This window comes from Corythoichthys intestinalis, chromosome 18 (genome assembly GCF_030265065.1).
Source record: "Corythoichthys intestinalis isolate RoL2023-P3 chromosome 18, ASM3026506v1, whole genome shotgun sequence".
In the NCBI taxonomy this organism is placed as follows: Eukaryota; Metazoa; Chordata; class Actinopteri; order Syngnathiformes; family Syngnathidae; genus Corythoichthys; species Corythoichthys intestinalis.
In genome coordinates this window covers 12,730,100-12,968,277 of record NC_080412.1, presented here as the reverse complement: position 1 = coordinate 12,968,277, position 238,178 = coordinate 12,730,100, and the positions used below count along the sequence as shown (strand labels likewise).

Below are 238,178 nucleotides of genomic sequence, written 5' to 3'. Positions count from 1 at the left end.
TGGAGTTCGGAAACATCTACAACTACCTCGTAAAGTCACCCAGTAAGTTGACCTTTATCAATTACGTGGAATATGTACTGTGTGGAACTAAGGAAACTGGTAGTATATACCGAGTAATTATTTCTGCCGTAACCGGTAATTCGCTTCCAAGCGTTATTTAGCCGTGAACACGTCACGGCAAAATAACCAATTCCCACCAGGCCAATAATATACCGATTGACCGATCAGAGCAGTTCACGGCAAAAGAAAAATAACGCTTGCGAGTTGTCGGTTCCAGTAATAATAACCACTGCCTAGTCTATTGAATCCTAGCAGCTAATTGGGGCAAAAAAATTGATTAAAGTTTACTCACTAGTAATAAAATGTCGTCTGCAAACGTAAATGTGCCTGGATTTAGGTTCCCACTGGCGAGAATGGTCCACAGAACCGTCTTCTTTTACTGTTTCTCGATTGATTGCTTTCAGCCATTTGCTTGTCCTTTTCTTCTCATGAGGAAGAACTTTAAATGCGGCTCCGAACTCTTCCTTGTGTTACAACCCGCAACTCGGCAACTTTTAGACATTCAGACGGAAAAAAAGACCGCTAATAAGACAAAAGTTCAAAGCATTTGTGCTACAAGGCACGACAGAGCAACAGCTTGTGACTCGTGTTTTGCCCCCATTTCAATATGGCGATGCTTTGTTGTGGCTGGTGACGCCATTAATGCCCGGATGTCCGACTGCGAGAATTCATTGAAAAATAATTTTATTTGCAGCCTATGCAGACATTTCTTAAAAAAAAAAAAAAAAAAACACAACCACTGTAAATTTCCATGATATGAAGAAGGTGGGATTTCCCCAATGAAAATAAATGTAACTTTTTTCATTTTTACGTAGGCAACACATCAGCATATTTCTGGAGAAATGTAGCCTTGACCCCCGTTCACCCAATCTGTTTGGTCTTATTAATGTCCCGTCCCCAGCAAAAAGCGTATATGCAGGTTATGCTGTTATAGCGTCCCTACCAATGTTGAGACCAAATCTTCGCCCTTGGGAAGCAGCAATTTTTTTTTTTTTTTTTTAGATATGTACCCAGTCTCTTTGGTCTTATTAATGCACCGTCCCCAGCAAAAAGTGTACATGCAGGTTATGCTGTTATATCGTCCCTACCAATATTGAGACCAAATCTATGGTCATGGTACAACACTAATTTCAATTCTTGTTTGCGATGGCATCTGGTGCAGCTACATGCGCGTGCACGCGCCCCACGGGACCGGTGAACGAGTTCCACCAGCAGTTTGTCCGAGTGCGCATGCGCGATCAACGGCGGCCCACCGCAGCCAGGGGGCGTCAACATGGCGCTTTTGGACACTGGCGTCGACGTCGACCTCGCTGACTGACTGACGGAGAGCGAGCGAGGCGTTACACGGCCGAGAGGAGAGAGGGAGAGATAGCCGTTTCCCCCACCGTAGGAAGCCGAGCGCGTTGCGAGGGCGCCCGCATCGTTTTGACGTTTGCCCGCTCTCAGCGCGGTGGATGTGTTTGTCGCCGCCGCCACCGCCGCCGAGCCTCAGCTTGTAGGGCAGGTGCGAGACACCCGTTCCGAGAGGGGTGGGACTATGTCGAGCGAGAAGCCGCTTTCGGCACCACCGGGCTCGGCTTGCTCGCAGGCGGCCGCTGATTCCACCATCTCCTCCTGCTCCTCACCACCACCACCACCGCTGCCTCTTCCGGGGGAGAGGATGCCGTCGTCCGCCGCCGGCTCGGTGGTGCTGCCGGCCGGCGTCATCAACCCGGCCGTCCCGATCAGGAATATCCAAATGAAATTCGCCGTGCTGGTGGGCCTCATCCAGGTCGGCGAGGTGAGCAATCGGGACATCGTGGAGACTGTTCTCAACCTGGTGAGTGGACCCCACCGGATCACCCATCCTTCTTTCTCCATCACAGATTAACTCCTCCATGTTTTCTATGACGCCTCATGCTTCTTCTTGAAAGGATGATGTCATTTGTTTGTTCTGTGTTGGGACTCAAACGATGAAATATGAATTTTAATATCTCAAGTGAGGGTGTGCGTCCCCTCTCTCCTTCGCTCGTTCTCTCTCTCTCCTCCTCCTCCTCCTCATCATCAGGAGCGGCCATTGTTGACTTAATGGCGCCGATAAAAGAAAAAGCCCCCCCTTTCCCCCCTCTTTGGTTTCTGGTGCAGGTGGTGTCAAAATGGCACCAAGGTGGACAAAGGCCCACTTAGCTTGATGCTATCCATCGTTATGCGCCCATTGTGGTTGATAGGAGGAGGGTCGTAAGGTTTTTGGAGATGGGAGGGGCCTTTTGCGTTAATCTTCCCCAAAAAGTGAGTGGAAAGGGGGCATATAGACACGTGCACCCTCATTTTGTTTGGGTTTTGCATATAACGGCAAGTCACATCCTTGCACATTTTAATCCCATTTTTCCAAAAAAAATTGGGGAGGGGGGTTATGAAACAGGCGGTGATGCTAAGCTACAATATTCTTCATCCCTTCCTCCACACATGCATCACACATGCATGTAAGCGGCCATGTTGTTTTGATCTCAAGAGCTAACCTAAGAGCTGCGCTGTTTCTTGGTTATTTTTTTCTACCACCCCCGCTTTTACCACTCTGGCCTATTTAAGTGAAGGACAGTCAACAAACAGCTGGACTGGGCCCTTCTGCAAGCTCCCCCCTTTGCGTCTCTTCTCCCAGGTGGACCCCTCACTGAAAAAACAAAACAAAAAACGCCGCACCGGCTAATATAAAGTGCCGGTCGCTGTGCCGTGCATTTTAAAGCAAGGAGAGGAAGGGGTGGCGGGGGGACGATGGGGAGAAACGGGGGTGTCTGAGGAAGGTGGGGGAGGATGAGGAGGTGGAAGGATGCTGCAGTGTGCCGAGGAATAGTGCAGAGGAAGCGCAGGGATGAGGTTAACGTTGATGCTTCTCTGTAGATTTGATAAAAGTGAACATTGGTTAATTCGCTGCCAAACCTTCCCATTTCAGATGGACTGGACGTGTATTGCCGTCAATGGCAGCCAGTGAGTTAGTACCGAAAGATCTGAAAAAGTACATCATGAAAGCATAGACGCTGTTTGAGGTTTATTTTTTTTCGAAAGACAGGTGTTTCCGTGACCAGTTTTGCGGTTTACTACAAGTAATTGAAACACAGCAATGCTTCCATACTAAAAGAAACGCAAAGCGACAAAAGTTTTAAAGGGCACAACAAGAATTTGATAAAGTGCATCCGAGTGGAAGGAATTTTAGTTAACAATTTGAAAAAAATAAAGGGAAGAAAAGGCTTCATTGACAGCGTGAAAGGGGAAAAAGCAATATATAGCTGAAGTATAACGTCCTAAATTGTGGTATTCCTGAACCGATGAGCCTCTGAGTGAATAGTCCTTTTCACTTAAAGCAGCCAAAGACAAACGAGTAGGTGAAAAACCTCAGTGGACCCCCGAAAAATCCGTTATCCCCGCAACCGCACTCCCGTCGAGGACTGTATTGATTCTGTCATGCCGGCGTAACTGATGAGCGGTTCGGTTGGACTGCATCCGATACAAGCCAGTCCGATGTGCCGCCAAGCAGGAAGAAATCCAGGACACTAACACACACGCAGTCGGCTATTATTGTCAGCATCCCAGTTGTCATGGCAACGGTGCTCTTAGAGCCCTCGCTAGCTGCCGCTGGACCACCTGCTGCCATCCTGCACTTCCACAATTAACTCATTCACTACTATGAACTCTTTCAGTGCCGTTTACGATGATAGATGTTCAATCATGTGGCTTTTTTCATTCTTCTGCTGTGAATGAGTTTGTCACTAGTAGGCATCCGATCCATTTGAACTGGATTGGATTGGACTGGACATATACTGTATCACCGTCATTGGGATCCAATCACTTAAGATCCCTCCTTGCTGCTTCTCCAGGACTCCACAGGCTCTACTTGGCTGTTTTGCAGTGGAGAGTCAAGAAGGCTGTTTGTTAACAGAAAATAGTTTTGTACGATATGACGACATGGATCGCAGAAAAAAATATGTAAAACTTTCTATCAGCACTTTAAATGTTTATTGTCATTATCTCCCTAAATAGACCTGTTCCTGCAATGCACAATTTGGGCAGCGAATGGTGCCCAATTTGTGCTGTGTTGCTACAGTGGTGGGATTCCATATGATATAATAGTAATACAGTGGTACCTCGACATACGATCGTTTCGACACACAATCTTTTCGATATCCGATGTAAAATTTGACGCGCCATTGGTTTCTACATCCGACGACATGCTCGAAATACGGTGATTTATGACAGTGCGGCAGTTTTTTTGTTTTCCCACAAGACTGACACGCAGCTAATTTTCTTGTAAGAGAAATCAACATAGGTTCCAAGAATGTCGGTCTAGGTGGTGGAAAAAAAAGGGAAAAGGTGACGCTTATCCTTGAAATGAAGATGGAAATGATAGAAAAATATGAGCGTGGTCTGCGCGTCTGTGAACTGGCTCGACAATACGGCCGTAGAATGTCTATGATCTTGATGGTATGTTAAGGTGACAATCATTATGTTTGTAACATTGCCAAAGAAATCGCCAGCTTCGTCAGGTTTTTAATCATTTCAGAACTTGTACGAGACAACACGCCCACTGTCCGCCGCAGCCGATGCCCACCAACAGAACATGAAAAGTGAAAGTAAAAACTCTAATGCACTCTCTCTGACTCTGTCGGTGCGTTCAGGTACACCACGGAAAACACATCCGCCACATTAGAACCCGATTCGTTACATTATTACAGGTATTATTACTATTATTATTAATAGTACCCCCTACCAATTTTACGTGAAAATGCATGCAAAAAATTGAAAATAGCAACACATATAATCCTCTTAGAATACAGACAACACAATCTGATTATGACTTTTGAACCGATAATCGATAAAAAAATATCCCGATATTAAACCTATACCAATATACGCGGTCGTGGTCTTAACATAATCATTATTTTTCAATCATTTATTGTTCATTTAGTTTTTGCACCATAAATGCAAATGTTCTGCTAACATAACAAGTTCCAAGCATCTAAGTTTGGAGACATCTAATGGTCAATAAGCATAGCTGCTGTGCTAAACTGTGACCCGCCCTTGAATAAAGGCAGAAGGCTTTTCTACATTCACTTTGAAGGCAACATGCATATTGGCCCAAAACCGATAATGAAAATCAGATGTCGATATTATCCGATATAATTTAAAAATGCTTTTATCGACTGATGTTATCGGCTACCCGATAATAAAGGGCAACTCTAATCGTGACATATCAATATCATGACATAAAATGGCCCATGTCTTGATAGATTGCACAGTATTAGCAGAAAGTGGCGCTATCGTTGTTCTTTGCTCAAATAATGTCCCTCGTCTCCCTTGTGCTATGGTGGCCTATTTTCCCACTCTCCTCAATCTCTTTTTGGATATAATGACACATAATAACCCCCCCATGATAATTGTATCTTATTCTTTGCAGTGCTTCATATTCTGACTTTTTGTTTTTTGGATGCACATAATAGCATATACTCTACCTGTACTCAGTAGTCTCAATTTTGCTGCATCGTCCAGTTTTTTCCTCCGTCAAGCATCGATTCAATTCCACAGTAGCAAACGGTCCATGCTCATTTAAGCTCCTTAATCTCTACTTGGTTGCAGGACTCTGTTTATCGTTGCCCATAGTCTCCTTTTGAATAAAATGAAGGAAATGTGGTTTTCACTCCACTGTCTTCATTTTGTGGCGGTTCTGTTTTGTTGGTGTCCTTAGTGTCCTGTGGGATAAAATTAGTAGTCCGGTCTAATTGATGGAATCGAAAATCGTCTGGTCCTGTCTGCTTACGTGACACTTGTATTCCTCTTACAACTCTCAAAGTGTTTTTGTACATCAAACAGCAGCAGGTAGTATTTTTAGACGGACAAAAAAACCCAACCTTTTCTTGTGACTTAGTTCCTTCTTTTTCCTTCGCACATGATCTCTGCAGGAGGCCTCCTCCTCTGGGCCTCGTTATCCCCCTACAAGCTCTCCTTGAGCCAAGGTCGCTCAAACGCTCGCAAAACATTGATAGATGCCATAGGTTCAAAACACATCCAAAATCCAAGATAATGCCACATAAGCATATTGTTTTTAAAGCTTTAAATACATTCATTCTCTTCATGATAAAACTTTATGAGGTGATGAAGAACATTGGAAGGGTCCAGGGTTGCATGAAATGACAAAAGACAACAAAGTTTTATATAATTTTTTTCAGTTCTGATAAGGAATAATATACAGTGAGATGAAAAAGTAGCTGAATCTTTTGGAATTTCTCACATTTCTGTATAAAATCACAATCAAATGTGATCTGATCTTTGTCAAAATCACACAGATGAAAAAACTGTCTGCTTTAACTAAAACCACCCCAACATTTATAGGTTTTCATATTTTAATGAGGATAGTATGCAAACAATGACAGAAGGGGGAAAAATAAATAAGTGAACCATCACATTTAATAACCCCCCCCCCCTGGCAGCAATAACCTCAACCAGACGCTTCCTTTAGCTGCAGATCAGTCTGGCACATCGATCAGGACTAATCTTGGCCCATTCTTCTCTACAAAACTGCTGGAGTTTAGGGCTGCAGCTATCGAATATTTTAGTAATTAAGTAATCCACTGAAAATTCTATCGATCAATCGAGTAATCGGATAAAACATATATATTTTTAGGTAGAAAGCAATTATAAATATACATGAGAAAACAAGACATTTCATCTAATATTGAACCATTTTCAGTCAATCAATGTCTTTATTTTCGATGTACATTGTTGAAAACAGACAACAATTGCATCTCAGATGTAACTAGAATAAAAAAAGACTAATTCACTGCTTTCACTCAAAAAACTTTTAGAGCTTATAAAAAAAAAAAACAAGTATTTCTTACCTAAAAATGCCAATACGCATTTGTGTCAAGCTATTTTTAAGTTCTAGTTAAGTTTTAAGTTAGTCTAAACTGTCAGTCCTGATAGGATTTTGAGTTTTTGCAGCGTTCAAAATAAATGTATGATACCTGCTGTATTGGAGCACATTAGGGACCAGTGCTACTTGGTGTTTTATCCAGCAATGACTACTGAGCTAAAATTAACAGTTAGCATTATTAAGTTTTTATTTTCCACCCTCATCACTCTATAACGCTATGTTTTCACAGATTAAAAATAAAGCCTGTATGTAAGACACTTTAGCCACGCATTGACAGTAGTCATAATTAATAGAAACCTAGCCCTCAGCACGGCTAAAGTTACGTGAGCGAGTGACAGTAACGTTAATCTTATTTATTAGCGCTTAGAAGTCTACTGCTTTAAGATGGCGGCTGTTTACTAACGCCGCTGACTCTGTCATTTCGCATCTAGTTCAACATACGGTACATGTGTTCTCTACGAAACGCATTAGACGCTACCTGCTACCACCGTAGCATCATGCGGGCTAGTTTTTAGCAACGTTGGCGTCGTTTGTAGCGGCTGTCGGGTGCAGTAAGTTTTTTTTTTTTTTTATATTGCTTCTTCCTCTACGCACGTGACATCAGCACGTTGTCCCGCATGAAAAGTAGTCCGGGCAAAACATGATGCTTAGAGCTGTCAAAATTAAACGATTACTCGAGGTGAATAAAAATACTCGGATCAGTTTTTAAACTCGAGTTACTTGAGTTGCTCGAGTATTTGTTTCAGCTCTACTGGAGTTCAGTCAGATTCCTGGCATGTCTGGCATGAATCGCTGTCTTTAGGTCATGCCACAGCATCTCAATGGGGTTTAAGTCTGGACTTTTACTTGGCCACTCCAGAACGTGTATTTTGTTCATCTGAAACCATTCTGAAGTTAATTTACTTCTGTGCTTTGGATCATTGTCTTGTTGCAGCATCCATCCTCTTTTTTAGTTTTAACTGTCTGACAGGCGGCCTCAGGTTTTCCTGCAAAACATGCTGATAAACTTTTGAATTCATTCTTCCATTAATGATTGCAAGCTGTCCAGGCCCTGAGGAAGCAAAACATCCCCAAATCATGATGCTCCCTCCACCATGTTTCACGGTGGGGATGAAGTGTTGATGTTGGTGAGCTGTTCCATTTTTCCTCCACACATGACGTTGTGTGTTACCCTCAAACAATTCAACTTTGGTTTCATCAGTCCACAAAATATTTTGCCAAAAAGTGCCTTTTTGCGTAAATTAAACGAGCAACATTGTTCATTTTAGACGGTAGTGGCTTCCTCCGTGGAGTCCTCCTATGAACACCATTCTTGACCATAGTTTTACATAAAGTTGATTTGTGCACAGAGATATTTGGACTGTGCCAGTGATTTCTGTAAGTCTTTAGCAGACACTCGAGGGTTATTTTTTACCTCTCTGAACATTCTACGCTGAACTCTTTGCGTCATCTTTGGTGGACGGCCACTACTTGGAAGAGAAGCAACAATGCCAAACTCTTTCCATTTATAGACAAGTTCTCTGACTGTCGATTGATTTACCGTTTAAAAATGGTTTTGTATCCTTTCCCAGCTTTATACAAATCAACAATCCTTGATTGCAGGTCTTCAGACAGCTCTTTTTACCGAGCCATGATGCACATCAAACAGTGCTTCTCATCAAGACATTTCTTACCAGGTGTGTGTTTTATTGTGGGCAGGGCAGCTTTAAACCACTAAATAGTGATTGGGCACACACCTGACTTAAAATGTTTGGTAAAAATTGGTTTGAATTGCTCTTTAAGTCTCCTTAGGCAGAGGGTTCTCTTACTTATTTTCCCCCCTTCTGTCATTTTTTGCATGCTATCCCCATTAAAATATGAAAACCTACAAATGTTTGGATGGTTTTAGTTAAAGCAGACACTGTATTTTCATCTGTGTGATTTTGACAAAGATCAGATCACATTTGATGGTGATTTTATGCAGAAATGTGAGAAATTCCAAAAGGTTCAGATCCTTTTTCATACAACTTTATTTCACCTTTTTTGTTAGGTACATAATTCCACAAGTGTTCATTCATAATTTTATTACCTTCAGTGAGAATTTACAATGTAAACAGTCATGAAAATAAAGAAAACACACAAATGAAAAGGTGTGTCCAAACTTTTGAAAGAAAAAAAACCCAAAGAAGAATATATAGAAAATTTTAAAAAACTAACAAAATTTTTATAATAAAATATGTAAAGAAATATTTTTGAGATGCATAAAAAAATGAAAAAGAATTATTTATAAATCCTTCAGTCTATTTAATAATTAAACATTTTACATTTTTAGAATTAATATTCTTTCTGTAATAATTACTTTTATTTCTTATTATTTTACATTTTTGTATATATTTATCATATTTATTGTATATATTATATATATTTTTTGCTTTTTTTTCACATTAATTTTCTATATTTAGTAGTTTTTTTTTAACCATTATTATTTTTAATATACTTACGTAAAACTCCAATGCTTTGTGTATATTTCTTTGCTCTTCGGCTGCCATTGATGGCGATAGACATCCAATCCGTTTGAAGGTGGGAGGGCTGGCAGCCATCCTCCCACTTTGAAGAAATTCAATGCAAATTCAGGCAGGGGGTTAAATAAGTGGACACCAAATAATTATGTACCTCACTACTAAATTTCTAATCCCACTATTGCATTCAAACAAGTGTAAAGTGGCATTCATTCTATAGTGTATCCTCAGATTGTGTTTGGGGTGTGTATGGTGACACCCCTGCAGTGCAATGAAACAAAATGTGTGTGTGTGTGTGTGTGTGGTCACAATTGATTAATGAGAGCACAAAGCGATTCTTTAATGTCCTCCTGCACCTTCTCCTGCACTGCACATTGTCTCTTATAACACACACACACACACACGCACATGCGGCGCTTCCCTCTTGCAGCCCACATCATTGCCTGGCAGGGCTGATTTGAAATTCATGCTGGCCTAGTTCGCCTCTTTCCCTCGGCTCCACGCACACAAGCATCTGCTTTTTTCTTGAAGTATATCGAAGTGTCGTTCTTCATCACATTGCGTACTGCAGTGGAGCGTTGATACGAGCAAACTGCTGTGTGAGTGTGTTTGATGTCATTGTAAATGATTTGGTTTTCAAGTAACACACACACATGTTGGCAGACATGTTGGAGGTGTGAACAATGCAGGAGTACCCGGACTGCATGTTCTCTCCAGGAAATTGACTCCTCCCATTGATTGCAGCTATGAACCCCCCCACACACATCCTACATGAAAATGCACATGCGCGCATGTGAACACACGCAGTTGCGATGGAGAGCTGTGGAAGGTTAAACAAGGACAAAGCTGCAGTACTATTTGGTACACTTGTTAACACGAATCAGAAAGTCAGTTAAGGATGCATCTGATAAACAAACGCTTTGAAATGGTTGATTATCTCTTGTGTAATTTGATGTAATTTTTGTAAGAGTCACAATTATCTCATTGTCAGGCATTGATGGTGATGGACGGTCATTCCATATGAATTGGGAGTTAAAAATTGTGGAACATCTATAGCTGTTAATGGCAGTGAATGAGTTAAATATTTATGAATGACTAAATATCTTGAGTAAGAAATGACATGGCTGTTTTCATTCTTATGCTGTGAACTGAGATGCATATGCCACTAATAGACGTCCAATCCATGAAGTGTTAAGGCTGGCATTGAATGAACGTTCTTCCCAGCCCTAATGGATTGGACATCAATGGCAGGAAATGAGTTAATGACAGTGAACACACATAGCCACAAATGCTAAATCGACAAACTTGGAATGTTTAGGGCTGGGCAACGATTAAATACAGTGCCTTGCAAAAGTATTCGGCCCCCTTGAATCTTGCAACCTTTCGCCACATTTCAGGCTTCAAACATAAAGATATGAAATTTAATTTTTTTGTCAAGAATCAACAACAAGTGGGACACAATCGTGAAGTGGAACAACATTTATTGGATAATTTAAACTTTTTTAACAAATAAAAAACTGAAAAGTGGGGCGTGCAATATTATTCGGCCCCTTTACTTTCAGTGCAGCAAACTCACTCCAGAAGTTCAGTGAGGATCTCTGAATGATCCAATGTTGTCCTAAATGACCGATGATGATAAATAGAATCCACCGTTGTGTAATCAAGTCTCCGTATAAATGCACCTGCTCTGTGATAGTCTCAGGGTTCTGTTTAAAGTGCAAAGAGCATTATGAAAACCAAGGAACACACCAGGCAGGTCCGACATACTGTTGTGGAGAAGTTTAAAGCCGGATTTGGATACAAAAAGATTTCCCAAGCTTTAAACATCTCAAGGAGCACTGTGCAAGCCATCATATTGAAATGGAAGGAGCATCAGACCACTGCAAATCTACCAAGACCCGGCCGTCCTTCCATACTTTCTTCTCAAACAAGGAGAAAACTGATCAGAGATGCAGCCAAGAGGCCCATGATCACTCTGGATGAACTGCAGAGATCTACAGCTGAGGTGGGAGAGTCTGTCCATAGGACAACAATCAGTCGTACACTGCACAAATCTGGCCTTTATGGAAGAGTGGCAAGAAGAAAGCCATTTCTCAAAGATATCCATAAAAAGTCTCGTTTAAAGTTTGCCACAAGCCACCTGGGAGACACACCAAACATGTGGAAGAAGGTGCTCTGGTCAGATGAAACCAAAATGGAACTTTTTGGCCACAATGCAAAACGATATGTTTGGCGTAAAAGCAACACAGCTCATCACCCTGAACACACCATCCCCACTGTCAAACATGGTGGTGGCAGCATCATGGTTCTGGCCTGCTTTTCTTCAGCAGGGACAGGGAAGATGGTTAAAATTGACGGGAAGATGGATGCAGCCAAATATAGGAACATTCTGGAAGAAAACCTGTTGGTATCTGCACAAGACCTGAGACTGGGACGGAGATTTATCTTCCAACAGGACAATGATCCAAAACATAAAGCCAAATCTACAATGGAATGGTTAAAAAATAAACGTATCCAGGTGTTAGAATGGCCAAGTCAAAGTCCAGACCTGAATCCAATCGAGAATCTCTGGAAAGAGCTGAAGACTGCTGTTCACAAACACTCTCCATCCAACCTCACTGAGCTCGAGCTGTTTTGCAAGGAAGAATGGGCAAGAATGTCAGTCTCTCGATGTGCAAAACTGATAGAAACATACCCCAAGCGACTTGCAGCTGTAATTGGAGCAAAAGGTGGCGCTACAAAGTATTAACGCGAGGGGGCCGAATAATATTGCACGCCCCACTTTTCAGTTTTTTATTTGTTAAAAAAGTTTAAATTATCCAATAAATTTTGTTCCAATTCACGACTGTGTCCCACTTGTTGTTGATTCTTGACAAAAAATTAAAATTTTATATCTTTATGTTTGAAGCCTGAAATGTGGCGAAAGGTTGCAAGGTTCAAGGGGGCCGAACACTTTTGCAAGGCACTGTATATTAATTGCGATAATAGCATGAGCTACTAGCGTTTAACTGTGATTAATCAATTGCATTGCCATATACACAAAACCATAAATAATACTCTCAAAAGTAGGGATGTCCCGATCTGATCACGTGATCAGAAATCAGACCAATGAGGCCTTTTTTCAGAGCATTGGAATCAGATGAAAAGGATCGGGTTTTTAATTTATGCTATATATAATAAATAAAAAAAGACATATAGTGCTGGCTAGAGTCGCCAGTGTTTAGAGCCAGTTGATATTTCACAGTACGTTGCTACCACTGGTCATAATAATTCACTGCATCCATCGTGTGACGCAGTTTGCATTATGCTCATTCACTTCACAGTACACAGACTGTAAATATTTTACATCTATACAAACCTGTTAATATGCAGTGGGTTTATAGGAAAATTAGTAAATTAGTCCTGCTGTACGGAAGCTAACCTATACTCGTAGCTTATAGCTCAAGTGTAGTCTGGTGTCTCCGTGGTATTTGTATTGTGTATTGTGCAGTTGTGTTGAATGCATGCATGTTTCCTTGTTACAGTTTCACAAACAAATTATTTCATATAAAAACAAGAAAAGACCAAACCTTATGTTTTATTGGAGTGCATACAATGTTAGCTGGCTGTCAGGCAGTGCACAAGGAAACACACTATTTTGGGCTGGATAAAATATATTTTTTAAGAGCTAAAAATAACAAAATAATCCAGAAATACAATGGCATTGCCCAAAGAAACAAAATTATACACACGTTATCCTCCGCAACACTCCCGTAAAAAGAGGGAGTACTGTAAACATTAGAGTACTGTAACATGTTTGGAACCTTTGTTCAATTGGATTGGGACTCTGTATCGGCAGTTTCTCAAAATCAGGTGACTCAGACTCGGGTGCAAAAATATGTGATCGGGACATCCTTAGTCAAGAGTTTTGAGACACTTGGGAAGTTTCTGAAAACCTTTGACTGCAGGTGTAGAATATACAGTAATAATAGTCATACACAAATACTATGTCCTGTGCTGTCATTTCTGAGGTGTATCCCCTCAGGAAGTCATAATAACCTATAATCATTGTAGCATACAGTATACAGCATACAGCAGTATGGTAAAAGTATTGGCACCCCTGCAATTCTGTCAGATAATGCTCAATTTCTCAGAAAAAATGATTGCAATTACAAATGCTTTGGTAGTAATATCTTCATTTATTTTGCTTGCAATGGAAAAACACAAAAGAAAATTACAAAAAAAAAAAAAATCATTATCATTTTACACAAAACTTCAAAAATGGGCGGGACAAAAGTATTGGCACCCTCAGCCTAATACTTGGTAGCACAACTTTTAGACAAAATAACTGCGAACAACCTCTTCTGGTATCCATCAGTGAGTTTCTTACAATGCTCTGCTGAAATTTTATACCATTTTTTTTTGGCCAACTGCTCCAGGTCTCTGAGATTTGAAGGGTGCCTTCTCCAAACTGCCATTTTCAGATCTCTCCAAAGGTGTTCGATGGGATTCTGGACTCATTGCTGGCCACTTTAGAATTCTCCGGTGCTTTCTCGCAAACCATTTTCTAGTGATTTGTGAACTGTGTTTTGGGTCATTGTTCTGCTGGAAGACCCATGACCGCTGAGGGAGACCCAGCTTTCTCACACTGGGCCGTACATTATGCTGCAAAATTTGTTGGTAGTCTTCAGACTTCATAATGCCATGTGCACGGTCAAGCAGTCCAGTTCAAAAGGTAGCAAAGCAACCCCAAAACATCAGAGAACCTCCGCCATGTTAGACTGTGGGGACTGTGTTCTTTTCTTTTAAGGCCTCGTCTTTTTTTTCCCTGTAAACTTTTTGTTGATGCCTTTTCCCAAAAAGCTCTACTTTTGTCTCATCAGACCAGAGAACATTTTTCCAAATCATTTTTGGCTTTCTCAGTTAAGTTTTGGCAAACTTCAGCCTGGCTTTTTTTATGTCTCTGGGTCAGAAGTGGGGTCTTCCTGGGTATCCTACCGTAGAGTCGCTTTTCATTCAGACGCCGACTAGGCATGTGCCGGTATGAGATTTTGACGGTACGATAAGCGTGGGCAAAAATACCGCGGTTTCACCGTATCAAGGTATTGCAATTATAGCTCCAAAATGTGTTATTTTGAGATGTATTGGTTAAAAAAAAATTCTTTCCATTGAACAGGATTTTTTTTATATTTTTCAGAACATAGTTGCAAATTGGAATATTGAATATATTGTTAAAATTAATTATCAATAAAAAAAACAAATATTTTAAATAAAATTAAAATAAATATAACTTATAGACTATACCCACAGCCAAAGCTCAAGTTGCTCAAGATTAGAGCCAGAACAAAATAATTTCTATAAAAAAGTAAAAACACTTCTGAATAAAATTTTTTTAAAAAATTCTACTGCATGACTTTTTTTTGAGGGTGGAAAACCTCAAGTGAAGTTTCGCCATTTTCAGCCACTGTGTCAGCTCTAGTCTACATGATGTCATGCCTATGTGTTAAAAAACATAAAGAATTCATAAGTTAATAAGTTAGTTAAAAATGTATAAGTTAGTTTAAAGTGTAAATATTGTTGTGGAAAGGTTTCATATAAACAAACAAACAAACAAAAAAAACATTGGGAGTGAGACCTCTCCTTGATCCAGCGATCGTGGATTTGTGCTCAGGGCAAGAGCATCTTTCGCAATTAGCGATCTTTGATGCTATCCCCTTTTCCCCTTCATTCAAGCGAATCAAGCTTGTTTTCTCACTCTGCGGCTGTAACACTCGACGGAGTTGCTCTCCCAGCTAAGCCTAGGCTAACATTCGTCTTTGTAAGCTTTTAGTTAGTTTGTATATTGAATTTGAAAGGAAAATGTGTGTTTTGTTTTTGGCGAACTATTTCATGGTGCTAATCTGTTGAAGCTACTCACACATGGAAAAATATAACTGTACAACGTTTTAAATGTATTCATTTTGTATATTCCACTTACCACGATTTGAGAGCTCAATAAATTGAAGAAAAGTACGCCTTATGTTTGGAGTATTTGTTTTTGGGTTCACTGGCTGTTTAGCCGATAGCGTCACTTTCACACACAGCAACATACGGGAGGGGGTGAGCGCTGCCGCGCCAAGCCACTTTTGACTGCATTTTTGACTCATGAAAAATAGCGAATACCGTACTACGGTCTGACGGAAAATTTTAGTGGTTTTGAAACCGCGACATTTTCACACCACGGTAAACCGTGAAACCGGTAACCGGCCCATGCCTAACGCCGACGGATAGTACGGGTTGACACTGTTGTACCCTCAGACTGCAGGACAGCTTGAACTTGTTTGGATGTTAGTCGAGGTTCGTTATACACCATCTGCACAATCTTTCATTGAAATCTCTCCTCAAATTTTCTTTTCCATCAACACCTAGGGAGGTTAGCAACAGTGGCATGGGCTTTACACTTATTGATCACAGTACGCACGGTAGACATGGGAACATTTGGGTCTTGTCTTTGGAGATGGACTTGTAGCCTTGAGATTGCCCATGCTTCCTTAAAATGTTGCTTCTCAAGTCCTCAGACAGTTTTTGGAATTCTTTCTTTTCTCTATGCCCAATGTGGTACACACAAGAACACAGGGCAGAGGTTAAGTCAACTTTAATCCATTTTAACTGCCTGCAAGTAATATTTAGTTATTGCCACCTCCTGTTATGTGCCACAGGTAAGTAACAGGTGCTGTTTATTACACAAATTAGAGAAGCATCACGTGATTTTTCAAAGGGTGCCAATACTTTTGTCGGGCCCATTTTTGGAGTTTTGTGTAAAATGCTAATGATTACATTTTTTTCCCCATTCCTATTTTGTGGTTTTTAATTGCAAGCAATATAACTGAAGATATTACTACCAAAGCATTTGTAATTGCAATCATTTTCTGGGAGAAATTGAGCATTAGCTGACAGAATTGCAGGGGTGCCAATACTTTTGGCGAGGAGTGCACTGTACAAGTAGCAGATGTTATGTGAGATTAAAAAATGATAACTTTTCTCTGGTGGTTTAGATATGAATGTTAAATCTATGTTTCTCTTTTACTAACATTTTTCATCAAACCATTAAAACGGTACTAAATTGTGGCCCATCGTTATCGTGATAAAACAATTTTTTTCATATTGCACTAGACTAACAACTCCAGGTCACAACTTTGTATGTATTTATTGTTGAATTGTAACAGATGGATGTTCGTCATTGGGGAAGTAACGTTTTTAGCACTTTCATTGATAGTTAGCCCACTGTTTGGTGGTGGTGGCATTTGGATGGATGGAGTTTTTTTTGTTTTTTTTTGCAGCAGCAGCAGCGGTGACTCATCGTGTCGCCCTCCTCCCACCCCCTCAGACCCCCTGGAGTGTACATAATCCTGCTAATGTTTGCGTCCCCCGTGAGTGGTCGCACGCAGTGATTCACTAGGAGACCAGTTGTCGCGGCCCACTTGTGCGGACGACGTCAAACAAAGCAAACACATCACAAATACAACTGTGGCAGCACATCTTATTTTATTCATGGCTTTATTGTTTTCAAAGGCTAAAATCGCTTTATGTAATGCTTATTGTGCATCCAAATCTAGTATTTCTTTCATGATTTATTGTTCTTGTGTCACATCATCTCTTGATCTGATTTGAACGTTCCAGGGCAGCGTTTCAATTGCGACTTTGATCTTTTTGATTGTTCTTGAGTTTGACGCCTCTGGAGTCCCAGTGAGCGGGTTTGATAATAAATAGCTTTATTTTTGGTTTTTGTAATGCGATGAAGAGCTTTTTCAACAGTGGCAGGACTTGTTTTGAGGAATTAATATTTTCTTCCATTTTTAACTTATTCACTGATATTGACAGCAATACACATCAAATCCATTTGAAATGGGATGTCTGACATTGAGCGATTGTTTCACTGCCATTGAGTTAATATTGTAACAGAGGGTTGTCAAAAGTGTCAAAGTATCGATCCTGAAATGTTGATATTTGATTCCAAATCTATCGATATTCAGTTATTTGTTTTTACACTACCACACAGGGCTCCAGACTGTGACCAAACTGTTGCACTTTGCAACAAAAATTATAGCCAGTGCGAGTATTTTTTTCATCTACTCGCACATGCGCGACCACTAACATTGCGTTTTTTTTTGGTTTACTTGTTTTTAGCACTGACAACCTCCTTCACGGTTACGGTAAATCCACTAGTTGGTGATAATGTAATGGGGTGGTTTGCCAAGGGAAAATACAACAGAAAAAAAGGTGGAGGTGAATGAAGTGTGAAGTGGTTGCCGCTTGGCCAGCAGCGGGTCGGCACCTCCTGACTTGATGCAGAGCAAACTGGAGTATATAAAAAATGCATAGAGAAAATTAAACCACGAAAGGGAAACGTGTGGTACCCCAAGTGACACGGACGCACATGTCCCGCTGGTCATCTCCGGTTGTGGTTTCCGCTTCCAGTAAATATACGTGGCGCCACACCATGTTTCTATTTGTTATTTTCCAGATGGTGAGTGTGCAACTGTGAAACGATTGTAACATCCCAAGTACCAATGTTAGACTTTCTTTTAGGGCTGCAGCTATCGATTATTTTAGTAGTCGATTAATCAATGAATTACTTTGTTCGAATAATTGAGTAATCAGAGAAGGTACATATAAAATTAAAATACCTGAGCTGAGCCTCAACCTATAAAAAATAAATAAATGAGGATCTACAGTATATACAACGAAAGAACAATTGGGTAACTTACATAGTAAAGGTCCGCTAGCTTAAATGCTTTTTTTTTACCGTGCTCTTAACAAATGGATTTACACACATATGCCCCCAAAAAAAGGCTAAATATACATATAAACTAAATTGCGAATGCATTTGAAAAACATTAGCTCAAACAAAAACTTATGTTGGCCTTAACAGGAAGCAGCTGGATTCAGCCATGTGAAATAAGGCAGACTAGAGGGCAGTGTATCCACCCAAATCAATACAACTAAATGCAAACACTTTCAAAACAAACCATTACAACACCACTTAAATGAAACGAATACTCGAAGCAGCAAAATTTAATTTGAATCTTTTTTTTCTAACCGAATACTCGAGGTAATCGATTAATCGATGCAGCACTACTTTCTTTGTCATTTTCTCAAAATTTATTTCAATCACACTCGGCGACTGCTTGTAAAAGCAGAGCGTGGCCACGCTCTCTCTCACATGTGATGCATTCAAATGCGTTCAAGAAAGAAACGGTGCTCAGAAAACGGACTCAGACAAGCTGTCAACAGAACATAGAATGTACAGTGTGTTTATACAGTTAGGAGCAGAAGTATTTGCACCCCTTGTGATTTTGCCAGTTCACACACTTAGAAAATAGGTAGAGGTCTGTAATTTCAATCAGAGATGCATTTCCACTCATAGAGACATAATCTAAAAAAATCCAGATATCACATTTTATGATTTAAAAAAAAGTTTTAAAAAAGTCCACATTTACCCCATGAGTGACCACCCACCCACCACCCGTTTGAGCTTATTATTGGCACCTATGCACCCCACAGTCAGTCATAATTCAACTGCTAATATGAGCAAGACCAGAGAGCTTTCGAAAGATGTTGAGCTCCACAAAGCTAGAAAAAGCTATGGGACAATTGGAAAGCAGCTTGGTGAGAATAAATCAACAGTTGCAGCAATTGTTAGAAAATGGAAAAGGCTAAACATAGACTGATAATCTACCCCGGATTGGGGTTCCACGTAAAATCTCTTCCTGGGGCATCACTCATGATGATAAAAGTGAAGGCTCAGCCTGGAAGTACACGACAGGAGCTGGTCAATGACCTGAAGATGGCTGGATGCACAGTTTCAAAGGCTACTTTTAGTAGAACACTACGTTGCAATGGTTTAAAATCCTGCTCAGAAGGTTCCCCTGTTGAAGCCAGTACATGTGAAGTTTGCCAGGGACCATCCGAATGATGCAGAGGGGTCATGGGAGAAAGTCATGTGGTCAGATGGGACCAAAGTAGAACTTCTTGGTGCATACTTTACTCGTCGTGTGTGGAGGAAAAAGACGGATGAGTTAAATCCCAAGAATACCATCACCACTGTGAAGTATGGGGGTGGAAACCTCATGCTTTCGGGCTGCTTTTCAGCAAAGGAGACAGGACAACTGTACGGTATAAAACAAAGGATGAATTGTGAAATATATCGTCAGATTTTGAGCCACAACCTCCTTCCCTCAGTCAGAGACTTGAAGATGAGTCATGGGTGGATCTTCCAACATGACAATGATCTAGAAAATCTTTGAATGGAGCTGAAACTTGGTGTTTCTCAATGACAGCCCGAAACCTGATAGATCTAGAGAAGATTTGTGTGGAGGAATGGGCCGAAATCCCTGTTTCCGTATGTGAAAATCTGGTGAAGAACTACAGAAAGCGTCTGACCTCTCTAATTGCAAACAAAAGCTTCTGCAGTAAATATTTGCACTGATTTTCTCAGGGGTACAAATACTTAACACCTCAGTAAACTACAAATACATAATTGAAAAATCATACAATGTGAGTTCCGAATTTTTTTTTTTTTTTAGATTATGTCTCTATAATGTGTGGGATGTTTTGGCTCTCCTGGTCAAAAAGGTTCGCAACCCCATGACTATTTTTAGATTCTGCTTTTTAAAACTGTTTCATATGTATGTATATTAGGGCTGCAGCCATCGATTAGTTTAGTAGTCGATTAATCGACCATTTAGTTCGAATAATCGAGTCATCGGATGAGGAACAGAAAAAATTAAAATACCTGAACTGAGCCTCAAACGGTATAAATGAGGATCTATGTACAACAAAAGAACAGTTGGCTAACTTACATAGCAAAAGTCCGCTAGCTTAAATGCTATACAATGCTAACTTTTTTTTTTTTTTTTACAATGCTCTCAACAAATGGTTTATACACATACCGTATTGGCCCGAATGTAAGACGGTGTTTTTTGCATTGAAATAAGATTAAAAACGAGGGGGTCGTCTTATATTCGCGGTCTAGACATTATATCCATTCACGACGCTAGATGACACCAGGTATCATTGAAGCGATGTTCTGTTATGACAGATCTCAGCGACTCTCCCCATTCACGACGCTAGATGGCGCCAGATATCATTGAAGCAATTTTCTGTCATGACAGATCTCAGCTACTAGTTTAACCATTTTGCATTATTTTATTGCAATGTTTTTCCTTATTCAGATTTGTTTCAAGACTATAGTTACAGTTAGACTTCACTTTGATGGTTAATGCAGTTATTGCAATTTTGTTGTTTTATCACAATAGATTGGTTTATTTACATTTCAAAAACCAGAAGCCATTCATTTACGAATGTGATTGCACTTTAGTTTACATATTTAAATGTTCAGATATTAAGATTTGAATGAGGCAAAATAACTTGCTTTTTCTCTCAAATATATTGTTATAATAATTTGTTTCGGATGTACTGTAATTATTTTCTGTATAAAAATTAATTTGGTGTTCAAAAAGTCTTTTTTCAAACTTGAGTCTTGAAAAAGAGGGGGTCGTCTTATAATCAGGGCCGTCTTATATTCGGGCCAATACGGTATTCCCACAAAAGATGGCTACATATACCTATAAACTAAATTACGAATGCATTTAAAAAAAAAAAAACATTCAGCTCAAACAAAAACCTAGCTTATGTTGGTCTTAACAGGGAGCAGATTGATTGAGCCATGGGAAATGAGGTAGAATAGAGGGCCGTTTATCCACCCAAATCAATAAAACTAAATGCAAACACTTTCAAAACAAACCATTACAACGCCACTTTAATTAAACGAATACTCGAAGCAGCAAACTTTAATACGAATCTTTTTTTCCTAATCGAATACTCGAGTTAATTATCGTTAATTAATCGTTGCAGCACTATATTTTTTGTCATGAATGGCACAATCCGCATCCATGTTACAGTTGGGTCTCCCTAAAAAACTTCCCATGTTAACCTAATTTCTAAGAAGTTTACTGGTTTATGTCAAAACTGATAGAGGACAAAATATGGATTCATACAGTAATTTTGTAGTTTTGTGCATTTATTATGAAAGTGTTTATTGGTCAAACAGTGAAAATTAGAGGAAAACTGCATGTCGATTTACAGTGTGCGCCCCTGAATCTTCTGCTCGTGCCCCTAAAATTTTAAGTTCAGGGCTACTGTGCTCCTAGTAAAGAATGTTAGTCTGGAGCCCTGCCACAGGTCACCAGAATTTTTTTGTCATGGGGTAAATTAATCTTGCACTACTCTTTGATAGTAATAAGAATACTGGGTATTTCTGCATTTTCCTTGTTAACTCATTGGCACCCATTGACAAGGCTAGACGTCCAATTCATTTTGAGTGGGAGGAGTGAATGATTTCGGGCCACTCACTATGAGTTTTGGGTCACTAATGATTTTGGGCCATTCCCGGGCCACTTCCTGGACATTTTGGGGTAATTTGAGGATATCTATTGTGGCCTAAAATAATGACCACCAATGAAAAACATTGAAAAAAAAGATTCAATTTTGGGGTTTTTATTTATGTAGTATCTAGGGTGCCATTGAGTATTTTTTTTGGAGGATTGATATTAAATTGAAAATTTTAGGATTGTGACATCAGTCACTAGGCCTGTCATGATAAAAAAAGGTTGTTTTGTGTATTTCTATCACCATCAATGGCAACCAGTGAGTTCAAACTAACTTAAAATGTGAACAAAAAGACATTAGCATTCCTTGAATGGGCCTGCCAAAATGGGCTGCTGTGTCTCATGATGTTGGATTACTGCGCCGCTGATCCTCGGTCAGCTTTTGGCTCATTGGAACACTGCTCTCCATTGTTTGGAACACGCGTACAGAAAGGTCCTATTGCGCACAAGCGCATAAAGGTCCTATCAGCGGGCAAAACAAACAGATTAGCGATGGTAAACTGGCAGCAGCCTGCTTCAATTTAGGTTGGCGGGCTTAGCGGACAACCTTTCAACTCGTCATTGGTTTTGACGCAGATTTCTGGATGTTCGGATCTCGTTCGAGGAGTTCTTTGTTCACAACTGTAATGTAAAACGTTTCCACTAGAAGGCATGCAGGAGTTCAAAAGCTAAAGAATTATTAGTAGTACCAGTGGTACTTTTGGAGCAATGATCATTCACTGTCAACCCTCTCAGTCAAAATGGATTGGACATCTTGGGCACTGAAACATGAGCATTGACAGGCAGTCTTCTAACTTTTAATAAAATGGACATCAATCAGTGTTAATGGCATGCAATGAGTTAAAATACCATGGGGAAAAAAAAAATCCACTTTTGAGTGGTTTGTAACAAGAGTGTATTTTTGTTTGTATTCATTTTTATTTCATTAATTTAGTTTTTATTAACATTGTATAAATTAATATAGACTAATAGAGTATAAACATAATATTTAAAGAAAAACAGTGCCGATTAATAATAAAAACATTGATCTAATAATAATAATTGGTAATACAGTGATCCCTCTTTTCTGCGGTGAATGGGGACCAGAATCCACCGCGATAAGTGAAAAACTGCGAAGTAGCGAGCCACCCCCAACAAAAAATATTTTTTTAAACCTAATGTATTTATTCAGATTTAGCATTGGAAAGATATATATATATATATATATATATATATATATGTATATATGTTTTTTAAGCACTTTAAATGTAATAATTATGATTAATTATGATAAGTTTTAAACATGTTACTGTCAGGGAGCGAGCGCGGACGAGCGGTGTGGACCCAAAAGCAGGGAAACAAATGCACGGCAAGGAGGCAAGGCCAGGGGATCAAATAAAAGGCATAAAAACTCACTCAAACAAGGAATGCAGGAACAGGAGGGCTTCAGAAGTAGATATCGACCACACTGGGATAGACATCGACAATGACGCAACAAGGAGTGAAAAAAAAAAGGGAGCTTATATACACACACAGACAAGGGGTAACGAGACAACGAGGAACAGGTTGGTGACACAGGAGGATGCAGGTTGACGGATACACTACGAGCAGGCGCAACAGGTGAAATCAATGGGCAATCACAGGGACACACTAGGTGGTAACCAACACAAAACCTAACAGTTACTGTCCCACCGAATTATTCTTAAACTGGATTAAAGCAGAAAAATGCTTGGCTTTATTAAATGCTTCCTTGAGTGAGTCCACTCAAATTAGAGCAGGGCGGTAAACCGAAAATTTACCGTTACCGAAATTCTTAACGATGACCGACGTAATTTTGACCATGTCGGTAAATTCGGTAAATTAATAAAACAAGAAAATATAGTCTTTTCATCCCGCTTTGATTCTGTGTTGTTCGTCTATGTTCATTCCCCTTTAAGAAAGCAGTGAATGTGCTTACGTAGTGAGTCACGTGATCATCAGGAAGCCAATCAAACAAAAGCCCGGTAAGCTAACGCTAGCAGCTAACGCTACAAGCAAAACGTGATGGAGTGTGGCTTAAGGGAGGTTCACCAAACTTTCAACCGACATTTAGTAGACTCTTGGTGGCATCCAGACGGGCTTTCACCCGCTGTCCTCCTTTGTTCTCACGATTTCCGGAGATGGTGCTTTCAGTGCTTTCTACTGGTGGCCAGGCTAACGCTAGCTAGCGGCTAACGCTACAAATGAATGGATAGCGGCTCTAACCTTGTTGAAACGGCTGAACTTAATGAGTGGATTGGGCACGGACTGCATCTAGCAATTACTATGTGGCATTATTTTGTATCTGTCTGTGTGTGATTCCTCTGATAGCTTTTGTGATGGTAAAGCATTCAGCATAAAGTACAATCCAACGCCGAGAAATGGCCCCGGCTATTTTTATTGTGCGTGCATTTATTAAAAAATGCACTGGGGGGGGGGGAACCCTTAAACCATAAAGTGTACACTTGTATTTAATAATTATGTCACAGCAGCCATTAACAATAAGTTGTCTTTTTGAAGTGTACTGTTCAAGCTGCAAGTCATTTGTGTTACAATGACATGTTTGCACAGGCATATTGATTTTGACAATGTACATTGTTCAAGTCATACACGCTGTTATAAATGTTCATACTTGAATTCTTATTGCTTACAATACATTTTTATAAACTTAATGTTTAGACTGCATGTACAATTGTTAAATACAGTATATCAAATTGAATGCTGGTAAATAAATCAACAAGAAATAGTTAATCTGTATTTCATGCATTGATTCAGATTTTCAAATTATATAACAGTCCGCTTGGGCGAATTTATCGTCATTTATCGTTATCGAGATAAATCTGCTCAATTTATCGTGATACATGTTTAAGGCCATATCGCCCAGCCCTAACTCAAATCCAAAGTTGCTCACTTACACACAATGAGTTGCCACAGCAACTGTTTAAGAAGTTAAACGATGATTTACACATGCGGCGCTTTGAAGCTCAGGTCTCTGGCAACATCAAACCTCAACGTCTGTCAGTTATTGTTAACTTTATTAAGCAACTCCATTGCACTGACTGCCTGACCAACAACGAGCAGGGAGAGGGAGGGAGAGAGAGTGAGACTAAGTGATCGGCTCAGGACAGCTCATCTGTTTTTTTTGTTTGTTTTTTTTTTATTTGAAAAAAAAATCTGCGATGGACTGAGGGTGCGAAGTTTAAAGCGCGAAGTAGCGGGGGATCACTGTATTTCCATTTTTTTAAATGGCCAAAAATAGTCACAATAATAATATAAAGGGGTCGTAAGGGCTAAGTCAAGCGTCAGCTTTTGAGTACAGTGGAAACCTTGAAAGGGTTAAAAAGAGTTTAGCAATGCCAAACAAGCCTCACGCACAAACAATAGTGTGATCATTAAAATATGATCTGTGGTCTTGTAGCTGCTTACTCTTGAATATTTCTTTTTAATTTAAATTCCCTCACAATCATCGAAATTCTACGGGAAGAAGCTCTCAAAGTTTGAATGGAGAAAAATGTAAATTTATTCATGAGAAAGTTTTTTTCTCGCTTGGAGCAAACATACGCTTTCCTATTCTATTCTATCAATACGGTAAATGCAATTTTAGTTTATTTTGCCTCAGATGGAGTACGCTGAAGTGACTCTCACACATGGCTAAATAACCACTTTCCGACAGATTAAAAAAAAAACTGAATGAAAGGGGGTTAACCAATTATAGGCCAATTGACTGTTTTTGGTCATTTAAAAATGTAACTTTAAAACGATTAATTGATTATTAATGCAGTTTCAGGAGAAATTTTATGCTGGTGGGTTAACTCCCTTAGATCCCTCCCTACTGATTTTGGTTTTTTTTTGGGTCACTTCCTGTTGATACCGAGTCACTTTTTGTTGATTTTCAGGGCGTTTCTAGGTCATTTCCTGTTAATTTTGGGCATTTTCCAGGTCACTTTTTATTGATTCTGAGGCCTTTTTGGCTCATTTTTTGTTGATTTTGACGCATTTCATGGTCATGTCCTGTTATTGGCCCACTTGCTGTTAATTTGGGGACAAATCCGGGTAACTTCCTATTTATACAGAGTCACTTTTTGTTCATTTTTGGGCGTTTCTAGGTCACGTTCTGTTAATTTAGGGACAAATCCCGGTCACTTCCTGTTGATATTGGGTCACTCCCGTTTGAATAAATCCCAGTTAATACGACGTTCAAGAATGGCTGGGATGTGGAAACACAATATTCATGCTAAGTTGTGGATAGACAAATTGGTATACATCACACAGAAAAGAACACCTGAAATTACAGAGAAAATGGATTGGTCATTTAGCCTTTTTGTGTTTTTGTGCGTCCCACTAGCAGTGAAATTCTGTGGAAAACAGTGTTGTTTTAGTCAACGATGACGATAATGAAAATATTTTGTCAATGAACAATTGTTTTCATAACGATGAAGCGAAGATGACGAGCTAAAAACTTGTCTTGGGAGACTAAAACATAACAAGATGCATAGACTTCAAAAATCTATTGACCTGACACTTCATCATTCTTTGCGTCACGCCTTATCAGAGGGAGCCGAGCTTCATTTATTAATAGCCGAAGATGGCACACGCGCATGTCGGATTTAAGCTTGGATATACTTATGATTGGATTTAACTACGAAAGCTGTACCGCATACAAACAGAAAGGATGGTCTCAGGAGTGATTTGTTTGAGGATTCAAGGTAAATGTTATATTTTTCGTACCATGCATGCGTGATTAAAGCATTTGTTCGCAGGAAATTTCTTCTTTGTTTACACATGGAACTGACTAGCCTCATAGTTGGCAATATTGATGCGAAATAAATGCTACCTGCACGGTTTCTTTGCTTTTAACCAAGAATCGGGACTGTTTGACGTCCATATCTATGAAGAATTCAGGGATTTAACCGTTTATTCACAGGAATTTTCTCCAGAAAAGCTCCTCTGACGCCAGGCGGCCGCTAGCCTCATTCGCTAACATAGTAGCATGGTACTTCGTCAATATACGTAAAATAAACGCTAACTGTACGTTTCTTTGCTTTTAACCAAGAATCCAGACTGTTTTACGACTATATCAATGAAGAATTTGGGGATTTAAGCATTTATTCAAAAGAAATTTCGCCAGAAAAGCTGTTTACGCCAGGCGGCTGCCAGCCGCATTCGCTAACAGTATATAGTGTATAATGATAATAATTGGATATTCTATTCTATAATAAGTTGTGACTGTATATAGAATTTATTAATTATCTATTTACATATTATTTATGATTGATTTTGCATGTTTTCCTCAAGTATTACATTTCTGATGTTCTGATGAGTGATAAAAAAAAAAAAAAAAATTAAGTTGCCATTTTGGTCAAAAACATACCTATATGATATGTTAAATATTGCTATTGATCCTGAAAATATAGGTGATTATCTCTGCATTTGGTGATTTTTGTGCATCTAGTGTAAAATCTGAGACTTTTTATAGCCATTTAAAGTTGTGTATTGTGTACTTATATAGAAAATAATTAATCGGGATTTTATAAGAGAACAACTTTGAATTTTTTTATGCCGCTGCTCATGGAGAGTCATATATGGCTAAGGTAGGTGCCTGTTTTGGTTTTAGGTCGGTAGCAGCTTTGGTTTTCTAAATATTTGAATTTGAAAATAGGCCACTACGAATCAGCCTTGTTTCCGGTGTCATGTCAATAGGTTATGAAGTCTTTGCAAAATGGATGCCAGATTTAGTTTGACGAGGTGAAAATGTATCATAGTTTCCATCTTAAGTTCACAATGTGTGACATTTTCTTATCGTATGTGTAGCTAGCACGCATCGTAGCAGTGTTTGGTCGTGTCACGCATGTGAAGTGCTGCGTCAAACACACAAGCTTACTCACTGGTCCTCTCCAGGCGCCAGATTTGCCTTTTGTGAAACATATTTCATGTGCTCCTTGGTAAGTTTTGTTTTATCTTGGCTAGATATGGCATTTTGCTTTAACCTTTAAAGCACTGTTGTGAGTTATCATCAAATACACAAAAAATGTAGTTTGTAGTGTTAGCATAGCATTTGCGTTAGCATTAGCATTTAGCATGCTGAGTGTAATCTTAAACCCTTGGAAAACTTTTTAAATACAGTTCGTGGCGTCCAGGTGAGTTTAACGAATTGTAAATGTACTGTTTTCCTGCTGAGTGCGCATTATCATCACGAAGATGTTGATGTCCTTGTAGACTAGAATTATGTGCTCGTCTGTCAATAGTCGACTAAAACTAGACAAATACAAACACATTTTGTAATGACTAAAATATGACTAAGACTAATAATTTTTTTTCGTCTACAAAGACGAAGACTAAGACGAAAATTAAAAGGGCTGCCAAAAATATCACCAGTGGAGAACATTCTAGAATTGGGGGTCAACACAAGGTCTGGGAAAAATGTTGATTGTTTGTCTCTCTGCACCATGTGATGAGGCTTAACATTACTAAGCTGCTTGGGCCAATCAGGTAGCAGGCGGACATTTGCAACTGCTTTCAGATAAAATCAATGCTATATGAACTTTTGTTCATTTGTCCCTCCCACTCAAAATTGATTGGACGTCTATTGCAGCCAATGAGTTCATAAAAACCAAAATAAAGGGAAAAGATGTCAATATTCCTTTTAATTTTACATTTGTTTATTTATTTTAATCTTATTTTAGCCTTTTTTTATGTTGGAGTCCAACAACAAATGAGCTTTTTGCTGCCTTTTTTGCATATGCTATGCATAAACATGATTCAACCCCCACAGGCTTAAAACGGGGCTCTCGCTTTCAATCAGATGCTGTCAAAGGGTGACACCACACGACCGAGGAGCTCCGGTGCTAATTTAACAAACAAGGTTTCACTTGATTAAAAAAAAAAAAAAAAACACTCACACACATACAGTTTGCTGCCTGAAGGCCTCTTTCTATTTCCAAGAGGTTACGTGAGAAAAACGGCAACACAATAGAGAGTTGCTGTTTGTTAGTAGGTCAGCTTTATTTCATGATATTACTTTTTTGGGTTGATTTAATAAAGACATAAACATCAAATTGAAAAAGAAAGTACTTACGCTACTACAGCTACTACTGCAGTGGCAGCCAAATAGTTAAACTAGTATACGGTGAAGGGTTAAAGTTGTTTTGTGCTTTGTCTGTCTTTTGTTGTTATTGTCTCGTTTAAAAAGTAGGGTAGAGAAAAGAATCTGAAAAAATGTAGGAATTTTTTGAGGCCATATTGCCTAACAGCGTACCGCACGAATGCTATTTTTAGACCGTGACGTCGCCATCGTAACTCGGAAGTGGGTCATCATAGGCACGTCCTCGCATACAATCAATGTTATTTCTGCTAGTTTTCTCTGGTAATCTTTCAAAAAAAGAACATGGCGAGTAAACATTGCTGCTATGGAACTTGCAGAAACGACTTGACATTACGACATATGAAGGATGTTTTCTTCATATGTTTCCCGAAACCAAAAACTTGGAGGAAAAAATGTGAAGAATGGATCAACTTGCTCGGACGACCAAAAGACCAGTTTAAGGCCAGCAAGGTGAAGCCATTCACATTTCATATGCAGTAAACAAAAAATAGCAATGTAAATTACCCCCAAGAATGGTTAGAGACATAAGACAACCAGAGAATATAATATATAAGAAAGACAGGGTATATGGTGGTAAGGGATAGATTGTTGAAAGAAGAGAATGTCATCGTCAGTGGCGTAAGGCAATGCTCACAAGAAAAAGGTGTCGATAAAAAAAAGCTCTGGATCAGGTCGGCTCTTTTTCCCGTCTTTTTCAGCCCTTGACACTCAAGCCATCTCTTTAACTGAACTTTTGTATGTTCTTCCACATCTTTACCAGTGAATTTGGCAACATGGACATCATTTTCAGACAGAATTGGTAGGTTTAGCTCAGAAAACATCTCGTTCGTACACTATTTCCATGCATTTACTATTAGGGACAAACGAGAGGTTGACCAGCCTAGCCACAATTCCTAACGTCATGAATATTAATGAGCAAAAGTGACTTGTTGCTTGCGTTACGCCATTGGCGATTGCGCTAAGACAGCAGTTTATCCCGCCCATCGGACGCTATGCATATCTGGTGAACTTTGGGCTTGGCTGACCCGGACGCTTTGGTTCTCTGCCTGATGATTGGATGATCTGTCTGAGGCTGAATCCCTTTTTGATTGACAGCGAAATGAGCAAATCAGTGATCTTGTCGTATTAACTTCCATGGGATGCATTTTTCATTCCACTGCTGAACCGGAGACTTTCAAAATCATCCTAACGGCACTTGCTTTTTTCCAAAACAACAAGCGAAAAATTGAGCTTCTATTTCTGTTTCTTTTTTTTATTGTAGCTGCTTGTGTTTAGAGACTTGACTTGTGGCTAGAGATAGACCGATTATCGGCCTGGCCGATTATTGGGGCCGATGTTTGGAAATTAGACGTACAGTGGTACCCTCGACATACGATCGCTTCGACAGATGATCTTTTCGACATCCGATGTAAAATTCGCCATTTGTTTCTACATCCAACGACATGCACAAAATACGACGACATGACAGCGCCGCAGATGAACGCATAGCGGATTTTCTTGTGAGAGAAATCAACACAGGTTTCAAAAAGGTTGGTACAGGTGGTGAAACAAGGAAAAAGGTGACGCTTGCCATTGAAATGAAGATGATAAAAAGATATGAGCATGGGATGCGCATCCGTGAACTGGCTCAACAATACAGCCGTAGAATGTCTACGATCTCCACGGTCCTCCTCCGACCTACGTTCGCCAGTATCTACAGTATGAGTTAAGGTGACAATTATTATTGCGGTAACATCGCCAAAGAAATTACCAGCTTCGTCAGGTTTTTATCATTTATTTCAGAACATGTCCAACACAACACGCCTACTGTCCGCCGCATTTGACGGTGTTCTCAACAAAACATTAAAAGTGAAAGTAAACTCTCAACTGCACTGTTCCCTCTCTCTGTCACGCCAATGACGCGGTGCGTTGAAGTACAGCACGCAAAACACGTCCGCCACATTAGAACCCGATACGTTACATTATTACAGGAATTATTAGGGCCCGAGCACCAAGTGGTGCGAGAGCCCTATTGGAATACAAAGGATTATTATTATTTTTTTCATGGCAAATGAAAACAGCCAAATTGGAGGCCTTAACATGCTCGAAAACACACGAAAATTTGCACATACAGTACATGCGGCATGGCTTAAATTTCGATAATTTTGTGACCTTTCGAAAAAATGTATCAAAATGGCTGAGTGGTGCCCCCTTCAAATTTTCAAAAAGGCATCTCCATTAGGTTTTTTTTTTATGTCGAGCAATGAAATTTGGGGAGTCGATACCTTATGCGAAACTGCTCCAAAAAGTCTCTTGCACCCATATTCCAAACCCAACAGGAAATCGGGTATTTTGGATTGAATGTGAAATATTTATCAAGTTATGGTTTGGTTTTGAATAAGGTCGTGGTTACAAAGCTCAGTAGCGCCTCCTTTTTGTAGGATTCGCTTCAATAGGGCTTTCTCATGAGATGATGAGAGGTGGAAGATCTGCCACATTCTGACCTGCGCACCGTCCGAGTTGTGCCAAACTGCGAGGGCCCGTTCAGTCCTGCTTGCAAGCCTAGTTATGATTATTATTCCGGTTTTTATTAATTATTTATTCGTTTTTCTAACCCTAATTGCTATTTGTAATAGTACCAGCAGAATAAGGCTTTAGAGTAGGTTTTTGGAACGAATTAATGGAATTATAATGTATTCTTATGGGAAAATCCTGCCCAAAATACGACCATTTCGACTTACAAACAAGGTTCTGGAACAAATTAACTTTGTATGTAGAGGTACCACTGTATATTGGTATTTGCCTTTTTAAAAAAAAAAAAATTCGACTGGCCGACATGAAAAATAAATTTAAAACTGGGTTATTTCGGCTTAGTTGCAGGCAGCCGCACCTCACTCTCTTGCACCTAGTATTTACTCCGTCCTCTGATTGGTTAAATGGTAAGTGGTGTTGCACTTGTATTGCACCTTTCCATGTTTTTAAGGCCCTCAAAGTGCTTCACACTATATCCTCATCGACGTACTGGTGACGCGGCACCAGGAGCAGCGTGGGGTTTAGTATCTTGCTCAAGGATACTCATACGAGGTCATCAGGGTGGAGAATCGAACCAACAACCTCTGGGTTGGAAACAACTACTGTACCACTGAACTGTTTGTGTGATTCAATAAACATGCTTTTGGCATTTCAATGAAGTTCAGTGTATCATTAAATTTTTTTACGCCAATTTTTAAACTTTTACTGCAAATTAATATCGGCTCCAAAAATCGGTTATCGGCCCCTCTAACTACTAATAATCAGTATCGGTCCTGAAAAACCCATATCAGTCAATCTCTAATTCTGGCTCTCAAGTTTCACACTTTGAGCTTCCCCCCATTGTAAGACCATTCCTAAATGCTCTGGAAATAATTGGAATATTTTGAATCAGTTCAAAAAGTGACTTTTTGCCGACTAATACACAGTAAAGTATTTTTCTTCAGCATTGGCACAATAATGCAACATTTTATCTTGGAGTTACAGTCAAGACAAAACAATTACTTTTGTGATACAAAGGCATAGTGTGAGCGAAGTATTCTGACATTTTTTAAATGACGTCTCTATTCCTAGTCACCACCCCCACTCTCTCCTCCATACACGGATGAGATTCGGCGAAAGCCGGTTGGAGCATAGAGGTCAATTGTTTCATCCCGTCTGCCATCTGTGGGCACAAGGACCCATGGGAAATGCAGTTCAGTCTCGACCCCCTCCCCCTGTGTGTGTGTTGTGTTTGTGTGTGCGTGTCACTCTTCATCATCATCACCAAAGCACCAAGACATGACACATCTGCTGCCTTTTACGGCATAAAGCCTCGCCGGTACTATCCAATAATGAGCTGCTCACCCATTAAACCACCCAAACATACATTAATTGCATGTTGATATCCTTGGCTTTACATCTCATATAGCACATTTTATGTGTTAATAATAGGGGCGTGACCTGCTTTAAAAAAAAAAAAAAAAAAATCAAATTTACTCATTGGCTGCCTTTGACGGCGGTAGACGTCCAATCCATTTCTCCCAACCTCCCAGTTCAAATGGATCAGATGTGTACAAGTGACAAATTAATTTAAATTCACAGCGGAAAGATGTAAAGAGCCACATGATTAGCACAAAGATTTAATTAGTGACTGTAATTCATTTATCTTCATTAATTGCAATTTGATCACACTGTATTGTTTGTTCCAAATATATATTAAAAAAATGTAAATAGAGCTTGTGAACGACTGAATCAAATACAGTAAACATAGGCGCAAATATTGTTCACAGATAACAAACGCATTTTATCAGATTGGAATACAAAACAATGAAATATAAACAGAAAATATCCCTGGCCGAATTTGAAAAGACAGTAACAGAACATTAAGTGCCATTGCGCACTGAAATTTTGGGAGTGTTAATTCAACTCCTACAGATTTAATTTCAACACTTTAAAAGTGCTTATATTTGTCCACCCTAGATTGAGTTAAAACAACACTTTTGAAAGTGTTCAACATGTTACACTGTGACAGAGTTAGAAAAACACTGAATAGTTGAAATTTAACATGTGTCAGTTTTGTATTTACACAACACTAATGTGACGTGTTAACTTTTAACAGTATGAGTGAAGGTTCTGACATTCAATAAGATTTAAATTATATTAACTCTATGGAGAGTAGGGCTGCTGCTATCGATTATTTTAGTAGTCGATTAATCTATCAACTAGTAAGTTCGAATAATCGAGAAATCAGATGAGGAGCATTTAATGTGTTGCAGGATAAATTTTAGGAGATGTAAAACAAAGGCTTGCTAAGATTGCACTTTCAAAACAGCATTAAATGCGAATACAAAATAAAATGCCCAAGTGTTTCTTCAAACTATGCAAAATTGCACTTTAGTTTAAAAATGAATTAAAATACTTGATCTTAGCCGCAAACGGGATAAAAAATAAATGAGAATCTACTGTCAGTACAACAAAAGAACAATTGACTGACTTGCATAGCAAAAGTCCGCTAGCTTAAATGCTATAAAATGCTAACGCTAATGCTTTTTTTTTTTTTTTTTTACAGTGCTCTTAACAAATCATTCAAACACATATTCCCACAAAAAATGGCTAAATGTACCTATAAACTAAATTACGAATGCATAAAAAACATATTAGCTCAAACAAAAACTAACCTTATGTTGGTCTTAACAGGGATATGTTGGTCTTAACAAGGGAGCAGCAGGATTCAGCCATGTTAAATAAGTTATTCACTGTTGCCACGAGAGGGCAGTGTATCCACCTAAATAAATAAAACTAAATGGAAACACTTTCAAGACAAACCGTTACAACGCATACTCGAAGCAGCAAAATTTGATTCAAAGCTTTTTTCTAATCGAATTACAGTATTACCTCGACATAAGATCGCTTCAACACACGATCTTTTCGACGTCCGACGTAAAAATTGACTCTCCATTTGTTTCTACATCTGACAACATGCTCGAAATACGATGACATGACAGCACCACAGACGAACGCACGGCGGATTTTCTTGTGTGAGAAACCAACACAGGTTTCAAAAAGGTTGGTACAGGTGGTGAAACAAAGAAAAAGGTGACGCTTACCTTGTAAATGAAGATGCAAATTATAGAAAAATATGAGCGTGGGGTGCGCATCCGTGAACTGGCTCAACAATACATCTCCAGGGTCCTCCTCCGACCACCGTTCGCCAGTCTTTATAAGTTAGGCTGACAATTATAATTGTGGTAACATCGCCAAAGAAATCGCCAGCTTTGTCGTGTTTTTATAATTTATTTCACAAATTATTCAACACAAAACGGAAGTGAAAGTGAAACCCTCAAGCTCACCGCTCTCGGGTGCGGTGCGTTCAGGTACAGCAAAAAACATCCGCCACATTAGAACCCGATTTGTTACATTATTACAGGAATTATTATTATTATTATCATATTATTCCAATTTGTGTTTATAAATTATTTGTTTTGTTATGTGTAATTGCCATTTGTAATAGTACCAGCAGTATTTATTAAGGATGTAGTGTAAGCTTTGGGCTTTGGAACGAATTAATGGAATTATAATGTATTCCTTTGGGAAAATCCTGCTCGACATACGAGAATTTTGATTTACAAACAAGGTCCTGGAACGAATTAACTTCGTACGTAGAGGTACCACTGTGCATACTTAATTGATTAATCGTTGCACTACTATTGGAGAGTTGTATTATTCTAATGTACATCAAGAGGAACAAAAAGGCTTTTTTGTCTTGGCATGCAGTGCACATGCCTGCACCAGTTACATGTACACGCTAGTGCAAAAGTGCTACTGATGATTCAAAAATACTCTTCATTCTAATTTACCTTTTCAAAATGTTAGTTGCAGACAGGCCTCTTATTGTCGCTGCAAATAATATATTAATGCATAGAAGTAGTATTTTATTCAAAGCAGTAGTAATATAACGTAGCACACAAAAATCTACAATAGTTGTACAAAGGTCAAAAATAGTTGTGCTCCATTGCAGCCATACATTGGGATGCTGGGAGTACTCTTTTAATAGAGTTGTTTCGATTTAACTCCTTGGATTAACACCAACTCTTTTGAGGGACTAACTCTTAGAGTGATGAATTAAACTAAAGAAGTGTTGGATTAACACAACAGTTTAACTGACAAGACAACACTTACACTGCAAATTTAATACTTTTGAATTTGCTGTGCAGGACCTTTTCTTCTCCCACAACAGTATTGCTAAGTGTTTTTAGAATATTAATAATAATAATTATAATAATAAAAAAAGTTCAATAATATAATAATAACTATGGACCACAATTTAGCTTCTTTTTAGGATGTCATATATAAATATATATCTACATTGGTACCTGGGTAATTTGTTCTAGGACCTTGTTTGTAAGTCGAAATGGTCGTATGTCGAGCAGGATTTTCCCATAAGAATACATTATAATTCCATTAATTCCAACAAAAACCTACACCAAATCCTTAATAAATACTGCTGTTACTATTGCAAATAGTAATTACAATGAGCAAAACAAATGCATTATGAAAAAAAAAGAAATAATGTAATAATAGTAAAAATAATAATACCTGTAATAGTGTAACAAATCGGGTTCTAATGTGGCAGTCGTATTTTGTGTGGTGTACCTGAACACACTGTGCGGCTGACGGCAGAGTGGGAGAGTGCAGTTGAGATTTTCCTTTCACTTTTAACGCCCTATTGTTGCGGTCAGTTGGCGTGTTGTGTTGCACAAGTTTTGAAATAAATGATTAAAAACCTGACGAAGCTGGCGATCTCTTTGGCGGAGGTCGGAGGAGTATTGTCATGCTTTTCACGGACGCGCACCGCAAGCTCATATTTTTCCAATGGTAAGCCTCACCTTTTTTTCTTTTTTTACCGCCTGCTTTAACATTCTTGGAACCCATGTTGATTTCTCTCGCAAGAAAATCCGCCGTGTGTCTTGTGGGAAACCAAGAAACTGCAACGCTGTCATAAATCGTCGTATTTCGAGGATTTCGTCGGATGTAGAAACAAATGGCGAGTCAAATTTTACAGTGGATGTTGAAAAGATCGTGTGTCGAAGCGATCGTATGTCGATGTACCACTGTATATTTATATATAATTTTAAAAAGAAATAACAAATTTATTAAGAGAACACCCTTTAGTGTGTGCATGCCATGGCCACTGGGAGGCAGCTTGCAAGATAATTCTTTAATCATTACACGAGTAAGTGAAACACTGCTTTCTTAATGTCCTTTTCTCTGTCGATGGTTGATATAAATTATTTTGGCTGTGCACAAAGAGCATACTATATTCCTTTGAGTGTTATACTGTGTTAGAGTGATCCCTCACTTATCACTGTTAATGGGGACTACGACCAACCGCATTAAGTGAAAAACGTGAAGTACTGTCACCCCCCCACCATTTTTAACATACATTTTGTTCGTGTATACACAGGGGTGAAAGTGGGCCAGAACGGTCAGGAACGCAGTTCCGGTTTAAGAGTTAGGGCAGGAACGCAGTTCCGGTATAAGATTCAGGGCCGGAATGCTGTTCCGGTACACGGTGCTTCGATTCCAAAAATATGACGGCAACTGTCAAGACGTTATGTAAAAAAATTTTTTTTAAATGCTGAGCTGTCACACATGCATTTCATCTCCAAGAAGAAAGCAATCTACCAACATCAGCTTTACATGCACAAGTGTTAATAACAAGCAGAATAAAGTGCTTGTGTAGCGTAATCCGTTTCCACTGATATTTATTATTTATTTTATTCCACGGACGGCATGGAGGTTTCCCTAGCTGCTGCAGTTATCCGAGTCTGACGATGATGAGTCACGTCAATGTGCGAATGCACAAAACGCCTGGACTCATTTACCCGTTCAATTGGCTGACATACTGACATGTGATCAGCAGAGATAGTTAGCTAGCTAGCACATGTTTTCTGGAACAGCAACAACAACAAAAAAGTTTTTGGAAATGATGCGACAAAAAAAGGGCGATGCAACAGAAAATGGATCAAATGTTTAAGAGCAAGGAAAGAGTTGAGGAGGCTTATTTATCATATTTAATTTTATTTGCTCTGATGGGGAGGTTCAGAACATCTTAGCTGTCAATGTGCACTTTGGACTTATATTTCTTCATTTATGTTAGACTACATATTCATTTCCTTATGATTTAAAAAATTCAATGTTTGCGCGATCTTCAAAATATATTCCATTTCACTCTGCATAGTATAAGTCAACTGTATTTTTCTGAATGTATGTTACTTATATCTTTATTATTAAAAAAAAAAAAAGAAAGCAAAAGTAAATGTTGACATTAAATTCCATTTTAATATACATCATGTGTTCTTAAGTAGTTAAAATTTAGATTTGGCATTTAGTATGTGAGGAAATGAGGGAAAATAAAAATTAAGAGATGGAGGTTGGGGTTATTGCTGTTTTTGTTAACTTTTATTTTGCAAACCTTTGAAAAAATACAATTTTGAATGAAAATCAGTTTTTGTATGTGTTACAGAAATAACTGTGCCAAAACAGTTTTCTTTGCATTTCAGTAGTTTTAGGAGGTCTCCCCGCAAGGCTCCGTGGCAACCTTCACGTCGGGGAGTTCCTGCAAGAAATTCTAGCCACTTTGACCCCTGTGTACACATAATATCAGTCAGTGTAAATAAATCCCTATAAATTCATGTTATCATTAGAACATTATAGTTTGAAACATGTAAATAAAATATTAATAATATAAATACATAAAATAATGTATAAATACTTTGAATACGTAAACAAACAAAAAAAAATAACGGGTGGATTTACATGATAAAATCATTGTAACAATTTGCACTTACCTCTACTAAGTAAATTTTCCTGCTTGTGAACTGAACTTAGTATTGCAAGCAGTAAAATTTACTTAATAAAAGAAAGTGCAAATTGTTACAATGGTTTTATCAAGTAAATCCACGTTATTTTTTTGACTGTACTATACTCTCTTACTCTCTCACATGATACGTGTGTGTGTGTGTGTGTGTGTGTGTAATTGTACATACATACACACATGTAATTAAAGTGTACATAAATATGTTTTTAGAACCCTTTTATTCTTATAACAATATACTCATAACAAGATTATAAAATCCGCCATGCACTGAGGGCACGAAAGTTGAACCGAGAAGTAGCGAGGGATCACTGTACTTGTCTATGACAAGAATTTGTTAGCGCTTGTATGGCGTTTTCCATTGTATATTAGCATTAAGCTAGCAGACACTTTCATAAAGTTCATTTTGTATTTTTTAAATCCTTGATATGTGTGATTATATTTATGTGTGTTTCATGTTGCAGTTTACCTGGAGTGTAATAAATGTCTTTTGTCCCTAGTTTTTTTTTTTTTTAATGAATAAACCTGCCTTGATGTTTAGATAGCAATATGTGAAACAGAAACTGCAGTGACAAAGATTCCACGTTGCTTGGAATGCAAACTGCAAATAAAAATGTTCGTGTTTTTTTTTTTTTAATGTGTATTTCTTGATGTAATTAATAAATCATGATTAGCACGTTAAATTCCCTCTATTTGTAAATAAACAATAAAATTATATATATCTTTACATATATATATATATATATATATTATATATATATATATATATATTTTTTTTTTAATGTATAAAAAAGATAAATGTGCATCAGCCTGACTGATCATGAGTTCAAATGGATTGGATGTCGAGCACTGTTAATGGCTGCCTGTGTAAAATATAACAAAACAGGTCATGTTTCGAAAATAAAATCCTTTTGGCCATGCCACTGCTGAGAAAACCACATCACCTCCTCTCCACCGCCCGTGGAGCCCACTCATACAAATGCGTAATAATGTGTGATGCGGCGTTCACAAGAGCCTCAGTCTCGCTACACAAAAGAGATTCAATGGCTCGCTGCGCGACGCTATCAAAGGCGGCTTGTCGATGATACTCCACCAACAAATTAGCAGCAGGTGTCTGTGTTGTGGCCAGCAGTCAGGTGTAATGACTTCTTTGATACACCGCCATTTGCATTAATACACCAGAGCAATGAATGAGCCCACTGCGCTGATGTTAGCAAAAGGGGTTTGATAACTGTTTCCCACAAATACGTTGTTTACGTTTGTAAAAGTGTGAAATTCATTGGCTGCCCCTGACAACAAAAGATGTCCGATTAATCTGAAATGGAATTGTTATAAGCTCCTCCCTGTTTAAATAGTCTATCACCAGCTATTGCTGTCAGTCTGTGAGTTAAATAACTACTGGGTTGGAGTAGTTGACAGGTGCCAGGTGTTTCTGTACTCCATACGAGAGAGGTGTGAAGTAGCTGTCAAAAACACCACTTTTATGGCTAAATAAGAGCTGAGTGACTGACAGAAAAGTCAAATCTCAGGTGTCACCCCAAAGAATCCATGTTTAATGGACTCACATTCAAACACTGGCAAGGAAACTGTGTGTGAAACCCTCCTCAGGGCACGAAAAGACGCGCCGGGATTGTGTGCCCGTTGCCACCAGCCGAAAGGAAAAATGCATGATGCAAATCGTGGCAACCAACGGCAGGCAAGAAAGAACGGAATCCTTTGCTAGATGCGGCTATCTCCTGGAGAGAGTAGACAGTGCCAGAAAAAAATGCACATGTAAGCCACATGTCCACGTTTTAATATGGGATATTTAGATAGAAGGATGTTACAGAGAACGATGATAAGTAGCGTACTGTGGATGACAGTTCTTAATCCATTCATGGCTAACCTTAGCTTGTTCTTCTGTAATGGTATCAAGGATCGCCAGAGATTAAACAACCTAACTGCCTAACGAACTGCGTGCTAGCATACAGTGGTATGAAAAAGTATCTGAACCTTTTGGAATTTCTCACATTTCTTCACAAAAGCGCCATCAAATGTGATTTGATCTTTTTCAAAATCACACGGATGAGAAAACAGTGTCTGCTTTAACTAAAACCACCTAAACATTTATAGGTTTTCATATTTTAATGAGGATTGTATGCAAACAATGACAGGAGGGGAAAAATAGGTAAGTGAACCATAATAACTTCAACCAGACGCTTCCTGTAGCTGCGGATCAGTCTGGCACATCGATCCGGACTAATTGAGCATCCATACTTTTAGAGATGGTTTTGTATCCTTTCCCAGCTTTATACAAATCAACATTCCTTGATTGCAGGTCCTGAGATACCTCGTAAGACAATGCTTCTCATCAAGACATTTCTTACCAGGTGTGTGTTTTATAGTGGGCAGACCAGCTTTAAACCACTCATCAGTGATTGGGCAAACAGCTGACTTAAAATGTTTTGTAAAAAATGGTTTCAATTGCTCTTTAAGCAGCTTTCCTTAGGCAGAGGATTCACTGACTTATTTACCCCGCCGTCATTGTTTGCATGCTATCCTCATTAAGATATGAAAACCTATAAATGTTTGGGTGGTATCAGTTAAAGCACTCTGTTTTTTTCATTTGTGTGATTTTGACAAAGATCAGATCACATTTGATGGTGATTTTATGCAGAAATGTGAGAAATTCCAAATGGTTCAGATACTTTTTCATACCACTGTAGCAGATTTGTCGTAGCAAACTGTCAAATGCTGTAAATAATAAGAGCCACAGTTGCAAATGTCTGCTGAAACCAGAAGCTTCTGGCTCATTCTGGAGCTTTTTTAAGGCCTCAAAAAGGTTTAAATGTGTTCTGCCGCCCACCTCGGGGGCACAAAAGGCTCTCTTGGCATGGCCGAACTGGCAGCGTGGTAGTGTTGGCCAACTGCTGGAGGATGTTTGCTTTGGCACCGTGCACGCACCAATCACTCCGAAAGCACCCGCCGGGGTTACGCCTCAGCGAGATCAGAGACCCCTGCAGAAAAACAAGAAATTTAACAACCATGTTTACTATTCCGATATAATGCTGCCTTGCACACAGCGCTTTCAGTGCCATTGGCTATGATAGACGTCCAATCATGTGGCTCTTTTCATCCTTCTGCTGTGAATTTCAATGCATTTGTTACTAGAAGACGTCAAATCCATTTGAACTGGAAGTTCATTTGGATTTGCCAGCCCTCAAAGTTCAAATGGATTAGATATCTACCTCCATCAAAGGCACTGAAACATGATCAGGCATCACAGCCACAACAATATTAGAAAAAGCATTAATGTCAGATTTATAAACACTACCTAATAAATAAATAAATAAATAAGCAAAATACAACAATTTTAGATAAATCAGAAATGAAATATTTATAAAAACTACATTACTATTCGGGGGAAAACAATAAGTACAAAAAAAAAACCAAAACAATAATATTAACTAGTGCTGCAACGATTAATCGATCAACTCGAGGAATTCGATCAGAAAAAAGCTTCGACTCAAAGTTTGCTGCTTGGAGGATTCGTTTACCTAGAGTGGTGTTGTAATGGTTTGTTTTGAAAGTGTTTGAAATGAGCTTTATTGATTTGGGTGAATACACTGTCCTCTAGTGGCAACAGTGAATATGACATAACTTGTCTAATGACTGAATCAAACTACTCCCATGTTCAGGCCAACATAAGGTTCTAAGTTTTTGTTTGAGCTATATGTTTGTTTAACCGTTCGTAATTTAGTTTACAAGTATATTTAGAATTTTTTCACAGGAATATGTGTTTAAACGATTTGTTAAGACCTTTGTAACAAGACGTTAGCATTTTATAGCATTTAAGTTAGCGGACGTTTGCGATGCAAGTTAGCTGTTTATTGATTTGTTGTACTTAGATCCTTAATTATTTTGTTATTCTGTTAGAGGCTAAGCTTAGGTATTTTCATTTACTTTTTAATGCATTTATTGGTCTTTTGAAAGGAACGTGCAATTTGCATAGTTTGAAGAAATACTTAGATATTTTGTATTTGCATTTAATACTGTTTTGAAAGTGCAATCCTCGCAAGCCAAAACAAATGTTATTGCAGGCATTAACACTTGTTTCTTAGTTTTACATCTCCTAGAATTTATTCTACAATACATTGAATGTTTTTAATCCAATTACTCGATTATTCGAACTAACTAATTGATAGATTAATCAATTACTTAAATAATCGATAGCTGCAGCCATAATACAGTATTACAAAAACATTATATTTATAAGAACTAAATCAACAAGAGAATTACAATATTTGATTAATAGAAAAATAGGCAGAATACAACAATATTGGGAAAAATATCACTTTTTAATGTATAAAACTACATAAATATGACGGTTAAAAATATTTGTTTCGTATTAAAAAAGCGCAAAAATAATTCAATAATGGGGGGAAAAACTAATTTTAAACTGATTAAAAAATGGCTCTCGCCGTAAGTGTGACTTTTTAATGTAACTAAAATCATTTTTGGACTATAAGGTGCACCGAACTGTAAGCAGCCACCCACCAAATTTGCAAGGAAAAAGGCATTGTTTCATGGAAGAGCTGCACTGGACTATAAGGAACGCTGTCTTCAATGTAATATGGGATATTCACACCAAAAGATGTTAACCGGTAACACTTTTTTTGACAGCGGCATCATGAGACTGTCATAAGACCAAATGAACCACCATAATGCTTTGAACCAATTGACTGCAAGGCTTTATTGCTTCAAGAAGCTTCATTTGCCCATCACGGCTCCCTTGGGGAGACGGTCAATCTCTGATGCCACCTGCTGTCAACACTGTTTTCGTCCAACATGCCTCTCAGCATGCATTGCAGCTCTAAAGATGTAAATAACACTCAAATTCATGTTCTGTACTTATTTATTATTTTTTTAAAGTTACAGTTACAGTTGTTTCATTGATTGCTCGTTATGGTATTTGGTAGATTTTATTTGACAGTGGCGCTATAAGACTGTCATAAGACCATCAAAATTTTAACTTGACACTGCTATGAGTATTAATGAATGCTTGTGACAGATGTCATTTTGTGTCATCCGGCATTTTATCTCAGTTTTGAATGGATGGAAAAGATCTGAGCTGGACATAAATTAAGTTAGTGACATAATTTGCCAGATGACACTTAATGACATCTGTCATAAACATTCATTAATGCTCATGATCGTGTCATGTCATAATTATGACGGTGTTGTGGCAGTCTTATGACGCCGCTGTCAAAAAAGTGTTACCTATTAACCCAAATAAATTATCAAATAAGCAGCAGGATTCAAAATGAGGGGGAAAAAGTAGCTGCTTATAGTCTGAATATTACGGTACTTCATTTTCTTCCTTTCTACCACAAGTCTACAACAACTATGCATAAGGGCTACCTGGGCTGGCAGGAATGAGTTAAAGATGGATGAATCTTTGCCTTCACATTGCGTCACCCTGTGGCCGAAATGTTAACTACATTTATCTCTGGGGGGGGAAAAAATGTTGGTTTGGCATAAAAGATACAAAGTACTTATTTTGTACTCACATGACCTGTTGTTTTCATGAATGTGCACTCGTATCTCTGCCAGGCCGGTGTGTAATGTTTTTTTTTAATCATTGATATTTTCTTCCTCTGTGCTTCTTTTATCCGGCGTGATCCATCGTGTGTTTCTTTTGGCTTCATTTAATAACCTCCACATAGTGTATTTGTGTGTGTTCTTAGCTTGTTGGTTGCCATAGCGACGTCTTTCTGGATGGTGAAGTATACCAAGGCTGAAACGAGTGCTGATAATGCGTGTGTGTGGAGCACAGCGATACATTTTTGCAAGTAATTACGCAGAATCTGCCATTAAGTGGAAGGCCATTTGCACTTCATGTTGGAATGATGATATCTGCAGCTCGATTTAGGTGTTTGTAAGAAGCAGAGTCTGCCATGGTGAACTCATTGGCTGCCATTGACGGTACTAGAGCACTTAAGGATGAGCACTGGCAGCAAAACATGTTTTTTTCTATTTGCAAATAGATTTTATTAATAAGTTTCTCTCTTTTTTTTTTAAGAGGCAGGTAAATTCACTGCCATGCGTCACCCACACACATTGTGCAAAATGCAAATGCTTTACAATTTAATGTCTGTTTGGTACGCAATGTTCAGATTTGTTAGTAGAGGGTTTTGCCATTGAAAGGCATCTGGAAATGGATAAAATATGTCTAAAATGGCTGGTTCAAACCAAAATGGTAGACTTTGCAGTCATTTCAAAGTATGAAAGCAGGGTTTCACCCAGAAAACTTGCAAAGCCTCGTGATAGAAAGGCCCACCATGTTTAAATGGGAGAAATACATATACGTATATATATTTACAGGGTGACCCCAAAAAAAGTTTACACTGCCATAATACAACTTAAATGCCATGTTTATTCATCTTAGAATTAGAATTGAATCACAAATTATACATTATTGTAAAGAACATGTACAGTACACTCTATTTTTCAATGTGTCCTCCCTTAAGTGTCACAACAGCCTCCAGGCGCCTGCGGAACGCTTGACAGGTCTTCTTTATGTAGGATGCTGTCATCTTTTCCCAAGATCTAACAATGGACCTCTCCAAGGCTGCCACAGACGTTTGTGGCTTCTTACAGGCACTGTCCTCCACAGTTGCCCATATGCTATAATCCAGGGGATTGAGATCTGGACTCTGGGGTGGCCACATATCACCTTGTCAATCAACTTTTTGGTCCACACAGATCGTCACTTCCAGACCCAGGTTTTCGTGAGGCTGTTCCAGTATCTTTCAGCTTCTTTTTAACTTTGTAGACTGCACATCTGGATACTCTCAGATTTGCTGCAATCTCAGTAGGTGTCAGACCGGCACGCAGCAATTCAGGTACAGCTAAAGTTTTCTTCATTTTCAGCAGAAGCACAGGAATTGTAGAGACGAGAGATTACCAGCTGCATTGAGTGACCTTAATGTATCACTTAACCATGACAACCTATTTAGATATGTTTCAATGGCTTTTAAACAAGCAGTCAACTGAGTGCAAACTTTTTTTTGGGTCACCCTGTATATATATATATTCATATATATATTCATATTCATATATATATATATATATATATATATATATATATATATATATATATATATATATATATATATATATATATATATGTGTGTGTGTGTGTGTGTGTGTGTGTGTGTGTGTGTACATATGTATATATATATATGTGTGTACATATGTATATATATATGTGTACATATGTATATATGTGTATATATATGTGTATATATATGTATATTTAAAATATATTTTTCAATAAAATCAAATAAGATTGTTAACACACTGGCTGCCATTCACTCTCCCGGTTAAAATGGGTCAAACGTGTAGAAGCACTGGCAGATGATTTCACTTCCTTCTAGTAGATTTACACTGAAAACAAGGGAATTTACTAGTTTTAAGAGGGTGTGTTTTCGCAGTGTTGCCGCTTAGCCACGAAGAATAGAAATCTTGAGTGTCCTTATTGGTTTAATGTGGGAGTTTGATATACTGTACCCCCATTGTGGTTGTACATTGTTTTATTTATTAACTCACCTATGCCACTACTGGGCCTTACCAAGGTCAAGCAGGACTTTTCCTATGGTTAAAGCAGTACTCTCACATATAACATAGTACATTTCTCATGAACTACGAGATTTTTTTCTTTTTTTCTTTTAAAGTGATCCATGAATAGAAAGACTTGTGGTTCTTCTGTTTTCGTTTTTATACAATTTGTAAAATTAGTTTAACTGGAAGGTCACCATTGTTGTTGACGTCGCAGTGCGGTGACGTCACATGGTTACGCTGCCGGGCTTCCAGAGTATGATTTGAGCGACATAAACATGTCATCGGTTCAACACTTTCAATTTGAACCAGAAAGGAACAGTAATGAGCATGACGGCACTGTCGATATTTCACAAAACGAGCAGCAAAAGCAAAATGAACAGGAATCACGGGATGACACGAGACGAGAGTAGGGGAAAAAAACAGTTCTGCCAAAATGTGTTACACTGGGGAAACGTCCTACAAGAGGCGAATTTGACACTCAAAGTACTACCGTGCGCTTTCAGCTTGTTTTGTTTAGATGAATACAGACTGAACAGACTAAAGATGCCTTAAGAAAATACTTAAACGTAGTAATATCAAATAAATGGTGGTTTAAATACGCTACGTGGCTAATGTGGTCAACAGATAAACAATCTGCTTTAAAGCTACCACAAGAAAACACAGTGCTTAAAAGTATGAGAGGGAAACACATGCAAAAAGCATTTCGAGGCAATTAAAAGGGTAATAAAAGACTCAGTAAAAACACAAATAGTAAGTACTCCCCGCTTTTAACTCATTTGCTCCCAAAAACGTATTAATACGTTCTATTCTTAATTTCTTCAGTGTCCCAAAAACGTATTTATACGTCTTTTGCGTTTTTTTTTCACAGTCGGCATCTATAGGTTCCCATGTATCTCAGATAGAATGCACACAGCTCAAAACCCATTTTAAAGCAATAAAACTGGACACTGGAGGGCAGTAGCGCATTTGGTAAGACCTGCAACCCTATTCAACGGCAACCAACGTCCAAGCCGCAAAGCCGGGGAGAGGGCGGAAGATGACCGAATAGATGACAGGCGGCGGACGACCGAGCAGAACAACCGGTAGAACGCCCGGGATGTCAGGCGCTGGACAACCGAGCAGAACGACCGGGAGCACTAGATGCCGTACAGTCCGTGCTGCTTGCGAGCAGAGCCCGCAGAGACTAAAAAAAATTCATCTTTTTGAAACAGGCGGCGATGAGGGAAAATTTTAACACGCTGTTGCGTGTTCAGTTATGTCTAAATAAATTGTTACTTTGCTATCAAAAGCTCTATTTGTCTTGTTTCTGTTTTTATTGCAAAGGGAAAACATTATTCAGATGTTTGACATGTAACTAAAGCAAAAAATAGCTGTGTTAAAGTCAAAGTTATGTTTGGAATGTATGCGTTCACAAAAAGCTCAATTTCTCCGTTTTTTTCATCAGAAATTGGAAAAATGCTCAAACTAAGCTATTTTCTAATGCTGATTTCTGAAGAATGGGAAAAGATATGAACTTACTTTTTTTTCTGCTGAAATAAGAGAGTCTAATATTTCTTTTGGTGGGTTCAATGTTTATATAGACCCTACCCACGTGACGTCACAACTCCGCTCTCCTGAATGGTACCGCCCAATTGTCCGTCAAAACATAGTGTTAACCTGTTACGGCTACGTACATTCCTCCTATTTACGGCGTGTTTTTCTGCTCCTTAACATTAATAATCAAAATGGTGAAGGCGTGTGTGGCTGTTGGTTGCACTAACAGAGAAGATGGAAGGAGAGACTTGAAGTTTTACCGTATTCCGAGGGATCCAAAGAGGAGAGCGAAATGGATGGCTACAATTCGACGTGAAAACTGGGCACCAAAAAATCACCACAGACTATGTAGTAGTCATTTTATATCCGGTAAGATGCATTTAAGATATACTTATAGGGTTTTGGGCTGACAAATAACCACAATTAAGATCATTGCTAGGCTAATCGCCGACAACATACACGTATGTATGTAGTGAGAGTGCTATCGCTAAACCATATAAACATTAAAAGCCTTAACTCCATTGACAAACGACATGAAATACATTAGACTTGACAGTGGATGTTAGCAATAACAAAAGATTTTGAATTAAAACTTCGTAACTCACCTTTCCAAGCACAAGATAGATTCCTGCCGAATTTTCGTGGACGAGGACCTGTTTCACCCAACCAGCAACGAAGTATTTATAAGCCTCCAAGCTCTTAAAGTTTTTCAAATTTTCGTGAGAATAGGCTGATTTTGTGTGGACAAGATAATTGTAAATATCAGCGTAGCAGATGTCAGGCAGACAGGGCGAAGACAGTGGGTCGAAAAACATCTGGCGACTGTATAGAACGAAGCTTTTCCACATAACGCCTTTTATGCAACACATCCAGTGAGTTTACGGCATCAGAAAGCACCGGGTCTTCCATGAAATGCATTTTAAATTCCTCGAGCAATTGAAACCAATGCTAATACAGAGACAAAATGACGGACAAGTGGGCGGAACCATACAGCGAGCACGTGGTTTTGTGACGTCAGTGGGTAGGGTCTATAGCAATAGAACAGAAATTTCTGTGGGCCTTGCAAAATCAGTTGAAATCCAGTAAAACGGCCGGAAGCGAAGGGCCTTGCTATAGTGAAAAGGGCTGGGAATGAATGAGTTACTGTAACTGATGAGCGCATGTGTTGGACGTCTCGCCGCGTGGAAGGAATTGCAGTAACCCTGTAGTATTCGTCGAGTGACAGTGCCAATTTACGTCATCACCCCGAGGGTCCATAAAACATGGCGCCCTCCGTAGGTCAAAACAAGTACTAAATATTATAGATTTTTAAATCAATGGCAATATTTTATGTGTTTCTAATAAAATATCTAAGTAAAAGAGAACAATTGCGGCTTATTAGAGCCTACAAGTCTTTAAGTCTGAGTTTCCCTTAAGTGGGCCAAATTAATTTTATTAAAAGTAAACAAATAAAAAATTTCTGCTGTAATGGCGTACCGCAAGCAACACGTCACTTTCGCTCATTAATATTCATGACATTAGCTTCTCTTGCTAAGGAAGGACATTCCACCGTTTGTCCCTAATAGGAAATGAATGGAAATCGTGAACAAAGGAGATGTTTACAGAGCTAAACCTACCAATTCTCTCCGAAAATGATGTCCGTGGTGCCAAATTCACTGGCAAAGATGCGGAAGAACATAAAAATGTTCAGTTAAAGAGATGACTTGAGTGTCGAAGGCTGAAAAAGACGAAAAAAACGAGCCGACCTAAGTATAGCCTTAGCTTTTTTATCGACGCGACTGAAAATGACATTCTCCTGTTTCAACAAGCTATCCTTTACCATCAGCCCTGTCTTTCTTATATATCCTCTGGTTGTCCAACGTCTCTGACCGTTCTTGGGGGTAATTTAGTTAGCTTTGTGTAGCGATTGCAAATGCTACTCAGCCAACGAACACTTTTAATTTTTTCATTGATAACAAATCTTAATTCTATAATTTATTTACACTTCCCCCTTACTAAAGTTTTATATATATATATATATATATATATATATATATATATATATGTCTTTTCACGTCATTCATTGTCAGAGAGAAGCAGTACAGCACAACGTTACGCTAAAAAAGAAGTTCAAAATATAAAAATGGCTTACCTCTTTGTCCTCTGACAGACCATGCCAACCCAACAAAATGTTTACTGCATATGAAATGTTGAATGGATTCACCGAGCTGGTGTTAAAGTCTGCGCAAGTTGATTCGGTCTTCACATTTTTTCCTCCCGAGTTTTTGGTTTCCAGAAACGTATGAAGAAAACATCCTTCATATGTCGTAATGTCTAGAGTCGTTTCTAAAAGTTCCAAAAAAGCAATGTGTGATCGGTAGAGGTGGGAATCTTTGGGCACCTAACTATTCGATTACGATTACGATTCAGAGGCTACGATTCGATTATAAATCGATTATTGATGACGCCCCCCCCCCCCCCCCCCGCTATTAGCTGCTTTTAATGTTTTTCACATTAGTTACAAAAACTGTAATTAAAAAAAAAAGCCTCGCAGGCTTAAATAAACAACTATTTCAGTATCAAGTTAACAGTTAAAAACAATAAATAATATACTCAAATCCCCATTCTGTATCAGCAGCTTTAAACTACATTCAATTAATTTAATGTTGTGAATCAACCGTAAAAGTTAAAATTGCTCCCGTTATTCCATAATTTCCCTTTTGTCTACTTTCGACATGTGAAAGTTTTAAAACTATTTTAAAGATAGATTCAAGTCAATATTTTCCTATTTAGGAGTATTTTAGATAAAAAGTTAATTAGGTTCGCTTGCAAGGTTCGCTACAACAGCCTTGCAGGGAAGTCTACTTCTTTAAGATGGCGGCCGTTTACTAACGCCCGCATCTAGCTTTCTGTACATGTGCTGCTAACGCCACCGAGTCTATACTGCATCTAGTCCTATATAAATATGATATCTACCGTAACATTATGTGGACGTACTTTGTAGCAGCTGTCAGCAGCAGTCAGGTATGTTTTTTTTTTTTTTTAATCTCGCGGCATGTGTTGAGCTAGAGCCGTGAGTTGAGCATTGGCATTACCCGATGGGCTGGGTAATGACAAGCATGATGTTTAGCTCTCATTGCGTCCGGGAGACCGTGCGGCGCGCTGAGTGTGTTTTACTTCCGCTTTACTTGACATATTTCAATAATCGGAATTTGGATGTTTGTGAATCGTTCTCGAATCTTCCACAGCTGAATCGTGAAAAATCTAAGAATCGGAAATTTCGCACACCTTTAGTGATCGGCATGTTCATTTTTGAAAGATTACCGGAGAAAAGTAGCACAAATTACATTGTTTCTATGCGAGGGCTGATCTATAATGTCCCACTTCGGCTTTACTTCCGCGTTACGATGTGACGTCACGGTCTAAAAATAGTATGCGTGCGGTACGCCATTTCCTTCTTTTAATAAGCCATGTAACTTGCTTTGATCCAAGGTTTTGAACAGGCGTGATACTGGTGTGTTGCCACAACGTACACATCTGATGTTGCTCACAGTAGTCCGCAGTGTGTCTGCCATCAATGGCACTAAAAGATGAGCAGCTGGTCCTCCCAGGTTAAATGAAATTGACTTTTGTCCTTGTCAACAGCAGGCAATGAGTTAATAGCCAATGTTCTCTTAGAGTAAATGTTCTTTAATTTTATTTATTTTGATTTGTTTTTAAAAAGCTAAAACAGCAATTATTATCTATTTTTAAAATGTTTTTTCATGGAAGGGAGTGTTTGAAAATGTTATATTATTATTAATGCTATTTTAGTGATTTATCAACTTCAGAGTGTTACTAGTGACACTGGAACGTGAGCATTAACAGCCAGTCCTCCGAATTAATTAATTATTAATAATTTAATTAATTAATTGAAATTCACAGCAGAAGGGATGTACTTTCATTGCCATTTTTTTCTTTTGAGCTTTACTGACAGATGTGGGCTTTTTCTCTCCTCCCACAACTCCCTTTTTTCCTTCTTGTCCACCCTCAGCTGGTGGGCGGCGAGTTCGACCTGGAGATGAACTTCATCATCCAGGAGGCCGAGAGCATCGGCTGCATGGTGGAGCTACTCTCTCACTGTGAGGTGACGTGCCAGGCGGAGATCTGGAGCATGTTCACCGCCATCCTTCGCAAGAGCGTGCGTAACCTGCAGACCAGCACGGAGGTTGGCCTCATCCAGCAGGTGCTGCTCAAAATGAGCACGGTGGACGACATGATCGCAGGTGAGCTGAGCGCTTTCAGCCGTACAGTTCTGTGGCGTATCTCGTTGTAGGGCTGCCTGATTTTGAGATGTGGAGTCAATCTCGATGACCAGGCGATTAACATTTGGTAAAATATAACTCAAGTAAAAAAATAAAAGTAAAAATTGTGAAGAGGATCAAAGTCGAACGATTTGAGAAAAAAATTGTGATCCTTTTTTAGTGGCCAAATTGCCAGCCCTACATCCTAGTATTATTTCAAGTGCTCAAAAAGTATGTTGTGTAAAGCTTTGTTGTAATAAGGACGCACTTGAGAGTATTCCAATGCTCACAGAAGCCAAGTGAGAGTCAATCATCTCCTATTGCAGATTATCTTTTTGTGTAATTGACACTTTTCCCCGCTTATCCTCAGAGTTCTCTCACTCAGCAGCCAATTCGAGTGTTTTTCCTCAACGTGCTTTTTCAACCAGACTTGAAGCCGCTTGGTTCGACAGTGAATCATTAAAGTCGTGTATACAAGGCCGTGAAAAACAATTCGCCCCTTATTGATTTGTGTTTTTTTTTTTTTTTTGCATATTTACCACACACAACTGTGTCACTTCATCAAACCACTTTTAATATCACACAGAGAAAAACCAAAGGAAAGACAAAATGTAGTTCATGAATGAAGGTAAAAGATGTTAATGCACCAAAAAAAAAAAAAAAAAAATATATCGTGGCGGTATGGAAAAAAAGTAATTGTCCCCTTAAGACTAATAACGGTTTGTGCCACTCTTGGCGGCAATAACAGAAATCAAGCGTTTGCGTTATTTGATGACGAGCCTTTTACATTGCTATGGAAGTATTTTGCCCGTTCTTCTTTGCTGAATTGTTTGAACTCTGCCATATTGGTATGTTCTATGCATGAACTGCACGTTTAAAGTGGGTACGACAGGAGAAAAAAAGTCTTAAATAGCATTATTATGTGAATTGGAATCATATTATGAGACGATTCGACTATATACAACAATTTATCAAAGCGCAGATGACGAGAAATTACTCTTTTAATCTGCCGGTTAGCCACGCCTACCATTATAGGGCTCTAGCGTCCCCAACAGGAGGTTGACGTCGGCAGGAGAATGGTTTCATCCGTTTTACTATAGACCCTACTCACCAACGTCACAGAATGACGTGTCGCTGTATCCGTCCGCCATATTGTCCGTCATTGTTTATCTGTATTCTCAATGGTTTCAATTTGTCGTGCAATTTATAGTGCAATTCATGGAAGCCCAGGTACTTTCAGACGCTGTAAACTCATTGGATGCGTTGCATAAAAGGCGTTATGTGGAAAAGCTTCAGTCTATCCATTCGCCAGATCCATATTTGATGCCTAAATCGATATTTTTCGACCCGTTGTCTTTGCCCTCTCTGCCTGACATCTGCTACCCTGATATCTACAACTATCTTGTCCACACAAAATCAGCCTATTCTCACGAAAGTTTGAAAAACTTTTAAGAGCAGCACTCTAAGCAACATTACCCCGTGTGACTCTTTACTTCCAATTTTCTAAAATGGCGACAATCAATAAAAAAAGAAAAGTTGACTGCGATGGCCGACGCTTCAAGGATAGGTAGATATTGGATTATTTATTCAATAAAACACGCAACAACTGTGTCTGCCTCATTTGCAAAGAGACAGTCGCTGTTTTGAAAGAGTTCGATGTGACGCGATAATGATATTACCGAACAATACACGCTGACATGTACGACAACATTACAGGGAAGATACGCAGTGAGAAATTATAGCAACTTGAAGCTAGTTTAATTTCACAGCAGCAGTATTTCGCAAGAGCCCGAGTATCGAAAGAGAACGCCACAAAGACGAGACTGTTGAGATTATGAATTTAAAAGAATAATAAAACAAATGTGACACACAGAAGGGCTTGCTAAAATTTGTTTAAATATATTGTTCTATGTAAATCAGCCAAGGTAGCCCCCCGCATTTTTACCACACCAAATCTGGCCCCCTTTGCAAAAGGTTTGGACACACCTGTTTAACTGATGATCCGAAGACGAGGCCAGCTTCTTTCACTTGGTACCAGCTAAATATTATTCAAAATGTAATGATGGTCGAAGAAATAAGCATCTTGAATTTGAAACTGTATGTTGTCGGCGATTAGCCTTACAAGGATCTTAATTGTGGTTGTCAGCCCAAAACCCTCTAAATATATATTAAATGCATCTTACCAGATATAAAATGACTACTACATAATCTGTGGTAATCGTTTGGAGCCCAGTTTTCTCGTCGAATTGCAGCAGTCCATCTCGCTCTCCTCTCCGGGTCTCTCGGAATACGGTAGAACTTCAAATCTCTCCGTCTATCTTCTCTGTTATTGCAGCCAACCGCCACACACGCCTTCACCATTTTGATTATTAATGTTAACGAGCAGAAAAACACGCCATAATAGGAGGAATTTACGTAGCGGTAATGCGTCAACACGACGAGTTGACGGACAATATGGCGCGGAGGCGTGGTTGTGACGTCATGTGAGTAGGGTCTATTCAGACCATTGAGGGGAAATTATTCAGCACGAGGAAAAAGCGACGAAAAGAGCCGCAAAATGTCATTGTCTTTTTCTCCGAGTGTTTTTCCCCATTAGCTAAATAAATGGTATGGTCATGACTAGGGGTGTGACAAAATATCAAAATGGTGAAATATCGTGATACTTTCTATCCCAAAAGGTTATCGATATGTTCCTGTCAACAATGGAGATATCATTTTAAAAAGGTGTTAATTTAAAAAAAAGGCTGCCATTGACGGTGCTCGACGCCCAATCCATTTAGACTGGGAACGTTCATTCATTCAAAACCAGAGCATTAGGTAGCAGAGAGTCATTCGGTCCGATTTTCGGGGCATTTACAGGTCACTTGCTTTCCGTTTCAGGGCATTTACAGGTCATTTCCTGTTGAGTTTGGGTCACTGCCTATTCATCTGGGTGATTCCCAGGTTAGCTTCTGTTCTGTAACGCAAAATAAACAGTAAGTGACCCATAAAATACCCCAAAATCAACAGGAAGTAACTGAAAATCAACAGGTAAATGACCTTAAATGGCCCAAAATTACTCATTGCCTGGCATTGGCTGCCACTGACAGCCATAGACGTTCAATCCGTTTGAAGTGGGAGGGATGGCGGCCACCTTCCCAGTTCAAATGGATTGGACGTCTACTAGTGATACTCATTCCAATTCACGGCAGAAGCTTGTTTTTCTGTTTATTACAAAGTTTTTTTGTAGAATATCCTAGAATGATTTCCTGACCAGTGTATCGAAAATCGTTGTATCGCTATATCGTCAGATCATCATTATCGTGAGTTTTGTATCGCAAATAGTACCGTATCGTGAGGTACCAAGAGGTTCCCACTCATGACAAATGACAGTATTGTGCTAAATGGAATATGAAATAATAAAAATGCATTTATTCTGTACAACATGGCAAAATTACTCCATAGTGGTCAAAACTGTCGACTTCACCTTTACTGTTGCATCTCCCGAACAATATTTTATGCCACCGCAGTTAGTCGGGCTTTTGTCATTTCCCTGCCCCGGCTACGGAGAATATAACCTGAATTCTGCCATGTTAGCGGCACAACAACTACAGCCGCTCTCTCAAAACTTCCCTTATGTTGTTCTTAACAGGAGCAGTTGGATTCAGGCCATGTTAAATGAGTTATGTACTATTCATTGTTGCCACTAGAGGGCAGTTTATCCACCCAAATCAACAAAACTAAATGCAACCACTTTCAAAATAAACCATTACAACGTATATAGTGTTGCAGCACTATTTAGGAGCAATCTGAATATATCGATTTTGTCGATTTTTTGGACTATTGAAAGCTCTGCAACCTTGGAACCACTGAGAAACACTATTCATGTCACTCTTTATGAGTGTGTCAAATTTGGTTAAAATCCTTCTGCGACACAGTTTTTTCAGTTATCGATTTTTGATACTTATTGAGGGTACTTTGATACAAAAACTACCTAAGAACACAGACGCTCATTTTACAAATGTGTAAATTTTCAAGAAAATATGTCGAACCGTTTCGGAGTCCATAGGGACGAATACACACATCACACATCCACACACTGAGTTCCATTTATATATGGCGGAAAACACAGACAAGACTGAAAAAGCAGTTTCTGGTCTTGCACTCCTCTTTAAAAGAAACTGCTGTATTTTCAGCCAAAACAGCTGTTATGTTTGATTGAACAATATTTATATATACTGCCATAGCAGATTCATGGGGCATATAGCCCCTGAACTATTTTTAACTTGTCCTTTTTACCCTGAAAACCCCCGTTTACAGACGTCGTGCAACCGCTTTTGTGTCAACCCAGCCATAAAACGAAGGTAATTAATGATATTTATTATTCAAAATGTCTGTCGTTTTTAGCTTAGAATCATTTATTGATGTCTCATATTTCGTTTAAAAGAAAAAAGAAAAAAACGACTTTAAAAAATTATTCACTAACATTTTTTAAACTTTTAAACAAATTCTGTCACAATGAAAAAAATGGCATCTGTAAGAAAGTCACAGATATCTACATCATAACTATCGCTTAATTGTATTTTTTTTGTTACTGTTTTCTCTGATATGTTAGATGATGAATAATCAATCCAATCAAAGAAAAATTGAAAAAAAACTTGACCACTCCTTGATGTCTGCGATTTCTGCATCGCGACCCTTGTTATATGAAAATGTTTTACCCATAAAATCCCCAAAAAATCCAGCTGTGGCCATTCACAGTTGTGTCTTGACACTCAGTGATACATACTACATGGAGTTTTTGGATCGAAACAAGGTAAGTACGCGATAATATCTAATTAAAGTCATTGCGTCTGTAATTCTGCTCCCGCGTGCTCTCAGCTCCAGATAGGGTTTTGCTGTTTAAAAAAAATTCTTTTTTTAAAATGCCCTCCTGTTCAAAATTTTTCTTCCCCCAGAAAATTTTAAGCATTCCAATGATGTATCACACATGCATATCGGACAATTTTGAAAGTTGGCTAAATTGGGGTTCTTAGAGCAGAACTTCAAGTCATTTGAGTGTTTTCCGCCACATCGGTTTAGATTCTTGGTTCAACAATTGTTGTGGCAATCCAGTGTGGGTGTGGTCAATGAGATTGAACTCATCTTTGCCAAACATGTGGTCAGTAACTGTTACTTTGTGATTTAACAAGGGAAGGCCATTTCTCTTTCACATAGGGCCAGGTAGGTGTGTCATCCCCCTTTGGTAAATAAAATTGTCATTTAGGTTTGATGAACTGAAACCTTAGCGCGTGATAAATATGCCCAAAACACAGAAATCAAGAAGGGGCAAATACTTTTTCACGGCACTGTACATGAAACCGTTTGTGTGCGTGATGTATTTTGTACACTATTTTCCAAGCATGCGACAGGAATGGCAACAAAGTGTATTTGAACACACATTTCTTTGACCGTCCTCATAGAATACAGAAGCCATTCAGGGCATTTTCCCCAACCGCCCATACAATGCGATAAGGCCAGGAATGTGCGAGTATGTGTGTTGTGCATTGAGGCTTCTGTAGTGTGAGGTCTCTGCCATAATTGCCTCGACCTTGACTTTCCTTTTATTGCCGCTCTCCCTCCATCATGTCTCTGCAGGCTGATACGCTTTACAAGTGCGTTGCCTTACGCCGCAGCTCTCAATGACCTACATGCATTGATCACATACACACGCACACACACTCAGAGTGTGATGGTTTATTTCCTCTAATGAAGTCTAGCGCAGCTCTATTCACGTTATATCTACGTGGCCTTAATGGCGCAAGGTGAATTTCTGTAAGTAAGCAGATTGGCTCATTGCCGTTGCGCTACGTCAAAGTCGAGGTTGTTTAGGACACTATCACGCACACACAAATGCGCTTTTTATGATGAGTAATGAGAGGCAAAAATGAAAAGATTGCTGGCTACGGCAAGAGTGAGTGTTTAATTAACTCACTGGCTGCCATTGACCAGGATAGAAGTCCGACAATGGATTGGATGTCTACTAGCGACAAACTAATTTAAAATGATTTCTATTAGGGGTGTGACAATATTTCGAAATGGTGATATATCGCGATACTTTGTATCCCAAAAGGTTATCCATATGCTCCTACCAAGAATTGAAATATCGTTTTAAAAAGGTGTCAATGTCTAAGAAAATAAATAAAAATGAACCAACAAGTTGCTACCAAAATCTTCCACCATAATAGTGTCTCAATTAACTCTAAGGCTGCATTGACGGTGTGTGACTCCCAATCTATTTAGACTGGGAACGTTCGTTCATTCGAAACCAGAGCAATCAGTCATTCTGTACGATTTTCAGGGCATTTACAGGTCACTTGCTGTTCATTTTAGGGCATTTACAGGTCATTTCCTGTTGAGTTTGAGTCACTGCCTATTGATTTGGGTGATTCCCAGGTCACTTCCTGTTCTGTCACTCAAAATAAACAGGAAGTGACCCATAAAATACCCCAAAATTAACAGGAAGTAACTGAAAATCAACAGGTAAATGACCTTAAATGGCCCAAAATGACCTCATTGCCTGGCATTGGCTGCCACTTACCGCAATAGACATTTAATCCGTTTGAAGTGGGAGGGATGGCAGCAAATGAACGAACATTCATTTGCTGCCACCCTCCCAGTTCAAATGGATTGGACATCTAGTGATAAACTTATTCCAATTCACACCAGAAGCTTGTTTTTTCTGTTTATTAATTGTTTGTAGAATATCCTAGAATGATTTCCTGACCAATGTATCGATAATCGTTGTATCGCCATATCGTCACATCGTTATCATGAGCTTTGTATCGCAAATCGTATTGTATCGTGAGGTACCAAGAGCTTCCCACTCCTAATTTCTAATTTGTTGTTTAGTAAGTAATTTGCTGCCATTGAGGACACCCAACATCCAATACGTTTTGACTCACAGTCAAAACGGAAATGGATGTCGAGCTAACATGGGCATTCAAATTCAGTCCTCTCAGTTTAAATAAATTGGACATCAATTGTTGTCAATGGCAATTAAACATTAGCATTCACTGTCTCAGACCTCTCATTAGGTGGCAGTGAATAAGTTCAACATGACAAAAGTAGTCCTGAGTGCAATTTTGTGACATTTGAGGGATTACAAGACCGCTTTGTGTTTGCAGACCTGCTGGTGGACATGTTGGGCGTCATGGCCAGTTACAGCATCACAGTCAAGGAGCTGAAGCTGCTCTTCAGCATGCTGAGAGGCGACAACGGCATCTGGGTAAGCACCTCCACCGTAGACTGATAGTTCAACAAAGAGTTGCCAAGGTATTGATGAGGCAGATGTGATGGGGGAGCTGATTGATTCAGTGGCTTGTGGTGGAGATACGATGTCACACCGTGTTCTCCCTCCACTAGGGAACATGTATGCATTTGTAAATGTCAATCACTCCTCTTCATCCTCCTTCTCTTCGTCCTGCAGCCCAGACACGCCATCAAATTGTTGTCGGTGTTGAATCAGATGCCTCAGCGTCACGGGCCCGACACTTTCTTCAATTTCCCTGGACGCAGCGCGGCGGTATGTGTTAAAGAATTCACAGTACTGCTGTTCGATATAACACTCTACAGTATATCGCCAAAGCAAATCTATCAACGTGTTACATGTCTCTCGTCATTATCGCCATAAATAGACCTGCTCCTGCAATGTACATTTTGGACAGCAGTTGGCGCCCAATTCGCACTGACTTGCCAGTTGCCACATTGGTGGAATATCTTTCCATATGTTAGTAGTATCACCAATTGGCCTCAAGATGTCCCTATTATCCACTCAATAGTTAGCGAATTGGTTCCCCCTGCCAACCGTATGCGAGTAATGCATGCTAGACATTTGAAAATGACAACACGTATAATCCACAAAGAACAAAGACAATTCATTACACTGTAAATACTAATACATTTATTTTTAATGATATTACCGTATTGGCCCGAATATAAGACAGTGTTTTTTGCATTGAAATAAGACTGAAAAAGTGGGGGTTGTCTTATATTCGCGGTCTAGACATTATACTCATTCACGACCTTGATGGCGCCAGATATCATTGAAGCAATGTTCTGTCATGACAGATGTGAGCTACTCTCAAGTTTAACCAGTTTGCATTATTTTATTGCAATGTTTTTCCTTATTCAGATTTGTTTCAAGACTACAGTTACAGTTAGACTTCACTTTGTCATTTGTTTCAGATGTACTGTAATTATTTTCTGTATAAAAATTAATTCGGTGTTCGAAAGTCTTTTTTCAAACTTGAGTCTTGAAAAAGATCGTCTTATCTTATCTCTTTGAAAAAGGGTCGTCTTATAATCAGGGCCGTCTTATATTTGGGCCAATACGGTGTGCTAATATACAGCTGTCTTAAAAGTCAAAACCACTAGCCATAAGTATTAGTAGATAATTAGATATCTTTGCATTTGAGCAAAAATATGTTAGCTTTATTTGGATGAAAACATACCTCTTGTTTTTCTTACCGCAGGCCATCGCCTTGCCGCCCATCGCCAAATGGCCGTACCAGAACGGCTTTACCATCAATACGTGGTTTCGTCAGGATCCGCTCAATAACATCAATGTGGACAAAGACAAGCCGTACCTTTACTGGTGAGTCACCAATATGTAGCAGCAGTGGCAGAACAAATGTGAACAGGGCTCGGGTGCAATGAACCAGCCTGTTGACTGGGGGGGTACCGGGTATGTTGTCCCGGGCCTCAGGACCATAGGACCCCCTGAATGACCCTTAATTTGTTTTACTTTACATTCACATATTTCTTTTTCATTTAAATCATTGTCTGATTAAACATTATGTTCTACTCGACATATACTTAAAAACCTTAACATACTAAATTAAAAAAAAAAATGTTTTCCCTTTTTGTTCACAACGCCCCACTCCCTCTTTCTTAGCAGAGAATGGTTTGATCCCGCTCTGGCGCACTCAAGGCTACACTACGTATGTGCCCTGAAGCGGGAAATTAAAATCTGTCATTGTTATAAACTCTAAACATGGCGAGTCGTCATAAATCGGGTGCGCAGAAAAGAAAAGAAAAAAGAAAAAGAGATGAAGATAATAGAGGTGAACGAGAAAAAATGATGAAGTATTTAAAAGGGGACCAAGAAGCCAGAGAACTAGGGCTACAGTTGGCTGTGGATGGTGATGTCGGTAAGTGTACAACAGCCGCTAACATTGAACATTTACATTCGCGATAAGCGTGACCAAAGTCCGATTCGAGTCTGTCACTGGGCGCTTGTAGCCTATTGAGCTACGGTATGACGAGACACGCTGCTCGCTTTGAGCCGAGAAAAGCGAAGGTGATGGGAGATCAGAGATACATGTTAGTCTGTGGGGAGCAGGTGCGCGAGGCTGAACAGACTCAGGTCCATTTTCTTGTCTTGCCAGTGACTGTAGCTGGAGGAGTGTGAGCCTTCAGAAAATGAAAATAAAAAACTATGTACGCTCCACCATGTCACAGGGCAGGCTTAACAACCTAGCCATGTTCTCCATTGAGCGTGAGCTTGCTCAAAACTGGATTTCACTGATGTAGTAAATGACTTTGCTGTCAAAAAATCTAGGCACATCACTGTTTGAGGGCTTGATAACCCCAGGGATGTGGAGGGGGCAGTCACAGGATGTTTAGTTATACTGTTTTGTTGCTTAGCAGGCAGGGATAGCACTCTCAGTTGTATTGTATTGTATCCTACTTGGGAAATGTAGCCTACATGGGAAAATAGATGGAAATTGTTTGTTTCTATTGTGTCACATCACATTACGGTCTGTTAAATTTTACTGTTTATCTCAAATAATTTCAAAATTTACACTGTCATTGTTTGTAAAGCGTTAAAAGTACTGCGTATGTTGTCGTGACAAGCTGGTGGAGGGGGTGGGGTGGGGAGGCCCTATATTGGTCTCTTGTCCCTGGCCCCCAGCAATTCTGTTGACAGCCCTGGCGATGAGTATAAACGAGTGGATCGTCAGATGGGGGGGGTGCTAGTAGACAATTATTCGCAGGCCCCTCAAGACAGTCGTCCGGTGTGTGTGTGTTTTATGAAGTGGAAATTTTTTTTGGGGCCTCTTTAGACAATCGGCCAAGAGGGGGCTGGCAGAGATATTTTAACACTTAAAACAGTATATCACAACTCTGTGCATCATCTTACCTTTCTGTTTGACCCTCCCCTAGACCAAGCATGCCCACTTCACTCCCGCAACCCGGTTCCGGGTGTGGTTGCACCGCCCCTGGTTCACAGCAATTATTGGCGATAGAGTCGATATGTTCAAATAGATTGGACGCCTATTGCCGTTAGTGGCACTGACACATAATCTTTCAATGCCAATCTCCTGGCCTGTTGTGTTGAGTGTTGTATCGCCTCTAGCGCGTTTGATGAACCGATTTCAACACGTAAAGGCATCGGTGTCAAACTAGCGGTCTGCGGGCCGAGCTGGACTGCCACATCATTTTGTGAGGGCAATGAAATGAAATCAAGTACATGAACTAAATGTTACTTGCAATCATTCGATCGCTGCCCGACCCTCCCAGTCACGCTGGATTGGCCATCTAGTGCCGTCAATTGCAGCCAAAGAAGCTAAATATTTACATGGCTTGGCCGACATACTCAATGGGCCTCCAAAGGAAACCAAATAAGAAATGGCCCATGACAAAGAAGAGTTTGACTCCCCTGCTCTAAGGAATGAGGTGAGTACTCTAAATGTCCGTGTAAGTTTCCTTGGCAACCATTTGTGAGGTGGCAGGTGCCCTCCTCTGCCCCCGTTCCCCCTCCTGCCCTGCTGGCTCTTATCTCAGTCCAGCAGACGCTTCGTGTTTTCGTCCATCTTGTTGTCGTTCATCTTGTGCGTACAAATTACGCACGGCCAACTTGTACCCACAAACAGCAGGAGGAAAGGGAAGCTGGATTTGCTGTATTTACTTACATTTTATTTTTAGGACAGGATAATGAAACGCTCACACTAGTAGGTAGAGACTCTGAACACACCTAAAGTGTCGATATCACAGTTACGCTCGGGGCGGCGACACATCCATAAATTTGCCGCTTTGTTATTAATCCTTTATAGGGCACAGTATTAACATTTGTTATCGTACAAGTGTGGCCAACATGACCCAATATGTTATGGCCACATTTATGGACACCACGTCTCCATTATAATTATTCTTTTTAATTAAAAAAATGAACAAAGATTCAAAATAAAGAGAATAATTGCAGTTTTACCCATTCAATTAAGCTATTTTTTAGATAACAAAATTGAAATAAATAAGAGAATATTTACTGTTTTCAGTGCCATTGACAAAAATAGATGTCCAATTAATTTGAACTGGTGGGGTTGGCAGTAAATGCTCATGTTGGCTGCAGTAGCGGCTTATAGTTCGAAAAATATGGTCAATGCCCATAAGAATTTTTCTATTATACATGGTGGAGTTTATTCCCGTATGTCAAGGAGTGGCAGCATTACAATATAATCTCTCACTTCTGCTTTTTTAGCTTTCGCACCAGTAAAGGGATCGGCTACTCTGCTCACTTTGTGGGCAACTGTCTGATCGTGACCTCGCTCAAGTCCAAAGGAAAAGGCTTCCAACACTGCGTCAAGTACGACTTCCAGCCGCGCAAGGTGAGGACAAAAACAAAGTAAATCCAGAAAAAGGAATCCTGCTTGCTCTAATCAATTGATGGTGAACGTGTACTTTCTAGTGGTACATGATCAGCATCGTTCACATCTACAACCGCTGGAGGAACTCTGAGATTCGCTGTTATGTCAACGGGCAGCTGGTCTCCTACGGCGACATGGCCTGGCACGTCAACACCAACGACGTAAGAGACACGCCGTCGACATTTTGTGCTTTGCCCGAGACGCCCTCGGGCCGCTATCCAATCCGCACGGACAGCGAAAACGCAGCGCCGCGGGGGGCCGAGAGGGAGCCCGTCCTTCACAAGGTGACACTTTGTAGTACAAAAACAAAGTGTCAGCAAAAAGTCGTGCTATCATTGGTGGATTAAGAAAAAAATGGCGTCATCAAAAATGTTTCGATAAATAATGTCCTGTACAAGTAGTCGTATAACAAAAAGAGCAAGTAAAGGATAGACGAGGCCTTGATCGTGTGCATCCTCGCAGAAAGAAGCTTGTTTAACAAAGTGACAAGACATAGAATTTCAGTTTTATAATGTGTAAAGGTTAGGGTTGTCCCGACCACATATATTTGCTCTCGAGTTAGTCCGAGTCACCTGATTTTGAAGATCCGCTGATACTGAATACCGAGCAGATACCTCAGCAGAGTATTTGGGAGAAAAAAAGCACATCCAAATGTAAAATATTTCCATACTTACACATGATCACGCTTGCATCTTAATGTTATCGTCCCGAGACAGCTAGCATTGTAACGTTGCGTAGTACAAACATAAATTTTTTTGTTTCTCTAGATGATATCCGTGTATATCTTCATTATTTTGTCGCTTTGTACCATTGGAAAATTCTTAACCACCCAATCTTTTTTACCTGATTCGACCTTTTAAAAATGATGTGCTCATGCCCAATTTCTTATCACATGTTTACATTTGGGACATCCCTAGTAATAGTGGATAAAAACTAAATCCTAAAATAAAAACTAATCTTTCCCAGAAGTAGAAATAGACATTATTTTTACATTTTTAATTGTCAGTTCTATTTTAGCCAATCAAATGCTTGTATCTTAGATTGTCCCGCCACCTCATAATGCTTTGGCTGCCTACCCAGTGTAGTATGGAGAAGGGTTCAGCTGCGTCCCACAGTACATGCTTTCAACGACCAATCAAATCAAGCTTCGTCGTCCGCCTTCCGCGCCCCCTGCTTTCAACGAGTAATCAGAGCACGCTTCGTCATCTGCCTTCTGTGCCTCTTGCTTTCAATGACCCTAACTTTAACCCCAAACACTTTTCCGAGCCGTGGGATGCGGATGGCACCAAACCAGGGTTTGGAAAGAGGGGCGTGGAAGGTGAGTACCGTGGCCTGCAGCTGGACCTACTTGGTAGTGTTTGCGAATGTTGGAGAAACAAGCTTTAACTCATTCACTCCCAGCCATTTTCACCGGCGCAAGGCCCTTCGTTCCCGGCCATTTGACTGGATTTTGACTGATTTTGCAAGGCCCACAGAAAATTCTGTTCTATTGCTATATAAGCATGGAACCCACTAAAAGAAACATTAGACTCTGTTCTTTCAGCAGGAAAAAACGTTAGTTCATATCTTTTTCCATTCTTTAAAAAAATCAGCATTAGAAAATAGCTTATTTTGAGCAATTTTCCAATTTCTGATGAAAAACAGAGAAATTTAACTTTTTGTGAAAGCATACATTTCAACTTTGACTTTAACACAGCTATTTTTTGCTTTAGTTACATCCCAAACATCTAAATAATGTTTTCCTTTTACAAAATAGCATAAACAACAAGACAAATACAGCTTTTGATACGAAAGTAATAATTTATTTACACACTAACTGAGAGATGACGCTGTTGTTGCCGTGACAGCCACGTAAACTTTTACCTCATCGCCGCCTGTCTCATAAAGATGGATTTTTTTGAGTCTCAGCGAGCAGCACGGACTCAACGACATTGTCCGCTGCACTGGTGGTCCCGGTCGTTCTGCTCCGTCGCCCAGCACCTGGCATCCCGGGCGTCCTCTCGGTTGTTCTGCTCGGTCGTCCGCGACCTGGCATCCTTCCGCCGGCACCCCGGCCGTTCTGGCCGGCCATTCGTTGCCGTTGAATTGGGTTGCGGGTCTTACCAAATGCGCTACTGCCCTCCAGTGGCCAGTTTTATTGCTTTAAAATAGATTTTCAGCTTTGTGCTTAGGAGCTCAGTTGAATCAAAACCTAGAGATGTCTGTTATAAAAGATGTATAAATACGTCTTTGGGAAACTGAAACAATTAAAAATAGAACATGTTTATACGTTTTTGGGAGCAAATGAGTTAATAGTCCTAGGAAGTGCAGCGTGCTTCGTCTGAGTCTCAGACAGAGGAATGAGAAAGACAACAACATATTGAAAAGATACAGCAGGTGCAGCTTTTTTATTCATTTTTAGCTACTTTTTACATGTCTTGAGTCTATCAGCATTTATGTGCTGTATGTGCGTTTTTTTGTTTGTTTTTTTAAATATTAGTTTCTCCATTATCAGAGGTATAAAAATGCATGATTTGCATATGTAAATACTTTGTGCAACTGTATTTCACATAGTCATTTACACTAGGTGTTGTTTATTGCAGTCTTTAGAGGAAAATACATTCTATATTGCAGAATGTCCATTGCCAAGACATTATGAAATTAACATGGATAAAATAATAATAATAAAAATAAGGGCTCAAATTTTGGGATACTAACTACAGCATATTGAACATGAAAGTTGATGATGTATGTACAGTATGTACCGTTATGAGTGTAACTACGATTCCATGAATCCCTACTGAGTATGGATACCAAAATAGTCACCCATGATGCCATTGTGTCACCCGAACTGGTATAAATTTTGGTCTTATTTTCATCTCGCGTCGCAGTCCCGTGTCGTGGTACACTTTTCCCCTTTAGTGTTCTGTGCTGTCTTTGTTGCTTTCCGTCGCTGGAAGCCTGGTAGATGTTTGTTAGAGCTGCGTATTTTTGACATTCACAAGCTGCAACTGTGATTTTTTTAAAATGTCATTTTGATAAATTTGTGGTTAACCTTCGTGTCCATTATTCAAAGCGAGCAGCTCCGCGTGTGCGGGGTAGGCCGCTTTGTTTCTTCTTTAATCTTGTTTTTTGTGCGTGTCAAAATGGAGCTGTTTTCAATCATTCATTATCCAAAAACAATGTACAGCAAAGGTTTGGTATTTTCAGGCTGCGTTAAATCACAGATCAAATTTGATTTAAAAAAAAAAAAAAAAAAAGGTCAGATTTCTAACTCAATACAAAGGTTATAGCGAGTCAGGTTTTTTTCTTCCACGCGGAATGCTGTTTCGTTATCTATTTGGACCGCTGACTATTATGGCATACTCGCCCCCGATCCCAACTTTGGCTTTGATATTGACGGGGTAAGTGCCCGTTGACCTGCCCTCTGCTTTAGGTTTGCCCTGCTGCACTAGCATAGGCAAGTTCTGCTTATAACTGTTTTACCTATGCCCTTGTGCAGTATCTATGCTTGTCTATGTATTTTTCTTTTGCCCGGAGTTCAGGGCGAGTCTGGGATACCCTTTCGCGTCTTACCGGTGCTCAGCTCGTTGAGGGCCTGGCGACTTTGATTTTGGCCTTTCTGACATTTTCCACACTCCAGTCACGATTGCCCACCACCCTGGGGCAACGAACATTCATTCGCACCTCCCAGCTGAAATGATTTGGACGTCTAGCGATGTCAATGGCAACTAATGAGTTTAATGTCTTCCCCGCGCAGAGCTATGACAAATGTTTTCTGGGCTCTTCGGAGACCGCCGATGCCAATCGGGTGTTCTGCGGTCAACTCGGCGCCATCTACGTTTTCAGCGAGGCGCTCAACCCGGCTCAGATATTTGCTATCCACCAGCTCGGTCCCGGATACAAGGTGAGACGTGAAGGCGCGGTGGTTTCATCCAGCTTGACTTGAAACTTAACCCCACCCCCGTCCCCACCACAGAGCACGTTTAAGTTCAAGTCCGAGAGCGACATCCACCTGGCCGAGCACCACAAGCAAGTTCTGTACGACGGCAAGCTGGCCAGCACGATTTCCTTCACGTACAATGCCAAAGCCACGGACGCTCAGCTGTGTTTAGAGTCATCTCCGCGGGAGAACGCCTCCATCTTTGTTCACTCGCCGCATGCCCTCATGCTGCAGGTGTGTGCGTGTACGTGGCTACTTTGGGTGCAGAATGCTGAATAAAGGTCCGCAGCAAAACACTTAACGTTGACATTTCAAAATGGTAAATGGTGTTATACTTGTATGGCGCTTTTCCACCTTTCAAGGCGTTCAAAGCGCTTTACACTACATCGCCATCCACCTACTGGTGACGCAGCACCAGGAGCAATGTGGGGTTCAGTATCTTGCTCAAGGATACTTAGGCGAGTTCATCAGGGCAGAGAAACAAGCCCACAACCTCTGGGTTGGGGTACAACTACGCTACCACTGAGCCACGCCATCCCCAAAAAGAACGCCAAATAACAATTTTTTTTTTTTTCAAAAGTCCTTTCAGATTGACTTGATTTTTTTTTATTTATTTCTATAGTTATTTCCTCAGTAGATTGTCATTTTTAAAAGCCACACATTTTATTTTTAAAAATATTTTTAATATATTAAAAGAATAATTTTCAATATTGGTATAGTTTACTTTTACATTTAAGAAAATTAATTGAACATTTAATGAACATTGGTTTACATCATACCGGTAATTTGAAAATTTCATTATATATATGTATAATATATATGATTATTTTTTAAAAACTGTTGTTAATATAGACTAGCATAGTTAGAACATTTTAAATAGAGGTTTGTTTATGCGTGTTTAATACATTTCAACGGTCTGACTGATGGATGATGTAGTTTAAATGTTAATTAAATTTTACACAGCTAGTATTAGATTTGTAATTAATTTATACATATATATATATATTTTTTTATTGTATATTTAGATATTCATCTTGCTAAATTAAAAAAAAAAATCAAGTAATGTTCTGTACAAAAAATTGTTACTTTTTGAACTTTTACTTTCCTCCATAAATTTTGTTGACTTTCTTTAACTCACTTGCTACCATTGACGGCACTAGACGTCCAATCCATTTGGACCGGGAGGAGCGGATGAACGTTCATTCGGCCTTCCCAGTCAAAATGGACTGGACATGTAGCACCGTCGATGGCACATAAACATCTAGTCCTCCCAGATTAAATAAATTGGACATCTATCATTGTCAAATCAGGCAACGAGTTAACCCTTCAGTTGGATTGGAATGGCCTTACAATTCAATCATACTGCCACTTGCTGTTTTGGCATGCACTTGACAGTCTGTCAATGTGAACACATATTTTTCTTGTCATTTTTCAACAAGTTTGCTAAAAGGAGTGATTTTGCAGGACGTGAAAGCCATCGTGACGCACTCCATTCACAGCGCCATTCACTCCATCGGTGGGATCCAGGTCCTGTTCCCGTTGTTCGCCCAGCTGGACTACAAGCAACTAAATGACGCTGCTGTGGACACCACCGTGTGGTGAGGAGACGTCGAATCTCGTGTTTGACGTAAACGTTTGGTCGAATCTCATTCCTGTGTGTCTGGTTTGCAGTGCCACGCTGCTCGCCTTCTTGGTGGAGCTGCTCAAGAGCTCTGTCGCCATGCAAGAGCAGATGCTAGGAGGCAAAGGCTTCTTGGTGATCGGATATCTACTAGAGAAGGTCAGTGCAAGTAACACTGCATTCAGACTGCAGCATTGTTTTTTTTGGCATACTTTTTAATTTTTTGTCATAGTCTTAGTCAGTGGAGGAAAATACTTATTAGTATTAGGCATATTTTAGTCATTTCAAAATGTTTTTGTCTTTGTCTAGTTTTAGTTGACAAAATCTCATACAAATTTTGTCTAGTTTTAGTCAACAGTTAACAAAAATGATTTTGTCTGTAAAATTTAAATTTGAAGTTGTAGTCAAAAAATAAATTAAGGTTTCCAACAATTGTGAATGAACATAGACAGATGAGCACATAGGACAACGCCAACTTTGTGACGATAATAAACACACAGAAGGAAAAGTAGTACATTATTTTCAATTAAACAAAAAGTTGTCCTAGCGTTTAACATCCGCCAGGCCAGTGGTTCATAACCTTGCAAAAGGTACCGAACCCAACGAGTTTCACAGGTGCATTCACCGAACCCTTCATAATAAAGCCATTTTTTAACGTATTCAAAACCTAGCAAGCTAACATTTAAGTGAATTCCTGTTCAATTTTCTACCAGATTTTGAATTTAATACAAATATTTCTGCCTTTTGCTGGTGATTTTCACATTGTTAAATGAAATTAAACTCATTTCATTTCACACTGTTCCTTTTTTTGTTTTCATGTGTACATTCTCATTTTATTGTCAAATCCATGCATCACATACTAATTTCATGGCGTAAAATGATGCTATTATTTTTTTGAATTATCTACAAAGTTAACAGTGTCTGTAGGTCTATTATACTTCCTCATACCAAGTGCCAGTCAGCCTTCCACTGAGCAAACCAATTTCTCCTCCCGTTGGATAGAGGGCTAGCATTTGAAAGAAATAGAATAAAGCCTGTAAATTGAGGGCAAACCACTCCAAAACTTGGTCTAAAACGCCACTTTGCCTAGATTTAGTCAGCGTACTAAATGGGGCTCTGCATTTCTTAACCTTCACCGAACCCCTAAGACTTACTCACCGAGCCTCTTGGGTTCGATCGAACCCCAGTTAAGTCCACTGCTCTAGGCTTACTGACCAGTTAAGCCACGTGGCGCTGCTTAAGACTGACCAGTGTTTTAAGAGGATGCTCCCCATTCTGACGCTAATGCTAACGTGAATGCTAAACTAACGCTAGGATTACATTTAGCATCTGATAATCACTCAGCACAGACCTTTAAGGGCTTAAGTAACATTGCATATTCTCTCTTGCCAAGATGAGAAAACAAATCTTGCAGTGTTTCCAAACAAGCAGGATGGAGCGCAGCCTAGCTTGAGACACATACTAAACTCCGGTGACGAGGGAATGACACAACCAAAACACTGCCATGATGCAAGCTGACGTACAATATGAAAATTTCACGCATTATTAACATTTGACAGTCACATTTACGTCCCGTTTTCCTCTCGTCAGACAAAAACTGGCATTCGTCAAGTTGTATTCTGGTCTCCGAAGCCACATTTTTAGCTCGTCATGTCATCGTCATGAAAAATTGTTCGTTGATGAAATAGCTTCGTTATAGCAGTCGTTGACGAAAACAACATTGGACTGCAGCCATATCTGATTCCAATTGGATTCCTTCTTACATCTGATTTTTATGGTTGACTCTTTACACTAATTTTAGCAAATGTTCAAATCAGATCTGGGCCGGTTCAGCCATACAATTTACACACCTGACAGGTTGCTGTGGCAACGAAGGTGTCATCCAGCGTAGAGTGACATCACAGACAGTCAAAACCCATTTGAGCTGTTCAGACTGTCAATATCTTGTATGTGGTTTCAATCCATCTTGCAAAAAAAAGTTATCTGTGCTTTGTGACTGGTCAGACTACAAAAGAGCCATCCAGTTTCAATCTGGATGGGCTAAAATTGCATTTCGGCTGCCAGTCTGTACAAGGCGTAAAATTCAATACCCTAAATTGGTGTCATTCAGGCAGGTCTATCATGACTGAGTCAATTACAAAAAAGTCGAAAAGCCTGAAAAAATACAGAATTTTTTCAGCCTCAAAATTTGGAGTAAAAAAAAAATTCAGTGCCAAAAAATTCACTTAGAAAATTCAGTTGCAACATCAATTCAATTGCAAAATCTGTGGACACAGGCAGAAGCAATAGATCCCTGTTTCATTTCCATTCAACAATCCCATCATGCTCTATCCTACTTTTAATGTACTGTTATCCGTCATGCCCAATGAAGACATCGCTACGCTAACATCTTCTACAGGACGACACCAGTAACATTGAGTGTGTGTAACATGACGAGACATGACCGAGAGTAACTTAACTTGATTGGCTGGATGTTCAATGAAATGCAGTGGGGCTCTATTGCTTCTCCTTGGCAGTGGCGCCTCCAGAAATTGTTGATAGGGGTGGCCAGATGGGTGACTTAAAATCTTGGGGTGGCACACCAAAACTAAAAGCCATAATTTCAGGTTTTTATTATGTTGTTGCATTAAAAAGGTCAGAAGAAAACTATCAGACTTAAGGACACGCCTACTGATATACTTTGATGTATTGTGTTATATTTAATGTTACTAATGATTTAATGTGCATAGTCCATGACAGTACAGTCAACATTTTGAGTTCCACAGCTACTACAATCTGACATTATACTGCAGCGGCGCTGGAAGTCACTCTCCGCTTTTTTAGTTTTTCTCATCCAAGAACAGCCGTTTTGGTCCAAATTTGTCATGATTGCGCATTTTCTCCATAAACGCTGGATATTAGTTTACGTACTACTACTAGGCTACTACAAAGACAGCATTCTATTTCATCTACAGTGTGTGTTGGAGTTTTTGTATTGGAAATAAAAGCGCCCGTGTATTATAATGCAATTCCCTGCGGCTAGACGGCACAATGGCACACGAACACATTTAAAAAATAAAAGGTCCAATAAGCCTCGGTTTAACACCAGGGGGTGCTGCAGCACCCTCAGCACCCAACTTCCCGCGCCACTGTTATACTGGCCAGTAGGGTGGCCAAAAAATTTATGGGGGGGGCTTTGCCACCCCTGGCCACCCCCTGGTGGCGCTATTGCTCCCTGTTACCTCGATGTTGTGACTGAATTTCTTGCGGCAGAATTTTTTTGTGGCTGAATTTTGATGCTGAAAAAAGAAATTCCAAATGTTAGCACAGATTAAAGTGGCTACATCCGGCTCTCGATGAACATTTCTGCTGGTCTTTGAGTGACAAACTCTCAACCAAATTTGAGCTTTGTACTTCAGAATCTGAATTGTGAAGTATTCAAACTTTTGGTATACCATGTGGGCAGAGTATAGCTGTGAAATTTGCTAAAAATTCTGAACTGTCAACCGCGCAGTGCTCTAAAAGTTTCTAACATGTTTGACGTCCCGCGTCAAGTCGTCAAGGGTCCACATCACTCGGGCTGTTCTGGAGCAGTTCTTGTCCTTCGCCAAGTACTTAGACGGATTACCCCACGGGGCGCCGCTCCTAAAGCAGCTGTGCGACCACGTGCTGTTCAATGCAGCCATCTGGATACACACACCTGCCAAGGTTAGTCGTTGTGTTTAAGGAGAAAAAAGCCACTTTTACACTGCCTGTAAATTGGCGGTTTGAAGCCTCAGTACAATAACAATAATTGTTGATGATGTCATTGTCGTGGTTTGCGAATGGCAGGTTCAGCTATCTCTGTACACGTACCTGTCGGCGGAGTTCATCGGCACTGCGACTATCTACTCTACTATTCGCCGTGTAGGCACCGTGCTGCAACTCATGCACACGCTGAAGTACTACTACTGGGCTGTCAATCCACTGGAATGTAGTGCCATCACACCCAAAGGCCTTGGTAAGAGAAATATGATGAACTGACATGGCAACAGAACCAAGCTTGAATAACTTGACTAAAGTTACTTTGGTCATTGCCTGCCAAGGAGGAGTAGATGTGAATGATCAACCTTGAGGCCAAATGGATCTGACATCTAGAACTGTGAATGGCAGCCAATTCACTTGCATACTGTTGAAGTTACTCCAGTCAAATATACAGTATAGTCATAAAGTTTCAATGTCGTCAGTCTTATTTTATAAACGTTAATCCAGAACTAATAATGGTAATATTGTTGTAACAGTAAATGAAATTTTTTTTGTATATTCAAATGTGTTCAGATGGACCTCGGCCATCCCAAAAAGAGATCATCTCACTGCGGGCCTTCATGCTCCTCTTCCTCAAGCAGCTAATACTGAAGGTACTTTTGATGTAGCAGTGCTAATATTGTGTAAGTGGTGAACAGTGTTCTATAATTTGGCAACCCTTTTAATTTTTTTCTTTGTCTTCGCCTTTTGGCTGAAAATACTTTTTGTCTCAGTCATATATTAGTCATTTCAAAATGTTTTCATCTTTGTATAGTTTTATTCGACAGTTACTCAAAATATTTTCGTCTGTAAAATTCAAAGTTTTAGTCAAAAAAATAAATAGAGGTTTCCAACTATTTTGAATGAACATAGACAAACACATATTGTAGCTTCTACAAGGACAACACCAACTTTGTGATGATAATACTCTCAGCAGGAAAAGCAGTAATTATTTTCAATTAAATCTACCTAGAAGCCATGAACTGGATGTAAAAAAAAAAAGTTATCCAATCATTTAACATCCTCTAGACTTACTGACCAGAAAAGCCAAGTGGCTTGCTTTAGACTGACCAGTCTTTTAAGATGACGTTCGCCATTCTGAAGCTAATGCTAACACGAATGCAAATGCTATGCCAATGCTAGGATTACATTTAGCTTTATTGATAAGGGGGTAAATGTAAGTCTGAAAATAATGAAAATAATTCACTTAATAATGGTAGGGTCAATTCTATCGTTACAACATATAGGAAGACAATCTAAATGACCTATATAACTGAAAACATTATATCATCTAAATAAGGTTTCTTTGAAAGTTGGTGGGGACAATTTGAGCATCCTGAAAAGTTGCTAGTGTTTTGTCCCTACCGTCCCTACGCCCTTGGTTCTAGTCTTCCAAGCCACGTTTTTAGCTCGTCATGTGTTCGTCGGCGAAATATTTTCGTTATTGTCATTGTTGCCAAAAAAAACACTGGTGGTTAATTTCCTCTTTGTGTGTTTTTAGGACCGGGGTGTCAAGGAGGACGAGCTGCAGAGTATTCTCAACTATTTGTTGACCATGCACGAGGTAGGTGTCGTCTCAACACAGTGGTTGCCATTGACAGAAATAGACGTCCAATTCATTTTGACTGACAGTCAAAATGGATTGGTCGTCTATCCCCCTCAAAATCTCCAGGTCAAAATGGATTGATCATCTATACCCCTCAATGGCAGTGAATGGGCTAATCGTGAATTTTTAAATGCATCACAGGACGAGAACATCCATGACGTGCTGCAGCTTCTGGTAGCGCTAATGTCCGAGCACCCGGCCTCCATGATTCCCGCTTTTGACCAGAGGAACGGGATAAGGTGAGGCAGATGTCATCATCTGGGCAGAACATTCAAATAACTGGAATTTGTCTGTGTTTGTCCCAGGGTGATCTGCAAGCTGCTGGCCTCCAAGAGCGAAAGTATCCGAGTACAGGCCCTCAAAGTACTCGGATACTTTCTCAAGCATCTCGGTCACAAGTCAGTAAAATGCTTTGTAAAATAGCTACTTAAGTTTCTTCTGTTGCTATACACGGGATGTGTTTATTAGGAGGAAGGTGGAGATCATGCACACTCACAGCCTTTTCACGCTTCTCGGCGAGCGTCTGATGATGCACACCAACACCGTGTCCGTCACCACCTACAATACGCTCTACGAGGTATGCAATCAACCTAATTCAACTGACTGATTATTAGTTTTGCACCGGTACAATTTTTTGGCAACCGATACCGCTACATTGCTGTGCAGTATTGGCCGGAATACATTTCCCCCCCTTTTAGTAATAAATTACTGCAAATTTACTTCAATGTAAAATAATTGCTAACATGGCTTAGTCAGACCAAGGGCGTAGGTTTGCATATGGACGGTAGGGACAAAACACTACCAACTTTTCAGGATGCTCAAATTGTCCCCACCAACTTTTAAGCAACCTTATTTGCATTATTATAATGTGTTATATAGATCATTAAGATTGTCTTTCCATATTTTGTAATGATAGAACTGACCCTACCATTATTAAGTGAATTATTTTCATTATTTTCAGACTTACATTTAACCCCTTTTCACTTGCTGAATATGCCAGTCCATGTTTTTTTTTCTCAAACGCACATTTGATTGGCTGATGACATGACCCCTCCTCCCCCCTCCACACACACGCACACACACTCTCACAGTAAAAAATTACATGTCGAAATGCCGCCTACTCCGCCCGCTTCGAAGAGGAGGGATATTCGAAGATTTTTTCGGCCAGCAGCCGCTGTAAGTAATGTAAAAAGTCATTGTTGTGAAGGTGGGAAATGCGCCACTAATTTTGCTTCTGAAAGTCCCTCCTGTATCACAGTTTAGCATTACCATTATATTAAACTGTGTGAACTTGCTAACCTGAGTAGGAAGCTGCTGAGGAGAAGTGTCTTCCTGTCTGTGTTTTATACCATGCTAACGTTAATTAACTGTTATTAGCTAGTTAACTGTGAGAAATATAGTGAACTCTGCTCAGCTGTAAGAAATATAGTGAACCAAGATTTACCCCTTTCTCCCCAGTTTTCATTTTTATTTTGCCTGTGTGGTCTTTAAGCAGCCCAAAGGAGCATTCATTTTTTGTTGATTCATTTTTTGTTGTGTTTGGCTGTGCTTGTGGACAAAAGCACTAGTGTAAAGGAAGGCTCCATTTTTATTTTATTTTTTTGTTGTTCCCTGTAGTTTTTTTTTTATATTTAATTTATTTAGACAATTTTTTATTTTATTTTTTATTTTTTATGGAATTTTATTGTCATCATCATTGGTATCATTGACAATTACAAAATGTGTTATGATTTGCCCGAAGGAACCGAAGAAGACGACAAAGGCGGACGAGAACAAGCATATGCTTATCAGTTTCCCGTCCCCCGTACAACTAAAGACGCACATTCAGGCATGGAACATACATCAAAACTGTAAAATATCACAGTCAACAATCTGGGTTTAGTAACTAAGCGTCCAGACAAACAGCTCGATTAATTTTAGGGCGTACAAGGTTATGACTTTGTCATGTCCCTGACATTTTTACATCTGTTTGCTGTGGAACATTTTGTTGTGGCTATGTGTGTGACATGTTATCACAGCTGCTGTGAGTAGCGACTCAAAATGCTTTTCTTATAAGTCTCTTAAGATACATTGCTAAGGTGTACATGGTGGCAACAATTGGCGCACACAATGTCACTGTAACAGTTTCATCAGACATGAATGTATGAGAAAATCAAACTACATGCTGTACATATTTTATCCCAAGATTAATGTCTCCACAATGAAAACATGCTTATTATTCGTTTTATACAGTATCTTTTTCATTTCCATTTCCATTTACTCAGTAAACTAGACATTTGAATCCGGAGTTCGGTAGACACAGCAGATAATTATGTTTTTACAATTGAGGATTAGGAGTTCAATTGTAATACATTCCAGGAGATTTTCAATCATAATTGCAACCCCCCCTCCCCCTTGGATGCCCGATACGTTTGTGTCATGTTATATCCGTGCAAATTAAAGTCAGAGCCTTTGTTGTCTTTAGTAGATAATCCTTAATGTGTTCAAGATTCTTGTAACTCCTGCCATTGATAAGTTTCAGTTTACCGTCCACATCCACGAGTTGTTATACTGGTCGGCGGTGTAGTATTTACAGTTATCCAGCGATTGTAGTCAATTGGTCAAGACTTGTAATAGCTTTAATCTTCATATCTTGCGTCTTGACAAGGATCCTGCAATCAGAGACCCAGGTGTTGGCTATTTTCCCAGCTTTCTTGAGTTGACGTGCTTTTCTTGCAATTTCGGCATTTCGGCGAGTCAAGTTGTCATTCAAAAAAATCTTCGACCCTTTCAGGTGGCGGCGCTGGTTAAGCAGGGCAGTCTTGGTCTTGTGGTCTGCCAGCTTCATGAGCACCGTCGCCGGTCCTCTCCCCCCGATGGGAGCAGAAGGCAGCGATGGATGTCCAGTGGTTCCATGTTTATTCCATACTCTTTCAGCTTAGCAATTGCCAGTTGCGACACTGTGTCCCCTGGGCCAGGCGTCAGTTGTAATCCAGAAATGATGAGCTCATTTGCGTGTCGGCACTGGTCGAGATCGTTAGCCAAAATTTCCAGCTTCTTGATGCGAACATCTCTCTCCTAGACCGCCTGCTTGAGTTTCTCGTTTTCAGTGCAAATTAAATGGAGCTTTCTGACGATTTCTTGATTCTGGTTTTGAATCAAGCCAGTCAAGGAGACCTCCAACTTCTGTATGGAGGATTTTATTTTATCCAAGTCTCCAGGTTTCAAATTCTTTGGAGCCATACTGGGAGTCGAGCTTGCTGGCCCTGAGCGCTTATCGGTTAAGATAAGAGAGTGCTTCAGAGTGCATCTGTACGCGGCGAAGGCTGAGCAGCGAATTTTGAGTGGTATTAAGACAAACGTTTGTTTATTTATTTATTTATTTATCTATTTTTGCATTCCTGGATAATTAAGGGATGATTAACAAGTTTGTATTTCTTGTGTATGTTAATATAATTTGTGTTCAAATAATGCCATAAAAATGTGCAAATAAAATCCAGACATTTATTCTGGAATTTTCAAAATGTTTCTTTAGTAGTTCTTGAAAATAAAGGTTAGAATCGTAAGGTGTATCACCTGAACCAATGCATATGCACTGCAAAAACCACCTTAAAACTGACAAAAAACCCCAACCTTAAATTCCCTTGTTTTCAGTGTAAATCTACAAGAAATAAGTGAAATTTTCTGCCAGTGCTTCAAGTAAATTTTACTCAGATTTCTTGAAATAAGAAAAATAGCTAGCTGAAAATAAACTGAGCAGACTTATTTTGTGTTCTTAATTCAAGATTATATTGTTCAGAACATTATTTGAAAGCATTTTTTTCTTGATTTAGGTGAAAAATTACTGACATTTAGATGTATGGGCTTAATAGCAAATGGCAATATTTACTAAAAGTAAGTGGAAGAATCTGATGCAATAATCTGTTAACTAGCCTTAAAAACTCAAAACAAGATGAAAAAAATTAATCGACTAGATCTAAGAAATATTATCAGATTAAGACATTATACTGTAAATGTGCAGTGTGAAATTTAGTATAAGTCAATACAGAATTATTCTGCATTAATCATTTAGTCTATCAATTAATTAGGTTCGTATTAGTGAGAAATGTAGCCCTGACCGATGTTCACCAAATCTGTTTGGTCTTATTAATGTCCTGTCCCCAGTAATAAGTGTACATAGAGGTTATGCTGTTATATCGTCCCTACCAATATTGAGACCAAACAACTACGCCCTTGAGTCAGACACTCCTTAACAATATTTATGCCCACCTGTTATCGGTAAGAATGAATAGGGGAATGAACTCCTCTAAAACTTGAGAAGTTTTTTTTAATGTTTGTTCAATATGTTCAAGAATGATACTCGTATAAAGTCGATGGTAAGTGCCATTTTTCAACATTAGTACATTGCCTTAGCTAATGTGCTGATCACTTATGCTAGCAGAGGACAGAAGTTAGATAGCCTACTTTTCTTCTCATAAAGCTAACATCTTTATGGATGCTCATGTCATGTCAGTGATCATGAAACTTCAAATCCTGGCTGGTATTACCGTAATTAGTAGCCGAAATGATGCTTGAATTTTAATGCCGTATCGGGGCTGCTTCGGATCTTATTATCAGTATCGGTATCGGTGCAAGACTAGGGTATCCATCACAAATGGCTCGCCGACTCACGACATCATCCTTACATGGGCTTTGCAGATCCTTACGGAGCAGGTGTGCACGCAGGTGGTCCACAAGCCACACCCAGAACCGGACTCTACCATCAAGATCCAGAATCCCAGTGAGTAACCTGCGTGTGGATGTTACTAATGATGCGGTTCGTAATTTTACTCATGTGCTTATTTAGTGATCCTGAAAGTGGTCGCCACGCTACTGAAGAATTCGTCTCCCAGCGCCGAGCTGATGGAAGTCAGGAGACTTTTCCTCTCGGACATGATCAAACTTTTCAGCAACAGCAGAGAAAACAGACGGTACTCGTCACACCGCTCCTAAGGCTTTACCAAGCATATGTTGAGTTGTGTTCGTTGCTGTGGCTCAATGATTTATAGAGCAGGTAGTTTCTGTTCATTTAAACAAGTGTTTTTCAACCTTTTCTGAGTCACGGCACGTTTATACATCGGAAAAATCCAGCAGCACACCGCAAACCAAAAATGTTCCAAAATTACTTTCTGTACAGTAAATTTAAAATTATAGAATAATTTCTTAATCATTTCTTGATATTTATACTTACTCTGTGTGAAACTTGAGCCTATTTAGATGAACACAAAGCAGATATCCTGGCAGGAATCTTCGTCAACAGCTCTCAGTCTCTCTGTTTTTATTTTTTTTTTTTATAGCAGTTAGGCTTGAACAGCTCAGAATTATCAGACAGGGGGACTTAAAAGCAATGTCTTTAACCGCATCAGGGCTGAGCATCTCGAGAACAATGGCTGTGCAGGCAGGTAGTATTAAGGTCTCCGCCACAGCGTGGGACTTTTTTGATTAAGCAACAAGTTCAGCAAAAAGATAGATGGCTTTGATGGCTTTCTCATTTACATTTGTAGTTTTTCTAAAAAAAAGTGGTCTGTTTCTGTGTTTTCACAAAAGCTAACAAAATAGTCCATCAACTTGTTTTGGAGCAACGGGTGTTTCATTTTGAGAGGACGTTTAGGATAGGTGCTCGTGTCGCGTTCAAGAACTGCTCGGATTTCTAGCCATCAGCCACCTTGCTGTCCTCGACAATGTGTTGGAATAAAACACAGGGGGAAGATTGACGGTCGTCACATAAAGATAAAATCGAAAGGACACTTTCGTGTATATTGACTCTTGACGAGTCTAATCAAATGATCTACAGTAGATATGCTGTGGTCCACATTGTCGTGGACAGCAAGGTGGCTGATGTCTAGAAATCTGAGCAGTTATTGAATGCAACAAGAGCAACATTTCGCTCATCTCATCTGCACACGACCACAACTTTCTATCTACTCCTTCCTTCCTACTGCAACTCCGCCCGACCATGTAAAAAAAAAAAAAAAAAAAATTAAAAAGCGTTATTGGATAATTTCTCGCAGCACATCTGACGATCTCTTACGGCACACTAGTTGCAGATAGGTAGAAAAACACTGATTTAAACGATTTAAAGACCTGCCGTCCACAAATATGGACATCACATTTTGAGTTATGTAGACCCCAATATTAACATTTGGTATCGTACAAATGTACATATGTGGACACCAAGTCTCAATTAAAACTAATTTATTATTTAGTAAAAAGAAACTAAGTTTATCAATTTCAAACATAAATTAAAAAAAAGTATTTATTTTGAACTTGTTGCCTGCCATTGACAACAATTTAAACTGGCTGTAAATGCTCATGTTTCAATCCCAGAACTAGGCGTCCAATCCATTTTGACTGAATGGGGCGAATGAACGAATGTCTCCACTTGTACATGGTGCTTTTTTGCATTTCAGCTGCCTGCTCCAGTGCTCTGTGTGGCAGGACTGGATGTTCTCACTGGGCTACATCAACCCAAAGAATCCCGAGGAGCAGAAGATCACTGAGATGGTATACAACATCTTCAGGATCTTGCTATACCACGCCATCAAATACGAGTGGGGCGGATGGAGGGTCTGGGTGGACACGCTCTCCATAGCGCATTCCAAGGTCTGTGCATGAAACTATGTTAGAGGGGTATGCATCCTCGTAGGTCATTTCTAATATGGCTTAAATTGCCGTGAGTTCAGGTGACGTACGAAGCCCACAAAGAGTACCTGGCCAAGATGTATGAGGAGTACCAGCGTCAGGAGGAGGAAAATATGAAAAAGGGCAAAAAAGGCTCAGTGTCCACCATCTCTGGCCTGTCGGCTTCGCCGGCGCCAGTGGTCAACGGCAACCTGGAGATGGAAGATGCCACGCAAACGCCTGAGAGCGAGGCAGAGTATAGCGAGGGCGCAGGTGGCGGGACCGGGGGCGATTCGTCCCGCAACCTGCTGGCCGACGGTGCCGTCAAGAGGGGCGAGACAGAACAAGGTGCCGGCGTGAGGGTGGAGGTCCACGACTTGCTGGTGGACATCAAAGCCGAGAAGGTGGAGGCCACTGAGGTCAAGTTGGATGACTTAGACTTGAGTCCCGAAGGCCTCAGCGGGGGCAGGGGCGGAGGTGGGTCCTTGGAGAACGGACCGCTTGTGGAGGTAGACTCGCTCCTGGACAGCGCCTACTGTGCGGTGGTACAGAACCTCAATGGCACCCTGGTACCCAAAGAAGACAATGCTGCCGCGGCACCGGGTGTCCACGTGCCGCCAGGTTTGGGTCTCTCAGGGGTCACCTTGGATGACGACGGCATCATGGGGCCCCTCATCACGCTGGCTGACGAGAAAGACAGCGTTCCCAACAATAACGGATTCCTCTTCGGCAAGGTAAGAACACTTTTTATGCTAAGAAAATCCAACATATTTCCATTGTCCAAACTACAGACTAACCACCCAACAAAGCTTGACCAACTAATTAGCCTAATCAGCCACTCGAAGAGCCATATGAAAGATAGCACTGGGCGATAAACTGATTTTATAAATTAATTCGAGTTTTTTAATGGAGTGTGTTCAAAAATGATTTTGATTTTTTACCAGAAAGATCTCTACGATGAGAGTGTTTCATTTTGAAGTTATTACTTTGCATTTGGGAGTTGACATCACAGATAGGAAGAGAGGAAAGGATATTTAAGACGAACCTTTGTATTTTATTTACATTTTCTTCAATATTTGACATTTTGTAACCCTTTATAGGACAAGTGGTTATTTTTGGTGTTTAAAAAAAAAACAAAAAAAAACATAGACCTGCTGTCCACAATCCACATACGTGGCCATGACAGTATTGGTCATGCAAGCTGCAATGTTAACATGATCATGACCCAAAGAGTGATGCCCAAGCCAGACCTCAATTATGATATATTTTAGTGCTGCAACGATTAATCGATTAACTCGAGTATTCGATTAGATAAAAATCAAATTAAATTTTGCTGCTTCGAATATTCGTTTAATTAAAGTGCCATTGTAATGGTCTGTTTTGAAAGTGTTTGCATTTAGTTTTTTTAAAAAATTTGGGTGGATACACTGCCCTTTTGTCTGCCTCATTTCATATGACTGAATCCAGCTGCTCCCTGCTAAGACCAACATAAGCAAAGTTTTTTTATGAGCTAATGTGTTTTTTTTTTTTTTTTTTGGTGATTTAGTTTATTGGTATATTTAGCCCTTTTTGTGGAAATCTGTGTCTGAACCATTTGTTAAGACAATTGTAAAAACAAAAAAATAGAAAAAAAACGTTAGCATTTTATAGCATTTAAACTAGTCGACTTTTGCGATGTAAGTTAGCTAATTGTGCTTTTGTTTTACATAGATCCTCATGTACAGGGTGACCCAAAAAAAAGTTTACACTGCCGTAATACAACTTAAATGCCATGTTTATTCATCTTAGAATTAGAATTTAATCACAAATTATACATTATTGTAAAGAACATGTATAGTACACTCCATTTTTCAATGTGTCCTCCCTTAAGTGTCACAACAGCCTCCAGGCGCCTGCGGAACGCTTGACAGGTCTTCTTTATGTAGGATGCTGTCATTTTTTCCCAAGATCTAACAACGGACCTCTCCAAGGCTGCCACAGAAGTTTGTGGCTTCTTACAGGCACTGTCCTCCACAGTTGCCCATATGCTATAATCCAGGGGATTGAGATCTGGACTCTGGGGTGGCCACATATCACCTTGTCAATCAACTTTTTGGTCCGCACAGATCGGGTTTTCCAGACCCAGGTTTTCGTGAGGCTGTTCCAGTATCTTTCAGCTTCTATTTAACTTTGTAGACTGCACATCTGGATATTCTCAGATTTGCTGCAATCTCAGTAGGTGTCAGACCGGCACGCAGCAATTCAGGTACAGCTAAAGTTTTCTTCATTTTCAGCAGAAGCACAGGAATTGTAGAGACGAGAGATTACCAGCTGCATTGAGTGACCTTAAAGAGCATACGACACCAGAAAAAAAGTCTTAAATGGCATTATTATGTGAATTAGAATCATATTTTGAGACGATTTGACTATATACAACAATTTAGCAAAGCGCAGATGACGAGAAATTAGTCTTTTAATCTGCCGGTTAGCCACGCCTACAATTATAGGGCTTTAGCGTCCCCAACAGGTGGATGACGTCAGCGGTAGACTAGGCTCATCGGTTTTACTTTTCAGCCCATTGAGGGGGAATTGTTCAGAACGAGGAAAACGAGACGAAGAGAGCTGCAAAATGTCATTGTTTCAGTCTCTCTACTCCCAATATTTTTACAGGATATTCTTTTTATCCAAGTATTTTCCCCAATAGCTATATAAATGGCTTGAGAAGGACCAGTCAGCCCGTCGAGGGGGAACTATTCACAATGAGGAAAACGCGACGAAGAGAGCGGCAAAATGTCATTGTTTCTGTCTCTTTACTTCAATATTTTTACAGGATATTCTTTTTATCCAAGTATTTTTCCCCAATAGCTATATAAATGGCTTGAGAAGGACCAGTCAGCCCGTCGAGGGGGAACTATTCACAATGAGGAAAACGCGACGAAGAGAGCGGCAAAATGTCATTGTTTCTGTCTCTTTACTTCAATGTTTTTACAGGATATTCTTTTTACCCAAGTACTTTCCCCAATTGCTAAATAAATGGCATGGTCATGACAAATAACTTGTGCTAAATAGAATATAAAATAATAAAAATCCATTTATTCAAGACGACATGGCAAAATTACTCCATAATGGTCAAAACAGTCGACTTTACCTTTACTGTCACACCTGCCGAACGATATTTTATGACACCTAAATCGGACATATGTCATTTCCCTTCCCCGGCTTCGGAGAATGTAAACAGACCAGAAGGAGTGACAGCTAGCCGACATGCTAACCCGAACCGAGGGATGTTTCAAAGTCTTCGAAGTGGAAAATCACACATAACTAGCCTGGATTATTTGACATGACGACCCGGTTGTCGAGTTTCTTTGCGGATCGGCAAACCGCCCGGCGGAGAGCAGTTTACAGTTCGTTCCCTGGAGGAGGGTGGCTGGAATTGTTGTGTAGCTAACGTGCTAACAGCTAACTGCTAATGAGCGTGAGGATAGCTTTTTACATGCCTATCAATGATCAAACGTAAGTAGTCCTTTATTTAAAGGAATTTTATAGTGTTTACTTTGTAATCACTGTATTCGTATTTGACATAATACAAAACAAGATGTTTACTCACTTCCTTGTAAGTCCAATGGTCCCACAGTAAATATCCACGGTGAATGGGAACCTTTTGAAACTCCAAAAAGGCGCATACGCCTCTCCCGCATACAGAATGATTTTTCTGCAGCCGTTTGGCTGGCGTGATGCAAAAAATAAAAGTATTAATCCGCAAAATCAGCTGAATTCTTCGTCCTCATACACAACAGTACACTGTAGCGTGAAGAGGACGTCTTCTACCGTACACGTCACAGCGCCCTCCTCCTCAATGCGAGACCGAAGCCGGAAGTCACTCATTTTCCTGGCGCGGGATTCAAAAAACTAAATAAATATAGCGATCGCTTCCACACACATCCAAGCGGTCCATATCATTCAGGAGCATAAAATACCGCGTGTATTATGAAATAAACATGCTTTTTCGTGTCACAAGCACTTTAATGAATCACTTAAGCATGACAACCTATTTAGATATGTTTCAATGGCTTTTAAACAAGCAGTCAACTGAGTGTAAACTTTTTATTGGGTCACCCTGTATACATTTTTAATACCGTTTGAGGCCCAGCTCAGGTATTATAATTTTTTTATGTTCCTTATCCGATTACTTGATTATTCGAACTAACTAGTCCATCAATTAATTGACTACTAAAATAATCGATAGCTGAAGCCCTAATATATTTTATTATTATTAAACCTTACTGTATTTTAAAATACTTTTAATAAATAATATTATAAATGAATAAAAATTTTAATATAGCATTGAAAAATAAGCACTTTTACTTTTGAACATTTTTTAAATTTTATTTTAAGGCCAAATCCAGCCCTAATTGAAACCGTGCTTCTTCCAGGTTGACGAGAAGCTTCTTCCTGCTCTGGCTGCCACCGATGCCCTAGTCTTACCCGGTCCGGATCAGCCCGCTCCAGCAGCAGCCACCAATTCCAGTGACGACCTCGGTCTGTTGGCCCACATGACCAGCTGCAGCTCGGCTGGCAACCTCCCTGAGGACGGGCCCTTTAAGATCCAAAGCCCGCTGGCCGACATCAGCTCCATTGCCGAGGCCCAGAACCAAGCGGCGTCTCGGGCCGACTTCCCCGAGGGTGGCGGTGCTACCTCGACGACGGGTGCTGAAAGCGACGCTTCGGGTCACAAGGCTGGGGGAGGCACAGACACGGCCAGCGTAACGTCCGATACCGAGAGGTCGGATGATGGCAAAGAGAAGAAGATATCAACCACATCAACCACACAGGTGATTCGTGGTTTAAAATGCACTTCAGTCATTTTGCAATATTTTGCAATAATATTTATTTATATCAATATTCTTTTTAATAATTGTGAAATAGTGAAGCTTGGTGTCATTGAAGACCAATTGTAGTCCGCCTCTCAAAGCATACACTGCTGGCCAAAAATATTGGCACCCCTGCAATTCTGTCAGATAATGCTCAATTTCTCCCAGAAAATGATGGCAATTACAAATGCTTTGGTAGTAATATCTTCATTTTGCTTGCAATGAAAAAAAGGGAATGCAAAAAAAATTAAATCCTTATCATTTTACAAAAAACTCCAAAAATGGGCCGGACAAAAGTATTGCCACCCTCAGCCTAATACTTAGTAGCACAATCTTTAGACAAAATAACTGTGAACAACCGCTTCCAGTATCCATCAATGAGTTTCTTCAGGCATGAAAATCTCTCACCTTTCGGCGATATTCGCCGTTTTGTAGTCAAAAAGGATGACTTACGTGAATCGTGTAGATCCGAGGAGAAAAGTTTTAAGGGGGATGGGGGGGTCGGGTGTAGGCATGTGCCGGTTACCTTCACGGTTTACCATGCTATGAAAACGTCGCGGTTACAAAACCACTAAAATTTTCCGTCATAGAGTAGTACGTATTCGTTATTTTTCATGTGTCAAAAATGCAGCCAGAAGTGGCTTGGCGCGGCAGCGCTTACCCCTTCCCCTGTTTGATGCTGCGTGTGTCAGTGACGCAATTCCAGCAAACCCAAAAATAAACACTCGAAACACAAGGCGTAAATTCTTCAATTTATTGATCTCTCAAATCGTTGTAACGGAAATATACCAAATGAATACATTTAAAACGTACAATCGTATTTTTCCACGTGTGAGTAGCTTCAACAGTTTAGCTTCTTGAAAAAGTTCGCCAAAAACAAAACGCACATTTTCCTTTCAAATTCAATACACAAAGTTACTAAAAACTTACAAAGACGAATGATAGGCAAGGCTTAGCTAGGAGAGCAACTTCATTGAGGTTAATCACAGCCGCTGAGAGAGAAACAAGTTTGTATGCAGGGGGGAAAAAAAAAGAGAGCGTCAAAGATCGCTGATTGCGACAGATGATCTTGTCCTAAGCACAAATTCACGTTCGCTGGACGAGATGAGGTCTCACTCCCAATTTTTTTTAGATGAATGCATTTGCCAGCATAGTGAATTTGGTGAGTAATGGTTTCAAACGTTTTCATATTTTGCAGTATGACAAAGTTACTGCCATTCGTTGCAGCTTGCGTTGAACACTGCCAGAGCTAGCCAAATCTCCAGTGAAAAACTAGCTCCCGTTAAGTTAGCGTCAAGCTTGTGTATTTAACAGTAATTGTTATGTCCTCTGGTCTTATGTTGACTACTTTTTGGGTTTAATTTCTTTCTAAGATTGTACATTGTTCATCCGTCCACAGGATGTCGCTATTCTAACTCAGAATCTTAAGTTTTTCTTTGGTATTGCTGTTTGCGCTCGGCTTCCCCTAGTGGCGACTTGCTGTAAGCAGCAGGCAGAAAGAACTTTTTGTTTCAGTTGGAAAAGAGGCCTTGAGGTGTTAAGACGTTGCACACCTCCTCTGCACCATACATCGTTGGGAACCCTTGACAAAACAAAATCTGTAAGTTTGTACGTTTTAACAATGGGTTAGATGTAATTTTGGTGTGTCTATTCTGTTATTTTGTTGTTATTTATGTATGTTTCAGTTTTACCACACACACACACACACGCGCACACGTTCACGCGAAGAAATAAATGAGAGGAAGGAGTTTGGGCCTCCATTTTTCTTTGTTGGTTTAGCTCGCTGCCAAAGTCGAGTAGCCATACGCTCGGCTGAGGGCAGAAGAGTAAAAAGATTTTCAACACATCAAGCACCCAAGATGTCTCAACAAGAAGTTTCACCACCTATCAGCCAAGTGGTCACCAGGTCGGAGGCCAGTCATTCTCATTCTTCACGCCGGTCCAGAACGAGTCAAGCTGCTGCACAAGCACGAGCAGACGCCGAAGCTGCCTACGCCAGAGCACGGTACGCCAAACGCCAAATCGACATGGAGGTCGAGAAGGCACGCATCGAGGCAACACTACACGCTCTGAAGACGGAAGGTGAAGCAGAAGCAGCGCTCGCCGCAGCTAAAGTTTGGGAGGCGACTTTCGAAGAAGAGGAGCGCGCCAAAGTCGACCTCAGCGAGCAAGGGGTATTTTCCAAGACACCCCCCTCCATCAGGCGTGCACAAGAGTATGTGCATGCTCACTTTGACGACCAGCGTGTCCAAGCAGATGGCACACAAACGCCAAACAATGAGCACCTGGTTAGGCACAATGACTCTCAACAACCAGAAAATAGCCCAAAATCAGCTGGTGCTTTTCCACATGTGCGTCACATCGACATCGCTGACGAAGAGCATCTCCAATCTCATCGTGCGAGAACGGACATCTCACACCAGCCTACACCTTCAGCAACCCCACAAAGTGAACTGTCCAATTTAGCAGCCTATCTAGCACGGCGTGATCTGCTGACATCGGGGTTCAAGGTTTTCGACAACCGGCCAGAGTCCTACCTGTCCTGGAAGTCCATGTTCTGCAACGCGACGGAAGGCCTCAATCTCAAGCCCAGCGAAGAGCTCGACCTTCTCACCAAGTGGCTCGGCGGGGAGTCTCTTCAACACGCTCAGAGGATCAGGGCGGTCCACGTGAGTAATCCACAGGCAGGTCTCCAACGTCTGTGGCAGCGGCTAGACAAGACTTATGGCTCTCCAGAGGTAATTGAATCCTCACTCTTCCAACGGTTGCAGACTTTTCCAAGAATCTCCAACAAAGACACTCACTTACTGCAGGAGCTTGCTGATCTTCTGTTAGAGCTATCGTATGCCAAAAGTGAAAGTTATTTGCCGGGTCTTAGCTTTCTCGACACACCAAGGGGCATAAACCCGATAGTTGAAAAACTCCCATATGGACTCCAGGAGTCATGGGTTACACAAGGTACCAAATACAAAAGGGAAAACGGTGCAGTCTATCCACCTTTTTCGTATTTTGTGCGGTTCGTAAATGACTACGCTGAAATGAGAACAGACCCTAGCTTTATGTTACAGTGTTCAAACGTAATAAATCCAAGGGTTGATAAGACATCAGTAAGACGAGACAAATACAGAGTTCCATTGGCGGTGAATAAAATAGAGATCAGTCCGGCTAAATTGACAGCACTCGATCCAGACAAACGATGTCCTATCCACCAAAAACCACATTCACTCGTCAAATGCAGGGGGTTTAGAATGAAAACACTAGACGAAAGAAAGAACATTCTCAAAGAGCACGCCATTTGTTTTAAATGTTGTGCGTCCACAAATCACAGGGCTCGAGACTGTAAAGCTATTATCCAATGCTCAGAATGTGATAGCGATGCTCATGTGTCTGCCATGCATGTCGGTCCACCTCCATGGACACCTCAAGACTTTAATCCCCCAACCCAGAGTCACGGCGGGGAGTCTGAGGGCCCAAATCCTGTGAACACAGCCAGTTGCACAGAAGTATGTGGGCAAGGCGTAAAAGGAAAATCATGCTCAAAGATCTGTTTAGTTAATGTATATCGCCGAACTTCTCCAGAAAAGAAAAAGAGGGTATATGCCATGTTGGATGATCAGAGCAATTCATCCTTAGCCAGATCTGCGTTTTTTGACATGTTTAATGTGCAAGGTACCATATTCCCATACACCATGAGAACATGTGCAGGTTTATCAGAGACACAAGGTCGTAAAGCTGATGGCTTTGTTGTAGAAGATGTAGATGGTAAGGTCTCCATGATGCTGCCTACAATAACAGAATGTGATCAGATTCCAGATAATAGAGACGAAATTCCCAGCCCTGAGGTAGCAGCAGCTCACCCTCATTTGCGATCAATCGCTTCACAGATTCCTCCTCTCGACCCATCGGCAGACATTCTTCTGCTCCTGGGAAGGGACATCATTCAGGCTCATAAAGTTCGTGGTCAGGTAAATGGGCCAAACAATGCACCTCATGCCCAGCGTCTCGATTTAGGATGGGTTGTCATAGGTGATGTCTGTCTCTCTGGAGCTCATAAACCCACATTGAACTCATTTAAGACGAACGTTCTAAACAGTGGACGTCCCACGTTCCTCAGTCCTTGCGAAAACACAATCGTTATCAAAGAGAAATACACCAAAAACGATCCACTAAACACACAAGCGGAACTAGGACAACATATTTTCCAACAAACAACAAATGACGACAAAGTTGCACTTTCGGCAGAAGATGCGTTGTTCCTAGACATTATGCACAACAACTTTGCTAAAGATGAGGCGAATAACTGGGTAGCTCCACTTCCATTCCGCTCACCTAGGCGGCGCCTACCTGACAATCGGGAGCAGGCCTACAATCGTTTAATGTCGCTCCGCAAAACGCTGAGAAGAAAACCTGAAATGAGAGCGCATTACGCTGAGTTTATGGAGAAAATATTCAGCAAGGGCCATGCCGAACCAGCGCCCGCACTGGCGCCAGATCAAGAGTGCTGGTATCTCCCTAGTTTTGGCGTTTACCACCCGCAAAAGCCAGAAAAAATTAGGGTAGTCTTTGATTCGAGTGCTCAACTTGACAATGTTTCTCTCAATGACGTGCTCCTCAAGGGACCAGATCTTAACAACACTCTCGTAGGAGTTCTGATGCGGTTTAGGTCCGACCCATACGCCGTTATGGCAGATGTGGAGCATATGTTTCACAACTTTGTAGTACGAGAAGACCACCGTAACTACCTTCGTTTCTTGTGGTTCCAAAATCATGACCTTGATGGAAAAGTGCAAGAATTTAGGATGACTGTCCATGTGTTTGGTAATTGTCCTTCCCCATCAGTCGCCATCTTTGGACTGAAAAGAACAGCCATAGAAGGAGAAATGGAATTTGGCAGTGACGCAAAAGAATTCATTGAACGGCACTTCTATGTAGATGATGGGCTAAAGTCATTCTCTTCCATAGAGCAGGCCATTGATGTTCTTAGTAGGGCACAGAAGATGCTGGCTCAGTGTAACATACGCCTGCACAAAATCTCATCCAATTGTCCTCTCATAACAGGAGCCTTTCCAACCGAAGATCGTGCTGTAGGCATGCAAGGTCTTGACATTGGGCAGACTACCCCACCAATGCAGCGCAGTTTGGGCTTAGGATGGGAGCTGTCGACTGACCAATTCAAGTTCCAAGTAAGAGTAAATGAAAGGCCGTTCACAAAAAGGGGAGTTCTGTCAGTTATCAACAGTGTGTTCGACCCACTTGGTTTTGCTATTCCAGTAATCGTAGGGGGTAGAACCATACTCGGAGACATTTCCACAAATGTTTCAGAGTGGGACACTGAACTGCCAAAAGACAAATTAGAACAGTGGCAAAAGTGGAAAAGTTCCCTCGAACACCTACAACATCTTGAAATTCCCAGAATGTACACTTCAATACCGCTGTCTGCAGCCCAAAGAATAGAGATTGACGTTTTTTGTGATGCTTCCACAAAAGCCGTAGGTGCGGTAGCATACCTCAAACTCACAAATGAGGACGGACACAGCGAAGTGGGATTCCTCCTCGGCAAAGCACGTTTAGCTCCTAAACCAGACATCACCATACCCCGACTTGAACTCTGTGCAGCAGTCCTGGCCGTGGAAGTAGCAGAGTTGGTTCTAGAGGAGCTGGATGTCACAGTCGATCAGGTGAATCTTTACACAGACTCAAAGGTAGTGCTTGGGTACATCTCAAACACCAAGAGACGCTTTCACGTTTATGTGCACAACAGAGTCGAACGCATCAGGCGCTTTGCACAAACTCACCAGTGGCATTACGTGCCCACACACTTAAATCCGGCAGACCATGCCACACGAGCGTTGCCCGCTGAGCAGCTCTCCAGCTCCACCTGGCTCAGAGGCCCAGCTTTCCTCTCCAGGTTGGACCAAAGTCAAGTTCGAAGTCAAACCTTCGATCTCATAGACCCAGAGACTGACTGTGAGTTGCGTCCTGAGGTAACAACTTGCACTACCACCCTATCAAAAGGCCAGTTTAATAGTGCCAGATTTGAAAGGTTTTCAAGTTGGAAGGTGCTGCAAAAGGCTATTGCAAAACTCCAACATATAGCTCAATCATTCAAGAACAACTCTGAGGTTTCCTGTCGTGGCTGGCACAACTGCAACAAACATTTAACTGAAAAGTCACTGCAACTAGCCAAGACCACGATCATTCGCACCGTTCAAAGAGAGGTCTTCGCAGAAGATATTGGATGCATTGAAAAAGGCACAGCTTTAAAAAACTCAAGTCCACTCAGCAAACTGAATCCATTTGTTGACACGCAAGGGCTCCTTAAAGTTGGAGGCCGACTAAAGAAAGCACAGTTGTCTGCAGAAGAAACCAATCCCATACTAATCCCTGGAAAGCACCATCTTGCTCAGCTCATAATAAGACACTTTCACGAAAAATTATGTCACCAGGGAAGGCATTTCACGGAGGGAGCAGTCAGAGCAGGGGGCTTTTGGATTGTGGGAGGAAAAAGAGCAGTAAGCAGTGTGATTTTCAAGTGCATCACATGCCGCAAATTAAGGGGCAGGCAACCTGAACAGATCATGGCTGAGCTACCTGAAGACAGGCTGTCCACGGACCCTCCTTTCACAAATGTAGGCCTTGATGTGTTCGGTCCCTGGTCCGTTACAGTGAGAAAAACGCGTGGTGCTAATGCAGATGCTAAAAGATGGGCAGTCATATTCACCTGCATGAGTACACGTGCAATTCATATTGAAGTGATTGAGTCAATGGACACATCGTCGTTCATTAATGCACTGCGTCGTTTCTTTGCCATCCGAGGTGGTGCCAAACTCTTGAGATCTGATTGTGGGACAAATTTTGTGAGTGCCTGCAAAGAGCTCCAAATAGACAAACTAGGCTGTCACAATGACAAAATAGGCACATTCTTGAAAGACAGTGCGTGCAAATGGCAGTTCAATCCTCCACATGCATCCCATATGGCTGGTTCCTGGGAACGCATGATCGGCGTCACCCGAAAAATCCTCAATGCAATGCTCCTTGAACATCCATATGGGAAGCTCACACATGAAGTACTCGTGACATTGTTAGCTGAAGTCACCGCAATTGTAAATGCCCGTCCGCTAACAGCCGTTTCTACAGATCCCGAAAACCCAGTCATTCTTACTCCTGCGATGCTACTCACGCAAAAGGTTGGCACACCACCGATTCCACCAGGGCAGTTTCAGACCAGTGACCTATTCAAAGCCCAATGGAAGCGCGTGCAGTACTTAGCTAATGTTTTCTGGAGTCGTTGGCAGAAAGAATACATCGCAGGCTTGCAGGTTCGTCGCAAGTGGAAAATAAAAAAGCCGAACCTTCAAATGGGCGACGTTGTTTTAATGAGGGAGTCTCTAGAACATAGGAATAATTGGCCACTCGGACTGATCACAAAATCTTTCCCAAGTGAGGACGGTAATGTCAGAAAAGTTGAGGTTAAGATTTGCCGAAACGGCGAGAATAGGTTTTACATTCGCCCAATTCGTGAAGTTGTGCTTTTGCTGTCTAAGGGTAGCATGTAAAACGAGTTATTGTTGTGTATCGTTCATTAGTTAAGGGCTGACATCTTGCAGATGTCAGGCGGGGAGTGTTATGTCCTCTGGTCTTATGTTGACTACTTTTTGGGTTTAATTTCTTTCTAAGATTGTACATTGTTCATCCGTCCACAGGATGTCGCTATTCTAACTCAGAATCTTAAGTTTTTCTTTGGTATTGCTGTTTGCGCTCGGCTTCCCCTAGTGGCGACTTGCTGTAAGCAGCAGGCAGAAAGAACTTTTTGTTTCAGTTGGAAAAGAGGCCTTGAGGTGTTAAGACGTTGCACACCTCCTCTGCACCATACATCGTTGGGAACCCTTGACAAAACAAAATCTGTAAGTTTGTACGTTTTAACAATGGGTTAGATGTAATTTTGGTGTGTCTATTCTGTTATTTTGTTGTTATTTATGTATGTTTCAGTTTTACCACACACACACACACACGCGCACACGTTCACGCGAAGAAATAAATGAGAGGAAGGAGTTTGGGCCTCCATTTTTCTTTGTTGGTTTAGCTCGCTGCCAAAGTCGAGTAGCCATACGCTCGGCTGAGGGCAGAAGAGTAATATAAAAGCAGTGCTGTCAGTTACACGTTATGTGAGTAATGCGTAACTGTAATCTGATTACTTTCTTTCAGTAAAGAGCAATCTAACGCGTTCATTTTTCTAAATCAGTAATCTGATTAAAGTTACTTTCCTTGATGCCTGTGCGTTACTATTTTGTTGTTGCCCCATAATGTATGTAGAATGAAGAATACTGTAGTCATGGGAGTGACATCACGTGTCACATTTTCTAATCGGGGATGGAAAAAAAACTGGTCACGTGTATTACCATGATGCGTGAGCCGTGAGCGCTGGGAGTTCGTGGCCAAAACAACATAGCCTTGCTACCTCGCCAGGATGCAATGAAATAGGCAGGAGATATACTAAAAACGGGTGCATTTGCACACTGGAAACACAGCCATTACTTCACATTTTTGTCCAGTAAATATGACAAAACATCTCCGTGCGCTGCGAACTTTGCGCTGGCTCAAAAAGACTGTCGACCGCTATAAGCATCCAATTCAAGCACCACTTGGAATTACAGCACAACACGTAACACGACAGCCAGGACTTTTTCATACTGCTCGTGTTCAATCCTTGGTTACAGCTCAGTTGTTGTTGAAGGTTTTGATAGCATAGGTTTAAAGAAATTCTAAATATCCATCTTGCCTCCTCAGCTGTAGTTTTGGCTAAGCGATGCAAACGGCTGTCTCTAAGGTCACATGATCTGTTCGAAAAATAATTTGGACCCATTATGAAGTACTTTGAAGGATTCTTGTTCATTTCATTCATTTTTGTTGTTTTATTGCTCTAAAACTTTTATAGACAACATTTAATGGCCATATTCACTGGTCTTTATTTTAAAGGGGATGTTCAGAATTTTTTACATTAGGCTTAATCTTTGAGTTAGCCGGGGTTTAATTAGTCGTTGGAGTTGATTTGAACAAATTCTGTGCAGTTTTCCAGTTATTTGTTAGTTTCAGGGCTCCGGAGTGGCTAAGCTAGCGTGAGTCAATGGTGGTTGAAATCAACTCCTTCAACTAATTAAATCCCCACTAACTCGAATCTTAAGCCTCATGTGAAAAATTAAAATAGTCAAATTCGCCTCATGTAGGACGTTTCGCTAACGGAGGACATTTTGGCAGAACGCCGGAACATATTTCCTCCACACCTTTCTCACCTTTTTAACCCCTGACCCATTTTCATGCCTGATCTTACAATGCTCTGCTGGAATTTTAGACCATTCTTCTTTGGCCAGGTCTCTAGGATTTGAAGGGTGCCTTCTCCAAACTGCCATTTTCAGATCTCTCCACAGGTGTTTAATGGGATTCAGGTCTGGACTCATTGCTGGCCACATTAAAAGTGTCCAGTGCTTTCTCTCAACCCATTTTCTAGTGCTTTTTGATGTGTGTTTTGGGTCATTGTCCTGCATGACATCTGAGGGAGACCCAGCTTTCTCACACTGGGCCCTACACTATGCTACAAAATTTGCTGGTAGTCTTCAGACTTCATAATGCCATGCACACGGTCAAGAAGTCCAGTGCCACCTCCGCCGTGTTTGACTGTGGGGACCGTGTTCTTTTCTTTGAAGGCCTCGTTTTCCTGTAAACTCTATATTGATGCCTTTTCCCTAAAAGCTCTACTTTTGCCTCATCTGACCATAGAACATTCTTCCACAACGCTTTTGGCTTTCTCAGGTAAGTTTTGGCAAACTCCAACCTGGCTTTTGTATGTCTCTGGGTCAGAAGTGGGGTCATTCTGGATATCCTACCATCGAGTCCCTTTTTATTCAGACGCCGACGGATAGTATGGGTTGACATTGTTGTACCCTCGGACTGCAGGACAGCTTGAACTTGTTTGGATGTTAGTCGAGGTTCTTTATCCACCATCTGCACAATTTTTCAATGAATCTCTCGTCAATTTTTCCTTTCTGTCCACATCTGGGGCGGTTAGCCACAGTGCCACTGGCTTTACACTTATTGATGACACTGCGCACGGTAAACACAGGAACGTTCAGGTCTTTGGAGATGGACTTGTAGCCTTGCGATTGCCCATGCTTCCTCACAATTTTGCTTCTCAAGTCCTCAGACAGTTTTTTGGTCTTCTTTCGTTTCTCCATGCTCCATGTGGTACACACAAGGACACAGGACAGAGGTTGATTCAACTTTAATCCATTTTAACTGGCTGCAAGTGGGATTTAGTTATTGCCACCACCAGTTATGTGCCACAGGTAAGTAACAGGTGCTGTTAATTGCATAAAATTAGAGCAGCATCACAGGGGGCCAATACTTTTGTATGGCCCATTTTTGGAGTTTATTGTAAAATGATAATGATTTAACTTTTTTTCATTCTCTTCGTTTTTTTTTTCTCATTGCAAGAAAAAAAATGAAGATATTACTACCAAAGCATTTGTAATTGCAATCATTTTCTGGGAGAAATTGAGCATTATCTGACAGAATTGCAGGGGTGCCAATACTTTTGACCAGCAGTGTAGCTGCCATTTACTTCCAATCCATTTTAATTGGGAGGGGCTGGAAGTGATCCTCAGTTGAAATGGTTTGAGCGTGTGTTTCTGTCAATTGGTGTTTTAAATATCAATTTTAAAAAAAGAAACTGTTAGGGTTTTATAGTTCGGTTTCAATTGACACATCATTAACCTTTGATATCAGGCTCTCCACGGCCGCAGCGCCTCACAGCTGGAGCGAGACCTCCGCGTGGATCTGGGATTTAGGGGGATGCCCATGACGGAGGAGCAGAGGCGGCAGTTTAGCCCTGGGCCGCGCACCACCATGTTCCGTATCCCAGAGTTCAAATGGTCGCCCATGCACCAGAGGCTGCTCACCGACCTTCTCTTTGCGCTGGAGACCGACGTGCACGTGTGGAGAAGGTTAGCTCCTTACGCCAGTTACAGTAGCTCTTTTCACAAATTTCTCAACTTGCCATTGAGTGATAAGCGAAACTGCCATTTTTTCTTTTCAGCCACTCTACCAAGTCAGTGATGGACTTTGTCAACAGCAACGAGAACATCATCTTTGTGCACAATACCATCCACCTCATCTCCCAGATGGTGGACAACATCATCATCGCTTGTGGTGGCATCCTGCCGCTCTTGTCCGCCGCCACCTCACCCTCCGTAAGTGGCTCCACACTGTGGCGGGAGAGGGAACACTGCAGCCGCTTCTTGTCATGACAGTGACACCTTGTGGTGGGACCTGTCGTGTTTTATTAATTTGAAAAAATAAATAAAGGAAATCCTTTATGCTTCTTTCCAATCAATTTACCATATTTTTCGGACTATCGAGCTTTATTTTCCCCCAAGTTGATAGTGTACCCTGTGTACGAATTCTGGTTGTAGTTAACTCTTTGACTGCCACAGACGGCAATAGACATCCTATTCTTTTTGATTGGGAGAGTTGCCAGCGATTGCTCAATTCCGTATTTTTCACAAAAAAATTAACCGGGAAGCTGCAGCTAATCCAAAATGCTACCACCAGATTTCATACAAATGCAAAGAAACTGGACCATATTATAGTTACGGTTTTGTTTGACCAGCCCATATAAATGATCAACTCCTTTAGCTGCCATTAATGGTGCTGGACGTCCAATACATTTTGACTGGGAGGGTCGAAAATACGAACACTAATTTTGCTCTACCAGTCAAAATGGATTAGACGTCGAATGTTGTCAATGGCAGCTATTAAGAATAATCAGTACCCTTTAACAGGTTAAAGTTTTTTGATTTGCTTCGTGTTTCAACATCTTTCTGACCTGAACAACTTCATTTGTTATCGTTTTAAATTCCTCTTTCTTTTCCTCTCTCTGTGTGTTTTTTGTCGTCTTTTGGTTGTTGTGTGTTTTTGCATGTGCAGACCTCTAAGAGTAGTGCCAGCAGTGTAAGTTTGCTTCTTTTCTTCCTTTTTATTCTCCTCCTTCCTTTTTGGTCGACAGGGTGCTCCCATTGTATGAATTTTGGGGAATCATTACTGTTAGACTTGGGAGAATTCACTTTTATGCTGTATTAGTTATTCCTATACTCCGTTTGTATGGACCTTTAAAGAGGAGGACAGGAGCGGCCGCGAAGGGCGAGGAGGTGACGCCCGTCCCGGGGGGAGGAGGCGAAAGGGGCGAGGTGGGTAAAGAGAGAAAAAAAAAAACCAACAACTTAATGACGTCACAACCAGAGGAGCCCCTCGCACCAGTCTTTTGCACCTCTTAATCGCGCTTGTCTGTGCACTTTCACCTGCCTCAATGGAGATATGTGTGTGTGTGATGGATTTGTGGATTATCGCACTGATCGGTCGCACGTAATTCACGTATGCCGCCGCCGGCATGATGTGCACACCCTCACTCTCTGAGCTTGTCAGTCACTGGTCGGCGAAGTATGACCTTGGGCCGCAGTCATTTTTAACCCCCTTGACTCCTGAATTTACATTTAACTGTTCACTGCCATTGCTGATGCTATAAGTCCAATCGTGTGACGTCCACTCATCCTTTTGCCACGAAGTGAAATATATTTTTGGTAGGCGTCCAATCATTCTAATTGAAAAATAATAATAAAAAATAAATAAAAAAATTGGCAGAAAACACTCAGGTGACTTGAAGTTCCGCTCTGAGACCGCAAATTTGGCCAAATTTCAAAATTGTCCAATATGCATGTGTGATACATCATTGGAAAGCTTAAAATCTCAATTTTCTGAGGGAAGAAATATTTTGAACAGGAGGGCATTAAATAAAAAATTAACCCCTAATCCCCAACTCGAGGTGAGAGCATGAGAGAGCATAAAGACACCATTATTTTAACGATTATTGTCGCGTACTTACTTTGTTTCGATCCATAAACTCCGTGTAGCATGTCTAAGCGAGTGTCAAGACACAGCTGTGTGAATGGCCACAGCCTTTTTGGGGATTTTATGGGTGAAACACGGTAATATAACAAGGGTCGCAATGCAAAAATCGCAGACATCAAGGAGTGGTTGAGATTTTCTTTTTCAAATATTTACCCTTTTAAACTTTTTTTCCCCTAAATTCTTTGTTTGGATCGATTATTCATCATCTAATATATCGGGGAAAATGCGACAGTAACAAAAAAATACAATCAAGCGATAGTTATGAGGTAGATTGTCGTGACCTATTTACAGACACTATTTTTTTCATTGTGACGTAATTTGTTTAAAAGTTTAAAATATGCGCGTGAATAATTTTATAAAGTCGCTTTTTTCTAAAACTAAATATTAAACATCAATTAATGATTCTAAGCTAAAATTGATGGACATTTCGAATAATAAATATAATTACTTACCCTCTATTTATGGCTGGGTTGAAACAAAAGCTGTTGCGCAGTGTCTGTAAATGGGGGTCTCCAGGGTAAAACGGACAAATTAAAAATTGTTCGGGGGCTTAATGCTTAATGAATCTGCTTTGGCAACATATAGACATATTGTTCTATCAAACACAACAGTTCTTTTGTCTTAAAATACAGCATTTTAAAAAGGGGTGCAAGAGCAGAAACTGCTGTTTTGTTTTCCGCCATATATAGAAAACTAAATTGGGGGAGGAGGGGGAATTCATGAATTAAAAAGAAAAATTAATAAAAAGAAATCTAGAAAATTAATTTAAAAAATAAACAAATTTTAAAAATTGACATTTTTTGGAGGGAAATATAGACAAATTAATAAAAAGGAATAGTTGATTATTTTAATTCAAGATTTTCTATGTTTTAGCTGTATTTTTTAAATGTAATTTTCCATATTTATTACTTTTTATTTATACAATTAATGTTCTGTATTCTTTCAATGCTTTATGTATATTTGTTAACTCATTGTCTACAATTGTTAGCTCTCGAAATCCAATCCGTTTAAAGTGTTGGAGCATCTACTCGTGACATACTCATTTCAGGTCACAGCAAAAGGATGATTAGATGCTACATGATTGAACGTCTTGCATTTTCAATGTCACTGAAAGAGCTAAAAGTAACTTTAGGCATTAAAGGGTTTAAAGTACTGTAATATTTGCCGCCTCTTTTGCTTTTTTTTGTAGCTGATTTCTGAAGTTGCATTTTCAAATTAAAATGTATTTGAGTTATTTCTTTATTTTTAAATCAACCAAATTTTATATCAATAATTTTTTCCACAAATTAATTGGTTAGTTATGATCAAGTTATGAAAAAAAAACCTCGAGTACGAACATTTCATTATGACCTAAGCATTTGCTATTGACGGCAATAGACTTCCAGTTCATTTTCGGGAGGGTGAATGTTTATTCGCTGCCAACCCTCCCACTTCAAATGGTTTGGACGTCTTTCACGGTCAATGGCAGCCTACGAGTTGAGTGACCCTTGAGCACAAACGTTTGCTCACCCCCGCGTCTGAACAGTGACATTACTCTCATCTTGTGCGTGCGTGTCCACACATTTAGACGGAGTTGGAGAACATCGAGGCGACACAGGGCATGTCGTCGGAGACGGCTGTCACCTTCCTGTCGCGGCTGATGGCTATGGTGGACGTGCTGGTGTTTGCCAGCTCGCTCAACTTCAGCGAGATCGAGGCAGAGAAGAACATGTCCTCCGGAGGCCTCATGAGGCAGTGCCTGAGACTGGGTGGGCAGTGGATGTCTGTCTCAGGTGTCTTTTTCCTATACTTCTACTGACATGTTGTGTTTGTCTGTGTGTGTGTGTCAGTGTGCTGTGTAGCGGTGAGGAACTGCCTGGAGTGCCGGCAGAGGCAGCGGGATCGCAACTGCAAGTCTTCTTTAACCAGCAGCAAGTCGCAGGACAGCTTGCACGCCAGCACCACCGCTAGCAAGGTGGCACACTTGTTCTCTTTATTACTTACACAGGCCAACATTTGACCTAAAAAAAACCCCATCAGTTTAGTATGCTTAACCATTTACAGGGCAAAAGACTATTGTTGAGAATTAAAAAAAAAAAAAAGTCCGATAATGATTTTTGAACCGATATCCCGATATTGTCCATCTCCAAAAAATCCAATACCGATATATGCAGTCGTGGATTTAACATACCTAATTGTATTGTGATGCCCCACTGGATGCTTTAATAATGATAAATGCAACAACTTCTAGGTTTTCCCAAATAAACATCCTTTGGAAAACTAAGAAGCTGTGGTAAGCTGTGACAAGCCCTTGTATAAAGGCAGAAGGCTTCTGCATTCACTTTGAAGGCAACATGCGATTTGGCCCAAGACTGATAATGAAAAAAAATTATGTCAATAGTATCAGATATTCTTTTATAATGCTTTTATCGGCCAATATTAACGGCTACCCGATAATATCGAACAACTCTTAAAAAAAAAAAAAAAAAAAAAAAACATCACATTTTGGCTCATGTAAGTGTGGCCTACATAACCACAAATGTGCAGGTCTCAATTATAAGTCATAGACTTCATAACCTATTGACATGACACGGGAAACGGGGCCGATTCGTAGGGAGTGTTTTTTTCCCCCCAAAACTTCAAATCCAAATATTTTCAAAACCAAAGCTGCTACCGACATAAAACCAAAACAGGCACCTACCTTAGCCATATATGAGTCTCCATGAGCAGCGGCATCAAAAAATTCAAAGTCGTTCCCTTATAAAATCCTGATAAATTATTTTTATATAGTTATAACACAACTAAAAATGGCTATAAAAGTCTCAGATTTTACACTAAATACACAAAAATCACCAAATGCAGAGATAATCACCTATATTTTCAGGATCAATAGTTTTTGACCAAAATAGCAACTTCATTTTTTTTTTTTTTAAATTTACCTTAGTTTTCAACAGCTAATAAATAGCGCAATTTAACATCAGAAACAATACTTGAGGAAAACATGCAGAATCAATCATAAATAATATGTAAATAGATTATTAATAAATTCTATATACAATCACAACTTATTATAGAATAGAATAGCCCTTTATTATCATTATACACTATATACTGTTAGCCAATGAGGCTAGTGGCTGCCTGGCGTAACAGGAGCTTTTCTGGCGAAAATTCTTTAGAATAAATGCTTAAATCCCCAAATTATTCATAGATATGGATGTAAAACAGTCTCGATTTTTGGTTAAAAGCAAAGAAACCGTGCAGTTAGCGTTATTTTATGTATATTGACTACGTAAGCACAAAGCTACAATGTTAGCTAATGAGGCTAGTGGCCGCCTGGCGTAAAAGGAGCTTTTCTGGCGAAAATTCTGGTGAATAAATGCTTAACTGTCTTGATCTTTGTTAAAAGAGCAAAAAACCGGGCAGTTACGCATCTATTTTACTCATATATGTCGAAGAATGATGCCAATGCCATAGCGGTTCCCATTTTCCCATTGATTTTTTTCACGTTTCAAACTGCATGCATGGTACGAAACATATAATATTTACCTTGAAACCTCGAGCAAATCACTCCTGAGACAATCCTTTCTGTGTGTATGCGGTACAGCTTTCGTAGTTCAAAACTCCAAGCTTGAATCCAGTTTAGACATGAGCATGTAACGTCGTCGCCTGACTATACTAAATGAAGCTCCGCCGCCTCTGATAAGGCGTGACGCAAAGAATGACGACGTGTCACATCAATAGGTAATGAAGTCTGTATAAGTATTTTTAAATTTTTTTTTTAATAGTTTACTTATACAAAAATATAAAATTAAATGAAGTGGTAAACTACACCATTAAACTGCTGTAGGAATAATTTTAAACAAAACTATATTCATCAAAACGCATTGGGGAATGCATGAGTACATATGAAAATACCACACATTTTAGCTTTTAAACAACACACAAATAAAACCCATTGCCCTATTTTCTTTTCAAAAATCACCAGCATTATTCTACACAAATGAACAGTTATATCAGACTCCAAATTTGATCGGACGTTAGCATCAACCACCACCGTTGACCCAGTGAGTGTCATCCATCTTCAACAGGACCCGGATCGACTCCTGCAGGACGTGGACATCAACCGGCTGCGTGCTGTGGTCTTTCGAGACGTGGTAAGCATCCAGATTCAGCTGGACCGTGCATTCTATTGTGTGAGTTATATTAAACCGATCGGTGTTTTTGGTTTCTTCCACTGCAGGATGACAGCAAGCAGGCTCAGTTCCTGGCTCTGGCCGTGGTATACTTTATCTCGGTGCTGATGGTGTCCAAGTACCGAGACATTTTGGAACCTCAAAGAGAGATCAGCAGGTCCACCAGCCTGTCGGGACGCAGCATCCGACATGAGATTAACTCGCCCACCAGCACGGGTGATTCCCAACCTTCGATATTCATCAACTCAGTCGCTGCCATTGACGGCGATATCTGGGAGGGGCTGACAGCGATCGTTTGATCTTTGCCTGCCCCTCCTATTTCTAACGAATTGGCCGTCTATCGCTGTCAATGGCTGCTAGTAACACGTGTTTCCGTTGGTCATTCCAAATATGTCAGTTTTTTCCTTCCTGGTGTCTCCAGAGCACCCGTCGTCAGGCTTCTCAGACCGTGAGAAGCAGACACCCACTCCAGTGGACGACTCCCCCCGCGCCGGCCTGCCCCACACCGACTCGGGCATCGGCGAGGAGGGCCACGTGGGCGGCTCCCTCAATGGTTCCGAAATAGGCCTGGGGCTCGGTCTGGGCCTGGTGGGGCGGGAGACAGAGCGGGACCGGGACATGGGCGGCGGCCAGGCCGACCTGCTGTGTAGCCTGTCGGACGTTGGGAGGTCTCAGGAGAGCCTTCTAGACTCCCCGCACAACCCCAACCCCCGACAGGCGCCTCCTTCGTCCATTTCCAGCATCAGCCAGACCAATAAAGGCATCAACGTCAAGGTGACGTGTATTTTTAAAGTTCATTTTTAATATGTGCTTTGTCATTAAATGGCGGAAAACACTCAGGTGACTCGAATGTTCTAAATCTTACTTTATAGAGCAAGTGCAGGGAAATATATATGGAATCACTCCCTTCTGAGGAAAAAAATATGGAATCATGAGAAACAATCTCACTGGAACAGCACCAAACAAAATTTTCAGCATCATCACCTTGTCCAATGCAGATTCTTGACTCTTGACACCTTGTCCAATGTGGATTCTTGACTCTTGACAAGGTGATGATGCTGGAACTTTGGTTTGGTGCTGTTCCAGTGACATATACAAAGATGACTGCCTGAAGAAAACATCAAAATTTCCTCAGTCCTTGATGGTACGGGGCTGCATGTCAGGCAAAGACACTGGGGAGATGGCTGTGGTTAAATCTTCAATAAATGCACAAGTTTACATTGAAATTTTAGACAGCTTCTTTTATCCCTTCAATTGAAAATATGTCATTTTCCAAGGTGACAAAGCATCATACCAAAGAGCTAAAACTGATAAAGCATTCCTTGGAGAAAGACTCATCCAGTCAATGTCATGGCCTGCAAATAGCCCAGATCTCAACCCTATTGAAAACCTGTGGTGGAAATCGAAAAAAAATGGTCCATAGCAAGGCTCCGAGCTGCAAGGATGATTTGGCAAATGCAATCAAAGAGAGTTGGCACCAGATTGATGAAGAATACTCATCAATTCCATGCCTCAGACTGCAAGCTGTCATAAAAGCCAGAGGCGGTGCTACTAAATACTAGAGATGTGTTTTGATTGTTATTTCTTTGTTTGTTTCTCATGATTTCATTTTTTTTCCCCTCAGAATGGAGTCATTCTATATATATTTCCCTGCACTTGCTCTATAAAAGTAACATTTACTAACCACCACAATGTTTTTTATTCATTTCTTTTAGTGTTTCTGAATGCTAAAGAGTTGCACTTTTGAACTAATTCATTATTTTTTTATCTGAGTTTCAAGTTTCAATCAAGTTTTTTATCTGAGTTTGTTCTACATGATAAAATGTCTGAGTGAATGCTCATCGGAGACTGGTGATTCCATACTTTTTGCTAGGGGTTGTATAATTAATATTATAATTAACTAATTTTCCAAAATTATTTTGACACTAGTAGATATTCATTTGAACTGGAAAAGCTCTCCCAGTTCAAATGGATTGGACGTCAATGGAAGCCAATGAGATAATGTTTTACCAATTGCATACGATAACTTTATAGAAGCATAATAGTGTAAATAAACATTGCAGTCACGTGTGCTGCTGTTGTCTTTCATTGTACAGTAAAACTGAGATCAGTTTTGGATTCTGTCTGCACTGAAAATTAAGTCAATAACAAAATGTGCGTTCACTGCTGTTATTGATTAAGTTAAAAAAAAAAATAAAAAAAAATCTTTGACATCAGTGATCATTCACTGCCAGCTCAAAATGGATTGGACGCCTACGCCAGCCAATGAGTTAAAAATGTTTGCATTTCTGTCCGTTGCAGGAGATTCTGAAGAGCCTAGTGGCCGCTCCGTTGGACGGCAGCGAGTCAGGCCAAGAGTCCGGCCCGACACCTTACCACCCGGACCCGGCTCTGAAGACCCACCCCATGCTGCCCATGCAGTTTCACTCGTTTGACAGGTTCCGTCTCCTCATTTCCTGCCGTCTAGAACCTCATCGATAGTTAACGCCTTCTCTCACTGTCTCACAGGAGCGTGGTGGTTCCTGTGAAAAAGCCACCGCCCGGGAGCCTGTGTGTCAACACGGTTGGCACACCCACCACTGGGGGCGCCGCCGCTGCCGGCAGCACGCCCAACATCTTTGCCGCCGCCGCTGCGGCCACTCCCAAGAGCATGATCAACACCACAGGTGACGGATCATGTCCATCCATAAGTTTGGCGGTCTAGACCAGCAAAAAAAAAAAAAAAAGCACATTTGCTCTAAGAATCGGCTAGAGTACGGGTCAATATGACGCATCGCTGAATGCTAATGGGCAGATCCATTTGACATTGTGTTAGTCAGACATGCATCCGAGGGGCGTAATGGAGCTCCCTCTTATGGATTCTTTTTTATCGATCGCCAAGCTGTCTGCACTCACCACACGGTGAGAGCCAGGGCCATTAGAGGGAAAACGAGCAGTCGCTCCAAATTCTATCAGCACCAAAAAATAGATTTCATTTTTAGGTTATTTTTATTCATTGTCTCTTTTTAGATAGGCATATAGTTGGTTGTTCATTTTCCTTTTTTAACACTTTACAGGACAAGTGCATTTTTGATCATTTAAAAAAATAGTCTGAATATGCTCATGTTTCAATGCCATTGAGTGTGCTATAAAGGGTTAAAAAGCAATACTTTCTGTATATTATTTACAGATTTTTTTGTGTTTAAAAAAATTTTTTTTTTTTAATAAATATTTTGTTAGTTGCTTTTTTTTTTTTTTTTGCAAATGACTCCATTTATTTGACGTGATATTTTATGTATATACAGTATTTATGAATGGGTGTACTTTTGGATATGTTGTGTGTGTGTGTTTGTATGTATGTATATTTATATATACATATATTACTATATACTATATATATGTATACAGTCATAGACTTCGCTATCAGTTGACGGGACACTGGGCCGACCCGTAGGGGGCCTATTTCCAAAAACTTAATTTAACATATCATATAGTGTTTGCCCAAAATAGCAACTTACATTTTTTTAATTTAGTGCAAGTTCTCAACAGCTAATAAATCACTAAATTTTCACTTAATACTCGAGGAGAGCATGCAGAATCATCTTAATTTTACTCGACAAAAGCAACCTTTTTTTCTATATACAATTACAACTTATTTAGGTTGAATTCCGCTATTGTGTAAGGATACAAAATTCAACATGGTACCCGTCACAAAACAAAGAGCTTTTTAAGTTGAAAATTCTGTAAATAAAAGCTTAAATTGCGGAATTTCTACTAGGGGTGTAACGGTTCACAAAAATCTCGGTTCGGTACGTACCTCCGATTTGAGGTCATGGTTCGGTTCATTTTCGGTGCAGTAAGAAAACAAAATGCAAAATATAAATGTGCAAGTTGTTTATTACACACCTTTGTGCTTTCAACAATAGGAACATTAGCCTATACAAAGCTAGAATTCTGCTCAAAAAGTAGCGGGTATTTAAAGATATTCCAACAACAATTTGCCTTTCAGACCCCGCGTATTGGTCAGCTTTCTGAAAGAAAGAAAGAAAGAAAGAAAGAAAGAAAGAAAGAAAGAAAGAAAGAAAGAAAGAAAGAAAGAAGAAGTCCTGTGCTAAAGAGAAAAGCAATCCCAATGACAAAGATTTTAACATGTATTTTAGAAATGAAATGCCTCAATGAATCTTTTTTTTTTCTTTCTTATGAATGGTTTTCAAAAGCTTTATTGGTGGATTTTCTCAAGTTAAAGCGCCACACAGAAATTAATAAATTTAATTGTGTAATCAGGATGGCTGTGTATTATTATTATTTAATTACAGGTGTTTTAGCTAATTTCAATTTATTTTATTTAAATGGGCTATTATTTATTTTATTATGTGTTTATATATACAAAGAAACTGTAACCCGATCGACTCACAGCCTCGAAAAGTAAGGGTTACATTACGTCAGAAACTCGTTCGGTACGCCTCCGTTCCGAACCGAGCACCACGTACCGAAACGGTTCAATACAAATACATGTACCGTTACACCCTTATTTAATATAATAATTAACTTGAATCCTCGACCAAATCACTCTTGAGACACTCATCCCTGCTTGTACACAGTAAAACCTTCGTCCTGTTTCCATCTAAATCCAGGGTTAGAATGTAGCATGTGTTTAAGTTTATCACAGTGAAAGCCAACTCAACGTTCTGCCTGGGTCGGCCCCCCATGGGAAGGCGTGGCGCAATGTCTATGGGAACTGTCTTGTCAACTGATGGTGGAGTTTATGATACAGTCTGTTATATGCTGTATGTGTACAGAAATTTGATTGTTTTATGCTGCAATCATTTTTTTAGCTTATTTGTTACTCTTACATTTGTTTTTACCTTTAATTAGTAAATATAAAAAATATATATTTTTCTCGGAAAATCTGCATTACCTCATGTAATGTTTTCTCTGATGTTACCACATTGTTCCTCGCCTTCTTCTTTTCTTACCCTTCCTTTTGTCCGTCCAGGCGCCACGGATTCCGCGTCGTCCTCTTCGTCTTCGTCGTCATCGTTTGTGAACGGCGCGACCAGCAAGAACCTCCCCGCCGTCCAGACGGTGGCGCCTATGCCTGAAGACACAATGGAGAACATGAGGTCAGAAAGAACCTTCAAGCTTTTGCCCCCTTCTTCGTCTTCCTCGTATGGCTTCAATCCGTTTTGTTTACTTCCTCGTATGGCTTCAATCCGTTTTGTTTACTTCCTGCTTCACTGGCTCTCGCTTCTCTCATTGGTCCTCATTTCTCCCGTAAATAACTCCACCCCAAGTCCACATTCTGTGATGTCATAGGTCATTGTTGTCAAACATGAAGCCCGCGGGCCAGATTCGGCCCACCCTTTTACTTAAACTTGCAGTATATGTCATGGCTTTTCCAGTAAAACTTTGAATAGAATTTCTGGATTCGTTAATGAAAGATCAAATAAGAGAATACCTATTTTTTCTGAATGTTTAATCTAAGTATTTAAACATGTTTTTAAATAAAATATTCACATATTTTTGTTTTTAAATAAAAATATGAGCAGAATATTTACTGATGCTTTCCCCTTTTTAAATTAAAAATTAATAAAGATTACATATTATATCTCCTCTTTAATAAAAAAAAATACTAATAAACAAAATTAAATGAAGAGATTATTGACCGTTTTTCCTTTTTTTTAATGAGAAATATAAATACATAGAAATTTAAAATGAATAGACATTTTAAGAAAAGACAATACTGTACTTTCCTTTTTTTAAAATCACAATATACAAGAGAATATTTGCCATTAAGAGGCTCAAGAAATAGGATTTGTTCATTTAGGTCAACAATGTCTCCCAAAAAGTTAATCAACGGTTGTAACAATTGTCTATTCATTTGATAATCGATTATAAAATTAATTGTGGCAGCCCTTGTCACCAAAAATAATGGCCCTCTGAAGGAAACCATAATGGAGATATGGCCCACAACAAAGATGATTCTGACACCCGTGTCAGCATTCTGTACCATGGTTCATACTCATAAATTTCATTTAGTTCCTTGAAGTGTGTAATATAAAAGTTAAAGTTATCATTATTATAGTCTTGTAATTCATATTTTTGAACAATAATTTTAATATGTTGGGGGGCGGGGTTAGTGTGCGCGTGTCCCTTAAGTCATTGGCTGCCACTAACAGCGATAGTCAATGGCATCCAATGAGTTAATCATGCTTGTGCACCTGAGTGTGTGTGTGTTTGTGTTGCAGTGCCTATTGTGAGGTGGCGCAGTGTGCATTGCGCAGCGGTCAGACGCCCCCTGAGCTCAAGTCTTTTAGCTCTCTGGCAGGCTTCCAGGCAGCCCCCCGAGATGCAGGACAGTGTTTTAGGCAAGGAATACGCTTCAGCATGTAATCCCCTACCCCTTCCATACCCCAACTGTGCCCTATCTAACCTTCTCCACAGGAATACACACAAACCAATGTGTTTAAAAAGTAGCAAACACAGTAGTACCTTGATTTAAAAAAAAAAATATATATATATATTTGTGTTGTTAGCAAAATTTGACGCGCATTTCTAATTTCAGTTAGGGAAGTCGTTTTGCCATTCCACTACAGTCCTGCAGGTGGCAGTAGAAGCCGCACCGGACTATAAGCCGCAGCTGTCCTCACTGTATAATGGGATATTTACACCAAAAGATATTAATCAGTAACACTTTATTTGACCACGGCATCATAAGACTGTCATAAGACCAATGAACCACCATGAAGCTTTGAAACAATTGACTGCAAAGCTTCATTGTAGGGCTGCAGCTATCGAATATTTTAGTAGTCGATTAATCGATAGACTAGTTAGTTCGAATAATCGGATAAGGAACATGAAAAATTAAAATACCTGAGCTGAGCCGCAAACGGTATGAATTTTCTTCTTTTTAAATGATCAATGTACAACAAAAGAACAATTGGCTAACTTACCTAGAAAAAGTCCACTAGCTTAGATGCTATGCTAGTTTTTTTTTTTCTTTTCAATCCTCTTAACAAATGGTTCTGACACATATTCCCGCAAAAAAACGGCTAAATATACTGCTATAAACTAAATTATGAATGCATTAAAAAACATTAGCTCAAACAAAAACTTAGCTTGCGTTGGTCTTAACAGGGAGCAGTTGGATTCATCCATGTGAAATGAGGCAGACCAGACGGCAGTGTATCTACCCTAATCAATAAAACTACATGCAAACACTTTCAAAATTAACCATTACAACGCTAATTGAATGGATACTCGAAACAACAAAATTTAATTTGAATATTTTTTCCTAATCCAATACTCGAGTTAATCGATTAATCGTTGCAGCACTACTTCATTCCTTCAAGAAGCTTCATTTGGCCATCACTGCTCCCTTGGGGGAGACAGTCAACCTCTGCTGCCACCTATTATCAACATTGTTTTCGTCCAACATGCCTCCTAGAATGCATTGCAGCGCTACAGATGTAAATAACAATCAAAATTCATGTTCTGTGCTAATTATTTCTTCAGTTACTGTTCTAGTTGTTTCATTAATTGCTAGTTATGGTATCTGGTAACTCTTAATTTGACTGCTGCGCTATAAAACTGTAATAAGACCATCATAATTATGGCACGACACTGCCATGAGCGTTAATTAATGCTGATGACGGATGTCATTTTGTCTCATCCGGCAAATTATCTCACTTTTGAATGGATGTAAAAGATCATAGAGGGACATAAATGGAGTTAGTGACATAATTGGCCGGATGACACTTAATGACATCTTTCATAGGCATTCAATAATGCCAAAGATAGTGTCATGTCATAGTTACGACGGTCTTATGGTAGTCTTATGACGCCGCTGTCAAATAAAGTGTTACCTATTAACCCAAATAAATCAACAAATAAGCCGCACTGGACTATAAACCGCAGGATTCAAAATGGGGGAAAAGGGAGTGACTTATAATCCAAAAATTACGATAAGTATTATTTAAAAAAATGTCTATTGAGAAAAAAAATAATAATTAAAAAATAATTTAAATTTAAAGGTCTGAAAAACAACATAGAGAAAAGGACAAGGCAGTGTTAGTATGCCATTTTGGGATTTTGGCTGTACGAAGAGGAGGAAGGGTATATACATGGTTGGAAAAAACACTCGGTTTCATTTCACCCTAGACTTTATCTGTACCCAAAATGAAAAAAAGAGAATGCTACACTAGAGGAGGTAACGAGTGTGGGACTATTGTTTTTATCCTGGCAGGCCCAAAAGAGCTTAGGAATATTTGACATCAAATTCGTCTCAAAATGTCAGCCACGAGAAGTGTGTCTTTTTCTGTGTTTAAACATTATTTTCTCTGTTATCACATTTAAAGAAATTCGTGATTTGCATGTTTAGATTGTTTGGCCAAACATATTTCACATGGAGGTCATTTATTCTAAACAATTATTCTTGATTTAAAGCCAGATCACCTCGCTCTACCCCCATGTGTTTGTGTGTTTCCTGTCTTTTATGTTGCCTCATGCGCCCCCTCCCCGCATGCCCACCTTCTACTTATGGCGTCACTGGCGGGCTAACACAGTTTGCTGGCGTCCTGCAGCATCACCACCAAGCTGGAACGAGCGCTGGAGAAGGTGGCGCCGTTGTTGAGGGAAATCTTTGTGGACTTTGCGCCGTTCCTGTCCCGCACGCTGCTGGGGAGTCATGGGCAGGAGCTGCTCATTGAAGGTACAGGTGCTGTACAACAAACCTTCTTACTATACGCGTCTGCGCAAGCACCACCACCCTGTCTTATCACCGTCTGAGTGAGTGAGTGAGTGAGCAACTGAGCAAGTGAGTGAATGAGTGAGTTGTGAAAGAGGAAATAAGTACATCAGTGAAGAAGTGAGTGAATGAATTGGTGTATGAGTGAGCAAATAAATTGGTGAACGGATGGGTAAGTGGGCAAATTGGTGAATGAGTGAGTGAATTGGTGAGCATGCGAGATAAGTCTATTGGAAATGAATGTGTGAATAAGTGAATTGCGTGTTAGGAATTAAGGACATCAGCGAGTAAGTTAAATGGTGAATGAGTGAATTGTAATGAGTCGGCGGTACATAGGTAAATGAGTGAGTGGAAAGGCAAATGAGTTGTTTTGTTAAAAGATGAGTGAAAAGGTAAATTACTGAATTAGTGAGTGAGTTTGTAAATTAAGGCTGCAGGAACTATCGATTAAACGGATGAATAAATTAGTCGCCGACGAATTTGATAAACAATTTATGCCGGCAGGCTATGAGCAGTCCTGTTTTGGCCTATGTGCTCAATGTAAAGCTGCGCATGCGCCAGCAGTTACGGCAAGAGGGAGAGTTCACTGCTACACTCAGGTTGGGTAGCTGAATCAATAACACTGTACTACGAAGTGCCAAGAGTTAGAGTGTCTTTTGTGTTGTTAGATCCAATGTGCCTCTGTCAGAGGTGAGTAAATGAAGCTAATTGTATTGTTTGTATTCTTTGTTGCACTTAGCACGGAGCGCTAAGCTAGTTTGCGATTATGCTAATCATATATGTTTGTATGTTTCTGTATTGTGTTTTGGAGAAGCATATTAGCACTTGAATTATTCTGAGATAGTAAACTTGTCTCATTCTTTTTATAAAAAATCCATACACATAAACCCATTTATAACAGTATTTATAACATTTTTAACTGTCTCAACACAAACTCTCATTCAAACTGCAAATTGTCATACAAGAGAGTGTGCTTTCACATTGGATTTGGATTGTGTTTACGAGCAAGTGTTAGATAAAGAAAACTGATTTATTACCGTCTGCCTCGTTCTTATTTGATTTTGTTTAGTTTGTTTAAAGAAAATAAATGAGTCATTGACATAATTTATATCAGTGCTTTGCCCAAACAAATGTCAACCAGCAGCACTTTTTAAAAAATAAAACTTTAACTGTAGTCTCCAACTACTGTTTTAAGTCAGAAAGCTGCAATAAAATATTATTTTTGATGGATATAGTCATCCATTTTGTCTTCATTGTTAATTACAATATGCCTAAAACAACTTCAAGTTAAATCCATCCATCCATCCATCCATCCATCCATCCATCCATCCATCCATCCATCCTCCATCCATCCATCCATCCATCCATCCATCCATCCATCCATCCATCCATCCATCCATCCATCCATCCATCCATCCATCCATCCATCCATCCATCCATCCATCCATCCATCCATCCATCCATCCATCATCTTCTACTTGTTCCGGGGTGGGGTCACGGGGGCAGCAGCTTTATCAGTGAAGCCCAGACTTCCCTCTCCCCAGCCACTTCAATTAACTCCTCCAGCAGGATCCCAAGGCGTTCCCAGGCTAGCCGAGAGACATAGCCTCTCCAGCGTGTCCTAGGTCGTCCCTGGGGCCTCCTACCGGTGGGACATGCCGGGAACACCTCTCCGGGGAGGCGTCCAGGAGGCATCCGAACCAAATGCCCGAGACACCTCAGCTGGCTGCTCTCCACGCGGAGTCCCTCCCGGATGACCGAGCTTCTCACCCTATCGCTAAGGAAGAGCCCGGGCACCCCGCGGAGGAAACTCATTTCGGCTGCTTGTATCCGGGATCTCTTTCTTTCGGTCATGACCCACAGCTCGTAACCATAGGTGAGGATAGGAACGTAGATCGACTGGTAGATCGAGAGCTTCGCCTTTCAGCTCAGCTCCTTCTTCACCACTACGGACCGGTGCAGAGTTCGCATTACTGCAGACGCTGTCTGAGGACCATGGTCTCGGATTTGGAGATGCTGATCTTCATCCCAACCGCTTCGCACTCGGCTGTGAACGGCTCCAGTGAGAGTTTGAGGTCACGGCTTGATGGAGCCAACCGCACCACATCATCTGCAAAAAGCAGAGATGCAATGCTGAGGTCACCAAACCGGACCCCCTCAACGCTTCAGCTGCGCCTAGAAATTCTGTTGATAAAATTATGATAAAAATTATGAATAGAATCGGTGTCAAAGGGCAGCCTTGGCGGAGTCCAACCCTCACTGGGAACGAATTCGACTTCATGCCGGCAATACAGACCAAACTCTGACACCGGTCGTACAGGGACCGAACAGCCCTTAACAAGGGGCTAGGTACCCCGTACTCCCGGAGCACCCCCACAGGACTCCCCCGGGGCACAAGGTCGAACGCCTTCTCCAGATCCATAAAACACGTGTAGACTGGTTGGGCGAACTCCCATGCACCCTCAAGTACCCTGCCGAGGGTGTAGAGCTGGTCCACTGTTCCACGGCCGGGACAAAAACCTCCCTGCTCCTCCTGAATCCGAGACTCGACTTCCAGACGGACCCTCCTCTCCAGCACCCCTGAATAGACTTTACTGGGGAGGCTGAGGAGTGTGATCCCTCTGTAATTGGAACACACCCTCCGGTCCCCCTTCTTAAAAAGGGGGACCACCACCCCGGTTTGCCAATCCAGAGGCACTGTCCCCGATGTCCATGCAATGTTGTAGGGACGTTTCAGTTACAACAGCCCCTCAAGTTAAATAGTGAAGGTAATTGAAGAAATTAAAATTTATCCAATTAATTGATTCATTGTTTAATTAATCATCCGATTAATAGATTATAAGAATAATCGTTCGTTGCAGCCCTGTTGTAAATGTGTGTGACTGAGTATTTCAACAAGTGTCTGGATAGGCAAATGAGTGAGTGGCTGACTTGGTTAGTGACTGAGTGAATATCTCATTGAAGGGTAGTGATTGAAAGATCGGATGGGTCAATGAGTGACTGAGTAGGTGAGAGAGAGAAACCCGGTCAATGGGTGAGGTGGTGAGTTAGTGGTTGAGTGACAGAGTGCGTGTTTTGGTTGTCTTCGAGCTGGCTGCTTCACTCATTCACCAAGCAGGTATGGCATCCTTTCTTGTAACATGTAGCATCAGCTAATGCTAATCAGTTATTTTAATGATGACTTATTTATAGTTTACTGATTTTCAAAGATGTGTTTGACTCTTCGGGCTTCTCACATGCTTCTTGGTGTCCTGTTTTTGTCCTCCACTGTCTTCACAAGTCTTTTTCCTCTTTTCTTCTTCCACTTTTTCTCCTTCTTACATTGTTTGGTCTGTCTTCTCTGTCGCATGCTTTTTATAAACTCTTCAATTTGGACAACCACAGTTGATATTTTGGGCTTTGTCGACAGAGTGTGTATTTGTAAGCATGCGTGTGATCAGAAAAAACTTGTGACTAAGTGTTTCCGCGGGCTGTAGGTCTGGTGTGTATGAAGTCCAGCACCTCAGTGGTGGAGCTCGTGATGCTGCTCTGCTCTCAGGTCAGTTTTCCCATCAACCCGACTTCTCACAGGTTCTAAGCAGTGTAGAGGTGCAACAATTAATCGATTAGCAAATTAATCGACAGCTATTTGGATAACCAATTAATCGTTTAGGACCTTCTTCACCTTAAACTTGTGTAAAATTTTAAAATTATAACATACATATAACTATTAAGTAGTAAATATTATCAGATTTTGTCATTATATTTTTGTTAAGTCAAAATAGGATATGAACAAATATCTGCTTTTACTTTGGAATCCAACAATTCTCATTTTTGCCAAGTTTTAGACATCTAACTGTCTGAACTAGCTTCTTAATAAGATTGCAACAATAATTGATTAAATCGATTACTAAAATAGTTGCCAACGAATTTGATAATCGATACAGTTGTAGACTACAGTTAAATCAGGAAACTGTAATAAAATATTATTTTTGAAGGAAATAGTCATCCATTTTGTCTTCATGACTTACAACATGCCTAAAACAACTTCAAGGTAAATTATGAAGATAATTGATATAAGTTACATTTATCTGATTAATCGTTTAATTTATCGTTCGACCGATTATGAAAATAAGTTAGTTGTAGCCCTAAAGCAGTGCGTTGCCTATGTCAACCGAGTTCACTCATGGGCTGCCATCGACAATAGTAAACGTCCAATCCGAACTGGGAGGGACTCGCTGAATGTATGTTCGTTCATGACCAGCCCTTACAGTTAAAATGGATTGGATGGCAACTAGTGATAAACTAATTGAAATTCACGGCTGAAGAATGAAAAGAGACATTGATTGGACGTCTATCATAGTCAGTGGCACTGATGGTGAAATTTTAAAAAGAATTCAAATTAGTTTGTCAATAGTAGATGAAGTCAGAACCAGTACAAACTGAAAATGAACTTACCCCCATGCTGTTTTTCCTTTGGACAAAAAGTAGGATTTTCATTCGAAATATTGTCTTTAAAATCCAAGCACCTGGCTCTCGCATGTTCTCGTCTGACTGGTCCATCAGGGAGTGTCTGCTTCTTCTTTTCAGCTTCCTCGTCTTCCTCCTCTCTCGTCTTGAGTTACCCAGGCAGGCTCCGGCCTTCCCGCCATTAGTGGCCCAGGAGAGGAAACCCGAGTGTAGATATCGATCACGTAACAGGAGACGCGCTCCCTCGTGTGCCCTTGGAGGCCCTAAAAGCTCCATCAGTGTATGGCTAATGTGCAGCGCTCATGGCTTTTTAGCAACTCCCTCATTGCAGCCACACCCAAAAAGCTACATTAGTTTATCTTCTGCTTGGAAATACATGAATAAATATTTGAATAAGTGATTGTTGTGTTTTAGGAATGGCAGAATTCCATCCAGAAGAATGCAGGACTGGCATTTATTGAGCTCATCAATGAAGGAAGGTAATGACAGGAAATATCACTCTTGTTTACAGTGGGATTCCTACAAAAATATACACTACCGTTCAAAAGTTTGGGGTCAGAGCGACCCCAAACTTTTGAACGGTAGTGTATTTATTTATCAGTGATTGTTTTGCAAAAATAAACAAAAAAATCTGTCTAAAGTTATAATTTTAAAGGGATCCACGGATAGAAAGACTTCTAGTTCTTCACAGATAAACCCCTGTTGATTTTTTCGTTTTTATACAATTTGTAAAATTAGTTTAACTAGTAGGTCGCCATTGTTTTGACGTCGCTGGGCGGTGACGTCACATGGTTACGCTGCCGGATTTCCAGAGTATGACTCTAGCGACATAAACATGTCATCTCTTCAACCCTTTCAATTTGAACCCGAGAGGAATATTAATGAGCATCACAGCACTGTCGATATTTCCAAAACGAGCAGCAAAGGTCAAATGAAAAGAAAAGACGGGACATAGACTTCATAATGATATTGGTGGGACACGGGGCGTGGGGCCGATTAATAGGGGGGCTATCTCCATCAAAGTTGACCGAGTGGATACACAGACAAAGAGCTTTTTAAGTTGAAAATTCTTGGAAATACATGCTTAAATCCCTGAATTCTTTATAGATATGGACATAAAACAGTCTCGATTCTTCGTTAAAAGAGCAAAGAACCGGGCTGTTAGCATTTATTTCATGTAGATATGTCGAAAGTGCTGCTAGTCTTTAAGCCACTGTAGCGCCGCTTTATTATCACAAAGAACTTTTTCCTTTCAAAATTCTTGGGACTAAATGCTTAAATCCCTGAATCCTATATAGATATGGACATAAAACAGTCTCATTTCTTTGTTAAAAGAGCAAAGAACCGGGCAGGAGGCATTTATTTTACGTAAATATGTTGAATGTGCTGCGACCGCCCTATGAAAACAAAGAGCGTTTTCCATCGAAAATTCTTGTGAATAAATGCTTAAATCGCTGGATTCTTTATAAATGTGGACGTAAGACAGTCTCAATTCTTTTTTAAAAGAGCAAAGAACCGGGCATTTATTTTACGTAAATATGTCAAATGTGCTGCGGCTGCCTTATGAAAACAAAGAGCTTTTTCCATTGAAAATTCTTGAGAATAAATGTTTTAAATCCCTGAATTCTTTATAGATATGGAAGTAAAACAGTCTCAATTCTTTGTTAAAAGAGCAAAGAACTGGGCAATTAGCATTTATTTTACGTAAATATGTCCAATGTGCTGCGGCCGCTTTATGAAAACAAAGCTTTTTCCGTTGGAAATTCTTGTGAATGAATGCTTAAATCCCTTAATTCTTTATAGATATGGACTTAAAACAGTCTCGATTCTTGGTTAAAAGCAAGTAGTAAGCATGTAGTTAGCATTCATTTTACGGATATATTGGGAACTATGATACCAATGCCGTAGCGGCTAATTTCTCCCATTGATTTTTTTTCACGTTTCAAAATGCCTGCATGTTACGAAAAATATAATAATTACCTTGAATCCTCGCAAAAATCACTCCTGAGACAATCCTTCCTGTTTGTATGTGGTACAGCTTTCATACTTTTTCAACCTAAATCCGTCGTTAGATCGCTGTGTGCGCGTGTTTGAGAATAACTCCTTTTGATGTGGGCAGGCCCCCTACTTAAAGGCGAGGTGCATTGGATGACGGACGTGACCCGTTAATGTCATTATAAACTCAATGGACAGGATGAGATGAGTGTCAAAATGTGCTACACTGGAGAAATGTCTACAAGAGGCGAATTTGACACCCAAAGTACTACCGTGCGCTTTCAGCTTGTTTTGTTTACATGAATACAGACAGAACATACTAAAGATGCGTTAAGAAAATACTTCAATGTAGTGATATCAAATAAGGTTGGTTTAAATATACTACGTGACTAATGTGGTCAACAGATCAACAATCTGCTTTGAAGCTACCACACAATGGTTATAGGTATGAGAGGGAACCACATGCAAAAGTATTTTGAGGCAATGAAAAGGTAATAAAAGACCCAATAAAAACACAAAAATGATGTATTGCCGCTTTTAACCGCTGAGCACATGTGTTGGACGTCTCGCCGCGTAGAAGGAATTGCAGTAACCCGGAAGTATCCGTCGAGTGACAGTGACAATCTACTTCATCACCCCGAGTGTCCATTGCGCACTTAAAACACTGCACCCACCGTAGGCCAAATTATGTACTAAATAGTATAGATTTTTAAATCAAAGGTAATATTTTAAGTGTTTCTAATAACATATTTTAGTAAAAGAGAACAATTGTAGCTTATAAGAGCCTACAAGTCTTTCAGTCCGAGGTTCCCTTTAAAAAATTGAACCATTTAGGTAAAAAAAATGAAAACATTAATATTTTTCTTGAAAAAAGGACTTTTTAGACTTGTGTTATTGTTATTGTATTACGATGACTGTTTCTTTTTCCTAAAAATAATCATTTATATCGCCAAAAATTTGACATTTCCCCATAAGATTTGAACATGTTTTTCTTTTGTATTGTACTTGTATTATACTGTTAAAAAATTTTTTTTTTAACTTTTTAATCTCACCAGGACTAGTTTGTCATACAGGCTGATGGCTGTCCTCTAATAGCTAACTCCTAACTATTAATTCTGCAATTAATTAATCAGCCCTGATACAAAAAAAATAAATTAATTCAAGGATCAATGCAATCAGTAGAATGTACCAAATTTCATTGTGATCTGTCCACAAATAATGGAAGAATAGCCCAAAATGACACGCGGTGTACACACCAACATGACAGGTCTTCAGCCTGCAATTAATAGTAATAGAAATAATAATATTGATGAATATTACTTCACTGTTGTAGAATTTTTTTTCACCTAAAAACATTTTTTTTCCCCTCATATTTTTTCACCTTGAGTTCATTGTGTACCAAATAAACACTCTTCAATACTGACAATTTAATAAATTTACCAATCCATGTTTCACCCCGTGGCATGCGCGTTTGTGTGTTGTCAGACTTCTATGTCACGCCATGAAGGACCACATCGTTCGTGTGGCCAACGAGGCTGAGTTCATCTTGAACCGTCAACGAGCCGAAGACGTGCACAAGCACGCAGAGTTTGAGGTATGTGCGGTAGTGCCCCGTAGCTAGGTCCTAGGTTGGTATTTGTTAGGGGTTGAACATTGACATGAAATAATTTGGAAGGCTAGCTTCTCCGAATTACGCTACCAACCATTACGAACAAATGTTCAACACAGACCCCTTTTTTTTTTTTTTAATTTTTAACACTTATGAACTTGTAAAATACAACTTCTTCTGTAACCAGAAAAGGCAATTTTTGGAAAAATTGATTAGGATTGCTTTGCTCATATAGATTTTCGGTCACTTACCAGTAATTTGAGGTCATTTTTGGGTGACCGACTCGTTACCTCATTGGCTGCCATTAATGGCAATAGACATGATTGTCAAATGGCACTAAAACATGAACATTCAGTGCCAGCTAGTGCCGTCAATAGCACTGAAAGATGAACATTCACTTGCAAAGATGAACATTCACTGGCAGTCCTCCCAGTTTAAATGAATTAGATGTCTACCGATGTCAATGTGTAAATTGATTCAATTATTCATTTTTTTAATGTGTAAATATGTGAACCGCATAAAATACAGATTGATGTACATTTTGAAATATGAATTTTAATGTTTCGACCATTGCAACTAAAAAAAACCCCCCAAAAAACCCCACATTTTTCCCCAACTGTACTGCAAAGGATGACATACAGTCCTGGCCAAAAATATTGGCACCCCTGCAATTCTGTCAGATAATGCTCAATTTCTCCCAGAAAATGATTGCAATTACAAATGCTTTGGTAGTAATATCTTCATTTATTTTGCTTGCAATGAAAAATCACAAAAGACAATGGGAAAAAAAAAACTATGATCATTTTATACAAAACTCCAAAAATGGAACGGACAAAAGTGTTGGCACCCTTTGAAAAATCATGTTATGCTTCTCTAATTTGTGTAATTAACAGCACCGGTTACTTACCTGTGGCACTTAACAGGTGGTGGCAATAACTAAATAACACTTGCAGCCAGTTAAAAGGGATTAAAGTTGACTCAACCTATGTCCTGTGTTCTTGTGTGTACCACATTGAGCATGGAGAAAAGAAAGAAGACCAAGGAACTGTCTGAGGACTTGAGAAGTAAAATTGTGAGGAAGTATGGGCAATCCCAAGGCTACAAGGCCATCTCCAAAGACCTGAATTTTCCTGTGTTGACCGTGTGCAGTGTCATCAATAAGTGTAAAGCCCATGGCACTGTGGCTAACCTCCCTAGATGTGGACAAAAAAGAAAGATTGACGAGAGATTTCAATGAAAGATTGTGTGGATGGTGGATAAAGAACCTTGACTAACATCCAAACAAGTTCAAGCTGTCCTGTAGTCCGAGGGTACAACAGTGTCAACCCGTACTATCCTTCGGCGTCTGAATGAAAAGGGACGCTATGGTAGGATACCCAGGAAGACCCCACTTCTGACCCAGAGACATAAAAAATGCCAGGCTGGAGTTTGCCAAAACCTACACGAGAAAGCCAAAAACGTTTTGGAAGAATATTAGAGCTTTTTGGGAAAAGCCATAAACATAGTTTACAGGGGGGAAAAAAACGAGGCCTTCAAAGAAAATAACACGTTCCCCATAGTTAAACATAGCGGAGGTTCCCTGATGTTTTGGGGTTGCTTTGCTGCCTCTGGCACTGGACTGCTTGACCGTGTGCTTGGCATTATGAAGTCTGAAGACTACCAACAAATTTTGCAGCATATTGTAGGGCCCAGTGTGAGAAAGCTGGGTCTCCCTCAGAAGTCATGGGTCTTCCAGCAGGACAATGACCCAAAACACACTTCAAAAAGCACTAGAAAAGGGTTTGAGAGAAAGCACTGGAGATTTCTAAAGTGGCCAACAATGAGTCCAGACCTGAATTCCATAGAACACCTGTGGAAAGATCAGAAAATTGCAGTTTGGAGAAGGTATCCTTCAAATCTCAGAGACCTGGAGCAGTTGGCCAAAGAAGAATGGAAAGTTCCTGCAGAGCATGGTAAGAAACTCAGTGATGGATCCCGGAAGCAGTTGTTCAGTTATTTTGTCTAAAAGTTGTGCTCCCAAGTATTAGGCTGAGGGAGCCAATGCTTTTGTCCTGCCCATTTTTGGAGTTTTGTGTAAAATGATTTTTTTTTTCATTCTCATCTGTGTTTTTTTTTTCATTGCAAGCAAAATAAGTGAATATATGACCACCAAAGCATTTGTAATTGCAATCATTTTCTGGGAGAACTTGAGCATTATCTGACAGAATTGCAGAGGTGCCAATACTTTTGGCCAACACTGTATGTAAAGAAAGTGACTTTTAAACTATTTGAACTACTTTTTACAGTCAAACTGCGCCCAGTACGCGGCTGACCGTCGCGAAGAGGAAAAGATGTGCGACCACCTGATCAGCGCCGCCAAGCACCGAGACCACGTGACCGCCAACCAGCTCAAGCAGAAGATCCTCAATATCCTCACCAATAAGCACGGAGCCTGGGGCACCATGTCACAGAGGTCGGTCGCCGGGAAACCTCGCTTTTCGCTCACAAGCCAAGGTTGTTCCATAACCAACTGTTTATCGTGCATCTTTTTCAGCCAATTGCACGACTTCTGGCGTCTTGATTACTGGGAGGACGACTTGCGCAGGAGACGGAGATTCGTGAGAAACGCCTTCGGGTCCACGCACGCTGACGTGGCGCTCAAAAGTCTTGAGGACTACGGTTAGTTTTTGATCGGGATGAGCCGGGTACATGGGTGACACGAGTACTCGTTTCCAAGGGCGCAGGTTTGCTCTCAATATTGGTAGGGACGATATAACATTATAACCTGCATGTACGCTTTTTGCTAGGAACGGGACATTAATATGACCAAACAGATTGTGTGAATGGGGTTCAGGGATACATATCTCACCAATATGAATCTAATTAATTGATAGACTAAATGATTAATGCAAAATGAATCTGTATTGACTTGAGATTCTTCCACTTGCTTTAAGTAAATATTCCTCTTTCTTTGTTATCGGACTATCAGTTGCAAAATTAGTGGTGTGTTGCCCACCTCCACAACATTGACATCTCTTTACATTACTTACAGTGGCTGTTTTTGGTGGAAAAAACGTCTAATAGCCCCCATCTTTGAATGGGGTGGAGGAGGCGGCACGTTGTATTTCTGTCGGTTTGTCAATGCGTGTGGGTGTGTGTCATCAGCCAATCAAACGTGCGTTTGAGGGGAAAAATTGACTGGCACATTCGGCAAATGAAATGGAGTCAATGTAAGACTGAACATAATAAAAGTTCTGTAATTCACTTAATGACGGTAAGGTCAGTTCTATCCTTACAAAATATGGGAAGACAATCTAAATTACCTATACTATATATACCGTATTGGCCCGAATATAAGACGACCCCGATTATAAGACGACCCCCTCTTTTTCAAGACTTAAGTTTGAAAAAAGACTTTTTGAACACCAAATTAATTTTTATACAGAAACGACCACGGAAAGCTTTTCTCTGACTGAGCATTTTTTAGGCGATCTTTTTGAGCTCTCCATCTCCGTACATTACACTCTGTGACACCATATTTCACAGCCGCTTTGCAGTTGTTTGAAGACACCGCCTCATTTATCACCATCAACTTGAAGTTTGCGTCATAACTTCTCCTCAGCTGCCGGTGTTCTGCCAAAATGTCCTACATCGGCGAAACGTCCTACATTAGTCGAATTTGACACCTAAATTACTACCGTGCGCTCTAAACTTGTTTTGTTTAGATGCATACAGGAATAACGTACTAAAGAAATGCCTGCAGAAAATACTTAAATGTAGTTATGTCAAATAAGGACGATTTAAATACGCTACGTGACTAATGTGGTCAACTGCTTCAAAGCTAACACAAAAAAACACAATGGTTAAAAGTATGAGAGGGTAATACATGCAAAAAGTATCTTTGAGGCTGTGAAAAGGTTCTAAATAACTAAATAAAAACAAAAATAGTGAGTACTCGCCGCTTCCAACCGATGTGCGCATGCGTGTGAATGCATATGCAAGCGCCCTGAGCATTGTGTAGGACGTTTCGCCGCGTAGTAAGGAATGGCCAAACACCGGTTAACCTGGCCAATCTTCGACCCACTTTTCTCCAAATTGTCGCGAAGTTTCTCCATTTTCGGTTATCTCTTCTATTACCGGTATTTTCTTCTCTTTTCCTTCTTACCACTTTCTTCTTCGTGTCAGGGGTTCCCTTTGGCCGCCCGAGTCGCGTTCAGCATTCGATTCATTGATGACTGGCGCCATCAAGCGTCGTGAATGGGTATATGTCTAGGCCGCAGTTTTTTTTTTTTTTTTTTTTTTTTTTTTTTAGACCGCAGTTATAAGACGACCTCCTCTTTTTCAATCTTATTTCAGTGCAAAAAACATCGTCTTATATTCGGGCCAATACGGTATATATATATATAAAATATATGTATAGACCCTACCCACCGACGTCACAAAACCACGTGCTCGCTGTATGGTTCCGCCCACTTGTCCGTCATTTTGTCTCTGTATTAGCATTGGTTTCAATTGATCGAGCAATTTAAAATGCATTTCATGGTGCTTTGGCCCGGTGCTTTCGGATGCCGTAAACTCACTGGATGTGTTGCATAAAAGGCGTTATATGGAAAAGCTTCGTTCTATACAGTCGCCAGATCCATATTTGATGCCCAAATCGATGTTTTTCGACCCACTGTCTTCGCCCTGTCTGCCTGACATCTGCTACGCTGATATTTACAATTATCTTGTCCACACAAAATCAGCCTATTCTCACGAAAATTTGAAAAACTTCAAGAGCTTGGAGGCTTATAAATACTTCGTTGCTGGTTGGGTGAAACAGGTCCTCGTCCACGAAAATTCGGCAGGAATCTATCTTGTGCTTGGAAAGGTGAGTTACGAAATTTTCAATTCAAAATCTTTTGTTATTGCTAACATCCACTGTCAAGTCTAATGTATTTCATGTCGTTTGTCAATGGAGTTAAGGCTTTTAATGTTTATATGGTTTAGCGATAGCACTCTCACTACATACATACGTGTATGTTGTCGGCGATTAGCCTAGCAATTATCTTAATTGTGGTTATTTGTCAGCCCAAAACCCTCTAAGTATATCTTAAATGCATCTTACCGGATATAAAATGACTACTACATAGTCTGTGGTGATTTTTTTGGTGCCCAGTTTTCACGTCGAATTGCAGCCGTCCATTTCGCTCTCCTCTTTGGATCCCTCGGAATACGGTAAAACTTCAAGCCTCTCCTTCCATCTTCTCTGTTAGTGCAACCAACAGCCACACACGCCTTCACCATTTTGATTATTAATGTTAAGGAGCAGAAAAACACGCCGTAAATATGAGGAATGTACGTAGCCGTAACAGGTTAACACTATGTTTTGACGGACAAGTGTGCGGCACCAGTCAGGAGGAAGGAGTTGTGACGTCACGTGGGTAGGGTCTATATATAAAAATATATACAGTACTGTGCAAAAGTTTTAGGCAGGTGTCCTGCCTAAAACTTTTGCACAGTACTGTGTATATTTTTATTATATTATGTATATACAGGATATACTCTATGTATATATTTTCCCCAAGTGGAAGCTTCCATGATCCTAATAAATTTAATAATTAAAAAAAAAACAAAACATTATATATATATATATATATATATATATATATATATATATATATATATACATACAGTATATATACATACACACACACACCTTCCTTGTGGAGGCTGGCCTGAACGCAGTAGTTTTGCAGGTTAGCAAGTTCACACAGTTTAATGTTATACTAACTCTAGATGCAGGTTGGACTTTCAGTAGCAACATTAGTGGTGTTTCCCCCACTTCCACATCATTGACGTCTTTACTTTACTTACTTAATCCTGCTGGCAGAAAAAAAAAAACTTCTAATATCCCTCCTCTTCGAAGAGAGTGGAGAAGGCGGCATGTTGACATGACATGAATTTGTCGGGCTGTGAGTGCATGTGTGTCTGTGTTTGGGGTCAAATCATTAGCCAAACAAACGTGCGTTTGGGCGAAAAATAGACCGTCACATTCACCAAGTGAACAGATAAATGTAAGTCTGAACATGATGAAAATAATTCACTTAATAATGGTAGGGTCTGTTCTATCCTTACAGCACATGGGAAGGCAGTCTAGATGTATTATATAACTGAACTCATTATATAATGCAAATACGGTTGCTAAAAAGTTGAATTGAATTTCAGCATGCTGAAAAGTTGGTATTGTAATGTAACTGCCGTCCCTATGCAAACCTACGCCCTTACCCGTTACGGGAAATGCATTTTTTCCGAGTATGAGCAAAACACGAATAACAGCAAAACAGTATTTAGCTTTCACTTAAGTTTCATTTTTTTTTGGCATCCGTGCAAGGTTCAATCATCAGGTCTTCTTGAAATAGGCACAGAAGAAGAGGAAGAGGGGGCCAAGTCCAAGAAGACCTTTCGCAGCCATTCAGCGGTTGCACAGAACCCTGAGGCTGAGTTGATGCTGGAGGGCGATGATGACGCGGTCAGCCTGCTGCAGGAGAAGGAGATCGACAACCTTGCCGGTAAGACGATGTGCCAGACCTGCGCTCGCTCCATTCGGGTGGCACTCTGGTGACGCAACTGTTTTCATTTGTAGTGCCTTTCCGCCCGCGACTTTTTACTTCACGAGGCAAGTTGGGCTGGTTTCAAGTGTTAGCTGGCTTACAGCCGAAGAGATGATAATTAACACAATCAGAACTAACTCCATTAATCACACAAATGATTATCAATGAATCAGTTAATCAATTAATGATTTCTTAAAAATATACATTTTTTACCCTTTATTGGGCACTCATTGAAGACGTTGGCTGCCAATGACGGCGCGAGATGACAAAATGGATTCGACGTCTAGACCTGTCATTGGTACAGTGGTCATGAGCATTTACAGTCCTCCCAGTTAAATGAATTGGATGTCTATTGTTGTCAATGGCAGGCAATGAGTTAAATACGATGAAGTCACTTCGCCTAAAGAGGGTTAGGGACCAACCTGTTGATGTTGAAAACAAACTAATGGTTTAATCAGTAATACAGGTAGTCCCCAGGTTACGAACGAGTTCCGTTCCTGTGCTGGCAACGTAACCCAAATGCGACGTGAAGAATGGCAACGGGAACTAGGTGCTGTTTACGCAACTGAAAACAAAACAAAAAATGACTGGCGACAAAATGCCGGACTCACAGGCGTCGAAATCACGTAAGTCGGGTATGTCGCAACCCGGAGACTACCTGTATTTGAAAATAAGTATAGATAGATATTAGCCAACGAAACAACAATAACATCTCATATTGTGCCGAATACTATTGTTAAATGATAATTAATATTTTTTTCAACTACAGTGATCCTACGTTTTTGCGGTTAATGGGGACCATCACCTGACACGACAAGTGAAAAACGCGAAGTAGCGCCACTTCCCCCAAACATTATTATTTTTGTTGTGTTCAATGTATTTATTCAGATTTAGAATTGCAAAGAGATACAAATAAGTTACAATTTTATAAAAACTTTTTTCCCCAAAGTATAATTTTAAAAAAACTTTCATGTACAGTGAAGAAAAGAAGTTTTTGAACACCCTGCTATTTTGCAAGTTCTCCCACTTAGAAATCATGGAGATGTCTGAAATTTTCATCGTAGGTGCATGTCCACTCTAAGAGAGATAATCTAAAAAGAAAAATCCAGAAATCACAATATTTGTTTTTTTTAAACGATTTATTTGTGTGATACAATTGCACATAAGTATTTGAACACTAACGTTAATATTTGGTACAGTAGCCTTTGTTTGCAATTACAGAGGCCGATTGAGATTGACCGTTATGTTTAGCTTCTTTCATTTTCTAATGATTGCTTCAACAGTAGACTTTTTTTAGCAAGCTGCTCAGCAATTGCTGCGTAGCCCTTATCAGCCTTGAGGAGCTATACAATTTTGTCTCTTGTGTCTTTGGACAACTCTTTTGTCTTGGCCATGTTGCAAGTATGAGTATTACTGATCGTATGGGGTGGACAGGTGTCTTTATGCAGCTGATGACCTCAAACAGGAGCATCTGATTCAGAATAATACTTGGAGTGGAAGTAGACTTTCAACAGGCGGACTAACAGGTCTTTCAGGGTCAGAATTCTATCTAATAGACAGGTGTTCAAATACTTACGCATTTGCAGCTGTGTCGCACAAATAACTTAAAAAATCATGCAGTGTGATTTTTGGATTTTTCTTTTTAGATTATCTCTCTCACAGTGGACATGCACTGACGATGAAAATTTCAGACCCCTCCATGATTTCTGAGTGAGAGAACAGCAAAATTACAGGGTTTAAGAACTTCAAATGTAATAATTATGATAAGTTTGAACATTTTACTGTCCCACCGAATTATTTTCAAACAAGAATATAGTAGAAAAATGCTTGTCTTATTAAATGTTTCATTGAGTGAGTACACTCAAATCCACTCAAGCTGCTCACTAACACACAGCAACTGTTCAACAAGTTAAACGATGATTGACGCATGCGGTCCTTTGGAGTTTCTGCTTTCAAGCGTCTCCGGCAAGATCAAACCTTAGCATCCGTCAATCATCGTTAACTTTAATAAGCAACTCCAGTGCACTGCCTGACCAAGGAAAGGGGCAGGAGCGACAGTGAGAGACTACGTGATCGGAACAGCTCTATAAAATACTGCATTAAATAATTAATTTTTTAATTGAAAATTTTTTTGCAAAAGACTGAGGGTGTGAAGTTTGAAGCACGAAGGATCACTGTAAATTCAAATATGTGGTATGAACTTATGCACAAAAATAACACGTGGCAAAAGAAACGCGATACTGACAGTCCGCTTGAAATCTAAGTTATACGTCGTCGCCCCCTCCAGGCCCCGTGGTGCTGAGCACACCGGCCCAGCTGGTGGCGCCAGTGGTTGTGGCTCGCGGCACGCTCTCCATCACCACCACCGAGATCTACTTCGAGGTGGACGAGGAAGACCCCGCCTTCAAGAAGGCCGACGCCAAGGCAATGATGCAAAAACGTGACTTCGTGTGTCACCAACCTGACGTTGTTTTAATTTTGTCTTTGTTGCTCCATTCCGTGTACAGGTGTTGGCCTACTCAGAGGGTCTCCATGGCAAGTGGATGTTCAGCGAGATCAGAGCCGTGTTCTCCAGACGTTACTTGCTGCACAACACCGGTCTAGAGGTCTTCATGGCCAACAGAAGTAAGACTGATCTTTTTCCCCAGACATTTTGAATTATCGCAGTCACGTTTGACTCACTATGATGATCATAGGCCTAAGCGGATCTTTTCATCCTTTTGCTTTGAATTAAAATGAGTTTATCACCAGTAGAGGTCCAATCCATGTGAACTGGGGGAAACTGGAACGAATGGTCATTCGCTGCCAAAAGCCAATTTTTATAGATGCAATACATCTGGTTGATGTTTTTGTCATGAGTCAAAAAGTTTAAAACAATCAGGAAATCCACCATTTTTGTTCTTGGGGTCAGTTTTGCAATTGAGTATCTCGAACCATTGTCTAAAACAATCAGGAAATCCACCATTTTTGTTCTTGGGGTCAGTTTTGCAATTAAGTACAACAAATTGAGACAAAACATGACAGTTGGGTGACTCTAGATTTGCAATATTTTGGGTTTTCCAAATTGGAGAGGTGATTAATAATGCTTTGTCCTTTATTTTGTCAGCATCGGTGATGTTCAACTTTCCCGACCAGGCCACGGTCAAGCGAGTGGTCTACAGCCTACCGCGGGTCGGAGTGGGAACCAGCTACGGCCTTCCTCAGGCCAGGTGGGTACAGGCAGCTAATGGGCAAGCTTGCCCGTTGTCATTTCACACTGACGTTTCTGTGTTTGCAGGCGAATTTCATTAGCCACACCGCGTCAGCTCTTCAAGTCATCCAACATGACGCAGCGTTGGCAGCGCAGGGAGATCTCCAATTTTGAGTACCTCATGTTCCTCAACACCATTGCAGGTTTGCACTATCTACTTAAGTCAATTTCTATTTCGCCTCATTCTGAATATAAATGGCAAAAAGCGTTTGGAGTCTTTAAGAAAACTTGTAATTGAAGGTCTTGACAAATGTCACACAATCTCTCTAATTGGTGTCCATAGGGAGGACGTACAACGACCTGAACCAGTATCCCGTCTTTCCCTGGGTGCTGACCAACTATGAATCAGAGGAGCTGGATCTCACGTTGCCTGGCAACTTCCGAGACCTTTCCAAGGTTTGAGTGCTCACATGCTTTCACGCTGTTTTGAAACAGGAGCTCATTAGCTGTAAAAAAAAAAAAAAAAGTCAGAAGTCCTTTTGGCGTAAGGTAATAGCCTCTCTATTACTAAAAAGCCATTTTGGTCTTTTGCAAAGCTCTCTGTAATTCTTAGAGATTGAGTGCTTTTTTTGTTGATGGAACATGGCAACAAACTAATAAGGCAATTCCACAAAAAGTCTGAAGTAGCTTTGTCCAAACATAAACAAGAAGTCTGACACGTTGATTTCAAGTTGGTGTTAATTTTTGCCTGTTTTCAAGGGCCCTTCAATGATTGTCCTAGAGGTGTTAAAAACTACCAAATCAAACCTTGTGCTCTATACTGACCAAACAGGTGACACTAAACTTTGGAAATTTTAAGATTTTATCAGCTGATTCAAGAAAAAAAAGACATTGAAGGGTGCCGCCGACTTATAAATACATAATTTACGGTTAACTGAACCAACTCCTGTTGTTTTTACCCTCTTTGGTTTCCTGCAGCCCCTCGGTGCTTTGAACCCGAAGCGGGCCGCGTTCTACGCCGAGCGCTATGAGACGTGGGATGACGACAGTTCGCCCCCCGACCACTACGCCACTCTCTATTCCACGGCGCGCTCTACTCTCCTTTGGATGCTCAGAATAGTGAGTAACAATAATAGCGGATATGGCTTATAGTGTGCCTCGTCCTACATGGAGAGTCCAGTTAAGCACAACCATCGTATTTTTTTATGTGTGTCCTTAGGAACCCTTTACCACCTTCTTCCTCAATGCCAACGACGGCAAGTTCGACCACGCCGACCGAACCTTCTCAGGCATCGGCCGCTCGTGGAGGAACTGCCAGCGAGACACTGCGGACGTGACGGTAAGGTAGAGCCACGCACTTCCTTATTTGCCCCATCTGATTCTACGGCGGCGGTCCATTAGGAACTGATCCCGGAGTTCTACTACCTGCCCGAGATGTTTGTCAATAGCAACGAGTATGAGCTCGGCGTGCGTGACGACGGTATGCCCGTCTGCGATGTGGAGCTGCCAGTGTGGGCCAAGAAGCCTGAAGACTTTGTGCGCATCAACCGCATGGTAAGGTAGCCTTTCAAATGCGGTAAGTTCGACACTTTAGAGCAGGGGTAGCCAACTCTGGTCCTTGAGGGCCCCTATCCAGCTTGTTTTCCATGTCTCCCTCCTTTAAAACACCTGAATCAAATGATCTGTTCATCAGTAAGCTCTGCAGGAGCCTGATAACGATCCTGATTATTTGAGTCAGGTGTGTTGGAGGAGGGAGACATGGAAAACAAGTTGGATAGGGGCCCTCGAGGACCTACGTTGGCTACCCCTGCTTTTGAGTGTCCAAACAAAATTTAAGAAAATATTCACACATAAGTTGTAGGTGTCCATTTATAGGATACTTACATATAAAATACTACACAGAAAGCTTTGATTGGTCAAAAACAATTCAGAGTAGCACAATTTACCAGGGCTGGAGCTATTGATTATTTAGGCAATCGATTAATCTATCGATTAGCAGAAAAGGTTGTGGGCAGGCATGTATGAGGGGGCAGTCAGAAATGTGTAGAAGGCATCATATGTACACATCACCCCCAGCCAGTGTTGTTAATAACGGCGTTACTAACGGCGTTATTTTCTTCAGTAGTGAGTAATCTAATTAATTACTTTTCTCATCTTGGCAACGCCGTTACCATTCCTGAGGCGGGAAAGGCATGCGTTACTATGCGTTGTGATGTTGGTTGACTGATGCTAGAAAAATCTGAAAAAGACGGACTCACGGAGACGAGAGAGCAGAGCAAGAGTGGGGAGGAGGCAAGGGAGGGTGACGCCGTTGCAAAAGCGATGCTACTATGCTAGATGGCTCCAATAATACCTGACTGTAGCCGATAGCTTACAAACTACGCCCACATGATGCTCCGGTAGACATCATATATATACAGAACTAGATGCAAATGACAGATACGGCAACAAGTATAATAAAAAACTAGATGCGTTACAGAGAAGGCCCAGCTCCGGGGAATCCTTGCAGTCATACCTGGTTCTAGGGTTTATTATTTTTTAAGAAGTTGTATTTTTTTATTTTTTTTATTTTAACAGCTGTTTGTATTTTTTTTATTTTTTTTATTTTAACAGCTGCCATCTTAAAGCAGTGGACTTCTCAAGAAGGCTCTGTTGTAGAGAACCTTCCTAGCGAACCTAAGTAACTTTTTATCTAAAATACTCCTAAATCGGCAAAACGTAACTTAAATCTATCTTTAAATGATGAAACAGTTTTAAAACTTCTACTCTAGTTGTCTAGTTAAGTTTAGGGTAAAGAATTGGGCTAGGGCCACATGTCCCAAAAACCCTATAAACTTCACATTGTGTGACCTGTTTTTTTTTTTAAGGGAAAAAAAAACATGAAAATTATCACCAGTTACTTTGCCAAGTAACTAATTACTCCTACATTCAGGTAACTCAGTGACTAACGCAATTACTTTTTGGGAGAAGTAATTTGTAACTGTAATTAATTACTATTTTAAAGTAAGATTAACAACACTGCCCCCGGCGCCCATGGATGTTTACTGGGGGCTGTGCATGTTTTCCTGTGCGCGCGCGCTGATAATCCTGTGAATTTGCACAAAGCGGAGGGAAAGAGAGATGAGAGAGAACTGATGCTATGTCGTCTTCGATGTTAATCTATCAACTTGTCATGTATTCATTTTGTGAGTATATTAAAAATGTGCTTTCTCAACTTCAAAAATATGTATTTGAGGGGGCAAGACATTTATTTGTTCGAGCACTGCCCCCTCTGACCCCTGCATAGAGCCGTCGTCGTCGATTAGTTAGTTCGAGTAATCGGATTACAAATATTTAATGCTTTGCTGAATTCATTTGAGATGTAAAACAAAACAAAAAGTGTTTATGCTTGCAGTAACATTTATTTTGACTTGCCAAGATTGCACTTTCAAAAGAGCATAAAATGTGAATACCAAATAAAATACCTGAGCATTTTTTCAAATGATGTAGAAGTGCACCTTTATTTCACAAGAGCAATAAATGTATTAAAAAAAAAACAAATTAAGATACCTGAGCTTAGCCTCAAACGGTTAAAAAAAAAAAAACTAGTTGCGGATCTACATACTGTACAACCAAAGAACAATTGTCTAACTTGCACGGCAAAAGTTTGCTAGCTTAAATGCTATAAAATGCTAACTTTTTTGGTTGTTGTTCCAAAGCTTTTAACAAATCGTTCAATCACATATTCTCACAAAAAACTGCTAAATATACTTCTAAACTAAATAAGGAATGCATAAACAAACATATTAGCTCAAACAAAAACGTTTCTTATGTTGGTTTTAACATGGAGCAGCTGGATTCAGCCATGTTAGATACATGTCATGTACACGGTTGCCGCAACAGGGCAGTATATCCACCTAAATGCAGACACTTTCAAAACAAACCATTACAACTTCACTCTTAATTAAACGTATCCTCGGAGCAGCAAACTTTGACTCTGAAGCTTTTTTTCTAATCGAATTACTGTCGAGTTAATCAATCATTAGTCGTTATTTGTATTAATCGTTAGTCAATCGTTGCAGCACCTATTCAGGGTAGCACAACGTAAGATTTCATGTTCTGCTTACTCTGAAATGCAAGTTTGCCCAAAAACTTTTTAATTCCAGCTAGCACAACTAATTTTATCCAGAAAAAATTCAAATCCTCTTTACTTTTAATTCCTAAATTGCAGCGGACGGAGTCTTCTGAAAATATAAAGGCTGTCAGCGTGAGCCCAGGTATAGCAGCTTCATTGTAGCACACTATAGATGTCTGTTCATTTAAAACAATAAAGCCTAACCTTAACTTATTCTTCTGTAATGGCACCAATCATAGTACAAAGCCTTCCTCAGCAAACTTGCCCATCAGAGTCAGAGATTTATTTGTCATTAACATCAGCTCTCACAAGTTGACAATGAAATTCCGTTCGATGAGTGAGCTGGTGCCGGGCCGCTGCAGACGTTCCACACCACCAACTTCTCTCTCTTCTTCAGAAACTACAGAGCAAGTTAAAAGTAGACACACATATATTATACAACATAGCAGGGATATGACAGGATGCACAGTTCACGTGGAGGGATTTTTTGTACCAAAAAAGGAGAACTACCAGTCATGGCTGGAGGAAGGGATGGAGGGGGTAGTGATAGTAAGAAAAAGGCGGTGGTGGACTGGAGGGGGCGAGGTTTTGTGTGAGTGTGTGTATGCACAAGTGTATCAGTATTTGTACGTGTCTGTAGACAAAATAAGGGTCGCACGGCTCTGCGACCGGCCTTGGGAAGAGATCAAGGGCAAGAGATAGGGCCATCTATGCGGTTCTCTCCAGGAGAAGGGAGGGGTTGGGTAAGGGTGTTCGGGAAAGGGAAAGGAAAATTATAATTGAATTAAGCCGCATAAGTAATTTAATATGTCCCAATACAGTTGGTCTTCAGTAAAATTCGCGCTCCTCATGGCGTAGGCGAGACCTCAGGTCCCTTAAGTCATTACCAATAGTCACGGTCTGCCTCGACAGTTCAGTCACCTGGTGCAAAGTAGCATCCACTTTTCTCCATCCTTCCTCGGACCGAGCCGTGAGTCCACGGAGCCAGTTCTCGATCCGAGCCTCGACGCGGTCTTCCAATGCCTTGAATCTCACCGTTTGATCCGTGGTCAATTTGTTGATTTCCTCGAAAGCTGCCATCTTGGAAACTTTCCGGTAGAGCAGGGCACCTCCTAAGCCAAGCAGAAGGAACCCCACGACCATCACGACAAACAGCCAAATATCCTCAATATCTTCCACAGATAGGACTAGGGGTGTGACAATATATCGAAATGGTGATATATCGTGATACTTTGTATCCCAAAAGGTTATCGATATGCTCCTGCCAAGAATCAAAATATGGTTTTAAAAAGGTGTCAATGTCTAAAAAAAATAAAAATGAACCAACAAGTTGCTACCAAAATCTTCCACCATAATAGCATCTCAATTAACTCTAAGGCTGCATTGACGGTGCTTGACGCCCAATATATTTAGACTGGGAACGTTCGTTCATTCGAAACCAGAGCGTTCGGTCATTCTGTCCGATTTTCAGGGCATTTACAGGTCACTTGCTGTTCATTTTAGGGCATTTACAGGTCATTTCCTGTTGCGTTTGAGTCACTGCCTATTCATTTGGGTGATTCGCAGGTCACTTCCTGTTCTGTAACTCCAAATAAACAGGAAGTGACCTATAGAATACCCCAAAATCAACAGGAAGTAACTGAAAGTCAACAGGCAAATGACCTTAAATGGCCCAAAATTACCTCATTGCCTGGCAATGGCTGCCACTGACGGCCATAGACGTGGGAGGGTGGCAGCTTTGGCAAACGGCAAACGGATTGGACGTCTACTAGTGATAAACTCATTCCAATTCACAGCAGAAGCTTGTTTTTCTGTTTATTAGTTGTTTGTAGAATATCCTAGAATGATTTCCCGACCAATGTATCGATAATCATTGTACCGCCATATCGTCAGATCATCGTTATCATGAGCTTTGTATTGCAAATCGTATCGTATCGTGAGTTACCAAGAGGTTCCCACTCCTAGATAGGACAGTAAGACACGCTGGGTTCCAGTGATCCCATGAATCTCTCACGTATCCAGCGGCGAAGGTACCATCTGGGCAAGACGGCTCTCCTGGTGCACCGTGTCTTGTTGAAAAAATCTCATCAATTGTGATGAGAGACCAACTAATCACATCCATTTTTGTATGAGAGACCAGCACAGTTGATCCACAAAGGAAATACAAAAAAAGCAGACAGACTAGACTGATGAAGATAGCAGCAAGCAGGAGCAGGGAGGAAACATGTCTGCCCCCGTCGAAGGCAGGAAGAAAAAGCCTGCTAGCATAGCAGCTATGTTATAACAAACTCTGGTTGTTCTTCTAGGCGCTGGAGAGCGAATTCGTGTCGTGTCAGCTGCATCAGTGGATCGATCTGATTTTCGGGTACAAGCAGAGAGGCCCCGAGGCGGTGCGGGCGCTCAACGTCTTCAACTTCCTATCCTACGAGGGTGCCATCAACTTGGACAATCTGGACGCCGTGCAGCGAGAGGTTGTCAGATCGGTCGCTGCGAGCCATAGGGTGTTGGATGAGACTCCTATTTATGAGTCTGTGTCCGTGTAGGTGATGGAGGCGCAGATTCAGGCGTGCGGGCAGATTCCGTCGCAGCTGCTCATTGAACCGCACCCTCCTCGATCCTCCGCCATGCACCTGGTGAGATATGGCGACCAAACACTCTTTTCATCCTTTTATTGAATGAATATATACAAAGTAATCACATACATTACGTTTGGTCATTGGGTACAGGTTTCATGACACGACATGTTTTTGAAGGAATTAAGGAAACAAACCGACACATTACCTTCCTAGCTGTTTTTTGTTTTAATTCGAAACATTTGCCTTTTTAATACCATTTTCGCTGTTTAGCCTCTCTGCTTCCCGCACGTCAACCCGACCCATCGGTCCTTGGTGTGAACCCGCCGTGACCCTCTTCTCCCACTAATCTGGCCTTTTTCCCGTCCCTCCTCCCTCCCTGGTTGTCTCTTCCTCCATTTCCATTCCCCTGGTCTTCCTCTCCCCCTTTCTGGCTCTCTCTGTCTCTCTCACCAGTGTTTCCTTCCTCAGAGTCCTCTGATGTTTAAGGATCAGATGCAGCAGGACGTGATCATGGTGCTGAAGTTCCCGTCCAACTCTCCCGTCACGCACGTGGCCGCCAACACGTTGCCTCATCTCAGCATCCCCGCCGCCGTCACCGTCACGTGCAGCCGTCTCTTTGCTGTCAACCGCTGGCACAACACTGTCGGTCAGTCGGTCTGTTAGCAACAGATTAACACAGCTACTGTATCTTGAGTCTATTGCTTTTTTCATAATGTTCTGAATGAGCCAAATATAATTTCTAAATATATAATATCTATAATTTCTAAATTTTATTACATAGTTACGTAATATTCCAAATATGGTTCTTGATCAGCTGAATATTAGTTTTAAGTCATATTATGCAGATGAGGCAAATAATCTGTTTTATGATTCTGAATTAGGTCAGTGTCCCAAATGCCAGTCATTTTTACTTTGAAGTGCATGAATGTAAATACTATTTTTTTTTTTTCTGATAGTACTTCAGGGTGGTTCAAATGGATGGTAGGTCTAGCACTATCAATGGCAGTCTATGAGTTAATGAACTAAGTATTTTTCATATCATGCTGATCAAGAAGAACTAGCCATTGTCCAGAAATAGAATCTCCTAGGTTTATAATGGTATCGTGCATAGACTTCACTATCAGTAGATGGGAAATGGGGCGGGGGGTCGCTCCGTATGGTACCTATTTTCAAAAACTTAAAATTCAAATATTTTCAAAACCAAAGCCGCTAGCGACCTATTAAGCAAAACAGGCACTTAAAACGGCTATAAAATTCTCTGATTTTACGCTAGATGCACAAAAATCACCAAATGCAGAGATAATCACCTATATTTTCAGGATCAATAGCTATATTTAACATATCATATCCGTTTTTTCCCGAAATGGCGACTTCAATTTTTTTAAATTTAGCGCAATTCTGACATAGATTTTCAACAACTAATGAATCACTCAATTTTCACATCAGAAACTTAATACTTGAGGAAAGCATGCCGAATCATCTTAATTTTACTCAACAAAAGCAAATTTGGCATTTTTCTATACACAATCACAACTTATTTAAGTTGAATGAAAGGTCATATGTTACTTTTGCCGTAGGACCTCTTGCCCGCTATCTGGCCCTCGTTGTATTTAGTTTTTGAAATGTTATATAAAATAAAACACGTAAAAGCAGAGTTTTTTTTTTTTTGTATGGATGCAGAAATGTTTAAATTACTATTTTTTGCAAAAAAACGGGCAGTTGGCCGAAAATTACCTGATTATTTAATGTATAGGTACGCGATTGTGTATAGATACAAATTCCAACATGACAGCCGTCACAAAACAAAGGGCTTTTAAAATTTGAAATTATTATAAATAAATGCGTAAATCCCAGAATTTCTATAGGTATGAACGTAAAATAGTCTAGATTCTTGGTTAAACGCAAAAAAACGGGCAGTTATTGTTTATTTTACGTAAATATGTCAAGCTAAAGCTACGCAAATTTTTTCCATTCGTTTAATTTTTTTCACAACGTTTCAAAGTGCTTGCATGATGCTATTAGATATAATAATTACTGTATTTTTTGGACTATAAGTCGTACCTGAGTGTAAGTCGCACCAGCCAAAAAATGCGCAATGAAAAGGAACAAAAACAAAAATAAGTCACACCGGAGTATAAGTCGCATTTTTTGGGGGGAAATTTATTTGATATAATCCAGCACCAAGAACAGACATGTCATCTTGAAAGGCAATTTAAAATACAATAGAGAACAACAGGCTGAATAAGTGTACGGTATGCTAACATTAAGTGCTGCAACGATTAATCGATTAACTCGAGTATTCGATTTGGAAAAAAAAGATTCGAATTAAATTTTGCTGTTCCTAGTATTCGTTTAATTATTGTGGCGTTGTCATGGTTTATTTTGAAAGTGTTTGCAATTAGTTTTATTGATTTGAGTGGATACACTGCCTTCTAGTCTGCCTCATTTCACATGGCTGAATCCAGCTGCTCCATGTTAAGACCAACATAAAATAAGATTTTGTTTGTGCTAATGTTTTTTTAATGTATTCGTAATTTAGTTTATGGGTATATTTAGCCGTTTTTTTTTTTTTTGTTGGAATATGTGTCTGAACCATTTGTTAAGAGCATTGTAAAAAAAAAAAAAAAAAAAAAAAAAAAATTACGTTTTACAGCATTTAAGCTAGCAGACTTTTGCTATTTAAGTTAGCCAATTTTTCTTTTGTTGTACATAGATCCTTATTAATTTTTTTTATACCATTTGAGGCTCAGCTCAGGTATTTAAAAAATGTTCATGTTACTTATCCGATTACTCGATTATTCGACAAACTAGTTCATCGATTAATCAACTACTAAAATAATCAATAGCTGCAGCCCTACTAACATTACATGACGATAGAAGTTAGATCGGGTCTAAAAAAATCCAGCCCGACCCGACCAGCCTGCGGGTATTAAAGCCCGACCCGGCCCGCCGATCAATTAACTTGATTTGCAGGTCCGAGTCCGAAAACCCCCCGAAATTTTATATTTCATTTGTAGGCACGAGGCCGGAAAAAAAAAATTCTATGTTTTATTTGTGAGGACTCAGGAGAAGGAGGAAATGCGGGGATGCGATGCGTGGTTGCGTTTTGTGTGATCACATTTGTGACAATGCCTGTGCATATATGCATAATGATAACAAATTAAAGAACGAATTCTTCCATTCAAACAAAACTAAGATGGACATTCAACAAACATTTATATCTTTTATATTTGTGTGTCTGTTCTAACAGGCGGATAGTGGATTTGACATTTATTTTAATCTCTTCGAGTTGGTAGAAAAAAGGTTTTCTCAATGTTTAAATAGTTTACATATTTTTATGATCAAAAGTTTGTTAAATATATTTCCATATGAGACTAAAGCGGCACATTCTTTTACATTCAACGAAGCTGACACAGGTTTCTGTATAGCATCTTCAACATTTTGAATCCTTTCCATACCCCACTCCTACTGCAGTTGTTTGCTTTTCAATTACCCTGTCTTTAGTTTGTTTTTCACTCCTAGCTGCTGCATATCGATAAGAAAATACAAAGATGTGGACTCGCGGAGGGCGTCAGGGTGGGAGGGGAAGATTGAAAAGAGAGCAGGGCCACGGCGTTCAAGTGCGCAGGCATGCACAGCGCCCTCTCTGTTTTATCCAAATTATTTATTTTATTTAATATCCATACATCGTTTTGGTATAAATACAGTGCCCTCCATAATTATTGGCACCCCTGAAAAAGATGTGTTTTTTATCTTCTAATATATATTTTTTAAATTCAAATAATATGTGACCTTAATGGAAAAAAGAGGAAAATCCAACCTTCAATACAAGTGCATTCATTCAGTGGGGAAAGAATCCCACATAAAGAAACTATTTGACATCAAATAATGTGTGTCACAATTATTAGCACCCCTGGTGTTAATACTTTGTACAACCCCCTTTTGCCAACAAAACAAGGTCTGGGGACTGAGATGGCCATGGTAGTAACTTGATTTTGTGTCTGGTGAACCATTTCTGTGTAGATTTGGCCATATGTTTAGGGTCATTGTCTTGCTGAAAGACCCAGTGACGACCCATCTTCAGCTTTCGGCCAGAGGGCAACAGATTTTGATTTAAAATGTCCTGGTATTCATAAGCATTCATGATGCCATGCACCCTAACAAGGTTCCCAGGGCCTTTGGAAGCGAAACAGCCCCACAGCATCACTGACCCACCCCCATTTACGTCTTCCTTGGGGGGGCGTAACAGAAAATAATTGAGAAGCAGGGTGACTTAGAGTGTTTGTTGCCAAAAAGCTCAATCTTGGTCTCATCTGACCGTTTGGTCTCATCTGACCAAAGCACACGGTCCCAGTCTGCAACAAACACTCTAAGTGGGTCTGGAGTGCCACGAAAGACACAAAATCAAGCTCCTCCCATGGCCATCTCAGTCCCCAGACCTTGTTTTGTTGGCAAAAGGGGGTTGTACTAAGTATTAACATCAGGGGTGCTAATAATTGTGACACACATTATTTGATGTAAAATAATTTTTTCTTTATGTGGATTTTTTTCCCCACTGAGTGAATGCACTTGTATTGAAGGTTGGATTTTTCTCTTTTTTTCCATTAAGGTCCCATATTATTTGAATAAAAAACAAATTAATAGAAGCTAAAAACACATCTTTTTCAGGGGTGCCAATAATTATGAAGGGCATTGTATATGAATATATATTTATTTTTAAAAAAGTTAGCGAGAGAGAAGTCCGGCCCGACCCAACCGTAAATAATCACACATTAGTCGCTTCAGAGTATAAGACGCACCTTCTGCCAAACTATGAAAAAAAACTGCGACTTATAGTCCGAAAAATACGGTACCTTGAATGGTCGACCAAATCACTATTGAGACACTTCTGCCTACTTGTATGAACTAAAACCTCTGTCCTGTTTCAACCTTAATCTGGCGTTGGAACGCAGCATGTGTTTGAGTTTATCACAGTGAAAGCTGTCGAGACGCTTTGCCTGGCCCCCGGCACCCTACGGGAAGCTGTGGTGCAATGTCCGTTGGAGCTGTCTCGTCAACTGATAGTGAAGTCTATGTATCTTGTTATTCTAAAAGGAATTGGATTGTTTAAGACAAGTAAAAATATGCCAGGTTCTAACTGAAACATATTGTGTTGGACTTGATCCAGGCTTGCGAGGTGCACCAGGATACTCCCTGGAGCAAGCTCACCACCTCCCCATTGAGATGGACCCTCTCATTGGTCAGTATGCTTGTTGTATTACACCTATCAGAAGAGAGGGCATCTTTAAAGGAGGACAGAGGTGTCATCAAGGCATGTTTCTGGGCCGTTCCTTCCAGCCAACAACTCTGGCACCAACAAGCGTCAGATTACGGACCTGGTGGACCAGAGCATCCAGATCAACACGCACTGCTTCGTGGTGACTGCTGACAACCGCTATATCCTGGTGTGCGGCTTCTGGGATAAGAGCTTTCGGGTCTACTCCACGGAGACCGGTACAAGCTATTGGACACATCTGTTTTAGAATGGAACGCTGAACGCTCGACGGTCCCTACAGGAAAGCTGACCCAGATCGTGTTCGGCCACTGGGACGTGGTGACGTGCCTGGCCCGGTCAGAGTCCTACATTGGGGGAGACTGCTACATCGTGTCGGGCTCCAGAGATGCCACTCTTCTTCTTTGGTACTGGAGTGGGCGGCACCACATTATCGGGGACAACCCCAACAACAGTGAGTGCCTGACTGTATGAGCCTTGTGGGTTTCGCAAAAAAAAAAAAAAAAAAAACTGAACGGTTTTGGCAACATTTTTCCTACAGGTGACTATCCCGCCCCTCGGGCTGTCCTGACAGGACACGACCATGAGGTAGTGTGCGTGTCTGTCTGCGCCGAGCTGGGATTGGTCATCAGCGGAGCCAAAGGTAAGCAAAAATAAGATTCTCAATTCGAATTGGAGCTGCCTAGTTAAACTTAGTTGCTGTAATTTTGTTCTTAAATTGAAATATATTTACCAAATATCATTTTAAAATCTTATTTGCATCATTCAAAATGAGTGAAATGTAATTTTTAATCATATTGTTTCATTCTAATGAGTCATTACAGATGAGTCATTTATTATTTTTTAATCATGCTGTTTACGTTTATAAATGTTAAATGTTAAACAAAGGTAACATAAATAAAGTCCAAACTACTGTCTTAAATATCTTTTTCTCCCTATTGGTGCTGTTAGCCCTCGAGTTGTCATAACTTCACAAAGAACCAAACTCTTTTCTCAATGTATTGAATAATTGTTTGCCTTTCTGACTATTCTTTAGAGGGTCCGTGCCTGGTGCACACCATCACTGGGGACCTCCTGAGGGCCTTGGAGGGTCCCGAGCTGTGCCAGCAGCCACGTCTGATCTCAGTGTCCAGCGAGGGCCACTGCATCATCTACTACGAACGGGGACGCTTTTGCAACTTTAGCATAAACGGCAAGCTGCTGGCTCAGATGGAAGTTAACGATTCTACGCGGGTGAGGCCCTCTCTGCCATTGACGGCGATAGTAGTCCAATTCATTCGCCCATCCTAGTCAAAATGGATTGGACGTCTAGCCTCTGTCAATAGCAGCCATGTGTTAACCAACTTTGCAACCCTTCTTCGGAACCAGGCCATCCTTTTGAGCAGCGACGGGCAGAATCTGGTGACGGGCGGTGACAACGGCGTGGTGGAGGTGTGGCAAGCGTGCGACTTCAAGCAGCTCTACATCTACCCAGGATGCGACGCCGGCATCCGCGCCATGGACCTGTCTCACGACCAGAGGTTCTAGAAGCTTACACAAACGTTAACCAAGAAAAAAAAATGTTAAAACCATAGACTTCACTGTCAGTTAACGCGACATGGGACTCGAGGCTGATCCGTAGGGGGCCTATTTTCAAAAACTTCAAATTCAAATATTTTCAAAACCAAAGCCGCTAGCGAGCTAAAACCAAAAAAGGGCATTTCCCTTAGGCATGTATGAGTCTCCATGAGCATAAAAAAATTCAAAGTCGTTCCCTAATAAAATCTGATTCATTTTTTATATAAAAGTATAACAAAACTTAAAATGGCTATAAAATTCTCTAATTTTATGCTAGATGCACAAAATCACCAAATGCAGAGATAATCACCTGTATTTTCAGGATCAATAGCAATATTTAATATATAAGTTTTTGACCAATATAGCAACATATTTTTTTTCAACAGCTAATAAATCACTCCGTTTTCACACCAGACACTTAGTACTTGAGGAAAGCATGCAAAATCATCTTAATTTTACTCAACAAGGCAAAATTAGCATTTTTCTATATACAATCATAACTTATTTAGGTGTAATTCTGATGTTACTATTGCTTCAGCATGTCTTGCAGGCTATCTGGCCCTCATCGTTTTTAGATTGAAATGTTACATAAGATAGAACACGTAAAATCCTTTTTTTTGTGTGTGTGTGTGTGTGTGGACACAGAAATGTCTTTTTGTCTAATTTTTGCCAAAAACTGGCAGTTGGACAAAAATAACCTGATCATTTGAATGTACGCTGTTGTGTATGGATAGAACATGGCGGCCATTACAAAACAAAGAGCTTTTTAAGTTGGAAATTCATGTAAGTAAATGCGTAAATCCCAGAATTTCTATAAATATAAACATCATATTATAATATGAACATTTTACTAAATATTTCAAACTAAAGTTACGCTTTTTTGTATGGATACAAAATAGGAGCTTTTCAAGTTGAAAATTCATCTTACGTAAACATTTCAAGCTACGCTATGCTATTTTTTTTTTTTTTTTTTCCTTTTTTTTTTCACAAAGTTTCAAAGTGCATGCATGGTGCTATTTTATATAATAATAACCTTGAATCCTCAACCAAATTACTCTTGAGACGCTCCTGCCTGCTTGTATGCAGTAAAACTTTCGTCCTTTTCCACCTAAATCCGGCGTTTGAATGCAGCGTGTGTTTGAGTTTATAGCACTGAAAGCTGCACTAAGCTCTGCCTGGCCCGGCCCCTTAGGGAAAGGCGTGGCGCAATGTCTGTAGGAGCTGTCTAGTCAGCAACTGGTGAAGTCTATGGTAAAACATTAAAAGTACTGAAAATTGTCCGCCGAAATATGGCGTTCCGTAATCTGTTTTTTCATCAAAATGACATGACTGAAACTGACAGTTGTATTAACGCAAGCTAATATCTCGCTAGCGTTCACTTAGAGGTGAATCAGTGTGTGTTGGGAAAGAGTGGAACAGCACCCGCAACATTCATTTCTCACCATTAGTTTTCTCTTTTTGCCCTCTTTGAGCAGCTAAAATCAGGGATACCAAGTTGTCTTTCCAGCTATGGAAACTTTTATTTTGCCTTCATTCCAGGCTCACTCAACTGCGGCAAGCACAACTACTGTGCTGTGTTTTTGAGGGCTACTCTGGGAAAAGTTTCAAAACCATCCCTTCAATTACCTGAAGCCCCCTAAATTAGGCCTAACGATTAAAGATGTCCCGATCGATCGGGTCCGATCACATCATTTTCAAAGTATCGGAATCGGCAAAATAGTATCGGACATGCCTTTTTTTATATATAGTATATATTTTTTTTATTTAAATCGTTTTCTAATTATATATAACGTTACAGACAAAATGTCTTACAGTCATCCAGTGTAGTTTTGGCTTAAAGTAGGGCTATCAAATTTATTGCGTTAACGGCGGTAATTATTTTTTCTTAATTAATCATGTTAAATAATTAACGCATGCGCTGCACGACCCACTCACGCATTGTCGCGTTCAATCTATAAAGGTGCCGTTTTACCAATATATAGAGCTAAACGCAGCGCATAATGAGTAGAGAGAATTTTGACAGCCTTTGGAGCCTTTTTTTATTTGGCTAAAGCTTTACATTCCCTCTCTTAGCGATTAAAATTAACGTGGGAGGCAATGTGGGGAAGAAAGGTAGTAGTTGATCATTTACTTAACACCCTATAATTTTTCCCAACGCAGAGAAGATATATCAATTGGTGCCCCTACGCACAGTCATGGTTGCACTTCCCATCGTGCATTTGGGTTGAATGGCTGCAGTATCATTTAATGAAAGCTCAACAAATACACTATATGGCAATATTTAGTTACAATATACAGTCACATTTATCCTTTAAGAATTACAAATCTCTCTATCCGTGGATCCCTTTCACAGAAAGAATGTTAATAATGTAAATGCCATCTTGAGGATTTATTGTCATAATAAACAAATACAGTACTTATGTACTGTATGTTGAATGTATATATTCGTCCGAGTTTTATTCATTTTTTTCTTAATGCATTGCCAAAATGTATATGATCGGGAAAAATTATCGGGAATGATTGGAATTGAATCAGGAGCAAAAAAAAAAAGCAATCGAATCGGGAAATATCGGGATCGGCAGATACTCAAACTAAAACGATCGGGATCGGATCGGGAGCAAAAAAACATGATCGGAACAACCCTACTAACGATGCCACTGCTCGACATCCAATCCATTTGGGCTGGGAGGTGCAACTTTCTCGTTTTTCCAGTTTCATAATCTCATAATTGGTTCTGGCAAGAAATATCATTCAAGTACATCCCAAATCATAAGGAAATGCTTTTTCCCCCTATACAGGACGCTAATCACCGGCATGGCGTCAGGCAGCATTGTGGCATTCAACATCGACTTCAACCGCTGGCACTACGAGCATCAGAACCGCTACTGAATATGCGAAACTCTCCAGGTACACAAGAAGACCACTCGAGGTTCTCTTCCCTTTGACGGGACTGTGTGTACTTTCGCACACGGACACACCAACGCACCCCCATACACGCAAACACAACATACACACACCCGAGCCCAAAGACGACACAACAAACAGAGTGGAGATTGGTCGCCGGTGCTGGCGGCTCAGGTTCTGGGTTTTCGGGGTTCTGCTTTAACGCTTCAGTGAGCCGGACACTCTGCGGAGATGATGGGCGCGGGGTCATTTCACTTCCTTTAACGTCGGGATTTCTATTCTTTTACTTTGGTGTAAATACAACTCGGCCTCTTGTTTTTGTGTTGACGACCTTTAATTTATTGCTATCTGTAACATAGCGTGGAATAAGAATAACGGCGACTGTAACGACGATATAAAGAAAGTTGAGGACGGTGAACGTTTTTGCCCGACCAGGATGAAGACTGAGCCCCGTACTCACTCCTTCAAAAAGACAATTACCACAAGTTTATGATTTTGATTTCACTTTTTTTTTTTTTTTTTTTTTTACATTTAGTGATCGTCGTGTCAAATATGTACATAAAACGCTTTTTCCGGCCTGTTTGGACACAAAAGGTAGCCCACCCGCTCACATGGTTTCAAAACAACACAAGTTTTTTTTTTTTTTTTGTATTTGCACTTTGCACCAATCACATGATATTATTTATAATTAGGCTTTGTTTGTTAGTACTAAACCAGAGGCTTTATTGTTTGAATTATTATAGCGATCGGCCGGGCTCTTTTGGTTCCTTCACGTCCGCGGCCGGGATGGGTTCTTTGTGCATCGATGTTTGTATTTAAACGCTCACGTGTGAAGATTTTACAGCAATATGACAACGAGCGTGCGCACGACCAGCGCACACGCACACGCACGTAACTCCAGCCACACACAGACACACACATACGTGCGCGCCACACGACATACGCATCCAAAAACCGACAAAAGAAGAAGAAAAAAAGGTGAAATATTTTTGGATCTATGAAACCCTTAAAAACTATTGTATTCATGTTTTATTGCAAAGATGTAAAATATGACATGTGTGAGTTGGGAAAAAAAATCATGATAAGAAAAAAATAAATTATGCAAAGAATTTGATGACTTGGCTTCTTGAATGATGCATTTCACACGCCTTTTAATTTGAGGAATATTGGTGAAGTGGAGAACGCTGACGACCCTTTTTAATCCACAAATTTGTGTACAAAAATGCAACGGTTGTCTACAAAGGGTAACATTTTGGTTCCAAATTTAAATTTTGAGTGCATGAATGCTCTATAATCTTTACAAAAAAACATTTTAACACAAAGTATATGCAACTATTGGTCTAGAAAAATGCATGTCAGTGATTGAAATGCTATATATTTTTACAAAATGTATATTTAATGCGAAGGTACAGCAGTTGGGGGTACAAATTGTTGGTGGTAAACCCCCGAGAACATCTACAGGATTTATGTGGGCCATTAAAAAGCATTAAAAGTCATTAAATTCATTTTGTCAAAATTCAGGCCTTAAAAAGCATTAAACTAATGTTTGAGGCCTTATGTAAACTTGACGGTTACAAAAAGTTTTTCATTTACGATATTTATTAGAGTTGTCTTATATTATCGGGTAAACTTGATAAGAGAACATAAGATCATTACGGGATAAGAGAACCGATAGATAAGAGAACATAAAATCATTACAGGATGAGAGAGCCGATACAGTAGGCTACCAGATAATACCTGCCAATAAACGCATTTTAAAATGATATCTGATAATCTCGACATGGGTTTTTCATTATTGGTTTTGGGCCAATATGCATGTTGCCTTCATAGTGAATGTAGAAGCCTTCTGCCTTTGTATAAGAGCTAGTCACAGCTTAGCACAGCAGTTATGCTCATTGACCATTAGACATCTCCAAACTAACATTTCTTGGCATTTGCTATGTGAGCATTTACATTCATGGTGCAAAAATGTAACGTACAATAAATGATTGAAAAATAATGAATTATGAACTCATTACATACCTCATTCACTGTACTGAAGCTGTGTGACATTGTTGTTATTTTGAGCCAGAAGCTCTGTGTGAGCCACAGATTGGTAAGAAAAAGTATCTGAACCTTTTGGAGTTTCTCACATTTCTGCATAAAATCACCATCAAATGTGATCTGATCTTTGTGAAAATCACACAGAAGAAAAAACAGTGCTTTAACTAAAGTGCGTACAACAGGATAAAAAAAAGTTTTAAATAGCATTATTATGTGAATTAGAATCATATTTTAAGACGATTCGACTATATACAACAATTTGGCAAAGCGCAGATGACGAGAAATTAGTCTTTTAATTTGCCGTTTAACCACGCCTACCATTATAGGGCTCTAGCGTCCCCAACAGCTCGGCTCGGTTTTAAATTTAAAATTCAGCCCATTGAGGGGGAATTATTCACAACAAAGAAAATGTGAGGAATAGTGCCGTAAAATGTCATTGTTTTCAGTCTCTCTACTCCAATATTTTTACAGGATATTCTTTTTATCGAAGTATTGGTCCCCATTTGCTAAATAAATGGTATGGTCAAGACAAATAACAGTCTTGTGCTAAATGGAATATGAATGATTAAAAATGCATTTATTCAGTATGGCATGGCAAAATTACTTCATAATGGTCAAAACTGTCCACTTCTTGCACCTCCCAAACTATATTTTATACCACCCGAGTTTTTTGTCATTTCCCTTCTCCCATCTTGGAGAGTGTAAACAAACCAGGAGGTATGACAGCTAGCCGACATGCTAACCTGAACTGAGTGCTGTTTTAGTCTTATTCTCGGCTTTCGAAGCGAAAAATCACACAAAACTACCCAGGATTATGGCACACGGTGGCGGGGTTGTCGATTGTTTTTCCCCAATCGGCAACCCGCCCGGCGGCGAGCTAGTTTCAACTCGTCGGACTCGTTCCCCTGCTGCGGGCAAGTGAGCTCGTTTGCCAGGGAAGCAGCTGCAGAATGACCGCCGGACAAACCAGCCGACGTCGGAGGAGCACGTAGCTGCCACAATCTCAACACGAATATGTCGTAAAATAATGCTTTAGTACACAGCAAAGGACTTAAACAGCGTGAGAGCGGCGTGCAGTTATTGTGCAGCTAACATGGCAGGATGTGTCTGAGGAGAGCTTTTCCACATTTCCGTCCACGATAAAACGTGAGTAAATATTCTTTTATTCAAAGAAAGTTTGTAGTGTTTACTTTGTAATCCCTGTATTTGCAGCCATTTTTTACACAAAGTTGCAATTTCTGATGGGGTTGAAAATTTGACAGAACACCGGGCACAAGAAGAGGCAATAAGCAGAGTATAGACCCCAATCACCAACGTCACACAATCACGTGATCGCTGTATTGTGCCGCCATATTGTCCGTCATTGTGTGTCCGTATTGTCATTGATCGTAGTTTCTAAAGGTGGATTCACTTGCAAATTATGGAAGCCCCGGTGCTTTCAGACGCTGTAAACTCATTGGATGAGTTGCATAAAAGCCGTCATTTGGAAGCGTCGGTCAATCCAGTCGCCAGATCCGTATTTGATGCCCAAACCGATGTTTCCTCGTCCCGTCCCGTGCGTCAGAGCTTGTCCTGAGACCACAAAATTTCCAATCATACTCCAAATTATGTCACGATGAGGAGTCGGGTACCCAAAATCGGCACCGGCCCGAATATAAACCCAATATTTGGTCAGCTGAGCGTCACCGTTGTCACGCTTGTAAAATGAAACTTGATCGAAAAAAATAGCTGCCCCGCGTGAAATATCCCCCCTGACGGGAGCGCTTATTAGTAACGCTTTATTGACGTGAAAACATCGTTTTCATGGACGCATTACAGTAATGGATTTACGACTCTAAGATCAGTTTTAAATAATAAAATTACACAAAAGATTAGGACTGTATTTACACATAACCATCTTTGAACATAAATGTATTAGTCTACAGGTTTTCACGACCATATCCCATGACAATCACGCATGTATGACATTTATTAGTTCAAGCAGAGTAAAATAATACATATTCACAGTACAAGAAAGTCGTTTCCGTGTGGGCGCTCCCGTCAGGGGGGACCTTTCATGCAGGGCGGCTATCGCTCACCTTCTTGCTGCGCGACCGTGGCGACGAGCTACGTAGTCTCCGTCTGATGATGTCTGCGATCGTGTTGGCATCATATTGATGTTTTTGCCGCTGTCTAACGGCTGTCGACACAAACGCATCATGGACCGAGATAAAAAACCGTGCTGCTTTAGAGATTTGCCCTTTTAACAATGGGCACACAGAAACTACTAAAATGACCGTTTATCTTCTCTGTTACTGCAACCAACCGCCACACATGCATTCACCATTATGATTAATCAATGTTAACGATTGTCAGGTTTTTGGGTTCGTTTACTCGGCGGTGATTCCTTAGACAAGCAGAAAAACATGCAGTAATAGGAGGAATGTATGTAGCGGTAATATGTAAACACGATGAGCTGACGGACAATATGGCGGCACCAATCAGGGGGGCGGAGTTGTGACGTCACGTGATTGGGGTCTATAGCGCTCTCCCGGCGGTGCGGGGGTGCAAGAAGCCGCCGGTCGTCGGCTGAGTGTCATTCTCGGTGGACAAGGAGCATGTCAGCCACAAAATGCAAGCCACCTTCATATCAAAACGTGTGCTATGATCCCAGTATTTGACATAATACAAAACACAATGTTTACTCATTTCCTCGTAAGTCCAATGGTCCCACAGTTGTCGCACACTTGTTTTGGCCGATCTCGGGGTGAACGGGAACTTTCTGAAACCCAAAAAGGCTCACACGCCTCTCCCTGGTGCAGCTACAAAAGCCTGCAGCCGTGTGGCTGGCGTGATGCGAAAAATAATCGAATAAATCCGCAAAATCAGCTGAATCCGCAGTCCATCTGCATGCCATAAAGCAATGCTGTATTGCGAGATGCTGACCCGGGTGACATCACTTTCGCATTCGTCCTAAACCCGAGACTGGAGCCGGAAGTAACTCCTTTTCATGGCGCGGGATTCAAAAATTTAATATATAAAACGATCGCTTCCACACTCATTTAAGCGGTCCATTTCATTCAGGAGCATAAAACACCGTGTGAAATATGAAATAAACATGCTTTTTAGTGTCATACGCACTTTAACTAAAACCACCCAAACATTTATAGGTTTTCATATTTAAATGAGGATAGTATGCAAACAATGACAGAATGGGGAAAAATAAGTAAGTGAACCATCACATTTCATATTTTAACTTCAACCAGGCGCTTCCTGTAGCTCCAGAGCAGTTTGGCACATCGATCAGGACTAATCTTTGGCCCATTCTTCTCTACAAAACTGCTGTAGTTCATTCAGATTCCTGGGATGTCTGGCATGAATCGCTGTTTTTAGGTCATGCCACAGCATATCAATGGGGTTCAAGTCTGGACTTTGACTTGGCCACTCCATAATGTGTATTTTGTTTGTCTAAAACCATCCTGAAGTTGATTTACCTTTGTGTTTTGGATCATTGTCTTGTTGCAGCATCCATCCTCTTTTTAGCTTCAACTGTCGTACAGACGGCCTCAGGTTTTCCTGCAAACATCCTGATAAACTTTTGAATTCATTCTTCCATTAATTAATGCAAGTTGTCTAGGCCCTGAGGAAACAAAACAGCCCCAAATCATGATGCTCCCTCCACCATGCTTCACGGTGGGGATGAGGTGTTGATGTTGGTGAGCTGTTTCATTTTTCCTCCACACATGACATTTTGTGTTACTCCAAAACGAAACGAACTTTCGTGGCATCAGTCCACAAATTATTTTTGCCACAATTTCTGTGGAGTGTTCAATTGCATTAATTACATTAAAACAGCAACAGTTTCTTTTTTTTTTTTTTTTTTTTTTTTTTTTAGACAGCAGTAGCTTCCTCCGTGTAGCTCTCCCATGATCACTATTCTTGGCCATAGTTTTACAAATAGTTGATATGTGCACAGAGATATTTGACTGTGGCAGTGATTTCAGTAAGTCTTTAGCAGACACTCTAGAGTTCTTTTTTACCTCTCTGAGTATTCTGTGCTGAACTCTTAGCGTCATCTTTGGTGGATGGCCACTCCTTGGGAGAGAAGCAACAGTGCGAAAACTCTCTCCATTTGTGGACAACTTCTCTGAATATCGATTGATGAACATCCAGACTTTAAGAGATGGTTTTGTATCCTTTCCCATCTTTATACAAATCAACAATCCTTGATCGGTGGTCTTCATGCAGCTCTTTCGACTGAGCCATGGTGCACATCAAACAATGCTTCTTATCAAGACATTTCTTTCCAGGTCTGTGTTTTATAATGGACAGAGCAGCTTTAAACTACTCATCAGTGTTTGGTCACACACCTGACTTAAATTGTTTGGTAAAACTTGGTTTCAATTGCTCTTTAAAGAGCATACGACAGGAGAAAAAAAGTCTTGAATAGCATTATTATGTGAATTAGAATCATATTTTGAGACGATTCGACTATATACAACAATTTAGCAAAGCGCAGATGACGAGAAATTAGTCTTTTAATCTGCCGGTTAGCCACGCCTACCGTTATCGGGCTCTAGCGTCCCCAACAGGTGGATGAAGTCAGCGGGTGACTGGGCTCATCGGTTTTACTATTCAGCCCATTGAGGGGGAATTATTCAGAATGAAGAAAACGCGACGAAGAGAGCCGCAAAATGTCATTGTTTCAGTCTCTCTACTCCAATATTTTTACAGGATATTCTTTTTATCCAAGTATTTTTCCCCAATAGCTAAATAAATGGCTTGAGAGGGACCAGTCAGCCCGTCGAGGGGGAACTATTCACAACAAGGAAAACGCAACGAAGAGAGCTGCAAAATGTCATTGTTTCTGTCTCTTTACTTCAATATTTTTACAGGATCTTCTTTTTATCCAAGTATTTTCCCCAATTGCTAAATAAATGGCATGGTCATGACAAATAAGTCTTGTGCTAAATGGAATATGAAATAATAAAAATGCACTTATTCAGGACGACATGGCAAAATTACTCCATAATCTTCAAAACTGTCGACTTCCCCTTTACTGTCGCACCTCCTGAACGATATTTTATGACACCTAAATCGGACATATGTCATTTCCCTTCCCCGGCTTCGGAGAATGTAAACAAACCAAGAGGCGTGACAGCTAGCTGACATGCTAACCCGAACCGAGTGATGTTTCAAAGTCTTCGAAGCGGAAAATAACACGTAACTAGCCCGGATTATTTGACATGACGACTGGGTTGTCGATTGTCTTTGCGGATCGGCAAACCGCGTTTTGGCCAATATCCATGGTGAATGGGAACCTTTTGAAACTCCAATAAGGCGCACACGCTTCTCCCTCAAAAAGCAAGATTTTTCTGCAGCCGTTTGGCTGGCGTAATGCGAAAAATAAACGTATTAATCCGCAAAATCAGCTGAATTCTTAGTCCTCATACACAACAGTACGGCTGTTTAGTGAAGGGGGCCCCTTCACCCGTACACGTCACAGCGCCCTCCTCCTCAATGCAAGACCGAAGCCGGAAGTCACTCATTTTCATGGCGCGGGATTAAAAAAGCTAAATAAATATGTGATCGCTTTCACACACATCCAAGCAGTCCATATCATTCAGGAGCAAAAAATACCACGTGTATTATGAAATAAACATGCTTTTTCGTGTCACATGCACTTTAAGTCTCCTTAGGCAGAGGGTTCACTTATTTATTTTTCCCCCTTCTGTCATTGTTTGCATGCTATCCTCATTAAAATATGAAAACCTATATATGTTTGGGTGGTTTTAGTTAAAGCAGCCACTGTATTTTCATCTGTGTGATTTTGACAAGGATCAGATCACATTTGATGGTGATTTTATGAAGAAATGGGAGAAATTCCAAAAGGTTTAGATACTTTTTCATACAGCTGTGCCGTATTGGCACTTTTCACTTGCACTTGATCCAAAAAATTGATGTCTCCATTATTTTGATTTCAATAACAGACATAGTTGTGCAATATACAGTAGGTACTTTTTCCATAACTTCATTTAAAGTTGTTCTATTATTTTTCACAGAATACTTATTCGAAAACCCTGAAGTTGTTACATTTATCATTATTAAAGTACCCAGTGGGGAATCACAGTACAATTAGCCATAAAATGTTTAATCCACGACCGCATATATTGGTATTGGTTTGATCTCGGTATAGGATTTTTAGAGATGCACAATACAGTGGTACCTCTACATATGAAGTTAATTCATTCTAGGACCTTGTTTGTAAGTCGAAATAGCCGTATGTCGAGAAGGATTTTCCCATAAGAATACATTATAATACCATTAATTTGTTCCACAGCCTGAAAACTTACACTAAATCCTTAAGAAATGCTGCTGGTACTATTGCAAATATCAATTACACAGAGCAAAACAAAACAAAAAAAAAAAAGAATAAAAATCGGAATGATAACAACAATAGTATAAATAATAATGTAATGAATGGGGTTCTAATATGGCGGATGTGTTTTGCGTGGTGTACCATGAACGCACCGCGTGGCAGACTTGATAGAGTAAGGTAGAGAGGACTTTTTACTCTCACTTTGTTCAGCTGGGGCGGCCAATAGCGGCATGTTGTGTTGCACAAGTTCTGTAATAAATGATTAAAATCCTGATGAAGCTGGCGATTTTTGGGCGATGTTACCACAATAATAATTGTCACCTCAACTTATAAAGACTGGCGAATGGAGGTCGGAGGTGGACCGTCGAGATTCTAGACATTCTACGGCTTTATTGTCAAGTCAGTTCACGGATGCGCCCACTATGCTCATATTTTTGGGTCATATCCATCTACAGTATGTTGATTTCTCTCACAAGAAAATCTGCTGTGCGTCAGTCTTGCGGAAAAACAAAGTAACTGCGCAGTGTCATAAATTGTCGTATTTAGAGCATGTCATCGGATGTAGAAACAAATGGCGAGTCAAATTTTACGTCGGATGTCGAAAGGATTGTGTGTCGAAGCGATCATATGTTGAGGTACGACTGTATCAGGATATCGGTTAAAAAGTCATTATCGGACAACTCTACAATTTGTGTGTGTGAAACTATCTGAATGGGGAATGGGCATTAAATGAGTATAAAGTGGCATTAAAAAGCATTAAATGAGATTTGCTGATACCAGGGCCGGCCCAGCCTATACGCAGATTATGCAGCTGCTTAGGGCCCCTGACCACTAGGGGGCCCCCAATCTGGCAATTGCTTAATTTATATTCTTTTTTGTTTGCTGCAGTTTGCTTTATTTGACTTTTGATACTTGATTACAAGCTTAAAAAAATACAAGTTCTTCCTTATCTTCTTTCTTTCCTCTTTTAGAAAAAGGTTTGGCGCTATCTACTGTAAGTACTGACAATAATTTGGGGTGAGAAGTTTGAAGTATGCAGTGGAACAAAATCTGATTAATATACAAAATATGGACGTATGGGTTGGATTGCATGTATGGGTTTCACAGTACACTGTGACGAAATGGTGGGCCAAAAATATGGGCCCCTTTGCATTATTTTGCTTAGGGCCCCAAAATGGCCTGGGCCGGCCCTGGCTGATACCTGTAGAAACCCTGATCTAAATGATGATGAAAATTATTTAGCACAATAATAGTAGCTCAAAACATGTTTTTAATGAAAAAACAAACCACTCATTCAGCGCATATATGTTAAATGAGTGCCCTATAAAGTGTGAGTTACACCATTTCCAAGAAGCCTTTGCACGAGCCTCGCAGCACACCCGCGTGTGTCTATCTGTCCGTGCGCGTGCGAGCGTCAGGCCCCCTGTGAGGAGATAGTGGACCTCCGCGAGGATGACACGCTGCAGATCTCCACGTTGGTGAAGGCGCTGCGGGGTTCGCCGCAGGATGAGGAGCGGGGTGACCAGGACGAGATGATGTTTTTCAACCTGTGGAGGGCGACGAAGAGCAGGCTGAGCAGGAGCATCAGCAGGCCCAGGAACAGCCACACGTACACGTGGACGCCGTCCGATGACGAGTCGGAGACGGATGTCTGTGAAAGGCGCGGGAAGGTTCCATTTCTGTCCGCCCCGGACATCTCTGCTGCGAGATCAGACAAAAACATGCAAAAAAAGCTGAGAAAAAGTATACACACCCCTTATTACAGGTTAGTGTGATCAGAAAATTAGAACCAGATTTTAATTTCAAAATGTTTTCACCTCTCACTCAAAAACAAGATTTTGTTTACTCAACCCTTTCAGTGCCATTGACGATAATAGACGTCCAATTGTGTGGCGTCCAGTCAACCGGCTGTGAATTTAAATGAGTTTGTCACTAATAGACGTCCAATCCATTTGAAATGGGGAGGTTGGCAGCGAAGACCATTCGTTCTTCCCAGCACAAATGGATTGGATGTCTGTCATCGTCAATAGACCCTACTCACGTGACGTCACAGCCACGCCCCCGCGCCATGTTGTCCGTCTACTCGTCATGTTAATGCATTAGCGCTTCATAAATTCCACCTATTATGGCGTGTTTTTCTGCTCGTTAACATTAATAATCAAAATGGTGAAGTCGTGTGTGGCGGTCGGTTGCAAAAACAGAAGATAGACGGAGAGACTTGAAGTTTTACCGTATTCCGAGAGACCCGGAGAGGAGAGCGTGATGGACTGCTGTAATTCGACGAGAAAACTGGGCTCCAAACGACTACCACAGATTATGTAGTAGTCATTTTATATCTGGTAAGATGCATTTAATATATATTTAGAGGGTTTTGGGCTGACAACCACAATTAAGATCATTGCTAGGCTAATCGCCGACAACATACACTCAGACGTTGTGAATGAACTACCTGAAAATATATAATTATAAGGGGATAATAAGACAGTTGTCATACAATTAATTTACAATTTCACTATTGAGGTTAAAAGACAAAAAATAAATTCAACTAGGGACAATTTGGAGTAGTGCTATCGCACTTCATATTTATTACATATTATATATGTATGTAGTGAGAGTGCTATCGCTAAACCATATAAACATTAAAAGCCCTAGCTCCATTGACAAATGACATGAAATACATTAGACTTGACAGTGGAGGTTAGCAAGAACAAAAGATTTTGAATTGAAAATTTCGTAACTCACCTTCCCGAGCACAAGATAGATTCCTGCCGAATTTTCATGGACGAGGACCTGTTTCACCCAACCAGCAACGAAGTATTTATAAGCCTCCAAGCTCTTAAAGTTTTTCAAACTTTCGTGAGAATAGGCTGATTTTGTGTGGACAAGATAGTTGTAAATATCAGGGTAGCAGATGTCAGGCAAAGACGGCGAAGACAGCGGGTCGAAAAACATTGATTTAGGCATCAAATATGGATCTGGCGAATGGATAAACTGAAGCTTTTCCACATAACGCCTTTTATGAACCGCATCCAATGAGTTTACAGCATCAGATAACACCGGGGCTTCCATGAATTGCTCTATAACTTGCACGATTAATTGAAAACAATGAGAATAGGTCTAAAAAATACGGACAATATGGCGACCGGATACAGCGACACGTCATTTTGTGACGGAGGTGAGTAGGGTCTATAGCAGCCAATGACTTAATTATTAAGTTCAGCAGTTATAGTAGTATTTTACTGACTTTTCGCTCATACAAACAATGACATATTTACAAATTTTGAGATCTGACAGTCTTCAAAATTAACATTCAAACATTCAATTCCACCGTTTCAATTAACCCAAACTCTGGTGTTCCAATAGGCTTTTTCTGACATTTTTGTAGTGTCATCTTGAAGCATGTGGTATGTTGTGCAGAGAGCAAAAAGTTGTAATAAGGTAAAAAAAAATGAAACATATTAAAACAGCTTTTTCAATGACACAATTTCTTCAATATTAACTCAAAGGGTGGATCAGTTGATACAAATCCCTTTTGTATCCAGAGAAGGGTCATCTGACCCTAATCAGCATATCTTCTGTGAGCATTGAGGTCCTCATTAGTCATTCCCATTCACACTCGCAAAATCACATGGTTGGATTGCTCCAATTAGCATCTTGAGTACTTGCAGGGCAGGATTGCCTTGGCTTTGTCAGACAGTGGACTGCTCAGGCAGGCAGTCGGGCGGACAACCTTTTTACAGCTTCCAAAAGCTGCAGTTTGCCTACTGTACAAGAAACAGTGTGATAAAAAACATTTTTTATGTGGTGACATACAATGTATCACAAAAGTGAGTACACCCCTTGCATTTCTGCAGCTATTTAAGGATAATTTTTCATGGGACAACACTGACAAAATGACACTTTGACACAATGAAAAGTAGTCTGTGTGCAGCTTATATAATAGTTAATTTATTTTCCCCTCAAAATAACTCAAAATATAGTAGCCATTAATATCTAAACCCCTGGCTACAAAAGTGAGTACACCCCTTAGTGAAAGTTGTCAATATTAACATACGTACAACATGTCAACTGTCAATATGTTGTGTGGCCACCATTATTATCCAGAACTGCCTTTACTCTCCTGGGCAAGGAGTTGACCAGAGCTTCACAGGTTGCCACTGGAATGCTCTTCCACTCCTCCATGACGACGTTGCGGAGCTGCCGGATATTTGAGACTTTGCGCACCTCCACCTTCCGCTTGAGGATCCCCCAAAGATGTTCTATTGGGTTCAAGTCTGGAGACATTCTTGGCCAGTCCATCACCTTTAACCTCAGCCTCTTCAGTAAAGCAGTGGTCTTCTTGGAGGTGTGTTTAGGGTCATTGTCATGCTGGAACACTGCCCTGCGACCCAGTTTCTGGAGGGAGGGGATCATGCTCTGCTGCAGTATTTCACAGTACGTTTCCCTCAATGGAATGTAACTCTCCAACACCTGCAGCACTCATGCAGCCCCAGACCATGACATTCCCACCACCATGCTTGACTGTAGGCATGACACACTTATCTTTGTACTCCACACCTGGTCGCCGCCACACATGCTTGAAACCATTGGAACAAAACATATTAATCTTCGTCCCATCAGACCATAGGACATGGTTCCAGTAATCCATGTGCTTTTTTGACATGTCTTCAGCAAACTGTTTGCGGGCTTTTTTGTGTACCGTCTTCAGAAGAGGCTTCCTCCTGGGGTGACAGCCATGCACACCATTTGATGTAGAGTGCAGCGTATGGTCTGAGCACTAACAGGCTGACCCCCCACCTCTTCAATGTCTGCACCAATGCTGACAGCACTCCTGCGACGATCTTTCAAAGACAGCATTTGGATGTGACGCGCAGCACGTGTGCTCATCTACTTTGGATGACCAACCTGAGCCTGTTCTGAGTGGACCCTGCTCTTTTAAAGCACTGGATGATCTTAGCCACTGTGCTGCAGCTCAGTTTCAGGGTGTTGGCAATCTTCTTGTAGCCTTAGCCATCTTCATGTAGCGCAACAATACATTTTTTAAGATTCTCAGAGAGTTCTTTGCCATGTTGTGCCATGTTGGAACTTTCAGTGACCAGTATGAGAGAGTATGAGAGCTGCACTACAAATTTGAACACACCTGCTCCCTATGCACACCTGGACCTAGTAACACTAACGAGTCACATGACATTTTGGTGGGAAAATGACAAGTAGTACTCAATTTTGACATTTACGAATGTAGTTTCTAAGGGGTGTACTCACTTTTGTTGCCAGGGGTTTAGAATTAATGGCTATAGTTTGAGTTATTTTGAGGGGAAAATAAATTCACTCTATTATATAAGCTGCACACAGACTACTTTTCATTGTGTCAAAGTGTCATTTTTTTCAGTGCTGTCCCATGAAAAGATACACTTAAATATCTGCAGAAATGCGAGGGGTGTACTCACTTTTGTGATACACAGTTTGACACTTCGCCCTTTTCCCGGGGCTAGGTGTTGGAGGTTGTTTCCGAAGCTTTTTTTCCTTCTGCGCCTTCTTTGCGCCCACATTAGAGTGAGCCAATTCCCTTGCAAGACCCACCAAGAAGTCCACCCGTCTCTCTTGCCTTCCGGTGCATGCCTGATACAAGACATATGCATTCAGTGCTGCCATGTCAATCATATTGTAGAACACGGCGACTGGCCATCTCTGTGTTCCTCCATGTTTGACAAAGCAAAGGGAGCCCTAAATTTGCTAATAATTAAGATGCTAATTGCAGCTATCCAGAGTGAAACCCCCCCCTTCACACCTAGGCAGCGACTCCACAGGAGTGTGTAGGGGGGTTGTCTGCTCGATTGCTTGTTTGAGTGGTCAATTGTTTGACAAAGCAAAGTAGTCAGTTTGGTATCGGGGTCATTTGACGCCTTTCCTGTCTTTATTTATAGCCAAAAAAAAAAAAAAGGGACTTCCAGTGTTATTGATGATAGACATCCAATCCAAGCTTTTTTTTTCTCAGTGGAATGAGTTTGTCATTAGCAGATGTCCAATGTTTTTCACTGCCAACCCTCCCAGAACAAATGGATCGTACGTCTACGGCCTCCCCTCATGACATCACATCTTGTTCCCCTCCCGTCATCGTTACCAGCTGCGCGTCGCCCACTTGTTGACGTGTTGTTTTGCTTCCCTGTGATGTTCCCCGTCCACTCGAGTGCTTGATAATTACTCGTAATCAGGCTTTTTGTCGCCTGGCAACAAGTCTGGCAGGTCACCACTGCTTTTAAAAGGGCTGGGGATCACCCCCTAGCACACTTTCAGCAGGTCCATTGGTTTTGTGCACTTTTCAGTTTGTTTCTCAGCATGCCCATTATTGTGGCATCACTCCATGTGTCAGAAATTTGGCGTGCCAATGTTTCTTTTTGTAGGTTTTGAATAGAGCTGGGTATTGCGGCTTGAAGCTAATTGCGATACGCATTGAATTCTACATTTTGGGAAATACTTTTTCTAATGTTGACATATAATTCTATTTTATTTTCAAGCTACTGCAAACCATTTCCAGAAATTATAGCTATCTAGCTGTAGCCACATAATGTAGCTACATAGGCTATTTGACATCTATAACAACCGAGGGCGTAGGTTTGGTCTCAACGTTGGTAGGGACGATATAACAGCATAACCTGTATGCATGTAAACTTTTTGCTGGCGACGGGACATTAATAAAACCAGATTAATGAACGGGGGTCAGGGCGACATTTCTCACAAATATGAACCTAATTCATTGATAGGCTAAATGATCAATGTAAAATAAATCTGTATTCACTTATACTAACTTTCAACATTCGATAAAACATTCGATTCAAACCTTTGTTTTGAAAAACTACAAAAATATTTTGAAGTGCAAGTCCATTTATTAAAAAAATGGGGAGCTATCCAAGAATAGGTCCACCCTAGACTCAAACTAAAGTATTGTAATATAAAAGTGATTTGGGAATTTTTATTTATTTTTTTAAATCTGAGATATCCAAGGCCCAATCAACATTTGAAGCATACGAGACTACCCCAAGACTTGAACCAAAGTTCTCGAAATTCTGATGTTTGATTTCATTTCACTGATTTTTTTTTCATGTCAGTTCATGTTAGTGTCCCCCTGAAGTAAACCCATTCTTGAACAGCTATCCAAGTTTTTCTTTTTTTTTTTTTTTTTTTTTATGAAGGGACTTGCACTCCGAAGCCACCGCGTTGCATTACTGTAATGCACATAATGCAAACAATGATCCAAATGAGGGACGGCTAGCTTGACTTCGTTGTTTGTTGTGGAGGCTGGCCTGAGCACAGTAGCTTTGCAGGTTAGCAAGTTCACACAATTTAATGTTATGCTAACTCTGATGCAGATCGGACTTTCAGTCACAAAATTAGTGGTGTTTCCCCCTCCAAGACAACACTGAAGTCTTTTCACTCTGCATATAGTGGCTGCTGCTGGCTGAAAAAAAACTTCAAATATCCCTTCTTTTCAACGGGGGCGGAGGAGGCAGCATGTTCTCGACATGAATCTGCCGGGGCTGTGTGATGAGAGTGCGTGTCTGTGTGGCGGGGGGGCGCGGTCAAGTCATCAGCCAATCAAGCGTGCATTTGAGGGGAAAAAAATGGACCTGCACATTCAGCAAGTAAAAAGGAATGAATGTAAGTCTGATCATAATGAAAATAATTCACTTAACAATAGTAGGGTCTATTCTATTCTTACAACATATAGAAAAACAATATAAATTACCTACATAACTGAACTTATTACATACAAACAAGGTTGCTTAAAGGTTAATGGGGACAATTTGAGCATCCTGAAAAGTTGGTTGTGTTATGTCCCTAACGTCCCTATGCAAACCTACACCCTTGATACCTAAGTGGCATTTAAGGAGGGGGTGTGGCGATCAGGCCCCTCTGGTCGCTGAAAAGTCTCATTGCATATAACAGACTTTCCTATATATTATTTTGAAATTAAGAGTTTTCTGTAAAATATTGTCTATAAAAGTTGAAAAGTAATAAAACAGCAAAAACGAATGAAATGAACGGGGGGAAAAAATTTATAATGGGTCAAAATTATTTTTCGAACAGATCATGTGACTAGCACCTTAGACAATCATTTGCTTTGCTAAGCCAAAACCACCCGACGACGGAAGAGGAGAGATTGATATACGCACTTTTTTCAAGCCTAGGCTTTCAAAAGCGACAACAACGCCTGAGCAAAAACCAAGGATTGAAAATGTGGATCATGAAGCGACAGAAAGCACCGCCAAAATGGTGAGCGGAGTTTCAATTTGCCCCACTGAAGACGCTAACTGTACAACAGAGCCACCACTGGTGTTTTGCCAATGTAGTTACCCCCGTCAAAAATTGTATCCTTTGGCCACGGAAGCCCGCACACACACACACATTAGTTATGACTTATGTTGACTTAAAAAATTAATTGAAGCCAGAAAAGAACCACAGTTATATATTTTGGACATCGACGTTTATTAAACGGGAGAAACTCCATACACGAATTACAGTAATAACAGTTATTGGTCATCCTACGGGTAAAACAGTAAAACATTGCCTTTTTACGGGATTTAATCAGCATAGGCTTCTCCCATCAGCCCTTGTCTTTTCTTCGGGTTAATTAAAGGCCAAATGTGATGTAAGGTTGGCCAACCATGTTTTTGAATAATATCAATGGCTAAACAATTATAAGCATATTTTCGTTAATTTTTTTTTTACGCAACACTTCCAGTTTCTTTGTTTAACCCATAGCAACGCCCTTGACAACGAAAATGCTTTTCTTCGACAATCTTCGGAAATCTTCGGAAATTACGTCACACCGAGAACTGCGAGGGAAGTCTGCCACACACACAGTATTGTTGCATTGCTTCTAGGTAAGATGCCACGGCGGTGTTTGGCGATGTATTGTTCTCAATTTAAAGAAAAGTTGTATGAGTGGCTGAAGGATAGCAGGGCACGTAAATGGACATCTTTTGTTCGCACTAAGCGAATGAATTTCACGCCATCGCCGAGTCGTGTTCTCTGCTACAAAGACTTCGAAGATGCCTTCTTCCTCAACCGGTCTGCTTATGATCAAGGATTTGCCAAAAAGTAAGTGTGATTTTTGGATAGATGACTGATGACTTTGTCAAAGCAGAGCTGCCAACTGTTGTGGAATGAACAGTAGAAGCTAGCGACGTTAGCCGAAAGCTAACTCGTGGCAATCCCCGATCATAGTTGTTGTTGCGTGGTTAAGCGTGTTTAAATTGTGCGTCATCTTCGATCTTGTCCGAAAGGGTTAATCCACTGTCAATCGGGAAAGGGGGTCGGCGTCGCGGTAATTCACGGTCACGTTGCCGTAGGAGACACACAATGCTGGTGAGTTTGTGCACATTTATTTGTATTTGTATTATGTATTTCCACCTTCATGCTTCAGGCATTGCATTGCTTTTGGACGGTTCGGCATTTCTTCCACGGTTATCGCATGATAGCCTTCTAGTTTGTGTTTTACGAGAGCCGCTGACAGGTGACACTTGACAACTAGCGTGTTGGTTTAGCGTAGCCATTGAGTCAATCTCGCAGCGAATCAGCGAGCGGCGCAGGTCACGCAGTGAATCATGGGAAATGTGGTCTCGGGACAACAATGAAGTGGTGCTTTGTAATCTGTTCACTTGTGTGAAAAAAAACTACATTTCCTCACGCCATTAGATGCCACTTCTACAGGCTCCATCTATCGCTCCGCACAGCCTGCCGAGAGCCCCAAGCTGTGTTCGTACTGTTAGCTCCTCGTGTTAATAAAGAAACAAAGTTGTCAGCACGTCGTGTGTTCGATACCTTTGTCAACAAAAAGCTCATAACAAGACACTATGCACGATCCGTTTAAGAGACGCTGGGACTGGAGAGCTGTGAGTAGTAGGAGGCGAGGGGGATATGAGCGAGAAGCAAAACTTTGCGGTCGAATGTGGCAGCAGTCCGCTATTATTTTGTTTTCTTATTGTTGTCACCATAAAGTGTTTAAAGCCATCAACGACTCATCTCCTTCTTTCCCCTCAACGTTTTTATATTATTTATATGCACGAGAGCTGCCGGATCTGCCAAAATGAACATGAAGTCTGATCATTATTTTTTTTGAACGATGTCATCAGATGGACAAAAACATAAAATTTTGTGCAAATGCCTGCATCTTCAAATCATGAAAATAATAACAGCCTATATTTTACCAATCTTGTAATCTTGATGGGTCTTGTCTCCATTCCATGTCAGGTAATCCAGGCACATTGTTTGCATCCTGATTAGCGTCTGGCTAATACATTTTAGGTCCAACATAAAATTCAAACTTCCTCTTCTTCCTCCAACTCTTCAAAACTTGGATCTCCTCCCTTGTGCTCGATCTATCGCTTATATCGCTGTTTGAATCATTGTTTGAAGGGATCTGTATGGCGGCCGTATGTATGGAGCGCTGCCATCGCTGTTCTCGGTGTGACGTATCACTTCCGGGTTCGTCCCCTTTCAGGCTCGAACTTCAGAAACGCAATTATTTTGTCAAATATACAACATATAAATTATTTTTTCATACTTTATTTGTTGGACAATGTTTAATTACTTTAATAGTGACCCTATTTGGCATGTTATTAAATTACTTCACATTTGGTCTTTAATCTTATCACAATGCTATTCTTGTAACTGTCAATGATACCGAGGATGATGACAATAAACCACAACAACAACACTTCAAATGAGAATCACGCATGCGCTTGACCTTGACCGATGACATCACATGGTAAGATGGCATCTGTGAGAAGAATTGACCCAAAAAACAAATGGATAAATATAAATTATTTCTCACAGGAGAGAATTACACAATATTTTGGAAGCCGTACGTCATGTCCCGATATGCGTATTGTGTCATTTCATATCACAAATATGACAATATATGGATAATATTGGCCAGCTCTAGTTTTGAGGATTTGTTTTTACCACCTGTCAAATATTTAGTTGCTTTCTTTCGCCATGAATAATGGACATGATTGATGTGTGACAAAATGTCATGACATTTGGAGTATGCTCACATGTGACTGCACTTGTCAATGAATTCTCAGCATGTCATCTGTTTGACTGACCGCACACGAACTAAGCACGTACATATTGCACTGCCTCCACTCAAGTCTCAGCAAGCTGTTTACACCATTTCACAAGCCTCATTTGCTCATAAAGAAGCATATCAACACGCGTCAATTGAAGTCAGGTAGAAAAATACAGAGACAACAACAAGTCGTGGAGCAAACCTGATTGAAGATGGGACTTCAATCCATCTCTGTGTCGCCTCTTCCTCAGACCGATTGCTCTGCTGTGCTCTCTTGCTCTTCTCCACGCTTTGGTTCTCTACCTCTCTCTCTCTTGCTCAGCTTTGACACAAGCATTTTGTCCTCTCATTCACAAGATTACATTCTACACATGTACATTGACACTGACATGTCATCATCCCCTGAACCCATCTTTTTTCCAACTGCAGAATTAACAACACACACATTTCTTGTTGCATGTCTGTGAGGTGTGAAGGACAACGATAAGAGTTTTTGGGCCCCTGCTCCGTTTTTCTGGATAATCTCAACTTGCCAAAATTCCCAGTTGTTCCCAGATAATCCCCGATATTCCGGCCTTTTTCCCTCCTCTGTTTGTCTTGCTGAAGGTTATCACCTAAAGGAAGGAGAAATTTTAGGGGGATCCCATAGGAAACCATGCACTGGCACAAACCCTAATCTTATTATTATTATCTTATGTATCTTATTTCCCTTTCATTATATAATATCATTATCACCTAAAGCGGGGTTCGGCAACCTGTGTTTTCAGAGCCGCATGCGGCTCTTTGCCCTAGTGACTCCCTGGAGCATTTTCAAACATTTTTGAAAATGGAAAAATATGGTTGAGGGAAATATATTTTTTGTTTTGATATGGTTTCTGTAGGAGGACAAAAATGACACAAACATTCTTAACGTTTTCCAATGCTGTAAAAATGTGTACAGTAGAATAAATATTAAATTTTACCATTTCTGTCAATTAAGATTTGCGTCATAGCCTGCCACACACGTTTCTATCAGCAGGGCGGGATGCCAGGTAGTTGGCTATTACGGCAGCCGAGTACCCAGTTGGGAGTGAGAGAAAAAATTCAAGTCCATTACTTCTGAAGAACTTAGAGGATTTAGGAAGTGGATTGCATCGCCAAACTCCACTACTGCTGCATATTTTGTTGCAACCCGGGAGATAATAAAGCGTTGAAAACCGTTTACAGATGGTGAGTACATGAAGGAGACATTCATCAACATACAGTGGGGCAAATAAGTATTTAGTCAACCACTAATTGTGCAAGTTCTCCCACTTGAAAATATTAGAGAGGCCTGTAATTGTCAACATTGGTAAACCTCAACCATGAGAGACAGAATGTGAAAAAAAACCCTCCAGAAAATCACATTGTTTGATTTTTAAATAATTTATTTGCAAATCATGGTGGAAAATAAGTATTTGGTCAATACCAAAGGTTCATCTCAATACTTTGTTACGTACTCTTTGTTGGCAATAATGGAGGCCAAATGTTTTCTGTAAAACTTCACAAGCTTTTCACACACTGTTGCTGGTATTTTGGCCCATTCCTCCATGCAGATCTCCTCTAGAGCAGTGATGTTTTGGGGCTGTCGTTAGGCAACACGGACTTTCAACTCCCTCCACAGATTTTCTATGGGGTTGAGATCTGGAGATTGGCTAGGCCACTCCAGGACCTTGAAATGCTTCTTACGAAGCCACTCCTTTGTTGCCCTGGCTGTGTGTTTGGGATCATTGTCATGCTGAAAGATCCAGTCACGTCTCATCTTCAATGCCCTTGCTGATGGAAGGAGATTTTCACTCAAAATCTCTCGATGCATGGCCCCATTCATTCTTTCCTTTACACAGATCAGTTGTCCTGGTCCTTTTGCAGAAAAACAGCCCCAAAGCATGATGTCTCCACCCCCATGCTTCACAGTGGGTATGGTGTTCTTCGGATGCAATTCAGTATTCTTTCTCCTCCAAACACGAGAACCTGTGTTTCTACCAAAAAGTTTTATTTTGGTTTCATCTGACCATAACACATTCTCCCAGTCCTCTTCTGGATCATCCAAATGCTCTATAGCGAACCGCAGACGGGCCTGGACATGTACTGGCTTCAGCAGGGGGACACGTCTGGCAGTGCAGGATTTGAGTCCCTGGCGGCGCATTGTGTTACTGATAGTAGCCTTTGTCACTGTGGTCCCAGCTCTCTGTAGGTCATTCACTAGGTCCCCCCGTGTGGTTCTGGGATTTTTGCTCACCGTTCTTGTTATCATTTTGACGCCACGGGGTGGGATCTGTCATGGAACCCCAGATCGAGGGAGATTATCAGTGGTCTTGTATGTCTTCCATTTCCTAATAATTGCTCCCACAGTTGATTTCTTTACACCAAGCGTTTTACCTATTGCAGATTCAGTCTTCCCAGCCTGGTGCAGGTCTACAATTTTGTCTCTGGTGTCCTTCCACAGCTCTTTGGTCTTGGCCATAGTGGAGTTTGGAGTGTGACTGACTGAGATTGTGGACAGGTGTGTTTTATACCGATAATGAGTTAAAACAGGTGCCATTATTCCAGGTAACGAGTGGAGGTTGTTAGACCTCGTTAGAAGAAGTTAGACCTCTTTGACAGCCAGAAATCTTGCTTGTTAGTAGGTGACCAAATACTTATTTTCCACTCTAATTTGGAAATAAATTCTTTAAAAATCAAACAATGTGATTTTCAGTTTTTTTCCCCACATTCTGTCTCTCATGGTTGAGGGTTACCCATGTTGACAATTACAGGCCTCTCTAATCTTTTCAAGTAGGAGAACTTGCACAATTGGTGGTTGACTAAATACTTATTTGCCCACCTGTATCTCATTTCCCTTTCATTATATAATATCGTTATCACCTAAAGCGGGGGTCGGCAGCCTGTATTTTGAGAGCCTCATGCGGCTCTTTGTCCTATTGGCTCCCTGGAGCATTTTCCATAATGTTCTAAAACTGAAAAAGATGGTTGAGGGAAATATATTTTTTTGTTTTGATATGGTTTTTGTGGGAGGACAAAAATGACACAAACATTCTTAACGTTTTCCAATCCTGTTAAAAATGTGTAGAATAAATATAAAATTTCAACATTTCTGTCAACAAAGATTTGCGTCATAGCCTGCGACACACGTTTCTACGAGCAGGGCGGGATGCCAGGTAGTTGGCTGTTGTAAACAAACCATCAGCCTAGTAGTCAGTTGGGAGTGAGAGAAAAACTACAAGTCCATTACTCCTGAAGAACTTAGAGGAGCGCAAAAATAGATTTAGGTAGTGGATTGCATTGCCAAACTCCACTACTGCTGCATATTTTGTTACATCCGGCTTCATTTTCGGGTTTAGGACGAATGCGAATGTGACGTCACCCGGGTCGGCATCTCACAATACAGCATTGCTATATCGCATGCAGATGGACTGCGGATTCACCTGATTTTGCGGATTAATTTGTTTATTTTTCGCATCACGGCAGCCAGATGGCTGCAGAAAATTGTTGCTGCACCAGGGAGAGGCGTGTGGGCCTTTTTGGGGTTTCAAAAGGTTCCCGTTCACTGCGGATATTGGCCAAAACAAGCCCTACTACTGTGGGACCATTGGGCTTACGAGGAAGGGAGTAAACATTGTATTTTCTATTATGTCAAATACTGGGATCATGGCACACGTTTTCATACGGAGGTGGCTTGCATTTTGTGGCTGATTGTCCAGAATGCTAAACGGCCGACGACTGGCGGCTTGTTTGCACACACCCCTCTATACTCGGCTTATTGCCCTCTTCGTGTGCCCGGTGTTCTGTCAAATTTTCAACCCCATCAGAAATTGCCATATTTTGTTAAAAATGGCCGCAAATCCAGCGATTACAAAGTAAACACTGCAAACTTTCTTTAAATAAAAGACTATTTACTTACGTTTGATCATGGACTGACATGTAGAGAATTCTCCTCAGACATATCCTACCATGTTAGCTGCAAAACAACTGCAAGCCACTCTCTGTTTATGTGTTCTCCGTATAGCACAGCATTATTTTACGCCATATTCGTGGTGACCATGTGGAAGCTACGCGCTCCTCCGACGTCGGCCGGTTTGTCCGGCTGTACTCTCCAGCTGCTTCCCCGGCGAGCTCTCCTGTCCGTAGCAGGGCAACGAGCTGTAACTTGCAAACCCAATCGACAACCCTGTCACCGAGTGACATGATCCAAGCTAGTTTTGTTTGACTTTTCGCTTCGAAAAGCGAAAATAAGACTTTGAGACTCGGTTCGGGTTAGCATAGCTGTCTCGCCTCTTGGTTTGTTTACATTCTCCGACGCCTAGGCAGGGAAATGACAAAAGCCTGACTAACTACGGTGGCATAAAATATCGTTCGGGAGGTGCGACAGTAAAGGTGAAGTCGACAGTTTTAACCATTATGGAGTAATTTTGCCAGGTCGTACTGAATTAATGCATTTTTATTATTTCATATTCCATTTAGCACAAGACTGTTATTTGTCATGACCATATCATTTATTTACCAATTGGGGAAAAATACTTGGACAAAAAGAATATCCTGTAAAAATATTGGAGTAGAGAGACTGAAACAATGCATTTTTTTGCGGCTCTCTTCGTCGCATTTTCCTCGTTCTGAATAATTCCCCCTCAATGGGCTGAATTGTAAATCAGATAAAACCATTACCATGCCGACGTCATCCACCTGTTGGGGACGCTAGAGCCCTAAAATGGTCAGCGTGGCTAAACGGCGGCTAAACGTAATCTGTGTTGTCCAAAGTGTTGTATATAGTCAAATCGTCTCAAAATATGATTCTAATTCACATAATAATGCTATTTAAGACTTTTTTTGTCCTGTCATACGCACTTTAAGGCTTTTACTTTTTTGCGGCTCCAGACATATTTGTTTTGTTTTTTTGGTCCAATATGGCTCTTTCAACATTTTGGGTTGCCGAATCTGAGCTAAAGGAAGATGACTGGGATTTGCTGACAGTCAAATTGGATTGGACGTTTCAGTATCAACTGCAGCAAATGAATTAATTAAGGGATCATGTGAGGATGTTGACACTAGTGGTTGTCTAAATTATCGATAGTGAAACCTTGGAAGAACAAAATATTGTGACTTCCACTCCCTGCCTTACTGTCTTGCGGCTGCCAAGGGCACCTCATTCTGGGCTTGGCTTGCTGAAGGATCCGTGACAAATCCTGGTTCTACTCTTAACTCATTTTTGAAGCAAAAACTGCCCAAAATGGAGCCCTTTGAGGCAGATTGATTGGCACTCCGTGTATGTTGAATTCCTTGAGCCATTTAATACAATATTGTGTGCCCTCCCCATCTCTGTTGTCTGGGTAAATTTAATTTTGCACCACTCTTGATAGAAGTGTTTATTCGCTACCACCCTCCCAGTTCAAATGGATTGTTTGTTTACTAGTGATAAATTTAGAGTTTTAATTTAAAAAGGCAACATGATTGGATGTCTATCACCATCAATGGCACTGAAAGAGTTTATAAAAACATGCCATGTGAGTGTCAGCAGTGACGCGCAGGTCCAGAATACTAATGAGCAAAATAGCAAACAGAGTCTGGCCGGCGCCATCTGAAAATAAACCCGAGTCAGACATCTCAGTGTCAACTGAAATCTCTCTTCTGTTGAATGCAAAATGATATTTAAAAAAAAAACACTGACTTCCAAGCAGCTTGGCAGCCTCTTCACTCAGGGAGACAGGAGAATATTGGAATATATGAATAATTTAGGCAGATTTTTTTCGAGTTAGGAAGGGGGTGCTCAAAGAAAAGGTTTCCGTGCCATTGACAGCGATGGGTGTTCAACCCATTTTGACTGGGAGGAGTAATTCGCCCCTCCCAGTCAAAACGGTTTGAACGTCCATCACCGTCAATGGCAGTGAAGGAGTTAATTGATGCAGTGTGAAAAAAGTACAGTCTTATGAAGGGATATTTTTCTTAATAAAATACACTTTAGAGACTTTTTTGAAGAGGGTGTGGGAGGAAATGGAACAGATAAATGGCATTTCAATCAGTTTCAAATGTGGAGGAAAATTTTAGATTTTTTTATTTTGCACAAACAAGCACAATTATTGATTGTAATTTTTGGACTATAAGGTGCAACTTTTCCCCCTCATTTTGAATCCTGCGGCTAATAGTCCAGTGCGGCTTTTTTGTTGATTTATTTGGGTTAATAGGTAACACTTTATTTGACAACAGCATCCATCATAAGACTGCCATAAGACCGTCATAACTGTGACATGAGACTATCATGGATCTTAATGAATGCTTACGACAGCTGTCATTAAGCATCATCTGGCAATTTATGTCACTAAATCCATTTATGACCAGCTCAGATCTATTACATCTATTCAAAAGTGAGATAATTTGCCGGATTACAGAAAATGACATCTGTCATAAGTATTCATTAATGCTGATGGCAGTGTCATGTAAGCCTGTCGCAATATGCAATAATTCCATTTATCGCGCGGTATATAAAAATGAAGACGGTAATTTTCCTGCGGCGATTTATCGCTTCGCGTGCACGTGCGCGCGCGCGTGACGCACGCGCACGCGGCAGATGTGTGGCAGACGTGCTTGACGGTGTAGGTTCACTATCCTCTTCCCCTCACTATCCACTCGCTCTCGCTATATAAGCTATATAATTTGCCGAGGAAATGCTGTCCCGTGAAATGCCTGTTTAAAAAATTTCCCGTTGTTACTTCTTGCGTTCGCTTAAAAGTGCCCATTTAAAAAGGAAAAGCGATGGATGATACTCCACGCAGAGCGTATTATTAACAAATGTTAAAGCTGTATAAACATATAGCGAGAATAAGGAACGTCACTGACAAGTTCAGGCCCCCCCGAGTGGATAGTGAGGGGAATAGGATAGTGCACCTACAACGGCGCTGTTTAAAGTTCAGCTTCCTTGTGCCACTCTGTTTTATTGACTTCTGGGTATGTTCGTTTTATACATTTGAGTTTGAGTGACCGTCATTTAATGGATTGAGGAAGGGCCGAGTGCACTGTCGGCGCACAGCAATGAGCGAGTGGAATGAGGAAGAGGACGAACCAGTCTGCAAACTGTTTTTGGAGGTTGTTTCAACAAAGATGGCCAACAGAATAAATCTACATGCTCATTTGAAACACTATCAACCTCTCCAGTTTTCACTGCTTAGTAAGAAAACTGCATAGCAACAAGCGGAGCCTCCTCGTCACGTTAATTGACAATTAGAGGTATTCGCTTGATGTGAGAAATACAGACGACACCGCGCAAAATAGCGTTCCCTCACGGAAAGTGAAGTCCGCTACATTCCTGAAGAAATGAGACAGTTTTACCTCTGTTAAATGATATTTGATACCTTTGGGAGCCAAATTTTTGTTACTGCTACTTAATTAGTCTGTTTTTCTCTGTTGTTGTTGAAGTGCAATTACTGTTACTGCAACTTTCAAAGTTGCAGCCTATACGCAGACTATGCAGCTGCTTAGGGCCCCTGACCACTAGGGGGCCCCCAATTTGGCAGTTGTTTAATTTATATTCTATTTTGTTTTCTACAGTTTGCTTTATTTGACTTTTGTGAGTTTTGATACTTGATTAGAAGCTTTAAAAAAATAAAAGTTATTCCTTAACTTCTTTGAAGTTCTTCTTTGAAGTTTGAAGTATGCAGTGCAACAATATCTGATTGATATACAAAATAAGGATGTATGGGTTGGATTGCATGTATGGGTTTCACAATACACTGTGACGAAATGATGGGCCAAAAATATGGGCCCCTTTGCATTATTTTGCTTAGGGCCTCCAAATGGCCTGGGCCGGCCCTGGCTATGTGCCTAAATGCTTCAGTTATTAAGTGCATTTTTTTTTTTTCTTGAAAAAAGACATTTATTATGTGTTTCTGTGCGGTATTAATAATGTTGTCTTTTACTTGAAAGAGGCATGGTCTATTGTTTTTAGTTGTGATTTCTTAAAAAGGTATTTTTAAATTTAAAAGTAAACATTTATTGCGTTTAAATGGGTGTACTTGATCTATTAATATATACTGTATTCTCACTGTGTTATTGTAAATCGGTTAAAAGGGGACGGGACTTGATAAGCATATGCTTCTCTCGTCAGCCCTTGTCTTATTTTCGTTTTTTTCGGGTTGCTCATATCACATCTTGCAACTGTCAATGATACCGATGATGATGACAACAAACAAATAAACGCAATTTTTTTTTTTTTTGGGGGGGGGGGGGGGGGGGGGGGGGGTTCGCCATAATATCGCATATCGCAATAATTTATGAGATAATTTATCGCCCACTAAAATTTGTTATCGCGACAGGCCTAGTGTCATGTCATAATTATGATAGTCTTATGACAGTTTTATGGCGCCACTGTCAGTGGTTAATTTGTGCTGGATCCTGCCGGAGCAAGATCCGGCACCTCTTTATTTTGGCCTCCCTGTGTTCCAGGACTTATTTGGGCAGATCCGGCACCTCTCGTGTATAGAAAATAATAATATCAAAACGTTTTTAAAAATATATAAAAGAAAATAATAATATGCATAAATTAATTTACAAAACAAACCCATTAGAATCGCATGTTTATAAAAATTTAACGTCGGAGATTTGTTGATGCACTGAAAAGCTGGACCAACAAATCACGCTCCTGACATTTAAAAAAAAAAAAAAAAAAAACTTTGGAAATTTGTGGCATCTGGGTAGCAAGCAGTCAGGATAAAATGGTATTTCAACATGCCATTACTTTTTACATTATATTTACTGTCTTTTTTCAAAAAGAAGGAAGATGGTTCAAAATGAGTCAGAAAAGCAACGACTGGCAATGAGGGCAGCTGCAGCGATCATAATAACAGGCAGGACCGGGTGCAGCAGGAGGTTAAGACCGCAGCAGCTAGCCAGGTTTTTTTTTTTTTTTTAAATGTTTTTCAAGTTAGACCTGTTGAGAAACTAATTGCCGACTGTTTATTCTAAGTCCGACCTGTGGTTATGTGGGCAATTGCCCGTGCTGTGCAGAGTATAGCCTAAATAATTGTAAATTGTTGTCATAACATTTGAGCATGGCAAGTGGGCATTTGCGTTCTGTTTTCAGCACCATTTTCTGCGTATGTTCCGGAACCTGTGCCCGTCTCGTCATCCCTGCGCTGTCATATATATTTTGCGTTCCGGCATTTTATAACTTACAAATTACGTTGCCTGGCACAGCCAGACTGTTCTCCCTGTATTTTTAAAACACTGTGAGAATAGTCATGGACCCAGCTCCTTTCTGGCCTCTCAAGCCGAACGAAATTCTCTGTCCAATCAGATTCGATTATTTGCGTGATGTCTACTTAATGAGCAACGTCACTCTTACGCATCGAAAGTCGTCTCCACAACAACATAGATGGTGAATGGGAGAGCCAAGAATATGTTTCAATGTAAAATCAGTGTTAAATTACCAAAAACCCACGGCACAAGTCATTGACAACAGTCTGTCTCGCGCTAGCTATGTTGAATAAACTCCATTCTCTGCTTGCGCTAGTTTCTTGCCGCTTTATCAACGTTACGTCCGCGCGTAGCTGACTGGGTCACTCCTCTGTCTGTTTGCTGTTGCTTGCTCCGCCATGGAAATATGATCCCCTCAATGGTCGCCAGACTCTATAGCTGGAACAGTGGTGAGTCTGGTGTACCAGGCTACAAATTAAGCACTGGCCACTGTCAAATAAAGTGTTAGCTAATACCAGAACTAGCAATTAAGGAAACAACTTGAAGAGTAACTGAGGAAATAATTAGAGCAGAACATTAATTTTGATTGTTATTTACATCTGTAGCGCTGCAACGCATGCTAGGAGGCATGTTGGAAGACAACAGTGTTGGCAGCAGGTGGCCGCAGAGGTTCACTGTCAGACTGGAGCAGAGATGGCCAAATGAAGCTTCTTGAAGCAATGAAGCTTTGCAGCCAATTGGTTCTCAAAGCTTCGGGTGGTCTTTTGACAGCATTATGATGCCGCTGTCAAATAAAGTGTTCCCAGTGAATATCTTTTGGTGTAAACATCCCCTAACACAGTGAGGACAGCTGCGGTTTCAGTGTGGCTTATTTATGAACAAATGCCGTTTTCGTGTCAAATTTGGTGGGTGGCGGTTTATAGTCAGGTGCGCCTTATAGTCCGAAAATTACGGTAAAAGAAACTTGTTGAAAATACTAGATGATTTTAAAAAATGATTGACCAACAAGTCTTGTTTTGTTTTTTAACTTTTAATGGATAATAAATTGAATGTGTACGTAATTCACTGCCTTTAATTTTTAATTTTTTTTTTTAGTAAAATATTTTTATTTTTGATGAATGAAAGTTTTTTTTTTCATTGAATTTGGTTTATGTGTTTTTTTTTTCTTTTTTTAATTTATTATTATTATTATTATTATTATTATTATTTTTTTTTTTTATATATATATATAAATGTTCAGTACTATAAAAGTAAACCACTCTTACAGTATTTTCATTGGGGGACTTCAGTCATGCTGCCATCTGGTGGACATATTAGACATGAACCTTTCGGGTCCAAAACGACATTAACAAAGCTTTTGTCAAACATGTCGCTGAATATTTGTTTTCTGAGTATTTTTAGTAATATTTTTTTATGCATTGTATAATTTCGAAGATGAGGACGGTTACATCTACTTTTGAGTTCGTTCCACTTAAGGAAATAGAATTAAATTTTAAAATTAAGACTAATAAATTTAACTTGATCTTAAAAAATCTACTGGGCGTGCAAAGACCAAAAGCAGGGCAAACGATCCCCCTAGGCATTTTCTAACGGACCAAAGACACCACTTCAAAGAGAAAACTGCAAAGAGTTAAAAAATAAATAAATAAATAAAATCACATCCTGAGCATGATATCGATGACAGTTGCTTGCTTAGGCAGACGGATACGCAAAACATCAGAACCAGGATTTGAAGTTCGCCCAAGTGAATGCTTTATAAAGCGACTTCTACTGACGTCTTGCCGTTGAGTGCGCAACGAAATCACCGTGAGTATAATTGAACTTTACTTTGGAAAACAATGATTGACATTTTTGCCTCATCTATGTCAGGGGCTAAAATAGTATTGAAGTCATAATGAATGACGAATCATCGTTGCCAACCCAAGTCAAAATGGATTGGACCTCTTTCGCCTTCAAATGGTAGCCAATGAGATAATTTAGTGTTTAGAAAAGAAGACTTTAAAGCATGCAGCAAAATCCCTGCTTTTGTTGCTAAACTCATTGGCTGCCTTTGAAAGTCATAGACTAACCAGATTTGCTATAAAAATGAACTGTCTTCACTTTGACCCAAGGGCGTATGTTTGCATAGGGACAGTGAGGACATAACACCACCAACTTTTCAGGATGCTCAAATTATCCCATACCTGTCAACCTGAGGCCGATGGCAATCTTACAAATAGTGACGTATGCCTTTACAAATTGGTGACTAATTTGACAATGTTTTATATAGCGTGCAACATGAAACAAAAATAAAACTCAATTTTTTAAATAATATGAATTTATTGGTAATATTGTCACATATAACCTGGTGCAATCAAAGAACAATCATTATCCTCAGCTACAACATGATTACTAAAATTTTACAGTGACCTTTGTTATAATTGTATGTAGCACTTGGCAATTTCTGTCATGTGTTTTGATGGCTGCACTTCATGGCACTTCAGTTCGTGATTCAGTTTGACTTGAAGGTAGTTCGTTAGTGTGTCCAATTATAAATTAAAAAGGTCAATTGATAAAATTAACTTACCGATGCAATCTTTGAGTCAGGGAACATTTCCTAATTCTGAGAAGTGATCAGCAATAGTTGCGGGCAAATTGTGTTCGGCAAGAAATTGGCAGAATAAAATCTCCGCTTTCGTCACTTTTCATTTTGCAGACTTCATCTTTATGACCAGTGTTGTTAATCTTACTTTAAAAAAGTAATTACAGTTACAAATTACTTCTCCCAAAAAGTAATTGCATTAGTAACTCAGTTACCTGAATGTAAGAGTAATTAGTTACTTGGCAAAGTAACTGGTGTTATAGTTCATGCCCCCCCCCCCCAAAAAAAAACAAACATAGTAACCTTTGGTATGTTTGGAAGTCATTTAATGTTGTGAATCAACCGTTAAAGTTGTTAAAATTGCTCCCGCATTAGTTCCCTTCTGTCTACTTTTGACATATGAAAGTTTTTAAACTGTTTCATCATTTGAAGATAGATTCAAGTCAAGATTTAGCCGATTTAGGAGTATTTTAGATCAAAAGTTACTTAGGTTCACTACAATGGAGCCTTTCTGAGAAGTCTACTGCTTTAAGATGGCGGCTGCTTACTAACGCCGACTAGTCTGTCATTTCGCATCTAGTTCTATATGCATGTGGTATCTAGTGTAGCATCGAGTGGGCGTAGATTGCAGGCTGTCGCCTACAGTCAGGAAATATTGGAGCCACCTAGCCTAGCATCGCGTTTGCAACAGCGTCACGACATTCTTCCCTCCTTCCCACTCCCGCCCTTCTCTCTCCGTGTCTCTGACTTTTCTCGCGTCATTCAACCAACGTAGTAACGCATAGTAACGTACATTGTCTCGCTGCCGAAACGGTGACAAAATCCGAACGGAGAAAAAAACATAATGCACGAAAAGCGTACAGATTTTGAACGTACGGCATACACATTTAAAAATCAGTGCTCACTTGTACAAATTACGCCGAAACCGTACAACTTGACAGGTATGTTATCCCCACCAACTTTTAAGCAACCTTATTTGCATTATATAATGACTTCAATTATATGTCATTTTGATTATCTTGCTATATGTTGTCAAGATAGAAATGATCCTACCATTATTAAGTAAATTACAGTACTTTCGTTATGTTCAGACTTAGACTGACCCCTTTTTACTCGCTGAATGTGCCAGTCCATTTTTTCCCCTCAAACACATGTTTGATTGGCTGATGACTTCACCCCCCCAACACACACACACATTCACAGCCCGACGGAAGTACAACATGCCGCCTCCCTCGCACCCTTCAAAGACAAGGGATATTAGCCTTTCATAGTTAAAGTTTTATAGTTTAAAATTTTTTTTTTCCGCCAGCAGCAGCCGCTGTAAGTAATGTAAAAAGACGTCAATGTTGTGGAGGTGGGGAACACTCCACTAATTTTCCTACTGCTACAGTGCTTCAAGTCCATTTTACTCCCTTAATGAATACACATTGTATAAACGTGATACACGTACACACACGTGGTATATATATACATACTAGGGCTGTCAAAATTATCGCGTTAACGGGCGGTAATTAATTTTTTAAATTAATCACGTTAAAATATTTGACGCAATTAACGTACATGCCCCGCTCAGAAAGATTTAAATGACAGTACAGTGAAATGCCCACTTGTTAATTGTGTTTTGTGGGGTTTTGCTGCCCTCTGCTGGCGCTTGGGTGCGACTGATTTTATAGGATTCAGCACCCACGAGCATTGTGTAAGTAATTATTGACATCAATAATGGCGGGCTACTAGTTTATTTTTTGATTGAAAATTTTACAAATTTTATTAAAACGAAAACATTAAGAGGGGTTTTAATATAAAATTTCTATAACTTACTAACATTTACCTTTTAAGAACTACAAGTCTTTCTATCCGTGGATCGCTTTAACAGAATGTTAATAATGTTAATGCCATTGTTGATTTATTTTTATAATAAACAAATACAGTCCTTATGTACCGCATGTTGAATATATATATATATATATATATATATATATATATATATATATATATATATATCCATCTTGTGTCTTATCTTTCCATTCCACCAATAATTTACAGAAAAATATGGCATATTTTATAGATGGTTTGAATTGCGATTAACTGTGATTAATTACGATTAATCAATTTTTAAGCTGTAATTAACTCGATTAAAAATTTTAATCATTTGACAGCCCCAATACATACACTTGAAGCACTATACCAGTATTTGTTTGTTCTACAAAAAAGACACTATTTTCAAGTTTGATGATAATAAGGGACAAAGCGCATTCCTTGTAAGCTCAATAAGGGACGCATACTTTTGTTTTATATACCGGACGATTCCGTTTTTCAAGGGACAGTTGGCAACCCTACCTACAACACTCAAACTAGGGACACATACTGTATCGACAACCTTTCTACTGCATAGCGGCTTTAGTGTTATTTCTCAATTAACACTAGCTTCCATTGACGGCGACAGACGTCCAATCAATTTCGACTGGAGGTGTTGCAAGTGAAACATGATCATTCAATGCCAGCCATCCCAACTGCTGTTAATGGCAGTGAATTAGTTCATGTAAATATACCCTGAATGAATAAATTCCTAGTCTTTCATTTCCAACTTTTTAAATTCTTTTCACGCTCCCCTAACATGTCTCTTTCAAGATGGACTCCGTCAGGCACAGGCACGGCACCAACCATGCGAGCAAGTCGAGTGAGGTGGACCGGACCTCGGTGGCGGCGAGGCCGCGTACTGTCCTTGGCGAACTGTCAACCAACGAGCAGTTCCATCACTCACAGAGTCAGGTAAGCGTGAATTCCCTCTATTCTTTTCTAGAATTTGAATGATCTCCTTGCTGTCTTCCTCCTCTGTAGGGAAGCCATATTTCCAAGTCAAGTAAGCCTACGGACTGGGGGCAGGCTTTCAGGGGGTCCAGCAGAGGGCATAACACGCATGCTGAAGAGACTGAGACAGAGTTTCCCCTCGACGCCGACACTGTGGCCTTGAACCTTGACCTGGACAAGGATGACTGTAAGTTTCTACTGGAGCTCTCTAACAGTGGGTCGGTTTGGCGTGGTGTATATTAGTGCTGAACAATCCTTGGCCACTAGAAGGCAGTGTAGCATTCACAAAGACGTATACACGGACAGAAACAGAGTAGAAGTAGAAGAAGTTCCACGAAAACTTTGTTCATAATGTCAGGGAAGTTCACTTTTGAACACCCAGACAAGTATCAATATAGGAGAAAAGAATCAGACTCAGCCAAGGATTGCCTGCTTCGAAGACTTTATAAACAAGTTATATATCAAGGGTACAAAATGACGTGATCCAGACAAGTGCTGTGATCACGCAGAAGTACAATGAGACAAAGTGAGCCAAGTTCCTATATACTATTGAAAGGGCGTTACCTAAGGATGCTTACAGTGAAACAGAAGTCAAACTTATTACAGCCCAACCTGGGGATTTTACATTTAAAAACATCCCGAGCTGGTACCTTGAGCGTTAGCCGTAGCTGGTACGAGAGGGAGTCGTATCTTGATAAGGAAGTCAGCAAGCACCCATTGTGGAAGTTCAAAGGACTATTTGGAGCACACGAGCATTGTATCATGCTATAATGCAGTCTCACAAGAAAGTTTAACAAACGCATATACTAGTAATTTCACAGCAGCTAATGATTGTGTTTTTATAAGCATGAATAAAATATTCTCTCACACATATAACTTTTTCTAGCATACAAAGTGAGTGTTGTTATATTTCTTGTACATGAATGTTGTGTTGTCAGTAACGCGTTAGTTAGTAACGCGTTACTGTAATCTGATTACTTTTTTCAGTAACGACTAATCTAACGCGTTCATTTTTCTGCACCAGTAATCTGATTAAAGTTAGTTTCCTTAGTGTCTCTTCGTTACTATTTTTTCATTGCCTCATAAGGTATGTAGAATGAAGAATATTGTAGTCATGTACGAAGAGCATTTTGAATAGAAAATGCTAAAATAAAATGTTCCCCATACGTGTTTCCATGACAACCTCTTAGCTATTTCCCGTTTTGGTCTCGTGTGTGTTGTGGAACTGAGGCGGGTGGACATTCGCGCCGAGTATTGAGACATTCGAGGGAATGTTGATCTGTGGATATCCATGAATGAAGGTGAGTATTTTTCCTTCAATCTGGAGGGTATCAGCAAAAGGTTGGACCCCCTACATGCGCAGCCGTTTCGTAGCTTTGCCGTAGCAACGACGGGCAGTCATCGCTCCAAGTTGGCAAGCTTTGTTTACATCATATGCATGTTGCACATTCATGCCGTGAAGTGATGTGTTTGTTTAGCATCTGTGGGATGTGTTGTAAGTCCGACTGAGTGTAAAGAGCTTAGTTGCCGCCAAATTCTCCGCGTGTGTGTTGAGAGGAGTACTTCCGGGTTGTTAATGTGCACGGCTGAAGCGCTTGCCACCATCTTTGTGTTTATTGCACTGTACAATCCACTTGTGTGTTGTTGATTATTGTGCCGTCAGTTTGCATTGTTTTACATTGGGACTGATATGCTGTTAATCATAACCTGAAATTCAGAAGTTTTGACATTAGACCTAATCTTAGAGTTAGCCAGGTCTAAAAGGTCGGTGGAGTTGATTTCAACAAATTCCAAGCAGTTTGTCAGATATTTGTTAGTTTCAGGGCTCTGGAGTGGCCAAGCTAGCGCAAAATTCTGATATTCCCCTTCAAATTCAATCATCGGAAAGTCAATTACATGTGATGACATTTTTCTGTTGTCGTTCTTATGTTGAGGCGGCAAAGGGAGAAAAATGGGTAAAAAGTAACTGATAGATTACTTTTAAAATAACTTAGTTACTTTGATAATGAAGTAATCAGTAAAGTAACTAGATTACTTTTTTTAGGCGTAATCAGTAATCAGTAATTACAGTGTAAATTACTTTTTCAAGTAATCTGTGACAACACTGTGAATGTTCCCAACTGTGTGTGAGTATTGATCAGTAACGTATCGCATAGGTTCAACGGATGACGATTCAGTGGAATCTGAACCTGACGAATTGCCACTGGACCAGGAGGTGCTGCGCGCCTCACAATTCGTCAACGACATCCACCGCTACTTGAGGCTCAACGAGGTAAACGAACCGTCTGGGGTTTGGGCGTGTCACTGAGGCTGAACTCCATTCTCGCATCCTAGGCAGCGTCACCCGTGGCGCGGGGCTACCTTCTGCAGCACCCGCAGATCACCGCGGACGCGCGGCTCATCCTGGTGGACTGGATGGTGGAGGTGTGCCAGGTGTACAATATGGCCTCAGAGACACTGCATCTGGCCGTCGGCTACGTGGACCGCTTCCTGTCACGCATCGCCGGACTGCGGCGTAGCAAGCTGCAGCTAGTCGGCATTGCAGCACTCTTTGTGGCCACGTAAATCACCAAATATTCTGTACAGATGTATATATACAGTATATTATACCGTATTGGCCCGAATATAAGACAGTGTTTTTTGCATTGAAATACGACTGAAAAAGTGAGGGTCGTCTTATATTTGCGGGTTAGGCTAGACATTATACCCATTCACAACGCTAGATGGCGCCAGATATCATTGAAGCGATGTTCTGTCATGACAGATCTCAGCTACTCTCAAGTTTAACCAGTTTGCATTATTTTATTGCAATGTTTTTCCTTATTCAGATTTGTTAACAGTTACAGTAGACTTCACTTTGATGGTTAATGCAGTTATTGCAATTTTGTTGTTTTATCACAATAGATTGGTTTATTGACATTTCAAAAACCAGAAGCCATTCATTTACGAATGTGATTGCACTTTAGTTTACATATTTAAATGTTCAGATATTAAAAGATTTGAATGAGGCAAAATAACATGCTTTTTCTCTCAAATATATTGTTATAATCATTTGTTTCAGATGTACTGTAATTCTGTATAAAAATTAATTTGGTGTTCAAAAAGTCTTTTTTCAAACTTGAGTCTTGAAAAAGAGGGGGTCATCTTATAATCAGGGCCGTCTTATATTTGGGCCAATATGGTATATGTCCACCCTCCATTTTCTCTCTGCCTGACCTTTGACATTACAGGAAGTATGAGGATGTGTGTCCGTGCGAGGCACAGGACTTGGTGTTCATCACAGCTAACACGTACACAATTGGACAGCTTCTCCAGATGGAAAGTCTGATATTGGAGAAGTTATGCTACAGCGTGGGCACTCCCACAGCCTACCACTTCCTGCGCCTCCTTACATCCGTTCATGTTGTGTGCACCCTCACCGAGAACCTCGGTCTGGTTGGTTAAATGCAAAAAACAAAAACAAAAAAACACAGGTAAGAAAGAAAGAGGCTACATTTGTAAACATTTCTTCCCTGTTCCTTCAGTATCTGACAGAGTTGAGCCTACTGTACATGGATCCTTTCCTGGAGTACAACGCATCAGTGGTAGCATCCGCCGCCCTATGTCTTGCCAACCTCACTATCAACAGATCCCTCTGGGTGGGCGTGTCTCGAATGCATTGACGTTAACTCATTGGCAAAAATTAATTTGATGTCTGTCCTCGTACCGGTTTGTCTCTGCAGCCGGACACGTTGCGCGACTTTACTGGCTACACAACGGACGACATCATGCCATGCGTACGCGCGCTGCATAGGCTGCACGTCTGCTTTGAAACACTACCTGTGCAGGTTATCGCGATCAAATACAACAAAGCCAAGTAAGATCAATTCTACCATCCTAACTTGTTCTCTTGAGCTTATTACGGCTGTAAATAAGAGCTGACAGTGAATAAACTAATGGATTGGACATCTATTTAAATAAGTTTGTCATGAGTAGATGTCCAATCCATTTGAACAGGCAGCGAGTGAACGAATGTTCAATTCACAGCAGGTTGAAAAAAGACACATGATTTGGACATCTATCATTGTGAGTGGCACTGTTAGAGTTAATAAAAGTTCAACGTACAGTAATCTTAATTGTCTTTGTTTATAGTTTGCACACATACAGTCATATGAAAAAAATAGGACCCCCTAATGAAGCCTGTGTGTTTTCTAACATATTTGGTCATATGGATATTTAAGATCAATTTGAACAATCTTGAAAGATTCAAGTATAGAACTAAATAAATTAATTCGAATTAGAATTATTAATTAGCATTAGAATTAGAATTAAAACTGAAGTTTTTTTTTTTAACTTTCTGTAAAATATAATGTTAAATAAATGCAATTTCTGTTGTGGAATACATTAGGATAGCCCCAAATTCAATCCTTCTTAAAATGGCTAAAATAACACACAGGTCTATCACATCAGGTGAACGTGATTGGAAAATCATTACCCAGTGATTTGAAGGTGGTTTGCCTTATTTAAACCTCACATTTAGTTTGGTGTGCCCCTGAATGTTGAAGTGAGAGAAAACACCTTGGTGAGATCAAAGGAGCTGATCTGAGGCCTTCAGAAAAAAGGTTGTAGACGTTTATGAGTCTGGTAAGGGATTTCAAAAGATCTCAAAAGAATATAAAATCAGCCATTCCACTGTCCGAAAAATAGTTTACAAATGGAGGACATTCAAAACAACTGCCAACATGCCCAGGTCTGGCCGTTCAAGCGAGTTCACCCCGAGAGCAGACCGCAAGATGCTAAAAGAAGTCTCCAAAAACCCTAAAATGTCATCACGGGACCTACAGCAGTCTCTTGCTACTGTTGATGTGAAAGTGCATGCCTCTACAGTCAGAAAGAGACTTCACAAGTTTAACCTTCATGGGAGGTGTGCAAGGAGGAAACCTTTGCTCTCTAAGAAGAACATAAAGGCCAGAGTGAAGTTTGCCAGAGTGAATGTAGACAAAAGACCAGGACTTCTGGAATAATGTTCTTTGGACTGATGAATCTAAATTTGAATTATTTGGACACCAGAACAGGGGACATGTTTGGCGTGAACCCAATACAGCATTGCAGGAAAAGAACTTCATACCAACTGTAAAGCATGGAGGTGGAAGTGTCATGGTTTGGGGATGCTTTGCTGCAGCAGGACCTGCCAGCTCACCATCATAGAATCCACCATGAATTCAATCGTGTATCAGAGGGTGTTTGAGGAACATGTGTGATCATCTGTGAAAAAAATCAAAGCTGAAGTGAAACTGGACCCTGCAACATGACAATGACCCAAAACATACCAGTAAAATGACCAAGGACTGGCTGAAAAAGAAGAAATGGAAAGTCCTGTAATGGCTGAGTCAAAGTCCAGATCTTAATCCCTTTGAGATGCTGTGGAGAGACTTGAAACGGGCTGTACATGTAAGAAATCCCTTTAAACATCTCACAGCTGAACGTATTCTGTGTTGAGGAGTGGGGCATCTCACTGAAGTTATTTAAGCCAAAGAGGCTAACACTAGCTATTAGGTAGTAGGGTGTCCTAACCTTTTCCTCAGTTAGAATATGCATTTTTGTCAAGAGTCAAGAATCTGCTCTGGACAAGGTCATGATGCTGGAACTTTTGTTTGGTGCTGTTCCAGTGAGATTTACGAAGATGACTGCCTGACGAAACATCAAAATTCCCTCAGTCCTTGTTGATATGGGGCTGCATGTCAGGCAAAGACACTGGGGAGATGGCTGTGGTTAAATCTTCAATAAGTGTACAAGTTTACATTGAAATTTTAGGCAGCTTTCTTATCCCTTTAATTGAAAATATGTTTGTCATTTTCCAAGATAACAATGCATCATGCCACAGAGCTAAAACTGTTAAAGCATTCATTGGAGAAAGACTCATCCAGTCAATGTCAAGGCCTGCAAATAGCCCAGATCTCAACCCTATTGAAAACCTGTGGTGGAAATTGAGAAGAAGAAAAAAAGGTCCACAGCAAGGCTCCGACCTACAAGGATGATCTGGCAACTGCAATCAAAGAGAGTTGGCACCAGACTGATGAAGAATACTCATCAAGTCCATCCCTCAGAGACTGCAAGTTGCCATAAAAGCCAGAGGTGGTGCTACTAAATACTAGAGATGTGTTTTGATTGTTATTTCTTTGTTTGTTTCTCATGATTCCATATTTTTTTCCTCAGAATGGAGTGATTCCATATATATTTCCCCGAACTTGCTCTATAAAAGTAACATTTACTGACCACCATAATGTTTTTATTCATTTCTTTTAGTGTTTTTGAATACTAAAGAATTGCACTTTTGAACTCATTAATTATTTTTTCAAGCTTTTTATCTGAGTTTGTTCTACATAATAAAATGTCTGAGTGAGTGCTCATCCAAGACTGGTGATTCCATACTTTTTGCTACGGGGTGTATTTGGTTTAATGAATAAAACAATTTTAATTTTTGTTGTTTACCTGCAATTAAATCACTTTCTTTTCCAGGAATAAAGAAAAACAAGATCAGACATTGATATCTGAACATAACTTAATATTTAATGGGGTATCCTCATTTTTTTCACATGACTGTACCCGATTCTCCTCCAGGTGGTGAATAATAGTGGTTATCTAAGAACAGCTCTTTTTCATGTTTATATCATTTTGTGGTCAAATACAGTCATTTTGCTGCATGGGGGCTTGAAGAAGTAAACAGTTGATGGCAAAATTTTTCGGTCATGTTTCTATGCGTCTGGGGCCTTTTTTTCCCGCCTGTATTCACTATCAATAAGTTGTGAACTTTTTTTTTCCTCCTTCAGGTTCTGCCGCGTGTCTTCCATTGCACCGCTTGCTGAGCTGCCACACCTCTAGCCCACACAAGTAAACAAACCTGATTGACAGACATGTCACACACCCCTCTTCATTGTTACCGCATGAGTCTGCTGTTTAGAAAATAAAAAACATGAAATAAGAGGCTTTTCTTTTAATAAATTGCCCACTAAGTCTTAAAGTGATGTCTTTGTTCTTTTAAATAATGACTCAGCAATATGCAAAGTTTTGAGTAGTAAAACCTCAAACAGGAAGTGACGCGCCTTTGGCGACTCGAGGGTGTGGAAGGTAAGGTAAGGTAATACCTTTAATACCTCATGCATTGTGTTTGTTTCAGTGAACGTTCCAGAATAACATAAGCATACTTTTCAAATAACACGTTTTTTTTCCCACACAGCGTCATTCTACACAACCAAGGTAAGTGAATTTATTAGTGCTTTAATACTTACATTGTGTCCTGTTAAGATGTTTAATAACGTGTGTGTTCAAGTGTTGTTAAAGGTTCTGTGGTTTTGAGATTCTGAATAATGTGCTTTGTTAAAGAAATGATATTTAAAATAATCACAAGAAGAGAGGAAATACTTGTCATGCAGGTTAAACCAGCACAAAATAACAAAACACACTTAGTGGTGCTCTCTTACATAGTGTGTATACTATTAAGTTATGTATTTATTTTGTGTAAATATACTATTTGAAATATAATGCTAACAAATCTTACATGTGGCCCATAATGACCTCCTGTATTTTCAAATACTGTTTTGTGGTAAATGAATGTTTTTACTTCAAAGATAAATATTGGAAAAAGGTAGATGTTTTATACTTGAAAAATATTTGATATTCGATAATGCAATTGCACTATATTGGTCTTAGGCAGTAGCTCCTAAACTAGTCATAATGGATTAGGAGTCGAAGTCAAGAGAACTGAATGAGTTAAATAAAAAATAAATAAATGTTTGACCAAAAAATTGCTTTTCAAATTTATTGTTCTTTAAAGTTGAACGCAACAGAATTGATTTTAAAAGCTGTTCTGCACTGGATTGACAAAAATATACACATTTAGTTTAGTATTTTTTTTTTTACCTACCACTAGAGGGAACCCGCCCTTTGGGATTCACTGTCAACCGTATACTAGACACTTGTATGTTTAGTGAAATCTGCAGTATTATGTGTTTTATTATAATGTTTATGATTTGTTTTTTTATTTGTGTTTTATATTTTAATGCTTTAAAAAAAAAGGCTCATTATTGTTGACAGCGACAGATGTCGAATCCGTTTTGACAGATTATTCACCGTCAGTCAAAATGGATTACAGTGATCCCTCGCTACTTTGCGCTTCAGTCTTCACGCCCTCAGTCCATCAGTTTTTTTTTCAATGAAAAACAAAAAAATACAGATGAGCGATCCCGAGCCGACACTGGAGTTAAACGATGATTGACAGACGTTTCATGTTTGAAGTTCGGTTCTCTGGCAAGCTCAAAGCGCCGCATGCGTTAATCATCGTTGAACTTGCCGCGGCAACTCATTGGGTGTAAATGAGCAGCTGAGCGGATTTGACTGCACTCACTCAATGAAACATTTAATAAAGCCAAGCATTTTTATGATTTATTCTTTTTTAAAAATATTTCGCTGGGCCAGTAACATGTTTTAAACATATCATAATTATTACATTTGAAGTGTTAAAAAGCCAATTATTTATATACAGTGGGGCAAATAGGTTTTTAGTCAACCACTAATTGTGCAAGTTCTCCCACTTGAAATTATTAGAGAGGCCTGTAATTGTCAACATGGGTAAACCTCAACCATGAGAGACAGAATGTGGAAAAAAAAAAACAACAGAAAATTACATTGTTTGATTTTTAAAGAATTTATTTGCAAATTATTGTGGAAAATAAGCATTTGGTCAATACCAAAAGTTCATCTCAATACTTTGTTATGTACCCTTTGTTGGTAATAACGGAGGCCAAACGTTTTCTGTGACTCTTCACAAGCTTTTTAACACTGTTGCTGGTATTTTGGCCCATTCCTCCATGCAGATCTCCTCTTGAGCAGTGATGTTTTGGGGCTGTCGTTGGGCAACAGGGACTTTCAACTCCCTCCACAGATTTTTCTATGGGGTTGAGATCTGGAGACTGGCTAGGCCACTCCAGGACCTTGAAATGCTTCTTACGAAGCCACTCTTTTGTTGCCCTGGCTGTGTGTTTGGGATCATTGTCATGCTGAAAGACCCAGCCACGTCTCATCTTCAATGCCCTTGCTGATGGAAGGAGATTTTCACTCAAAATCTCTCGATCCGTGGCCCCATTCATTCTTTCCTTTATACAGATCAATCGTCCTGGTCCCTTTGCAGAAAAACAGCCCCAAAGCATGATGTTTCCACCCCTATGCTTCACAGTGGGTATGGTGTTCTTCAGATGCAATTCAGTACTCTTTCTCCTCCAAACACGAGAACCTGTGTTTCTGCCAAAAAGTTCTATTTTGGTTTCATCTGACCATAACACATTCTCCCTGTCCTCTTCTGGATCACCTATTGCAGATTCAGTCTTCCAAGCCTGGTGCAGGTCTACAATTTTGTCTCTGGTGTCCTTCGGTCCTTGTGGACAGGTGTCTTTTATACCAATAATGAGTTAAAACAGGTGCCATTAATACAGGTAACGAGTGGAGCCTCGTTAAACCTCGTTAGAAGAAGTTAGAGCTCTTTGACAGCCATAAATCTTGCTTGTTTGCAGGTTTAGGTTACCAAATACTTATTTTCCACTCTAATTTGAAAATAAATTCTTTAAAAATCAAACAATGTGATTTTCTGTTTTTTTTTTCCCCCACATTCTGTCTCTCATGGTTGAGGTTTACCCATGTTGACAATTACAGGCCTCTCTAATCTTTTCAAGTAGGAGAACTTGCACAATTGGTGGTTGACTAAATACTTATTTGCCCCACTGTATATCATAAAGGTTTTTGTTTTTTTTAATTATACATTAGGGGGAAAAAAGTAAAAAACATGTCTTATATATATCTCTTTCCAATGCTAACCTGAATAAATACATGGAACATAAAAAAAAGATTGGATGGGGGGGCACTACTTCGCGATTTTTCACGAAGGATCACTGTCGTCGTCTACCACTGTCGATGACACAAAAACATGATATTGACAACTATCCACCTCAATGGCAGCCACTGAGTTAATTTTGTTCTAATGTTTTGCTTTCATCAGCATGTCTGAGCCGGCAGAGCTACTGCTGATCAAGGACCAGTACGAGCTGGCTTACAGCTGTCTGAGCCGTGGCCTTTCGCTGGAGGAGAGCGGCGGCAGTCCCTCCGAGGCTGGCGAGTACTACAGGAAGGGCCGCCAGCACCTTGTGCAGGGCATTGCTGTGCCTACCGAGGGGCCGCGTCACCAGGGGGCGGTGTGGGAGCAAGCCCGAGAGCTGCAGCGGAGAATGCAGGGCGCCCTAGTTAACGTCAGCACCCACCTCTCTGCTCTGGATGCCTCGCAAGCGCCCCCTCCCGCTCAGAGGAGGAGGCTGCTCATGGATCTGACCCCCAGCCTTGACCCCGTGCAACACCTGTACCCTTCCCTAATTCCCGACCGGCAACTGCCTCCGCTCCCGGCGAGGAGAACGCCACCCGCCATGTCAGAGGCCCCGGCCCAGCCCCCCGTTTATTCGCCCCAGCCAGCCGACGGCCACCGCAGCCTGGCCGGTGGACCCGGGCTGGACGAGTGGAGCGTGGCCACGGCGGAACGAGGGAGTGAGCTGCTCTTGATCCCGTCGGGCGTGCAGATGTTCTTCGTGGCCCCCAGCGGGCAGGTGAGCGCCCTGTCACAGCCCGGGTACCTACGCATTGTCAACTTCAATAGCCAGACGCCTGATGGAAAAGGGCCCGTTTTCTTGGATGTGAGTACATTTCATTTTTTTGGAATGATTTATCTCCTTTTTATTTAAAAAAAAAAACTTCTTTTGTACACATACTTGTGTAAAGAAAATTCTAGCAAAATCAAAAGTCCAAAATCTGAAACATACAAAAGCAAATCTATGCAAAGAAAGACCAAATTCATTTGTCAATTTTTATTGCTGTGGTTTGGTGGTTTGTGGTTTAATTCGGCTATTCTGCATTCTTTCTTTTATATTATCATTATTTTTTCAGCCATTTGTCCTTCTACTGTCATGTCACGCTTGTACTAAGCTCACCTACTTCTTACATTGTGAACTGGAAAACAATATTACTTATTTTAGCTAATCATAAAAATAAACAACACCTTGATTTTATGTGTTTTTGTAAGATTAGACTGTGGATATTTCTACCTGCTTCCACCGTCATTAAACCTTTCAGGGAAAGTGGTCCTCCCAGTCAAAATGGATTTGGACGTTGAGCGCCGTCAATGGCAGCCAATGAGTTTAACGATGCACTGTAAGGATAAGAAAAAAAATCTTAATTTGTGCCTAAAGGGGTAATGCTCCCTAGTTAACATGCCTCGTATACATTAATGAAGTATTTGTACTTTGTTTCTTCCCACCACTGATTACAATGGCTCGTGACAAACAAAGAGTTGACGAATTAAGCGGGTGACACTCAGAGCTTTGTTGGACAACAACAAAGGACGCATTAACGAACAAGTCAGCGCTTCCGTTGTCGTTGCACAGCTCGTTTGTATTGTGCCAGGCGGCAACAAAAACCCACAGCCGCCTGACTTACCGATGCGTGACAAAACATGAGTTCTTTCAGCTGACCACCAAACACAAATGTCACAAAAGTACAGTGTATATTAGAGCTAGGAGGATTCGCTTTGGTCACGATCTGTATCCCAATACAGTGGTATGAAAACGTATCTGAACGTTTTGAATTTCTAACATTTCTTCATAAAATCTTCATCAAATGTGATCTGATTTTTGTCAAAATCACACAGATGTAAAAGCAGTGTCTGCTTTAACTAAAACCACCCAAACATTTATAGGTTTTCATATTTTAATGAGGATAGCATGCAAACAATGATAGAAGGGGGGGAAAATAAGTAAGTGAACCCTCTGCCTAAGGACACCTAAAGAGCAATTGAAACCAATTTTTACCAAACAATTTAAGTCAGGTGTGTGACCAAACACTGATGAGTAGTTTAAAGCTGCTCTGCCCACTATAAAACACAGACCTGGTAAGAAATGTCTTGATGAGAAGCATTGTCTGATGTGCATCATGGCTCGTTTAAAAGAGCTGTCTGAAGACCTGCGATCAAGGATTGTTGATTTGTATGAAGCTGGGAAAGGATAGAAAACCATCTCTAAAAGTCTGGATGTTCATCAATCGACAGAGAAGTTGTCTACAAATGGAGAGAGTTTGGCACTGTTGCTTCCCTCCCAAAGAGTGGCCATCCACCAAAGATGACGATAAGAGTTCAGCACAGAATACTCAGAGAGGTAAAAAAGAGTGTCTGCTAAAGACTTACAGAAATCACTGGCAACTATATATAAAACTATGCCCAAGAATAGTGATCATAGGAGGACTCCACGGAGGAAGCCACTGCTGTCTAAAAAAACAGTTGCTCGTTTAATGTTTGCAAAGAGGCAATTGGACACTCTACAGAAATTGTGGCAAAATATTTTGTGGACTGATGAAACCAAAGTTTAACTGCTTGGGAGTAACACACAACACGTGTGGAGGAAAAATGGAACAGCTGACCAACATCAACAACTCCCCACCGTGAAGCATGGCGGAGAGAGCGTCAAGGTTTGGGGCTGTTTTTTGCCTCAGGGCCTGGACAAATTGCAATCATTAATGAAAGAAAGAATTCAAAAGTTTATCAGGATGTTTTGCAGGAAAACCGTCTGGAAGGTTGTCTGTCAGACAGTTGAAGAGGATGGATGCTGCAAGACAATGATCCAAAACACAAGTAAATCAACTTCAGAATGGTTTCAGAAGAACAAAATACACGTTCTGGAGTGGCCAAGTCTAAGTCCAGACTTGAACCCCATTGAGATGATGCGGCATGACCTAAAGAAGAATAGGCCAAGATTAGTCCTGATTAATGTTCCAGACTGATCTGCAGCTACAGGAAGTGTCTGGTTGAAGTTATTGCTGCCAAAGGGGGGGCACAAAATATTAAACGTGATGGTTCACCTACTTATTTTTCCCAATTCTGGCATTGCTTGTAGACTATCATTAAAATATGAAAACCTATAAATGTTTGTGTGGTTTTATTTAAAGCAGACAGTTTTTTCATCTGTGTGATTTTGCCAAAGATCAGCTCACATTTGATGGTGATTTAATGCAGAAATGTAATTCCAAAAAGTTCAGATACTTTTTCATACCACTGTACCTGTGTGCCCATCCGATATGTATTGCGATACTTCAACTATGGTAGCGTATTACCTTTTAAAATTTTATAAGAACACAAACTAGCACACTACCGCTACTGTAGAAGCTCAACGATGATTGACACATTCGGCGTCTTTCAAGTTAACCCTCCCAGGCTTCTCTGGCAAGATCAAAGCTTCAACGCTTGTCAAGCATCGTTAACTTTAACAAGCAAACTGCAGCGCACTGCGGACCAAGAAAAGCAGCAGGACGGAGAGTGATTGGGTCGGGACATCTCTAGCTTTTTGGCTTATGGCCGGCGCTGCGCTGGAGCAGAACATTAGAAGTATCTACGGTATTGATACTCAGAAAAAAAGTATCGATACTTGGTATTGGGACATAAAGGATTGCGATATATCGCCAGATGGTATTTTTTCCCAGCTTTAGAATATATCCTGAACTCTATTTGTGATTAAATGCGATCTTTTGTCTTGGTTTTTACGTTGTATTGATTTAAATGTGATTTTTATCATCTTCATGTGATGTAAAACACTTTGAATTGCCTTGTGCTGAATTGTGCTATATAAATAAATTTGCCTTGCCTTGCCTTGCCTAACGATAACTATTATACCTTCTTCTAGTACAATAGCATTTATGGTACACAATACGCTTCTGCTAACTACCACAACAAACACAGTGGGGCAAATAAGTATTTAGTCAACCACTAATTGTGCAAGTTCTCCCACTTGAAAATATGAGAGAGGCCTGTAATTGTTAACATGGGTAAACCTCAACCATGAGAGACAGAATGTGGAACCCCCCCCAGAAAATCAGATTGTTTGATTTTTAAAGAACGTATTTGCAAATCATGGTGGAAAATAAGTATTTAGTCAATACCAAAAGTTCATCTCAATACTTTGTTGTCAATAACAGAGGCCAAACGTTTTCTGTAACTTTTCGCAAGCTTTTCACACACTGTTGCTGGTATTTTGGCCCATTCCTCCATGTAGATCTGCTCTAGAGCAGTGATGTTCTGGGGCTGTCGTTGGGCAACACGGGCTTTCAACTCCCTTCACAGATTTTCTATGGGGTTGAGATCTGGAGACTGGCTAGGCCACTCCAGGACCTTGAAATGCTTCTTACGAAGCCACTCCTTTGTTGCCTTGGCTGTGTGTTTGGGATCATTGTCTTGTTGCCCTCGCTGATGGAAGGAGATTTTCGCTCAAAATCTCTCGATACATTCTTTCCTTTACACAGATCAGTCGTCCTGGTCCCTTTGCAGAAAAACAGCCCCAAAGCATGATGTTTCCACCCCCATGCTTCACAGTGGGTATGGTGTTCTTCGGATGCAATTAAGTATTCTTTCTCCTCCAAGCACGAGAACCTGTGTTTCTACCAAAAAGTTCTATTTTGGTTTCATCTGACCGTAAAACATTCTCCCATTCCTCTTCTGGATAATCCAAATGCTCTCTAGCGAACCGCAGACTGGCCTGGACGTGTACTTTCTTCAGCAGGGGTACACGTCTGGCAGTGAGGATTTGAGTCCCTGGCGGCGCATTGTGTTACTGATAGTAACCTTTGTTACTGTGGTCCCAGCTCTCTGTAGGTCATTCACTAGGTCCCCCCGTGTGGTTCTGGGATTTTTGCTCACCGATTTGGTATTATTCTGACGCCACGGGGTGAGATCTTGCATGGCGCCCCAGATCGAGGGAGATTATCAGTGGTCTTGTATGTCTTCCATTTTCTAATAATTGCTCCCACAGTTGATTTCTTTACACCAAGCGTTTTACCTATTGCAGATTCAGTCTTCCCGGCCTGGTGCAGGTCTGAAATTTTGCCTCTGGTGTCCTTCGACAGCTCTTTGGTCTCAGCAATAGTGGAGTTTGGCGTGTGACTGACTGAGATTGTGGACAGGTGTCTTTTATACCGATAATCAGTTAAAACAGGTGCCACTAATCCAGGTAACGAGTGGAGCCTTGTTAGACCTCGTTAAAAGAAGTTAGACCTCTTTGACAGCCAGAAATCTTGCTTGTTTGTAGGTGACCATATACTTATTTTCCACTCTAATTTGGAAATAAATTCTTTAAAAATCAAACAATGTGATTTTCTGGGGGGTTTTCCACATTCTGTCTCTCATGGTTGAGATTTACCCATGTTGACAATTACAGGCCTCTCTAATCCTTTCAAGTAGGAGAACTTGCACAATTGGTGGTTGACTAAATACTTATTTGCCCCACCGTACATGCCAAATATATGCATTGAGATTGTCAGGTTGAATTTAACATGCCAGCATTTTTCTGACTCGTAAGAAGAGTGGAATCCTTTTATGGTAGTCACAAGCGAGATGTCAAATTATAATCGTGCGTCACTGCCATCTGGTGGAGATTTTTTGCCATTAACAATGTATACAACTTTGGAAATTCCCGTGTCACTACATTGTAAAAACATAAAAACAAAAATTCAGGCATAAAACATCATCAGCATCGATCGAGTTAGTTTTAATAGTTTTTTTTACGTACCACTAGCGCTAATATTTATGTATGTTTCGTCCAGGTGTGCGGCTGGCTCCACCCACTCACTGAGAACACACCGGTGCTGCTTGCCAACTCCGGTATTTACATGCTGCCAGATACACTTGCACCAATGCCGAACGCTTTTATCGGCGTGGTGCTGTCATCACAGTTGCCCGTCGCTAACCGTGAGATGTTCCAGGACCTCATGAGGCAACTGGCTGACTTCAGAGTGCAGGTGGGTAAAATGTCATCTTATGAGGGCATAGTGAAAGTACACTTTTCCTTATAATGGCTTTTAATGTATAGGGTGAATACAAAATATTTTGGATTCAACAGAGTCCAGACAGCACAGGTTCTGAAGTCATCAGCCTGAGTGAGACGGTCCACCTTGGTCCTCAAGTGGAGTTACCTGTGAATGGAGATAAAGTGGTTCTTCCGACTTGGAGTGAAAAGATGGGTCAGGGAATCATGACAGGTGAAATTTGGAGTCGCTACCAAAATTAATAATTGGCAGTCAATGACGGCGCTAGATGTCCACTTCATTTTGACTGGTGGAAGGGGGCGAATTAGTCGAAATAAGTGAAATACTATGAAAATAAAAATCAAGTTCAGAGTGTTACTTGCGTCTGTGACCTACCTCCGTGAAGTTTGCCCCCCATCAGATGCAGAGGTGGGTAGAGTAGCCAAAAATTTTACGCAAGTAAGAGTAGCGTTAATTCAAAATAATATTACTCAAGTAAGAGTAAAAATAGTCATCCAAAAAATGTACTCAAGTACAAGTAAAAAAATATCAGTAATGAGTAACATTTTGAGTAACTGCTTATTTTTGTTAGATTTTTTTTTTTTTTTAATAATAATAAAAATAATAATACTTTGTATTTGTAGAGCGCTTTTACCATTGCTCAAAGACGCTTTACAGTTGAAACAAAAAACAGCAAACAACGTGAACAGGACAAAACAATAAAGAAAATAACTATAAGTTAAAAGCTAGTTTAAAAAGGTGAGTTTTTAACAGTTATTGAATGTAGGAAGGTCTGAACAGGTACGGATGGGTTTAGGCAGTGAGTTCCAAAGGGAGGGGGCAGCAACGGAGAAGGCTCTGTTTTCATTAGAAGAGAGGAGGTCATGGGGGAGGGGAGGGAGGTGGGGGGGTGGGGGTAGAGAAGTTCTGTGAGGTAGGGAGGGGCCAAGTTATTGAGTGCTTTATAAGTGAGAAGGATGATTTTGACATGTTTCCTGTATGGAATAGGAAGCCAGGGCAGTTTGTGGACACCTTGTGGTAGAGGAACAGGAGGGGATGTGCAGTGATTTTTAAACAATGGTATTTTTTTTCTCTCAGCACAAACCTTTTTATCCATCCATCCATCCATTATCTTCCAAAGGGAAAAAAAAAACCATTAAAGAGAGAAAAAAAAACAGTAATGAAGAATTATTCGTCCGAAGCGCATGAGTGCCCTGCCCTCTAGGGGAGAAAATGGTCCCTAGTTTGAAAAGTGAATACTATAGTTCCTTCATAGTTACCATTATGAAATTAAAAGGATCTTATCTCCGTTTTTCCTTGGTCAATCAGTGCCAAATAAAAACTGGGAGAGAGTTTTAAGTCCGTGCTTTCGATTCATGCTGAGGGCAGCTCTCTATGTCACATACTTCATTTGTTTTGGTGCTTTAAAGACGCATGATTGAACAGGCTTGCGTGATCATAGAACGGAGCGCTTGTGTCTGATTGGTATAATGGAGTCATGTGATTATTGTTGTGACGTCTCATTGCTGAAATTAGTAGCGTCACTCTTGGCAATAGCATCGCTAGCAAAAATAAATAAATCAATCTAATATGTAGAATATAGAGGAAAAATCAAACCTCCTAAAACCACAGAAATGCAAATAAATAAATAAATAAAAATAAATGAATAAAATAGGTACAAATGACTTACATTCTGCACAGTGAAATAGATATATTAGATATATTTTAATATATCTTTTTATAACTTTTATTTTTTTTAATATATTTTAGATATATATATTTTAAGGAAATAAGATTTACCACAAGAACTGCATGTAATGTTTAATGTATCATTTATGATACAAATTAAAGAACATATATATATGCAAATGAATTTAAAAAATGTTCAATTTTCTTTATTAGGTTAAGGACCACATAAAGCTTTCAGAATGGAAAAAATGCTGAATTTTCTGTTCATTATTTCTGGGGTCAGGCATTATAGGGTTAACATGATGATCTGAACCTCCCCATCGGAGGAAATAAAATAAGTCTATTCAACTTCTTCCTTTCTCTTAAACATCTGATCAATTTTCCATTGCATTAGTTCAACAAGCTTTGTTCTTTTTTTGTCCCAGAAAACATGTGCATTTGAACCAATTAGAGCTAACTATCCATGCTGATCACATGTCAGTATGTCAGCCAATTGAACCGGCGACTGGAGTCCCAGGGCCAGGGAGGGTGGTTAGCTGAGGGCGTGCACACATCGACAACATGGGTGACACATCAGACATACACTGGGAGAACTCTGTGCTGTTCGTGTAATAAATAAATAATAAATATCGGAGGAAACAAATGACGCAACACAAGCGGGGGGGGGGTTGACCTCAGATTGACCAACAAAAGAATTGTAAATATTTTAAAAACGATAGCAGCACAAACAAACGATTGACATCATTGTTATATAAATTTGCGTCTGACTTAGTTTGCATTACTATTGTATTATTTATAAATTGATTTATAATTATAAAAACATGTTAAAAAAAAACATAAATGATCAATAATGAAAAAAAATAATAATAATAATAATTTCCACTATTCACTGCCACTAAGATTTTTAAATAACCAAAAACAGTCACTTATAAAGAGTTAAAGAACTTTTGAATAGCTGTCCACTGCAGTGACCACTGACCGTTAAAGGGTTAATAACCTGAAGAACGTTGTTAATTGTCATCCGTGTCTCTCCAGGGGCAACACGGTTGGGTCATGAAGTGGCCAGAGGGGCGGAGGCCACCACTAGAGCCATTCAGAAGGGGGCGATGAAGATCCGGGACCGCCTGACGCCCGAGGACACGCCCTCTGAGGTTAGCCCGCAGGTCACCAAGGGCCTGCAGGTGGCCAAGGATGCCACAGGGAGCGCCTTGCGTGTCAGCCAGTATTTGGGTGAGCCGTTGAGAAAAACTTGCGCAGATTTCCTAATACGACGGTCTCGGTCTTTGTTTGTGATATTTTGCGTCTCTATTGACAGTGGAAGCCGTTAGCACAATGGCGGAGCATCTAGCGGAGAAGGTGGTCCCTCATGTGAAAAAACACGGCGCCAAGTTGATCCCAGAGTCTATGAAGAGCAAAGAAGGGGAACCTTCCAATCTGCAAGGAGCCAAATTTGTGGCCGCCAAAAGCCTGCTGGGTGATAATTTTGTGACTAATCATGTCACATCCAAATCTCATGACGCAACAGAACAATGAACAATTGTCCACCTCTAAAATGTACTTTAGGTTTCACCACTGTGTGGGCAAGCCTGGAAACGGGAGCCAAACTTGTCGGCAAGAGCGTGACGTCTGAAACGGTCAACACGGTGACCTATAAGTGAGTCAACCTTTCGAAACGTTGCTCGGGTGACTTCCTACTCAAGAACTCGCTGATCTATTTCCACTTCCATCTTTTCAGATTTAGAGGTTTAGGGAAGCTATTAAACACGCCTGGCGATGCCTAACTCTTCTTTTCTACTTGTCTCTCCTTTACTCCTACTGGCTTTTGGTAATGTATTTTTGCTTGCAGAGTGGTGGTTTTTCAGTAATGTTTCCCTTCTGGTGTGTTTGGGTTAGTGCTGCAACGATTGATCGATTAACTCGAGTGTTCGATTAGAAAAAAAGATTCAAATTACATTTTGCTGCTTCGAGTATTCGTTTACTTAAAGTGGCATTATAATGGTTTATTTTGAAAGTGTTTGAATTGAGTTTTACTGATTTGGGTCAATACACTGCCCTCTGGTCTGCCTCCTTTCTCATGGCTAAATCTAACTGCTCCCTGTTAAGACCAACATGAGCTAAGTTTTTGTTTGAGCTAATGTTTTTTTTTTTAATTCATTCGTAATTTAGTTTATTGAATAAGCGGCATGGAAAATGGATGGATGGATGGTATATTTAGCCGTTTTTTTGTGGGAATATGTGGCTGAACCATTTGCTAAGAGCATTGTTAATGAAACGTTAGCATTTTATAGCATTTAAGCTCGCGGACTTTTGCTATGCAAGTTAGCCAATTGTTCTTTTGTTGTGCATAGATCCTCTTTTTTTTTTAAATATATATATATATCTATCTCTTTTGAGGCTCAGCTCGGGTATTTAGATTTTTCATGTTCCTTATCCGATTACTCCATTATTCGAACTAACTAGTTCATCGATTAATCGACTACTAAAATAATCGATAACTGCAGCCCTAGTCTGGGTACTGCTTACAAATAAAGCAAATTGAATGAAAAAGGTACATTTTGTATAGACAAGTTTCCTGAGCGAAACGTGGACGGCGCCATCATTTTCTGTTACGGACTTCCGGTTTAGACAGAACAACATGAAGTGCGGTTGAAGTAAGCAGTGTGTAGACAAAGTTAAAACTGCAAAATCAAACCAGAGAAACTCACGGAAACTCCAAAAATGGATTCAGCATGACGTAGATAAAGCTCCGGGATTTTCAGTGTTGTGCGTTTGTTCTTATCACTTCGTTGTGCCTGTGTTAACATGAGGTGTAGATTGATACGCCGGCCACTTGAGTGACCAAAATGAGGCGACATTACAAATAATATTACAGTTGCCGAATGCAGAAGGGTTGACATGGATTTTGTTGCTACAAGGAAATACTGCAAGGTGTTTTTCATCTGGTTCGATTATAGTTCAGTATGATGAATAAGTATTTAGTCAACCACCAATTGTACAAGTTCTCCTACTTGAAAAGATTAGAGAGGCCTGTAATTGTCAACATGGGTAACCCTCAACCATGAGAGACAGAATGTGGGAAAAAAAAAACCCCAGAAAATCACATTGTTTGATTTTTAAAGAATTTATTTCCAAATTAGAGTGGAAAATAAGTATTTGGTCACCTACAAACAAGCAAGATTTCTGGCTGTCAAAGAGGTCTAACTTCTTCTAACGAGGTCTAACGAGGTCTAACGAGGCTCCACTCGCTACCTGTATTAATGGCACCTGTTTTAACTCATTATCGGTATAAAAGACACCTGTCCACAGTCTCAGTCAGTCACACTCCAAACTCCACTATGGCCAAGACCAAAGAGCTGTCGAAGGACACCAGAGACAAAATTGTAGACCTGCACCAGGCTGGGAAGACTGAATCTGCAGTAGGTAAAACACTTGGTGTAAAGGAATCAACTGTGGGAGCAATTATTAGAAAATGGAAGACATACAAGACCACTGATAATCTCCCTCGATCTGGGGCTCCATGCAAGATCTCCCCCCGTGACGTCAAAATGATAACAAGAACGGTGAGCAAAAATCCCAGAACCACACGGGGGGACCTAGTGAATGACCTGCTGGGAAATCCTGCACTGCCAGACGTGTCCCCCTGCTGAAGAAAGTACACGTCCAGGCCCGTCTGCGGTTCGCTAGAGAGCATTTGGATGATCCAGAAGAGGACTGGGAGAATGTGTCATGGTCAGATGAAACCAAAATAGAAATTTTTGGTAGATACACAGGTTCTCATGTTTGGAGGAGAAAGAATACTGAATTGCATCCGAAGAACACCATACCCACTATGAAGCATTGGGGTGGAAACATCATGCTTTGGGGCTGTTTTTCTACATAGCGACAAGGACGACTGATCTGTGTAAAGGAAAGAATGAATGGGGCCATGTATCGAGAGATTTTGAGTGAAAATCTCCTTCCATCAGCACGCGCATTGAAGATGAGACGTGGCTAGGTCTTTCAGCATGACAATGATCCCAAACACACAGCCAGGGCAACAAAGGAGTGGCTTCGTAAGAAGCATTTCAAGGTCGTGGAGTGGCCTAGCCAGTCTCCAGATCTCAACCCCATAGAAAATCTGTGGAGGGAGTTGAAAGTCCGTGTTGCCCAACGACAGCCCAAAACATCACTGCTCTAGAGGAGATCCGCATGGAGGAATGGGCCAAAATACCAGCAACAGTGTGTGAAAAGCTTGTGAAGACTTACAAAAAAAAACATTTGGCCTCCGTTATTGCCAACAAAGGGTACATAACAAAGTATTGGGATAAACTTTTGGTATTGACCGAATACTTTTCCACCATGATTTGCAAATAAATTCTTTACAAATCAAACAATGTGATTTTCTGTTTGTTTGTTTTTTTTCCACATTCTGTCTCTCATGGTTGAGGTTTACCCATGTTGACACTTACAGGCCTCTAATATTTTCAAGTTGGAGAACTTGCACAATTAGTGTTTGACTAAATACTTATTTGCCCCACTGTACATATAAACACAAATAGTATGTCATTCTTTTTTATGCAGATATTGATCGCAATAAAAGTTTTGGACAACATGATTCCATTTTTTGTTTAACTTAAAATGATTGGTGCATCCGGTGTCAGAGTTCGGTTCGCATTGCCGGCAGTAAGTCGAATTCGTTCCCACTGAGGGTTGGACTCCGCCAAGGCTGCCCTTTGTCACCGATTCCGTTCATCATTATTATGGACAGAATTTCTAGGCGCAGCCGATGCGTTGAGGGGGTGCGGTTTGGTGACCTCAGCATTGTGTCTCTGCTTTTTGAAGATGATGTGGTGCCATAGGCTTCATCAAGCCGTGACCTCCAACTCTTAGTGGAGCGGTTCACAGCCGAGTGTGAAGCGGTTGGGATGAAGATCGGCACCTCCAAAACCGAGACCATGGTCCTCAGTCGGAAAAGAGTTGAGTGCCCTCTCCGGGTCAGGGATGAGATCCTGCCCCATGTGGTGGAGTTCAAGTATCTTGGGGTCTTGTTCACGAGTTAGGGTAGGAGGGAGTGGGAGATCGACAAACGGATTGGTGCAGCGTCTGCCGTAATGCGGACTCTGCACTGGTATGTAGTAGTAAAGAAGGAGCTGAGCCGAAAGGCGAAGCTCTCAATTTACCAGTCCATCTACATTCCTACCGTCACCTATGATCACGAGCTGTGGGTCGTGATCGAAAGAACAAGGACCCGGATATAAGCGGCTGAAATTAGTTTCCTCCGCAGGGTGTCCGGATTCTCCCTTAGAGGTAGGGTGAGAAGCTCGGTCATCTGGGAGGGACTCTGCGTCGAGCCGCTACTCTTAAGCTTTCAGAGGAGCCAGCTGAGGTGGCTCGGGCATCTGGTTCGGATGCCTCCTGGACGCCTCCCCGGAGAGGTGTTCCAGGCACGTCACACCGGCGGGAGGCCCCGGGGATGACCCAGGACATGCTGGAGAGACTGTCTCTCGGCTGGCCTGGGAACGCCTTGGGATCCTGTCGGAGGAGCTGGTTGAAGTGGCTGGGGAAAGGAAAGTCTGGGCTATCTTGTTAAAGCTGCTGCCCCTGCGACGCGACCTCGAAGCAAGCGGAAGATGATGGATGGATGGATGGATGATTGGTGCATGTGCAAAATAGGTCAATAAATCACAATTTATAAAGTTATTAGAAAAATATTTACAAAGGTGGAGCATTAGTCGAGCCTTCCATCATCAAAGTAGAATGCACTTAGTCTCGATATATGTCCATCAACGTACAGTAAGTGTTGTTGTGAGGCACATCAAGTTGTCTTCCCTTGCCTAACAGCGTTTTCCACCTGTAAACAAACAAATAAAAACTTGCATTCATGCATTTAGGGTAAGAAGTCCATGTATGACTTGTAGTAGATGACTATTTGTTTTCCCATTTCTTTATCCTTGTATAACTACATTCAGCAAAGCTAATGATGTCGCAGCTGTGACGCAAAACACAGAATTGTAGTCAAATTGAACGTAATTGTGCCATCCTACACGTACTGATTAGCAACAGGCTAGCAGCAGATAGCATGTCTTGCAGCCACAGCAGTACAGTAGTTGTAGTAAATAATATTAAACTTCATCATAATTAGAATCATCCTCGTAATAACTATCAAAGACAAGTCGTTTCATGTGCAAGATTTTAGCTTTAGTATTTTTGGAGCACTGGACACATGAAAATGCAGGGATAGGAAGAACATAGTAGTCCTTTTAAAAAAATTAGCATATTGTGATAAAGTTCATTATTTTCTGTCATGTACAGATAAACATTAAACTTTCATATACTTTAGTCCAGTGCTGCTTCTCTGTAGCCCAGGTCAGGCGGTTCTGCCGCTGTTTCAGGTTCAAAAGTGGCTTGACCTGGGGAATGTGGCACCTGTAGCCCATTTCCAGCACACACCTGTGCACGGTGTCTCTGGATGTTTCTACTCCAGACTCAGTCCACTGTTTGTGCAGGTCCCCCAAGGTCTGGAATCGGCCCTTCTCCACAATCTTTCTCAGGGGGCAGTCACCTCTTCTGGTTGTGCAGCGTTTCCTGCCACACTTTTTCCTTCCCACAGACTTCCCACTGAGGTGCCTTGATACAACACTCTGGGAACAGCCTATTCGCACAGAAATTTCTTTCTGTGTCTTAGCCTTTTGCTTGAGAGTGTCAATGATTGCCTTCTGGACAGCAGTCAGGTCGGCAGTCTTGCCCATGATTGTGGATTTGAGTAATGAACAAGGCAGGGAATTTTTAAAAGCCTCAGGAATCTTTCGCAGGGGTTTTGAGTTAATTCGTTGATTGAGATGATTAGGTTAATAGCTTCTTTAGAGTACCTTTTCATGATATATTAATTATATGAGATAGGGATTTTTGTTTTTTTTGGACTTTTTTTGCCAAAATAATCAATATTAAAACAATAAAAGGCTTGAACTACTTCGGTTGTGTGTAATGAATCTAAAATATATGAAAGTCTAATGTTTATCAGTACATTACAGAAAATAATGAACTTTATCACAATATGCTAATTTTTTTAGAAGGACCAGTACGTTCCATAACACAGCGGCAAAATGGCTGCATAAACACCCGGTCTTTGTAGTGGCACGGGATGGTTCCACATCTGCCTTCATGAGCATGTTGTCCTGCCATGTCGCGATGATGGCAGATGGATGCGGTATTTCCAAATGGCCTTTTTTGAGGGATTTTAATGAGTGATGCCACTCCAGGTCCACTGTTGTTTTGGTTAGAGAAAGTGTAAAACGGGAGTCACGAGCAGAAATGCAGAAGTAAAGCGGAAGTACCTCGGAAACTTGTCTATAGCACTCACGTATTCATGATTCATTTTCACTCATAAAGTTAAAAATGCAAAACAAAACTTGGCCGAATGAGGGCTTGTTTCTCGAAAAACTCGTAAATCTGGTCATTGGAATATTGAGGTACCGCTGTCTATGCTTCGCACATTCATTTTTACAGTACTGGGACTTAAAACTCCTTTTTAAAATGTCACTGAAGGTTCATTGCATTCAATACATTAACATTTTGTTTTGTTTTTTACACATTTAACCACTTCGTGGCCAAGGTATGGTAATGATGCAGGCCAGGCCACCGACACTGCGCTCACCTCCGTGACCAACGTAGGTGAGACGGCGTATAATGTGGACAATCTGGGCCTGAAGGCCATCCTCAAGACCACTGGCAAGGAGATGGCCAAAGGCATTGTGAAGAGCTCTAAGAGTGCAGGGGCGGCGGCGGATGAAGGCAAAGAAGGGACTCCGCAGGGAGAGCAGGCAGCCACCAATGACATTCAGAATACAGAAGTGCAGAGAGACAAGGTGGACAAGGGAAAAAAGGAGACATGATAGATTAGATTAGAAGAAGATTAGGGAATAAAGATACATTGCTTGGGTGTAAAAGCAGACTTTTTGTGTTGGATATTATATTGTGTGCCTAATCCAGTCTTCTCTGTATAAACTATTCTTTAAATTTCTCTGTGAATTTGAAAATACATATGGCAGAAAACACTCAGGTGACTTGAAGTTCCGCTCTGAGACCCCCAATTTGGGCAAATTTGAAAATTGTTCGATATGCTATGCATGTATGATACATTATTGGAAAGGTTAAAATCTAAATTTCTGGGGTAAGAAAAATTTTGGACGGGAGGGCCTTTTAAAAAAAAAAAGTTTTTTAAACAGCAATACCCTATAGGTGAGAGCACGCGAGAGCAGAATTACAGACGCCATGACTGTAACGAGATATTATCGCGTACTTACCTTGTTTCGATCCAAAATCTCCATGTTGCGTGTATCACTGAGTGTCAAGACACAACTGTGAATGGCCACAGCTGGATTTTTGGGGGATTTTATGGGTGAAACACGGTAACATAACAAGGGTCGCGCTGCAGAAATCGTAGACATCAAGGAGTGGCCGAGATTTTCATTTCCATATATTTACACTTTTACACGTTTTAAAATTTATTATTTTTTTAAATTTTTCTTTGTTTGGATCGATTATTTATCATCTAACATATCGGGGAAAATGCGACACCAACAAAAAAAAAAAAACAAAACAAAAAAAAAAAAATTACCGAAAGATATGAGGTAGATATCCGTGACTTTTTTACAGACGCCATTTTTTTCATTGTGACGTAATTTGTTTAAAAGTTTAAAATATGCGAGTGAATAATTTTTTAAAGACTTCTTTTTTTTTTTTTTTTTTTTTTTTTTTTTTTTAAACAAAATATTAGACATCAATTAATGATTCTAGGCTAAAAATGACAGACATTTTGAATTATAAATATAATTACCTTGTTTTCATGGCTGGGCTGGAACAAAAACGGTGCCGCGACGTCTATAAATGGGGGTTTCCAGGGTAAAATGGGCAAATTAAAAATAGTTCGGGGGCTTAATGCGCCATGAATCTGCTATGGCAGCATGTAGACATATTGTGCTATCAAACACAACAGTTGTTTTGGCTTAAAATAAAGCAGTTTCTTTTAAAGAGGAGTGGAAGAGCAGAAAGTGCTTTTTCAGTCTTGTCTGTGTTTTCCGCCATATAATATCATACATTGTTTTACAACCGTTATTTTTCTGCTGTGCCAATTGTATTTCATTGTAGTAGTGCGAGAGGATAATTCACTGTAAACTTCCGGTTTCGGCACATACTTCCGCTACATTCAAACAAAGAATACCTGCCATCACTAACACAAGCCTACTGCTAATATCCCTTGGTGTTAAGGGGAAATAATAGCGTTTTTTAGTCCAGCATTCTACTTAGGAAGTGTGTAAACTAGTTGCACTACGAGTGGTGTGTCTGAATATTAAAACGTGACCAACAGCCTCACAAGTGGTTTTATTGTTACATTTTGAAGTTTCGTTTTTACACGATGCTTTTGATGACTTTGTTTATGGCTCATAAGTGTCGACCCAGCAACAAGGTAAGTGGATTACAGATTAAAAAAAAAAAAAAGTCCGATAGCACGTGTTACGCTATTTGTTATGGTTTCATGACGTGAAATGTACAATTTGACGTGGACTTTACACTCCTTTTAAATATATATTTTATTGAAATAAACTCCTGTCTATATTGCTAGCTTACGAGCTAGCTTGGAGGAGGAGTGGCTACCTCTTGTAGCGTATTTCCTCTTGGGTGGAATCAAAGGGTGGAGGAGAACAAGAGGAGTCATGTTTACGTTCTTGATTTCCTCCCATTACGCCTCTTTCTACGAGTCACCTGCTGGCGAGGTCTCGGCGGAGGCTGCGGTCGTCGGCGAGCTTCACGGGGGCGGGCGTCGGGCTCCCCGCCTGATTAGCCGGCTTGTTTCTGTCAGCACTTTGGAGTCGTCGTCATCATCATCATCATTACATGAGCTCGTTGACAACCCGCAGACATGAGCGGCAGGCTGGAAGACCTCAGCCCCAAACAGGCTGAAGCACTGCGACAGGTAAGATATTAACAATTCATTAAAATTTAAAAACAATTCTCCTGAAAGAGCAGGTAGGATAATAAAAAGCGGTAGTAATATATTATTACATAGTATTAGATGAAGTGCTGCACCATGAAAGATGAAAAAAATATGCTGCGTATACTTTAAAAACATTACTAAAATTTTAAAATCAAAGAAAAAAATCAAAATGGAATACAACCTGTTCGATATATTTCCTATTTTTATTATTATTTTTAAAAGAAACTTTTCTCTAGATGTTGTTGTCTTCAATTTTTTAAAAGAAATGCATAAAGGCATTACACATTGCACCAGATAAGACATTTATTAAATGCAAAAAATGGGGTCATAGATACTATTATCCCTTTCATGCACGTTTTATTTTTTTTTTTTACCCTTTCAGGGCATTCATTTAACTCAGAAGTGGGTACAGTAGCCAAAAATTGTACTCAAGTAAGAGCAGCGTTACTTCAAAATAATATTAGAAAAATAAAAAGTCGTCATCCAAAAATTGTACTCAAGTACAAGTAAAAAAGTATCCAGTGAAAAGAATACTAAGTGATGAGTAACAGTGTTACGTCTAATCAATGACTTTTGGGAAGATAATTCTTGTGTTAAAAAAAAAAAAGGGGGGGGGGAATTCTTTTATCACAATGTGAAATGCCTACGTTATCATCCAAAGATTTGCATCCTTTGGTTTAATGGGAACGGGATTTAATAAGCCTAGGCTTCTCCCGTCAGCCCTTGTCTTTTCCTCGGGTTAATTAATCATATCACAATGCTATCTTGTAACTGTCAATGATACCGATGATGATGACAATAAACAACAACAAACAAACAAACATTGTAAGTAACTGCTTACGATGTTTGAATTTTTTTTTTTTTTTATTAAACAATGGATTTTTTCTCTCAGCACAAAGTTATCTATATGAACTGTTATTATTATACTGCACTATAACCTATTACTAACCACATTAAGACAAAGAAATACAAACAAAAAAAATTCCGACGTGGAAAAATTACAGAAATGAAGCATCATTCTTCCAAAGAGCATGAGTGGAGAAGATATTTCCTACTATGAAATTACATGTATCATATTCCCGGTTTTCCGTGGACAATCGGCGCCAAAAAATGGGAGAGGGTTTAAGATCCGTGTTTTCGAGTCATGTTGACGCCTTGACGGCAGCGCTCGATGTCAAATATTTAATTTTTTACGGTGCTTTAAAGAAGCCAAGTGACTGAACAGGCCGGCGTGATCATAGAACGTGAAGCTTGAATCTGATTGGTTTAATGCAGTCATGTGATTATTGTTGCCATGTCTCATTGGTGAAACTGGTAGAGCCACTGCTGGTGTCTTTGGCCAAAAAAAAATAAGTAGGATCTATAGAATAAATAGGAAAAATGTAACGACTAGTGTGGCCTAAAGAATTAGAGTAAGTGTAGCGTTTCTCCTTCACAAACCTACTCAAGTAAAAGTAATGTCTGGCTTAGTAAAACTATTAGAAGTTTTTCTCAAAAAGTTACTCAAATAAATGTAACGGACTAAATGCAACGCATTACTACCCACCTCTGGAAATATGTCCATCTGGTGGCTGCCGTCTACAGCGCTAAACGTTTAATCCATTTTAACTGAGAGAGGCGAATGAACGTTCCCCATGAACCACTGTCCCTGAAGGGGTTAATATGTATTCATTTTTTCAAAAAGAAAACACCATAATAATTTACTGTAACCATAATTCTTTCACACAAGGACTGGACACTGGCTGTGAATGGTCACGTTTCGGATTGACAAATTAGATGTCTACCGCCATCACTGGCAGCCAATGAGTTAATATTGATGGAGTTTTGATTTTTCTTTTTATGAAAACAAAAACAAATTCTGATGCTTCCGACTGCATGAACATTTTTTGCATGAACTAGTGTTTCAAAGTCATTTACATCACAAATTGTCTTCTATTCAAATCGGCTTTAAACTGAGGCAATTGTTTGTCATTGCTGAGCTTTATGAGATATCAAACAGACAGTGACTGTGCACTTTTTCCTTTCAAATTTTCTCTCTCAAATACTAAAACCGACATCAGTGGCTGTTACGCAACACTTTAGAATGATCATTTTGTTGATAAATACCGGGACATTTACTTTAGCATGCAAAACAATTAGTCACCAAGTCACAAGCTTCGATTAAAACGTCAAATTTTATTTGGTTCTTTTACCTTACGGCGCACCGTTAACACAATAGGAAACCCAGCAGAGGCCAAATCGACCTTTCTCAAGACAAATACTCCTAATATTCCCAAGCAATGGCCGATTTGGCCAGAGGTGGCCAAAATGACCCAACTGCTTTTGAATTAATAAGTCGTTGTCTGACAGACAGCAATCATTCATATGTAAATACAACTACTAGACATACATTGTGTTGGTATGCGGTCCAAACGGAGGGTAACACACCATGGTTGAACTATTCATATGATAGTTTGTGTCAGTTCAAGTCAAGCTACGTTTATTCATTTACATTTATTTATGGAGTTTTACACTTTTTCCAATTTTTGTTTTACTCACTCCTCTTATACTCCACGCACAACGACAGAAAAAAAAAAATGGCCCAAATGTGTACAATTTTTTGAAAAAAAAAAAAAGTATTTTAGAGCTGCAATTTGAGTGTAAAGTAGGAATTGTATCTATAGTTTAGAAGGACTGAATCAGGGAACAAAACCTACAAAGACTTGATGTCCAACCAAAATGTTAACTGTTCTTCTCACATGAACACTCATTACATGCTCCTCAGTTGCGGGAGAGGATTCAAGACGTTCTTCCTCAACTTCCTGCCCAACATGACCACTTCCTGCTACGATGGCTCAGAGGTGAGCTTCCTTAAGTTTCGGGATTGGAGACATCAAATGCATTTAATATTTTCTTCCACTCAAACAAAGTTGGTGGCATACAAAGAATTTTTTTCAATTTTCGACTGTCATTGACAGGGATATCAGATCCATTTGTTTCATTCGTTTCTTCAAGTTCCCATGGATTATACATATATTGTTGTCAATGGCGCAGAATGGGTTGACGATAAACCTATATGACATGGATATAAAGAGTACACGTTAAGATATGTCAATAATAGGGCTGTCAAACGATTAAAACTTTTAATCGAGTTAATTACAGCTTAAAAATTAATTAATCGTAATTAATCGCAATTCAAACTATAAAATATGCCATATTTTTCTGTAAATTATTGTTGGAATGGAAAGCCAAGACACAAGATGGATATATACATTCAACATATGGTACATAAGTACTGTATTTGTTTATTATAACAATAAATCAACAAGATGGCATGAAAATTATTCTCTTAAAGCGATCAATGGATAGACAGACTTGTAGTTCTTAAAAGATGAATGTTAGTACAAGTTTTGGAAATTTTATATTAAAACTCCTCTTAATGTTTTCGTTTTATTAAAACGTGTAAAATTTTCAATCAAAAAACAAACTAGTAGCTCGCCATTGTTGATGTCAATAATTACACCATGCTCACTCATGGTACTAACCCATAAAATCAGTCACACTCAAGCGCCAGCAGAGGGCGCCAAACACCAAAAAACAAGTAACAAGCGGACATTACACTGTAATGTCATTTTAATCTGTTTGAGCGGGGCATGTGCGTTAATTGCATCAAATATTTTAACGTGATTAAAAAAAAAAAAAAAAAAAATACAGCCCGTTAACGCGATAATTTTAGACAGCCCTAGTGAAAAAGAAATTGGAGCCAGGGGATATACCGAAAATTTACCGTTACCAAAATTCTTCACAATGACCAATGTAATTTTGATCATGTCGATAAATTCGGTAATTTAATAAAACAAGAAAATAGTCTTTTCCTCCCGCATTGACTGTGTTGTTCGGCTATGTTCATTCCCCTTTAAGAAAGCAGTGTGCTTACGTATGAAGTCACGTGGTTATCAGGAAGTCAAACAAACAGAAGCCCGGTAGGCTAACGCTAGCGGCTAATGCTACAAGCAAACGTGATGAAGTGTGGCCTAAGGGAGCTTTGCCAAACTTTCACCTGACATTAAGTAGACTCTTGGTGGTATCCAGACTGTATTTCACCCACTGTCCTCCCTGGTTCTCACGATTTCAGGAGAGGGTGCTTTCAGTGCTTTCTACTGGTAGTCAGGCCACAGGCTAACGCTAGCGGCTTACGCTACAAATGAACTTGATGGAGTCGGATAGCGGCTCTAACCTTGTCGAAATGGCTGAACTTAATGAGTGCATTGGGCAAGGACTGCATCTAGCAATTAGTATGTTGCGTTATTTTGTATCTCTGTGTGTAATTTCTCTGATACCTTTTATGATGGTAAAGCATTCAGCATAAAGTAAAATCCAACAGTGAAACATATAATATGACCGTTTAATTGCCACAGCTATTTTCCTGTATGTGCCTGCTTTATTCTGTGTCATTACTACCAACATAAATTCTTAATTGTTTCATTGGCATAAGAGCAGTATGGCTTTAATGTGTGTGTGCGTGGGGGGGGGGGGGTGCATGTGTGTGTGCATGTATTAAAAAATGTTCTGGGGAGAAAAAAAACTGAAACCTTGAAGTAACCACTTGTGTTGAGTAATTATGCCACAGCAGCCATTAACAATAAGTTGTCTGTTTGAAGTGTGCTGTTCAAGCTGTAAGTCATTTGTGTTACGTTGACATGTTTGCAGCTGTCGTATTGATTTTTATAATGTTGTACATTGTTCAAGTCATACAAGCAGTTATAAATGTTAATACTTGCTTTCTTATTGTTTTCAAGAATTTTTTATATACTTAATGTTTAGACTGCACGTACAATTGTTAAATATGTTCAATCAAAGCTGGTAAATAAATCAACGAGAAACGGTTAATTTGTATTTCATTCATTGATTCAGATTTTCAAATTATATAACATTCTGCTCGGGCGAATGTATTGTCATTTGTCATTATCGAGGTAAGTCTGCTCAATTTACCGTGATACGTACTCAAGGCCATATCGCCCAGCCCTATAAGAAATACTAGCTTCAAAAAGACAATATGTTAAGTTGGGAAATAGTAACTAAAAATAAACACATTCCACTAACATATACAGTGCCTTGCAAAAGTATTCGAACCCCTTGAATCTTGCAACCTTTTGCCACATTTCAGGCTTCAAACGTAAAGATATGAAATTTAATTTTTTTGTCAAGAATCAACAACAAGTGGGACACTATCGTGAAGTGGAACAACATTTATTGAATAATTTAAACTTTTTTAACAAATAAAAAACTGAAAAGTGGGGCGTGCAATATTATTCGGCCCCTTTACTTTCAGTGCAGCAAACTCACTCCAGAGGTTCAGTGAGGATCTCTGAATGATCCAATGTTGTCCTAAATGACCGATGATGATAAATAGAATCCACCTGTGTGTAATCAAGTCTCCGTATAAATGCACCTGCTCTGTGATAGTCTCAGGGTTCTGTTTAAAGTGCAGAGAGCATTATGAAAACCAAGGAACACACCAGGCAGGTCCGAGATACTGTTGTTGAGAAGTTTAAAGCCGGATTTGGATACAAAAAGATTTCCCAAGCTTTAAACATCTCAAGGAGCACTGTGCAAGCCATCATATTGAAATGGAAGGAGCATCAGACCACTGCAAATCTACCAAGACCCGGCCGTCCTTCCAAACTTTCTTCTCAAACAAGGAGAAAACTGATCAGAGATGCAGCCAAGAGGCCCATGATCACTCTGGATGAACTGCAGAGATCTACAGCTGAGGTGGGAGAGTCTGTCCATAGGACAACAATCAGTCGTACACTGCACAAATCTGGCCTTTATGGAAGAGTGGCAAGAAGAAAGCCATTTCTCAAAGATATCCATAAAAAGTATCGTTTAAAGTTTGCCACAAGCCACCTGGGAGACACACCAAACATGTGGAAGAAGGTGCTCTGGTCAGATGAAACCAAAATGGAACTTTTTGGCCACAATGCAAAACGATATGTTTGGCGTAAAAGCTCATCACCCTGAACACACCATCCCCACTGTCAAACATGGTGGTGGCAGCATCATGGTTTGGGCCTGCTTTTCTTCAGCAGGGACAGGGAAGATGGTTAAAATTGACGGGAAGATGGATGCAGCCAAATACAGGAACATTCTGGAAAAAAACCTGTTGGTATCTGCACAAGACCTGAGACTGGGACGGAGATTTATCTTCCAACAGGACAATGATCCAAAATATAAAGCCAAATCTACAATGGAATGGTTCAAAAATAAACGTATCCAGGTGTTAGAATGGCCAAGTCAAAGTCCAGACCTGAATCCAATTGAGAATCTGTGGAAAGAGCTGAAGACTGCTGTTCACAAACACTCTCCATCCAACCTCACTGAGCTCGAGCTGTTTTGCAAGGAAGAATGGGCAAGAATGTCAGTCTCTCGATGTGCAAAACTGATAGAAACATACCCCAAGCGACTTGCAGCTGTAATTGGAGCAAAAGGTGGCGCTACAAAGTATTAACGCAAGGGGGCCGAATAATATTGCACGCCCCACTTTTCAGTTTTTTATTTGTTAAAAAAGTTTAAATTATCCAATAAATTTTGTTCCACTTCACGATTGTGTCCCACTTGTTGTTGATTCTTGACAAAAAATTAAAATTTTATATCTTTATGTTTGAAGCCTGAAATGTGGCGAAAGATTGCAAGGTTCAAGGGGGCCGAATACTTTTGCAAGGCACTGTATATTAGGCAACAAAACTAGTAGTGTTGCACTGATACCGATACTACTATTGGCACCGATCCAGTACTCAAATGACATCATCAGTATCGGGGTGTACGAACATATAACGTGCCGTTGTTGTGCCAGTTGCGCTGCTTATCACCCTACCCAAGATGGCCGCCAGCTACGCACACCTCCGTAAAAAAATTGAGAATTTGTCACCCTTCCCAAGATGATAGACGTCCATTCATGCGTCGGCTATGAATTTCAATGATGTTATCACTAGTAGACATCCAATCCATTTGAAGTGGGAGGGTGGCAACGACTTTTGGGTTACAAAGTATCGTCATATACTGTATATTGGAACACCCATAATCCTGTGTTTTTCCGGAAACGCACAGAACACGAAACCAAAATGCCCGTAGTTGAGTCGTTCTTGTTGAGATTAGTATTTGCACATGCAGGCCTGGCACTGTGTGTCTGAGGCTAATCCGCAGCTAATCGCATTAAATATTGCACTCTGACAACTGAAGGGGCAGACACTCCGTTGCCCCGTTTACTGCTTGATGGCACTTGATGAGAAACTTCCAGAATAACCGTGTGTCTGGGTCACTGAAAGTATTGTCTGCAATTATTACTGATGTAATTTATAGGGAATTACCTCTTTGGTTGGCACTGACAGCGATAGACGTCCGATCCATTTGAAGTGGGAGGGTGGCAGCGAATGTGATAAACTAATGTAAATTCACAGCAGAAGGATGAAAAGAGCCTCATGATTGGACCCCTATCACCGTCAGTGGCAGCAAAGGAGGTTAAAATCGTAGCGTAAAAACACAAGTCAGCTGCTGCAGCTTCTCAACACAGTAGAGTTCTTGTAAAATCAGTTCCGGGTCTGAAGACTGATTCGTTCATTCGCGGGAATGACTAATTTCTATTTTGCGCTTTCGCTGCCTCGTGTTTCGGGTTTTCTTATGTCACCATCTATTTAAAGTGTGTGTTGTGCTACTGTACAACCTATAAAGTAGCTCAATCTGTTACTTCCAAGCAATATAACCTTTATTTGACATTTTATATTTTTTGTCATATACTATTAACTTACATTAGGATAGCTTACTTACATTGATGTTTTTTTTCTTTTCTACCATTCAAGTGGCTGTCGTATCAATCTATACCTCACGTCAACACAAGCCGACAGGTTGTTATAATTCTGTCCACGAATGATCAACGAAGTGATAACAACAATCATACAATCTCATCTACAATCATACAATCTCATCTACGTTTAATCTACGTCATGCTGAATCCATTTTTGGAAATTCAGTGGGTTCCCCTGGCTTGATTTTGCAGTTTTAACTTTGTCAACACACTGCTTACGTCAACCTCAATTCATGTTCTTTCTAAACCGGAAGTTCGGAGCAGACATCTTCCAAGATGGCGCCGCCCATATTTTGCTCAGGAAACTTGTCTACATTGAAAAAATAATAGAGTTGAGCATTTCTTGGGGATGTAATCAGTGTGTATTTCTGGTTTTATTCTTTTTAATTATATTAATTAAATTTGTATTAACATTCTATTTATAAATGTATTTATACTTATTTTTTTTAAAAATCAATCTTGATTGATAGTCTTTAAAAGATACAAAAATTGCTGATATTTTAAGGGTCTTTTTTTTTTTTTAAATTACCAAAAATGGTCACTTGCTCTTTAACATTACTGCTTGTTAAAGATCTTAAGTGTCAACTTTTGGGTGGCTTTCTATTCTTGTCTTTACTGTCCCTGAAATGGTTAAATAATTGCTTGAGTCATTTTTCTTTTGACAAAAATGATGATTCAAATTGTTAGTAAAGATCAAAAACAAATTAATTAAAAATGAATGAAATACAAAGGTGTAACCTAATGAATTGAAGAATAAAACTAAAAATGGGAAAATTCTTAATTAAAAAAAACTTAAAAAATAAAAAGAAATACAAAAATGTATGGAAATTCAATTAAAAATACAAATTTTAAAATAAAGAAATTCTTTCAAATCTTTCAAAAACATCAAAAACCCAATTATTACATTTTAAATAGATGTTATATACAGTATTTCCTTTTGTGTCTTATTTTATATATTTTCATATTTTTTTTCAATTTTAGAATGTTCTCATTTTTAGTTGTATATATTTTTTCGATTTAATTTTATACATTTTCTAATTAATACTATTTTTATGTACTTAAGTATTTCTCCAATGCTTTTTGATGTCTATGCATTAAATGTAAATTCAGGCATCAAGCAGTTACAAACATTTCATCAATTTGAACATGTAACTTGAAAGCAATAAAAATGAATTCCCATTTTAACCTTGAATTGTCAAACTGACCATCCATTTTTTAAAATATACAGTAGATAACCTAAGTCCCTTTTTCCAAATGAAAGAGGAAGTCATCAACAAGTTTGCTAAAAATATTTGTTCCCCTTTTGTCTTTCAGCCAGAAACTTCAACGTGCAAAAATCAGAGGCAATGTTGCGAAAGGTAACGTATGCCTTGCATTGTTCCACTTGACCATTTTATTTCCCTGTCACAAGAGTGATGTCATTGCAATGAAGATTAATGAGATAAAATATGGATAAAGTCCACACACATGACCAGAAAAGCACCGATGCTTAGGCAGAAGAACACTGTCATCATATTCTAATCAATATCACTTCGTATGTGCATGTTCACGTGTGAGTACTGATAACACAACGAATCTCCTTCCTGTTGACGGGCCGTTACTCCTATCTAAAACCTCCTTAAGTCTTTCCGTGCCATTGACAATGGTAGACATCCAATCGTGTTGTTCTTTTCACACTTCTGCTGGTATTTTGTCACTAGTAGACATCCAAACTGTTTGAACTGGGAGGTCTGGCAGTAATGACATTTGTTCATTCATTGTCAGGCTCTCCCTTTTCAAATGAAATCGACATCTATCACAGTCAATAGTGTGTTATCGTTCTTCAGCTCAACACTACGGCCACTTCGTTAGGTACACTATCTTACTTGAGCAGTTCCTAACATTGAAGTCAGCTCCACAAAATATACAATTCTAATATAACTATATCTTATATAATACTATTTTTTGATGGCAAAACTTATCAAAACTCAGTTCTTTGTTTTTGGGCGACCATAAGTTACCAGAAATTTATTATCATGGGAAAAAATTGCAAATGTCAATTCGCTGCCACCCTCCCAGTTCAAATGAATTGGACATCTACTAGTGATAAACTCATTTAAATATTTTTAAACCAGTTACAAAAAAACACTTTTTTTTTTTTTTTTTTTAACCTTTTTTAGTATGTTTTTATGTGCATTGATATCGAGTTGAAAATTTTAGTATCGTGACAACAGTGTGTTGTCCTTCCAGCATGTGGAGTTCAGGAAACAAATGAAGGTGGACACAATCATCAGTGACTGGCGGCCACCTGAGGTGAGAAAAACGACGACAACAAATAAAGTGACACCAAAAAGGATGACAGCCATAGGCATGTGCCGGTATGAAATTTTGACGGTATGATCAGGGCTGTCAACAGACTTGCAGGGCCCCGAGGACAAGAGACCATTATAGGGCCCCTCCAACCCACCCCACCCCACCCCTGCCACCAGCTTGTCACGACAACATACGCAGTACTTGTAACGCTTTGCAAGCAATGACAGTGTAAATTTTTAAATTATTTGAGATGGACAGTTAAATTTAACTTTAAATGTAATGTGACACAATATAAACAAACAGTTTCCATCTACTGTATTGTCCCATGTAGGCTACAATACAATAGAACTGAGAGTGCTATGTCTGCATGCTAAGCAACAAAACAGCATAACTAAACATCCTGTGCCTGCCCCCTCCCCAGCTGCTGCGCTGAGTGGGATTGGGGACGTGCCCCCTCCTCAGGATCACCATCCACAGCCAACTCTAGCCTTAATCCTCTGGCTTCTTGTCCCCTTTTTAAAAACGTCATCATTTTTTTCTCGTTCACCTTTTTTCTCATTCACCTCTATGATCTTCATCTCTTTTTCCTTTTTCTTTTCTTTTCTGCGCACCCGATTTATGACGACTCACCATGTTTAGAGTTTATAACAATGACAGATTTTAATTTCCCGCTTCAGGGCACGTACGTAGTCTAGACCTAAGTGCGCCAGAGCAAGGTCAAACCATTCTCTGCTATGACAGAGGGGGTTGGGGGGCATGGGGGCGTTGTGCAAAAAAAAAAGGAAAATGTATATATTTGAAATATTTAATATGTTAAAAGTTTCTTAATATATATCAAATAGAACATAATATTTAGTCAGACAGTTATTTAAATAAAAAAGAAATATGTGAATGTAAAGTAAAATAAATTAAGGGTCATTCAGGTGCCCCTATGGTCCTCACGCCCAGATCACCATAACCGGTTGCCCCACCCCCCACCCCACCATCGACGGGCTTGGGTATGATAACCTTAAGCAAAAATACAGTGGTTTCACGGTATCACAGTATTGTAATTATAGCTCTAAAATGTGTTATTTTGAGATGTATGGGTTAATTTTTTTTTTTTTGATACTGTTTTCTATTTAAACATGATTATTTTATTTTTCATAACATATTTGCAATTGGGCAGATGTTTACAATGGCGGAAGACTTTACAAAAGTAGGCTAATGGTTAAGAGGAAACTAGTTAGCCGTCTTGCCATGGTAACTAGCCACGTTATCTGTCTCGTTAACAAGCTAACGTTATAGTATGTGTTTTAACATCGCAAGACACACTAAACCAGCTTGAGTGAACCCTCGTAGCTGGTGAGAAACGTTCATGACAATGTTCATGACAGTGTTTACTTGCCTTAAATTTTGTGCAAAGTGACGGATTATGATCACGTAAATGTGAAATCATGTTGGAGGCGTTGCCTGCACATCACCTGTCCTTTCTCCTCGGAGCCGCTGCCGTCTGTTTCTTTTCAGTAGCCGAACTACTGCCATACTAGCGACATTGTCTATTTGTGAGCAGGGAAAAAGCTCAGGTGTAGTGTCACTGAAAGACACAGCAACAACTGGAAAGGGATCGGTTAGAACTGCCGTTTCAAGCCACAGATTTCTCACTAAAATTTTGGGACCTCAAAAATAGCTAATACTGTAACTATGTTATGACGGAACATTTGAATGGTTTTGAAACCGTGACGTTTTCATACCACGGTATACTGTGCCTTGAAACCGGTAACCGGCACATGCCTAGATAGCCACAAACATGACAAAACCGTAATCCTTAATTCCGATAAAGGTGATTTCACCACCCCCTTAAAAATATCATGTCTTGTACGCAGGTGATTGAGAAGTACCTATCCGGCGGCATGTGCGGCTACGACCGTGGCGGCAGCCCAGTCTGGTACGACGTTATCGGGCCTGTGGACCCTAAAGGTCTTTTCCTGTCCGCCTCCAAGCAGGACTTCATCCGCTCCAAGATTCGAGACTGCGAGATGCTGCAACGGGAGTGTGCCGAGCAGTCGCGGAAGGTTTACCGCCGTGCGTCTGCAGAAAGCAGAAGTGCTAATGATAATGCTCACTGCGTGTCTGTCACTCCTTCCAGCTGGGCACCAACGTGGAGGCCATCACAATGATCTACGACGTGGAGGGCCTGGGACTCAAACACCTCTGGAAACCGGCCATCGAAACTTACGGAGAGGTCGTACTCTAGACTCGCGCGTTCTTATTCATGATTTCCAAATCATTTAGTTGAAAATTACATCTTTGTTTTGTGGTGTTTTCAGATCCTTCAGATGTTTGAGGACAACTACCCAGAAGGCCTCAAGAAGCTGTTTGTCATTAAAGGTAGTGTTGCAGTATCGGTACCGATACGGCTCTAAAATGACGTCATCGTTGTCTGGGAGTACTGACAAATAACTCGCCTATGCTACGCAACATGCACTCTTTGAGATATAGTTTACAAACGTTGGTTGTCCTTCCCAAGGTGACCACTCGCTACGCACGCCGCTGTAAAAAAAAAGGAATGATAGATGTCCAATCATGTGGTGTCCAATCAGCATCTAACTTCACATTCAAGTTAGTTTAGTATTAAATGGAAAATAAAATGTATGTTTAAAAGCAAACAAAAAACGTTGAATCGATACAGTAATAGCATTGGCTGATATCACACAGCCAGGTACCGGGAGCCAAAAAGTAGTATCGGTACAACACTAATTAAAGATCATTCATTGGTCATCCATGTTCCTCCTTTCCAAGCCACCAATCAACTCTTTCCTCATCCGCAGCTCCCAAACTCTTCCCTGTGGCCTACAACCTCATCAAACACTTCCTGAGCGAAATCACGCGGCAGAAGATCTTCATCCTTGGTGGTGAGACGCAACGAAGCGGGCGTCCGGGGTCCGCCGAGATGGCTGACTGCCGTGCGTTTGATTCCGCAGCCGACTGGCAAGAGGTGCTGCTCAGGCATATCGACCCCGAGCAGCTGCCGGTCATTTACGGCGGGAAAATGACAGACCCGGACGGAGACCCTCGCTGTCGGACAAGGGTGAGCGGTGTTAAGCTGGAGCTTTAGTAGATGATAGCAAACAGCTTGCCAAAACTTCCTGTTGAAGATAGCAGCGACATGTGCATATATTCTTTATCCTCTGCGTAAAAGGGCTTGCATTGTGCACATCGCTCACCTAGAATTTCTAGTTGGAGAAATGATGTCAGAAACATTTTTTTCTATACTAAGAATGAATCTTCCCGTTTTGGGAGGAAATTGCAGACACCGCAAACCTAAGCAATTTGCACCCGCTTCCTGGCGTAGACGTTACGACGCTGTAGCAGCATTTCAGAGTGGCTTGGCATTAGTAGCTTGGTTTTGGTGGTGACCACATCATCATCATTCATGCCGCTGCTCTCTTACTGTCTCTTTAGATAATTAATTGGGCCCAGGACAAGTGAGGCATGGAAGCAAGGCACCGAGTTGAATGGATAACACATTTTCCTGTTTTTTTTTTCTTTTTATAAAGCTGAACTATTGATAGTGTGCGAGATAACAAGATTTCCAATTTGATTACCTTTCATAAATACCGTTAAATAAAATATTTCGTATAAAGTCAAACATGTTTAAAGAAAAGTATTTTTTTTTTTATTTTAACTGTAAAAAAAATGAGATACTATATGAAAGAATGATCATAATGCATTTGTTAATCTACAGTTCTATTTCATTCCTCCTGACCGCCAGAGGGTGGTGCTTAGCACCTGGATATTATATGAATATTAACTCATTGACTGATGTTCATAAGGACAGATGTCCAATTCATTCAAACTGGGAAGACGGGCTGTGATAGCTCATCTTTCAGTGCCATTGATCTTCCAATCAAAGTGGGTTGGACATCGAGTGCCGACATTGGCAGCCAATGAGTTAACAAATTTTAGAATTTATTTACATCTTGCAGAAAAAAAGATTGTGTGAATCCACATACAGTACAAGTGAATAAATGCTTTACACGTAAAAAAAAAAGTAAATAGAAAAAAATATAGTGAACAAACACTAATCACATCTACTTTATGTTCAATGAGAAATAAAACAGTAGGAATCAAATTTTATTTGTAGCTCATTAAAAAAATGACACCTGAAATAAGTTTTTGGTGAATGAAGTACTCACTTTTTTTTTTTTTTTACTTAAGCAAAAGTAGTTACAGGTGTAAAAACATGATTAAAACTACAAGTATCTATGAAACAATTTATTCAAGTAAAATGACAAAATTACTTGCTTAGTAAAGTAAAGTAAAAGTATTTTTCCTGATGCAAAAATGTAATTAAAAAATATATATTTATATATAGGGGTGTGTGTGGCGGAAAACACAGACAATATGGCCATATATAATGGCGGAAAACACTCAGGTGACCCCCAATTTGGCCAAATGAAGCTCTGCTCTGAGACCCCCAATTTGGCCAAATTTCAAAATTGCCCTATATGCATGTGTGATACATTGTTGGACAGCTTAAAATCTCAATTTTCTGGGGAAGAAAAGTTTTTAACAAAAGGGCATTTAAAAAAACTAAAAATTAAACCCCTAAACCCAACTCGAGGTGAGAGCATGAGAGAGCATAATTAAAGACACCATGATTTTATATTATATTTTATATATGATATTATCGCGTACTTACCTTGTTTCGATTTCAAAACTTCGTGCAGCATGTCTCACTTAGTGTCAAGACACAGCTGTGAATGGCCTCAGCCATTTTTGGGGATTTTATGGGTGAAACATGGTAATATAACAAGGGTCACAATGCAGAAATCGCAGACATCAAGGAGTGGTCGAGATTTTCTTTTTCAAATATTTACCTTTTTAAACGTTTTTATTCAACCTTTCTTTGTTTGGATCGATTATTTATTATCTAAAATATCAGGAGAAATGAGACAGTAACAAAAAAAAAACAAAACAATTAAATGATAGTTATGGGGTGAATATCTGTTATCTAGTTACAAACACTATTTTTTTTCTTTGTGATGTAATTTGTTTAAAAGGTTAAAATGTCAGGTGAATAATTTTATCAATAATCAATAATTTCATCAATTAATGATTCTAAGCTAAACATGATAGACATTTCGAATAATACATATAATTACATACCTTCTTTTTATGGCAGGGTTGAAACAATAGTGGTTGTGTGGTGTCTGTAAATGGGTGTTTCCAGGGTAAAACGGACAAATTAAAAATCGTTTGGGGGCTTAATGCGCCATGAAACTGCTGTGGCAGCATATACACATATTATTCTATCAAACACAACAGTTCTTTTGGCTTAAATACAGCAGTTTATTTTAAAGAGGGGTATATATACAGTGTATATATATCTATATATCTATATAATAATATATAATAATATATATAATATAAAAAAATTTTAAAAAAGAAAATTGACTGCTTAGTTTGATTAAAAAAAAAAAAAAAAAAAAAAAGCAATAATATTGAATGCACTGTAAACAGAAGCTTAACAAGCTCAAAAATGCCAAAACTTAGCTTAATGGCAGATTGCAAGCAACTATCAGGTACATACAGCCACCCACTGTACAAAAGTCTGGTGGTTTTTATTGTTCAATATATTGTGAACCTAGTCTTGCTTGTACTCGTGTTGCTGTCTCTAGTGCTCAGTTACAGTATAGTTGCACATGGCTGATCGATTGCGCCGGAGGCATGAAAACGAAACGGTCAATTCACAATGAGAAAAAAAGAAAGCAAACAAAAGTAATGTGTAACGCAGGAGACAATTTGAAAGGTAATGGAGTAAAAAGTACTGATACCTGCTGTAAAATGCAGTGAAGTAAAAAGTAAAAACTACCACTTCATATTTGTACTCAAGTAAAGTACAGATACACTAAAGTGTACTAAAGTACAGTAACAAATTACTTTTACTTTGTTACATCCCACCACTGCTCAAGACTTAACATCATATTATTATTTTATACATAATTTAAAAGCAAATTACCAGTAATCAAATTAAATGAAATATATTGTTTTCAATATCAGCCAATGAGTCAAATTAATTAAAATTCATTCATGAAAATGAATTAATTTGGTTGTGTTAAATTTGGCCTGATGAATTTGGTAATATAATTTCAAATTTAGTGAATGGTGAAAGCTTGTCACTTTTGCGTACTGGAGGTCCATATTTTGATAACAAAATGAAAAAAACTATATACTTATTACCAGGGCCGTGCAGAGACCAATGGTTGCAGGTGCTCATAGATCAAAATGGGCACATGGACAAAAATTTTATACACCTTACAACAAAATACCTTCCAGTTTCACCAGCTTTACAGTATAATTGCCTGTGACTGTAACAGACTTTAATTGGGAGGAGGGAACAATGAATAGAAATCAACACTGTCATCAACACTTTCTGGCTGTGACTCACTCAAGATAGTTAGATGTTCACTGAGCCACCATCAGCACAGTTTTTTCAAAACTATTATTTCATTAGTAGACAACTTAAAGATGTGTACCTTTCTTGATAATTTTGTGAAGAGAATGGACAAATATGGTTGACTATAGAGCAGGGGTTCCCAACCTTTTTTGCATCACGGACCGGTTGATTTGGGTCTTTTTTTTCACGGACCGGTGTTCTGTCAAATTTTGCACCCTTATAAAATTTTGCTCCCAAAGCTTTTGTGACGGTGAAAAAAGCCCTCTTTTATATTCAGTTGGACTCTCAATGTTATCCAATGGTGCTAAAAAACTATTTACGTCATAAACATACATGTGCAACACGAAAATGGCGTAAATTAATGCTTAACGACACGGCAAAGTCGTTAAGTGAGAGAGCTGCGTGCAGTTGTTGTGTGCAGCTAACAGGGCAAACGTAAGTTAATAGTCCTTTCTTTAAAGAAAGTTTGTAGTGTGTACTTTAGAATCGCTGCATTCGCGGTCATTTTTAACGTTGTACGCATGCCAAATTTGTCAGAACACCTGCAATGTGCGGCAGAAAAATACAGCAAATATAAAATAACATTTGTTTTTAGCCCCGTCGTGTTAAGTGCAAAAGTGTTAAATACAACTCACCTGCTGAATCAGTGGGAGGCCTGAGCTTGTTTCATTGTGATGAGATGGTCCTGACATGGGAGTGAAAGAAGCCCGCTTCCAAAGATACGATGTTGGAAATTGTAGCAGTTTTCAGTCCTCTCCTAGCGATGTCAGGATATTCCGAAATGACTTTAATCCAGAACCTCGGTAGAGTTGTTGTCTCAAATGTATGTTTAAGGTCGCCGTGATTTGCGATCTCTACAAGCTGATATTCATGCTTGAATCACTCAGTTTATTCACATACGGGTCACGAATCCACTCCTTCGCAGTTCGTGGGTCTTAGATTAGATTTTGATTTTGACTTAGATTTTGTTTTCTTCGAGGTTGTAGGCTCATCTTCTGGCTCGTCAGGTTCCCTTTTCCCCGTAAAAAATCTGTCCAAAGACGTCTGTTTTTCAGTCATTCTAGTGTGGGGGCTTATTATTTCCGGGAACGAATGTGATGGACGACAACCTACGTCATATGTTATTATTGAGGCCAAGCGCACATACTATAGATATACAAAACAAGATGTACTGCTAACAGTCCAATCAATGCATTTCTATGACGACCTCCTATCCTGTAGTTGTATATCTAGAGTAGACAGGGATATTGGTGTGTTAAGCGGCACAGGCCTAAGTCAATCGGTCAGAATGCAGTCGTTAATAAATTATTTATTATTTCTCCATAGCCCGGTACAAAATGCGCCACGGACCGTTACCGGTCTACGGCCCGGTCGTTGGGGACCCCTGCTATAGAGAGTAGAGACACACGGGTCGAAATAGGCTTGGGGCGGGGGGTAATTCATTATTAAAGTAGAAAACTATATAAGAGAAAATTACATATTATTATTTTTTTAAATATCCCCACAATAAATCTGGTGTAAGAATTTTCACAACAGTATTAGGTGGAACATGGTTTAATAGGGTAAGACCGTTTGTTTTCAACCATACTTCCTCAGACTCCTCACCACACACCCAGGTCACAGAGGAACAGCGTGCAGGAGGAGGGGGGGGGGGGATTAAAAGGTGTTTTCGGTGTTCAAGTACAGTACTTGGTGGCGTGCCTGCACAGTCGGCTAGCACACACATACGCACAAAAAAAAAGCCTTGTCAAAACAGGCACTTTGGGCATGTAGGGGGCACTGGGGCAGGTGCTCAAGCACCCTCCGCCCCCACGTGCCTGCTTATTAATTATAGTATACTGTTTATTTTATATCTGCTACACATTTTTAGCAATATGGATTGGGTAAACAATTTCAAATGAACTTCAGTGTCTATTCGTATTGACTTCACTGTCCCCTGTACACGGTCATGTTTTTGCCGAACACTTGTAAACATTTTTTTGAAAAGCAAACCGGCTAACATTGATAATGGTGAGTTCCTTAAGTTTGTCCTCCTTTCCAAAAAGAAATTTTCCTCCCAACATTAACTTTTATTTTATTTCCCATCAGATCAACCACGTGGGTCCGGTTCCTACTTCGTACTACGTGCGGGATCACGTGTCGGTGGAATACGATCAGTGTTTGACTGTCAGCCGGGGATCCACAAGACAACTGGATTTTGAGATTCTCTTCCCGGGATGTGTACTCAGGTTGGACGTTTTGTTGATCATTTTTCTATATTTCAGTTTTTTCGAGGAGGATATTTTTATATTATATTTTTTGTTAATGATGTCAGGTGGCAATTTTCCAGCGAGGGCGCCGACATTGGCTTTGGGGTCTTTCTGAAGGCCAAAATGGGCGAGTGGAAAAAGGCGGCTGAGATGGAGGTGGTGGTGCCCAGTCAGCGTTACAACGCTCACCTGGTGCCCGAGGATGGCTCGCTGACATGCGAGCGCCCCGGCATATGTGAGTGCACTTAACAATGGCAGCCAACAAGTTGGAATACTAAATAATCCAGCGTTTGTGCAGATGTGCTGCGATTCGACAACACGTACAGCATCTTCCAGGCCAAGAGGATAAGCTTTACGGTGGAGGTTTTGCTGCCTGACCGCCTAAAGACACAACAAGACCCCGCAACCACTTCGTCTAGTCAACGAGACAAGACAACCAACGACCAATCGTAGCCCAGCAGTGAGAAGAAAAGTTTTACTTGAATCACACCAAAGAGCTGAATGTGTTTTTCCCCCCGCCAAAACAATAGTTGGTGGACTTGTAATTATTACCTCCTGTAAGGATGTTATTATCACTACAATAACAGTATTATAATAAAATGATAATTGTTTTCTAGACTGGATTGGTTTGTAAACTTTCAAATGTCATGCATTTTACTAATTTAACTGGGAGTGGGTGGAAGCAATTGAATGGATGCCCCGTCCAGTTGAAATTAAACTAACTACCGTGGCACGTCGACTTACAAACATCTCTACATAGTTTTCAGTTTAAGTTTACAGTTACACAGTTTACAGTTAACTCTTTTAAGTTTACAGAGTTTTCAGGTTAAGACATGCCTCAATGGGAAAATATTGCTTGGTTATGGAAAAAAAAATCAGGATATGAACGGCAAAAATACATTATGACTGGTACTCGCAGCTCCTAGAATTTACTGAACGTAACATACTTATAGCTGCTCTGCCATTGGCTATTGCCTAACATTCCTGGCATCCAATGGGGCTAAGAGGGACCTTTACTGTATATCTCAGCGTCCTCTTCATTCGCCCTCGTGCATGTTCCAACAGCTTTACATGAGCGTGTTACCGTAATTTTCGCACCTGACTATAAGCTGCAGTTGTCCTTACTGTATTATGGGATATTTACACCAAAAGTTATTAACCGGTAACACTTTATTTGATAGTGGCATCATATGACTGTTTTCAACGAAATGAACCATCATGAAGCTCTGAACCCATTGGCTGCAAAGCTTTATTGCTTCAAGAAGCTTCATTTGGCCATCACTGCTCCCTTGGGGGAGACAGTTAACCTCTGCTGCCACCTGCTGTCAACACTGTTGTTGTCCAACATGCCTTTTTGAATGCATTGCAGCACTACAGTAAATAACAATCAAAATTCATGTTCTGTAGTAATTATTTCTTCAGTTACTGTTCCAGTTGTTTCATTAATTGCTAGTTATGGTATCTGGAAACACTTATTTAACAGTAGCGTCATAAGACTGTCATTATACACTCATAATTATGACATGACACTGTCATGAGCATTAATGAATGCTTATAACAGATGTAATTTAGTGTTATCCGGCAAATTATCTCACTTTTGAATGGATGTCAAGGATCCAAGCAGGGCATAAATGGAGTTAGTGACATAATTTGCCACATTGACACATAATGACATCCGTCGTAAGCATTCAGTTATGCCCATGATAGTGTCATGTCATAATTATGACGGTTTTATGTTAGTCTTATGACACCACTGTCAAATAAAGAGTGACCTCTTGACCCAAATAAATCAACAAATAAACCACGCTGGACTATAAGCCGCAGGATTCAAAATGAATTAAAAAAGTATAGCGGCTCATAGTCCGAAAAGTAGCCTACGGTAATTTTTACTCTTTATTCTTGTTTTTTTTTTTTTTTTTTTTTTTTTTACACTTTGCACAACTAGGATTTTATGTTTATTGTGCAATAATCTAATTGTAACACGTATTTGTTTCATGTTTTGATGCATTTTTATGCATTTTAAAATATTTATGGCTGAATTTTGGGGGCCTTGAATTGGATTAGGGCATTTCCATGGAAAACATGTCTTTACTTACAGAATTTTTAAGTTACAAAACCTCTTCCAAAACCAATCAATTTCATAAGTAGAGGTACCACTGTATCGTAATACTTTGACATCCAGGAAAGGTCACTAATTTTTCCTTCCATTTTAAATATAATCTTCATTTTAAAGTGCAAAACAGTTATTTGGGTGAGATTACATTTGGGTGGAAATGTCTTCGTATACTCTATTTTCGTATTTCAGCGATTTTGTGTAATTAAAAAAAAAAGTTACCTATCTGGTGACGACATTGACGTTTATGAGTTTTTTAAAACACTTTAAGCTTGTTCAATTGTTCAAAATATTGAACATGTTGGATAAGTGGCTTGAAAGATTAATTGAATGAAATGAAATTAACATAATACATTTTGGGCAAACCATTACACATCTTGTGAGAAAGACGACATCACCCTCTGGTGGTGAAGCAGCACACGCACCAACCGGAAGCGGCCGTTTCCCTGGAAACCAGGTGGTCCAAACTTTCTCTTTACTGCTTATGGCGATTGAAAAATGACTAAAGATTATTGTAAATATGACGTGGCGCGCCTGCGAATTGAGCTGGGGCAAGAGCGAGAAATCAAGTGAGTTTCTCCACGTCTTAATTCGCTTGTTTTTGTAATTTTACTTTTTTTTTTTTTAAAGAGACATGCTGGAGGAATCCGTTCGGGACCTCCGGTGCACCATGAGGGAACTTCAGGACAGGCTGCACAGCGTTGACGCGGAAGGTGACTAAAGTAAAGTTTCAACATTTGGGACGCAATTTTGTGTGTTTTGCCTTTGTTCGGTCCAGACAACGAATGGAAGACCAGATATGAAACTCAGACCGAGCTCAACGTCCAGCTCCAAAGGCAGCTCTCACTTGTTCATGAGAGGCTGGAAGACCTGCGGGGGAATCCAGCGGGTGAGATGGTTCGGTGGTCATTGTGGACCTAATGAAGTGGACTTTTACATGATTGTTCAAATTTGTGTTGTGTTTTGCAGATCGACTGGCTTCTATTCGACCCTATGATGACATGTCGCCAGTGAGTCATGCAAAATAAATACAAAAAATTTAAAAAGGGATTTAAAAAAAATACAGTGATCCTTTGCGACTTCGTGCTTCAAACTTCGCGTCCTTAGTCCATCGCGGATTTTTTTCTATTAAAATAAATAAATACATACATACAGTATTTTATCTAAAAATGTAGGATCATGCATGTAAACATGTACAAATCACTATTTTCTTTTATATATGGCGGAAAACACAGACAAGACTGAAAAAGCAGTTTCTGCTCTTGCACTCTTCTTTAAAAGAAACTGCTGTATTTTAAGCCAAAACAACTGTTGTGTTTGAGAGAACAATATGTCTATATGCTGCCATAGCAGATTCATGCCACATTAAGCCCCCGAACTATTTTTAATGTGTCCATTTTACCCTGAAAACCCCAATTTACAGACCTCGCGCAACCTCTTTTGTTTCAACCCAGCCATAAAACGAAGGTAATTAAATATATTTATTATTCAAAATGTCTGTCGTTTTTAGCTTAGAATCATTAATTGATGTCACATATTTCGTTTAAAAAATTATTCACTCACATAATTTAAACTTTTAAACAAATTATGTCACAATGAAAAAAATGGCCTCTGTAAAAAAGTCACGGACATCTACCTCATAACTATCGCTTAGTTGTATTTTTTTTTTGTTACCGTTGCATTTTCTCTAATATGTTAGATAAAATATGCTCCGTCTCTATTGCGCGGCTTTTCTTTTATTATTTTTTTTCTTCTTTTTTTTTTAAACTATCTTGTTCTGATTGTCCGATTAGTCTGAACAGTTTTAATGTATCACATGGGAGTTTGACATACTCCCATTGTGATCATTCAACATGCCTTGTTTATTAGTAGAAAGCAGCGAACAGGAAGGAGTTATTGGGGGACAAAAGAAAATAAGAGAGACAGAAGAAGTACAAACAACAACAAGAAATACATTGAACGCCTACACTATAAATACGGTATGTTGGTGCTATCGTTAATCAGTTGTTTTTCCAGTTGACACCATGTGGGGGGCCTGATGACCAAGGGAAAAAAAGGAGGGGGAAGCATTCAGAAAGATAAGTGATTTGGAAGGGTGGAGTGTAACAAATCAGCCATGTATGATGTAGAACCCAAGTATTTGTGTGAATCCCTTGTGAGTGTAAGTATGCTGGCATCCTATTCTATGCTATATGGCATGGAAAATGAATGAATGAATGATCGCTAATTCTGACACCGAGTTGCGGATTTTCAATTTTCGCTGTGGGGGGCGCTCCCAATTAACTGCGAAAAACGAGGGATCACTGTATGTTTTTACTTTGGTTGCCATTGACGGCGCTATTTTGACTGGGAATGAACGAACGTTGATTCGGTCCTACCACTCTAAATGGATTGGACCTTTAGTGCCATCAATTGCTCTGAAAGATGATCATTAACAGACAGTGAGAGTTCATTCATTTACTGCCAGACCTATCTCTTTAAATGGATTGGATGTCTAATAGTGTTTAACTAATTTAAATTCACGGCAGAAATATGAAAAGAGCCACATTACTGGACATCTATCACTGTCAATGGCAGCCAATGAGTTAAAAATTAATCCTATAAAATCATGTGGACCCTAGCTCTCAATTATAATAGAATAGAATGGAATATAAATTATAGAATTGAATAGAAAAGCTTAAAAAAAATCATTTGCATATAGCGTAGTTATAAATAAATAAAATTATGAATTAATAACATGTTAATAAAAAATTTGAATTAAAATGGTTTAAAACAGAAATACCTGTACACACTTGTTATAGTTGTAGCTCTTAACAACACTCTTGCTGTCTTTTGTAAAAATTAATTCATTCATTTCATAGTATTTAATTAAGTCATTGTCTGCCACTGACTGTGACAGACGTCCAATTCAGAGAGCTGGCCGTGATTATTCACCATCAATGGCAATGAAACATGATCGTTCCAAGTTCAAATACATTGGACTCCATTTTGTATCCACAGGAGTTGCTGCGACATCACCTTAAACTGCTCACCGACTGTAAGTCTGACCTTCAGAGTCAACTGGCCGACTGTCAAGTAAACATCGAACACGAGGCCAAGGTCAGTTGGAACCGGCCTGACTGCATACAGTGCTGCTCGAAAGTTTGTGAACCCCACAGCGATGGTCAGATTTTTTGTAAAAAAACCTAAAATAACCTTATTAAATGTTAAGTTATACCCAAATCCACAATACTGACATTCCAAATAATGGACTGAAACAAAAGAAATAGTTATATTGTCATTCTTTATTTAACAAAAGTGGTTGATTTAAGAAAAACTCAGATATCATGTGTGCAAAAGTATGTGAACCCCTTCAGTTAATAGGATATTGCGCCTCCTTTTGCAGAGATTACCTCAACCAAACGGTTTCTGTAGTGACTAATCAGCCTCTCACATCTACTTTGGGGGATTTTTGCCCATTCTTCCTTGCAGAACGCAGTCAGTTGAGAGAGGTTTGATGGGCGTCTGGCATGAACTGCTCGCTTCAGGTCCCGCCACAGCATTTCAATGGGATTTAGGTCAGGACTTTGACTGGGCCAGTCCAGAACACGAATCTTCTTCTTTTTCAGCCATTCCTTGGTTGTATTGCTGGAATGCTTTGGATCATTATCATGTTGCATGATCCACCTTCTGCCAAGCTTTAACTTCAAAACAGATGGCGTCAGGTTATGTTCTAGGATTTGACAATATTCCTCAGAATTCATGATTCCCTGGACTATGTGGAGTTGTCCAGGTCCTGAGGATGAAAAGCAAGCCCAGATCTTGACATTCCCACCTCCATGCTTCACTGTTGGGAGAAGGTTCTTTTGGTGGTATGCAGTGTTGACTTTTCGCCAGACATGGCGGTTTTGGTTGTGACCAAAGAGTTCAATTTTGCACCTACATCAGTTGATGAAAACTCTTTTTAATTTAGTCTCGACAACACAACTGTTAAAAAAACAAAAAAAAAACTACTGAATTGATTGATTAGGAAATCAGGTTGAAATAATAGAAAATTCCAAAATGTTGAGGGGGTTCACAAACTTTTGAGCAGCACTGTACATTTACTCTAAATAAACTCTTTATTCCATTCAGGCGTTCCATAAAACCAACGACGAGAGGCGAGCTTACCTGTCGGAAATTGCCAAGGTAAGTATTGCCGTGATGACCGAGCGACAACACCGCAGTGTTCTGTTGTGAACCCACTGACTGTCATTGATGGCGATAGACGTCCATTTCCATGTGAACTGGATGGTGCTGTTAGCAAATGAACAAATTTTCATTCCGAAGTTTGAAAAGAGACACGACTGGACGTCTATTATTGTCAATGGCACTGTACGAGTTAATGGAGATGTTCCTCTACAGTTGTCCTCCACTGTAGAAGCTCAGAGGAAGCAGTACTCCGTGCAGCCACAGGGGGCATCAGAGAGCAAACTGAGGTACAACTACAGTAATTTTCGGAGTATAAACCGCTACTTTTTTCCCCCTCATTTTGAATCCTGCGGTTTATAGTCCAGTGCGGCTTTTTTGTTGATTTATTTGGGTTAATAGGTAATGCTTTATTTGACAGTGGCGTCATAAGACTGTCATAATTATGAAATGACACTGTCATGGGCATTACTGAATGCTTATGACAGATGTCATCAAGTATCATCCGGCAAATTATGGCACTTGGGCATTACTGAATGCTTATGACAGATGTCATCAAGTGTCATCCGGCAAATTATGGCACTAACTCCATTTATGTCCAGCTCGGATATTTTACATCCATTCAAAATTGAGAAAATTTGCTGGATGACATTAAATAACATCTGTTATAAGCATTCATTAATGCTCATGAAAGTGTCATGTCATAATTATGACTGTCCTACAACAGTCTCATAGCGCCACTGTCAAATAAAGTGTTACCAAATACCAGAAATAGCAATTAATGGAACAACTGGAACAGTAACTGAAGACATAATTAGCACAGAACATGAATTTTGGTTGTTATTTACATCTGTAGTGGTGCAATGCATGCTAGGAGGTAGGGGTGTGACAAAATATCCAAATGGTGATATATCGTGATACTTTCTATCCCAAAAGGTTATCGATATGCTCTTGCCAAGAATCGAGTTATCGTTTTAAAAAGGTGTCAACGTAAGAAAAAATAAAAATAAAAGAACCAACAAGTTGCTACCAAAATCTTCCACCATAATAGTGTCTCAGTTAATTCTAAGGCTGCCATTGATGGTTTTCAAAGCCCAATCCATTTAGACTGGGAACATTCGTTCATTCGAAACCAGAGCATTCACAGTCATTCTGTATGATTTTCAGGGCATTTACAGGTTACTTGATGATTCACTGCCTATTTATTTGGGTGATTCCCAGGTCACTTCATGTTCTGCAACTCAAAATAAACAGGAAGTGACTCATAAAATGCCCCAAAATCAACAGGAAGTAACTGAAAATCAACAGGTAAATGACTTTAAATGGCCCAAAATTACCTCATTGCCTGGCATTGGCTGCCACTGACGGCCAGTGGGAGGGATGGCAGCGAATGTTCATTCGCTGCCACCCTCCCAGTTCAAATGGATTGGACGTCTACTAGTGATAAACTCATTCCAATTCACAGCAGAAGCTTGTTTTTCTTGTTTATTAGTTTTTTGTAGAATATCCTAGAATGATTTCCTGACAAATGTATCGATAATCGTTGTATCGTCAGATCATCGTTATCGTGAGCTTTGTATCGCAAATCGTATCGAATCGTGAGGTAACAAGAGGTTCCCACTCCTACTAGGAGGCATGTTGGATGACAACACTGTTGACAGCAGGTATCGGCAGAGGTTGACTGTCTCCCCCATGGGAGCAGTGATGCCCAAATTAAGCTTCTTGAAGCAATGAAGCTTTGCAGCTAAGTGGTTCAAAGGTTCATGGTGGTTCATTTGATTTTCTGACAGTCTTATGATGCCGCTCTCAAATAAAGTGTTACCAATTATTATCTTTTGGTGTAAATATCTTATAATATGGTGAGGACAACTGTGGCTTATGTACCAGTGCGTCTTATCGATGAACAAATGTCATTTTCGTGTCATATTTGGTGGATAGAGGCTTTTAGTCAGGCGCGCCTTATAGTCCGAAAATTACGGTAGGGAAAAACCTTATTGTGAGAATGCATGTGCGCAATTCAACATCCTTCACAACCTTCCATTTCATTTTATATATGCAGTGGGGCAAATAAGTATTTAGTCAACCACTAATTGTGCAAGTTCTTCCACTTGAAAATATTAGAGAGGCCTGTAATTGTCCACATGGGTAAACCTCAACCATGAGAGACAGAATGTGGGAAAAAAAAAAACAGAAAATCACATTGTTTGATTTTTAAAGAATTTATTTGCAAATCATGGTGGAAAATAAGTATTTGGACAATACCAAAAGTTCATCTCAATACTTTGTTATGTACCCTTTGTTGGCAATAACGGATGCCAAACGTTTTCTGGAACTCTTCACAAGCTTTTCACTTTTCACACACTGTTGCTGGTATTTTGGCCCATTACTCCATGCAGATCTCTTCTAGAGCAGTGATGTTTTGGGGCTTTCGTTGGACAACACGGACTTTCAACTCCCTCCACAAATTTTCTATGGGGTTGAGATCTAGAGACTGGCTAGGCCACTCCAGGACCTTGAAATGCTTCTTACGAAGCCACTCCTTTGTTGCCCTGGCTGTATGTTTGGGATCATTGTCATGCTGAAAGATCCAGCCACGTCTCATCTTCAATGCCCTTGCTGATGGAAGGAGAGTTTCACTCAAAATCTCTCGATACATGGCCCCATTCATTCTTTCCTTTACACAGATCAGTCATCCTGGTCCCTTTGCAGAAAAAATCCCCAAAGCATGATGTTTCCACCTCCATGCTTCACAGTGGGTATAGTGTTCTTAGGATGCAATTCAGTATTCTTTCTCTTCCAAACACGAGAACCTGCGTTTCTACCAAAAATTTCTTTTTTGGTTTCATCTGACCATAACACATTCTCACAGTCCTCTTCTGGATCATCTCTCTCTCTAGCGAACCACAGACGGGCCTGGACGTGTACTTTCTTCAGCTGGGGGACACGTTGGGTAGTGCAGGATTTGAGTCCCTGGCGGCGCATTGTGTTACTGATAGTAGCCTTTGTTACTGTAGTCCCAGCTCTCTGTAGGTCATTCACTAGGTCCCCCCGTGTGGTTCTGGGATTTTTGCTCACCGTTCTTGTTATCATTTTGACGCCACGGGGTGAGATCTTGTATGGAGCCCCAGATCGAGGGAGATTATCAGTGGTGTTGTATGTCTTCCATTTTCTAATAATTGCTCCCACAGTTGATTTCTTTACACCAAGCGTTTTACCTATTCCAGATTCAGTCTTCCCAGCCTGGTGCAGGTCTACAATTTTGTCTCTGGTGTCCTTTGACAGCTCTTTGGTCTTGGCCATAGTGAAGTTTGGAGTGTGACTGAGAGTGTGTTGTGGACAAGTGTCTTTTATACTGATAATGAGTTAAAACAGGTGCCATTAATACAGGTAACGAGTGGAGCCTCGCTAGACCTTGTTCGACCTCTAATTTGGAAATAAATTCTTTAAAAATCAAACAATGTGATTTTCTGTTTTTTTCCCACATTCAGTTTCTCATGTTGTTACCCATGTTGACAATTACAGGCCTCTCTAATCTTTTCAAGTAGGAGACCTTGCACCATTGGTGGTTGACTAAATACTTATTTGCCCCACTGTATATACTGTATAAATTACATAATACCCACTGCAACAAATTTTCCTTCAAACTAAAAAGGAATTTGAAAAAATGTCATTTCTTGTTATTGCTATTTTATTATTTATCAATTTTGGACTGCTATTGGGGACATAACCAGAGTGTATTTCTCTTTTTTTTTTAATTAAATTTTTTATTAACTCATAAATAGATATATAAATAGATATGTGGATATCAAATTATGGGTAATGTAGACCACACTTGTACTATACCAAATGTCATTACTGTGGCCTACATGACCCAAAATGTGATGGCCATGAATGTGGATGCCAAGTCTTTATGAGGCAAAGAAAAACAGACACTTGCCCTATAAAAGATTAAAGTCCAGTGACATGAATTTTTGGCTCATAACACTACCTCATGACAAAAACAATCAACACCTAACATGGTAATGTTCACTTTTTTGACAAAAAACATCACTCTTTGTGACCACATGCATGATTGCAATTTGCACCCAATTTCTCGGGAATTGCACCATCCGATTTGCAATTATTGTGGTTTAATTTTAGCTAATGTTTCTTTTGTGATGTGCGCATGCAGAGTGAAACCGCCGAGCAGGAAGTCAGAGACTGACGGCAAGAAGGGAAAAGCCCGAGAGAGTGACGCCGTAGGAGATGGCAAAGGAGAGATGAAGAAATCTCAGCTTGGGAGCAGGTTGCCCACCCTCAAGCATCACGTCAAGCACTGACTGCTTTCTTCTTGTGGGCACGTTCGACTTCGACGTCAGACCTACTTGACTAAAATGTTGCCAAAAAAAAAAAAAAAAAAAAAAATGAAGCGATCGACAGCGATAAACGTCTAATCCATTTTGACGGGGATGAGCTGGCAGCAAGTTGGATCAATCGTATCTGAAGGCACCACTGTCATCCTTAATGAAAATTTGCAGTTCCATATTGCACCTTTTTATGTGTATTGTTGTAGTGTCGAACCATGTTTACAATGTGCAAAGGATGTGAAACGGGTGTTTACGTTTAATTTTTTTTGTACATGGTCTCTAAATACCAGGGGTGTCCAAACTTTTTTCTCCAGGGGCTGCTTACAGAAAAATTAAAGGATGCAGTCATGCAAGATTCAATCTTCTTCAATTTTCATTTGCTAAACACAGTGATATACAGTATATATTCATATTGTGCAACACTAATATTTGAGGATATATATATTCATTCATTTTCCATGCCGCTTATCCTCACGAAGGTCGCTGAGGCCTATCCCACCTATCTACAGAGAGTAAACTGGCTGAATTGGTTGCCTGCCAATCACATGGAACAATGAGACAATGACCATTCCTGCAAACACTCATACCTACGGACGATTTGGAGTGTTCAGTCAGCCTACCACGCATGTATTTTGTAATGTGGGAGGAAACCAGAGTCCCTGGAGGAAACCCACACAGGTATGAGGAGAACATGCAAACTCCACACAGGAAGGCCAGAGCCTAGGATTGAACCACTGATTGCAGAACTGTGAGGTAGATTTGCTAACCATTCCACCACCGTGCCTGGTATGTGCATATGTTAACTCTTATAAATTCACGTAGTTAATTGTTTAAACCCATTTTTTTTTTTTGTGAGTTAAAATAGATTAACATTTCATTCATATGGCAGTACAGTAGGGTCAAAATAAAAGTGTGCTTAATACAGTGCCTTGCAAAAGTATTCGGCCCCCTTGAATCTTGCAACCTTTTGCCACATTTCAGGCTTCAAACATAAAGATATGAAATTTAATTTTTTTTGTCAAGAATCAACAACAAGTGGGACACAATCGTGAAGTTGAACAACATTTATTGGATAATTTAAACTTTTTTAACAAATAAAAAACTGAAAAGTGGGGCGTGCAATATTATTCGGCCCCTTTACTTTCAGTGCAGCAAACTCACTCCAGAAATTCAGTGAGGATCTCTGAATGATCCAATGTTGTCCTAAATGACCGATGATGATAAATAGAATCCACCTGTGTGTAATCAAGTCTCCGTATAAATGCA

At 40.1% G+C, this 238,178-nt stretch overlaps 6 protein-coding genes and 1 long non-coding RNA gene across 18 annotated transcripts; 5 read left to right on the top strand and 2 right to left on the bottom strand.

Annotated features, from left to right (window-relative positions):
- The first annotated feature begins 1,334 nt into the window (after positions 1–1,334).
- nbeaa (neurobeachin a) lies at positions 1,335–146,989 on the top strand. Of its 7 annotated transcripts, none has more exons than XM_057820694.1 (61): positions 1,335–1,879; positions 51,480–51,711; positions 58,875–58,975; positions 59,177–59,272; positions 60,222–60,343; positions 63,230–63,356; positions 63,437–63,556; positions 67,135–67,281; positions 67,354–67,551; positions 68,782–68,915; positions 68,989–69,097; positions 72,473–72,625; positions 72,749–72,917; positions 73,235–73,314; positions 74,202–74,264; positions 74,448–74,545; positions 74,612–74,704; positions 74,775–74,883; positions 78,984–79,065; positions 79,132–79,255; positions 80,735–80,927; positions 81,008–81,679; positions 85,358–85,756; positions 96,575–96,792; positions 96,885–97,038; positions 97,775–97,798; positions 97,963–98,034; positions 100,320–100,500; positions 100,582–100,706; positions 102,820–102,885; positions 102,972–103,140; positions 103,322–103,698; positions 105,226–105,362; positions 105,433–105,590; positions 107,900–108,026; positions 109,152–109,271; positions 111,486–111,613; positions 115,126–115,187; positions 116,513–116,577; positions 119,579–119,687; positions 121,988–122,154; positions 122,236–122,360; positions 126,083–126,232; positions 128,562–128,698; positions 128,782–128,899; positions 129,381–129,483; positions 129,552–129,667; positions 129,808–129,920; positions 130,443–130,583; positions 130,684–130,803; positions 130,866–131,018; positions 135,885–136,049; positions 136,122–136,211; positions 136,608–136,800; positions 141,322–141,393; positions 141,492–141,647; positions 141,710–141,880; positions 141,968–142,069; positions 142,463–142,659; positions 142,795–142,946; positions 145,782–146,989. In XM_057820694.1, exons 1-61 carry the CDS (start codon positions 1,598–1,600, stop codon positions 145,870–145,872), a joined length of 9,027 nt encoding a protein of 3,008 aa, XP_057676677.1. In that variant the 5' UTR covers positions 1,335–1,597; the 3' UTR covers positions 145,873–146,989. The 7 variants fall into 7 exon arrangements, with proteins under 7 accessions (XP_057676677.1, XP_057676681.1, XP_057676680.1 ...); XM_057820695.1 differs by having other exon boundaries at positions 1,336–1,879; positions 103,346–103,698; positions 111,486–111,619; XM_057820698.1 differs by lacking the exon at positions 109,152–109,271 and having other exon boundaries at positions 103,346–103,698.
- Positions 146,990–154,691: 7,702 nt separating this feature from the next.
- Positions 154,692–165,647, bottom strand: LOC130906638 (serine-rich and transmembrane domain-containing protein 1). Its single transcript, XM_057821152.1, has 2 exons — positions 165,562–165,647; positions 154,692–155,989 (listed from the first exon to the last, which is right to left on the bottom strand). The coding sequence occupies exon 2, from the start codon at positions 155,982–155,984 to the stop codon at positions 155,703–155,705; it is 282 nt and encodes a 93-aa protein (XP_057677135.1). The 5' UTR covers positions 155,985–155,989; positions 165,562–165,647; the 3' UTR covers positions 154,692–155,702.
- A 10,441-nt stretch (positions 165,648–176,088) lies between these two features.
- ccna1 (cyclin A1) lies at positions 176,089–187,041 on the top strand. 2 transcript variants are annotated; one of them, XM_057821032.1, is made up of 10 exons: positions 176,091–176,363; positions 179,767–179,907; positions 179,977–180,133; positions 182,103–182,218; positions 182,281–182,507; positions 183,177–183,381; positions 183,471–183,584; positions 183,669–183,802; positions 186,756–186,816; positions 186,980–187,041. In XM_057821032.1, exons 2-9 carry the CDS (start codon positions 179,767–179,769, stop codon positions 186,805–186,807), a joined length of 1,146 nt encoding a protein of 381 aa, XP_057677015.1. In that variant the 5' UTR covers positions 176,091–176,363; the 3' UTR covers positions 186,808–186,816; positions 186,980–187,041. The 2 variants fall into 2 exon arrangements, 1 of the variants encoding a protein (XP_057677015.1); XR_009061338.1 differs by lacking the exon at positions 186,980–187,041 and having other exon boundaries at positions 176,089–176,363; positions 183,177–183,376; positions 186,756–186,903.
- A 2-nt stretch (positions 187,042–187,043) lies between these two features.
- On the top strand, positions 187,044–206,103 carry sparta (spartin a). 3 transcript variants are annotated; one of them, XM_057821027.1, is made up of 9 exons: positions 187,044–187,058; positions 187,163–187,182; positions 189,974–190,655; positions 195,598–195,792; positions 195,864–196,032; positions 198,523–198,717; positions 198,803–198,961; positions 199,051–199,141; positions 205,079–206,103. In XM_057821027.1, the coding sequence occupies exons 3-9, from the start codon at positions 189,975–189,977 to the stop codon at positions 205,356–205,358; spliced, it is 1,770 nt and encodes a 589-aa protein (XP_057677010.1). In that variant the 5' UTR covers positions 187,044–187,058; positions 187,163–187,182; position 189,974; the 3' UTR covers positions 205,359–206,103. The 3 variants fall into 3 exon arrangements, with proteins under 3 accessions (XP_057677010.1, XP_057677012.1, XP_057677011.1); XM_057821029.1 differs by adding an exon at positions 199,223–199,312 and having other exon boundaries at positions 187,047–187,182; positions 205,079–205,226; XM_057821028.1 differs by having other exon boundaries at positions 187,048–187,182; positions 195,894–196,032; positions 205,079–206,102.
- Positions 202,720–207,396, bottom strand: LOC130906568 (uncharacterized). The gene is made up of 3 exons (XR_009061339.1): positions 207,121–207,396; positions 205,121–205,227; positions 202,720–203,317 (listed from the first exon to the last, which is right to left on the bottom strand). It is a non-coding gene; the product is annotated as an uncharacterized LOC130906568 (long non-coding RNA).
- Positions 206,239–227,507, top strand: LOC130906565 (SEC14-like protein 2). 2 transcript variants are annotated; one of them, XM_057821031.1, is made up of 13 exons: positions 206,239–206,932; positions 207,225–207,439; positions 210,225–210,300; positions 216,618–216,661; positions 217,533–217,595; positions 219,461–219,649; positions 219,724–219,819; positions 219,905–219,965; positions 220,406–220,489; positions 220,559–220,665; positions 226,126–226,265; positions 226,352–226,521; positions 226,585–227,507. In XM_057821031.1, exons 2-13 carry the CDS (start codon positions 207,386–207,388, stop codon positions 226,737–226,739), a joined length of 1,239 nt encoding a protein of 412 aa, XP_057677014.1. In that variant the 5' UTR covers positions 206,239–206,932; positions 207,225–207,385; the 3' UTR covers positions 226,740–227,507. The 2 variants fall into 2 exon arrangements, with proteins under 2 accessions (XP_057677014.1, XP_057677013.1); XM_057821030.1 differs by having other exon boundaries at positions 206,239–207,439.
- A 1,327-nt stretch (positions 227,508–228,834) lies between these two features.
- ccdc169 (coiled-coil domain containing 169) lies at positions 228,835–236,976 on the top strand. Of its 2 annotated transcripts, none has more exons than XM_057821034.1 (8): positions 228,835–228,968; positions 229,030–229,112; positions 229,178–229,288; positions 229,369–229,409; positions 231,400–231,498; positions 232,513–232,566; positions 232,783–232,856; positions 236,738–236,976. In XM_057821034.1, the coding sequence occupies exons 1-8, from the start codon at positions 228,898–228,900 to the stop codon at positions 236,883–236,885; spliced, it is 681 nt and encodes a 226-aa protein (XP_057677017.1). In that variant the 5' UTR covers positions 228,835–228,897; the 3' UTR covers positions 236,886–236,976. The 2 variants fall into 2 exon arrangements, with proteins under 2 accessions (XP_057677017.1, XP_057677018.1); XM_057821035.1 differs by having other exon boundaries at positions 228,867–228,972.
- The last annotated feature ends 1,202 nt before the right edge of the window (positions 236,977–238,178 follow it).

Excerpts from the sequence above, each read along its gene's own strand:
- nbeaa (XM_057820694.1), top strand. The coding sequence starts at position 1,598 with ATGTCGAGCGAGAAGCCGCTTTCGGCACCACCGGGCTCGGCTTGCTCG. Across the intron at positions 74,705-74,774 it reads CTCAAGCATCTCGGTCACAA|GAGGAAGGTGGAGATCATGC; the intron begins GTCAGTAAAATG and ends TGTGTTTATTAG. Across the intron at positions 115,188-116,512 it reads TGATGCTGCTCTGCTCTCAG|GAATGGCAGAATTCCATCCA; the intron begins GTCAGTTTTCCC and ends GTTGTGTTTTAG.
- LOC130906638 (XM_057821152.1), bottom strand. The coding sequence starts at position 155,984 with ATGTCCGGGGCGGACAGAAATGGAACCTTCCCGCGCCTTTCACAGACA.
- ccna1 (XM_057821032.1), top strand. The coding sequence starts at position 179,767 with ATGGACTCCGTCAGGCACAGGCACGGCACCAACCATGCGAGCAAGTCG. Across the intron at positions 182,508-183,176 it reads GCAGCACTCTTTGTGGCCAC|GAAGTATGAGGATGTGTGTC; the intron begins GTAAATCACCAA and ends TTGACATTACAG. Across the intron at positions 183,803-186,755 it reads ATCAAATACAACAAAGCCAA|GTTCTGCCGCGTGTCTTCCA; the intron begins GTAAGATCAATT and ends TTCCTCCTTCAG.
- sparta (XM_057821027.1), top strand. The coding sequence starts at position 189,975 with ATGTCTGAGCCGGCAGAGCTACTGCTGATCAAGGACCAGTACGAGCTG. Across the intron at positions 190,656-195,597 it reads AAGGGCCCGTTTTCTTGGAT|GTGTGCGGCTGGCTCCACCC; the intron begins GTGAGTACATTT and ends TGTTTCGTCCAG. Across the intron at positions 196,033-198,522 it reads GGGTCAGGGAATCATGACAG|GGGCAACACGGTTGGGTCAT; the intron begins GTGAAATTTGGA and ends GTGTCTCTCCAG.
- LOC130906565 (XM_057821031.1), top strand. The coding sequence starts at position 207,386 with ATGAGCGGCAGGCTGGAAGACCTCAGCCCCAAACAGGCTGAAGCACTG. Across the intron at positions 219,820-219,904 it reads CCATCGAAACTTACGGAGAG|ATCCTTCAGATGTTTGAGGA; the intron begins GTCGTACTCTAG and ends TGGTGTTTTCAG. Across the intron at positions 219,966-220,405 it reads GAAGCTGTTTGTCATTAAAG|CTCCCAAACTCTTCCCTGTG; the intron begins GTAGTGTTGCAG and ends CCTCATCCGCAG.
- ccdc169 (XM_057821034.1), top strand. The coding sequence starts at position 228,898 with ATGACTAAAGATTATTGTAAATATGACGTGGCGCGCCTGCGAATTGAG. Across the intron at positions 229,289-229,368 it reads CCTGCGGGGGAATCCAGCGG|ATCGACTGGCTTCTATTCGA; the intron begins GTGAGATGGTTC and ends TGTGTTTTGCAG. Across the intron at positions 232,567-232,782 it reads ACCTGTCGGAAATTGCCAAG|TTGTCCTCCACTGTAGAAGC; the intron begins GTAAGTATTGCC and ends GTTCCTCTACAG.